The following is a 272,806-nucleotide window of genomic DNA, read 5'->3' as shown; positions in this document are numbered from 1 at the left end:
GGTTTCCACCACCTCCCTGGGCAACCTGTGCCAGGCTCTCACCACCCTCACGGGGAACAACTTCTTCCTGGCATCCAATCTCAATCTCCCCATTCCTAGTGGTTTTTTGTCCACCCCCCCCCCAGTCCTATCCCTCCCTGACACCCTCTAAAGTCCCTCCCCAGCTTTCTTGGAGCCCCCTGCAGATCCTGGAAGGCCACCACTGGGTCTCCTTGGAGCCTTCCTAACATCCAACCTCACCTCCCTTCTCCTTTCTGCCTTTGCAGACAATTCCTGGTCTTGGATCCCCAAGTTCTGTAACTTGAAGGAGTTCAGGAAGCGTCACCCCCGGCAGTACGAGGAGGCCACCGGCAACATGGTGCACATCAAACAGAAGCTGTACCACAACGGCCACCCCAGCCCACGGCACCTCTGAGGAATGCCCTCCCCCTCCAGAGACTGCAGTGAGCTTTTAAACCCAGGACTCTGCTCTGCTCTGCTCCCAGGGGAACAGCTGCTGGTTTGCTCCTCCGCGGGAGCCGGCCGAGGACAGCGCTTTCCTCCACCCACCCTGTGCGTGGCCCTGGGGCACACCACGAGGCACAACTCGGCCAGTCCTGGATGCTAGGCAGCCAAGACATTGCACTGTGGTCCACATTTTATTGTCAGACTCGTGTATATATGTAAAAAACAACAACCAACCCCAACAACCAACCAACCAACCCCCCAGCCCCAGCCCCAGTCAAACAAAAAACAAACATCAAAAGAGAAAAGAGATTCGCAGCATCCTTCCAACCCCTCCCTCCTCCTGGCATTCACAGCTGTCCTGCACATCCAGCTGCCCTCCAGGGAGTGCTGGCCAAGGGGATGGAAGTGGGACACCAGCAAGAAGATGCAGGATTTCTCACCCAGGAGCTCGAGTTCCCCCCCTCCCCCCTACCTCCTCCATCCATTTCTTGGGTCCTGGGGCTGGGTTTTGCTCTGCTCTCTTCCTCCCGTTGCTAGGAGGGCATGGCTGGAGAGAGGTTTGGATGGGGACTGCTGCTGGGGAAGGCACAGCGTCCCCTTTGGCTGTGGGTCACGTCCTGGGGAGGTGCTGTGGGGGAAGGAAGGCCTGGGAATGTGTAACTGGTTTGTTGTTGGCCTTGCTGTCCACTGAAACCTGCCTTAAGCAAGCCAAGGGGAAGGGTAGGCTGAGGGCTGTGGTCCGGTTGAAGAGGCTGGTGCTGGCTGATTGCACCTCTCCTCTGCTGGGGGCACCTTGCTGAGGTCAGAGCTGCTGGAGAGGAGCTGCTCCTGATGTGTGGGGAGGAGAGTGTGGAGTTGAACATTGCTAGACCTGACTTGCACCCTGATCTCACCCCTCCTGCTGCAGAGACACCCCCCAGCAGGAGATGCTCTCCTTAGAGGGGGGGCCCTGTTGAACACCACCCCAGCAACCCTGACAGTGCAGGGAGAAGGTCCTGGGAAGAGTCTCCCTCTTCCTGCACATGAACAGCCTCCTCCCTTCTCATGTTGCTGCTCCCACCTGAAAGAGCACTGCAGCAGCCTGGGCTTGGCTTGAGGAGCACTGAGAGATGTGAGCCTGAAGCCAACCTCCCCTGCAGAGTCCCAACAAAGAGTCGAATCAGACTTCAAGGATGCTCTAAGGTGGTTTTGCTTTTACTTCCCTTAGTCCCAGCTTAGGTGTGGGTCTCAGTGTAAGCTACCAAGTGTCTGAAACCAACCTCCACAGCCAGAGACCTCCTTCCTGTCCAGTCAGAGTGGCCTGAAGGAGCTGATGAAGCCCCCAGGCAGTGCAGGAGTGTCTGACACCTGCAGCAGTCATCTCCTGCTGGGAAAGAGAATCAAATGCACCCAGGCCACAGCACTTTGGCTCATGGTGGGCACCAGCAGCAGAAGCTCTGCTGGCTGGGTGGGAAGAGAGAGATTTTTATTGAGAGGAGTAAAGGAGGGAGATGCTAGTCCCAGAATTTAAGGTGGTAGCCCTGAATCCCCAGGCAGTTCTCCTTCATTCCTCATTATGCATGGAGTGGGCTTGTGCTTAGATGGGGAAACAGCCAGAGAAGGGGAGGGGGGAAACAAACATCCAGAGGAGAGGGGGAAGAGCTGGAGCAGGGATGGGAAAACATGCAGAGAAAGAGAGGGGCAAAGCATCCAGAGAAGGGGAGGGGGGGAAAACATCCAGAGGAGGGGGATGAAGACAGCCAGAGCAGGAGAGGAGGAAGACATCCAGAGCAGGGGGATGAAGACATCCAGAGCAGGGGAAGGGGAAGGCATCCAGAGCAGGGGAAGGGGAAGGCATCCAGAGCAGGAGAGGAGGAAGGCATCCAGAGCAGGAGAGGGGGAAGACATCCAGAGCAGGAGAGGAGGAAGACATCCAGAGCAGGGGGATGAAGGCATCCAGAGCAGGAGAGGGGGAAGGCATCCAGAGCAGGAGAGGAGGAAGGCATCCAGAGCAGGAGAGGGGGAAGGCTTCCAGAGCAGGGGGTGATGACTGTTAGCACAAACTGCTGTTTTCTTCCCTGGATTCCTTGGCTCTGTTGATGGCCTCCTGTTTGATTGCAGTGAAGGGAACAGGACCCCATGACTCCTGCTCTTTCCCTCCCTGCTTCAACTTCTGTCTTGTTTGGCTGTTGGTTGTAATTTTTTTTGCCTTGTTTCCCATGCCCAGGATCAGTTCAGTTATTTACAGACCCCAAAGCTGGCCATGACCCAAACCAGTTCCTCTGCCAGTGCCTCTTGTTTTGGAGCCCCAGTTTCTGTGTGGGCCTAAATAGGTCTGTGCTGGTGTGTGCTGCTTGACTGTTCAGGTTGCAAAGCCTGCAGGCACCTGCCAGCACCTAAAGGATGACTTCTCCTTGAGCAGCTCCTTTCCAAGAACAAAACTTTGCAGCCTCCCCTCCCTGTCTGAGCTTTGTGCTTTGGGCCAGCTGGGCTCCTAGAGTGGCACAAGATGCTCTTGAGTGTGGCTCAGACAGTGGCAGAGGAGATCTGGCCAAGGAGCTCTTCTCTTTGCCCTTGTGGGGTGGCAGATGTTGAATAGAAGGATAGGAAGTGTGCTGTTGGAGCAGGTGCCTGGCATGGCTGTGCCTTCAGGTGGGACAACACTGGGCAAGGGGAGAGACATCCACCAGGAGGAGGACAAATACTGAGCCTCTGGAACCAGTTCTGGAGGGAGGGGGTGGGGGGAAAAAAAAGCACTTTGAATAATCTTTCCTCTTGGAGCCTCTCACAGGAGAGACTTCAGCAGGCAGGGACCTAAACTCAGACTGAATTGGAAGTCTGTTTCTGTCCTGCTCTGCCAACTGACCTTAGCTGAAGTACCATTAAATATGAATCTTACAACTGGGAAGAGTGATGTGATGGCTCACACTGATTAACTCTGGTGCACAGCAGAGCTTCAGAGGAACAGGAGGCTTTGGAAGAGGGAAAAAACCAACCCAAACCACTTCCACCCTGGTTGCATCTTCCCTGGGTTCAGAGCAGGCTTTTAACCCTGCTGTGGCTGCAGCTCTCTCCTGGTGCTCACCCTAGCCACAAGTAAAAGGAATCAAATACTCTCAGTGCAGTTACATTGCCTGGGAGTAATCAATTGGCCTTGGAGCCAAGGAAAGCAGGAATCCCCTCCCAGAGCAAGGTTTGTCCCAGCACCAACGGGATTAATCCTGAGGAACTGGCCAGGGCTTGGCTTCCCATCCTCAATGAGCAATGCCAGGCAGTAAGGTCAAAGCCCCTTCCTGAGCCAGGGGGTCTGGTCCCTCTGTGCAGGGTCATTTCCAGCAGCCCATTAGCAGAGACCCAAGGCCAGGTTGCTGCCTTGCTCCTCCGAGTCGAGGAAGCTCCTGTAGATACGACCCCAAGTTACAGAGCCTGCAGCTTGGGCTGGATGCCCTTAAACACCCAACCAGGCTGTACTGCTGAGAGCTCCCTGCAAGAGCAGCAGCCCAGGCCCCCACCTGCCCCTCAGCCCTTGGTGATGTGCAGAAGGTGCCCGCTGCCAGCAGCCACCTGGCTCTTTGGGGAAGCAGAAGAGAAGGTGGGAGAGAGGCAGCCGTGTCTTGAGCGCTGCAGCATCCTAGTGCCCCAGGCAGCAGCTGCTCCCCCTCTGTCTCTCTCTGCTTGACATCAGCACTCCTGGCCCCATCCCACCCCTCAGCTGTGAGCCTCACCAGCAGTGTTTGACGTTGTGGCCTCCTGTTGCTCTGCCCGGGTGAGGCTGCTCCTGCTGCGGGCAGCTCGGCTCTCTGCCTGGCGCTGCCTCCTCTCTCCTGTGCATGTCTGTGTTCTGCTTCTGCCTGGTCCTGGGGGTGTGTTTCCTCCTTGTCTCGGTGTCTGAGATGTGCTAGTGTTGACTTGTTTGTTGTTCTCTTGCCTCTGATCACACACACACACACAGAGCAAAAAAAGCCAAACAGAACCCCCCGGGCTGAAACGACAACAAAGCCAGCAACAGCTCCAAACAGGAAGGGGTCAGCTGGGGCAAAGTGACTTTGGCATCAGAGGGCTGGCACAAGGAGGTCAGGGTGAGGCAGGATGCTGGTCAGAGAGCTGTGGAAGAGGAGGCACAGGGTTGCAAAGCCTGCAGCTGTGCCTGTGAGGGCAGCTCTGGAGGGATGGAGGAGTGGGAAGTGTGCACCCTGTCTTAGCACTCGTCCACCAGATGCTTTGAGGGAGGCTTCTGCAGAGCTAGATGGTGGTGGAGGACACACACACACACACACTTTGTGTTGCCTCAGGAGGGACCTATTTTTAGAGCAGAGATGGAGATGAAAACTGCATGTGCCAATTCTCCAGAGCTGGGACTGGCACTGGAGACTTTCTCCTGCCTCTTGGTGTTGAGGAGCACAGGGCTGGCTGCCTGCACACCAGATGGGTGCATGCTGCTGGTTGGGATCTGTGGCAAAGGAGAGGTGTGGAAAGGGCAGGTGGAGAGAAGCAGAGGCTTGTGAAATCCATTGTGACAACCAGGAGCTTCTCTTGAAAGCCCAGCAGCCACTTGGCAGCACTGCTGAACAAACTCCTTACCCCTCAGTGAGATCCCTGGAGGTAGCTCAAAGCTCAACCCATTCCCTGCCAACCTGCTTTGTGTTCTTACCACCTTCTTCCTTCTCCAGAGGCCCACATGCTAAAGAGGAGGCTGTCAGGATGGTTGTCTCCTCCACTTTGCTTCCCAGCTGGCAGCTCTCATCCCACCACATGCAGAAGAGGTTGGGTGTGGGGAAGGCAGAAGTGACAGGAGGACAAATTCACTGCAGGGGTAAGAAGAGCTGTGCCAGGGCCAGCAGAGCTGCACATTGCTTCAGGAAGCAGGGGAAAGGAAGAGCCCAGAGCCACCACCAGTGGTGCCCCAGGTGCTTTGCATGCCTGCTGCTCTGAGCCATCAGAGGGACCCTACCCCTGTGAGGAAGAGCTTGGGAAGGTGTCTCCTGTGACAGCAGCCAGCCAGCCACCTCTCACTGCTCAGCCAGCCCTTGAGCCAGCCAGGGACACAGCAGCTGAGCCAGCCTGGCTGAAGGCTCTGGCAGCACTTCTCAAGAAGCAGGGAAAGCCCAGAAGCAAGCCCAGAAGGCATGGCCCAGGCTCTGAGAGCCTGGGGAGGGGGTGGCTTTGGTTTTAGTTGCTCTCACTGCTACTCTCTATTTCATTTTCCAGTTGCACCCTGCTGGGAGAAGAGAATCCCTGATAGAAAGGGGTCACAGAAAGAGCCACAGAGCTGACTGAAGGACTGTGAGGACAGCTGGGGGAGCTGGGAGTGTTCAGCCTAGAGAAGAGAAAGCTCAAGGGGATCAGTGCATAGAGATACCTGAAGGATGGAAGGGGAGAAGATGGAGTCAGGCTCCAGACTGGGGGTCCAGTGGCAAGCAAGGGGCTGCAGAGCAGGGGGCAGAGTCACAGGACTGCTGGTTCTACCTTAGGTGAGGGTGAGCTCTCCTCTCAGGCCAGCCTGGCTCACTCTGGTGCCCAGGGAGAAGCAAATGAGCAAAGGAAAGGAGAATGCCAGGCCAGGTGTGGGCTCCTGGGGCAAAAGAGCAGGAAGCAGAGGAGTAGGAAGATGTGGGCAGGAGTAAGGAGGAGCTCAGCAGTGAGCCTGGTTTGCTGCACCCGGGCTGGGCTCTCAGGATCCCCTTGCAGTTCGGTGTCTGTGTTTCAGCACCTGCCTGCTGCATGCAGCCTGCTCCTCCCCTCCAGGACCTCCCAGTCCTTTGCACTCCTTTCTTTCCCAGCAGGGCTGCCAGCTTGAGTCCCCTCCTCAAGCTCAGCCCTGGGATTGCCAGGGAAGGGTGGCAGCAGGAGGGGTGGCAGCCCTCAGCTCGCAGCCACAGAGCAGGACAGGAGCACAGAGTTTGGGAAGGTGCTTTGCACTGCAGCGAGGCCACAAGAACAAACCTCGGAGAGCTCTTTCCCCTGCTGCTTAATCCTCCTTTTTTTCCCCTTCTCTTTTCCCCCACCCTGCACTCAAAGCAATTTTGCATGCACCAGACAGGAGGAGGAGGCACAGCACACGCTGAGGCTAACGGAGAGATTGCACTCTGCTCCCAGCCTGATCACAGAACCATCCCTACTGTGGTTGAAAAGCAATAATGGCTCATTGAGTTGGGTTTCTGTCAATTACCATTAAGTCCATTTGCACAGGCCCCTGGCACCCTCCCCTTTGTGTCTCTCCAGGCAGGGTGGTGACAACGCTGGGCTGAAGCTAAGGGGAAGCAAGCTGAAGGTGGCAGAGAGCTGTGGGGTGGGGGGGAGGCAATAGGGAAGAAGGAGGAGGGAGGGGTGGGGGGTGAAAAGCACACTGTGATTTTCTTCGGGTCAGTGAGTGAGTGGATTTCAGCCATCCCTTCCCTTTCCAGACTATGTTTGTATAATAGAGAAACCAAGTTCAGCTCCTGGAACTCAGCCCATCCTTTGCTGTTTGTCAGTAAAATAGTTTTTTGCATGTTTTGCATCTGAGTGGTTTTATTTCTTCCTTTCCCCACCCCTCTGAAACCAAAGCTGCTCCTGGGGGGGTGGGGGCTGCAGGGCACTGCAGGTCCCCAGCTTTTGGGGAGGGGATGGAGAGAGGAAGAGGCAGAAGCATGGCTGGGATGGGGTGGGCAAGAGCTGTGCCCAGCCCTGATCTATGAAGAGTCACAGACTTGTTAGGGTTGGAAGGGACCAAGGAGGTCTCTGCAATCTCCCCCAGGGTATGTGACACCACAGGACACTGGCCCAGGCGGTCTCCCACTCACTGGGAAGAGAGGGAAGCCTGAAGACCCAACCTGATACAACGGTAGGAGAAACATTTTGCTGCTGAAACCCAAATCCTGGGTGCAAGCTACCTGCAGAGAGGAGTGTGGGTGCCTCCTGCCTACAGCTGCAAGGCTAAGCAAGAAAGGGGGCAGGGAACCTATGGACAAGGAGAGGTGAGCTCAGGGAGGGAGGTGGGGAAAGTGCAGACCTGGTGAACACAGAGAGAAAGCAGCCCCAGGAAGCTGCAGGCTCTGGCAGGGTTTTGTCAGGATGCCTCCAGTAGATTCCCATTTCTTCTATCCAGGTGCCAACAGCACTCAGGAACTGGCTGCAGAAGCTGAGCTGCCTGGCACCAGCACAGAGGCTCCTGGAGCAGCAGGGCTTGCAGGCCAGGCCAGGGACTTGCATTAAAGGCTGAGCAAAATCATCACATTTGCCACTTTTAAGGCAAAAAAAAAGCCTCCAAACCCAAAGATTCAGGGAGAAGAAGAACGATGCAATGGGATGGAAACAGCCCCAGGCAAGGGATTACAGAACAATCTCAGCCCCCAACACAGCTCCTGGGGAGACTCCTGCCTCCCCCAAGCCCTACAGCCTGGGGCTGGGGAGAGGAGGGTGGTGCTTTGGGGCTGATCTTTGCACCAAGGAGCTTTCCTCCCCGTGTGTGACACAGAGCAAGCCAATCCTTTAATGGATGGAGAGTGAGGAGAGATGGATGACCAGGCTGTAAATCTGCCTGCCAGCTGCAGTGCTGGAGCAGGGAGGAGGCGTTTCAGCTGGCAGGGGCAAAGATGGGGAGTGATGGATGGCTGCTGGCAAGTCCATCTGCTCTTAGCTTTGCTCTCCAACACAAAATACTATTTTAATCAAGTGCTATTAGCTCATAACTCACTCAGTGTCGTGGAGAGGAGCTAACCTCAGCCTGGGGTTGCCACCCTCTATCCCTGCGCAGCGCTAACCAACAGCTCGCTGGGGGCCACCTCCACAGGGAGCAGCCCGGGGGCTGACAGCAAAGCCAAGGTACTGATGAGGCAGGCAGGGCTGACAGAGGCCCTGCCTTTAAAGCTGGGGTGAGGCAGGAGCTGAAGAGTGACAGGTGGCCCTTCCCCCCCACTCCCAGCCTCCATTCCTGTTGCATTCCCCAGGAGCAGCAGCAGTGACAGCACCTGGCAGAGCCATTCACAGGCAGCAGGGCATGAAATCACCTGGCTTGTGGCTGGGAGTGATGTGCATAGCAAGAGGGACAGGGGATCTCTTCTCAAGGGCAGCACTGGAGCCTGGGATGCATCAAGAGCTGGGCTTCAGCAGCCCTGGGAAGGAAGGAGAGAGGGGAGGAAAGAAGAGCAGCATGCAGCTAGGAGAGAGTGGATGGAGAGCTTCCTGTGGCAGTAAAAACTGAAGTGTGACCCTGAGAAAAGCAGCACCTCCAAAGCCTGGGAGCTACAGCTGCTGCAAGCTGCACTGAGACTCACCAGGTCCACACCACCTCTGGCACTTCTTACCTGCCTTACCTGACAGATGCTTGCCCAGGGAAGTAGTTGAGGCTCCATCCCTGGAGATGTTCAAGGTAAGCTGGACAGGGCTCTGAGCAACCTGAGCTAGTGGAGGATGTCCCTGCTGACTGCAGGGGGCTTGGGCTGGATGACCTTTGGAGGTCCCTTCCAACCAAGCCCTTCTAGGATTCTGTGCAGCACCATGAGCCTCCTCAACCCACCTGCACCAGGCTCATCTCTGGCTTTGCTGCTCCACCTCCTCACAGTGCTCCCCAGCCTAGGTGCCAGCAGCCTCTCCCCTTCACAGGTGGGAAGCAGACATCCATCACCCAGCAAGAGTTTGACAAAGCCTCTGTGCTGCTGGGCTGGGTGCAAACAGTCCTTGCACTGCTGCCAAGGGCAGAAGTGATTGTGGACTTTTGGGCACTGCCTTCTTAGGGACCTCAAGAAGGGGACTGGAGGACACTGCCCAGAGCCACAAACTGCTGTGGAAAGGAGGATGAGAACTCACTGCAAACTTCAGACACAGAGTTGCTGTCAGAACCTGCCAGGAAGGGGCTGTGGAGGGAGGCTGGGAGCAGAGAGGTGATCCCTGAAGGGCTCCACTCCTGGGAGCACCAGGAGTGCACTGGAGCCTGCACCACACTGCCTGGGGAGCACTGATCTGCCAAGCCCTGCCCAGCTGCTGGAGGATTGTTGAGGGTGAAGGGAGGTTGAGACACAGGCCAGGTTCTGTGTGTTCAAGAGCCCTGTTCCTAGAAGCCAAGTTCCTGCTCTAATGCCTCCACTTACCTCTCCTCCTCCTTTTAAAGGAAAAGAAAGCAAGCAGAGCTCATTTAGCAGGGAGAGCTTCATCCAGGCTGCCCAAGAAGGGCAAAGCTTGCCCCTTGGGATACAAGCAGCACCAGCTGGTGACTCTCAGCACAGCAACACCTCAGCAGGCACCAGAAACGTTGAGGTTGAAGTGCTCTCAGAAGCTCCCAGGTCTGTCTTCAGCCAGCCAGCCCCTTCCAGCCCCGTGGAGCCCACGCTCAGAGCTCAGGTGGGGATAAGTGGCATCCATCAGCAAAAGTGAGCACTAAAAGCCCTTGAAACCTCCCTGAGAAGTACTCCTGCACTCAGGCAAACCTGAGAACCCCTAGGTCAGCCCATGCTGCCTTCCCTGCCACAAGAGGAGGCTGCTTCCAGCTGATTGATCTCCAAACCTGCAATTAGTGCTGTGGATGGTGGCTCTGCTACCGGCACCGTGCTCCCTCCGCCTCCACGCAGGGACCCGGTGCAATCCCAAGGGGGGATGGCACAAAGCAGCTGAGCCAGCAACTGCTCTGCCTTTCACACAGCTCTACAGCAGCATTCCCTGCCAGCTCAGTGCCAGCAGCTCAGGCAGTGTAAGGACAAGGCAGAGCACCTCTCCCCTCCTCCCAGCTCCTTTTGTGCTGCGGTGATTATGGAAGAGAGGGGAAAAGCACTGGAGGTGTGTGCCACAATTAGAGATGTTAATCACCCAGGAGCCAACTGCTCCCTCCCATCATTCATTAGCAAGGGGCTGGGTTTTTTGAGCAGAGAGTGGCTCTGCAGAGCTCCCACCCATCTCTTGGGGGCTAAAAATCCAAATAGGAAAGGGAAAGCCTCCAGTAAATCAGTGGACTGCAGGATTGCTACACCAAGGCTGAGAGGAAGGGGGAAAAATGGCATCCAAGAAGAGAAGGCCCCAAGGAGACCTAATTGTGGCCTTCCAGGATCTGAAGGGGGCTACAAGAAAGCTGGGGAGGGACTTCTGAGGGTGTCAGGGAGGGATAGGACTGGGGGGAATGGAACAAAACTAGAAATGGGGAGATCCAGATTGGATGTGAGGAAGAAGTTGTTCCCCATGAGGGTGGTGAGAGCCTGGCACAGGCTGTCCAGGGAGGTGGTGGAAGCCTCAGCCCTTGAGCTGTGGAAGGCCAGGCTGGATGTGGCTGTAAGCAACCTGTTCTGCTCCCCTCTCTCTCCCAGCTCAGCACCAAGCAGCAGTGAAATGGCCAAAGCAGAGACTGCTGTCAGGTCCTGTTGGAGGAGAACATCTCAGCAAGCTACTCAAGGGCACAGATTTAGGTCAGGGGAATGTGCCTGCAGAGTGTGGTTACAGAAGGGGACACAGAGCAGAGAGTTCAAATCCAGTTCAAACTCAGAAGCCAAGATTGTGTGACCCCCATCTCTGCAATGCAGAGCCAGAACAAATGCCACCTGCTCCAGACAGGGCTGTGCTCTGCACTGGACGATGCCACAGCGCTCACCTGGTCCAGAAATGCAGCAGAGGACTCCTGGAGCAAGAGCAGCCTGATGGCAGCAGGCAAACAAACCTCACTCAGCTCCTTCAATCCATGCTGGACAACTGTGTGCCAGCCAGGCTCACTCAGCCTTGCCTCCTCCCCTCTTCCAAGACAGGGGAGGTTCAGCTGGGGGAGAAAGCCAACCAGGGCTGCTCTCAGACTAGCTGGAGCAGCAAGCAGCTGGCTGCAGAAGGCACACACAGCTTTGTGGGCTGTGCAGGCAGGAGCAGGCACATCAGAAGGTGGGCAGCAGCAGCTCCTGAAGGAGCCTGAGCAGTGCTTTCAAGGCTGTGGCAGCTGCTCCAGGGCAGTTCCAATAACCTTTTGGGAGCCAGGCAGTGTGTGTGTAGCTATTCTACAGCGCTGGAGGGGCAGATAAAGCTCTTGGACTTGGAACAATTCAGCACTGAGGGATCAGGGTCTCCTCCCAGGGTCTTCTACAGCCATCCTCCAGGAGACATAAGCACAGAGAAGACAAAATGCAGCTGCCAGGCACCAGCAGGGGCAGCCCCATCTCAGAGTAAGTCCCAATGCTGAGCAGCCAACCCTGCACAGCTGCAGCTTGTCCTAAGTGTGGACTCCAAGTTCACCAGGGGCAGCTGGGAACCACATCAGCTAACTGTCTGGAACACCAGGAGTACCCTGAGCCTGTGAGGAGGGAGTCAGTAAGGGAGCAAGGACTTGGCAAGCAGAGCTGGGAACAAGGAGGCATGGCCTGGGCAGGAAGAAAGAGGGGCAGCAGCTCTGCTGCAGCATAAGCAGGTAGAGATATGGGAGCTGGTGGCTTGGACAGGGCCTGGGACACTCCAGAACAGTATCAGATGGCTGGGAAGGGTTGGAGCTGGGCCTCTCAAAGAGGACAGGCCACACAGACTAACACAGTCAGTGGTATTTCAGCAGGGGAGGCCTTTAATACAGCTGCTGCTGCTGCCTGATGGCAACCAGTTTGTTTGCTGGGGCAGAGAGGAGCCCAAGGCAGCCTCCCCTCCTCTCTGCGCCCAGGGACACACTGCTCACGCTTCCACACCGGCCCTGCCCAGCCTCCTCCCACACACACGCTGCTCTGCAGCTTCTCACACTGGGGTTCCTTTGGGGAAAGGCAGCAGTGGGTTTCTGCCAGTCCCTGTGCCTGCTTCAGCTCCCTCTGCTTTCAGCCACTCCATCTTCTGCTGGTGCTGCTGCACGGCGTCAGCCACCCGGGCGTCGATCATGGCCTCGGTCAGGACTCCGTCCTCTGAGGCATAGGCTGCAGCCTGCAGGCAGAGACACAAGTTAGGGATGGGAGCTCCTGGGACTGAGGAGGATCTGAGACAGCTCCCTTTTGGTTTTTTTTCCACCCCTCTCCATGCACATCTGCCCCTCCCCTACCTAGAGCCAGGCAGGCTCCTGGTGCAGGCAGTGGGGGCACCCAGAGCAAGCTGCCACAGCACCACAGGGAAGGTTTTCCTTGATGCAGCTGTGCCAGGGACTGACACACATCAGCTGCCCAAGCAGCTACCCTGAACCCTCTGCCTCTGAGCTGCTAACAAGCACCTTTGCCTGCCTGCCTGCCTCTGGAGTGCCTGGCAGGCAAGATACAGAATTAACCAGGTTGGAAGAGACCTCAGAGATCATCAAGTCCAACCCATCACCCAGCACCATCTGATCAACTAACCCATGGCACTGAGTGCCTCAGCCAGGCTCTTCCTAAACACCTCCAGGGATGGTGACTCCACCACCTCCCTGGGCAGCACATCCCAATGGCCAATCTCTCTTTCTATGAAGAACTTCTTCCTAATATCCAGCCTGAACCTCCCCTGGCACAGCTTGAGACTGTGTCCTCTTGTTCTGGTGCTGCTTCCCTGGGAGAAGAAACCAACCCCCACCCAGCTACAACCTCCCTGCAGGGAGTTGTAGATGGCAATAAGGTCTCCCCTGAGCTAGACACCCCCAGCTCCCTCAGCTGCTCCTCCTAGGGCTGTGCTCCAGACCCCTCCTCAGCTTTGTTGCCCTCCTTTGAGTCTGGAAGAGACAGAGCCCCAGGTCCCTCATGCTGAGCACAGGCAGCATGGTTAGGCTGCAGTCACCCCTGGCTTGTTTCAGCTCCCACTCCTGCTTCCAGAGCACTCTGTGTGTGATGCCAACAAGGCACAGAGCAGCAGGTGCCTGTGGTGAGTGAATGGCTGCATCCAAGACAAGAGATGTTCTACACACACAGGAGAGCAAACATCAGGGCACTGTGGCACTCCTGACGTGATGTCTGGCGTGTGCTGATGTTGCTTGCCTCATGTGTGCTGCTAGGAGTCTCCCCTGCATCACTTCTGTGCTCTGCCAGCTCCCACCCCACACTTCTCTGCCAAGTGGGACCTTCCCTTCTCTCCCCCTCCCCTCACACTCCAGCTCCTGCCTCTCCACTTCTCCTTGGGCAATCAACACTGGCTCCTGTTGCCACTTCAACAGGCAGAAAGCCCTTGCAGAAAGGGCTGCAAAGCTCCTGCCAGCTCTTGCCAAGCAGCCCAGCCCTGCCAAGCAGCCCACAAGATCTCCAGGGGCAGCTCAGGGAGAAGAGCACCACAGGGCCACTTCTCTTCAGGGTGGTCACTTCCTGTGCAGGCCTGCAGGGCAGCTGGGGCTGCACTGCTGGACGCTGTGCAGATGGCAGGAGGAGCAGCCATCCCCTCCAAGGAGGGAGGGAAGCTTCTGCTGCTAGCTGTAGCCATCTCCAAGGCAACAAAGCAACTCCAGGCTGCAGCTTTCTAAATCTGGTTGCTCCCTGTGCAAGGGCTCCTGCAGGAGCACCCCACTGCTGTGGCTCCTTGTGCTGAGGGGAGCTTGATGTTCCAGCAGGGGGGGACCCCCTCCAGCTTCTCACATCCATGCTGCCTGCCCCCAGCTTCTGCCCACATCTCTCTCCTTCCCCAGAGCCCTGGATCAAGCTCATGCCAAACCCTTCTGGCTGCAGGGAGGAACAGAAACTTTTGGCTTTCAGGCCAGCCTGAACTGTGCTTTCAGAGCATGAGAGGCAGGCTCCACAAATCATTCCTGGTGCCAAACCAGCAGTTACACCAAGCAGTGAGGTTTCCTGCAGAAGCAGCACCCAAGAAACATCAGAGAGTGACCATTTCATGCAGCCAGTGATGCAGGTGGGAGAGGAGATAAAGCCCAGAGCAAGCTGTGCTGCTGGGTGGTACCATTCCAGTACTGGCCAGCCCAGGTCAGTGGATGATAGCTGCCTGTTAGATCACCTCTACCTCACTGCAGGAGGAAGAATTACTTCTTGAATGAGCAAAAGGTTCCCCAAAGTTGGCTCAAAAGCCTCCTCCAAGCTCCTTTCCAGCCCTTTCTGGGCAGCTGGTTTAGCTCACAGGAGGTCTCTCTGCCCAAACCATGTGGAAGCACAGAGCTGGCAGGAGCTGGCTTTTACTGCAAGCAGCATCCAAACAGCTCCTCCTCTGTGCAAAGCCTTTGTAATCCTGGCTGCAGGCACAAGAGGCTACTGCTCATACTTCAAGTGAGGAGTAAGCCCTGGCCACAGGCAGGGAGTGCAGAGAACCAGGGCTGCAGAGGGAACAGTGTTGGATGATAGGTTGGACTCCATCTCAAAGGTCTTTTCCAACCTGGTTAATTCTATTCTCAGTCCCTCTGCATAAGGGCACTTGGCCTCTGCATTCAGCACCCTGCACACCAGCAGGCAGCTGCTGCCCTGTCACCAGGAGAAGAGCTCTGCCCCCACAGCCTGCCTGCTGCCACAAGTGCTCATACAACACCTACCACGACACAGCAGTGCTGAGAGGAGGCAGGCTGAAGGGACACAGAATGGCTTAGCTTGGAAGGGACCTTAAAGCTCAGCCAGCTCCAACCCCCTGCCACAGGCAGGGACACCTCCCACCAGCCCAGGCTGCTCAAGGCCTCATCCAGCCCCAAGGAGGGGGCAGCCACAGCCTCCCTGGACAACCTGCTCCAGTGCCTCCCCAGCCTCACTGCAAAGCATTTCTTCCTCATCTCCAGTCTCAATCTGCCCTCCTTAAGCTTAAGGTGGGAAGGTTCTATTCAGCTGAAACTTCCCCTCTGACTCAGCCCTAGAGCCCTCCCACCCCCTTTTGCCTTTCAGTGTTGTTTTCTGGGGACACAAAGCCAAAGCAGCCAGCAGCCTTTTTTGGGTGGGGGCAGTGGGGTTTTCACAACGGAGTGAGTGCTTCCCTGGGCTGGCTGGCTGCACAGAACACAGGGAGGATGTCTTCCCTTCCTCCCTGCCACTGCATAGCCTATAAATCCCAGGCTGGAAACTCCTGCAAAGCTGTGCAGTTCATGCTCTGTTGATTTTCTCAATGACTTTCTATTTTTAGAAAGCCTCAGGCCCTTGCTGTCAAGAAAGCAAATGGGAGAAGCAGCTGTCCCTTCTGGGAGTAGCTTGCACACACACACACACAGAAATGGTACCCAGCTTCATTTGTATTCATCCCTCTGCCTTCTGCATGGACACATTTAACCCATTTGCTCCAGTCTAGCTGCTCAGATTCTCCCCTCCTTCAACTCCCATTAGGAAGCCATCTGGAAAAAACTGAGTGTTGGGGTTGAGGAGGGGACTAGAAGGATGGAGCAGAGGTGACCAGCCCTGCCTAGGTGACCTAAGGTTTGATTTCACCTAAGGTTTGATCTCAGCCCAGAACCATGGTCTGGATGCTATGAATCATGTTTTGTAATGGAAACAACCTGCTCAAACCCCTCCAAAGCTCTGAATCATGCTGTATAATGGAAAGAGCCTGCTCAAACCCCTCCAAATATCAGAGGCACCCTTCCACTCCTCAATGCCCTTCAGCTCAGAGCACTAAAGAACCATTCAGCTTGGCCAGGCAGGTGAGTTGGGCTGGGTTTTAAACACCAAAACAAGGTTTCAGGGAGCACAAAGGCACTGCTGGGAGCTGCCACTGGAGGCAAGGAAATGCCAAGCAGCTCACCTCTAGCATCAACACTGGGACAGGAAAAGACTCCTTGGGAATCCTTCTGAAGTGTTGCCAAAACAAATTGCCAGAGATTACAGCTGGGAATAATGCAAAGTTGCTCTTTTTTGGGACACACACACACACACATTTTAATCCAAAGCATCTCCCCAGGGTTTAAGTTGAGGGTGCAGAACTTGAGAGCCTGCACATGACTCCAAACAGGTCAGAAGGGAATTGTTAAAGTGTCTCAACTGCATCCAAATCCCACCCTGTTGTTCAGGAAGGATTAGACATGGGCAATGGAAAAGCACAAGGGCAAAAAGGGAATGCTCAGCCTCCTGCAGGAGAGATTAAAATGGGTTTCTACCATGCAGACTATGAGCTGTGCCAGACAGCAACATTCTCCTCGGTGCTGGAGGTTACACCCTCTGCTTTGCTGCAGATTTCCACCCCCTAGCTCCCCCCTTCCCCTGTTTGCAGCCAGACTGAAACAGCAGTGAAATAAAATCCCTGATCAACCCCTTCCTCTGCTCCCTGCCCACTGCTTGCAGCCCTTCTGCAGCCTCAGGAGTGGCACTGCAGGCTGCTCACTGCCTTCCCTACCTGCGTGTCCCAGGTGATCTGCGCAGGTTTCGGCGCGCCGAGGCTAGCGTCAGAATTGCAAGCCCCAAGGCTTCACTTTGAGGGGCTAGGACAGAGCCTGTGCAACAGAGCAGCACTTCACCATGGCTGAAGGCTGCTGTAGCACACAACCACCTTCCAGCTGTTGCATGCAGCTGAGGGGAGCCTGAGAAGCCTTGTCCTGAGGCAGTGCCTCCTGAGACGTGCCAGGCCGGCGGTGCAGCTATGCAGCGAACTCCTCCTGCCAAGCTATTTTTAGCTCTGATCAGCTCCCTGACCCAGTTCATGGTACAGCTGTACCAAGAGGTGCACCAGCACAAAGGGAAGGGCAGCAGAAAGGCAGGAATCATGGAACTGGTTTGGTTTGGGAAGCCTTCTAAGATCAACCACCTAACACCACCATGGCCACTAAACCCTGTCCCCAGGTGCCACGGCCACAGGTTTCTTGAGCACCTCCAGGGATGGGGACTCCACCACCTCCCTGGGCAGCCTCTGCCAGGGCCTGACCACTCTTGCAGCAAAGAAATTCTTCCTAATCTCTAATTTAAACCTCCCTGGAACAATTGCAGGCCCTTTCCTCTCATTCCATCACTTGATACAAGGGAAGATGAGGCAGGACTAACGCTGCCAGAAATACCTGTGTCAAGCTGCAGCCTTAAATCCTTCCCAGGTAGAAGAGAGCACTGTCATCAGCTACAGAGCTACCTTGAGGTCTGACCCAGGCTCCAAAGCATCACTGCCATTTGAAGGATGAGCCTGGGTTAAGAGTACTCAAACCACCTTGCTTGCAGAGAGGCTTTTAACCACAGCTGCTCAAGTGCCATACCCCTAACACTTCACACAGGCAAAAGCAAAGGCAAGTGCTGACAAAGTGTGGCCACAGTCAGGAGCCAAACCCTGCAGAAACACAGCCTTGTGTGAAGCTCTCCTCAAGCTCCAGTCAGCTCCAGCTCCAAATTCCTTGGCCCAGTGACTAAGAACCCTGGGGAGCACCAAGCTCTGGCAAGCAGCTCCCAGGGCAGTGCTCAGCAGAGCAACCTTTCCCCTTTCAGATGCCCTCAGAAGGCACCACAGGGCAGTGCTCAGCAGAGCAACCCTTCCCCTTTCAGATGCCCTCAGAAGGCACCACAGGGCAGTGCTCAGCAGAGCAACCCTTCCCCTTTCAGATGCCCTCAGAAGGCACCACAGGGCAGTGCTCAGCAGAGCAATCCTTCCCCTTTCAGATGCCCTCACAAAGCCTCCACTGGGCAGTGCTCAGCAGAGCAACCCTTCCCCTTTCAGATGCCCTCAGAGAGCCACCACTGGGCAGTGCTCAGCAGAGCAACCCTTCCCCTTTCAGATGCCCTCACAAAGCCTCCACAGGGCAGTGCTCAGCAGAGCAACCTTTCCCCTTTCAGATGCCCTCAGAGAGCCACCTCAGGACTAACTGCACCCAGCCACCTCCTGAGGAAAGCAGCCCACCACCAGCTGCAAACAGCCTGTGCTATTTTAACACTGGCCCATGACACATCACACTTCCTTTCTCCATCCACAAGGGATAAAATATCAGGTCCCCTTGTCCCACAGCACCAACAACTTGGGATTTTGATCCAGAGGAAGCTTCTTGCAGCTTCTACATCAAAATGACTCCTCTCTTTTTTGTTTTTGCCCACTCCCTGCTGAATCTGTTTTGGGGTTTAAAGCCCTTTGGCTATTTGATGACAGGAGAGGTGAACACAGCATCCTGCTGCAGTTTTCCCTAGCACCTTGTTAATAGCCCTGGTGCCAGGAGGTCCATTTCAAAAGTGATGAGGGCAAACACACACTAAGGAATGAGGCAACTCCCCACCTTTCCCTCCCTTCAAGATCACTTAAAAGGATAAATGCTAAAAGCTGAGGTCATTTCTGGGGAGCAATGACAGGTTAGGAGGCAAGGGATGATAGAAAGCAAAGCTGATGAAGAGCAAAAGGATCATTTATCACCATTTTTATTGCAGGGAATGCCTGGCAGCAAAGCCTTGCCCACAGACAGGTGAGGCAGCTCTCTTCTGAACAAAGAGGCATCACAGCATCATAGAATGGGCTGGAAGGGACCTCCAAAGGTCCATCTAATCCAAGTCAATTAGTCCAAGTTCTCTGAAAATCAGAGGTCTGTTTTCTCACCCTCACTGTTAAGAGATGACTCACACTCACCTAGTCCAAGCTCTGTGACAATCAGAGGTCTGTCTTCTGTCCCTCACCTAGTCCAAGCTCTGTGACAATCAGAGGTCTGTCTTCTCTCCCTCCCCCAATCCAAGTTCTAAGATAATCAGAAGTCTGTCTTCTCTCCCTCATCTAGTCCAAGTTCTCTGATAATCAGAGGTCTACCTTCTGTCCCTCACCTAGTCCAAGCTCTGTGACAATCAGAGGTCTGGCTTCTCTCTCACATCTGCCACTCAGTTTAAGCCAACCCCCAGAGGTCTTTACCTGGAGTTTCAAAACCAGAAGGCCCCAAGGCTGGATGTCCCAGGAACCATGCTAAACCCCAGTCCCTGTTTCTGAGCTGAGGAATGCTGGTGACACCCTGCCACCTCCCCCAGAGCTACAGCAGCATTCCACTACCATCATCAACCTTCTGCAAGTGAGGCAAGAGCTGAGACTCCACCATCACCCATTCAGACCATCCAGAAAGGTAAGAGGAAGCAAGAAGGGCAGTCTAAAAGGCCTGCTTACCTGCCATGCCACAGCCAGCTGGGAGATCTCTCGCCCAGACATGCCCTCTGTCAGCCTGGCAATCTCTGAGCACTTCTTCCCATAGTCAAACTGGGCCAGCTTCAAACGCCTGCAGAGCAGGAGAACAAGGATTCATTGACATCACAGGAGGCAGAGGCAGGCTTTGTGGAGAGCAGCACTTACAATGGAATCAAAAGATCAGGCTGGAGCCATCTCTGCAGAAGGATTTCAGCCTGAGTAGAGAAGTTGCTCTCCTGGGCCCAGAGAGCCCCACTCTGTGGCACAGAGAAACTTGTGTGTGCCTGGACCCAGACCAAGGACTGCACAGCACACAAGCAAACAGGTCACCTGCTCTGGCTGCTCTCTCTCTTTAGGCTGATGCTAGGAAGAAATTCTTCACAGAAAGAGAGATTGAGCACTGGGATGTGCTGCCCAGGGGGGTGGTGGAGTCCCCATCCCTGGAAAGGTTTAAAAAAAGACAGGATAAGGTTGGTTGTTAGATGGTGTTGGGTGAGAAGTTGGACTTGATGGCCTCAAAGGTCTTTTCCAAGCTGGTTCACTCTGTGATTCTGTTAAGCCAAGCAAAGACAACTGCTTGGATATGAGGAGTTCCAACAGTGCTCCTACTTGTGGCAGTGCCTTGAGCAGGGCAGATTGAGACTGGAGATTAGGGAGAAATTCTTTCCAGTGAGGGTGGGGAGGCACTGGCACAGGCTGCCCAGGGAGGCTGTGGATGCTCCCTCCCTGGAGGTGTTCCAGGCCAGGGCTGGATGAGGCCTTGAGCAGCCTGGGCTGCTGGGAGGTGTCCCTGCCCATGGCAGCGGGGTTGGAACTGGATGATCTTTAAGATGCCTTCCAACCCAAGCCCATGAGAGAACTGTTCTAGATTTTAAAGGGCACAGCAAACCATAGCATGAAATCCCAGGCTGGCCTCTCACCCTGTGACAGGCCTGCAGGAGGCACCTCTCCCACTCTGACCTGGGCTGCTCGACAGCGGGATGGAAGAGGAGACGAAGAAAAACCAACCAAAGGAAGAGAATCCTCCAGGGAGGGAGGGAGAGCTCTGCAGGGATACTCACTGTTTGCCCTCTGTGGCTGGCTTCAAGACATGCCTGTCAAAATACATCCTCACAAGCCTCTCTCTTTCCTCTAGCTGGGGCAGGTCGAAGTTCACCATCTCATCTATGCGGTCGTTGATGGCCCAGTCAAACTGCTCGGGCTGGTTGCTTGCTAAAACAAGCATAAACCTGGCAGGAGGAGGAGGAGAAAAGCCTGAAAACCCCTTAAAAAGAAATTAAAGTTAATATATCAAGGAACCAGTCTGGATATTGGGAGCTGCCATGGTCACTATGAAAAGATCTCTGAGCTGCTTTGTGACAGCGTTTCAAGCCGCAGTGGCTGCTTGGTTACAGCTCAGCTCTCAGCCTCCCTCTGTCAGCTCCCCCAGCCTGTCCTTGCCACAGAAGCCCAACTGATCACTTCCTAGAATCATAGGATCAATAATGTTGGAAAAGACCTCAGAAATCACCAAGTCCAACCTATCACACAACACCTCCTGACAAACTAAACCATGGCTCCAAGTGCCACATCCAAGCCCCTCCTGAACACCTCCAGGGATGGGGACTCCACCACCTCCCTGGGCAGCACATCCCAGTGGCCAATTCCTCTCTCTAGGAAGAACTTTCTCCTCACCTCCAGTCTAAACCTCCCCTGGCACAGCTTGAGACTGTGGCCTCTTTTTCTGGAGCTTCTCTTCTCCCAGTTAACAAGAGAGAGGACAAGAGGAAATGGCCTCAAGTTGCCCCAGAGGAGGTTTAGGCTGGATATTAGAACTCATTTCTTCCCTGAAAGGGTTCTCAAACACTGGACCTGGCTTCCCAGGGAGGTGGTTGAATTCCCTCTAGTTCCTGGAGGTGTCTCAGAGGCAAAGCTGTGGTGCTGAGGGATGTGGTTTAGCACCAGCCTAGGCAGAGCTAGAGAATGCTTGGACTCAGTGATCTTAGAGGTCTTTTCCAACCAAAACAATCCTGGCCAGAATAAGAGGCTGGGACTGTGCACTGGAGGATCATTCTTCAGCAGCTGCTAAGAGCTGACTTGTCTCCTTCAAGCAAGCCTGACAACACATCTGCTACCAAGCCTAATGTGTGCAGAAAGAGAGGACTCTGACAATGGGTCCCAGAAACCAGAGCTGCTTTGCTTGCCCAAGCTCTGCTCTGCCTTGCAGGTGAGCCAGCTTCCAGGTCCTGCTCTCTCCTGCAGCAGCTGGAAGCCAGCAGCCCTCTCTTTTGCTCAGTAATGATGCTTCCTCCCCACACCAATTTAGTGCTTTAATTGATGTTACCAGCTTAACAGTGCATTGCCATTTGCAATGGGCTTTTAACCACAGCCATTGGGATATTGACTTTCCTGCAGCCTGCTGAAATCTTAATCTACAGGGGGCTGTGTTCTTTCCTGTCAATTCTGATGACAGCTTTGCCAACTCCAGAGCCACACAGGCATGAAGCTTGCTCCTCTTCTACCAGCAAGGACTTCCCCAACCCCCTGCAGAAGCATGGATGGGACCAAGGCTTGAGGTGCAACTCAGGCTGTGCTCATTTCTGTTGGGCAAAGGGTGGCAGTGAGGAAGAAGAGATGCAGGCACTGCTGGCTCTCCAGCAGAAGCTGCACAAAGTTCTTTGGGGAGTTCAAGCCAGCAATTCACAGCACTTAACTACACTGGTGACAGTTCACTGGTGAAGTAACAGCACTCCTCAGGGTCTCACCAAAGCAGCTAGATTTACATGCACTATTAGACTTATTCAAGTGAACTCCCATTCATGGATGGAAGATTCCTTTTTGCCCAAAGCAGCAATCAGGCTGCTGAGCAGTAAAAAGCAGTGCATGAATCACAAGGACATGTTCAGTCTCCTAGAATGGCTCACAGTTAAATCAGGGTTGAATTCAGCAGCTGAGAAAAACTGACAGCCCAGCTGTTTGGAGTGGAGGCACAGCACCCACCAGCACCAAGCAAGCATGCCCAGAGCTCTGCTAAGGCAATTTAACATCAGGGGCAGGAGCTGTCCCCTTCCCACCCCTGCCAGGCACTGCCTTGCAGGGCAAACCCACAACTTTGCTACATCCACAGCAATTAGATATCACAAGCCTGGAAAGAGAGGGAAAGGAGGCAATTAGCTGCAGCTAAACCAGGCATGCTGTGAAAGTCCTGAAGTTCCACTCAAGCATCTTCATTATCTTTGTAGGCAGAAGGCACTTCCAGAGATCAGCCAGGAGCTCAGGATGGTCTAATTGGAGCAGGAAGCATTGACCTTCCCCTTCATGGACATCAGGAAGGAGTTCTTTGGACATTGCTGGGTGCCTGGGAGAAGAGACCAACCCCCACCTGGCTACAGCCTCCCTGCAGGGAGTTCTCTCTACAACTCCCTGCAGGGAGGTTGTAGCCAGGTGGGGGTTGGTCTCTTCTCCCAGGCAAGCAGCACCAGAATGAGAGGACACAGTCTCAAGCTGTGCCAGGGGAGGTTTAGGCTTGAAGTGAGGAGAAAGTGCTTTACAGAATGAGTAATTGGCCATTGGGATGTGCTGCCCAGGGAGGTGGTGGAGTCCCCATCCCTGGAGGTGTTCAAAACAGGACTGGATGAGGCACTTGGAGCCATGGTTTAGTTAGTCAGGAGGTGTTGGGTGACAGGTTGGACTTGATGATCTCTGAGGTCTTTTCCAACCTTATTGATTCTATTAGGAGGGAGTTCTTCACCATGAGGGTGGTGAAACACTGGAACAGGCTGCCCAGGGATGTGGTTGAGGCTTTGTCCTTGGAGGCATTCAAGGTCAGGCTGGATGTGGCCCTGGGCAGCCTGCTCTAGCTGGAGGTGTCCCTGCTGAGTGCAGGGGGGTTGGACAAGGTGACTCTTGAGGGTCCCTTCCAACCCACTGCAATCTGTGCTAGCTAGCTTTCACCTTGGAAAACTGCATTTCTATCTTGAGCACCATTTGCTCTGTGTCCTGCAGAACATTTGTGTGGTGCCAAAAATAGATTTCTTGTGTTTCTTCTTGCAAACAGGGAGTCCAGCAGCCCTTAATAACAATTAGGCTCAGCTCAGCACGCACTGAGCACTTCCATACATCACTGCAGCACTCATTTGCTATCCTCCCAACAAGGAAACAAAGGATTCTGCAAGGTTCTTGCAGGCTCAACACCTTGCTTTGTGGGGAGCTACTTGTTTTGGAAAGGCATAGATGCCACTGAGACAGAAGGCTACAGAGAAGCAGCTTACAAGCAAGGCTGCAGCCAGAGGAGTCTGGGCAGCAGGGCAAAGAGGGGATTCTGCCCCTGGACTCTGCTCTGACCCCACCACCAATCCTGCCTCCAGTTCTGGTGTCCCCAGAGTCAGAAGGACACAGAGCTGTTGGGATTGAGGCCAGAGGAGGCCACAAAGATGATCCAAGGGCTGCAACACCTCTGCTATGAGGACAGGCTGAGGGAGCTCAGCCTGGAGAAGCCTCCAGAGGGATCTCAAAGCTGTCTTCCAGTACTTGAAGGGATCCTACAGGAAGGAGTTTCATGAGGAAATCATGAAGTTTTCATGATTTCAGGAAGGAGTTTTCATGAGGGTGTCTAGAGACAGCACAAAGAGGAATGGTTTGAAGCTGAGGGAGAGCAGGGTTAGACTGGAGCTGAGGAAGAAGTTCTTCAGTAGGAGGGTGGTGAGACTCTGCAACAGGCTGCCCAGGGAGGCTGTGGCTGCCTCCTCCCTGGGGGTGGTCAAGGCCAGGCTGGATGAGGCCCTGAGCAGCTGAGTCTAGCTGAGAGGTGTCCCTGGCCATGGCAGGGAGGTTGGAGTAGATGATCTCTGAGGTCCCTTCCAAGCTAAGCCACTCTGGGTTGCTATGAACTATCAGAGCTGCAGGAGAATCAGGAGACCCCAAGGACAGCAAAAAAAGCTGCTGTTGAGCTGGAATAGTAACCACCTTCCAGAGTATGTGTTTCATGTCCTGATGCTACTCTAACAAGGTGTTTCACTACAGCCTGGAGCAGTACACCACTGAGCAGCTCACCTTCCCTCCTACAACTTCTTTTCCTGCCTCCATTTCTTTGTAAAAGGAGAAGCTGAACTACTAAGTAAAGTTCACCCTCCCCAAATCAAATCAAAGATTACTGGCAAAAGGTTGAGGAAAGGTCACCTCTCCTTATGATGATAGCCAGGAGATGGCTGCTGCTAGTGCTCTGCAGGAAGTGGACAGGAAGGTGACAATGTGAGCATGGAATTGGCAGTGGGATGCACACTCCTGCACACAGCTGGCAGGCCAGGCCTTGGTTTCAGTAAACCTTTAAGCAGCCACAAAGGAAACAGCTCAGGGCTTCCCTCATTTGTGGGCAATGCTGCCCACAGCTCATGCAAAAGGAATGGGGTCAGATTTCAATTCATTTGCTTTAGTTTCAACCCCATCCCCAGTGCAGGCACACAGAGAGCATGGAAAGAGGCCCCCAAAGCACTGGAGAGGAACAGCAAGCAGCTCACACAAGCACCAGCTGAAGCATTTGGGAGGAGATCCTGAAACACCCAGCTGGTAACAGCCCTGCATTCTCTTGGGTGCTGCTGATTCTCAGGGCCTGGTATTCACAGCAGGATCTTGTCAGGAAAGAGAATGGACTCATCAGGACAGTGAAGATGTTCAGGCACCAGCACTGGAGGGAAACTGCTCCCTGAACCAGGGATGGAAGGGAGCCACACACTGCATGGGTGACACATGAACAGGGACTGCTCACCACCACACACAGTGCCTGCAAGGCACTTCAAGATCCCCTCTGCACCAGCATGGGCCACACAAACCCTCTTTGCACAAGAGCCCTCCTTAACCCTGCCTACAGCCCTACTGAGTTCCAATTTCCAGGTCTAAGGAAAAGATCACAGGAAGAGCAAGCTACACATTCAACACACAAACTGCAAAGGGGACACCCAGTGCAGATCTGGCACAGATCACACATGGCCAGCTTTCATTTGCAGAACCTTTACAGCTTCCCTGCCCCCCAGCTCAGGGAAGTATCAACTGCTGTAAGGGCTGAACCTGGATACTTACTTGTTGCTGTGCTGCCCTGTTCTGTGCAGGAATGCATTTAAAGTTGCTCTGAGATCTTCACTGATTTTCTCCTGCAAAGATGAAATCCAAAAGGAAGATCAGCTGCTTAGGGACCTAAGAGAGGCCACAGCTTTAAGCAGTGTTATTGACAAAGAGTTCTGCTGCTGCCAAGCATTTGCATTGCAGCACAATCCAAAGCACTGTAACACCTTGGGGGAAAAAAAGGAATCAATTTATATATCCAGGTTAGGAATTAAAGCTTCCAGCAGACAGTTATTCAGTGATTCTCTTGATTTCAAAGGCAAGGCTCTAAGCACTGGCTCAGGTGGCTCTCCCTGCTGAGCACTATTTTAGCTGGGAAGGCCAGGAAGGTATTTAGAGGAAAAATAAGCCACAGCAAAGCATTCACTTGCACATTCAGAAGTAATCTTCCAAGGAAAGCTCTTTAAATGGACTGCTGGGGTTGAAGTAGCAGGTCCAGACTCAATGCACAACGTGGTGGCTGACTTAGAAAACACAAATCATTTGTGCAGGGGAAGCTGCTTGTGCAGCTCTGTCAATGCAGTGACAAGCAGCTCTGTTGTGCAACCCACCCCCCTCCAAGGTAGAGACCTCTTGGGACAAAACCCAAAGCCTGCAGGGTACCAGCTGTGCAGTGGGAAAGGTCTTCCTTCCAGCACTTGCCTCCAGAAAGGTTGTCAGCCACCTTTTGGGGGGAGCAATTCTCAAGTCAGGCCTGAGATGCTCTTTCCATTCAGCTGCAAGATGCCAATTTCTTGGCTCTGCATCACCTCATTAGGTGAGCAGCAAGGCACCTGCCAGCTTTAATCTTTTGCCTGTGGAAGCCAGCTGATGAGGTGAAACAGGAAGGCTTCTGTCTGACTCTCTCTGAAGCATGCATAGCTAAGGGGCATGGAGAGAGCACTTACTGTGGCCCTCTTCCGCAGGAAGGCGTCTGCTTCATCCACAAACAGCAAGAGGCTGCAAAAGGAAAGCACTACACAGTAACAGGAGACAGGTAAGTGAGGCTCAAGCAGCTCAAGGATTCTCCTGCCCCACTCTCAGGCACCCCTGTGACCAGCTGCAAGCCCAAAGGATTGCACAAAACAAATCCCTTTCTCCAGGCAACAATTTCCCAACCAAGCGACTTCTCCACCGGCCCATCCCAGGAGTTAAGCAAGAGGTGTTGAAGCTTAAAGGCACCTCAGGCCATGAAGCTGACTCCAGGCCCCTGGGGTTTTGTTTCCTGCTGTTCAGAGGCAGACTGAAGAGAAGCAACCCCAGGGCACAGCTGCAACCCCATCCAGCTTTCTAAAGCTGGCTGAGAGCTCTCACGGGCACGGCTCGGCAATGGGCTTGGACGGAGCAGTGCTGCTGGGCCACTGCCAAGCTGAAGCAGATCTTTTCACTCTAAACCTGCTCCCCAGGTCCCTGTGAGGGGTTTTACTTTAACATGGCCTCCTGTGAGAGTCTTTATATGAACATTTCCTCCTATCTGAGGGAGTATGTGCAAGGGCACAAGGCAGGTACACGAAGACAGAAGGAACCTTGACGGGGCTGGCATCTTCCTGCCGTTTCCCTTCCTTTTATCAGGCAGAAAAGCCTCAAACCAGAGTCCTCCCCTGCCACCTGCTTTGTTGTTTTGTGGCTTTGGCTTTTCCCCCCCTTCCCCTTTCCACAGCACACTAACAACAGTACAATGGCTCTACTACCTGTGGAGAAGTGAATTAATAAAGGCCAATGAATAATTCACCAAACCAAACTCGCTTCTAACCCCAGGGTAGTGCTCTTCCCACGAGACAAAGCTTCTAAAGGTGTTTATCAGTAACAGCACCAAGCTGCTCATAAAGCTGGCCCAGCTTGTATTTACCTCCTTGCCTAGCTTCAAAACCAGTTTTCTTCTGTGGGATTTCAGGGCCTATTAAGAGTTTTGGGTTTTTTTCCCCCCTTCAGCTGCAGCTTTTCTGAGCTGATTCTCGGCTGCAGGCTCTGCAGATGAGTGTTCTCTGTCACTGCCAGCTAACAGCCAACAGTGCTGCAGAGCCAGAATAGAACCTGCCTCAGTACTTCAGGGGGGGTTTAGGCTGGATGTTAGGAAGAAGTTCTTCCCAGAAAGAGAGACTGGCCACTGGGATGTGCTGCCCAGGGAGGTGGTGGAGTCCCCATCCCTGGAGGTGTTAGAAGAGCCTGGATGAGGCACTTGGTGCCATGGTTTGGTTGACGAGATGGTGCTGGGTGATAGGTTGGACTTGATGATCTCTGAGGTCTCTTCCAACCTGGTTAATTCTGTTCTATTCTATTCTACTAGCAGCTGGAGCATTGACAGATATGGTCCCATGTAATCCCTGACCATGGCTAGGTGGCTGCATGAAGCTCAAATGCACAGAAGTGCATCCATCCAGGCTGGAGGAGGCCTTGAGCAACCTGCTGAACTGCAAGGTGTCCTTGCCTGTGGCAGGGGGGGGTGGAACTGGCTGATCCTTGAGGTCCCTTCCAACCTAAACCATTCCATGAATCTGTGAAGTTTTCATCAGGACACAGAATGAATTCAGCCTCAGGCAGTGCTGTGAAAGAGAATTCTCTAGAGGAGGAATCCAGCAGTCTTCACCCAGTGGAGTGTCCTCCTGTCTCTTCCAACCTCTTTTTCTAAGCTCACATTCTCCAAGCTTAAACTCTTAAACCTTTCCTTCTATGGCTCCTCAGGATAGCAGAAGCTTAAAGAGGTTTAAAACCTTAGGACATTTACCCTGCATTTTCTTTCTTTGTTCCTTTAAAAGGGAAATGGAAACATTTAGATGAGGAATACAGCAAGGATTGAAACAGACACTGCAAGATAATGTCCATCTCAAGCAATCAGAGAACACATAAATCACCAGTTAGCCACATTTCCAGCAGCCCTGAGATCAAAACAGAAGGGAAAACCCAACCTGACACCCACTCTAAGTTCTCTATTGAATTCTAATACCCTGTCTGGAAAAGCCACTTCTCAGCTACCCTCTGGACTGCAAAAATCCATTATCCAGCATGAAGAAATTAACTACATTCTCTGGCAAGATCAAGGAGGCAAGATTCAGCCTCAGTGCTTTTAAAAGGTGGCTGGAAAAGCACAGCTGCCTGAGACTTTTACACCTACCTCAGTGCCTTTAGCAGCTCCCCCTCTCACTCTCTTATTTCTTGAGACTCAAAAGGAAGCAAGAAGCTGGATCCCAACATTATCAAAGGCTAAAATCTGAGCAATTGCAACAGGGAACACAATAGCCAGAGAGTGTGAACACCTTGGTTGCACTTCCATTTGTGCTAATTCTCCTAACTACTGACAGAGAGCTCCTCAGTCTCTAAGCCATGTGTCCCAGCCTTCAAGAGGGCAAACTCTCTGCACCTGCTTGGTGAAATGGTTTGAGACTGGAGCAGGGCAGATTTCATCTGGACATCAGGAGGAAGCTCTTCACAGTGACAGTGGGGAAATACTGGAACAGGTTGCCCAGGGATGTGGTTGAGGTCCCATCCCTGGAGACTTTCAAGATCAGACTTGATGTAGCCCCTGGACAGCCTGCTCTAGTTGGAGGGGTCCCTGCTGGCTCCAGGATGTTGGAGCTTTGAGGCCCCTTCTAACCCACTGCAATCTGTGAAATCATGGATGGAAAACCTGAAGCAGACAAGAGGGCCTTAAGGCAGCAGTGAAATGCTCTCAGTCTGAAATATTACTGACCAGCAAGAATCCTGGAGCAGGCTGCCCAGAGAGGTTGGTGAGTCTCCTTCTCTGGATGTGTTCCTGTGTGACCTGCCCTAGGTGATCCTGCCCTGGCAGGGGTGTTAGACTAGATGATCTCTCAAGGTCCCTTCCAACCCCTAATGTTCTGTGAAAGCTGTAGATGTTGGACCTGGGCAGAGCTGCCTCACCTGTGCAAGAGCATCGCTGAGCAGCCAGCAGAAACCAGGGCTCTGAACTGCTTTGCTGCAATGAGTTTTACTGAGCAAGAACCCAACCTGAGGATTAGGAGGAACCTCTCTACTCACCCTCTCCTGCTGGTGTTTGCCCAGTCAAAGAGTTTGTGCATGGCAGTGACTCCTTCCCGCCCCATGGGGGCAACATCACCACCGGTCATGATGGCATAGTCCATGCCCGAGTGCACAGCCAGTTTCTGCAGGGAAACAACAGTGAGTTAAGGACTTGCTTTTACTGCTAGACCACAGCAAAGAAGGAGGAAGATGAAAGCAGCTCAGTCCTGTCAGCATGCTGCCTTGCAGGTGACTCAAGAAGCCTGCTCTTTGAGAACACTTCTTGAGCTGCTTCATGGCTTTAGTCACTTCTCCCTTCTTATGCTGCTGTTGCTGTGGCCAGGACCTGTCCCTCTCTCCCAAACTCAGTGGCATCTTATCAGGGCAGACAAAGAGCTATTGGGATATGGGTTTCACAGAAAGAATGTGCTACTTGCATCAGCACATCAGGGGAGAGGGGGGATTTGGTAAATGTTCAGTATCTGAGGGCTGGGGGTCAAGAGGCAAGGGACAGGCTCTGCTCACTTGCACCCTGGGATAGGACAAGAGGCAATGGCTATAAACTCCAGCACAGGAGGTTCCACCTCAGCATGAGGAGGAGCTTCTTCACTGTGAGACTCACAGAGCACTGGAGCAGGCTGCCCAGAGAGGCTGTGTCTCAAGTCACAATGCCAAGTGCCTTTTCCAGGTGGAAGGGTTCCCCTGCCTATCCTGAGCACTGGAATCCAAGTGACTGCCCTGACTTCAGAGTTTCACAGAATACAGAATCAACCAGGTTGGAAGAGACCTTTGAGATCATCAAGTCCAACCTATCACCCAACACCAGCTCATCAACTAAACCATGGCACTAAGAGCCTCATCCAAGCAGCCTGGATGCCTTTTCCTCCCTTCCCAGCAGAGACAGGAGGCTGATGTTCATGCAACACAACAGCAACAGGTGTCAGGCTAGGGAGGGTGCTTGGAGCCTGAAGTTTTCCAAGCAGCCCAGGACCTGCAGGTTGGCAGGATCCTGGCAGGGTCTTACCTTGGCAAAGAGTGTCTTCCCAGTGCCAGGGGGGCCATACATGAGAATATTCCTGTAGAGGCTTTTGTTCTTTTTTGTGTTCCTTGTTGCTATGGCAATGTCTCTCACACGTGCCTCTAGCTGTGGCTGCAAGGAAAGGGTTAAAGGTAAGGAGCAGAAAGCACCAAGAGACCTGCACCATACATCAGCACCAGTAAGCAGCACTCCTCAGGTCTTAAGCTTTATCTTCAGCTGCTAAGTACTTCAGGGTCATTTTCACTTCTGTGCCAGGAGTTAGTTACTCCAAGTTCTGTCCACTGGGCTACAACTCATGGCTAAGAGAAAGCAGGAGGGGAGGCAGCAGTGCAGTAACTGCTGGAGGAAGTGGTAACACCTGAGTATTTCCCTTCCTCTCAGATGCCCTGGGAGGGATATGTCAAATCTCAACCAACTCTGCAGTACTGCTCCTCCCATGGAAGCCATAAACATTCATGTTCTTATTTATTATGGCACTTGCAGAGATACTGGGGGAATTCCTGCAGGAACATTTTTCTCTCAGCAACTTCACAGAGCATTTAATATGTGCCTGACACCCAGGAATCCAATTCAGAAGCAAATGCACAGAAGCAGCCCTAATTAGCAAGTTGAGCAGCATTCCAAGATGGGCAAATGAGACACTTGCTTGGGTTTTTTTTTGGCCTTCAAGCAGATCTAGGTTCAGTAATCCTGCACAGATGAGATGAGGCAAGTGGAGCTCTGTGAATTAACATGCTGACTACAGAGAAAATCTGCAGCAGGGAAAGAACTGAACCAAGATTTCCAGCTGCTCTGCACAGAGGAATAAAGGTCAGCACCGAGCACAGGAGACTGTTTATGGTCTCAGGGCCCCAAGGGTGCTCTGCCTCCAGAAATCCTGGAATTGCAGCTTTTGAAGTGTGAGGAAACAGCCTTCTTGTTTTAGATTCCAAAGTCACCTCTCCTTCACAGAGCAAGGCAGCAAAGCAGAGTACTCACACTGAGAACCACTCCTTCAAGGGCATCCTGAGCCCTGCTGGTGAGACGTTTCCCAACCTGGGGAGGACAAATTCAGTTACTGACATGTAGACAACCACCACAGCTTGGCCTGCTCACCTGGGCACTAGGGCCACATGGACTGACAGGGAGCTCAGCCCACCTGTGCTGGCTCTGATAGTACTTTATTCACAGACCCACTGACAGGTCCCTGCCTGGCATGAAGAGCTGTAAAAGGAATTTTGCATCCCCATGATGTGACCAGCAGGTCGAAGGAGGTTCTTGTCCTCCTCTACTCTGCCCTAGTGAGGTCACAGCTGGAGTATTGTGTCCAGTTCTGAGTTCCCAGTTCAGAGAGGAGCATACCAGAGAGGGTAGAGGATGCAAAGATGGGGCTGGGAGCATCTCTGTGAGAAGGAAAGGCTGAGAGCCCTGGGGCTGTTTAGCCTAGAGAAGATCAACCTGAGAGGAGATCTTTGCAATGCTCAGCAAGAGCTAAAGGGTAGGGGACAAGAGAATGGGGCTGGGTTCTTTCCCCAGCACAAACTGGAACCCAGCAGGTTCCATCTCAACACAAGGGAAAACTACTTTGGTGTGAGGGTGCAGGAACCCTGGAGCAGGCTGCCCAGAGAGGTTGTGGAGTCTCCTCCAGAGAGCTTCCAACCCCAGCTGGCCATTGTGACCCTGGGCAAGCCGCTGTGGGTGCCCCTCCTTTTAGCAGGGGGGGGTTGGACTGGGTGAGCCCCAACCACCAGCATGCTGGGATTCATGGCTGAGTGCAACATGAAAACAAAGCTCAAGTTACCTTGATAGGATGCTTCAGTGCCTCCAGCACCGTAATGCGTGAGGTTTCTCTCACCAGGGAGGGTTTGCCCAAGCGTGCCTCTATGTAGCGTCCTGCTACTGCTGTGGCATTTTTGGCAGAGTAAACACCCACTGCCAGCAGGGTCAGGCCTGCCACCTGCAAAGGAAAGGGTGAAAAGATCAGGAGAAACAGCAACACAACACTTGGCAAGACAGGATGGCTTCGTGCCATGGGTTAGTTGATTAGATGGTGCTGGGTGATAGGTTGGACTTGATGATCTCAAAGGTCTTCTCCAACCTGGCTTCTTTTCCTATTCTATTCTATTCTATTCCATCACTGTTGTTTGTAGCATGCCCTGTAGTGAGCAACTGAGATTCAAGATAAATACTGAGCCACAGGGGTTTGGCTTTGGCAAGATGTTTTATCCCTGTTCAGACAGCCAAGGTCTCACTCCCACCCAGAAGGATGCTCTTGCACCTTGCACAAGGGATGCATCCAGTCAGGTGCCCAGAAGTCTCAAGCATAAGCCCTGTGAGGAGAGGCTGAGGGAGCTGGGGTTGCTTAGCCTGAAGAGGAGGCTCAGGGGAGACCTTCTTGCTCTCTACAACTCCCTGAAGGGAGGTTGGAGCCAGGTGGGGGTTGGTCTCTTCTCCCAGGCAACCAGCACCAGAACAAGAGGCCACAGTCTCAAGCTGTGCCAGGGGAGGTTCAGGCTGGATGTTAGGAAGAAGTTCTTCATAGAAAGAGAGTTTGGCCATTGGGATGTGCTGCCCAGGGAGGTGGTGGAGTCCCCATCCCTGGAGGTGTTTAGGAAGAGTCTGGATGAGGCACTTGGTGCCATGGTTTAGTTGATGAGATGGTGTTGGGTGATAGGTTGGACTTGATGATCTCTTAAGCTCTTTTCCAACCTGGTTGATTCTATGATTCTAAGTCTGTACTCCCTGCTCAAGATGTGTGTGGCTTCTCAGGCTTTTAACTAAGAGCAGCTATTAAGACACAAAGCCATCAGAATCTGCCACAACTGGGGAGGGGGGAAGTAGCTTTAGCTTCCAGTGTTCTGTACAAAGGCACAGGGCTTGACATGGTTTAGGTTGTCTAAAGGTATTCTGTGCAGGCAGTGAAGAGTAAGCAGTGAACTGAGGCCTTGAGCAAGCTGGTCTAGTGGGAGGTGTCCCTGCCCATGGCACTGGATGATCTTCAAGGTTCCTTCCAACCCATTCTGTGTACCTGTGAATCAACCAGGTGCTGTCTGCCAGCTCACCACACAAGCAAACATATGCTGAATTAAAGGTGCTAAGAGCAGCATCTGTATTGTGGCTGCCACCAAGGCAGCAAGGAACAAAAAGCTCCAGCCAGGCTACACCTGCCAAAGGGCAAGAGCTGTGCAAGACTCAACCCAACAGGGGAAATGGTAGTCAAAAGAAGCTTCAAAACCCAAACCACCATCCCTGCACTGGAGAGAAACATGAGGCATACCCATCACTGTGCCAGTGAAGCAGAAAGACTCCAGACTCCTCTGCAGCTTACGGCTGCTGCTCTGTTCAGCAGCACTACATTGACTCATTAAACTGAGAGCCCTGCAGGCAGCTTCCCCCCCCCACCTCCCATAGCTGGCTGTCAGAAGAGCCAAGGAGCTGTGCTGACAATGCTGAAGACAAGCAGCAGGTTGCCAAGAATAACATTTCAGGCCAGGAGTTGAAAGCAAGGCTTTGCAGCAACGTTCAGCACGTGCAGGATCGTTCCCTCACTCCTCAGGGACTGACAGCACTGCTAACTGTGCTGCCACTGAAGGTGCACAAACAGCAGCTCCTAGTTCCACCTATTGGTACATTTGCATGGCAGCTGTTTCCCCTGAAAATTCAAGAGAGCAAGGGGCATCACTTTGGAACCGAGAGGTGTTTGGTAAGAGGCCAGCTCTCACACACACTTCTGACTGCAGGCAGCCAGCTGTGTCCAACTTACAGCTAGGTGCCAATAATTCATATCAGAGCAAGCCCAGAGAGAGAGGAAAAGAGCAAACTGCAGCAACTGCTTTTAAAAGCAAGCAGACATTCACTACAAGTCCAGAAGAAGGTCAAAAGCCTCAAGGACAACGAGGGTGATGTTGTTCAATAAACCGCGAGACGCCATCTGTTCAGTTTTGACTCTGCTGAACTGTGTGACATCAGCTTTGCTCTGGATGGCAACATGAAAGCCTCACAACTTGGAGATCTCCAAGCTGCAAAAAGACAATGAGATGAGTTCCACACCTGATTTACCTCAGCTTACAGGGAGTTCTAAACACAGGGCTCCAGCTTTATAGCAGCCCCCCTCTAAAAACCAAGGGCACCACGATGCCAAATGGCCTCCACCACCTGCTTTGAGCTGGACAAGGTTACAGCTTGAAGGATCAGACCCATCCAGGCAGAGGGGAGCAGTTCAGACTGCTGGACTTCACTGCTGTTGGTACCACAGAGCAATGCAGCTCTGAGACTGACAGCTATGGATCAAAACAGGAAAACGACTCCACACTCACACTGACAAAGGAAGCCAATTACTCTGCCAGCTCCACAAATCAGGCTGATTGCAGAGCCTCTCTCCTCAGCATCAAGAATCTAGCAAAGGAATGAATAAGCAGAGTGAATCCCACTAAAAATACCCAACCCTCAGCAGAGCCTTTGGGGCTCGGCTTGAATGGGAAGAGGCAGCAAAAGAGCAGCCCTCAGAGAAGGCAAGAAGTGGGGAAGATGCAGGGTTAATTTGGAGGAACCCTAAAATAACTAATTCTCACCTTAAAGCCATTCCTCAAAGCAACAGAAAAGAGGAGTTCCAGCTGTGCTCTCTCCTTTCCAAATATATCCTTCTCTCTCTTTCTTTTTTTTAAGCTAAATGTCCCAAATTCACAAGACAAGAGCTTGTCAGAAGCAACAAATGACCACAATAGAGGCAACTGCTATCTGGGTCAAGAGAATATGCAGCTATCATCTACAAAGGGCTCTGAATACTGCAGGCATTCCAGGGACAACCTGCAGCCCACAAAAGGATCCACTCAAAGCAGGTCTTGCTCTCCCCAGTACACTCGAAGTGCCTTTTGTATCAGGCTGTGTGGATGAAGCTGGAGGGTGGAGCAGATGCTGGTGACTGACTTAAAGGGGGGAAAAAAAAAGGTCCATTTTAACAAGGCCTGCTACTAAAAATAGAGTTTTCACTGTGAAGTTTGGTGGTAAGTAGCACACTGAGAAACAACTTTCTGGCCACTGCCACATTCTTTTGTCCTGTGGAAAAAAAATGTTCATCTTTTAATCAACTTCTTCAGCAGACCCAGAGAGGGGATTCTGCCCCTTTGCTCTGCTCTGGGGAGACCTCACCTGGAGTACTGGGTGCAGGTCTGGAGCCCTCAGCACAGGAATGACATGGACCTGATGGAGCAGGTCCAGAGCAGGGCCATGAAAATGATCAGGGGATTGGAGCAGCTCTGCTATGAGGACAGGGTGAGGGAGCTGGGGGTGTTCAGCCTGGTGAAGGCTCCAAGGAGATCTAATAGCAGCCTACCAGTACCTGAAGGGGGCCTATATGAAGGATGGAGAGAGACTGCTTGCAAAAGCCTGCAGGGACAGGACAAGAGGCAATGGCTTCAAAGTAGAGAAGAGCAGATTGAGATTGGATGTTAGGAACAAGCTGTTTACTATGAGGGTGGTGGAACACTGGAACAGGTTGCCCAGGGAGGTGGTTGAGGCTCCTTCCCTGGAGATACTCAAGGTGAGGCTCCATGAGGCCCTGGGCAACCTGATCTAATTGGGGATGTCCCTGCTGACTGCAGGGGGTTGGACTGAATGACCTTTGAAGGTCCCTTCCCACCCAGACCATTCAATGACTCCATGATCAATTGTTGATCAATGATTGATCAATTCAAGCCAGAAATTATCTATCCAGAGAAGACAACTTGGATGAAGATCTGAAATCTCAGCCTGCATGAGGGCTGCAGGGAGCAGCAAGCAGCAACTTCCCAGCATGGTTTACAGCTTACAAGCACAGCAGAGCAAGGAGTTAGTTCAACAGCCATTGACAGAGCTTCCATCTCACAACCTTACCGTGGCTGTGACTTTATCCCAGTCTGTCACAAAGGCTCGGAATCCTTCCCCAAAGAGCATCCCAGCTGTCCTGTGGGAAGCAAAAAGGAGAGGAAGGGATTGGAAAGGCTGAAGGCAAACAATTCCCAGCTTTCTACTCCGTAATGATCTTCTTCAGCACCAGTCACAGCTAACTGAGGGCTCACCTGGGAACTGAAACATGCCCAAGGATGGCAAACGCATCTAAAATCATCTGCTGTCTACATCTGATCTGGGGTGGGATCCAGAAAAGCATCTGGCATCAGGATGCAATCAATTCCTTGCATGCATTACTGCTGCTGAACTGCAAGAAAAGCCTCTTCATCCTTCAAAACCCAAGGGCCTCCAAGCAACAGATTACAAATCTTAATGCTCACCCCCCACTTGGAGGCAAGCCTTGGTGCCTTCATGGTGGCTGCTCAGAAACTGAAAGAACTCTGAAAGCTTTCAGAGGAACTCAGCCTCAGAGAGCAAGACTTGAAAAAAACAGTCTCTCAGGACAATGGTATCAAGTTCACAGCTCTGTGAACAGACAATCACAGAACACAACCATAGCATGCACCGGGTTGGAAGGGACCTCTAGAGGTCATCTACTCCAACTTCCTTGCAGTAAGCAGGCTCATCCCCAAGCAGAGCAAGTTGCTCAGAGCTCCACTAAATCTCATCTTGAGTATCTCCAGGGATGGGACCTCCACCAACTCCTTGGGCAACCCGCTCCAGTGTTCCACCACCCTCAGCGTAAAAGAGAAAAGGCAGCTCCAGGGAGACCCTAGAGCAGCCTGAAGGGGCTGAAGGTCCCTGAAGTACCTGAAGGGGACCTACAAGAAAGAAGGGGACCCACAAGAAAGCTGAGGAAGGACTTTTTACAAGGGCTTGTAGTGATAGGATGAGAGAGAATGGACTGAAACTTGAGCAGGGGAAATTGAGGCTGGAGGTTAGGAGTAAATTGTTTAGAGTGAGGGTGGTGAGACCCTGGAAAGGCTGCCCAGGGAGGCTGTGGATGCCCCCTCTCTGGAGGTGTTCAAGGCCAAGGTGGATGGAGCCTTGAGCAACCTGGGCTGGTGGGAGGTGTCCCTGCCCATGGCAGGGGGGTAGGAGCTGGAAGATCTTGAAGGTCCCTTCCAACCCAACCCATTCCATGACTCCACAAACTCCTTCCAAAGGCGCAGTGCCGCACGAGAAGGCAAAACAGAGGTTCCCTGACAGAATCAGAGCACGAGAGGGCTCCTCAGAGGAGAGGACAGCAGGAGAAGCCTGCCGAAGGAGGGCAGCCCGCGGCCTGCACGTACTTGAGGGACTCGAGCACGGTCTGGCGGTGCTCGGCGGCCTTCAGGCGGATCTGCTCCCGGATGATGTCTGCGTTCTCCCGCTCGGCCTTGGCGCGGGCCCTGGCCTCCGCCTCCACGCGCAGCATCTCGTTCTTGTGCCTCAGCTCCATCTCCCGCTCCACAGTGGCTTGAACAAACACAACAGAGACAAAGGGCAGCGCTCCGGGGTGGGTTCACCCCGGCAGGCAAGAGGCGCACTGGCTCCGAGAGCGGAAACTCATCTTGGAAGCAACTGGGAGCTCGGACACAGACTGCATCGGGTCGGAAGGGACCCTCAAAGGGCATCTTGTCCACACCCCCCTGCAGGCAGCAAGGATGCTTCCAATGAGAGCAGGCTGCCCAGGGACACATCAAGTCTAATGGGGCTTCAACCACATCCCTAGGCAACCTGTTCCAGTGTCTCACCACCCAAACTGTGAAGAGCTTCCTCCTGATGTTCAACCCCAATCTCCCCTGCTCCAGTTTCAAACCCTTGCCCCTCGTCCTATCACCACAGGCCCTTGTAAACAGTCCCTCCCCAGCCTTCCTTTAAGTCCCCTTCAGTTATTGAACTGTAGCTATAAGGTGTCTCCAGAGCCTTCTCTTCTCCAGGCTAGTGGGATGTACCCATCACTTGTCCATATGCCTTGAACACATACAGCATCATCAACCACCATGGACAAGCACACAGCGCTCCCATGCCCACTGTCACTAGCTTACCACGCCTCATGGCTTCCTGCTTCTGTACAGACTCTTCCTGCTTCCTCAGGTTCTCTTCATTAGCCTGTTGCTACAGACAGAGAGGACAGCAGAACATGTGTTACAGCTGCAAGGACTTGGTCAGGTAGATGTTTGTGTAAGCTTAAAGTACTCTAAACATTTCCAAGAAGATACAGAATTAACCAGGTTGGAAAAGACCTTCGAGATCAAGTCCAACCAATCACTCAACACCATCAAATCAACTAAACCATGGCACCAAGTGCCTCATCCAGTCTCCTCTTAAACACCTCCAGTGATGGTGATTCCACCACCTCCCTGGGCAGCACATCCCAATGGCCAATCTCTCTTTCTATGAAGAACTTCTTCCTAACATCCAGCCTGAACCTCCCCTGGCACAGCTTGAGACTGTGTCCTCTTGTTCTGGTGCTGGTTGCCTGGGAGAAGAGACCAACCCCCACCTGGCTACAGCCTCCCTTCAGGTAGTTGGAGAGAGCAAGGAGGTCTCCCCTGAGCTAGACACCCCCAGCTCCCTCAGCCTCTCCTCACAGGGCTGTGCTCCAGACCCCTCCCCAGCTTTGTTGCCCTTCTCTGGATGCATAGCGCTCAGTTTGAAGCACTCTTCCTCTCCCCACCTCCCAGACTCATACTCTCAATCCCATCCTCCTAGGCACATTGTCCTGATTCCTGACCTTTGATTTGCCTGGCCAGCAAGATGTGGAACAGCTTGAGATCACTACTTTGACTTAAGAAGGCCACAAAGGAAGCAGGGTTAAAGCAGGAAGCAACCTACCTGCTGCCGCATCTGCTCGTCGTAGCGCTGCCGTGCCAACTTGTCCTGGTATTGGGCTCGCTTCAAAGCAAGAAGAGAGTGTAAAAAACTGGCATTTAAGAGAAGCTAGTCCTGAGGGCAAGGAGTTTTGGAACATGCAAGTGCTAAAAAAAGCAACCCAAAGCAAAACAAAACACACACCACCCCAGACATAACCCAACAAACAATCTCGAGGTGGAATACGAACAGTGCAAAACATCCTCAGACAGCACCAAGCACTGCCCTAGGCCGAGAAACCTTTAGGGCCTGACTTTATTTTAAGGTACAACAGATATAAAAAACACAGAACAAGTGTTCCTTGGCCCAGAAGAGAACTTGCTCTACTAGGAAAAACAGGTTTGTTCATGTTCTAAAATGTATTACCTGGCCTGGTGATTGCAAACAATGGAGCTGCCTGCATTTTCTGCCTGTTTCTGATTGTCTTGATCTTCTCCCCCCTGCAACTGGCACAAACCCAATTCACCTACACTCAACTGAACCTGGTCTGAGGGCTCACATCCACCAGCAAGGAGAACTCCCCATACAAGGGATGATGATATTCTCTGTTCACAGACAGCAGAGCAGCTTGCGAATGATCTCCTCTTGGCACTTCAGAACTAACTTATGCCACGCTGGCTTTGACTTCAAATGTGACCCAGTGAGCTGCATGAGTTCAAGAGGTAACTCATGAGCAGAGCAGGTGACTGTGAAGTGTGCTTCCTGAGCCAGCCTTGATCAAAGTCCAAACTCCGATGGGTTAAAAAGCAACCTGTGCCAAAGGAGCAGCCCTGGCTGCCTTCCCAAGCCAGATAATCAATCAGACTCCACCAATCCCCTCATTTTCTGTGTAAAAAGCCACCAGATCTAAGCTAGCTTTTATGCCTGAGTGCAGCACCACTGCCACATCAGTGACTCATGCTGAAACACACCAGGAAGCACCAACGTTGCTCAGCCCCTGGTAACTCAGATTTGAATCACTCCTCCCCTCAAGGTATTTCCCCCCCCCCCCCACCTAGAAGATCAAACTGGGAAGAAATAGGGCTGAGGGCTACTTAAGACTAACATTTCAAGGACTTAGGAAGCATTTTACTGTCCAGGCTAAGTGACACACATGACAAGGCAGTGGTCCTCAACCTTTTCATGCCATGAGCTGCTGGAATTATCATAGAATCAATAAGGTTGGAAAAGACCTCAAAGATCATCAAGTCCAACCTGTCACCCAAGACCTCCTGACTGTTATAGCTCAGCACATTCAACAGCACTTCCCTGAAAGTTTCTTTAGGACAATTTCAAGGAGCACACAGTAAAAGCAGCTGCTACTGTCAGCTCCTTTGGGAAGTCAAGAATGTGGCAACAAAAGCTCAAGGTGACAAAGCCTCAGCATTACAAAACAAAAGTAGGGGATGGGGACTTGGTCTGTGAACTTCTCTGGCTGCCCATGATCCCCTTTCCCCCACCCCCAAAAAGAGGCAATGAATTGCAGTGTTGCCTTTTCCATCAAGGAGGACACAAATAAGGTCTCCAATCACTTGGCTCCCCTCTCATTGCCTTACTGCTTGGTGCTGTTTTGTTTCCTCACTGAGTGTTTTTCGCCTCTCTTCTGCTTGCACTCTGATCTGCTCGTTCTTCAGCTGCTCTATGGCAGCTTCATACTCCTACAGAGAGAAAAAAAACCATCACAAATGAGCTCAAATCTGTCATCCTGCAGAGACAAGCTTGTGATGATTCCAAGGACTCAGAGTGGCACCCTGCAAAGCTGATCAGTGACAGGAGGAAGTTAAAATGCGATCAGAAAAGAGGATTTAAAGAAATCTCACAATGAGACATTTCAGGATTCAATCCCTTCACTTAAAAGCCCCCCAGGCTAACAAACCAACACTCAAACCATTCCCAAATGCCTTTACAAAATCAACAGGAGCCTGTCCTCCCCTCAACTGTTTCACAGTTCCCTGCAGGAAACTTTTGGCAATGCCTAAGAATGGTGGTGATGTTCCAGGAGTCACAAACCCAGTTGAGATCTGCTGGCTGTAGCCAGTGCCCTAAAACATGTCCAACAACAGGCCAAACCAGCCTGTGCTTCACCTTCCAGAGCTGTTCCTCCTTTTTAAAAGCCAAACAACTCTTACATGGTGAAGCTGAAGAGCAACAAGAAAACTTAGCACCCTCTATAGCTTGCTAGAAAATGAGACTTTGAATTATGCCCACCACCCCCCCTCCAAAAGCTGGCAGCTGGCTGAGCTGAGCTGGCTGCACAAGTGAGGAGTTCCATTGTACCTTAAGTTTGGCTTGCTGCTCCAGCTGCAAGGTCTGCTCCTGCATCTGGGCAAGGCTGAGAGCATCTTTGGCATGGCCTGAAATGGACAGTGGGAAGAGGTTATCTACAGCACAAAGGTCACATCTGGAGTGCTGGGTCCAGCTCTGGGCTCTCCAGCTCAAGAGGGACACAGAACTATTGGAGAGAGTCCAACAGAGAGCTATGAAGATGCTGAGGGGCCTGGAGCATCCCTGTGAGGAGGAAAGACTGAGAGACCTGGGACTGTTTAACCTGGAAAGGAGATCTCAGTGCTCAGCACGTGCTAGGTGGAGGTCATGAGGATGGGGCTGGGCTCTTTTCAGTGGGGCCCAGCAACAGGACATGGGGCAACAAGCACAAACTAGAACCCAGGAGGTTCCATCTGAACATGAGGAAAACCCTCTTTGGTGTGAGAGTCCCTCAGCACCACATCTCTGCAGCTTTTAAACCCCTCCAGGGATGGGGATTCAAGCACCCCCAGTTCCAGGGTCTGAGATCCCTTTCAGTCAGGAAGTATCTTCTAATATCCAACCTAAACATCCTCTGGTGCAACCTGAGGCCCTTTCCTCTTGTCCTGTTGCTTCTTCCTTGGGAGATGAGACCAACCCTCACGTGGCTCCAGCCTCCTTTCAGGGAGTTGTGGAGAGCAAGGTCTCCACTCCTTTTCTCGACCACTTCCCTCTGCCGCTGCTCAACAGTCTTGCGCCCAGACCCTTCCTCAGCTTGGTTGCCCTTCTCAGGACCCCCTCCAGCACCTCAATGTCCTTCCTGCGGCGAGGGCCCCAAGCCGAACGCGGCACTCACTGCACGCTGCCGGCCTGCGGGCAGAGCGAGCAGCGGGGCCACCCCCTCCCGATCCCCATCCCGACCCCAGCCCCTCACGTACGGGACGCGTCCAGCTCCCTCGCCGCCTTGGCCGCCCGCTCCAGGCCCGTGGGGTCGAAGTTGCTCCATTTGTCCTTGGGCGGCTGACGCTCCCCAGTTCCGCTCCCCGCCGCTCCGCCGCCCGGGGCCGGTGGGAGGCTTAGTCCGGGCGGAGCGGGCGCTCCGGGCGCAGCGTCCCCGCCGCCCGCAGGGGCCGCGCCGCGGTTCAGCCCAAAGAGCCAGGACATGACGGGGCCGGCAGCACGCGCACGGCTGGGCGGCGCCCGCGGGACGCGCCGCTCCCCGCGCGCCTGCGCGAGGGGCAGCCACGGAGGCCTCCCATTGGACAGAGGCCCGGTCGCACTTCATACGTCACGGATGGGAGGCATCCTCCTCGGCCACGTGGTGCTGTGATTGACGGAGCGGCGCGGCAGGCGCGGCCAGGGGGTGGAACGCGATTGGTTGTGGAGCGGGCCGGTGGGCGTGAGCGAGGGGATGGGGATGGGGAGCGGGGAAGGTCAAACTAGGGCGGTTCGCGCTCCGCCCTAGCAACGGCAGAGCGGAGGAGTTGCTAACGGGAATGGGGAGGTGGGAAAAAATGAAATAAAATAGAATTAAACCTACGTTTCTACGTCATACAAAGGTTATTTCACTGGCAATCTGCTCCTCATCATACCGATTAGGGTGCGGCGAGCATGCGAACGTCGACACCCCTGCAACCATTGCAGGACGGGGCTCGGGGCAAGCTGCTCTAGTTGGGAGCGTCACTGCTCAGCGCAGGGGGGTTGGATTAGATGACCTTGGAAGGTCACCAGCCCTGCCAACACTTAAGGCACATTTATTTTTTTTCAGCTCCGAATAAAGCAATTCTTCCCGAAGCTGAGGGCGGTGAAGGTTGGAGCAGATGCCCCTCGGGGGTCCCTTCCAGTCTGACATTCTGTGGTTTCTGCTTATATATTCCTGACATTTTGGTGGGGGGCAGGTGGGGAGGTAAAGATCCATGAAGTCATGAGTGGGAACGCTTACTGTTCAGTCGTTTAAAGTTGAGCTTTTCTACCCATACCACCCACTGGAACCAAAGCTAAATTTAATAGATTTGCCCTTAGTGCCATCAAGAACAAAGCAATCATTCAATAGCTCATGTATTGTGTATTTAATGGTCTTCAAAAGGATGTGTTACAATTGGGGGGGAGAGGCTTGACACTTTAATGTATTAGTAAACTATGCAGGGGGTTGTGCAAAATGAAAAGTCCTACAGCAAGAAGGAACAAGATTATCTTATTGCATAAGAGATTCCAGAGGCTTTATCTTCCCCTCAGCACAGAGTCTCCATTAAGAGTGATCAGTCACAAATGCACATTCCAAAGGAGAACACAAATCAGATGAAGTCTTCTTAGAGAGTTAATGAATGACTCAGCTCCCTCCTAGCCCTTCCTCTTGTACGAGAAGATAGCCCAAGGCAAATGCTCCACGAACCCAAACACCATGAATTCAGCACTCAGGAGACAAGGGCAGTGCCAAAGTTCCCTCTCAGCTCTGAAATGAGCTGTTTTAAAGAAGTCCATAAGCAAAGAGCTGAAGGAGGGTCTGCGGGAGGGAGGGGCACTACGTGGGGAGCTCTCCAACATACAGCACAGCTTTAAGACAAAAGTTCCACGTGTAGGACAAAGAAGCAATAGATTTCAACTAGAGCAAGCATTACTGAGGGAAGCTGTTCCCACTGAGGCTGGCTTTGGTTACCAGAATAGGAGATACATTTCTTTACAGCCTTCAGCTCTGAATTTTGGAACCATGACTTTGTCACCAGTTAATAAAACTCTTTTCTTTCCTTTTTATCCCCCAGCTCCCCTTTCCAAAAGGTAGCTTAGTGACAACAAATGAAATGGAAGAGTCACTTTTGCTCTGCTTTCCTAAAAGCCAAAGTGGCAGAGTCAGTTTCAGCCTTCTTGCCTAAAAGCTTGGCAAGCTTGGCAGCACTGGATGGAAGGCCAGGGCAGGACACTAAAGATGTCCTAGGAGTTTTCAGAATGCATGACAGTCCTGGAGACTTACTGTCCATAATTAGTCCCAGAACAGGCTAATTAATCTCCACAAGGCTGCTCCCATCCAGTTTGGTGATGCCACAGTAACTCAGAGGTCGTGATCCAGGCATGTCCCATTTCTCAGGCATCACCAACCGAGCTCTGCCATAAACCCAAGACCATCTGGGAGCACTAAACTGCCCTTGCACTTTACAAAAGCTCTCCATGAAGTGTCTCCATGTCCTGGCCAAAGGCCAAGTGGGCAAACAACCTCTTTTTGTGCCTCTTCTGAGAGCTCCTGGTGACTTTCACCCAACCCTCCTCTGCATCCTGTAGAGTTTTTCTTTCTCCCAGTGCTTTTCCCTGCCACTCCTGAGATGATACTTTCAGGATACCTAATTTGAGCTACCTGTGGAATACACTGAGTGACTTGGAGGAAAGCTGCTCTTTGCCAAGCATCACTTTCAGTGGTTGGTGACAGCAGGAATGGATTTGGCCCCTTGTAATTATTTTTCTTTCTGAGTGCAGAGATGCCCAGAACAAAAATCCAGGGCAGTAAACAGCTGAGTCCTGAACATGCTGATAAGCTGCAAAAATAAAACTCTATCAACATTTAATAAATAGAGAAGAGGCAGTAAGCAAGCAAGAGTGTGGCTCCACTGCTTTGCCTTTGGTTTGTTATTTGCCAGGCATTTTTATATGAGAGGGTAGAGGTTTGGGACCTATTAGTTGGATTGGTTGTTCCACCCAGCCAGCCAAGCCAGACCTTTAAGCTGTAGGCTTTACAACCAGGACAGTGCAGGCTGGGAGATGGTCTGTGAGCTTTCTGGTTTCCTCTCCTGGTCACTCCTTTTAAGTCCAACTCTTTGTCCAAGCAAGGTTCCTTGCTCTGCCTGGAATTGGGGTGTGGAATTGCTCCACTCCAGAGCCTGTCACGCTCTCTGGCTGTGCTTATATCCTTGGGCTTCTGTAGCTGGAAGAACACAAAAAGTATAATGTCAGCTTTGTCCACCCATTCTCCCAATCTGACTGAGTCAGAGACCCCATTCCTGTGGTCATCTTCACTCTCACTCCAGCCTCTTGCTGGGCAAAGGGCTGTGCTTCTGCACTGCCACACAGCTTCTTTTTAGCTCTTACTTCGGCCTGTCAGGAATCCCTTTGTGTTTCATGACAGTGAGTGGCTTCTGGGCAGTGGAAGGAGGAAAGCAAATGCCTTGTGCCTTACTGGCTGTGATTAATAGCTGCCTTGTCTCTGCCACGTTGAAAAGTGAAGAGTAGCCAAGAGTTCAAATGACTTCTAAACACCTCTTCCAGTGCCCATGCTGGCTTTTAGCGATCTTCCCACCCACCCAAGTTATCCCCAAGCAGCTGCAGGACTCTGCACTGTAGACTTTTCCTCCTGTCTGTAAAGAGGATGCCACTAGGAGGGGCAGCACTCTTAAAAATGGGGGTGAAGCCCAGCTATGAACAGTACCTGTGGGGATGAGGCCCTCTTGGCAAGCTGGCTGATGAGCACAGAGCATCTCAAACAGGAGGGCTCCTCTGTGTTGGGTGTCCAGCACCCAACTGCCCTTCAGGACACTTTCCCTTGGTCAAAGTGTTTGGTGTCCAGCACCCAACTGCCCTTCAGGACACTTTCCCTTGGTCAAAGTGTTTGGTGTCCAGCACCCAACTGCCCTTCAGGACACTTTCCCTTGGTCAAAGTGTTTGGTGTCCAGCACCCAACTGCCCTTCAGGACACTTTCCCTTGGTCAAAGTGTTTGGTGTCCAGCACCCAACTGCCCTTCAGGACACTTTCCCTTGGTCAAAGTGTTTGGTGTCCAGCACCCAACTGCCCTTCAGGACACTTTCCCTTGGTCAAAGTGTTTGGTGTCCAGCACCCAACTGCCCTTCAGGACACTTTCCCTTGGTCAAAGTGTTTGGTGTCCAGCACCCAACTGCCCTTCAGGACACTTCCCTTGTCTAAAGTGCCCCAGGGCTGTGCCTCCCCCCCGGCTCACCTGGCTGCATGTGCACCATGCGGCACAGCCTCCTGCCCGGCTGGTTCTTGTACATGGGCTTGACACAGACTTTGTTGGTGGTGCCTGAGGCCAGGTCTGTGAGCAGCACGCTGTGGACCTGCGGGGAGACGCTGATGACCGAGTTGGGGCCGGCTTGTCGCCGGCATCTGACTCTGTAGCCAAGCACCTTCCCATCGGCGGAGTCCCAGGAGGCTTTCAGGGTGTTGGGGCCCATGTCCTCAAAGCGAAGGTGCCTCACTTTGGAGCCCTCTAGAATCATAGAATCATCGTAGAACCATCATAGAATCACCATAGAATCAATAAGGTTGAAAAAGACCTCGGAGATCATCAAGTCCAACCTATCACACAACACCTCCTGACTAACTAAACCATGGCACCAAGTGCCACATCCAGTCTCTTCCTAAACACCTCCAGTGATGGGGACTCCACCACCTCCCTGGGCAGCACATCCCAATGGCCAATCTCTCTTTCTATGAAGAACTTCTTCCTAACATCCAGCCTGAACCTCCCCTGGCACAGCTTGAGACTGTGGCCTCTTGTTCTGGTGCTGCTTGCCTGGGAGAAGAGACCAACCCCCACCTGGCTCCAACCTCCCTTCAGGGAGTTGCAGAGAGCAAGAAGGTCTCCCCTGAGCCTCCTCTTCTGCAGGCTAAGCAACCCCAGCTCTCTCAGCCTCTCCTCCCAGGGCTGTGCTCCAGACCCCTCCCCAGCTTTGTTGCCCTTCTCTGGACACGTTCTGGACACATAAATCACACCAAAGAGCAGACATTGAGGAGGTAGGAGGGACAGGCAGTTTTCTTTCCACTTCAGGCAGGTTCAGGGAGCTCCAGGTCCATTCTGCTTGTGGACTGCAGCTTGGCAGTCACAGTTGTGCTGTGTGTGCCTGATTCTCCTCCAGCCCTATGCCTTCGACATCTGCTACAGCCTCATGGCATATCACGAGCTGCAGCTTTCCCCTTCCCTCACCCCTCTGCCAGAAGCTGGGCTGGCTGAGCTCTCTGATGTCCCCATGGTGAAAGATGCACCCTCCAAAGCCTCCCTGTGCCCCTCAGCAGGGAGCTGCTCACTCACCTTCCTGAGTGCATGCTTTAGCTGACAGGGATTTCTCCTTTCCCGACTTGTAGACTGCAGTCACCGTCACCAGGTAGGTTGTGTTGGGTGTCAGCTTGTCCACCAGGGTGCTGTTGTGCTTCCCATCCACCTCCAGCAGCCTCACCGAGTTCCCAGGGAGAGGGCCATACAGGATCTGATAGCTGCTCACACTCTCCAGCGTGGGAGCCCAGCTAACGTGGAAGCTGTGTGGTCCAGACTCTGAGATGAGAACCTGAGCTGGGCTGATTTCCTCTGAAAGCAGAGCCAAAGGTGTGAGCATGTCACTGCAGGCTGTCAGAGGAGCATAACTGACCTGCTTCCAGAAGGTGGAAGAAAATACACCCAGCAAGTGGATGTTGATAGCCACCCACAACCAGCACAAACCCAGCCCCAAGGAAAAGGTTTCACTACCTCTGCAGCACAGAGTGGGCAAAGCTGCTCAGCCAAAACCATTCCTGCAGGCAGTTAGTTAAGACTGGGTGCAAGTTCACCTTGCCTTTGTCACCTGCCCAGATCTTCAGTGTGCCACTTCTCTGCATGTTGCTGTCCAGCATACATCTGAGTTACTGTGGCCCAAGTGAGCAGTCAGGCTGGCTCCCAGCGCTGCCCTTCTGCTCCCCTCTCACCCGGGGTTCCCCACAGGCACACAGGACACACCTGCCTGGAGAAGCAGCTCCAAGAGCATTGCTCTCCCCTGCCTGCAGCCTCGGGGAGCAGACAGGGATCTCCTTGTCCCCACAGCAGCTGCTCCAGCTACAAAGGGCCAGATTCCTCTTTGGCAGTAGCAACCCACACAAAGCAGCCCTGCTTCTGCTGGGAGAGCAGTTAGTGTGTGCAGCAGCCCCTGCTTTACACCCCGTGGGCTCTACCCCTCAGCCCTGTGGGCTCTACACCTCAGCCCTCTTAGACACTTGCAACTTACAGCTCCTGCCTTCTTCTCCCAGGCTTCTGCTTTCCTCCCAGCCTCATAGAGGCCTGGAAGAACATCTTATGACCATCAGACTGCATCCCTTGTTCTGGGCAGCCCAGAACCTCTAAAGAAAGAGCTGCCAGCTGAGTGCCAGCATAAAGCAGCTCATTATGCTGTGTCCTGACCACAAGCATCTGCCTCCTCCCATCACACCATGAGCCTAGGGGGGGGATGTAGACCAGGGGCTGTCCTGTTTGATTGAGACATGTGAGGCTCAGCACAGGGAAGGCTTCGCCCTGGCCATGCCTGTGCACATTTTACCTGCCAGTGTAGTCACCCTGGTCGTCTGAGGAGGGAAGTAGTGGACGTTGGATTCAGGAATGAGAGCCACCTCGTAAGTGGTTCCTGGGGCAAGGTTGCTTAGCAGGAGGGTTGTGTGAGCCCCAGACACTTGCTCTGTCCTCTTCTTGCCTAGATCATCTCTTGGGGCATACTCCAAGGTGTAGTAGTCGGTTTCCTGGGAGAGAAGTCTTGGCCACACCAGCCGGAAGCTGCTGGAGGTGACATCCACGGCGTGGAGCTGGTTTGCTTGGATGACATCTGGGAGGGAAACAGCAGCAAGAAATCACCACTGACATTAACACACAGAGCATGGCAGCTGGGGACCACCCAGCAGTCGTGGAGGGAGCTTGCTGCATTCATCCCAGCTGAAGTCACTCCCTGCAGTGTTTCACAGAGCTCCATTGTTCAGTGACATTCAACAGTCAGAGCCACTCTTGTGCTATCTTGCCTCTCTCTCCCCCTGCACAGAGGCTTCTCTTCAAGCCTTCTGCTACCTTTGAGTTCTAAACCCCAAATGTCAGACACAAATACCTCTTCTGATGCTCTGCAGCTCCCCCAGCTTCCTCTGCTACTTGACCTTTCTGATATGTGTGGGCTCCTGAGCCCAGCTTGGGCACAATTCCACTGTTCCCTGGACCTCCTGAGCCCAGCTTGGGCACAATTCCACTCTTCCCTGGACCTCCTGAGCCCAGCTTGGGCACAATTCCACTGTTCCCTGGACCTCCTGAGCCCAGCTTGGGCACAATTCCACTGTTCCCTGGACCTCCTGAGCCCAGCTTGGGCACAATTCCACTCTTCCCTGGACCTCCTGAGCCCAGCTTGGGCACAATTCCACTGTTCCACGGACCTCCTGAGCCATCTTGGGCACAATTCCACTCTTCTCTGGTCTTCCAGAGGGGCAGAATTACACAAGACTCTTTCTAGCTCCAGGGAAATGGCATTCAAGGACATAAAGATGATCTTTCTCTCTCTTTTTTCTTCTTCATTTTTTTTCTATTTAAAATAGACTTTTTAAAAGCACTCTGAGCCCTAAGTGCTTCTTCTCTGTGCAGTGCCACTCCTGAAACCTTATGTTTGTACCCTCTAGCTCAAGCTTAAATGCTTCACAGTACTGAAGTATCTGAAGGGGGGCTACAAGAAAGCTGGGGAAGGACTGTTTACAAGGGCTTGGAGAGATAGGGTGAGAGGGAATGGCTCTGAGCTGGAACAGGGCAGATTTAGACTGGACATTAGGAAGAAATTCTGTAGAGTGAGGGTGGTGAGACACTGGAACAGTTTGCCCTGGGAGGCTGTGGATGTCCCCTCCCTGGAGATGTTCAAGGCTGGGTTGGATGAAGCCTTGAGCAACCTGGGCTGGTGGGAGGTGTCCCTGCCCCTGGCAGGGAGGGGTAGATGATCTTTAAGGACCCTTCCAAGCCAAACCATTGTATGATTCTCCTGCAGGTAGCTCAGACTGGCTGCCCACTGCTCAGAGGTGAAAGGAGGCACAGAACTCTGCTTCCTTGCATCCCCTCACACTTGTCCCTCAACGGGGAGAGGATCAGCTCTCCTCCTCCGGGCTGCTCCGAGTCCCTGCCAGCTTCCCTGTACCAAACGAAGCTGCCTCAGTTTTTCCTCTGAGCTGTTCTTTGGCTCTCCAGGCAGGCAGCAACATTTCCCTTCTCCGTGCCCTGCCCTCTCCCATCCACACGCTGCCAGCCAGCAGCACTCCACCCGCTCCGGGCTTGCAGGAGGCAGAGGGTGGGAGGCAGCACCGCGGGACCTGGGGCACTGCACCCTTCTGTGAGCCTCACAGCTACCAGCGGCCAAAGCCACAAAGGAGCAGGGAGCAGAGGAGCAGCCTCGGCACCAAAAGTCCTGCCAAGAGCTTTGGGAAGGGAAATCAGTGAGCTTGGAGGCAGGGTCCGGGGACACGGTGAATGAATCAGGCAGATGAAAGAGGCAGGGACGTGCTGCAGGAAGCTCGCAGCAAACAGCCCTGCCCCTCGTTGCCAGAGCACGGCTCCTTGGGCGAGTAAAGAGGGCAACAAGCCCCAGGAAAGAGATGCCCACGGTATGCTTCACAGCACCTCCTGGGGCTGGGGGGAAGCAGCAAGTTAATTCCTTGTCTTGGATCCAGGCAGGGCTCAGAGACAGCTTGTGACACGCAGTTGCCTTCCACCTCTTGGTGCCTTGAAGCACACATTTTGTGGCCACAGGTTTGCTGGCATCCCCTAAAATCTGGTGAGGTCAAGATCAGACTCAGAGGCAAGCTGCTGCTTTGGTGATGTGGGTAAGAAATGCAGCAGCAGAACCTGTTCTGGCCCTGGGTACAGCCTCCCCTCTCTGCAGAAGCTTCAGCTAGGACCTGGAACAAATCACTTCTGCTTCTTGGCTCTTTCCCTACTTTGATATGGATGGGGTTCTGGTTCTGGGCTGCTTCATTGCCAGAGTGGACATTCAAGATACGAGATCACTCCTGTGGTCACTTGCTTTCATTGTAGATAACAGAGAACTCTAAGCTCAAAGCCTTCACTGCAGCAGAAGTTATGCAGGAGCCTTGTTTCAGATCAGCACTGTGCTGCCCTGAATATTCATGGGAGGTGGCTGATGCTCTGTGATCGCTGGGCAGGTGGAGTCCTGCAGTACTTGGCCCAGAAGATGATGCCAAAGGATGAAGCAAGCCAGCAGCTGCCAGTTCTGCAGGCTGAGTGGAGAGCAAGTGGATGCTAGCACACAACCTGATGTCACCTCAAAGGAATGCCTTGGTTTCACAAGATCTGAAGGTCCTTCCCCAGAAGGAGGGCACCAAGTGCCTCGTGTTGGGGAGGTAATATGTGAGATGCAGTGGAAGCAGGCTGAGCTAGGGCTGCCTTTCCTTCACAGTGGGGCAGGCAGAAGTGTTTGTCAGGAGCCAGCTGTGGCTGTGGCCACGGCCAGGCTGGCTGAGAACTGCAGCCTGCTGCATTCTGCAGCCTTGTTGTGCCAGGACCATGTGCCAAGGGAAAAGAGAGGGAGTGAGAACACCCAGCCAGCCACAATCCCTGTCTTGCACCCTGCTGCAGAGCAGTGTCACTGAAAGTATTTCAGGCCCCCCGTGGCTAAGCAGCAGCTCATCTTCTCTGCTCTGTGGCACAGACAGGTGTTCCAAAAGGGAAACTGAGGCAGAGACATCCCATCCCTTGGCCTCAGCAGAGCCTGGAGCAGGGAAGAAATGCAGTTTGGGAGAGAAAGGTACCTCTTGTCTCCTTGTCCAAGTAGTGACTGCCTTGCTCTCTAGGACTGAAACCCCTTGCTCAGCCCTGAGGCTGTTCTGTGACTGCTCAGATCTCTGACCCAGTTTCTGAAGGCAAAGAAAATGCAGACCCTATAGAAAGGGGGCAGAGAATGAACTGCTGAAGCACTTGAAATGAAACATCTGGGGAGGGGGCTGTGTGGTGTCTGGTACAGCAGAAGCACTGCTGGTACTGCCCCATACTCATACAGGAGAGAGGTGGGTGACTGATGATCGCAAAGGTATCTTCCAACCACAAAGATTCTGTGGCTGGAGGAGAGCACAGTCCCTGCCTGTGATCTGTGAAGTGATCATGGCTGGGAAGAGAAAGGCATGGCTACATTGGGAGGGTTCTGTGGAAAGGGTTACTTGGACACTCCAAAGCCAGCCCTAAGCAGCTCACAGAGCAGAAGCCAAAGGAGGAATTAAAGCAGAGAGAGAACCTCCAGCGAACCAACGGAAACTCTGCACAGGCCTAGGAGCTCACTCAGCTTTCCAAACAAATCCAGAGGCACCTGGGAGGCTGAGGCAAAGCCTCTGCTTTGCAGTCATGGGCACTCCCACTGTGATGGCATTCAAGAGCTGCAAAAAGAATTATGGAATCCTTTTGGATCATCAAGTCCAAGCACTAACCCAGCGCCGCCAAGTCGCGACCGAACCACATCCCTCTGCACCACATCTCTGTGGCTTTTAAAGCCCTCCAGGGATGGGGACTCCACCACTGCCCTGGGCAGCTTGTTCCAGGGTTTTATGACCCTTTTGGGGAAGACATTTTTCCTGCTGTCCAACCTAAACCTCCCCTGGTGCAGCTTGAAGCTGTTTTCTCGCATCCTATCACTTGTTACTTGTAAGAACAGCCTGGCCTCCACCTCGCTGCACGCAGATCAGCATGAGATATTCCTCTTGGCTTCCAAATGCCTGTCTTCTGGCCCTGATTATGGCTTTTTTGGGTCTCCTCAGACTCTCTTCTGGATGCTTTAAAGAGCAGGACTGCTGAAAAGTGAAGCCTGCTGCCTGTTCCTGCTGTCTGCACAGCAACCGCCACAACCATGCTAGCAACAGAGGTAGGGGTTGGCTTCCGAGCCTATCGAGTCAGGGCTGGGATTTCCTTCCAAGGGCTCTGCTAGCCAAGCCAGGCTGTGGATCTGGAGGATGTGGAACACGTTACAACAGGGGATTTATGGAACAAAAACATTCCTCTCCTACAGTCTGAGTGCTGATAACAAGCACCATCCTTAATGGCTCTTTGTAAGAGAAGGGCACATGCAGACAGCAGCTCCACACCTCAGCCTGTGCCAGCCCCTCTGCCTGCAGTGATGTCAGATCTACCCTAGACAAGAATCTGAGGGTGCTGACAGGACCAAAGCCTTCCCAGGCATGCACAGCCCGTTTTGTGTTCAGCCCATTTGTGTCCTCCACCTCCAGCAGCTGCCACAAGCCAGGCAGCATCTGAGAGAGAGAGAAAGAAAATCAGCCTGCTGATGTGCTGCCTGAGCCTCCTCCCTTCATTAGCAGCTCAACAACTCAGGGCAAACACAAGGTCTGCAGAAGGGAATTTGTCCTGGTCACTCGTGGGACTTTCCAGAGGGAACACTTCTGAAAAGCCTTAGCTTGGACTTGGAGCTGCAGCAGTGTGGACAAAGCACCTCACTGCAAGGGCAGGAGCTGGGACTTTCCAAGGGGAATAGAAGTATTTGTCCTAGACCTCCTCAAAGCCATGGACTTGGAGCTACAGCACCCTGGACAAAGCACCCCAGGAGGTGCTTTGGATTGAGAGGGCTTCTTACCTCCCCCACCCTGCAGAGCCAGGCAGCTTCATGGAATCAATAAGGTTGGAAAAGACCCCAAAGATCATCAAGTCCAATCTGTCACCCAAGACCTCGTGACTACTAAACCATGGCTCCAAGTGCCACATCCAATCCTCTCTTGAACACCTCCAGGGATGGGGACTCCACCACCTCCCTGGGCAGCACATCCCAATGGCCAACAACTCTCTCTGTGAAGAACTTTCTCCTCACCTCCAGCCCAAACTTCCACTGGTGCAGCTTGAGACTGTGTCCTCTTGTTCTGGTGCTGCTTGCCTGGGAGCAGAGACCAACCCCCAGCTGGCTCCAAGCTCCCTTCAGGGAGTTGCAGAGAGCAAGAAGGTCTCTCCTGAGCCTCCTCTTCTGCAGGCTAAGCAACCCCAGCTCCCTCAGCCTCTCCTCCCAGGGCTGTGCTCCAGACCCCTCCCCAGCCTCGCTGCCCTTCTCTGGACACCTTCAAGTCTCTCAATGTCCTTCTTAAATTGAGGAGCCCAGAACTGGACACAGGACTCCAGGTGTGACCCTAACCAGTGCTGAGCACAGGGGCTCAATGACTTCCACCCTGTTACAACCTCCCGGACACCACAGCCCGACCCCAGCGTACCTAGGATGGCATCTCGGAGCTCCTTGGTGATGATGGGTAGGTCATCCACATCCACAAAGTGCAGGTGCTTCTCAGGAGGCTGGCTGGCAGCAGCAGACAGCTCCAGGTAGCTGCCCCGTCCCGTGCTGACGATGAAGACCGTCACCCCCATGTCCTTCAGCAGCTGCATGGGTTCCGAGATGTCGTCGGTGGAGAAGCCGTCTGTCACCCAAACCAGCACCTTGGGCACGTCTGCCCTGGCACCAGCTGCATCACTGAACAGCTTCTCCTTGGCATAGGAGAGAGCTTTGCCTGTGTTGGTGTCTCCCATGAGCTGCTGAGTGTCCCGGATGGCTTGGTGCAGAGCCTCGCCGGACCGGTAGCGGTCGAAAGGGAACTCCATGGTGGGCGTCGTGCTGATGTGGATGATGCTGGTCTGCACCTCTGTGGGGCCAAAGGTGAAAGGTTGCAGAAGGTCCCACATGAATTCCTTGACCCTGGAGAACTCATAGTAGGAAACGCTGCCAGAGCTGTCCAGGAGGAAGAGGAGGTCCCCTCCGGAGCTGGAAACAGGTGGCTGAGGACCTGGAGAGGGGGAGAGGAGTTAGTGGAATGATGTGAACCCAGACCTGCACGGGGGTCTGCTAGGAGAGCTTGCTTATCTGGTGCCCAACCTCAGTACTCAGTGACAACTTTGCTGGGTGGACCCCTCAGGATCTGCCCCTTTTAATTTGTGTGATGGTTGGCATCTAGTGTGAGGGCTCCTGGCCTTTGTTCTTAGTGCTGCTGCCAGATATCCAGGAGCTTCTCACCACAGCTCCCCAGTGCTTAAGACTCATCTGTTTGACCAACAGCTCTTTATGAACAGCTTGAGATGCTAATGCTGGAGGGTTAGGACTCATTAGATAGGTTATGAACCCCTCACAGCTACACTGAAAGGCCAGGGCAGAGGAAAGAGGCAGGAGCTCCAGCACTGAAATCAGGCTAGAGCTGAAAGTCCTGGATCCTGCTCTCCCTGCTGCACACAAAAAATGCCTTGGAGCCACATCAGCTCTCCCTGACACCTCTTGTTACACAACACCAGGCTGAGCTGGGAACATTCCTCACCAGCCTGAGCCAGCAGATCCCTGTGCCCATTCCAGGGAGCAGCCTCTGCCATCCCGAGCTGCTGCTCCGGGCTGACATGCAGCAGTCCCAGAGGAGGAAGCAAATAGGATAGGACAGAGCAGAGCAGAGCAGAGCAGAGCAGAATAGAATAGAATAGAACAGAATAGAATGAACCAGGTTGGAAGAGACCTCAGAGATCATCAAGTCCAACCTATCACCCAGCACCATCTGATCAACTAAACCATGGCACCAAGCACCCCATCCAGTCTCTTCCTAAACACCTCCAGTGAGGGGGACTCCACCACCTCCTTGGGCAGCACATTCCAGTGCCCAATCTCTCTTGCTGGGAAGAACTTCTTCCTAGCATCCAGCCTAAACCTCCCCTGGCACAGCTTGAGACTGTGTCCTCTTGTTCAGGTGCTGTTTGCCTGGGAGAAGAGCCCAACCCCCACCTGGCTCCAACCTCCCTTCAGGGAGTTGCAGAGAGCAAGAAGGTCTCCCCTGAGCCTCCTCTTCTGCAGGCTAAGCAACCCCAGCTCCCTCAGCCTCTCCTCCCAGGGCTGTGCTCCAGACCCCTCCCCAGCTTTGTTGCCCTTAAAGTGCTCATTGCAAGACCAAGAGCAACTTGCCGAGGTCAGGAGCAGCTCTTGAGCCCCAACCAACTTGCAGCTAAATCCTCATCTCATGACAAGAGCAGTGCCTGGAAGGAAAATGAGCTGGGTTTGGAAAAGAAGGAAATGATAAAGAAACTTGATGAGGAAAACTGCTGGATCTGCCCTCCCAGGAGGGGTGGCTGCCTCTCAAAGCTGGCTGCCTCTTGGTCCAAGGGCTGCAGTCCACACAGGACTGGCAGGAAGCTCCCTGATGTCTACCACTGCTGGCAGGAAGGTCTGGAGTGGAGGGACTCCTCCCCAGATCACTTCTTCAAAGCCAGGCTGATTTCACTCTTTCTTGTTCAATACATCCTGACCTCCTCTCCCAGACAGTCTCAGGGGACCACCTCAAAGAGGCTCTGGAGCAAGGTGTCTGGCAGAGGGCTGCACGGCCCCATTCACGCAGAGGAATGCCAAGTGGCAGGGAGAGCCTGCTGCTGCAGGTGTGGCCTGGAGTCTCCCTCCAGCTGACTCACTTTCTAACCATCTCAGTGGAGCTGCTGTGTGGAAAGCACAGGCATGCAGGGGACTCCTCCTCCTCCCACTCTTGCAGCTTGGGAGCTCCACAGGAGTTGGGATATCAGTGATGACTTGGGAATTCTTTTAACCACCACTTCGCCTTCTGACAGATTTGAGGAGCAAGGCAGGAGCAGAAATCCTTGGACCAGGAGCTCCTGCCTGCCCTTCTGAGCTCCTCTATCAGGAATGAGGGATGGCCAAGCAATGTGGGCTCTGGAGCACAGTGGCTGAGTGCTGGAGCCCTGTGTGGGAGCCAAACCCACAAGGCAGTAGACTACTGAATGGCAAAGCTCCTGTGGAATGAATTGCTCCAAGCAGACAGCTCATGCAAACTGCTCTGCCCCTGCAGAAAGCTGTGTCAGGGCAGGCCCAGAGACAGCAAGGAGCCTGGCAGAGAGGAGCAGGGGTTTGCTAAGCCCCAGGAAGAGGCAGAGATGAGATAGCAAAGCCAAGAGGAGGGGAAGCAGCAGGGCAGGGTACAAGGAGTCTATCACAGGTCCTGGCAGTGCAACCTAACAACCCGAGCACAGAGAAGATCATGAGCCAGCAAGAGCAGAGCCAGTCAGGGTGCAGCACAAGGGGCTCAGGGGTGGGGAAACAGAAGGTGGAGATGTTCAAGCCTGATCCTCTTTGCTCAGTCTTAATTTCACAGGATCATTTTGGTTTGAAAGGACCTAGAGGATCACCAAGTCCAACTGTTAACCCAGCAGACCAAGGCATTTAAGTCACCACTAAACCACATCCTGCAGCACCACATCTACCCAGCTTTAGACCCCTTCCAGGGATGGTGACTCCACCACTCTCCTGGGTAACCTGTTCAAGGCTTGGACAACCCTTTCAGAGAAGAGTTTTTTGCCTAGCATCCAACCTAAACCTGCCCTTGGCCAGTCCTTGGCCAGTCTTTGCTCTGCTTTTTATGTCCCTCCCTGGGCACCATTCAGATGCTGCCCTGTGCCACTAGGGCACAAGTGCCTGGGTTTGCCCCATAGCAAGAGTGTTGGTGCCTGTGTGCTCAGGAATGTCAGCAGAAGGTCCATTGGGACCTGGGAATGGCCTCAGGATGGGGGGCAGAAGGGACATGCATGAGTCAGGACCACACTTACTGCAGGTGTCACTGGGAGAAAGCCAGAGGCTTCTTGCACACAGGCTCTGTGAAGGTGCAAATGAAGATGCTGCCTACCAGTCACTGTGCTGCTGCAGAGACCAAGGCAGCACAGGAGCCACCCTGCTCTGCTAGGTGCTGCCTGGGATGGCAGAGGCAAAGCAGAGCTCCTGGACCAACAGGAGAAATCAGATGGAGCCTTCAGAGATGGAGAACATTAAAGCTGCTTGGAGAGATACTAGGAGAGGGCAGGAGTGAGGCTGGCAACCCACATGGATTACAGCCAGCTCTGCCTGACCCAGCAGAGCTCAGCCTGTGCTCCAGACACACACCCAGCAGCTTGGCAGTCAGAGCTGAGCAGAAAATGAAGTCTAGCAAGCTTTCCAGCTTGCCCTTAGCCACAGGCACTTTCACCACCACATCACACAGCAGAGCTGAACCTGTGACCTGCAGGCCCCTGCCACTGGTTCCTAGAGATCCCAACCTCCCCATGGCATTCCAGCAGAGCAGCAAGGGCTTTGCTGAGGGCTTCTGGCTGCAGGAAGCAAGTCAGGCACACATCCCCATGGCTCCTGCTTTCCCCTCTGCTGGATGAAGTACAAGCCACTGACTTGGCTGGCAAGCCACAGTGAGAGATCTTGGCAAGAGGAGTGCTGCCTCCCAGAAGGAAATGATGGGTTGTCCCCTCTGCCCCTCAGCAGTTGGAGGAGGGTCACTTGTCTCACCAGTGTTGCAACAGCTGTGAAAGCTGCTGGCCCTGGCAGGGCAGGGAGGGATGGCCAGGGGACACTGCTCACAAGTGGTAAACAAGGTTGTGGTGGGGTTAGGCTATGCCTGTAAAAATTAGTTACAGTCATTTGCTTCTAGCTGAGTTGGTCTGGCAGAGTTAATGCTGGGGGGGGAAACTTCAACCCACCACAAAGGTCACACTCTCTGGCACTTGGGGAAGGGAGGTTGGGATGCACCAGGAGAGAGCAGAGGAAGCACATCCCCAATACTGCCAGAACTACCTGCATGGGGGAACAGCCAGCATGGGACAGCTGCTCACAGAGCTTCAAGAGCTGTGGCCCTGCCAAACTGCCCTCCTGACTGCACCCTGCAGCTCTGGGGCACCCAGGGAGCTGGGCACGATCACAGAATCACAGGTTGGACTCGATGACCTTTGAGGTCTCTTCCAACCTTGGTGATACTGTGATACAGTGAAGTGCTTCAGCTGGAAAAGACCTCCAAGGTCATTGAGTCCAAGGTCATTGAGTCCAACCATCAACCCAACACCACCCTGACTGCCAAACCATGTCCCAGGTGACATGTCCATCCATTTCTTGAGCACCTCCAGGGATGGTGCCTCCACCACCTCCCTGGGCAGCCTGTTCCAATGGTGTCAGCATCCTTTAAACCCTGGCTTGAGCCTCCACACGATGCTGGAATTAGCTGTGTGCATTAGGAGGCTCTGCAGCTGCATCCTGACGCCACAGTGCTCTGCCTGGAGGGGCAAAAGCATTGGTGAACAACGACTGGTTAGCAACTGGTTAACAAAAGCACCAGCTCCTTTGGGGGGCAGGTGTATATTTTGGAGCTAAAGGGCTTGTCTGTGGGTGGAGCAGGAGGCTAATCCTTCAGGCAGGCAAATACCATCACAGTTACCTCTCCTCCACGCTCAGCCCTGATAAGATGAAAACAAATTCCTCCTGTTCAGATTTTTTTCAGCAGAAAGGATCCATTAAAAACAAACCAACCAAACCAAGAGAGCTCCAGGCAAAGGATCTCACTAGATCAGGAGTGTGGCAACACTTCAAGTGGCTGCACACTCCAGCACAGAATCACAGAACTGTCAGGGTTGGAAGGGACCTCAAGGCTCAGCCAGCTCCAACCCCCTGCCATGGGCAGGGACACCTCACAGCACAGCAGGTTGCTCACAGCCACCTCCAGCCTGGCTGCAAACACCTCCAGGCAGGAGGCTTCCACCACCTCCCTGGGCAGCCTGTGCCAGGCTCTCACCACCCTCCTGGGGAACAACTTCTTCCTCACATCCAATCTGACTCTCCCCCCTTCTAGTTTTGCTCCATGCCCCCCAGTCCTATCCCTCCCTGACCCCCTCAAAAGTCCCTCCCCAGCTTTCTTGTAGCCCCCTTCAGGTACTGGAATAAGGTCTCCTTGGAGTCTCCAGCCTGCACAGCCCCAACTCCCTCACTCTGTCCTCACAGCAGAGCAGCACCAGCCCTCTGCTCATCCTCGTGGCCCTTCTCTGGACACACTCCAACATGTCCAGCATCATCCTCCTAGGTCTTCAATTCCTTCATCTTTCTTGCTGCTCCTTTGACCTTCATTCAATACAAACAGGGCCAGGGGTGCCAGAGGTGGGGCTGTGGAGATTTGCTGCCAGTAAATCCCTGCCTTACGCAAGCAGCTGCTCTCTTCCAGCTGTTCCCTTGCTTTAGAGCAAAACAAAACCCCAACCCAACACAAAACAACCAAAGACTGGCTGCTTGGCAAGGTGCCACATGAAGACTTTGCACATTCAAGAGGATGCTGAGAGAAGGAGCATCCATGACCAGCTCCCTGCCTCCAAACTGCCAGACCTTTGCTTCTGAGGGGCTGAGGGAATTTGGGGATGTTTAGTCTGGAGAAAAGGAGGTTGAGGGGAGGTCTTTTTCACTCTCTGCAGCTCCTTGAAAGGAGGTTGGAGTGAGGTGGGGGTTGGTCTCTTCTCCCAAGTAACCAGCATTAGAATGGGAAGAAACAGCCTCAAGTTGCACCAGGGGAGGAATAGAATAGAATAGAATAGAATAGAATAGAATAGAATAGAATAGAATAGAATAGAATAGAATAGAATAGAATAGAATTCACCAGGTTGGAAGAGACCTTTGAGATCATCAAGTCCAACCCATCACCCAGCACCATCTCATCAACTCAACCATGGCACCAAGCACCCCATCCAGTCTCTTCCTAAACACCTCCAGGGATGGGGACTCCACCACCTCCCTGGGCAGCACATCCCAATGGCCAATCTTTCTTTCTATGAAGAACTTCTCCCTAACATCCAGCCTAAACCTCCCTTGGCACAGCTTGAGACTGTGTCCTCTTGTTCTGGTGCTGCTTGCCTGGCAGAAGAGACCAACCCCCACCTGGCTCCAACCTCCCTTCAGGGAGTTGTAGGGAGCAAGAAGGTCTCCCCTGAGCCTTCTCTTCTGCAGGCTAAGCAACCCCAGCTCCCTCAGCCTCTCCTCCCAGGGCTGTGCTCCAGACCCCTCCCCAGCTTTGTTGCCCTTCTCTGGACACCTTCCAGCATCTCAACCTCTTTCCTAACCTGAGGGGCCCAGAACTGGACACAGGACTCCAGGTGTGGCCTCAGCAGTGCTGAGCACAGGGTTCAGGTTGGATGTTAGGAAAAATATCTTCCCTCCAAGAGTGGTCAGGGATTGGAGCTGGCCAGGGAGGTGGTGGAGTCAGCACCATCCCCACCACTGAACAGCCAAAAAAGCTCATGTCCTGCCTGGGTTATCTATGTTTGAACTCCCACATGTGTCTTCCCTTCTCAGTCTCTGACCATGCAAGGAGAAAAAGTTCTCCTGTGAGTGGAGCCAGACTTGGAGACTGAAGGACACAGCCTGTGCTTCCCTGTGGCACTTTGGGATCACAGTGAGAGGCAGGAGGAGAGCCACATCACCTTTCCCAGGAAGAGAGATACCCCAGCAAGCCATCCAGGAGGTGCTTTACACTTCAAACCACCTCAGAGAGAGTCCTGTGCCACGGGAGCAGCTGGACCCCCTGCCTTCTGAAGGAGCAAAATGGACTTGTGTGGCTAACCCCCCAAACCTCCTCTGCAGCTTCCAGCTCGTCCTTGCCACAGGCTACAGGCTGCAGGGTGAGGAGCAGCCCTCCAGAGATTCACCTGGTAGGAGGGGAGCTGGGTTGTCATCTCCTCTGAGCTTCTCAGGAGCTGCATTGGCTCTGCTGGTTTATTTAGAGCCTCCAGAGTCCTGGACTCATGGAATCATGCCAGGCACTGAGCTGTGCTTCAGAGATCAGTGAGTGCAGGACCCCCTCTGCAAGCCATGGGTTGTGTCTTTATTCTCACCCCAGCATTTGCTGCTGCTGCTAGTCCAGAGTAAGCAGGTAATGACAATCTGAGTTTCATTCATCAGAGCCCAGACTACTTTACACTGATGCAACAGAGAGCTGAGTCTGGACTCAAAGAGGAAAGTGCTGCAACTGCTTGTGAAGTGCTCTTGCCTTCACTTTGTGCCTTGCTGCACTAAGTCAATAACCACTGCCCTGCAAAAGGTCATCACTGCAGAGCATGCAGGAGCACCACTGCCTGCCCAGGAGCTTCCTCACCTTGGCCACTGCAGCTGAGAATGAAGCCACAATCGTTCACATCCAGTCAAGGCCTTAGGAAAGCAAGTTACACACCTGCATGTCCTCCTCTCAAAGAGTTCCTCTCATCCTGTGATCGTGGCATACCACCACAGCACCTCCAGACCAGAGCTAGCCCTTGCCCAGGAGCCCTGCCAGCCTGGCTCTTTGCTCAAAGCTGCCTTTGGGAGGACCTGGGAGGCCCCCACATCAAAGCTGCTGAGCAGTGGGCACCTTGCCCACCAGCAGGTTCATTTCCTCTGGAAGGCTGCTTGGCAGCTGGTGAGCCCCAGGCAGCATGGCAGTGCCACCACATGCCCAGCTTTGCCTCTGGAGCAAGGCACAACCCTGCTGGAAAGCCATGGCTGGCTTGGGCACGTACCCTGAAGGTCTGAGCATTGTTCTTTGCCGGGGCTGGGGAGCTGCCACGTGAATCCCAGGGCAGCAGAAATGCAGGAGCATGGAGATGACTGCTGGACACCCAGCACTGGGACAATGCCAGAGGCAGCAGTGCCATCCCTGAACCGCTCTGGGTCACTGAGGGACAGAAACCAGCCCCCTGCCAGGGGATCTGAGCAACAGACACAGTCTGCTCTGCATAGCACAGGCAGCATCAGAGCCCAGCAGTCTGGGCTGCAGTCCCAGGGCCTCCTGTGCAGACAGACAGGAGGGACGCTTCTCCTCTCACGCTGGGCTGCATGTCAAACAGAGCCTTTGGCTGCTTCTGAACACAAAGCAGGACAGAAGCCATTTATCAGCTCAGCCACCACCCTGTGGGCTAAGCCTTTTGCCCAGCACCAGGTGCAGAGGCCAGGGGTGAGACGCTCAGCTCCTCCAGCTCAGGAACCAGGGCTGAGACACTCAGCTCCTCCAGTGAAGGAACCAGAGGTGAGATATTCAGCTCTTCCAGTGCAGGAACCAGGGGTGAGATGCCCAGGTCCTCCAGTGCAGGAGCCTGGGGTGAGATGCTCAGGTCCTCCAGTGCAGGAACCAGAGGTGAGATACTCAGCTCCTCTGGTGCAGGAGCCTGAGGTGAGATACTCAGCTCCTCCAGTGCAGGAACCAGGGGTGAGACACTGAGCTCCTCCAGTGCAGGAACCAGGGGTGAGACACTGAGCTCCTCCAGTGCAGGAACCAGGGGTGAGACACTCAGCTCCTCAAGCTCAGGAACCAGAGGTGAGACACTCAGCTCCTCCATGTGCCTTCCCCTGCTGTCAGACTTGAACAGCATCCAAGAGCAAGCATTTTAAAGAGGAAACACAACAACTGGATTAGAGAGATTAGCAAGAGAAGGACAGGTACCGTGCCCCTGTCTGGTCCTGCTTCTCTGGATCAATGTGTGCAGCACACAGGTTAGCAGGGGAGGGGGGGGTCAGGAATTTTCCATGCTTGCACTAAACTGCACAGTTCTGAAGCAACCATGGAAACAAGCAAGATAAAAATCCTTTCCAATACAGCACTCTGAGACCTTTTGGGTTGGTCCTCCTGCCAGCAAAGGAACAGACAAGTATCAATCCTGCACCCAGAGCAGCAGTAAAAGAGCAGCTTTTCCCTTGCAAAGGTTTGGTGAGAAGCTGTGAGGAGCAGGAGGCATGGAGAGGGGGGAAGCAGGAGGGGAAGCCTTGGCTTTTCCAGGCACTCACCTCTCTCAGGTGTGTTCTGTCCCACAGCCAGCTGCAGCCACAGACCAAGAGAAAGAGCTGTCTTGGCCAACATAGCAAAGCCTGGTGCTGGGCAAACTACCTTAAATCCAGAAGCTGGGCTCTGTGGAGGCAGATGAAAGGCTTAAGATCAGTCATATTACGTGCAAGGATCCAGCCGATCTCAGGGTCCCGCTCCTGCGCTGCTCATGCCGTGAGATCCGGCTGCTCCTTGACGTGTGTTTTGCTGGGCTCTGGTGTAAGCTCTGGCTCCTGTAGGCAATTTCCCTTCCTTCTCTCCCCCCCACCCCTCCACCTCCTCCTGTACTCCTTCTAAAGTCATAAATCCATCTTGACAGGAATAGCTGGAGGAGAGGCACACACAGCACCCCTGCTGCTGTTCCTCTCCCGAGTTAAACTTGCCCCGGGAGCGCAGATTCAGTTGCAGGCAGTCTGAGTGCAGCTGGGCTGGTTCAAGAAATATATCCTTGGAGATAAAACTTTGGCCCTGCAAGACCCTGGCAGCAGTCCAGCGACCGGGGGGGGTTGGGGGGGGAGGAGGTAAAGGGGGGGGGGGGAAGGGGGAGGAGAGAAAAAAGAGCAAAGAAAAAAAAAACAAAGCTGAGAGAACTCCAAAGCTGCTCCGCTCTGGAATGAACTAGAAGAAGGAAAACCACGGATATAAAGGAAAGAAAAAGTAGCAAGGCTGGGGAGCCATGCCCTGCCCTGGGAATATTGGCTAATCTTCTGGGAGGAGGCAGGCTGAGCATTCCTCCAGGTCCTAGCGCTACCCAGCGTCTCCCTGCCCCTGCGCTGCCCCACGGCCAGACACCAGAGGTGCCAGCAGCCACCCACCCCCCGCAGCCACCCCTCACTGCTTTACCCCGGAGAAGAGCTGCTGCAGGAGTCCCCAGGCGACGCAGAGCCGGCGGGAAGCCAGCAGGGCTGAGGTGAGGAGCGGCAGCCGAGGAGGAACGGGCTCGAAGCAAAGGCTGCGGTGCAGCTGGTACGTGCAGCAGCCTGCTGATGCCCACGGAGAGCTCCCCTTGGGCTAAATAGGTTCTCAAAGTCTGTGACTTCTGAGTCAAAGGGGACTCACAACCCTAAAGATAAACCCGTGACAAACACCTTCCTGGCAGAGCACATGCACCAAAGACCCCAGGTTCAACCTTCACAGCCCTGGATGCAGGAGATGTGCCAGAAGAGAACCTGGACCAAACACGCTTCCCCTTCTCCTGGTTGTCCTGCTGTCCATGGCTCTGCTTTTGGCTCCTCTCCTGCTGTCCATGGCTCTGCTTTTGGCTCCTCTCCTGCTGTCCATGGCTCTGCTTTTGGCTCCACTCCTGCTGTCCATGGCTCTGCTTTTGGCTCCACTCCTGCTGTCCATGGCTCTGCTTTTGGCTCCTCTCCTGCTGTCCATGGCTCTGCTTTTGGCTTCTCTCCTGCTGATGGCTCCCACTCATCAGGTGGAGATGAGAATATTCCCTTTCCCTTTTTTTCCTCTCACTTTAGGATTTAGCATGTGCCTAGACAGATCCAAGAGGTTACCAGCAAAGCTGGAAAGTCACACCCAATTATGAAGAGAGCACTCAACCAAATCCCTTTGGGCCCAACAAGACAGGCTAAAAAGGAGCAGAGGAGGAAAGTTTGGAAGCCTTGGTGGGGGGAGTTCTACAACTGGTGAGCAATATTTCCTCCATTTGATTTTCTCTTTCCTCCTGGGAACTGTAAAATTAGTGAACAGGAGATAGGAGCCAAGGAGCTGTGAGGGGTGGGGGGGAAAAAGTTGCATCCAAACTCATCAGCCAAATGGAAAATCAAAAGAGGCCCAAGAAATCAGATCCCAACGAGGAGCCAGGGAGTCAGGCAGACAGCTAAACTTCCTGGGCACTGCTTTGTGTTTCCCCCAGCTCCATCATGAAGGGGTTTTGCAGTGTCAGGTTGTATGACACATTGCATTGGCTTGGAAGGGTCTTTTGAAGCTCATCTTGTCCCTGCAGTCAGCATGAACACCCCCAGCTAGATGCTGGAGGTAGCTCAGCCCCATGTAGCACTCAGACCCTGTCTGAGTGACAGCCTCACCCATGCAGGCTGGAAGAAGACAGCCCAGGCAGAGCCAGACAGCCCTGCTCTCACCATCTAACTTGTGAGATCCTCTCACAGATCCTGCTGCAAGAGCTGTAGTGATCATGAGCTGTTGCTAGCTGGTTTCCCTGACACCCAGAGCAGGGGTTCCTGACATTCCAGCCCGCCGGAGCAAGTCTGGATGTCAGCTGTCCACAGCAGGCAGAGTGAACTTGACCATTGCCCTTTGAAACCCAGAGCAGCCTTCCTCCTCTGACTCAGTGGGCTTTGGGCTTGTCCCTGTCAGAGCTGTGCTTATCTGACAGCACTCAAGGTGAGGTCAGGGGGAAGTGCAGGCACTGCAGCAGCAAAGCTGTCAGGCTGGAGCCTCATTTGGCAAGAGAGCTTCCAGAAGAAAAAGTTACACATGGCAAAACAAATCTCTCATCACAATCTAAGTCACCAGCCTGAGCACATTCAATCATTCTCATGGCACAGGTTCACACTGAGTTCAGCTGCTGCTGTGCTGGCCCTGATGGCAGCCAAGAAGGCAAAAGGGTTTCCAAACTTCTTCAGTTGCATCCTTGTTCATAGATTCCTAGAATGGGTTAGGTTGGAAGGGACCTCAAAGCTCAGCCAGTCCCAACCCCCTGCCATGGGCAGGGACACCTCCCACCAGCCCAGCTTGCTCAAGACCTCATCCAGCCTGGACTTGAACAGCTCCAGGGATGGGAGCCGGTGAATATGTTTTGTGTTCTGGTTCTCTTCTGGACCTGGGATGTGGAAGGGGTGGGCTGGAAGAAGCAGAGGTGGTCCCACTGCAAACCATCTGCTTCTCTGATGCTGAGCTGATGCTCCTGCCCTGCCATCCTTCTGCCCCACTGCCCAGGGACCTGCTCAGAGAGAAAACGACTGCAAAGGCACTGGGCTGGAAATGCTCTGGGTCCTGTTCCCAGGGCTCACAGATGCAAGTCCACAGGCCCCTGCCTGCAGCTGGTGGGTACACAGAGAAGATTTCCTTCCATTACTCACTTCCCAAGGAACTATTTCCACGGAAGGGTTGCTCATCTTAGAGTAATTCCCTTGATTGTGGCTTTATGGACGTGAATGCCATTCAGCCTCGCACCCTGGAGAGATTTCAGCCTTTATCTGCCTCTAAGTCCTGCTGGGATAGGTGGAAGCAGGAAAAAACAGCCTGGAAAATAATTAGATTTGGTTTATTTTTAAACTTTACTGTAAGTGACAGCTCCTGTTCCCAGGCAGCTCCTGCTTCCAGGCACCTCCTGCTGCTTGCCCAGCCTGAGGCTGTCCTAGTTGCATCCTGCACTCTGAAGCCAGCAGCATCCCTCCAGACCACAATCCTCACCTCTCCCTGACTTGACTGAGACTCACACAGGATGAGCATCTTCTGACCAGGGCAAGCTACAGGAGCAATTGATGAGTGTGGAGAGAAAAGCAAACAAACACACACCAGACAAAAATAACAAACAAAACAAAACCCCCAGACAAAAACCCCACAAGCAAACAAAAAACCAAACCAAAACCAACCAACAAAAACCCAAACCAAAACCAACCAACAAAAACCCAAACCAAAACCAACCAACCAACAAAAAACCAAACTCAAACCAACCAACAAAAAACCAAACCAAAACCAACCAACAAAGACCCAAACCAAAACCCCACAAGCAAACAAAAACCCAAAGCAACCAACAAAAAACCCAAACCCAAAGCAACCAACAAAAAGGCAACCAACAAAACCCCAACCCAAAGGTAACCAACAAAAACCTCCAACCCAAAGGCCACCAACAAAACCCAACCCAAAGGCAACCAACAAAACCCAACCCAAAGGCAACCAACAAAACCCAACCCAAAGGCAACCAACAAAAACCCAACCCAAAGGCAACCAACAAAACTCCAACCCAAAGGCAACCAACAAAACCCAACCCAAAGGCAACCAACAAAACCCAACCCAAAGGCCACCAACAAAACCCAACCCAAAGGCCACCAACAAAACCCAACCCAAAGGCCACCAACAAAAACCCAACCCAAAGGCCACCAACAAAAACCTCCAACCCAAAGGCCACCAACAAAACTCCAACCCAAAGGCAACCAACAAAAACCCAACCCAAAGGCAACCAACAAACAAAAACTCAAACCAAAAACCCAACCCAAATAACCCCCCAAAAAACCCAACCCCAGCCCCCCAGTGAGAATCACCAATCTGCTGCACTGTGCTTGTGTGAGGCTCAGAAGCACAGAACTGGGAAAGCTCTCTAAGATCCCAGAGTCCAACCATCAACCCAACCCCACCATGGCCACTAAACCACGGCCCCCAGTGCCATGTCTGTGTGGGTTTTGAACACCTCCAGGGGTGGGGACTCCACCAGCTCCCTGGGCAGCCTGTGCCAATCTCTGACCACTCTTGCAGCAAAGAAATTGTTCTTAAGCTCCAACCTAAACCTCCCCTGGTGCAACTTGAGGCCATTGCCTCTCATTCTATCACCTGATAGTAGGGAGAAGAGACCAATCCCCACCTCACTCCAACCTCCTTTCAGAGAGTTGTAGAGAGCAAGGAGGTCTCCTCTCTCCTCCAGGCTGAACACCCCCAGCTCCCTCCCCAGCCCTTTCCCCAGCTTCATTGCCCTTCTCTGGACCCTCTTCAATGTCCTCCTTGGCCCAAAACTGAGCACAGTACTCAAGGTGTGAACTCCCCAGTGCTGAGTACAGGAGGACTGATCCAGTGTGGGGTGTCCCTGCCCATGGCAGGGGGGTTGGAGCTAGATGATCCTTGTGGTCCCTTCCAACCCTGACTGCTACCATGACACAATCCCCTCCCATCTGCACACCACCAACCCTCCAGCACAGAGCTCCATAGAATGCTTCCTTCTGTGCATGGGAAGGTTTGGGTAGCAGGCTGCAGCTGCTGTGACATTCTGGGATGTAAACAATCCACAGTGTCTGAGGAGATGCAATATCCTCTGGGAGACAAATCACCACAGCTGGAACAAACAGGCTGGTTGGGAACACAGCCCTTTTGGGGGTGGCTCTTTGGTGGTGTGTTTGTGCTGGTTTTTCCCCCCCAGCTCTCCACACAAAGGGTTTGTTTGGAGGGGGTTTAGCTATATATGGCCACTTGGAAATTCCCCACTTGGAGAGGAAGCAAAGCAGCTCTGCAGCCCTGGAAGAAGCATGTGGGTAGAAGCTTCTCCTTCAACAGCTGCCCAAGGTACCCAGTGATCCAACTTCACGCAGCAGGGTTCTGGGCTGGAAGGGGAGACCTCACTGTGTCCATTCCCAGGGGTCACAGAAGGATCCTCATAATTCCTTCTCAGCTCTAGAGGTTGAAGTTGAGGGCAGATTGAGGCTGGAAATGAGGAAGAAATTCCTCCCCATGAGGGTGGGGAGACTCTGGCACAGGTTGCCCAGGGTGGCTGTGGTTGCCTCCTCCCTGGGGGTGTTCAAGGCCAGGTTGGATGAAGCCTTGAGCAACCTGATCTGGTCAAAGGTGTCCCCTGGCAGGGGACTGGAACAGGCTGATCTTTAAGGTCCCTTCCAACCCAAACCATTCCATGCTTCGATGCCCTCTGCCAGCTCATGCTGAGACATCAGCTGGGTTCTGATGCAGAGGGTGCCAGATATCAGCTGAATCACCACCAGCATTCACAGCCAGCTCCAGGTTCCCCTCCAAACTCTGCCCACACATGGCTCACCTCACTGCCCCTCTGTCACACTTCACTTTCAAACAGCTTCAAGGCTGCCTGGCTGGAGTGCATGAACTTGAACTGCAGTGACTCCAGAAATGCCACTCTGCCTTACAGCAGGGAGGCTCAGGCCCTGCCTTGGCAGTTCTCAGTTAGCAGTGTGTCATGCAGTCTCCAGCCTCAAGTCAGCTCTTATTTTTGTTTGACTTGGAAGGCAAACTACAAAAATAGCCCTGTTTACACCCTGCCTTCACCACTTCTGTTTTGCTCAACAGCTCCTCGCTGGGAATGGCTCCAGAGTGAGGGAAGGTCTATAGCATAGAGATGACCTCTTTCATCCCAAAGCATCCTCAAAGGTCACCCAGCACAGAAAAAAATGCAGCCACTTGTGGGGTGAAGTGCTGTAGCTTTCCAGTGCTTTGGAGCAGAATTCCACTGAAGTTTTGGATGCATGGAGAAAGGAAAATCAGTTGCAGGAGAGAGCTGCTCTGGGAGAATGGAAGCAGCCCGATGAGAGCAGGGTCAGTGGAGGGGGAAAAGCTGCTTCCCCATCCTAACACTGAAGAGTTGGCTGCAAGGTTCTCCAAACCCTCCTTAAAAATAGCCTGGTAACATCCAGCAGTAAGAAAATACCCCAGGAGCAGTGCTGTGAGTGGGCACTGCTGCTATTTCCCCTCCAGCAGGGTGCCAAGCCAGGACACAGCATCCCAGTTTCACATTTGCAGCAGCCTCTTTCAAAAGGAGGGAATTCATGGAAGTGAGAGAGCAGCAGGCACAAGCATGGCAGAGATCTAATGCATGGGAGGCTGGGAAAGTGCTGGACCTGACCCTCCTCTGCCCAGGCGTGGTTTGAGGCCAGCATTGGCAAGGCAGTGGCAGAAGACAGGTGATGAATGCCACAGGTGCAGCCAGCACTGCTCCTTCATCGCTGCCTTTCTTTGATCACATTTAATGGATGTGAGCAGGACCCTGAAGCAACAAATTAGAGCTGGAACACTTCAGCTGGTGGGGGCTTGGTGCTCCTGCACCGCCTCAGAGCTGCTGCAGAGCTGTGAGCCTGCAAACTCCACCATCTGCTGAAACTGTCCCAGCACAGCTTGTGAAGCAGGGCTGCTGGTAGCCAGCCAGCTGCTCTGCAAGCCACCTCCCCATCACCAGGCAGTGCAACTGTGCCAGGCCTGAGATATTAGGTCCTAAACCAGCACAGCACTCCAAATTTTGGACCTGATGACCTTTGAGGTCTTTTCCAACCTTATTGATGCTAGGAATCTTTAGCTGCATGCAGTGTCAGCCCTCCATCCACCAGGGCAAGGGAGCATGGACTTACACTGCAGGGCTTGGAGGAAGCAGAGTTTCATGACACAATACTCCTGTTGTCCTCAGGACAGCTGCCCCAGAGCCTGCAGCAGCTGCTGGTCCTTGCACATTTGTAGAGCCATCCACAGCCCTTTGAGGGAAAACTGCTGGGCTGAGGCTTTCTGCTGGTGCTTCTGAGCCAGCCATGAGCCCAGACTTGACTGTTGTTAAGAGTTTTATTAGGGGCTGGGAGGGTTGATGTTAGCAAAAGCAGAGCTCTGTCTGCAGCAGCACTTGGAGTCAGAATCACAGAATGGTTAGGGTTGGAAAGGACCTCAAGGCTCAGCCAGCTCCAACCCCCTGCCATGGGCAGGGACACCTCACACCACAGCAGGTTGCTCACAGCCACCTCCAGCCTGGCTGCAAACACCTCCAGGCAGGAGGCTTCCACCACCTCCCTGGGCAACCTGTGCCAGGCTCTCACCACCCTCATGGGGAACAACTTCTTCTTCACATCCAATCTGAATCTCCCCACTTCTAGTTTTGCTCCATCTCCCCCAGTCCTATCCCTCCCTGACACCCTCAAAAGTCCCTCCCCAGCTTCCTTGTAGCCCCCTGCAGATCCTGGAAGGCCACAATTAGGTCTCCTCGGAGCCTTCTCTTCTCCAGACTGGACAGTCCCAGGCATGGCTGTGGTGTGGCTGAGCAGCAGCTTGCTTCTCTCACCCACAGCCCTGGCCAGTTTTGTTTACAAGCTCCCAAACTGGCATGGACTGGCAGCCAGCTTCTCGTTTTCAGCTGGATTTTGAAGTGCTTTAGTGCTCATGGTGGTGTTAGGCTGATGGACTCCATCCTCTCAGAGGTCTTTTCCAACCATAATGATTCTGTGGTTTGTAGGAACAAATGAGGTCATTTGCAGGATTACAGGAGGAGGTCAAAGAGCAACCTGATACAGGAGGTGGGGGCAAAGAGAAAGCAGGGGGGCTGGATGCCAGCAGGGCAGAGCAGAAGCAAAGGCTGCCACAGTTCCCCAGCAGAGTTCTGGCCCAGAGATTTCATTTTCTCCTTGCCCCTGCCTGGAATTGCTGCAACTCCTTTGACTGACCATAAACTGCTGACAGCTAGGGGAGATTACTGCACACAGATGTGTGGCAGTGGAAGGATGGAGCAGGAGAAACAGCAAAAGACACTGGAAGTGGCTCCCTGCTCACTCACGGGCTCGTGGAATTGTTTTGGTTGGAGAGGATCTTTAAGACCAAATCCAACCATTCTCTACCTCTACCAAGTCTAAACCACATCCCTCAGCACCACATCTTTTAAACACCTCCAGGGATGAGGATTCAACCCCTTCCCTGGGGAGCCAGAGGCTTCTGGAGTTCTCCTTTTAGCCAGGCAGGTCAGGACTGCCTAATGTCTCCAGCCCTGTCTCTCCCAGTCACTGTTGAAGCTCCTCTTTTGTGCTCAGCAGGCTGAATTAGTAACTGTTGGGTTGTCACAACTCATCCTCCACCCCACTGCCAGAGGTGCCAGTGGCTGTCCACATCCATCAGGCTCCCTGCCAAGGAAGAGCTGACAGAGCTCTCTGCATCACTGCTTTGGTTCAGTGCTTTCCAGCTCAGCCCAGGACTAGGAAGAGTGGGACTGGACGCACCAACCCTCAGAATAACCAGGCAGGACTCAGCCTCAGCCTTCCTTGGGTGTGCAAAAGCCACAGACTCCCCCCAAAACACACAGGGTCTGTGCAGCCATCACCACCCCAACGTTAATGCCAGGGGAGGAGGACACAGGAGTGCAGACCCAGCTGGCTTCTGGAGCCTGAATCTTGACAAACTCAGTCCCTGGGAAACTCATGTGGTAGGCTCCAGAGGAGCCCAGTCACACACAAGACAGAATCAGTAGGGCTTAGAAGGGACCTCTGGAGATCATCCAGTCCCACCCCCCTGCCAAAGCAGGATGAAAGACTTACAGGAAGAGTGGCTGATTCAGCCCAGAATTTCCTATCTCCCTGCTGAACCAGGTTTGGAAGGGTTTCCCCTGGAAGTCCTTTCCATTCCACAGCTGACATTTCCAGTAAGTGGTCCCTGGATTTATGGCACCCTCCATAGCAGTGGGGAATCTGCTCCTTTCCCAGAGGCAGGCTGCACTGCAGCCCTTTGCTCAAACCCCAGCCAGCAGCCTTGCCAATGGCACACTGGGAAGTGGCCAGAGTGCAGGCAGGACTCGTGGCTGGCTGCTCAGGATGGAGCAGCCTCCTGGGGCAGATTCTGCCCTGCACATGGAATCAGGTCCTGGAGTCCCTGGCACAGGTTCTCTGAGCATCCCAGAACTGTCTAGGTTGGAAAAGACCAAGTCCAAACATCGACCCAAGCCCACCATGGCCACCAAACCACGTCCCCAGGTGCCATGTCCACACATTTCTTGAACACCTCCAGGGCTGGGGACTCCACCACCTCCCTGGGCAGCACAAGGAGAGGCCATCAGGGCAACAGTTCCTCCTCACAAGCCTTTGCCCATTCATGGCAGGGAACAGAGCAACCCAGCAGCACAGGGTGGCTGCTGTTGCTCTCAGCACAGAGGCTGCATTTCAGGTGTGCTCTATTTTTAGGGGTTGGTCAGCATCTTGCCAGGCTCTGCTGAGTTTTTAGCTTGGTGGGTGGGGGGAAGCAGGCAAAGACACTGATGGATGTGCCCCTGAGCACCCATCAGCCCCACGTCCAGCCCCAACAGGAAAGGGAAGCGGTGTGTGGCTCCTCAGTTCCTATCAGGAGAGATGCTCTGGCCCCCACTTCAAGCACAGCTGCAGGAGTGCTGGCCAAGCTCTGCTCTCTGCTCACAGCCTGGAATTCAGCAGAGAATGAGGCTGATTTTCCATCAGCCTCCCTGCCCAGGTGACAGGCAGAGCCTCTCCACTCACAGCTTTGCTGGCCTCCAGCTCTGGTGGGGGCCAGGCAGCAGAGGTCTCAGTCTCCCTATTTTCACCCTGATGCCAGCAGCCTTTGAGGTTGGAGCAGCTTAGCTGCAGAAGTGTGGTCTGCAAAGTGGCCTGCTGGGATGGAGCAGGCTCAGCCCTGGTGTGGCTGCAGCAGAGGAACACCACTGGGCCAGTCTGGGACGGGGGTTTCCAGAGTCATTTCTCTGGTCCAAGCTGCCAGGAAGGAGCTGACCTTTGGTTTCAGGGTTCAGAACTAGACTTGCCTCTAAGGCAGGTTTTGCTGAGGGCTCATTTTTCATCTGCAGCTTTTCACCCTCTCTCAATAACAAAGCAAAACCCTCTGAGCAGCAACAAAGCTTCGAGCACACACACACACAAAAAACAATCACTCTTTTTGTCTGAGCCCAGCAAGGCAGCTGGGGAGTGAGTGGGAGGAAGGGGAATGAGTCCCTGTGCTGTCAGCAGGGCTCCTGCAGCCCAGCTGACCTTGGCTGGCTCACTCTGTGCTCCTTTAACACTTGGAAACTTGTCCCTTCCATGCTGTTAGTGCCACGGCAGGGATTTTCTCCCCAGCCTCCACGGCAGCCCTTGCTTTGTGCCTGCTCCCGTAGCCCTGCCTCTCCTTTTCACGGGGTACAGCATGGGATGAGCTCTGAGTCAGAGCTGAGTTTCCCCCTCAAGGCACCAATTCTTTGTTTTCCACATGCTCAGCAAGTTGCAGAGATGGAGATGGCTTTGTGGATCCAGGCTTTGGGGCATGCAAACCACAGGATCTTGTTGGCTTTTAATTACCTGCCTGGACTTCAGATTCCTTGACAGATTGAGATTGATTTTCTCTCTTTCCCTCTCTCTTTTTTATTGATGAAATACAGCATTGGTCTGGTTTGTAATTGTGCTTTGCACTGGAAGTGGTCAAGGCCAGGCTGGATGGGGGTTTGAGCACCCTAATCTAGCTGAGAGTAGATTTAGACTGGAGGTTAGGCAGAAATTCTTGACCAGTGAGGGTGCTGAGACTCTGGAACGGGTTGCCCCCTCCCTGGAGGTGTTCAAAGCCAGCTTGGATGAGGCCCTGGGCTGGTGGGAGGCATCCCCTGCCATGGATCTAGATGATCTTTAAAGTCCCTTCCAACCCAACCACTCTGTGAGTCTGGGAAGCAAGCAGCATGACTCAGGCTGGAAAGGAACTGAGATCCATGGCTGGGTTTCTAAAGAGCTGAGCCCTGTGGAAATCTGCTGCTGCAGTGAATTCCTAGAGAACAGTCCTAGAAACCCCTCAGAATGGTGACAGCTCCCTGGGAATGCTGCTGAACATCCAGAGAAATGGCACAGCACAGGCAAGGACAGAGGAGCAGCTGAGCACCGACTGCCAGCCCCCACTTTGCTGTACCCAGACCCTGCTCTCCCCTCAAAACCTCAACGTTTGCAGCTCCAGCTCCCCCTCCCCTTCTCAGCTGCACCTCTGACCCCAGCAAGAAATGAAGCCAGGCTTACCACTTCCATTTTCACTCCTGGTTCTCAGAGGAGGAGGACAACCCAAGCTGCCTGGGTGTAGAGATGGGCTCCAGGGCAGGAAGAGGAGAGGGAGTCATCACCGCCGAGTTCAGCCTCAGGTGGAGCTGCAGCTGTGCAAGGGAAGAGGCAGGAGAGCTTTGTTCCCACTGGCCTGCTCCAAGTGTGGGCTCTGCCTTCACTCTCCCCCTGCTTGCCTGTCTCTCATGCAGAGGAAGTCTGGCAGATCCTGTTTAGCAGAGTTCTCCCACACATGGGGCTTCTCCTGCCCCTGCACTGCTTCCTGGCACCTGTCAAGGACGCTGCTGTTGTGATCCTTTCCCCATGGAAGGCACTCAGCAGCCACTGAGAGCTTCTCTCCTCCTGGGCTCTCTCGTGGAATGGGTTGGGTTGGAAGGGATCTTCCCACAACCTCTCTGGGCAACCTGCCCCAGTGCCTCACCACCCTGCAGGTGACATGCTGGCACTGCTACCCCTGCCACCAGCTGCCTTCCTGCAAGAGTGTTTGCCCTTTGCAGCAGCTAAAGCCCTTCCTTTCCTGTGCTGTGGGTGGCACAGGGCTCAGTAATGCCTGGCTAGAAGAATCATGGAATCATCAAGGTTGGCAAAGCCTCTAAGATCATCCATGCACCCAGCACCACCATGGACACTAAACCATCGCCCCAGGTGCCATGGCCACACATTTTGTGAGCACCTCCAGGGATGATGACTCCACCACCTCCCTGGGCAGCCTGTGCCAATGCCTGACCACCCTGTCAGGAAAAAGAAGTTTCCTAAAGCCCAACCTAAACCTCCCCTGGTCCCAGCTGAGGCCATTCCTCTTGCCACTACAAGCAGGAATATCAGAGAATAGAACCATAGAGTCAATAAGGTTGGAAGAGACCTCAGAGATCATCAAGTCCAACCTGGCACCCAACACCTCCTGACAACTAAACCATGGCTCCAAGTGCCACATCCAATCCCCTCTTGAACACCTCCAGGGATGGGGCAGCACATTCCAATGGCCAACCTCTCTTGCTGGGAAGAATTTCTTCCTAACATCCAGCCTGAACCTCCCCTGGCACAGCTTGAGACTCTGTCCTCTTGTTCTGGTGCTGCTTGCCTGGGAGAAGAGACCAACCCCCTCCTGGCTCCAACCTCCCTTCAGGGAGTTGGAGAGAGCAAGAAGGTCTCCCCTGAGCCTCCTCTTCTGCAGGCTAAGCAACCCCAGCTCCCTCAGCCTCTCCTCCCAGGGCTGTGCTCCAGACCCCTCCCCAGCCTCATTGCCCTTCTCTGGACATGTTCAAGTGTCTCAATGTCCTTCTTAAACTGAGGGGCCCAGAACTGGACACAGGACTCAATATCTGTTACCTGAAGCCAAGTCTAGCTGAGAGCTGTCCCAGCCCATGGCAGGGAGGTTGGAGCAGATGACCTCTGAGGTCCCTTCCAACCTAAGCCTCCTAGGACTCTCTCCTGAGCCTTCAGACTAATCCCTGGCTGGCTGTGAGCAGCCACTCTGCTCCAGTTTTATCAGCCAGTAACAATGCAGCCCTTTCCCTCCTATGGGTTAGACCTCTGACCCTGTCTGGAATCAAACCTTTTTCCAGGCTTTCAGATCAAAAAAAAGCGAGCTCTGAGCTGCAGGGCAGTGGTTCCTGGGCTGCTGTTGCAGTTACTCCCCCATCAGTGGTGACAAAGCTTTCCTGTCTTGCAGTTTTGGAAGGAGCATGAAAGCTGCAGACAAAGCCTGGGTCGTGTGTGCTGCAGGAAGCAGCCTCAGCCCTCCTGCAGCAGGCACAGGAGGATGCCACCAGGCATGCAAGGACAGCTATGGGCTAGGGGAGGCCACAGCAAGGCACCTTGCACAGGAGGGGGGCTCAAGCCTGAGGAGAAAGTTTGTCATCTCAGGTTGTGAACGCTCCAGGCAGTGGGAGGAACTCCAACACTGACCTCATGCAAATGTCTTGTGCCAGAGAAACACTTGGCCAGGTTTGGGAGAGGATTTGTCTTGCCTCCAGAATGTTCACAGAGGTTTTTGTTGATCCAGCCCCATCTCCAGCAGGACTGACAGTGAGCTGCAGCATCTGTTCTGAGCAGCCACTGTCCTGAGGCTTGGGAGGAGCCCCTCTGCTGCCAGCATGAGCAGGCAGCCAGCATCTTTCCCAGCTCACACTCACTGGGGCAGGAGAACCTGCTGCCCCAGCACTCACCTGGCTCTGCTTTTGCTAACTGCAAAGCACTCAGCATGCTGCAAAACATTGTGTGCTGGCTCCAGGCAGGACAGCAGAGTGTGGTGTCCTGCTGCTGCCTGAAGAGAGGCAGCTGGAGGCACCAATGTTGCTGCCTTGGGGTCTGGCCCAACAACTCAATGGGAACAATCCTTTCCTCTTTTCCCTTTGGCATCAAAACCCTGTATGGGAAAGCTGGCAGCTGTGCTGGGGTGAAGGGCAAATTCCCATCACTGCCAACCCAGAGACCCCTTGCTGGTGGAGATGAGGCAGTTCTGTGGTAACCAACCCTGCTCTCCATCACTCTGACCTTGATCAGAGAACCCCCAGTGGTGCATCACACCCTTTGGCTACCACCTTTGTGTGACTCAAACGATGGCAAGGAGCAACAAGAAGTGCAGGGATCAAAGCAAGCACCAAAAATGACCCCCAGAAACCTCCAAACCCATCAACCAAAAGCCCTTTTGTTGGATCAGAGAAGCCAGGCGGCTGAGGTGAGTTCCACCCCCAGCACCTTTGCAAGCCCAAGGAACCCTGATCTGCCAGGTGCTGAGAGGAATGCTGTGTAGGCAGGCAGGCACAGAGCCATGCCCAGCTCCTGAGAGCAGAGCTGAGGAAGAACAAAGCCATCCCCACCCTTCCCCAGCTGCACAGAGCCCTTCACTCCAACCACAGCTGAGCTCTGGTTTTGTAGGCTATGGAATATTGCTTTATTAATAAGAAGTAAATCTCCCCACCTTCCCCAGGAGGGTGGTGAGAGCCTGGCACAGGCTGCCCAGGGAGGTGGTGGAAGCCTCCTGCCTGGAGGTGTTTGCAGCCAGGCTGGAGGTGGCTGTGAGCAACCTGCTGTGGTGTGAGGTGTCCCTGCCCATGGCAGGGGGCTTGGAGCTGGCTGAGCCTTGAGGTCCCTTCCAACCCTGACAGTTCTCTGATTCTATGACAAAGCTGAAGGAACTCTTTCCCCACAACCTGAACTAAAAGCCTCTGCTGGTCTGGAGAGCTCTGACTGATTGATTTCCTTGCTGTGCTGCTTTAGGGTTTTGTTTGTTGGGGTTTTTTTAACCTCCTCTGCATTTCTAAGTATCTGGAGTGCAGTTGTGACTGGAGAGCCAATGCCAGAAGATCCCAAGCAGAGCGTTTTGCCTGCTGGATTTGGCTCAGATGGAGTCAGGAAGCAACAGCAAATCCAGCAGCAGCCCTGTGTCCAGCAGCAGTGTGAGGTGCAGCTGGTGCCTGCAAGAGAAGTAGGCTTGGTCAAAGCATCTGCCCCCCAAAGCTGGCACAATTCCACCCTCCTTGTCCGTGGATCAAGCCCTCACGAGGGGAAGGGCAGTGTGAGAGAGGCAAACCATCTGCTCTCTCCAAAGGCACAGAATCAACCAGGTTGGAAAAGACCTCAGAAAGCATCAAGTCCAACCTATCACCCAGCACCTCCTCACAACTAAACCATGGCTCCAAGTGCCACATCCAATCCCCTCTGGAACACCTCCAGGGATGGGGGCTCCACCACCTCCCTGGGCAGCACATCCCAGTGGCCAATTCCTCTTTCTGGGAAGAACTTTCTCCTCACCTCCAGCCTAAACTTCCCCTGGTGTCCTCTCGTTCTGAAGTCTGCTAAGCAGCATCCCAGCCTGGTGCTGAAACAGCCTGGGCTGGTGAGCAGAAGCTGGTGAAGGAGCTGGGAGGACTTTTCAGGAACAAAGAAGATATTCCTGGCCTTCAGCAAGAAGAGCTTTGTGTCTCGGGAGGAAGGCTGCTCTCCTGCTTTCTATTTTTGCCTCTGCTCGTCTGTTTAGGGACTAGGGCTTGGTTTCCTTAGCTCTGTACCAGGTACTTGAGAAACAATGAAAGCAGGCACAGGAGTGAAACTTGGAGGCATCTGAAAGCAGAGCAGCAAGGCAGACAGCACCACTGCTTTCCTGGCTGGTTTGTTTGGAGGCTTTTTTGGCTTTGCTTCTTATCTCTCCCTGAGGGTCACAGAAAGCATTGAAAGCCAGGTCCGGCCCTGCACATCCTGTCTGCCTGATACCTGCTGGAGCTTTGCCCACCGAGTCTCAGGGGGCAGAAGCATGCCAGCATCCTCTGCTTTGACCCAGCAGCCTTTCCCACCGTGGTTTGCTTGACCTTTGTGATGCTGAGCCCACCACTTACTCTGACAGTGGAACAAATTGCTCCGTGCAGAGATGTCCTGCCTCACAAAGCAGCCCCACAGACAGGATGTCAAAACAATCCCCAGCGTCTGAAAGAGCTGGGAATGGCCTTTTCAGCTCCCCAGTACACATCCAGCAGCTTGTGCCAGCAGAGCTGCAGGTTTGCAGCAGGTTTCCAGCCTGACACGTAGGTGCTGGAACCCCACAGGAAAAGCAAAAGCACAAATCTGTTTCCCCTTCCCCCTCCCCAAAGCTCTGTCACAAGAAGTTACCTTCCCTGGCATTAAAGGTGGGCCCCAGCTGCTCTGTACCAGTGGGAAATCACAGAATGGTTTCAGTTGGAAGGGACCTTAGAGATCATCCACTTCCAACCCCCTTGCCATGGGCAAGGACACCTCCTACCAGCCTCATCCAGCCTGGTCTTAAACAGCACCAGGGATGAGGCTTCCATAATGTCTCTGGGCAACCCCTTCCAGTGCCTCACCACCCTCACAGAGAAGAATTTGATCCTCAGCAGCCTTTAGTTGCCTTCTGCTCAGTCTCACACCCTGGAGGTGCCAGGGATTTGCTGAGTGGCTCAGTAGCAGCCAGGCTGTTGATGCCCATCAGATCCCACAAGTGCAGATTGCTGTCAGAGTGACACCCACCAGAGCCAACTGCATCCCCTTGTTCTCTCCTGCAGACAAAGCACCCAGAGCCAGCTCCCTTCACCCTCCTGGCCACCTGCCCTTTCAGTTCTCCAGCTGAGACAGTCACTTTTGCCTCACTTCCCCCCACTGTGTTATCTAAAACCATCTTCCCTGGGCAAGTCCTCAGCCTCCCACGCTGGAGAGAGACAGAATAACTGCAGGGGCTGGGAAGCTGTCATCATCCCCTTGCTCTGCTAATGACATCAGCTGCCAGCCTGGCCCAGGTGGGCAGAGCTAAGCCAGACAACGTGCTTGGGATTGCAACACATCCCAAAGGCTTCCCCATGCTTCAGCAGCCTCCTGCCTGGTGCCACCCAGATAAAAAAGTGTTGACAAAAGAGTCTCTTCAGCAGGGGGGGTTATTAAGCCTGCTGCTGAGGAGCAGGAGCAGAGCACAGCTTGCAGCTGAGCAGGAGGAATTCACCTTCCTCTTTGTGGATGGTAGAAAGAAGTTCTTTGGGTATTAGGAAGAAGTCCTTTGGGCATCAGGAAGAAGTCCTTTGGGTATTAGGAAGAAGTCCTTTGGGCATTAGGAAGAAGTCCTTTGGGCATCAGGAAGAAGTCCTTTGGGCATCAGAGAGAAATTCTTTGGGCATCAGGAAGAAGTTCTTTGGGCATCAGGAAGAAGTTCTGCACCATGAGGGTGGCAACAGGTTGCCCAGGAAGCTGGTGGAGGCTCCATCCCTGGAGACATTCAGCCCTTGCACCTGAGCAACCTGCTCTAGTGGAGGATGACCCTGCTGAGTGCAGGGGGCTTGGGCTGGATGAGCTTTGAGGGTCCCACCCAGTGCATTCTATGATTCTATTCCAAGGCATCACCAGGACCCTGCTGCTGTGGTGCTGCAGTCAGGGGCAGCACCTCTGGGGGATGCTGGCTGGCTTCACAGCTGCACACAGCTCCAGCTGGCACAGCTCAGCAGGCATCTCACTGTTAGGATGCTCTCCATGGGGCAGTGTCCCTTGCAGCAGCTCTCAGCCATCTAACTGCATGCAGGAATGTCCTGAGTGAACATCCTTCTGCTCCTCTTTGTGGCTGGCTCAGGAAAGAGGCTGTGTTCAGGGAAGGAATCCAAGGACAAGTCCCCTAGGCAGCACTGCCAGCAGGCCAGCATTCCTGGTGGCACCTCATTTGGTGGAGCCAGTGAGATGCTGAGTGTCCTCCTGCCCTGCCCACAGTCACTCACACCTCTTTGCTGTGTGCTCAGGGAGGAGCTGCCTTAGGAAACTGGCTGGGATTGAACTGCTTCTGGCACTCAAGTGCACCCACCCTGACACAGAGCAGGCTGTGCTGCCTGCCCACATCCCCTGCCAGCGTTTCCATCAGCTCATGTCCTGGCAGAGAGCACAAATGCAAAGCAGAACCATGGCAGCAGCAGCCCTTGCATCCCATGGGGACTACTCATGGCTCTTCCCATGCAAAGTGGCTCTGTGTTGCTCTGATAGATGTCCCTGGTGTCCCCACTGAGGACAAGCCCCACTCAGAGCCTGGAGCATGGGATTTAGATCCTTGCTTGGGTGGCCCCCACACAACCCAGGACCATTGCCCAGCCTGCCTCTGCATGCTCCCTCTCCCTTGGCATTCTTCAGCAGCTCAGCAGGACCAGCTCCTGCAGATGCTGCTCCCCAGAAGTGTCCTTGCCTGGTCAGAAGGAATTCAACCCAGAACCAAAGCCCAGGCGCATGGCTGGGAGGAGAGCTCCTCAGGCTGGTGAGGCCTGAACTGGACCCCTGATGCAGCCCATGTGCTCACTGCCACCCAGCCCCACAGCTTTGTGGCTTCTCAGCCGGACACAAACCACTGCCCAGCATCCCTGCGGCTGGCTGTGCTCACAGGGGGCACACAACAGAGGGTGCGGGACCCGACCCAGAAGGTCTCGCCGCGGGCGGGGATGCTCCAGCGTGCCCCAGGCTCAGCCCCACAGCACCATCTTGAGGTCTGGGCACCGCGGAGAGCCGCTGCTCCTCCAGGAACGGAGCAAGCCGCAAACGAGACGTGAAATTAGCAGAACTTCCATCCTGAGGCGGACAAACAGCCGCCGGGGAACCAAATAACCAGAGGCCAATCCAGCTGCGTGCTTCCAGGTGCGAAGCTGAGAAACCTCGTGGTCCACTAGTCACTTCCATCCCCACCTGCATCCCTTTCACAGCAGCTCTCAGGGTTTGTGCCCCATCCAAGTCCCAAGGAGCATTGCCAGGAGAGGGCTGCAGCCTGTGGCCCACTCGTTCTGCAGGCACTGATGTCCTGGGGAGCTCAGCTGGGTGAAGGAGCCCTTGGGCAGGCACTCCCTGGGTTATTCTTTCTGTAATTGTTTCCATTCATTCCCACCACATTTTCTGCCAGAGCTGGAAACAATCACCAGGGACTGGTGAGCTTGGGGAAAGAGAAGGGAGGTGAAGGAGGACAATGGAAATTTCCCCAGAGGCAGTCAAGCTCCAATTAAGCAGCTCAGCTACACAAACACAGAGAGCAAAAGGAAGAATTGTCCAGCATCTATGTCACTGGAATTGTATTACCCTGCAGCTGCCTGCCAGATCAGCCTGGAGTTATCCCCAGAAATCTAAGCACAGGGAGCCTGTGGTGAGATGAAGAGCAACAGCCAAGCTCCCAGGAGTGCTGTGCAAGAGCCCCAGAGTCACAGCACCGTGGAGGTTGGAAGGGACCTCTGCAGATCATCCACTCCAACTCCCCTGCTCCAGCAGGGCACCTACAGCAGCTTGCCCAGGAGCACAATAGCCAAGGGGGGTTGGAAACTCACCAGAGAAGGAGACCACAACCTCCCTCTGCTCCAGGGCTCAGCACCCTCACACCAAAGTTCTTCCTTAAGTTCATGTGGAACCTCCTGGGTTCCAGTCTGTGCCCATTCCCCTTTGTCCAGTCCCTGAGCACCACTGAGCAGAGTCTGGCCCCAGCCTCTTGCCCCCCACAGCTCCTTCAGCTCTTGCTGAGCATTGCTCAGCTGCCCTCTGGGGCTGCTTTTCTCCAGGCTCACCAGCCCCAGGGCTCTCAGCCTTTGCTTCTCACAGAGCTGCTCCTTCAGCAGCTTTGCAGCCTCCTCTGGGCTCTCTCCAGTAGTTCCCTGCCTCTCTTGAACTGGGGTGTCCAGAACTGGACCCAGGATGCCAGGTGCAGCCTCACAGGGCAGAGCAGAGCCTGGTAATGCTTAGGAGGCAGCAGAACCCCTCTGGGAGTGTGCTTGCAGTCTGCACTGAATTTGGATCCATTTAACACACCTGGGTGGTGGAGGAGCAATCCCAAGGAGAAGCCCAGAGAGCCCTTGTCTCTTCCCTTTGCTGTGTGGCTCTAACTGGGACCATCCTCACAACCAGCCCCACTGCCTGCACTGCTCCCAGTGCTGACAGAGCATCCCTGGGGAGCAGATGGGATGCTCAGCTTCCAGTCCAGCTCAGTCTTTAGCACAGATGGGGCACAGCCAGGCAGCCACAGCCTTACCCTTGGATGGAAGACTGCATTCCACTTCCTCTCACGGTATGTGCAGCAGGTTCCAGCTCCCTTTCCACTAGCCTCCCTCAAAGGAGGGATTTAGCATCCTTCCAATCAATGCTATGTTGTCCTTGGCTCCAAAAGATCTTCCTGATTGCTAGCTCAGCTTGACAGATGGTTCTTGTTTGCAGTGCCCCCAGCTGAGTGCTCCAATAGCTGAAGGCATCAGAGGGCCAATACCCAGCGGAAAGCTCTGGGAAATGGCTTCAACATTTCAGCCAGAATTTGAGCTGGGCTCAGAGGCTTCAGCTGGCAGGGAGGCAGGGAATTGGTTATTCAGGTGCTGCTTTCCAGTGGCCTAGAATTTCCCTGTGTTTGGCACAGGCTGTGCATCTCCTTGGGCTGGAGCTCGCTCCCATTTGCCCTGCTGTGAGCCCGGAGCGTCCCCACTGCTTTGAGTCGTGCCGGGCCAGATCCGTGCTGTGTGTGAGGGAAGAATTTGTTCTCCTCCTTTGCAGGAGTGCCTGAGCTTATTCATCACCAGCTCTGCACACAGGACAAGCCAGAGTAACTCCTCACTGGGAGTTAGAGTGTGTGGAGAGAAGCTCTTCCTGCCACGTGTGGAAACCTGTTCGCGCTCCACTCTCCCGTGCTAAATCCCTCTCTAAGCTCCAGAGAAGGTTTCCATAAACATTTCTCCACAGGGATGCTGAGGCCCATGACAAACTCTGCCCGTGGAAGCTCAGGGCTGAAGTCATCAGCTCGGTGCTGACGAGCTGGGCAGGCTGGAACAGAACTTCCCTGCGAGGAGGAAACTCTTACAACATGGAGCTGTTCCCTCCCTTCCTCCCTCCCTCCCTCCCTGCTAAACTGCACTTCTCTTTTACCCTCCTTCAGCCTGGCTCAGGGAAGCTGTCTGCTATCATTCACATTAAGAGCAGATCCTGCTCTGGCTGGAGGCAAAGCCCCTGCTTGGCACCGACTGCCAGTGCCTGCAGTTCTTTTGGGGGTGGTTTTCTACCCCAGGAATTCAGGCTGCAGGAACTGAATGTTCCTCCACAGGCTGCTTCATCAATGTGAAGCACAGAGCAATGCTTTTAGCATCCCACCCTGGATCTCTGTCATAACCCTGAAGAGCTCTTCATGTCCTAGCAGGCTGGTGGGGTCATGCAGGTGATGGAGAAGAGCTCTCAGGCTGATGCTTGGAACTGAGAGGAGCTTGTCTGAAGATCAGGGAATGACTTCAGCACTGCAAGGCAGGGCAGGGGAGCTGTGTGTGTCCTGCAGCAATGGCTGAGTCCAAAGGCTTGTGGTCAGAGCAGATCCATGACCACAAAGAAAACAAAGGGAAAAGAAAAAGAGGTGGGGGGGAAAGGGGTGGAAAACCACATGAAAAACACACGAGGAGGACTGGAAGGGACCTCGAGAGTTTGCTTCTCAGCCCCCAGAAAAGCCCCAATGCCACCCACAGATAGGAATAATTAGTGCTTCCAAATGCTCCTGGTCTTTCTAGGCAGCTCCACCTCTGCTCTTGAGGCTCTTCCAGGACAGGAGAGGTTGCTGTGCCTGCAGCATGAGAGCCTTCCAGCCTCATGGCCACCCATGCAAAGGCAGCAGCAGTAGGTGCATCTGCTTTCAGGAGTGCTGCTGTTGCTCAGCACTGGCTGTAAATCCCACTTCTGCCTACAGTTCCAGGAGCCATGCTCATTTACCAGTCCCCTCATGCCACTTCCCAGGGGCTTGCCCAGCAGTTGGATGCCTGATGCTTGCCTTGGAGCCTGACTCCAGGTCAGGAATGATGTCAGACACAGACAGGCTGATGAGGAAATCTGCATTGCTATAGCAACTGAGCCCTGCACTGCTGAGCCTGGGCTGCAGGACTCCTCCTGAAGCCTTCTCTTGGTGTATGAGAGCTGGGCCTTAGGTGCTGGAGCTGGCATTCAGGCATTCAGGAGCAGTGTGAGCAGCTGATAGCAAATTAAGAGGAAGGGGATACTAAATGAGACACAAGGCTGCTTTTCTGTCTTGGAGAAGCCAGCTGGAAGACACACAAGAAGCATCACCAGCCCTAAACACAAAATCACAGAATGGTAGAGGCTGGAAGGGACCTCTGGAGAGTTCCAGTCCAACCCCCTGCTAAAGCAGGGTCACCCAGGGCAGGCTCACAATGTCCAGGCAGGTTTTGAAAGCCTCCAGAGAAGGAGACTCCACAACCTGTCTGAGCAACCTGCTCCAATGTCCTGGCACATAAACAGCCCCAAGGGCTCTCAGCCTCTCCTCCTCACAGAGATGCTCCAGGCACCTCAGTAGCTCTGTAGCCTCCAGTGGACTCTCTCCAGCAGTTCCCTGTCCCTGGGGAGCCCAGAACAGGACACAACACTGCAGATGTGGCCTCACCAGCGCAGAGTAGAAGGGGAGGAGAACCTCTGCTGACACATTAACAAGAGACAACTGAAAGCCTGCAGAGCTCTCCTGTATTTTGCTCAGCTCTATGATCCCTGCTTGTGCTGCATATGTGTGTGGGGGGGTTAGGAGTCAGCTCTGCATTAGCACCTGGTCCACTGCATGCTCTCAGGCATGGCATAGGAGTGTCCCTGTAACTGTGTCTCTTCTGGTTTCCCTTCTGCCAGCACAGCTGCCTCCAACCCTGGTGTGAAGGACCAAGTCATGATGAAACACCCACTGAGAGATGACATCTCCCTGGTGATTTCATCAGCTTTGGATCTGGGCCAGTGATGGCAGAAGAGCAGGGAAGCCCAGATGAACACTGCACCCAAGCAAAGCTATCTCAGTGTCTTCTGAGGCACAGCAGTCCCAGGTTAGTGCCATGGCTTTGAATCCTGGAGAAGGTGTGGCAGAGAAATCCAATCCACACATAAGTGGCCTTAAAAAACATTCAGCTAAAGGAGGGCAGATTTGGACTGGAGGGTAGGGAGAAATTCCTTACAGTGAGGGTGGGGAGACACTGGCATAAGTTGCCCAGGGAGACTGTGGCTGCCTCCTGCCTGGAGGTGTTCAAAGCCAGGCTGGATGAGACCTTGAGCAACCTGTGCTGGTGGGAGGTGTCCCTGCCAGGGCAGGGGGTTGGAACTGCATGATCTGTAAGGTCCCTTCCAAGCCAGACCATTCTGTGACTCTATGCAAACACATTCCTGCCCTCCCTCAGCACCTTGCCAAGCAGAGCCAAGTTCTGAGCTCTGCCCTGGGGTGGGAGCTGACAGAACAAAGCCTGGCTGTGACTTCAGAGGAGGCAAGGCAGCGCTGGCTAGCAGCCTTTAGCCCCAACATCTGTGGCCACAGTCCCTGCCTGGCACAGCAGCTCTGCAGAAGGCAGGCTGGCACAGCTGCACTCAGGGCTTGGTCCCAGGCTGAGGATATGAAGAACATCTCTGCAATCTCGACAGGAAATTTAGGATCAAACCCAGATTCACCTCAGAGCTCCAGCAGCACTGCTTGCAAGGCATCCTCCTGCTCCCTGCCCAAGCCAGGGCACCCCTGAGGTACAGCCTGAGCTGTCCAGCCAGCCAGGGTCAGCTGTGCTGCACAGCAGCCTGTCTGCAGGTACATTCATTTCCCCTTTGTTATTAAAACTCTCTGTGAGGCAAACCATCAAATTAAATCGATTTTCTTTTGTTTGTATATTAGAAAGGCTGTGGCCAATGGCTCTGTGGGCTCCTTCTGCAGAGGCAGCAATGGTTTCAGAGCACTTTAAAAGCAGCTGGGTTCACCGACAGGTGAGCACAAGGAACAGCAGCTCAGATCGAACAGCTGAAGCCAGCCAGCAAGTGCTGCCTCCAGGCAAAGCCTTGCTGTCCTGCAGCACAGTGTCTCTGTTCCACGGAGCACAACTTCTGTTTCCCTTCAGCCCTCTCCAACCTGTGGTTGTTTCTCTCCTTTAACTCTTCAGGATAAGAGGCAGAATGCCACACCAGAAGGGAGTGGCACTGAAGAGGCACAGAACTGTCAGGGTTGGAAGGGACCTCAAGGCTCAGCCAGTCCCAAGCCCCCTGCCATGGGCAGGGACACCTCACACTGCAGCAGGTTGCTCACAGCCACCTCCAGCCTGGCTGCAAACACCTCCAGGCAGGAGGCTTCCACCACCTCTCTGGGCAGCCTGTGCCAGGCTCTCACCACCCTCCTGGGGAAGAATTTTAAAGCACAGAAGGATTTTAAAGCACAAATCCTCACCTTTGAACTCAGTGCCAGGGTGCAGTGGGCACCACATGGCTGCTCCAGCTGAGACAGAACAAACTCCCTGGGTGGGATTTGCATGATCTTTATTGATACACAGCACAGGGGATGCTGACATTTGGGAGCCAGGGCAACAACAGGCAGTGGGAGCACACAGCTTACAGCAAGCAGCAGCACACAGACCCCACTAGCAGAGCACTGAGACCCACAGGGGCAGGAGAGGAACATGCATCCAGCTGCCATGCCAGACCTTCTCACACACACTCTGCTCCTCACTCAGGGCAATTTAGTGACAGAGGAGCTGTGATCTTACTGCAGAGACCAGTGAGGTCAAGAGGGAGATCCAGCTGACTTAGCTAAGCAGCAGTTCAGACCCCGCGGGAGTCCTGCGGCACCACAGGAGGAGGCACAGGCTGGGTCCTCCTGCCCAGCAGCTCTCCCAGAGACAGCTTCTGTTCCAGGAACACACTGCAGCCACCCCACACATCAGCCTGGGTATGGCAGATGCCACCCCCAGCACAGCAGACACCACCCTCCTGCCTACCTGCATCTCCCTGAGGGCCAGTCAGTGTCTGTGGCCCCACTCGGTCCTTGTTTGACACAACACAGTGCCAGTGCTGGAATGGCTCCAGGCATCCAGCCTTGCTGGGACACCAAAAGATTCACAGCACTCAGCAACAGCAAAAGGAGCTCAAGCACTGCTGTAGATGAGGGGAAAGAGGGATTGCTAAGGGGAGTATCTGGTGGGTGGGAAAGTGTGGATCTCAGGCATCACAGAGGCAGTGACCTACAGGCACCCTTGAGGGAGCTCAGAAACATGGGCACCCCAGCACTTGGGCAAAGCACAGGTCCCTCCCTGGCTGGATGTTTCCCCAGGGGCTGCCTTTCCCAAAAGGTCCTCTCCAAGGCATGGAGCAAGGTCAGCAGCTGCTCCCACCCCTGTGTGGTCCTATTCAGGTGCTCCATGCCCCTCAGGTAAGGCTGAACATGCTGTCAAGGCTGGAAGTGGTGCTGTGCTCCGGAGGCAACAAGCACTGGGAGGAGTCCATGCTCCTTCCAGGGCTGAACACTCTCTGTGCCACCAGGGATTTGTGTTTTCCCTGTTTCCCTCACGGTGGGCAGAGTCCTACCTGCAGGAGATGGCTCACTTAGTGCATCTCCCTTCCTCCATCTAGGTCCTACACAGCCTGCAGAGACCTCGGGGTGGTGATTCTGGGAGGTGATGGTGGGGAAGGACAGGTCAGGGAGAAGGTGGTGCTGGCTAGGGCAGGGTCTCTGGTGCTGCCAACTCATACCCAGGCCTTGACCTGAGTGTTCCACCCCCTGGCACAGCGGCAGAGGCCTCCCTCCTCGTACCAGCGCCACTTCACCCCCTTGTACACAGCCCTGCTGCAGGGCTGGAAGCACATGAAGAGACGGAAGCGCCTGGCCAGGCTGCAGTAGATGGCCATGGCTGCCACTATCAGAGGGGACATGATGACAAAGCCAAGGATAATGAGGGCAGAGGAGCTGCTGTCATCCAAGAAGCTTCTGCAGTAGCGGGCAGCTGAGTGCAGCACCTGTGGGGAGAGATGAGGAGGAGATTGTCACAGACCTGGTGGTGGACAGGGGTGGTGAGCAAAGCTCCCTCGTTGTGCTTTCACACAAGGACACATCTCTCCCTCTTCAGGCAACGCTGTGTGGCTGATCAGACATTGAATCAAGCTTTGGATTACTCCAGCATCACTGTGAGGCAAGAAGCAGGTCCTGGAGCAGGAGCCACTCATCTGTAAGTCATCAGAACAGCACTGGATGGGCAGAAAACAACCCCCCAAAAGCCCTCTGCTGCTACAGCAATGTTGGTGGCACAACAGACTGGAAACACAGTACATAAAAAGCAGCAAGATGTTAGACCCTGCAGACAGAGGTTGGTCACTCCATAGCTACCCACTGGCTGGAACCTCTCCAGACTCCAGCCCTGGAACATCCCCCCTTGTGCTCTGTGTGCACACCAGGCTCATTGCTACCCACTGGCTGGAGCATTTCCAGACTCCAGCCCTGGAACATCCCCCCTTGTGCTCTGTGTGCACACCAGGCTCATTGCTACCCACTGGCTGGAGCCTCTCCAGACTCCAGCCCTGGAACATCCTCCCTTGTGCTCTGTGTGCACACCAGGCTCATAGCTACCCACTGGCTGGAGCCTCTCCAGACTCCAGCCCTGGAACATCCCCCCTTGTGCTCTGTGTGCACACCAGGCTCATTGCTACCCACTGGCTGGAGCCTCTCCAGACTCCAGCCCTGGAACATCCCCCCTTGTGCTCTGTGTGCACACCAGGCTCACTGCTACCCACTGGCTGGAGCCTCTCCAGACTCCAGCCCTGGAACATCCTCCCTTGTGCTCTGTGTGCACACCAGGCTCACTGCTACCCACTGGCTGGAGCCTCTCCAGACTCCAGCCCTGGAACATCCTCCCTTGTGCTCTGTGTGCACACCAGGCTCACTGCTACCTCCTCACTACAACCTGCCCTGCAAAATCTGCCAGGAGAGCCCATTCACCCCAGGGTGCTGCAAAGCATCCAGCAGGCTAACTGCTCCTTGCTGAGTGGTATTTAAATGCCTCCTTTCATCCTGGCAGCAGGAGATCAGAGTTGAGCCACTCTGAGTTGCTCTGCATTAAGAATTGCCAGAGGCAAGCCCCCTGTCCCCCACCTTCCTTTGCTTTTCCCAGATTCTTTCAGCAGCCCAAGAAACCCAACCCTTCACGCTCAAAAAGAGAAATCCAGCTAATGGATCTGCAGTGCAGAATTCGGCCTCTGGCTACCAGGGAGGCACTGAAAAGCCCAAAGAGAAAGCATTGCTCTTCTCAAGCCACCCTGCCACAGTCCCTCTCCACGGCTATTAAAGTCTGTGGTAAAAGGCTCCCTCCAGCCAACAGCAACACAGTTTTCACTCCTGATGGACTTGGCTGTACTCAAAAAAGCTTTTACATCTCCTCAAAGCCCTCCAGAGCCTCCCACTTAACCCTGCTGGGCATCAAACACATTTGCACCCCATAGTAAACCATTTCTAGAAGGTGTCAGAGCCACGATGGGAATTGCCTGGCCCAGAAGGAGCTGATTTCTCTAGGAATTATGCTCCACTCCAGGCAGCAGCAGCAGCCCTTGGGTCTGCTCTGCTCTACCACGCAATTGCCATGACAGATGATTCCCTGCTCCTTCGTTTGCAGGACCAGGAAGAGCTGTTCAATAACAGCAGCTACGAGCTGTCATCATTTCAGGGCAATAAAAATCAAAGGCAGACTTCTCCAGCCAGCAAATGCACCAGGACTGAGCCAACAAATAACAGCAGAGTCCCTTTGTCAGGGAGCTTTGGGACTGGGAGCTGTGGGCTGGCAGCTCGTGTGGCTGGGATGCCAGCTGGAGAGCACAGTGCAAGGGCTCCAGCAGAAAGTTCCAGCACCTGCAGTCAAAAACTGAGGGATCCTTGGAGTCTCAGCATGCTGCTGTGTCCCAGCATTTAGAGACCTCGAGGGAGCAAACTAAGATCCCACCTGCAGAGTGGGAACCTCTACCACATACCTTGGAATAAGAACCACTGCAAGTGCTGCCACAGCCGAGTGGCAGTTTGCATCCTTGGGAAACAGGATTTGACAGCCCAGCTAGGCAGGGAGGGAGGCTCCTCCTGCACTGAGGAATGAGACCTCCACTGAGCAATGAAACCTCCACAGCTGCATCTGTGCACAGCTCCACAGAAGTCCACAGAGCCTTACTGGGTTGAACTGGGCACGTGGTTGACCACTGCTGCATGGTTCAATCCTTTCCTACCACCCAACCTGCTCACTCAGAGCTGCCAAGGGCTTGGGTGAGTCGATGGGGTGCACAGACTTTATTAGAATGGAGGAGGAAAGCTTTGTTCTTTTAACATTTCTCAGTTAAATACACCAGTTGGAGACCATTTCAATGACCTCCTCTCCAGCTCAGACTCTGTGGAATGGGGAGGCCAACAGCATCTCTGGTTTGAGTCTATTCTCCCTGTTGGGAGAAGGAGGTGGGAGGGAGAAGGAGCTGCAGTGGGAGGGAGAAGGAGCTGCAGTGGGAGGGAGAAGGAGCTGCAGTGGGAGGGAGAAGGAGCTGCAGTGGGAGGGAGGTTTTCCCCCCAAAGTAGGATGCAAAAGAGCTCTTCTAACTTAAGACAATCAACAACAAGTCATCATGAGCTGGCCTAAGAGGAAAACAAGAGAACTGCTTTTTCACACCCACCTCAGTCAACTGCTTCCTGAAATATTTATGGATGCATCTCCAGAAGAAACTGGTAAGAAATGAAATGATGAAATGCAGAGGACAGCAACCAACTGGAAGCAGACACAGGCAGCCAGAGCCCTTCCTGCCATGCAGGCTCATTTCTGATCTGAGAAGCTGTACAGCACATTGGGGAGCACTAAATTGGCATAAAGAGAGGATTATATATTCTGTTGGACATCTCTAGCTCAATAATTAGTCGCTTGGCAGGCCAAGTGTGACAAACACTGCAGAGGGCTTACCTAAATGGAGAGGAACAAGCCCCACCAGAGCCTGTGGAGGGCTCCTGTGAATGAGGGATGAGTTCTCAGTGACAGAGGTCACCCAAAAAAACCCAAAGAGACAAATATTGTGACATGAAAATGCAAACAGCAGCTCCATCAAGCCAAGGAGGGCATTCACCTGACCTGCCCCAGCTGCTGGTTGTTTTCATGGGAATACAACCTCATTGCACAACCAAGCTCCCATTTCATGTGACCCTGGAAGGAGGGAGGGGTTAAAATGTGCCTTGCTCGTTCCTGCCAGGATCCAGGTGTGCCCACAGGACTGGCACCTCCTGCAAGCTTGTGAGTGGCTGTAGAGTTCTCTCTGATCACTTTGAATGACTGTGCAAAGTGCAGTGCGCCAGGGATCAGGACCATGGGGTCTCCTACTGCCCCAGTCCCCAAGGCAGCTTGTCTCAGTGATCTTGTCTCTCCAAAGGGAGCTTTCCTGACACTGAATGGATGGGTGCCAACCAGCTGCTTTAAGACAATTAGTCCAGAACCCAGAGAGCCTGTGGTTCCCTAAACAGCTGCACACAGCAGCCTTCCTTGCAGCCAAGACCCTGGCACCGGGGAGGACACACCACTCCCTTGTACACCTGAGAGCCTGCAGGTCACCATCAGCCATCACAAACCTGTCCTTGTCAGCCCAGACTTGACAAATGCTCCCCACTATGAAAAGATTAACCCATGAACACACTCCTCATGGAAACAAAAGCTCAGGCTGTCCAACCTTGGCTTTACAACCACTTCTCTCCATGGGCTGAAATAAACCCTTGTGGATGGCCCTGGATGACTTACGGGTGGCTCCCAGCAGCCCAAGGGAGCAAAGCTTCACTTACCTTGGAGTGGCACTGGAAGCCAAAGTAAACCACCACGATGGTAGGAAGCAGGACAATGGTGAAGATGACAAACATCAAGAGCAAATTCATGAAAAAGACCAAGGTGTTCATGGTGACTATCAGCAGGGCCCATGCCAAGCAGCACCAGGCGCTCCGTGGCTCCCTGGGAAGGAGTTGGTCATCGATGTCGTAGGGTGGGAGGCTGGGAATCATCCGAGACTTCTCCGAGAGGTTTTCTGCTCCAAAGTCCTCAGTGTCCTGCCCAGACATTCTTCAGGAAGACTGCTGGTCAAAAGTGGCTTGTTTGCTTTTGGCAGCAGAACAGGGCAGAAATGAACAGAAGCCTTTTCTGCCTCTTCCACACACTTAAGCAGAGATCATAATGGAGCAAGAAAGGAAAGGCCGCTCTTGGCCACCTGCCCTCCCAGGACCTGGCCAGCACAGGTTGTTTCCTTTCAGAATGCTTTCCAGCAGTGTCCAACCTCAGTTTCCAAGTCGATGTGGCAGCTGGCAGCTTGGCAATGGCTGTTATTTTGCTTTTCAGTCCATGGTACTCCTGAGTTTGTTGTTGTTCTTCCCAGGATTGTGATTCCAAGAGGTCCCAAACAGCTGCTGCCTCAGTGTTGGGAGGCTGCTTGGTTCCAGAGTGCTTCAGTATTGTCCTCCACCTTTGAGCACTGCTGTTTGCTAAGAATATCAGGCTTGGGCACTTGAAGACAGCTCCTTGACTTTAAATCATCTTTCCAAGCTCTTCACCCTCTCCCCAAGCAAATATTCCTGCTCAAGTCATCCGAGCAAGGTGAGCAGTGAGGGCAGCAGGCAGCAGCTCTTTCCCCACTCTCTGCCTTGCTGGAGCCCTCGCTCACACCTGGCAGAGCTGGAAGCAGAGAGCAGAGCAGTGTGTGGCTTCACTGCTCTCAGCTGCCTGCAGTGGCAGGCACTCAGACACAGGCAGTGTCTTCCTCTCCCAGCTGGGCTCAGAGCTGTGCAACGCTGCTCTGTTTACAAGAGGAGCTTCTGAAGCTGCTTTGTGTGCGAACCAATCCTTCACATCTGCCTCGCTGCTGATTTGAGCAGCACCCAAGAGCCACGCTCACACCATGCTGGTCCCTTTTTGATCCCAGTTGTTCTCCCTCTGGTTCCTTTTCTCCAATTTCCCTCTAGATTAAAAAAAAAAATAAATAAACTAAAATAATGCCCATAAGGACATGGCTCATGTGCCCAGCAGACCTCCCCTGTCCTCTGCAGTCAGCACTTACGGCTCGCAGAACATGCTGGTGTTCTTGTTGTGAAGGCAACAGCAGTCAACAACTCTTTCACCTGCCTCACCTGATCAATATTATTTAAGAGCTTCAGTGATATCTGCACATTTAGGTAGCCTTTGAGATTCATAACTAGGAGGGCAGGAGGGAGAACTCCAGAGGAAAGTGAGGTAGCACAGGTCTGACCAGAAGGTATCACACAGAATCACTATGGCTGGGAAAGACCTTCCAGATCATCAAGTCCACTGCTATTAAAGACAATCCTGACTACAGGCCCATGTAGTCCTCTTCTAATTGAAGTGGAATTTAATGGAACAGACTGTCCTCCTGATGCTGAAAGCATCTTCTCAGCCTGGGCTGGAAGAGTGCTCTACACTACTCCTAGGAGCAAGAAGTGAGACAAATTGAGACCATTTGCAACCCACCAGGTGTAGTCAATATCAAAACAGAGCCTTTAAAACTGAAGTGAGCTCAGGAGCTGTTTTGAGGACAGAGGTTTCAAAGGTGTAATGAGTAACCTGCTCTGGTGCAGCAGGAGGCTGTTTCCTCTTGTCCTGTCACTTGGCACTAGGGAGAAGAGACCAACACCCACCCCACTACAACCTCCTTCTGGGGAGCTGGAGAGAGTGAGGAAGGTCTCACCTCAACCTCCTCTTCTCCAAGCCAAACAATCCCAGTTCCCCCTGCTGCTCCTCATAAAACCTCCAGTCTCTCCTTCTTCAGCCCTTGGATCCTGACCTATTAAGGAACCATATCAGATGACCTCATCACCAGCTTTCTGTTAATCTGCTGGGAACACACAAGGCTGCTGCTATTGTCAGCCAGCTCCCTGGGGAAGCAGGCTCTGGAGGTGGGAGGTGAGATGTGCCCATCTCTTCCTACTGCACAGTGACCTGGTGAAGAGCCTGGGAAAGGAACTAAGAAATGTGTGGGCATGGCTCTTAGGGACATGGTTTAATGGCCATGGTGGTCCTAGCTTGAAGGCTGGGCTGGATGATCTTAAGAGTCTCTTCCAAGTGAAACAACTCCATGATTCTGTGCCTCTAAGGCCAGCTGAGTGTTCTGCAGCTCTCAGCATTGCTGTGGAGATGGCTGTGTGTGAACCTAGGCTCTTCACATCCATGGCCACAGCTCGCTCTTGAGACTCTGCCTGCTCAAGTTGGGAAGATCTTTTCAGACCACACTATGGCAACGAGAAGAAAGCTTTATTGTTTATGCCTTTGGTTTTCAAAGTGAGAAACAGACCTGCAAATTGCTCCTTTCAATGGGTTACAAATTCATTTCCCTCAGCTGTGCCTGGGAAGTCAGAACCCAACAGACAACTGTCTCCCAGAGATGAAGATGTTCCTCTGCTTTTTCATTTCCCAGTGTCAGGCACTGAAATGTTTTTGAAAGGTGTGTACTAACTAATCCCAACCTTTGAAATGGATTTCAGAAGCACTTCAGCTGACAGGTCAATTTCGATTTTAACAAGGCTGTAAATCCCAGGAGCAGCTCTGTTTGGACAGCTGCTTTCCTGGGAGAGGGGGAATGAATCCCAATAAATGCATGAGAGAGGGAGAGATTGAAAAATGCAGAGAGAAACAACCTTTAGACCAGTCACCAGAGGATTAAAAGTCAATTTTCATCTTGTTCCACCCATTTCTATCACTGCACTCTCAGGCTGAAAGGCTCTTAGGGGAGGACACGGGGCAGCAGCCTTTCCTTGAGCTGCAAAATGTGAAATCTCTTCACAGATCTGTCCAGACACCCAGGGGGGAATAACCATTGGAACCATCCTGCTTGTAGCTGCTGCACAGGCCAGCCACAGGGCCAGGAAAGCCCTGGGTCTGTGCAGGAAGGCAGATGCTGTTGGGTGTAACAAATGCCTCTTGTCCATTCCTCCTGCAAGTGCCACCTCTGACTTACTGCCCCCCAAGAGGGGCACAAGATGTGGCAGTGCCTTTGGTCTGCACAGGAGCAAGTCTCAGCCAGAGCCTCTCTTCAGCCCAGCCCTTGGCAGGAACATTCCCCATCTGTGTTCTCGCTGCCAGAAGCAGCTCCTGGCTGTGCAAACCTGCCCTGAACCTCAGGAAGTGCCATCACTGAGCAGAGACTGAGCTGAGAAGTCCAATCCCTGACCAGAATCGGTTCTGGTCTAGTTCAAACCAGGAGAATAAGATTCCCCAAGCCTCTGATTCTGTGACATTTCCACATCCAGCAAGTACCTGGCCCCTAAGTGGGGAAGATGTCTTGATAAAGGTGCAAGTTATGGGGCAGTTTCTGCACATAAAAGTACATCAAGGGTGGCTACTTAGGAGGATGGTGACTCCCTTTATGTAAGGAGTCATGTGGTGAAGGCAAGGAGTGATGGGGACAAGTCACTGCTGGGCAGATGCTGATTGGAACCCAGAAGAAAGCTTTTCACCATGAGAACAGTGAGACATTGGAACCACCTCCCAAGGGAACCGGTGGATTCCCCTACACTGGACAGCTTTAAGCTGGGTGCTAGGCCAGCTCATCTCTGAGGTCTTTTCCAACCTTGTTGATGCTATGATTCATTTCAAGACCACTGTCACCTAGAAAGGTTGGACCAGATGGTCCTTGGGGTCCCTTCCAGCCTGGCATTCTGTGAGGTGCTGGAACTGCTAACAATTAAAGATGATCAGAGAGAATCATTAATTCTCTGACTGCAGAGACATTTGCTGTTAACAGATCTTTTTTCCCCCCCCTCTGCCTGTAAGGACAGCACCATCTCGTGGTTTCTGCAGCTCCTCGGCTTCATTGTACAGCTCAGCCTCTTTCAACAGCCAAAAGGAAACTGCAAGGCAAAACCAAATCAGAGTTTTGAGTGTGAGAAATTAAAATACAAAAGAAAACCCCCCCCAAAATGTTACTTGTAACAGAAACTATCAAGGCTGATGAAGAGGCAAAGGTCTACAGAGACAAGCTGTTAGAGAGATTCTTTGTTAATAAGCCAAAGAAAGAGCTTTGATAACATTATGATGTTAAGTGACCCCTGCAAAACATTCCACAATAGCCAAGGAATGCTGAAAAAATGTCAAAGGGATGATGTCTGACTCTCAAATCTCAGATGCCCACAGCAAAGCTTGCAAGGGCAGGGGGCTCCAGGGGTTGCTGCAGACATCCAGGGGTGCTGGAGGCCACGGATGAAGGGCCAGGACTCTGGACACGCACGGTCAGGGAAGGGGCCACGGGCGATGCACGCAGAAGAGCCTCACGCTGCAGCTGGATGGGGAGGGGATCGCTCTGCAAAGGCTTCCACAAAGCTGCCTGCTCCCACGGGGCTTTCAAAAAAAACCTCTATCTTTCCCTTAAAAATCCATCCGTGACCTGCTGGGGCTGGAGCGAGGTGGGGGTCGGCTTCTTCTCTCCCGTATCAGGTGACAGGACGAGACGAAATGGCCTGAAGTTGTGCCAGGGGAGGTTCAGGTTGGAGCTTAGGAACAATATCACAGTATCACAGTATCACAGTAACTAAGGTTGGAAGAGACCCCAAGGATCATCAAGTCCAACCTGTTCCAATGCCGCAAGAGAGGTCAGGGATCGGAACAGGCTGCCCGGGGAGGTGGCGGAGTCCCCACGCCTGGAGAAGTGTGCGGTCACGGCACCTGGGGACATGGCTTGACGGCCACGGCGGCGCTCGGTCGATGCTTGGCCCGCGGGGGAAGCCGCACCGGAACCGGCGGAAGGGCAGCGGCCGGGGCCGGGCTCCCGCTGTCCCCGCCCCGGAAAGCGGCGAGCGCAGCGCTGCCGCGAACCGGCCGCCGGCATGGTGCTGCTGGGCGCCCCGCGCTGGATCCGCAGCCGCCTCACCGACCGCTTCTGGAGGGTGCAGGAGGTGCTCAAGTATGCACGGGTGAGTGTCCTTCCCCGCCGCCCCCCGGCCGCACGGAGCTCGGCTCCTCCGCCGCGGGGCCGCGGAGCGGGCGAGCGGCCTCCAGGTGACCGCTAGCCCTTCCCCGGCAGAGGGAAGTCACGTTGCAGTGTCTGAAGGGGACCTGCAGGACGGCTGGGGAGGGGCTGTGGGCATGGCATGAGAGGCAGTGGTTTGAAACTGGAGCAGGGCAGAGTTAGGCTGGGCATCAGGAGGGAGTTCTGCACAGTGAGGGTGGGGAGACACTGGAACAGGCTGCCCAGGGAGGTGGTTGAGGCTACATCCCTGCAGGCATTCAAGATGAGGCTTGATGTGTCCCTGGGCAGCCTGCTCTAGTTGGAGGTGTCCCTGCTGGCTGCGGGGGGAGTTAGACAAGATGAGCTTTGAGGCTGCCTTTCAACTCGATGCTGTCTGTGACAGCTGAAGGTCATCAGTGCTTGTGGTATTTGTGCCACAGCACCGTGTGTGGGAGCCTTGCCCCTGGAGCCACAGCCTGTAGCCAGGTCTGGGTTTGGCTTTCTCCTGCCAGACCGAGATTTTTCAGCCCGCTCCAACTTCGAGTTTCCTGTGCCTTAAAGAATATTTCCCTTTTATGCCAACTGCTGGTTGTGTGTGGAGCCTTGTTCTGAAGAGTTGTGAGATGCAGCTCAGCTTGTCTTAGTACCTCTGAAGGGTTTGAGCCTCTTGTTGCCCTTCCAGCACTTCCGTGGGAGGAAGAACCGCTGCTACAAGCTGGCTGTGCGCAGCGTCCGGAGAGCTTTCGTGAAGTCCACAAAGGCCAGAAAAGAGAAGAAGAGATTCCTCAGAGCGGTAAAAAAGAGCCAGATGTGTCAATGTTACAGTGGGGGAAGAGCAGAACTGAAGCAGACGTTTTCCTCCCCAAATCTTGTTACTGGCGGGTGGGGAAACAGGAGTTTGATGTGAGCACAGCCTCTCTGGGGCCTGAGGCAGCTCACAGTCTGAGGTTCTCGCTTGTGTGCTGAGAAGGCTCAAGGTGTGAAGGGCCTAGAGAACCTCTGCTGTGAGGACAGGGTGAGGGAGCTGGGGTTGTTCAGCCTGGAGAAGCCTCCAGAGGGAACCTTAGAACTGCCTTCCAGGACCTGAAAGGATCCTACAGGAAGGCTGCAGAGGGACTTTTTGTCAGGGTGTCTAGAGACAGGACAAAGGGGGATGGTTTGAAGCTGAGTGAGGGCAGGGTTAGACTGGATCTGACAAAGTGCCTCTGCAGTATGAGGGTGGTGAGACTCTGGAACAGGCTGCCCAGGGAGTCTGTGGATGCCTCCTCCCTGGGAGTGTTGAAGGCCAGGTTGGATGAGGCCTTGAGCAGCTGAGTCTAGTTGAGAGGTGTCCCTGGCCATGGTGGGGAGGTTGAGGTATCTACTCCAAGGTCTCTTCCAGCCTAAGCCATTCTATGAAAGTGTTATGTTTACTCCATTGTGAGGAGGCCAGCATGACAAAAGTTACTTCTTCAAGTATTTTATCACCTAATAGGTTAATTTTTACTTTTTTCCCCCCTTTTTTTTTTAGCTCTGGATCACTAGGATTGAAGCAGCTTCTCTTGAACATGGTTTGAAGTACTCAGCTTTCATAAGCAATCTGTTTAAGGTAAGGAAGGTGCTTGAAGAGTAATTACTTAGGAACAACAGGTTAGAGAAACTGTCTACTAGAGGGCTTCTGATGTGCCAGGCAGATTAATTTCTGGAAGCTCTAAAGTCTTTCAAGCAGATGTAGGCTGACAAACCTATTAAAGGGCTGCTGACTGCTGTCTCAGAATGCAACTGCAAGGAACTGCTGCTACAGCCTCTGCTTGCCACTATTTGGAGAGTGATGGTGGGGACCCATGTTATAGGGCATGGTGGAGGGCTGGCAAAGCTCCTTCTGGCAAGACTGAACTGCCAGCACTGACCTGGTTCTGGTGATGAAAGTCCTTCTGTTTAAGGAAGGAACTTCTTCATGAACTATGTTCTGCCCTAAACCTCTCTTCCTTTCATGCATAATCCTCTTTTCTCCTGGTGAACATTGTTGTTCTACACGTTATTCTGCCCCCCAAACTGTTTCTGTGCATCTTAAGAACTGCAAAGCTTGTATTAGCAAAATAAAACCCCTCTGCTCTTCACTGCTAGCTTGTGTTTGGTGAGCATGGACAGTGCAGAGCTGGTGCCACTCTCCCTTGATCTGAAACACTCCAAGGAACTGGTTTTTATTTTGTTGGTACTGGAATTGTGAGGTTAAGACTTGTTTCTCTTGCTTCTGCTTCTGGAAGTGGAACTGCAAGGAACTTATATCAGATGGCAAAACATTTTGTCTTTGTTTCAAATCAGTAGATAACTGTCTAAGTTTTCTGACCTTAGATAACTAAGTTTCTGACATGTTTCTTGTCAAGTAGTGCAGGGCTCAGGCCCCTGGTTACCCTTGTTGCACTGTAACCACGAGAACCAAGCACTACCTAAAAGCTTCTTTCCCCCACACTCCCCGCTTTGCCTGTCCCTTTGTCTCTTGTTTCAGAGCAGTGTGGGTTTTTTAATGTTCCCCAGAAGATCCTCTTACTGGGAAAAGATGGATTTTGGTTAGACATTAGGAAGAAGTTTTTCTTCATGAGGGTGGTGAGGCACTGGAACAGGTTGCCCAGAGAAGCCGTGGAGGCTCCAAGTGTGGAAGTGTTCAAGGCCAGGTTGGATGGGACCTTGAGTAACTTGGTCTGGTGGGAAGCACCCTCATGTCTGCCAGCTCTCTGAGAGTATTTACAGTGTAAAAAGAAAGTGACTCGCCCAAAGATCTTGGGTAATCATTAAGCATTGTGGTGTACCTAAAAAAGTTACTGTACTTAACCAGCAGCTTTTCTTGCCTTCAGTCCCAGGTGGCACTGAACAGGAAGGTGATTGCTGATCTGGCTATTTATGAGCCAAAGACATTCAAGTCCCTGGCTGCCTTAGCCCAGAGGAGGAGACAAGAAGGCTTCCTTGCTGCCCTAGGAGATGGAAAAGAGCCAGAGGGGATATTTTCACGTATGGTTCACCAGTATTGATGTTAGAAGAGCCTGTGGGTACCTGTTACCAACAGGACCTTGTACAGCAGCATAAGCTCACTGCTGAACACTACTGAGAAGAGAATCTTCAAAGATGGTTCCAGGAGGGGGATGGAGTGGGTCTGGGTGCAAGGCTTGCCACCTAGGTGATGTTTTCCCTTGTATTGCAAATGAAATGTGCTGGGTTAGAAACCGTGGTTTGACATTAGCAGGGTTCAGTCAGGTCTGTGGAAGTTCTGTTGCTAATGGCACAGTGAGCATGTTAAGGACTTTAAATAAAGATATTTTGTTAAGGAATTAAAAGACAGAGTGTTTGGTAACTGCTATGGACATGCAATTGCAGTAGTGACTTAAGGTGCTGCATGGGGAAAACCCCTGGTGGTGGAGGGGGGAGGAGGGGGGGCATAAACTGCGGACCCCAGCAGCAGCCCGGCTTTGGGCCACGCCAGTCTGGGAAGGGCTGAAGCAGGCTGAAGCAGGCCGAAGCGGGCAGAACCGGGTCGGGTCGGGTCAGGCCGGGTCAGGCGAGTCCAGCGCCGCTAAGGGCGGTGGCGCTTACCGGAAGCTCCGACCCCTCCGCCCTGTTCAAATTCCCAACCGTTGCGTCACGTCGTTACGTTCAACCCCAGGCCGGCGTCATGCGTAACAGCGGCTGGGCCAATCGCTGATCGTCTCTTGCCCGAGCTTCGCCAATAGGCGCTGGCCGGAGGCGGGGAAGAGGGCGGTGCGGTGCTAGGCCGGAGGGTCCGCCCGGTGGGGAAGAAGAGCTGAGGCAGGCGAGGCGGCGGCAGCACAAAATGGCGGCGGGGTCCGGCAGCGCGGCGGCTGTGGTAGCGGTGGGAGGCAGCGGCCCGGCGGGGCCTTTATCTGCTGGTGCTACGGCGGTAGGGTCCGCCCCGGCGGGGAGCGGTGCGCCGGTACCGGGCCCTGGGGCGGTGCTGATCGGGGACCGCCTGTACTCGGGGGTGCTGATCACGCTGGAGAACTGCCTGCTGCCCGAGCACACGCTGCGCTTCACGCCGTCCATGAGCAGCGGCCTCGACCCCGACACCGAGACCGAGCTGCGCGTCACCGGCTGCGAGCTCATCCAGGCGGCCGGCATCTTGCTTCGTCTGCCGCAGGTAGGGCTAAGGCCGCGGCCCGGGCGGTCGGGACGGGGAGGCCTCTCGCTGGCAGCCGGAAGAGAAGGCCTCAGCGGGGTTGGGTGGCTGTGGGGTCGAGGCCGTGTGTGCTCCTTGGCTGGGGCGACCTTTGTTCTCTAGGCCTTGGCCTGCCGGCGCGGCCCGCGGCGGGGCCGCCACTCGCTCGCTAGGCCAGCGGCCGCGGCTGTGGACAGGGGCAGGGCGGAGAAGCTTCCTCTTTGGGCTGGGGTCTGGGGACGTGAGAGCCGCTTGGCCTACTCGTCGGGCCTGCAGCCTTCCCCGGCCGGCGGAAGCGGGTGATGTAACCACCTTCCTGCGCCGCCCCCGCCGCCTCCCCGGCCAGGGTGGGGGCTCCCGCACGGCTTTGCTTTCTCTTTAGGCTTGGGGCCTACGGAAAAGATTCCTGAGAGTCCTTCGGATTGTTGTGGGCCTCGGAAAGGTTTTGTTCCTTAGCGAACTCCAATCGTGGGCAGGCTCGTTGCTCTCCTAGTGTGAAACTTTGCCGGCAGCTAATAGCTCCTGAGTCTCAGCGACTCGGCTTGCGTGAGGAGCTTATGCAAATCATAATACGATTAGATTCCTTGCCTCCTCCCACGCCGAAAACGTAGTTTTTCTGGCGTACTATCATAACCTCCTATTTCCTTCAGGTCTGCTGCTTGAGTTCAAGGGTTTCTAATTGTGTTGTAGTTTAATTTGGAGCGTGGTTTTGTAAGTGATAAGAACATAATGATTTAGCACATCCCCTTGACTTCTAGATAGTTATCTTATGGGCTTCTGGATTGTTAATAACATTTGGGGCAACATAACTTTGTTACTGAGGGGCCCTTGTTTTCTGTAGATACCACTGAACTTACTCCCAGGCTTAAATATAGCTCAGCTAATCTTCTGTCTTAACTCTCTTAAAAGCATCCTAGGCAGTTAACTTTTTGGAGCTGGTGCTTGTTTGGTTAATCTCTGTGATGGTTGCTTCCTTTCTAGGTGGCTATGGCTACAGGACAGGTGCTATTTCAGCGGTTTTTTTATACCAAGTCTTTTGTGAAGCATTCCATGGAGGTAAGAAAGCATTCAAAAGATCAATAGAGTGGGTGGGGTGAGAAGGGGCCATAAAGATCATTTAGTTCCACGCCCTCTGCCACGGGCAGGGACACCTTTCTCTAGCCCAGGTTGCTAAAAGGCCTCAAACGCCTGCAGGGAGGGGACATCCATCATCTCCTTGTCTCTCTTCCAGTCTCTCACCACCCTCATGAGGGGGATCAAATGTGTGTGGCTACAAATGTGACTTAATTTTTGATACAGCCCTGCAAGTTGTTGCCTTGGGTGCGATTAGGGCAGCTTGCCTGTGGGGTTTACTTGCCATGACTTTACCCAGCTCCCCGGTACTGATCTTTACCAAGCTGTTAGCATTTCCTTGGGTTGCCACCGCTTCCTTTTGGTGTTCCCTCCTCAAGGAGGTCAGTTCCTGGTTTGAGGCCAAAGGGGCAGTGTGTTGCAATGCCTGTGTTTCAGCATGTGTCGATGGCCTGCGTCCACCTGGCATCCAAGATCGAAGAGGCCCCTCGGCGCATCAGGGACGTGATCAACGTCTTCCACCGCCTGCGGCATCTGCGGGAAAAGAAGTAAGCTGGGGCCTTGGGCAGGGGCTGGAGGGCTCTGCTCATGTCACTATTAACCTTCGTGGGCTGATGATGCGCAGCTGTGCCCTGCTTCATAAATCAGGGAACATCTGGAGGAGGTAGAATGGAATGGCATTAACCAGGCTGGAAAAGACCTTCGAGATCGAGCCCAGCCTATCACCCAGCACCATCTGATCAACTCAACCATGGCACCAAGGGCCTCAGCCAGTCCCCTCTTGAACGCCTCCAGGGATGGGGACTCCACCACCTCCCTGGGCACCACATTCCAATGACCAATCTCTCTTTCTGGGAAGAACTTCTTCCTCACCTCCAGCCTAAACCTCCCCTGGCACAGCTTGAGACTGTGTCCTCTTGTTCTGGTGCTGCTTGCCTGGGAGAAGAGACCAACCCCCAGCTGGCTCCAGCCTCCCTTCAGGGAGTTGCAGAGGGCAAGGTGGTCTCCCCTGAGCCTCCTCTTCTGCAGGCTAAGCAACCCCAGCTCCCTCAGCCTCTCCTCCCAGGGCTGTGCCCCAGACCCCTCCCCAGCTTTGTTGCCCTTCTCTGGACACCTTCCAGCATCTCAATGTCCTTCTTGACCTGAGGGGCCCAGAACTGGGCACAGGATTTAAGGTGTGGCCTAAGCAGTGCTGAGCACAGGGCACAATGATTTCCCTGCTCCTCCTGGCCACACTATTCCTGATACAGGCCAGGATGCCATGTGGTCTGGGCACACTGCTGGCTCATGTTCAGCCTGCTATTGACCACTCCCCCCAGGTCCCTTTCTGCCTGGCTGCTCTCCATGATCTCAGGAAGGAGAACAGTGAGCCAAGTGCTGTTACCAAATAAGTGGGTTTGGTGTTCTAAATGTCTCTGATTTTTTTTTTACACAAACACAGCTTTTTTATCTTCAGAATTTGAAGTGGTTTTGGGGGGGGGGGAAGTATTTCTGATGTTGTAGATGGTCATGCCTCTTGTTTCTGCACAAACACAACTTCTGAGGCCAGGATTATCTTCAGGGTGTGACGCTGTCTTGCAGGAAACCTGTGCCTCTAATACTGGATCAGGAATATGTGAACTTGAAGAACCAAATTATTAAGGCAGAAAGAAGAGTCTTAAAGGAGTTGGGATTTTGTGTTCATGTGAAGCACCCTCATAAGGTTTGTAACTTTATAATCAATGTTTCACATGCTTAAAAGCTTGAGTGAACTGCCTGCCTGGAAGCTGTTTAGCTTGTACATGGTAACCCTGCTTGATTCAGTCAAGTTAGCTTCTTGTGAGCCCATTGCCTTTCTCATTTAAGTGATTCTTTCTAATTGGTCTTATATCACTGCTGAATGATGAATTGGTCTTATATCACTGCTGAATGATCACAGGAGATGGATGCAGATGCTAGATACTCCTTAGAAGTCAATTCACTACATAGCTTTGATGTTAGGAAACATCAGCTAAACACAGATCCTTCAGCAGAAAGGAATTGGGACACCTGGGGTTGTGCTAACCTGCTGGCAGAAACCTTGTGTGCTCACCATCACTGCTTGTGGAAACAGTGAGGTCATTCAAACCCTGTCAGCTACTTAGCACTGGTGCTTGTGTTCCAAAAGGTACACTCAGGTGGGAAGGGCCTGAGTAGAAATGAGCCAGCTGTCAACATTGAAGTGTCCTGTGTCAGGCTAGGGTGATGCTTGTAGGTGTTGGTGCTGTTGGCGCCGTGTGTAAGAGGACCTCCTCCTGTGCCGGCAGAGTTTGGCTGCTTGCTCTTTCTTCACTGAAAAACTCCTGCCTTGAAGTCATCTTCACAAGCCTGCTTGACATTCAGAGTTCATTCATGGTGTCAGTACCCTCCAGGACAGCTCCACTTGTTTGATTGGTGTGACTTTTTTGCTCTTGGAGTAGCCTTTTCCTCTGCATCCTGATTTTCTTTCCAGACCTAATGAACTAGGAGTGAGCAGACCAGTGACACACAGCACGTTAGATTTGTTCTCCTGCAAGCACTGTGACCCTTGTGTTACTGTTTACTGCAGCTAGCAATGTTCTCTCCCAAGTTACAGCTGAAAGGAGTCCTGAGTTGTGTAGGACATAGTAGCTTGAGCAGAGTTGAAGACCTCTAGCTGAATGGCTTGCTGCCTGAGCTCAGAAGATGGAGAGCTAGGAAGGTCAGAGCCGAGCGTCCAGCTTTTGGCACTGGAGAGAGCAGAAGCTGTGTGGATAAACACTTGGGGGTGTTGCAAGTGCTCTCCCAAGTGGGTGGAGTGTTTAGAACTTGAGTGAACAGGTGGCCTCATGGATGTCCCTCTGAAATAAGTAGGTGGCTCTCCAGATGCCTGTTAATAACTTGCTGACCCATATCTTCCAGATAATCGTTATGTACCTTCAGGTATTAGAATGTGAACGTAACCAACACCTGGTCCAGACCTCATGGTAAGTTGATTTTTCTTTGTTCTAAGAGACCAGCAAGGGCAGTAGCAGAAATATGTCACTTGAGGCACTCTGGGCAGCATTGCCCAGAAATGATTGTGGGCCACACCAGACAGCTCCAGCGCTTCTTGGTGTGCCCCAAACTGCTTCCCCAATGTTGATCGGCCTCTTAAGTTAGAGGCGCTGTTTTAATGGTAAGGTAGCTTTCCACCCTGACTTCTCACTTCCCTCCTCTCTGCTCTCACTTTTCAGCTGAAGGGAAAATGTTGAGTGGGTTATAGAGATTGGTTGGTTGGTTTTCTTAGCTCTTACAGAGAAAACTGCAGTTAAAGTCTGTTACCCGTGCTGGGAAATGGCTTTTCCCAGGGCTCGAGCTTGATTGCAGGTGTATCAGACCCTCAGCACAGAGACATTTCTTTAGCTCTGTGGACAATGCAAGGTGCCAGCTTCTAAGACTGGAGAGACTCAGTGTTCCCATGTTTGCCAAGGAATGTTCTCTGCCTCGTTGCTCTCATTACAATAAAGATTTGCTTGGGGGCTGGGAAGCTTTTAGTCAAATTGCAGGTGTGAGCCTTAACAAAACCAGCTTGCGAACAGCAATGCCTTTGAACGCTGTGGTTTAAAACAAACAAACAAACCTTTAGTCGACCCAAAGATCATATTTCTGCTGACTGAACTGTCTGGTACTGTGACCTGTGTGTAGAGAACCAGTTTTGACTTTTCTTTTCTGTACTCTTTTAATCAAAGGGTAGCCTCTGAGGGTAAGTGACTAAGACTTCTCCTCTGCTGCCCAAGCGCTATCGTGCAGGGATAGCTGCCGTCTTCAGTCAAACCAAAGCAGGCTCTTCAAAGAGAAGGCTGACTCTAGACAGGTGGTATATACATGATAGTAGAGTAACTGGCCAACTGCTTCTTGTGCTTTTTTTATACTTTTTCCTGATTTTTTTAATTTGTTTATTTCTTGTTGTTGTTAATATCCTTTTGACTGGTGGCTCTTTGGGGGGGGTTTGGTTTGTAACCTGGTTCGGTGAAGTTCTGCAGGGTTTTGATTGATTGTTTTTATTATTGATCTGTTTTCATGGTCTTATTTCCCATAACTGTTACAGTGATGTGTTTGTTTTAAATGGAAAAAAACCACAAAGTAAAATTAAGGTGGGGTTGAAGGCTTTGAAAGGGATGGATTAAAGCTTGAAGTCTTAATGTTGCACTCTGTGAGCAACTTAGGAAACGTTTCAGTACATGTGTGAAGCTTGGAGTCCAATGTAACACTTAAGAGAGCCTTGCCAGTGCCACTGCATGAAGTACTGGAGTGAGAGTTACAGGCTACTCATGCCCAGTTTGCTGCTTGTTCTGAGAGGAGGGGTGGGGGAGGAGGAGGAGGAGGGAGGAAATGACACCACTTGAGAAACCTGTTCAGATGTGCAAAGAGTTTTATTTGTGTGCTGATTACTTGTTGCCTCCACTGCCTGAGAACTGGTGGCTGTCCAGTGTAATGATTTGAAATGTGCCTTTGCTTACCTTTTGCTTCAAGTCCTGTGTGACAAGGATTCATGTCCTCACGTGTCTGATTCTGAGCCCACAGGGAAGATAACGCAGAGGCCAAACTTGGAAGCATGTTTTTCAATTTGGCAAATTAGAGAGAGAGAAAAATATCCCAACCCAAACCCCAAAAGCTGTGTGACTTCCAGATGGTTGAAGTGCCACTTTTCTTTATGGCTGCTTTTGCAAAAGGTTTGTGCTCTCTTTGTAGTGGGATGAGAAAAGTAGGTTTGGAAGCTCTTTCCTTCCCAGAAAGATGAGCTGGGCTGGGGTGGGGTTAGCTGGAAGACACCTGGGGCAGGTGGGAGTTTGATGCTCTTGGGATCCAAGTTCTTTTTGCCAGTCCTTTTGTCAGCTGGACTGTGGTCTCTGGTTTAGATGTCTTGGGGGTTAGTGAATCCTTGTGTACTGGGTACCCACGTGGTTAACAACCACTCTTCCAGAGCATTCCTTTGAGGACCTTCCTGTTGTGTTTATAGCTTCTGATGCTTTGACCCATGTGCTCAAAGGAAAACTAAGTCTTGAAGCACATCAGCTTCAGAGGAAGTTACTTTTGTGTATGTTAAGGCTTAGAAGAATAATGCTGAAGTGTACTGACTGGACTATGTGCAATATTTTACAGTTGTCTCATTCTGTGAACATTGATTTTAAGCAACCTAACTGAAATGGGACAGTTTGGAACCCGTGTCTCATGTGCCAAAGAGGAGATCTGCCTGAACACTGACTGTTCTCCTGAACTGCTGTTCCCCAACACCCTGATTTCTTCTCTGGCTGCTTTTTACATCCCAAAAAAAAAAAACAAACATGTAAGAGATTCTGTTCTGGATGGAAAACCACTGCTCCTGGGAGAGAAAGGGACCTCTTGTATCTGCAGTGGGAACTGCCACGAGCTGGAGCCGACCGCCTCGTCGTGGGACCACGGGAGAGCTACACCAGGAGCAGCTGCAGCTTGCAACCAACCCTCTGGGGCTCAGCCCTCTTGCAGAGCAACCTGTGAATCTAAAAGTCAATAACTGAGTCCTTCAGCTCAGATTCTCTGTTGTCTTGATGCAAATAACTTCTGTGTTGCATGAGAGCAGGCCAGTAGAGGTCCAGGAGGAAAAGTGAAGTTAAAATTGGTTCTCTTGGTTATTTTTTTCACGAGGTCCAGGAGGAAAAGTGAAGTTAAAATTGGTTCTCTTTTTTTTTTTGGTCCCCACAAGGGATTTCCAGCAGGCAGGCAGTCAGTCAGTCAGACATCCCTCCCCTTGAGGGATTGTTGGGATTTACTATTTATTGTCCTTTAGTCAAAACCCTTCAACTCTTGCTTTAGATTTACAGGAGCCTTAGGACTGAAGTCTAGTAACTGAATACAGAAAGAACTAGCCCTTGTTTAAGTCAAACCAAAACAACCCCCCCCACACACACACACTGGGAAGAGCCTGGCAGTGCCATGTAACGTTGCTGATCATCCTGTCTTTCAGGAATTACATGAATGATAGCCTGAGAACAGATGTCTTTGTACGGTTCCAGCCAGAGAGCATTGCCTGTGCATGCATTTACCTCGCAGCTAGGACGCTGGAGGTGAGCAGCCTTCCATTTAGCCCAAGTTCTTTAGGGTTGGTTTGGGGTTTTTTGGGTTGCTTGGGGTTGGGTTTGGTTGGGGTTTGTTTTTTTCCACCCCCAATAGAAGCAGGGAAACTGAGGCACATCTTCCTCTTCCCCTGCCTTTCAGATTCCACTTCCCAACCGCCCACACTGGTTTTTGCTGTTTGGAGCAACAGAGGAGGAAATCCAAGAAATCTGCTTGAAGATTTTGCAGCTCTACACCAGGAAAAAGGTTTGCTGCTTGTTGTGAGTGGTCACTGGAGGCTGCAGGTGGAACAGGTTGCATGGGGGAGGTGGTTGGAGCCCCATCCTTGGAGATCCTCAAAGCGAGGCTTCACAGGGCTTTGGGCAGCCTGATGTAGTTGAGGATGCTCCTGCTTGCTGCAGAGGGGGTTGGACTGGATGAGCTTCTGAGGTCTCTTCCAACCCAGACCATTCTGTGGTTCTGAAACCTTGCCTGGTTCAAAAGGAGCTGCAAGCCTGCTCTGTGAAGTGGAACGTGATAGCAGCCAATGTCTGGGTCTCTTTAGACTTACTGCCCCCCAGCCTGTGGGTAAGCAGACAGTGCAGTGTACCAGGCTTTCTCCTAAGCAGTGCTCCTGTGTTCACAGGTTGATCTCTCTGATCTGGAAAGTAAAGTAGAAAAGAAGAAATTGGCAATTGAAGAGGCAAAAGCACAAGCTAAAGGTCTGGTGCCTGAGGGAGCCCCAAGTTTGGATAACACCTCAGGATTTTCCCCTATCCCCAAAAATGGTCAGTAGTGAATAACTCCTGAATAACCCTTCCTCACATTAAATGTATTTTCACTCTGCTTGGAGGTGCATGTGCAGTGGGGTTTGGCTTCTTTTTGTTTGGTTTGCTTTTAACTGGCTTCTAGCAGCAGTTGAAATGGCAGAGTTTGAGTGGTGGTGTACCTTTGTCATTTCCTGAAGCAGATGCAGGCTAAACTTGAGTCAGTCTGAGATCCAGCCCAGCTTAAACTCTCACAGTACAGGGACTGGGCCTTTTTTTGTGGGTTTGGCAATCAGCTTGAACAAATACTTGCAGTTGGTTTGTTATGCTAAAGCAGTATTCAAGCCCAGCTGTGATGAGGAGCCCTGGCAGGAGTGCTGCTCCTGGGTGACAAGCGGAGGACGTGTTCCTGCCTCTGCTTGGTCAGGAGCTTGCAGCCTGGTGCCTGTCTTGCCTGGCAGATCACCTTCTTAAACTGAGAAGCAGGATGCTACAAACACTGAGCAACTGGCAAGAAAAGCAAGCTGCTTGTTGTGACTTCTTGAAGTGGCTTTGAGACCAGTCCCTTGCTATTGCAGTCAGCTCCCTTCCCAGAAGTGCTTCAGTGCCACAGCAGAAACCTTTCCGCTTGACCTCTGCCTGCTGTGAACCTCTTCAGACTGGCTGCTTTGGGGGTGGTTGTGTGCTTGCATCTGTGAGCAGATGAGCAAACTGCATGGAGACAGTGCTGGTTGTCACAGAGGGGTTGAAATGGGGGCAAGGGGAGGGAGGCTTCAGTCCTTTCAGCCACGACCCAACACTTAAAGGCTTCTTTCCTTAGAGTCTCCAAAAGAAGTCAAAGGAAATAAACCTTCGCCGCTACCTGTGCAGGCAATGAAGAATGCCAAGAGGAAAACAGAGGCAGCAAAAAGAACCAGTTCCAACAGCCCAGTAAATGGGTAAGGCTTTCAGCATGGAAAAGGCCTTTTTGGTGGTTGTCCTTTGTGGCCCATCACTCCTTGAAGCAAAATGACCTGGAGTCTGTTGTCTCTCGCAGGGTTCAGAAAGGGAGGGAGAGCAGAAGTCGAAGTGGGAGTCGAGACCCGAGTTACTCGAGGTCACCGTCCAGATCTGCCTCCCCTAAGCACAGGTGGGTACTGGGGGAGGAGGAGGATGTGCTGGGAGAAGCTCCCAGGCCCACCCCTTGGAGCTCACTCTGAAGGATGTGCTGGGAGAAGCTCCCAGGCCCACCCCTTGGAGCTCACTCTGAAGGATGTGCTGGGAGAAGCTCCCACAACACCCCTTTCAGGGGTGTTGTGGGAGCTTCTCCCAGCACATCCTTCAGAATGAGCTTTGGTAGCCTTTCAACAAGAGCTATAAGCCTTCCCTTGCTCTTTTTTCCCCCCTCTCCTTGCCACAGGAAAAGTGAAAGCTACTCCACCTCCAGCGGCTCCAAGTCCCACAGCCGCTCGCGGAGCCGCAGCGATTCCCCTCCCAGGCAGTTCAACCACGGCTCCGGCTACAAAGGCTCCAAGGTGAGGAGCTACAAGAAGTCCAAGGACTACAAATACTCCGCTCACAAAGGCAGGAAGTCTCGCAGCAGGAGCTCCTCCCGCTCCAGGAGCCGCTCCAGGGAGCGCTCAGACCACTCTGGGAAGTACAAGAAGAAGAGTCACTACTACCGGGCGCAGCGGCACGAGCGGGAGCGCTCCTACGAGCGAGCCGCCCACCGCTACGACCGAGACCACCCCGGCCACAGCAGGCACAGGAGGTGAACCCAAGCAGAACTGACAAAGCCCCCAGACCTCTTTCCTTTGGGAGCTGCAGCAGGGCATGCCCTTCCTCCTCCTGGAGCTTTGCAGCCTGAAGGGGTTAAGCAGGCCTGGCTTGAGCGGTGGCCCGGCGCCCCCCACTGAGTGCTGCCCTGACTCCAAAGGAAAGGATGATGTGAAGGACTTGATCTGATCCTTGTCTCTGTGACTGTTCTGATAACGCTGCAGGGCTTCTCTGGATGCTCCTCTGCCTGTTCTTTAGTAATTCCCATACCATAGTGCAGTTGTGGGGGGGTGGGGGTGGGGGGGAGTGGCTGTTGCTTGGGCCTTCCAGTTCTGCGAGCAGGAGCTCGGGTTGTGGCTCAGCAGCCGCAGCTGCTGGTGCCGAGGAGTCCTTCCTTGTGGAACTGGGAGGCTCAGGGCAGCTCCTAAGCAGCATTGGAGTGGCTTGGTGCTAACAAAGCTGTCTTTTTTTTCATACTGACTCAATGATGTTGTACAGATGCAAGGTGACTTTTGGGGTTGTTTTGTTGGGTGGTGTGGTTTTTTTTTTTAGCTCTGTTGCCTATATTAGGTTCTATTTGTGTACATATATATATATATATTTTGCAGTGTTACAGTATGGGGTTAGGGCCTTACTAAAAGCCTTTCCACTTTGCCCACAGTGTAAATAATCCTTTGTTTAATACAGCTGGAAGTTAAAGCTACAGGGAAGACAAAAAAGAAGACACACACAAAAAAAAAAACCAACCCAAACAACCCAAAACCACCACAAAAAAAAAAAAGATGACTTCAAAACTTGACCCTTGTGTCAGAGACTTGTGTAGAGGATTGTGATCAATGTGAAAGGCTTGGCGTGGCTTTGAGAGGAGTCTATTTTTGATCTGTGCAATGCTGTGTGCAGGCCACCAGCTGGGAAGACCTTTTCCTATCTCTGCCTTTTCAGTGGTTTGGATTTCTTGCCCCCACCCCCCTCCCCTCGACTCAGGATGATCTTTGAGGCTCTCTTGAAGAATTGGTAGTCTGTCAATCCTGCATGCTTGTTTTGAAGAACAGAGCATTTCAAAGTAGTAACAAGCCCCCCCCCACCCCTCCCCCCACACACACACCCCCCACAGCCCAGTAGTATCAGTTCTAGTGGTATAGCTGAGCTGTTACTCTTGATGCTCCCCTGATTTCATTAAAGTATTTGATTTTCTATGACAGTTTACTTGCTAGTAGTTTCTTCTGAGCTCACACCTCCCTGCCTGCTCATAAGGGCAGAAATTGGGTGCTTGAATGGGGGGCATGGGTAAGTTGGAGTAGGGTTAAGACTAGCTTGTGTTGTTCCACCCTCAGAGGAGGGGTAGAGAGAGATCAGAGCATCACAGAATCATTTTGGTTGGCAAGACCTAAGGTCATAGAATCAATAAGGTTGAAAAAGGCCTCCAAGGTCATCAAGTCCAACCTGCCACCCAGCACCTCATGACTACTAAACCATGGCATCATGGACTCCAACCATGCTCTAACCACCAAGGCTGGGGCTAAGCCATGTTCCTCAGCACCACATCTCTGAAACCCTTCCAGGGATGGGGATTCAACCACCTCTCTGGGCAAGGCCTTGAGAAGCTGGGCCCATCCTGGCGGAGCAGGCTGGGGTGGTGTGTGCTGCTCTTTGAGCTTTTCAAGCTCTTGTGATTAGATCTTCCTGGGAGCACTGCCTGCTGGTTAACCACCTGCCCACTGCAGGGGAAGGGATGCAGGAGGGGGTTTGTGGGTGGCTCAGTGTGACAGTGACTCTTGTAACACTTTCACATCCCATGGGCATTCCGTTTGTTTTTAATGAGGCAAGGCAGCTGATTGGCAGTCAGCCTGCATTTGGCCAGCCTCTAGCCTGCCACTTTCCTGAGCTGGGATCACTCTGTGTCACTAGCAGAGGACAGATTGGTCAACTTTACCAATCTTTGAGGCTTTGGAGCTCTTGCAGCTCCCTCTGTCCATAACCTAACTGCTTTTCATAGCAGGGATGTTCTACATCAGCATTACTGGGGAGCTGCAGTGGGCACCCCTGTGTTTTGTGCAGGGGGAGAGTAGTTCTTTCCTGGTCCCCCTCTAGCAGTGGTTGAGCTGTAGTTAGTTATCATAGTTCTGATTGCTCCTTGAGGGAGGGAAAGACAACTGAGATGGGCAGCAGCTAGAAGGGAATCTCCCTGGGGCTGCAGCAGAGCAGTGGTGGGGGATGGCAGTTAGCAGTTCCTGCACCAGCACAAAGCTGGGTGGTAATGCTGGGGGTGGGGGGGAAATTTCAACCCACCACGAGGTGAAACCACTTAGTCAAATGATTTGAGTTAGGAGTTAAGGCAGCTCACCCAATGTGGTTCAAGAAGTCACTTTGTGACCAAGCTGAAGCAACACTGTCTGGAGAGTTCTCATTTTGAATCTCACCTCCTGGCTATTACTTGGAGCAGCTCAGCCTCAGATCTGCATTGAGTATCTCCCAGGTCAGAGGTGAGTGGTGTTCTCCTGTTTGGCTCCTTCATCTGCTCTGGATGCTCCTGGAATTGCCTCTTGCCCTGTTCCTGAGGTAAGCAGCATATGGGGGAGGCAGGTTTCATAGTCCTGGCCGCCTCTGGAAGGGGAATCACCTTAGTGAAGTCTCAGTTCTGGTAGCTCCACACATGGCCTTCATCCAGCACAAGTAGCCTGGAGAAGGGCAGAGGTAAGGCCAAGGCTAATACAACCTCCTCCATGAACGGGACGTCCCTTGGCATCACCAGCCAACTACTGTGCTGAAGAAGCAGTTAGCTACTTTCTAAGGCACTTGGCTTCTCCTCTGAAGAGTTTTTAAGGAGGCAGAAGGTGTGGATTTTGACACCAAAGTGGTGAGCTCACAGGACAAAAAGACCTCCTGTTCCAGAAGAGAACAATCTGTCCCTGCCAGCAGAAAGCCCAACACAGATAACTCCACAGAAGGGCTTGGCAAGGAGGTGGGTTTGGGAGAAGATGCTGAGAGCAGCTAGAGGAGGTGTGAGATGGAGCTGTGGAAATATGGGGGTGGGAGATACACCTTGGTCCCACAGAGCTGTGCCTGGTGGCACACAGCCATGAGGACAGGCAAATGTCACCCTTGGCTCAGGATGTCACCGAGTGGGTTGGTTTGGGTGGGAAGGGACCTTTAAAGGTCGTCTAGTTCAACCCCCTGCAGTCAGCAGGGACATCCTGAACTAGATCAGGTTGCTCTGAGCCCCATCCAACCTGGCCTGGAATGCTTCCAGGGATGAGGCATCTCCCAAGATTCAAGAGCTGTGGGATGTGCCTTGGTAACCAGGAGGAATTCACAAGCAAAGGGTTCCTCAGCACTTACTGTGCTGAGTGCTAGGAACTGTGCTGGCTGCCGTGCTTCATAGACAGCCCTGGCAGCTGCTGCTTACCTGCTCCACCCCCTGCCATCAGCCAGCCTGAAGGAGATTTGATCTCGGGTGGGATGTTGGGTGCCACATCCAGTCTTGGCAGGAACAGGAGCTTTTCCCACCAGGTGTAGGGGGCAGTGGAATCTAGCTCCTGTGGATCTGCTTTAAATAGGGTGCTGGCTCCAGGCAGGCGTCTTCACACGTGGCAGGGCAGCCACCAGGCGTTTCCATGATGGCTTTGCTGCTCTGCAACCCCTGATCAATTGGCCATCGATAGTGTGAGCAGCGGCAGCTGAGTCTGTTCCAACCCCCGCTGTGTGAAACTGGCCTGGTAGCTGCAGGGCTAAGCTTCAGTGAGTGACTGTCCCCCGCCCCTCTCAGCGTAATCAGCCCCCCAGGCAGTGCCATTTCCAAAGCCACTCAATCTTGAGGGGATTGAGAGTTTGGAGGCCTCTCCCAAAGCTCCTATTGTGGCGTTATCACTCCTAGGTGATCCCTTCAGGGCAGGTGAGTTCCCTTCAGTCTACAGAGCACTTTTCTCTGTGGAAACACCACCACGGAGCCCGCAGAGGACACGGTATGGAGGCACTAAGAGAAGGTTCATGCTGCCTGAGAACCTGAACCAAAGCTGGGGAGTTCCCTCCCTTTGCTGTAAAGAGAATTTCCATTTCCAGGCCCCTCCAAGCTGGCAGAGGGGCTGGGGAACAGGTGAGGAGTGGCTGAAGGGTCGCTTGGTCTGGAGAAGAGGAGGCTGAGGGGAGCCCTCCCTGCACTCTACAGCTCCCTGAAAGGAGATTGCAGCCAGGCAGCTGTTGGTCTCCTCCCACAGAGTAAGTGATAGGAGAAGAGGAAATGGCCACAAGTTGCACCAGGGAAGGTTTAGGTTGGATGTTGGATGTTCTTTGCTGCAAGAGTGGAGAGGGGTTGGACCAGGCTGCCCAGGGAGGTGGTGGAGTCCCCATCCCTGGGAGGTGATCAAAGATGCACGGACACAGCGCTTCAGGATGTGGTTTAGTGGCCATGGCAGTGCTGGGTTCCCCTTTTGGTGTCAGTCATCCATCAGGCAGAGTGCAACAAGTGGGTGTTGTCCCCTGCCCCACGGCTCTGATCCCCGGCAGTGAAGCAGGACCAGCCATGCTTGCCTCTTCTCTTATGTATTTCCAACCCTCTCAGGGAAAGGGACAATTTATGAGGGGAGTTGCCCTCAGGCTTTGTTTGCCAAGTGCTGTGTGTTTGATGCCATAAAAAGGCAGTGAAGCATCCCCAGAACCACCACATTCCTCCTCCTTGGAGCTTTTGCAATGGGCAAACACTCTGCATCCGCTCAACCTTGGACCTGGTTCAGAACCTCCTCAAGGCTTTGGCTTAGTGGCAGCCCAGGTCTCTGTACCTAGAGAGGGAAAAGAGCAGGGTGGGGACTGCTCTGTGGCAGGGTCAGAGCCATGACTTTCTCCACAGAGAGAACAAAAACACTGGTGAAGAAGCTGTGCTGCTGCTCAGCTTTGCTTGCAGCCCACACCTTCTGTGTCTGAGAGCCTGAGAGAGGAGAAATGACTGCAAGGATCTTGTGCCCTCCAGCCTGGGAAGGTGACTTGAGGACATCTTCACCCTGGGAGCGTGCCAGGAGGATCTCAAACCTTTTGAGCCCCCCAGCAGGGACAGACAATTTCAGAGGTGTACATCCTGTCCAGGATTTGGAGCTGCTGCTGTCTAGAAACAAAGAAAACAGCCCCAGGGCAAGGGAGCAGAGTCATAGAAGGGGTTTGGTTGGAGCAGCCCTGCAAGATCAGAGTCCAACTGTCAGCCTCGGAGCCCCGTGGCCACTAAACCACCTCCCCAAGTGCCATGGCCACAGGTTTCTTGAACACCTCCAGGGCTGGTGCCTCCACCACTCCCTGGGCAGCCTGTTCCAGTGCCTGACCACTCTTGCAGCAAAGGAATGTCTCCTGATATCCAACCTAAAGAACAAAGAAGTTCTCTAACAGGGGCATGAAGCAGAGACCCCTCAAAGCCCAAGCCCACCGCAGTCAGCAGGGACAGCTGCAACCAGAGCAGGTTGCTCAGAGCCCAGAACAACCAGACCTGGGATGGTTCCAGGGAAAGAGCATCTCCCACCTCTCTGGGCAGCCTGGGCCAGGGTCTCACCACCTTCAGGGTAAAATATTTCCTCTTTGTACCCAGTCTGAACTTCCCCTCCTTTAGTTTCAAGCCATCACCCCTTGTCCTCTCAGCTGTGAGGTCTGTCCCCATCTTTCTTACAGGTCCTCTTAAGCACGGAGCGACCACAACCTTGCAGCTAATTTCCACACAGACAGAGTGAAGGTTGTCTCAGGTACAACAGTTGTGAGCCTTGGGCACTTTAACCCCAAGCCTTCCAGCCCATGGTCTGCTGGCTGAGGGGGAGCCCCCCCGAGCCTGGTTGTCGGGAGGTGAAGAGGCTTTCTCATCCGCAAAGGGTCATTTGCTGAGCACACTCTGCTCTTGCCGGGGGCTGCGGGCTGCAGACCAAAGCTCGGCCAAGCACCCCCCGCTTCAGACCCTGAATCCCGGACCGCTCTCCGCGCCCAGCCCCGGGACCCTCCGGGAAGGCGGCGACCGAGCCCCGCGGCTGCGGCCCTGGGAGGAGAGGGGCTGTGGGTGGCCGGGAGGTGCTTTGTCTGTGGGGGAGGCGCTGAGCCGAGCTGGGCTGAGCCGTGCCGAGCTGAGCCGGACCGGGGGGCGGGATCGGGGCGGCGGTGCCGGCTCCGCGCAGAGCAGGTTAAGAACCGGGTGGGAAGGGCCGGGACAGGAGTGAGAGGAGCCCAGCCGAGCTAAACCGGGCAGAGCTGAGCTAAGCCTTGCTGAGCCGAGCCGAGCCGAGCCGTGCCAGCATGGCTCAGCCGCGCTGCCGCTCCGTGCTCATCACCGGCTCCAGCCGGGGCATTGGGCTGGGGCTGGTGCGGGGGCTCGCAGCCTCCAGCCCCTCCCCGGATTTCGTCTTTGCGACCTGCCGATACCCCGAGAAAGCACAGGTAAGTGGGGCGGGGGTCCCCGGCAGGGGGATGCTGCCAGTCCGCGGCACCGCCGCTCCTCCTCCGTTCCCGGTGCGCCGGGACCCGCAGCCCCTGTGCCGGCTGGGCTGGGCTGGGCTGGGCTGCGGGACTCTCCCTGCCCGGAGATGCAGCCCAGAGATTGTCCCAGTGGTGCTGGCCCGGGGTGTGGGGAAGGAGAAGGCACTTTTGGAAGCGCAGAACAGGTCGAGCATCCCCGCCCCCGAGCGCTGGGGTCCCGGCAGCGAGTGCCCAGCCTGGGGTCGGGAGCTTGGGGCTGAGCTCCCGCACCGCGGCAGGTGACCGGATCGGATGGAGACGGTGCTGTGAAAGTCTCCGAGGTGGAACGAGCGCGGGATACTGCTCCTTGGGTACCCGAGAGGAGGAGGAGGAGGAGAGGCGAGCTGGCAGGGCTGCAGCATCCCGGAGCCACCCACCGGCCGCTTCTCCAGCCGCTGTTTCTCGCTGGATTTGCCGCCGGAGATGACTTTATCTCGACCTTCCCCAGCTCTGCACACACCTGGGGCCCTTCAGGGTCAGTTCATCCCCCAGCAGCCTTCCCCGCGGAACCCCTTAGAGTTTTCCTCGTTTCTCCTACATGGGGTGTGTGTGTGTCGTGGTGTGCCTGTTCCTGCAACAAGTGAGACAGCCCAAATGAATGATGAATTAAACCCTTCTCTTAGTGCCCTTCTTGGCTGGGTAGGGCCCAGAGTTCTCTGCCGCAAACAGAATCGTTTCAGTTCTGTGTTGCTGGTGAATTCACTTGCAGCCCTTTCCCCTTTCAGTCAGCATTCCTGGTGCTACAGCATAGCAGGAATGTGTTTGGACCCCTTCCCTGTCCCTAGACTGTTAATAAATGACTGTCAGGCAAATTAAAGGCACTCACAGAGCCCTGGGGAGGTAAACTGATAATGAGGATTGTCACTCTGCTGACTCGGTGGCCACCAGTGTCCTCTGTGGCATCCCGAGTCTGATCCTGCCCCTCCTCGGCAAGGTCGAATGCTGCCAGGGCAGCGCAGCCATGCAGGCAGGTATCACCTCCTCCTCTCCTAGGAAAGTTTCAGAGCTCCAGGGAGTCTGAGAGAAGAAGCTGAGCTCCCATCTCTGTGCCTCTCCTAAGCCTCTTGGTAGGAGAATTGATCCCCAGCCCCCTGGCTTCTGCATCTCCCCAGTTCCAAGCACGGCACAAGGCGGATTCCCAGGCATGTGCAGAGGTAAACAGAGCTTAATGTCTGCTCCCTCGTGGTGGATTTCACTCTTCACAGTGCAAGCTGTCATCACACCATGCTAGCAATAAACAAACCAGAGCAGCTTCCTTTACTGCTTAGCTGAAGGATGGTGCTGAGGCTGCTCCTTCAAGGCTGATAGCTCAGGGCTGGTCACACACCTGCACTCCCTTCTGCAGCACCGCTGTGCTGCTCTGCAGGTACTTCTGAGACAGAAGGAAAAGGTCTTCATGCTGTTTCTTGTTGTCCTAAACCATCTCTGGGGCACAAAGGCACCTTTAGGATATTCCTGAATGGAGCTGCTGAGAGACAGCACAGCGAGACAGCAATCTGGAGCACAGAGCGCCTTTCAAAGCCACTACCTGAGCTCCTGAGCAGGTATTCAGCACCATCCTGCTGGCTGTGAGCTCCTCTTACAAGACCTGGCCCATGTCCCAGATGTATTTCCTATCAGAGATTGCACAACTGTGAGGTGCAGCAGCTACAGGAAACCAGCAGTGACATCTGACCTGTGCTTAGATAGAGATCTCCCTGCTCACTTGTTTGTTCTGAAGCTGCTTTAGCTGCTGCTGAGGGAGGTTCTCTGTTTCACCCTCTGGCCCCCGTGCTCAGCAATGATTTCTCTTTATAATGGCCCTGGATCAGTTACATGGAGAAGTGAAATGATTCCCTCAATAGGAAGAGCTTCCTAGGAAACACGACCCAGACTGATCTTAACACAGCTTGGGAGGGGTTTTGCATTGCCAGGACCTAAAAACCTTGAGAAAGAGGAAAGGGAGGAAAAAACCAAACCCCACCAAACCCAAAAGAAAAGGCTGCTAAACCTGCAGAAGGTGGTGACACAGCCTTCAAAGAACACAGTGTGCCTGGGAAGAGTCTGGGTCCCTCCTTGCTTGCAGCAGGAGCAACCTGGAAAGGCTGCTGGCAGTTGTGGCTCGTGTAGGCAGGAAGCTGGCCAAGAGCCACATTCCAGTAACCCCAAGTGGTGATTCTGCAGGCCACATGGGGCACATCCTAAGCTTTCCTCTTTCTTTTTTTCACTTCTGAGGGGAACAAGGTTTGTCCTTGGTGGATCAGGGTGGGTTTTTGTTCTTTGTGAGGACCTCCAGGCCATGTGCTGTGCCTTGGCAGTACATCAATAGAAACCTCTGCGGCCAGCTGAAAGCATTTTTCTAACAGATGGGTTTGGAAACTCCACAAGGAAGGGAGATCTTTGCTAAAGGTATTGTAGCAGCCTCACTTCGTGGTGTCTGTCCCATCTGCAGTGCATGAGGCTGGCACAAAACCCTTCTGACCTTCTGAGGTGTGTTTCCACCATGCTCTTAGTCCTTCTAGCTGGCAGAGGACAAGCACAGACGCGCCTGAGCCCAGAAGCAGTGGGAGTCAGCACCCTCTACAACTATCCCAAAGCCTGGATCCACAGTTTGGCAGTGGGCACTGGGCTAAGGAAAGGCAAAGGGTCAGTTTGCTTTCTTTTCCAGAGAGAAAGCTTTGCCTTGACTGATTCTCCCCTCTCCCCTCCTCCCCTCTCCCCTCCTCCCCTCCTCCCCTCCTCCCCTCTCCCCTCTCTCCTCCTCCCTCTCCTCTCCCCCAAACCTTGAAGCCCCAAAGGTCAGGTTCCTGCACCTCAGTCATGGCTCGGTGCACATGGAACGAGCTTTGCCCAGCTAAGACCTGTTGGCTGACCATGCAGCCTGGGCTGTGAAGTTGAGTGACTGGTTCCTCCTCTGCACACCTGAGCTGTCAGTGCTGCATTTTCCTCTTGACAGTGACTCAAGTGACCCCATTCTGTTTCTTCCCAGCTTTGCTTTGTCTCAAGTGATGTTATGAACACAAATCCTGCTCAATAGGAGTGTGCTGCTCTCCTGGAGCAGAGGGGGAACCTGGAGAGCAGCTGCAGCAGCAGCTTTGGACAGCTCTCTTGAGTTCTGCTGGTTTGATAGAGCAGCAGGTTTTTTTCCTGTTGCAGAATGCAGGGAGAGGAGGGGGGGGAAATGAAAGAATGGGAAGAGCTTGAAGGAAAAGCCTTGAAACAAACTCCTTCCAGTTTTAGAGGCAGAGGGATGAAATCCCCATAGGATAGGATAGGATAGGATAGGATAGGATAGAATAGAATAGAATAGAATAGAATAGAATAGAATAGAATAGAATAGAATTAACCAGGTTGGAAGAGACCTTTGAGATCATCAAGTCCAACCTCTCACCCAGCACCATCTAATCAACTAAACCATGGCACCAAGCTCCCCATCCAGGCTCTTCTTAAACACCTCCAGGGATGGGGACTCCACCACCTCCCTGGGCAGCACATCCCAATGGCCAATCTCTCCTTCTAGGAAGAATTTCTTCCTAACATCCAGCCTAAACCTCCCCTGGCACAGCTTGAGACTGTGTCCTCTTGTTCTGGTGCTGGGTGCCTGGGAGAAGAGACCAACCCCCACCTGGCTACAACCTTCCTTCAGCAGCTACTGGCAAATCCAGCACCCCTCTTGGGGACAACAGCCAGCAGCGACTGCCCAGTAGCTCAGAGCTCTCTAGAGAGTCTCTGGGCAGTGTCTGCTGTTACCCAGAGCCCTGCATGCTCTGGAGCCCTCCAAAGAGTGGACAGAGGAGCCTCTAGGGACCTGAGTTTGGAAAGAGATGCTGGGGAAGAGTCTGCTTCCTCTGCTTCCTACCGAGCAGCACGTCTCTGTAAGCTCACCCTGGGATAATGCTGAACAGCTGCAGGCTTTTGCATGTGAGCCTGTGCTGGCAGGGGTTGTGATAACTCGAGTTCTTGTGCTGAATAGCTCCTAGGTGGCCTTCACAGAACATTTGCCTAACAAATGGGCTTCAGATCACACACGATAAGATGCAGCAGGCCCGCGGGCGAATCTAGATAACCGCTGCCCCTCCTTGAAAAGCACCGAGCGAGGCTCCTTCAGCCACACTGAGATTCTGATCTGCCTTTGCCTGGGCTGCTCCAGCACGGGAGAAGGGGAAAGCAGCTGCAAATCTCTTGCAAAATAATCCTGACGCCTCGACTTTGCACTCCCAGGTGCACAAAACCACTGCACAGCTATTGGTAGGCAGCCTGTGAACCAATCTGCAGTTCTCCCCCCACCTCTGACTTCTCTTTCTTCCTCCTTCTACCCCCATCCAGCTTCCCCACAAAGGGAAAAGCATCTCTGAAGTCTAAGGTGTAGCTCATGATGGTGTAACCTGTGGAGGGACTTTTGAGAGTGTCAGGGAGGGATAGGACTGGGGGGGATGGAGCAAAAGTAGAAGTGGGGAGATGCAGATTGGGTGTGAGGAAGAAGTTGTTCCCCAGGAGGGTGGTGAGAGCCTGGCACAGGCTGCCCAGGGAGGTGGTGGAAGCCTCCTGCCTGGAGGTGTTTGCAGCCAGGCTGGAGGTGGCTGTGAGCAACCTGCTGTGGTGTGAGGTGTCCCTGCCCATGGCAGGGGGTTGGGACTGGCTGAGCCTTGAGGTCCCTTCCAATCCTGACCATTCTATGATTTTTATCCCCTCCCAGCCCTCTCTCTGACTCACTGAGGCAGGGAAGGAAGGGATGGCTGTCTGGGGAAGCAAAGTAGCTGCAGGGATCCCCCAAAGCCACGGTGTACATCTGGTGGCAGTGCTTCCTGCTGGGCTGTGCTGAGAGCTGGCTGTGGGACCTCGGGACAGGAGCATCTCTTGTTCCTCCTGCTCTCCCTGCAAGCCCAAGTGTGTTCCCAGGTGAACAAGAAAGTGTTCAGTTCCTCACTGCTCAAGACTCCTCTGCTGGGCTCTGGAAAGCTTCCAGGGCTTAATGTGCTGCTTTCCTTCCTCTGAAGTAGGAGATAGTGTTACTAACAGAGCCCTGTCTGTTCCCTTGTCAGACACAGAGCTCTCACTGAAGTGCTTCTGCACACTGTCTCTGTCAGGGGGTTTTGTTGTTGTTTTCTCTTTGCCACATATTTTAGCCATGTGCTCTGCGCTGGGGAAGAGCAGCTGAGCATCCTCTGGAGCAGAGCTCTAGCAGAGACAGATCAGGCAGAGGGGCACTCTTGCAGCCTTTCTAATGTGGGCTTGTTGCAGTGCTGAGGTTTTCTTTCTGGGGTGTTTTGCACTCCTGTAGGAAGCCCTGGCTCCCCTGGAGTCGGGGAGGGAGGTGGATTTGGGGCAGCCTCAGCAGCCCGGTGTGATCTGTTACACAATCAGAGAGTAAGTTGGCAGTACACTGTGATACTGTGAGGCAGATATGATCCATCTTTGGCTTTGAGTGCAGAGAGGAGGATGTGAAAGGATACCCAAAGGATGCTCTTTGCCCTGACCAAGTGGCCCACAGGCTGTCTTAGCCTGGCTTGATTGCTTCCAACTGGCCCAAGCGTGGCCAGGCCCTTTCCAAGAGCTGGAACCCAAGTGAAGAATGCTCTCAGGAAGGAGGCAAAGTAAATCTTCCTCCACGACAGAGAGACAACATTCCTGCTGGAAACCATACCCAGTGCTCTGCTGAGTCTGTGTCTGGAGCCTCGGGTGCCAGAGGATCCGGCTTAAATTGGAGGAGGTTGGCTCTTTGTTAGCAGCAATTAAAACCAGCCAGCAGGAAACAACAGATGCTAATCACACCTTCAATTGCTCCTGGAACGCCCTGAGCTGCTTCTCAGGGGCAGCTGCTCAGGTGCAGAGCACTTTGCTAAGCACAGTATGAGGGAGCTGTGCCGTGGGGGTTGTTTGGTTGTTTTGGGGGGGGTGGGTTTGGTTTTGGGGGGGGGGGTTGTTTTTGTTTGTCTTGTTTGTTTTGCATTTGCCTCTCGGCACACTAACTGAGAACGCCTCAGCCCGGGACCCGGTGGCTGTACTCGCTGCCTGTAAGTGAAGCTGTGTAAACTGACATTCAAACACAAGCTGCTTTCCAAACAGCAGTGCCAGGGAGCTCCCTTACCTCTGCATTGCCATTCTGGGCTGCTGCTGGCTCTGTCAGGCTGTGCCCTGAGCTCTTTTCTTCCTCTCTATCCTGGGAGCAGGGCCCCAGGACCAGCACAGTGGTATATAAAAAAGGGGAGCTGCAAAACACCCCAAACCCCAACCCTTGCAGACAGCTTTGTTGCCTTTTGATTTTCTTGGTTTGGGCCAGGGAAGGTTTTGGGTTGCTTAGTTTGTTTTTAATGGAGGGGGTGGGGGACAGAACAAGGCATTTGAGAGATGACCACAGTGAGGCTGAGGAAAGCTCATCCCTGCAGTCAGGAGTCAATAGCCAGTGCCTGCTTGCATTGCAGAGGCACTTGCAGAGTTCTCTGGGCACAGGCAGCTTTTGAGCTCTTGATCCAAACTGTTTGGGGTGGGAGAAGAGGGGCAGCAGGACTAAGGTGAATGGGGGAAAAAAACCCTAGAAGTGGGGAGATTGAGATTGGATGTTAGGCAGAAGCTCTTCCCCATGAGGGTGGTGAGAGCCTGGCACAGGTGGAAGCCACCTTGGAGGTGGCTGTGAGCAACCTGCTGTGGTGTGAGGTGTCCCTGCCCATGGCAGGGGGCTTGGAACTGGCTGAGCCTTGAGCTCCCTTCCAACCCTCCCAATTCTCTGATTCCAAGCAGCACCCATGGCTGTATCTGCTTGTGCTGCCATGAACTTCTCCCCCTCCTCTTCACATGCTCCTTCCAGTCACAGCAGTGGGTGGGGGGAGGATAAAGTTTGTTTTCTGCCATTTTGGGGTTTCCTAAGTGGATGTTTCAGCTTCTGTTTCTATCAGGTGGAGTAAGGCTGTGGAGGACCAAAGCTAAGTCAGCTTCGTGCCTGGAAGCTGCTTCTGAGAAAGTCAAAGCCCCGCAGCGGGAGCCGCTGGTTAACGGAGTAATTAACCACAGGGAAACCCCACCGGCTTCCAAAGCTGCTTTGCATGCAGCCCTTCTCATCCCAGGCTGTTTGTGTCCTGGAGACTGCTTAATGCTACAGGGTTTGGAGGTTCTTAATTGAACATACTGCTGGCTCACTTCAGAAGCCTCTCGGCTGCTGTTGCTGCGCACAAGCCTCCCTGGCCCCTTCGCAGAAGCTAATGGCTTGGTTCTGTCTGAGGCTAGAAGCAATCTGACTAAATAAATAAACAATCCTGGAGCAGCCAAGAGCCCTTCTGGAATTCATTACCACCTAAGGGAGTCTGTCAAACTGAACTCCAGGGGACTGTCCAAAGCCACTTAATTATTGCAGGCCTTGACACGGCAGAGCTATTTCATGCCTGGCTGTCAATAAACAAGATTGTGTGTTCTGGGCTGTTAGGCTGCTCCAAACCAGCCCATTAAGCCCTGGCCAAGGGAAGGAATGCCTTTGGTGTTTTGCTTCTGCCTTCCCACTCCCCTTAACAGCCTTGACTGCAGTTGTAGATTGGCCTCAGCAGGAGAACAGATTTCCTAAACAAGGCTGGAGAGAGAGTCCTGCAGAGCATGAGGTGAGGTAAAAGATGTGATGCATTATGGCTTGACAGAGGACATGGAGTCCCTGAGTGTTGTCTCCAAGTGGCAGAGAAGAGCTCTTTCAAAACTTGCCCTCCCAACCCCTATTCCCAAAGGGCTCCTAAAGAAATGGATCTGCTGGAGCTGGAATGCTTGGCCAGGGCTGCCCAAGGCTCCTAAGCATAGCTGAGCTGGGTGTATGTAATCCATCTGCTTCCTTTGGCCACGCTCCCCACTTCCCTGCATGGCACAGGAGCCCAAACATCCCAGCTGGGCTTTGGACAGACTCTGTGCAGCAGCCACAGCACTCTTCCCTCCCCAGTCACTCCTCTGCTGAGGGGTGGTGGACAGATGACTGAATTCCAGCTGTCTAGCAGGGAGAGGCTTGCTCTCCTGGACAGATGTGAGAGATTTCATGTCTGCTTCACCTTCAGTTACAAGAAGCTAAGCAGAGTGCTGGGAAGCAGGATTTCCATGGGAAAATTGCTGGAATACTTCTTTCTGCCAGCAGGAATTCCAAGTGGCTTTTCTTAAGCCTTCCTGCTGCCCTGGTCTGATGCCTGGCACTAGCTGAGCTTCAGGGGAATTAGGATTGTGTTACAGAAACTGGGAATTACTGGCTTGGAATGCAGGCTGAGCACCAGGTCTGCTGGGGAGCTGGCAGCAGCAGCCCCAGGTCTTTGGTTACACCACAAACAGCCCCTGGCTTGCACAGACTGGGGAACAACTGAGTGCTGGTCTCTTGGCTAAGCAGGGGAAGAGTCCAGTTTCTTGGAGCAGCTGATCTTGCTCTCAGGAAGGCAGCTCAGCAGCTTGGAAACCGAGCTTGGTATCTCTGCCTTCAGCCCAGTTGGGGAAAGAAATGGCAGCTCCAGCTCTGGAGGTGCAGACCTCAAAGTGTTTGATGCAACAGCCACGGAGACAGACATAAAAGAAAGCTAACCCAAGCAATTTCTCCCTCCTAGGAACTCCAGCAGCTGAGCAAGCAATACAGCAACATCAAACTCCTCCAACTGGGTGAGTAAATTCTGTTTAAGTCACAGGAGTGCTTCTTCAGCAACTGATCTGTGTGGGCAGTAGCTGTCCATCACCTCCAGCAGCTGAAAAAGAAGACCACCCTCATCTGCAGCCAGCACTGGGGAAACATCATCTGGGTGAAGTCTTCAGGGCTTTGCCATCTCTGTGTGCTGCCTAAAGGTCCCCACTCAGACTGCTGCTGCCTTTAGCTTTGCCTTGGCATGTGTTGTACAGTGGCAGGTGGCTTCTGAGCCACCCAGCTCACTGGTCACCAGGGCTCTTCTCTTGGCTCCCCTGTGCAGATGTGGTCTGTGAGAACAGCATCAAGAAAGTGGTCAAGGAAGTAGAAGAAATTTTGGGAGACAAAGGTCTGAACTGCCTGATTAACAATGCTGGCATCAACGTGCTGGCTTCCTTGGAGGAGGTGACGGCAGAGACCATGCTCACCATCTATGAAACCAACACAGTTGCCCAGCTGATGGTCACCAAGGTAAGCCCTGGGAGGAATGTGCTTGATCTGTGGTCCTGCAAGAGGCTTTTCCACCCATGAGCTGGATGTGTAACCCCAAGCATTTGTCACCTTAGAATCAGAGAATTGTCAGGGCTGGAAGGGACCTCAAAGCCCAGCCAGTTCCAAGCCCCCTGCCATGGGCAGGGACACCTCACACCAGAGCAGGTTGCTCACAGCCACCTCCAGCCTGGCCTTGAAAACCTCCAGGGATGAGGCTTCCATGACCTCCTTGGGCAACCTGTGCCAGGCTTTCACCACCCTCACATGGAAGAACTTCTTCCTGGAACTGCACAGGTCTGACACCAAACTGCATCCTTGGAGGCAGCAGCAAGAGAGCCTTTGTCTTGCTCTTTAAACCTTTCTGATAATCAGGTCACTGCAGTGGGCAGGCTGGGCTGGGAGGTGGGCAGAAGAGACTGAAGGTCACTGCTGCTTACAGCAGGTTTCCTACGGTCAGCTTGCCTGGGGAGCCATCAGCACTCTGTGCTGTTGTGCTGCAGCTCTTCTCAGAGCAGAACTCGAGACCCTGGCTTGTCTTGGACAGGCCAAGAGCAAGCTGACCCAATTGAACTCTTGTTTTCACAGGCATTTCTCCCCCTCCTGAGGAAGGCAGCCCAGCTGAGCACAGGAATGGGCTGCCACCGAGCTGCTATTATCAACATGTCCTCCCTCGCTGCCTCCATGCAGCTGGTCCAGGCAAATGAGATGTTCCTCAAGGTCTATCCCTACAGGATAGCAAAGGTGTGTAGGCTTCCCTGGGCTGTGCTCACTGGGTGAGGGCAGGCTTGTGACTTAAAGACCACCCTGAGCTGAAGAGAGCGATGAGGTGTGTGCAGCAGCCCCTTGGACAGGCTGACACAGGAACAGTTCTTCACGTGGGTGGAAATGGGACCTGTGGAAGGCACACATCAGGAGCAGGCACACCAGCTCCTTGAGAACAGGCTCACACATGCTCCACCACTGCCCTGCTACAGCTCCATTTCAGGGGGGGCTTGGCATTCAGGGAAGAATTGATGCCACCGAGTGTGTGCCCTGATCACTGTGCTCCGCTCCAGCCCAAGCAGGGCAGCAGGCATGAAGCCCAGCTCAGTGTGCTGGCCTGCCCATGGCAGTGCTGGCTGGGGAGAGCTGGACTTCTGGGCTTTGTCACATCCAGAGCCTGGCTTTGGAGGAAGTCAGGATTAGACATCCAGCTCCTCCTACACCACCTACTCAGGAGCTGTTCAGCTGCTTGTTTTCCCTGCTCAGGAGGGAAAAACCTGAGTGTTTGTGTAGTGATTACTGCAGAAAAACAGAGTCCTTCTGTCAATATTATTTTCCCCACAGCTCCTTAGGACCTCCAAATGCTGCCTTGTCTCCCACCACCACTTAGTTTCATCTTTGGGTAGTAAACTTGTGGTGACAGAACTCTCACAAAGCTGAACAGACCCCTCTGAGAGCCAAGCCCTCACTGAGTCTGGCTCAGTTATTGTGACCCCATCCCTGCCCCTTGCTCTGCCAGGAGGCAGTGTGGTGGAGGGGAGATGCCCCTCAGCTTGGCTCCTGGCCCTGCTGCAGGTTTGTGAGAGCAGCACACACTAATAGGTGGTTTCCACTCTCCCAGACTGCCCTGAACATGATCACCAGGTGTCTTGCTGCAGACTTGAAATCAGATGGGATTCTCTGCATTTCTTTGCATCCAGGCTGGCTTCAGACAGATATGGGGGGGAACATGGTAAGTGACAGCTCTGAACAGGTGGAACTGTGTCTCCCTTGTTGTCCCAGCCCCTGAGCAAGACCCCACTGTGCAGTCCACACTCCCCTGTGCTGCAGAGGTACAGCCCCCTTGGCTCTGCTGACTCCTTGAACGCTTTTGATCCTCTTCTGGAAGGATATTCCCAGTAATGATCTAATCCTGATTTTCCTCTAGGCTCCCATGCAGGTACAGGAGGCCATCCCAGGTATCCTCTCTGTTCTGGACCGTCTTGGTGAGAAAGAAAATGGTTCCTTCCTGGACTGGCAAGGGGAAACTCTCCCGTGGTAGAGCAGCAAAGCAGTCACTGTGTAACTTGTGCCACTGATGTCTGTGTCTCTAGGGTTCCCTTACTCACTAGCTGAAACAGCCAGTCTGGGAGGCAGCCCCTCTCTGGCTGCCCCTGGGAGGTGAGGTGGCTGCCTCTGTCACTTGGTATTGCTACTGCTCTGCTCTAATGCTTCCTGCAAACACTACTGTGCTCTTAGTGATGGGTATCTCCTGGAGCCACCTAAGATAGATTTCAACCCGGGGGCTGGTTCCTCTCCACTTCCAAAACCAAAGCAAACCTCTTGCTCTTTGCAGAACTAAATGACCTGACCTCAGAGTAAGGCAAATGTAAGCTGTCAGACCCCAGGGTCTTCAGTCTGCTGGAGACAAGTCTCTGGACAGTGTCCTTCAGTCCTAACTGAAGCATGGCTTGAACCTGCCCAGCTCTGAACTCCATGAATTTGGTACTTCTGTCAATTCCTCAGCAAACTCTGCCTGTCCCCAGGCTGTCAGCACACACCAGGCACTTGCTGTGTTCCCAGTGGGTGACTAACATCCTGATATGGGGGTGGGAATGTTGTTTTGTACATAAACAAGTGTCTTCAATAAAGTCTGGTTCCAACAAAGATGCTGTTTGCTGACCTGCCTCAGTTAATTCCTCTCCAAGCTTCTCTCCCCTGACCAGAGAAATGTGCTGAGGAAGAAGCCAAGCAGTGCTCCCTCCTCCAGGCTAGATGGGTTGAACCCAGTGGGGTGCACCTGAAGCTGAGGCAGACCCTTGCTCTGGTCTGAAATCCTACAAGCAGCTGGTGGAAAGATCTGTGTGTTCTGGCTGAGGTAGGGATAAAAGCAAAAGGTTCTTTGAAGTCTGGGACTGGCTTCAGCCCCGCTCTCTCCTGCCAGCTGATCAGGCACTTTCATGCCGTGCCAGGATGGCGAGTTCCTGCACCAAGAGAAGACAAACAACAGCCAGGTAAGTGGGAGAGACAGGTGTGGCTGTTCCTGGACAGCAGCCACTGTCAGACCTGCCCTTGGATAGGGCTGAGGGTGTGGAAGGGAGAGGTGTCTAGCTGCCTTCCGTGACCCCCACGGCGGCAGGGATGTGAAATCTCACTCTCACGACTGCTTGTGGCACCAGGCTGCTGCTCTCAGACCTATTTATAGGGCTGTGCTCCCTGTGAGTAAGCAGGGGAAGAGAGTGCTGTGCTCTCCTCTCAGCTGGGAACCAGACTCTCCACCTCCCTGTGGCTGCAGGGTCAGTGCAAACCTGATGGGCAAGGGGCAAACAGTTTGAAACAGTTTATTTAGCATGAATCTGAAAAGGCTTCATGGATTCAGAAGGGTAGGGGCTGGGAGGGACCTCTGAGGATCACCAAGCCCAAGCCCCCCTGCCAGAGCAGGACCTCCTAAAGCAGGTAACACGAGAACACATCCAGGTAGGCAATGAAAGTCTCCAGAGATGGAGACTCCACCACCTCTCTGAACAGCCTGCTCCAGTGCTCTGCCATCCTCAAAGCAGAAGTTCCTCCTCACATTTAGATGGAACTTTCTATGTTCATGTTTGTGCCTGTTACCCCTTGGCCTGTCGCTGGGCACCGCTGAGAAGAGTCTGTCCCCATCTTCCTGACACCCACCCCTTAGATGTTGCCTTAAAAAGCCTTCTGCAGCCTGCTGTGTGGAGTGCCAGAGGGAACAGCTCCTGCTCCGTGGTTCGGATGGCAGTGAGCAGGAGAGGAGACAGCTAAGGGAATGGAGCTGCCTGCCCACAAAAGCCTTGCAAGCTTTCCTCCCCTGGATGCTGCAACACAACACGAGGTCGCTGCATGAAGTAACCACCCAGGAGCCCTGCTCCCGCCTCACCCTGTTGTGCTACCGGGCCGAGGAGGGCAGCCCAGCCAAGCCCTGCCAGGGTTGGACCAGTCTGTGGCACTGCCACGCTCCAGCACCTTCCTCATCCTCCTCCCGTCGCAGGCTGCCAAAGGGCAGGTGAAGGGAACCCTCCCCTGGCTCAGCCCCGCAGGGCAGGGGAAAGCCGGACCCGGCTGATCTCCCTGACCCGGGGCAGCAGCGGACAGCTGCCGAAAGAAGCAAACCGGTGCCCGGCTGCAGGGTGCGAGCGCCCCAGCGCCACGCCGGCTCCTGCCTGCACCGGCGGGAGGACGCCACTGGAGGGCGCCACTGCAGAGCGCTGCACGCCGCCGTCCCGACGTCGCTATGACGTCACCACGTGACGTCGGCGGAAGCCGGGGGCGGGGGGATGGTGAGTGATGGCGGCCGCGGGCTGGAGGGGCTGTGAGGGGAGTTTGGTAGCTCTGTGCCTTGCGAGCGGGGCGGTGGCGGAGGTGGCTGCCCGGGCTGCGGAGAGAGAGAGGCTGCCCAGCTGCCCCGCGCAGGGCTGCGGCCCGGCCTGTCCCGCGTCGCGTTAAACCCTTGGCTAGGCCGCGCGGCTCTTCCCCACAGGCTGAGCGCGGCCGGAGCCTTCTTTGCCCTGGAGCAAGGGCTTGGCGCCGAGCTGGGCAGAGCTGTGCCCGTGAGCTTGCCCTTATTTTCGAACCTAGGGCAGCTGAAGCTTTATTAATAGCTGCTGGGAATCGGCTGCGCCAGGGCTTGGGGGCCAGCCCCCCCCCCCCCGCAGCAGCCTGCTGGTGAAACAAGGAGCTGATCCTCTGGGCTAAAGAGAGAGGTTCTTCTAAACAACACCTTTGCTTCGCTGAATAAATGTTCTTATTTTAACAGTCCTTGCTGGCTCTGGCAGTGAGCAAAGTGAAACAGCATGTTAATAACACGAGTGACTTCCCACTTGCTGAGGGCTTCACGGTTCACAGGTAAACAGCTGCTGTGTGTCCTGGGGTTCTCTCTGTTTCCTTTCCTGGGGCTCTCAGTCCACCAGTAATTTCCCTGCCAGCAAGCAGCACAGGAATGGTGAGGCAGTTGTTGATGTGGTGGTTATTGAATGTTGTTGTGTCTCTAGTTCACTGTTGTGTAGCTCTGGTTTGACCTCTTTTGAGCTTAGGAGGAGATTTCCTTAGCAGCAGAGAGGCTGACTGCAGTCAGAGTTCCTAACCAGTGCACAGGTTACACAGTCAAGTGTTGCATGGTGTGCTGTTAGCTGATGGGGTAACAGCAGCATTGCTGAAGTCAAGTTAAGAAAGACTTCCATGCTTGTGGTGATAGGATGAGGGGGAATGGATTGAAGCTTGAGGAGGGCAGATTTAGGCTGGAGATTAAGAAGAAGCTCTTTCCAGTGAGGGTGGGGGGACACTGGAACAGGCTGCCCAGGGAGGCTGTGGATGTGCCCTCCCTGGAGGTGTCCAAGGCCAGGCTGGATGAGGCTTTGAGCAACCTTTAGTAGCGTAAGGCAGGAGGGTTGTGACTGGATGATCTTTAAGGTCCCTTCCAACCCAACCCATTCCCTGACTCTCTCAGTGGAATCCTTGTAAGCAGTTTCCTGGCTTGGATCATTCTGGCCACAGCTGCCTGGTGGTGTGAGAGCTGAGCAGAGCTGTTCTGAGGGTGCTGTTTGCCAGTTCTCCCTCTCCAGTGCGATTCTCTTCCTCCCGAAGGCCGCCTCCTGCCCCGCTCCGTCTCGTCCTTTCCTTGCCACCGCTCTGTGACTGCACACTACAGCACTCAGCCCCCCAACACGAATGGAGCCCAGCCTCAGCAGTGGCACGCTCTGGACCCTGACCTGGAAGAGATGCTGGTGCCCAGGAAGCTCTCCATCAGCCCCTTGGAAAGCTGGCTGACGGTCAGGTACTTCCTTCCGAAGGGAGAAGTCCTCGATGCTCCGGAGCAAGTGGGTGAGGAACCTCTCCAGGGCTACAGCTGCCCCCCACCTGCTGAGGGAGATGAGGTGGGGGAAGGAGAAGGAGCAGTTGGCAGCCAGGTGCAGTGCAAGAACGTCCTGGAGATCCGCAGGAGGAAGATGAATCGGCACAAGTACAAGAAGCTGCTGAAGAGGAGGAAGTTCGTGCGGAGGAGGATAAAGGAAGGGCGCAAGAAGAAACGCCAGGTGAGCAGGGGGAACCCCCTGGCACAGTGTGCCTGCTCCTCTGCCTGGGGCCAGGTGAGCAGGGGGAACCCCCTGGCACAGTGTGCCTGCTCCTGTGCCTGGGGCCAGGTGAGCAGGGGGAGCCCCCTGGCACAGTGTGCCTGCTCCTCTGCCTGGGGCCAGGTGAGCAGGGGGAACCCCCTGGCACAGTGTGCCTGCTCCTCTGCCTGGGGCCAGGTGAGCAGGGGGAACCCCCTGGCACAGTGTGCCTGCTCCTCTGCCTGGGGCCAGGTGAGCAGGGGGAACCCCCTGGCACAGTGTGCCTGCTCCTGTGCCTGGGGCCAGGTGAGCAGGGGGAACCCCCTGGCACAGTGTGCCTGCTCCTCTGCCTGGGGCCAGGTGAGCAGGGGGAACCCCCTGGCACAGTGTGCCTGCTCCTGTGCCTGGGGCCAGGTGAGCAGGGGGAACCCCCTGGCACAGTGTGCCTGCTCCTCTGCCTGGGGCCAGGTGAGCAGGGGGAACCCCCTGGCACAGTGTGCCTGCTCCTCTGCCTGGGGCCAGGTGAGCAGGGGGAACCCCCTGGCACAGTGTGCCTGCTCCTGTGCCTGGGGCCAGGTGAGCAGGGGGAACCCCCTGGCACAGTGTGCCTGCTCCTCTGCCTGGGGCCAGGTGAGCAGGGGGAGCCCCCTGGCACAGTGTGCCTGCTCCTGTGCCTGGGGCCAGGTGAGCCTTTCACCTTGCCTGCATGCAGGGTTGGGTTCACTTTGATGCCATTTCCTCAGATTTCTGAGGCAGCAGTGTTGAACTCTTGGGAGATGAGGAGGAGATCCTCTTCCTTTGCTCAGTTTTCCTCACGCAGGGCTCGGGAAACGACGCGCGGGGTCCAGCGTGGGCTGCCGGGGCTGAGGTGCTGCCTGGGGGCATGCAAAGAGCTTGCTGCCCAGAGGAGCTTCCTGAGCTCTGGTTCCTGGGGGTGAGCAAGCAGGTGGCAAGAGGCAGAGCGGGGGGGTGTGTCTGGCTAGGTCAGTGTCTGCCCTGCAAAGCTCCCTGGGGAAGCCGAAGCGCGGTTGAGCTCTGCGGTGAGACAAACTCCTCTGACAGTTAGAGCGAGCTGCCTGATGGAAAGCTCTTCAGCAGATGTCCCCTTAAGCAGTGGCTGAGTACTTGAGTGTTGCTCCTGAGCTGTGTCACTGCTTTTGTTTCTCTTTCTCTGCTCCAGATCAAATTTGAGAAGGACTTGGAGCGCATCTGGAGAAGAGCTGGCTTGAAAGGCCCCCCCTCAGGATGGCAGACACCCAAGATCTTCCTCAAGAGTTCCAAGAGATAAAGCAAACAACCAACAACCAACCCCTTGTAATGAGTTGTAATTAAAACACACTATTTAAGTACCTGCCTGCCACTTAGCCTTTCTCTGAGGGCCAGGAGATGAGTAGGAGGCAGCTTGTGAAGGCACGGTGAGTGGTTATGGGAGGACCAGCCTGACAGCAGGATGGTTTCCCTCCTCCCCCCCCACCCCACCCCAAAAGAGTGGTGTGAGCTCTTGTGCAGTGACTTGCCACTCCTGTGGTCACTCCTGTGCTGCTGTCCCCAGCTGTGTCTCTGAGCAGAGGGGTCTCAGACTGCAGCTGGATTCCTGCAGCTGCTCTTTCAGTGCAGACTGAGCTTATTGCACTGGTTAGGCCACACCTGGAGTCCTGTGGCCAGTTCTGGGCCCCTCAGGGCAAGAAGGACATTGAGAGACTTGGAGGTGTCCAGAGAAGGGCAACAAAGCTGGGGAAGGGTCTGGAGCACAGCCCTGGGAGGAGAGGTTGAGGGAGCTGGGGTTGCTTAGCCTGCAGAAGAGGAGGCTCAGGGGAGACCTCATTGCTCTCTGCAACTCCCTGAAGGGAGGCTGTAGCCAGGTGGGGGTTGGTCTCTTCTCCCAGGCACCCAGCACCAGAACAAGAGGACACAGTCTCAAGCTGTGCCAGGGGAGGTTTAGGCTGGAGGTGAGGAGAAAGTTCTTCCCAGCAAGAGAGATTGGCCATTGGCCATCAGCTGCTTTTACATGACTGAGGAGAGCCCCAAAGACATCTTTAAGACAAACCCTGCCAGAGGACTTGGTTCTGCTTTGGGTCCTGCTTTTGGGTTTGCCTGGCTGAGGCAGTTCACTTCTGTGTGCTTTAGCTCCTCCAATCTGTATTCTGGCTGGGGTAGAGTGACCTCTGAGAGAAAGGAGGGGGAAAAATGAGCTCCCTTAGGCTCATTCTGTAGCACCCAGGGCAGCTGCCCTGGCAGTGCATTCCCTGACTGAAGGGAACTTCAGTCACTAACTAAAGTGACTTGACTGAAGGGGATTAAAACCTGGGCTGTGGAGCTGGGTGCTGGCCCTGCTCTGGCGTCAGTAGGTGGCAGTAAATTCACAGCCCCTGGAGCTCCTGGGCCAGGAGAGCAGCAGCTGGCTGGGGCTTCACGGTGGCATTTTAAGGGAAGTGTGCACCCACACTTCAAAATGGATTAGTGTCCCCTCCCTGGAGGTGTTCAAGGCCAGGCTGGGTGAGGACTTGAGCAGCCTGGGCTGGAGGGATTGGGACTGGATGATCTTTAAGGTCCCTTCCAACCCAGCCCATTCTTGCTGGATGTCTGTTGGCATTCTGAGAGCCTTGCTGAAGTCCTGTAGGAGCATGGTGAGCACATAGCTGTGGTCCTTTCTTCCAGCCCCTTTGCTCACAGTAGGCATCATAGGGCTGGAGAACCTCCCCTGTGGGGACAGGCTGAGAGAGTTACATCACAGTATCACCAAGGCTGGAAGAGACCTCAAAGCTCACCAAGTCCAACCTGTCACCACAGACCTCATGACTAGCCCATGGCTCCAAGTGCCACATCCAGTCCCCTCTTGAGCACCTCCAGGGAGTTGGGTCTGTTCAGCCTGGAGAAGAGAAGGCTTCAGGGAGACCTCAGAGCAGCCTCCCAGTAATTGAAGGGGGCTACAAGAGAGCTGGAAAGGGATTTGTTGCAAAGGCTTGGAGTGACAGCAGAAGGGGTAATGGCTTCAAACTGGAAGAAGCTGGATGTAGGTGAGACACTAGGAGGAAATTCTGCCCCATGAGGGTGGTGAGGCACTGGAACAGGTTGCCCAGAGAAGCTGTGGAGGCTCCAAGCCTGGAGGTGTAGTAGTGGCCCAAATGATCACTCTGGCAAGAGCATTCAGTACTTTTACAGCTCTCAGACATAATTACACAAGCCTGGAACTCCTGTGTCTGAAAACCAGCCCTGGCTGCTCTCCTTTGGCTGAAGCACCTCCCAGGGCCTCTCAGGATCTGTGCTGGGGGGTTTTTGGTGGCAGGCACTGCAAAGATGCTGTCTTACCAGGCACTAATCAGCTCAAGCACAGCAGAGCTGGCTCACTTTGCTTTAACTCTTGGCCACAGGATGCAGTTTCAACCTGTGCTAAGCCAAGAGAGGGTCAGGCAAAAGCTGCAGCTCTAAATTCTCTCTGCCAGAGATTCAGAGGCAAAAGCTGCAGGGGGAGCAAGAGTATCTAACATACTCCTCACAAAGCTCTTCCTCTCCCAAATCCCTGCATTCCAATCCACCTGCACACTCTGTGCCTGTGGCAGCAGCAAAAAGGGCTGTGAGCCACAAAGATTTACCTGGAATTAGTTTGTCTCAGGGGAAAGGGAAGGTCCAGCAGTCCACACAAGGTGTTCCTTTCCCTTGGGAATCTTGCTCTTGCCCCACAAAGCCTGTTGGAGAGTCTGTGAGCTGTTAAGGGAGCCCTGAGGTCATGCAGACAGTGAGTCTGAGCTCAAGGATCCCCTCCCCATGTTGTCCTTGGCACTGACAGGGACAGTTTGGTGGCTGTCCAGGAAGGAGTCATGTGGAGAGGAAATGGAGTGGAATGTAATGATGGCTTCTCCAGCTCCTGCTTGTGAGACCAGACCTGAAGCTGCTTCAAAGCAGGAGCTGCACAGGTTGTGGTGGGACCAGACCCACTGAGCTGTCTGTAGCCACACAAGAGGTTTGAGTGCCCCAAAGCATGGGGAGCCTGTAAAACAATTCAGTGTCTTGCTGATGCTGTTGGGCACCTTGGAAGGATGCAAAGTGTTGGTTGGTGGTGATGTCAGCTGTGCCCTCCCAGGAGCAGGCATTGTGTGTGGGCATGCTGAGGCCAGCAGGCTCAGGGCACCTGGCTGCACACAGCTGGAGCAGCAGAGCCAGAGCTGTGTTCATTCATTCATAGAAGGAGTAGGAAGGCTCCTTCAAGCTCAGCCAGTTCCAACCCTCTGCCATGGGCAGGGACATCTCCCACCAGCCCAGCTTGCTCAAGGCCTCATCCAGCCTGGCCCTGAACAGTTCCAGAGCAGGATGTAGAAGACCATCTGAGAGCTCCCTTTGGTGTCAGCTCCCTGAAACAAGACTGATTTTTTTCAGCCTTGCTCCCTGCATGGCCTGCAGTGCAGCTTTCCTCCTCTGTGGCAGGCACAAAACCTGTGAGAGCTGTGGGGTTTGGTTTCTCCTCTCACATGTGGCTGCAACTGGCTGCTGCCTGTCAGAGTCAGGGGACAGGAGGAGGAAGTTTGAAGGGGCAGGGGGTGGGATCAGGTAACTGTGCCTTGTTTCCTTGGGAGATGAGGCTGCAGTTCTGTTGCACTGCAAGCAGAAATCTGGCTCAGCAGTGGATTGTTTCACTTGCCCCATGAACAAAAGCTGGTGCTGCTCAGGCAGGCCTCGTGCTGACAGAGTCTCATTGCCTTTGGCATGTCTAGGTCTGGACAGAACACTCCTGGAGCCTCTTCTCAGCAGCTGTGAGCACTCCAGAGACCTAGAGCCACTTGTGATGTGATGGGTGTTGAGACCAGGCTGGGAAGTCCTGAGCAAGGAGAGGGCACAGCAGGTAAAAACCAACCCCAAGAGCTTGGAATGTGTCAGGTTTATCTGAAGGGGAATGAACAGCTTCAGGCAGGCTGCTTCTGGCTGAGCTTTATCACCAGCTAGTGAGCAATTGGTTACTCTGGCAGGACAAGCAGCCAGGGAAGAGCATGCCAAGGGAGAAAAGACAATGGTAGCAGAGACTCCAGCAGTTAGAGTCAGCAGCTTGACTGTGTGTAAACAGCAGCACAGTTACTCACCAGCTCCAGCCCCTGGGTGCTCTTGAGTCAGAGCTGTTTCCTCTCCTGACAAAGCAGCAAGCTCATTCTGGAGCAGCCAGCTGGAGTCTGTTCAGCAGCAGGATCAGCAGGTACCTCCTGGAGGCCACCAGGCCTCAGCTGCCCTTCCCTTGGCTTCCCTGACCATTCAGCTTGCTTCACTTACTGCTCAGAAGATGCTGCTGCAGCTGGGCTTTGATTTTGCTTCCCCTGGGTCTGGCTGGGCACCCTCCAGAGAGCTCTGTGCCTGACTTCCCTGCCTTGGAGGTGCAGGGAGTGGGCTGTGTTGGCACTGGCTTCCTGCCATCTGCCAGAGCTGCTGCTGTGGGCCCACGGGAAGGTGGGGCAGGGCTAAGTGTGTCCTACTTTCTGACAACATCAGCCATCCTTTGGGGAAGGGAAGAGGGTTTGCAGCCCTTGGAGGGGCAGGAAAGACTTTCCTCTCACAAGTCACTTATGCAGGAACCCCAAACCTGGGACTGTGGAAGGAAAGGGAACAGGAAAGAAGCACTTTGATAGCTATGCCTTGGGTGAAACATCTTCTCCTTGAGTGATTCCTGGTTGGAGCTAGGGAGCAGGAAGGAGAGCAGGGCTAAAGTAACCTGAACATTCCTGCCCTGTGCTGCTGGAGGAGTATCCATTGGTGCTTTTGCTCTGCTCCCCAGCTCACAGTGGGAGCTCCACAAGAGCTTTGCTGGGGGTGGTTTGAGTTTATTTGCTGGCTGGGGTTGGGTTTTTGTCCCTCCTTGACATGGTTTCTGTACCTGAGGCTGTTCATAGGTGCAGGGCATGGGTTGGGTTGGAAGGGACCTTAGAGATCAGCCAGTCCCAACCCTCCTGCCATGGGCAGGGACACCTCCCACCAGCCCAGATTGCTCAAGGCCTCATCTAGCCTGGCCCTGAACAGCTCCAGGCAGGGGACAGCCACAGCCTCCCTGGGCAGCCTGTGGTTCTCTGGTGGTGTTCTCTCTGATGAAGGAGGGCAGGAGTGCAGGGTGCTGCCTTGCAGTCAGGGCCTGGAAGTGCTGCAAGTTCTGTAACCCTGGCAGCCTTGTGCTGGGGACTGTCCCAAGGGGCTGGCAGCACAGCTGCAGAGCCTGCTGTGGTGAGGATGGAAGCAGGGAGCCTCTGCTTGAGCTGTGGCCAGGCTCAGCCTGCTTGGCCTGCTCCAGGGGCACATGAAGGCGTGGGAGGGCTGCTGGAGCGAGGCAGGATGTCTGGATGGTGTTTGTCTGTGCTCCATTTCCTTCTCTCCCTTCTTCAGGACCTAGTGTAGGATGAGCAGGCCCCATCTGAAGTGCCTTGAGAGGCAGTGTGCAAAGTGCAGGCCTCTTCCTGGCAGAGTGCTGCTGAGCAGGCAGCTGGGCCCCAGCTCTGCCTCTCTGCTGGGGTGTAGAAAGTGGATGAGTAACAGCCCAGTGGAGTGTCGCAGTTGTGAGCTGCTGCCTCCCCTCCTGACAAGCACACTGCCTGAGGAGAAGTTGAAAGCAGTGACTTGATGCCTCAGCCATTTCCTCCTGCAGCTCAGTGCTGTCAGGCAGCTGCCAAACTGGACCAGCAGTGGCTATCTGCCCCCTGGAGGGGGGGAGCCCGGGGGGCTTGGTGTGGATCTGCACAGCCTAGGAACCACAGCTCCTCTGGGAATGAGTCAGTCCTGTGTCACAGGTTGGATGCTCTCCTGTCTCAAGCAGCTGATGTTCAGAAGTTAAGCTGGGGGGTGGGGGAATCATTCCCCTGTGGAGATCCAGAAGCTTTGAGGACACTCAGCTGCAAGTGGTGGCTTGGCAAGGAGCTCTGACAATAAACCCTCCCTCTGCTTCCTAGCAGCACACAGCTGCTGGCTGGCTGCTGGGCACCTCAGAGGAAGATTTCCAGATGCATATAAAGAGAGCCAGCTCCTGAGCTTGGGGCTGAGGGTAGCTCCAATGTGGATTTGCACATTGCTCCAGCCCCTCAGGACCCTCAGGGTTCATGCAGGGAGTTTGAGCTCATACTGCTTCCCTTGGCTTTTTCCCCCCTCTTCACTGCATTGCAGACAGTGCTGGCTGCTGGAATGGAGTGGAGAGAAGTACTTCAGAGTTGAAACAAAATACAGTTAACCCCCCCACTAATTGTCCTGTGGTCTCCTGAAGGGAAGCAGCAGGCAGCAAGGCCTCTTGTTTGCCCTGGGTGCTGGGTGCCTGGGAGAAGAGCCCAACCCCCACCTGGCTACAGCCTCCCTTCAGGGAGTTGCAGAGAGCAAGAAGGTCTCCCCTGAGCCTCCTCTTCTGCAGGCTAAGCAACCCCAGCTCCCTCAGCCTCTCCTCCCAGGGCTGTGCTCCAGACCCCTCCCCAGCTCTGTTGCCCTTCTCTGGACACCTTCAAGTCTCTCAATGTCCTTCTTAAGCCCAGAACTGGGCACAGGACTCCAGGTGTGGCCTGAGCAGTGCTGAGCACAGGGCAGGATGAGCTCCCTGCTCCTGCTGGCCACACTCCTCCTGATCCAGGCCATGATGCCCTTGGCCTTCTTGGCCACCTGGGCACACTGCTGGCTCCTGTTCAGCTGCTGTCAACCAGCACCCCCAGGTCCCTCTCTGCCTGGCTGCTCTCAGCCACTGCCCCCAGCCTGCAGCACTGCCTGGGGTGGTTGTGCCCAAATCTGAGAGGCAAGGAGGATGCAGCAGGCTGTTGCAAAGTGAAAACCCAGGCTTGTGGCCAAGTGATGTCTGAGGCTCAGGGCTCACTGGAGCTTCTCCAGGGCTGACAGACAGGGATGGTTTTGTCTACCTGCCCTTCAGTCTGCTGTGCACAGTGAGTCCTCACTCCAAGGCAGGGCTTTCTGGGCTCCCTGTGAGGACAGAGGCAGCACAGTCTGGGCAGCAAGGTGCCACCAGGCTGCCATGCAGCTGCTCTGGGCTCTCTTCCTGACTCTGCCACTGCTCTGCTCTGTGGATTTGGGTGAGTCATTTCCTTTTGTGTTCCATGGCTCCCTCCTGCTCCTCTCTGTTTAGACTGCAAGCTTTTCCTCCCAGAAGCTGCCTGTGCTGTGCATAAAGCCTGCCTGTGTGGGACAAATAAACACAAGTGTGCTACTGCCAGTGAAGGAACATTGCAAACATGAATGGGGGAGCAGGAGAAAGGCACAGAGTGTGTTCTTAGCTTGGCTGGCTTGGGAGACATTTGGGGTGACACAACCTGACAAGCTGCCCACCATTAGAGAGTTGCCTTTTTGCCAGCTAAAAGGGATTTTGATAGGCAGCATTTGCAGCATTTCCCTGGGGATAGGCTCTGGTTTAGGCCAAAGGTCTTGGGCTGGGGAGGTTGGGCTGGAGGCAGCTGCTGGGCTGGGGAGGTTGGGCTGGAGGCAGCTGCTGGGCTGGGGAGGTTGGGCTGGAGGCAGCTGCTGGGCTGGGGAGGTTGGGCTGGAGGCAGCTGCTGGGCTGGGGAGATTTGGTTTAAGATACTGAACTTGAGGTGAATATTGAGCTTGAACTCCTGGGCTTGAGATATTGGACCTGAGGTATTAGAGCTAAGACAGATAATGGAGTTAAGATACTGGGTTTGAGGTACTGAACTTGAGGCAGATACTGGACCTCAGGTTTGCAACTTCAGCTTTGAGCAGAGGATCTGCCTCTGGTGATTGGTTGGTTGGATTTGGTGGCACCTAGGGGGCAATGGTCTCAAACTGGAAGAAGCTGGATTTAGATGAGACACAGGGAAGCAATTCTTCCCCCTCAGGGTGGTGAGACACTGGATCAGGTTGTGGAAGTGTTCAAGGCCAGGCTGGATGAGGCCTTGAGCAACCTGATCTGGTAGGAGGTGTCCCTGCCCATGGCAGGGGGCTTGGATCTGGATGATCTTTAAGGTTCCTTCCAACCCAACCCCTTCTCTGATAAATGATAACTCCACTTGGCTTTTCCACTCCCCCCACCCTGAACCCAGCTTTTGGATTTGATGTGGTGGAAAGAAAGTCACCCAATGCAGATTTGTCTTTTCCTTTTATCTTGGGGGGGGGAAACACAATCTTCAGACAGCAGTCTGGAAAAACCTGATAATAATAAAGCTGTGCTGGTTTCCTGGGCAATTCCTCTGTTTGTCTGACTGGTTCCTATTAATGGGGCTTGAGATGAAGCCCAGGAATCTGCAGCTGAGTGCTCTCCAGCAGAAGGGAGGTGTTGCACTGCAGTGCCATCCAAAGATGCCAGACCACAGAGCTGCTTCGGGGCAGGAGCTGCAGACAGAGCTCTCTGACCTGTTAGGGGGACAGCAGTGCTGGGAGGACACAGAGGCCCAGCTCAGGAGCAGCAGTCTGCTGCCTGCTGAACTCCTTGCTGCCTGTCCAAGCCTCTGCCAGGCAGGCTGCAAAGCTCAGTGCCTTCAGCTGAGCAAAGCCCTCTTAAGATTCCATCCAGCCAAACCTGAGCTCCCAGCATTTCCTACCTGAAACAGAGGTGGAACCAATCTGTGTCCTGTCACCATCTGCTTCCTGTCTGAAACAGAGAGGCCTCTGCAGAGCCTTTCTTCTCCCTGCTAGCCTGGTGTGTGCTGAGCATGGCAGGTGCAGAGCTCCAGGAAGCCAAACCACTTGTGAGGGTGCTGGGAGGTTCCTTCCCCCTGCATGGCTGAAGCTGCTTCGTTTGGCCAGGGCCTGTGGCCAGGGTGGAGAGCTGCATGTGCCACAGTGGGCAGCTGAGGGATGCTTCTGGTTGGGAGAACCTATCCCCAGAAGAGCTGTGGGAGTGAGGAAGGAGAAAGGCTCTGGACAGGGGTCAGGTCTGCCTCCATGGAGACCCCAGTTAAAGATTCAGCTCCTGCTGGGCCAGAGTGTTGACACAGCTGCCCCTCCAGCACCTCTTTGGAGCAGCCAGGCTCTGGGCTGACTGGAGGCTGTGTGAGGAAAGGACATCTGTGAAATAGCCTCCTCTGGCCCTTTCCTCCTCCTGAAGCCCAGAGAAGCTGTTGCTCTCTCCTTCCAGTGGGTGGTTTCCTTCAGTAGGTTTGGCCCGCACTTGGCTTCTTCCAGTCAGGAAATAGCCAATTCATGAGAGCAGCAACCACAGCATTCTGCATCCATCCCAGCAGGCCAGCAAGGAGCAGGCAGTAACCTCTGCAGTGCCAAAGCTGAGGGGCAGAAAGGTGGGAAAGCAACCTGGAGTTGCAGCCTGGAAGGCTCTGCCTGTGGTGGAGAGGAATCAGGGGAAGGAGAGAGTCTTCTCTCTGCCCTCTGGGCAGTGGGAGCAGCTTCCTGCCTCCCAGCCACACATTTGGCCAGGCTCTGCTCTGGTGAGGCAGCTGGACAAAAGGTTTGAGCCTCTCTCCCTGGCCTGGCAGGCACAAGAGGAGAGGCTCCTTCCACCAGACTCTGGCACCTCAGCAGGTCAGTGCTGGCTGTGCTGGGATGCCTGAGGCTGGCAGCCGGTCTGCAGGTCAGGGACAGTGGAGGGCTGCATTGCCTTGCCTGCAGCTGGTTGTGGAGTTGGACTCCTGCAGATGTTTGAGGCTTGCAGAGGCAGGGCTGTGCTTTTGCAGTGGGGGTGCTGCTGGCCTGGCCATCCAGGCTGCTGGCCTGGCTCAGCTGCTGAGTGTGGGAGCTTGGCCTGGGACTGCCTGCCTGCCTCTCACTACCCCACTGCAGAGAAGTGACAGGGTTGAAGTCTGCAGTGAGAAAGCAAGCAGCAGCTTACCTGGCTCTGCTTGGGGCAGGGTGGTGAGCTGCTGCAGTCAACAGCAGGCTGCTTGCTTGTCACTGGACTCATGGTGGAGTTATTCAAGGGTAATAATAGCTGCAGTTTCTTGGAATCCCTTTGGAAGTGGCTTGTTCTGTCTGCTGCTGGAGACAGCATCCTGGACCTGCTCTGGATGCTTCCCTTGCTGCAAAGTGTTAACTGTTTAGATGTTTGGTTAAGGCTTTTAGAATCATAGGATCAGAGAACTGTCAGGGTTGGAAGGGACCTCAAGGCTCAGCCAGTCCCAGCTCCCTGCCATGGGCAGGGACACCTCACACCACAGCAGGTTGCTCACAGCCACCTCCAGCCTGGCTGCAAACACCTCCAGGCAGGAGGCTTCCACCACCTCCCTGGGCAGCCTGTGCCAGGCTCTCACCACCCTCCTGGGGAACAATTTCTTCCTCACATCCAATCTGCATCTCCTCACTTCCAGTTTTGCTCCATCCCCCCCAGTCCTGTCACTGACCCCCTCAAAAGTCCCTCCCCAGCTTTTTGTTAGAATGCTCTCCTCTTTCCTGCCCCACAGCCCTCCTGGGGGCAGAGGGAATCTACCTTCTGGTGCACTAGGTGGGACAGAGAAGTATCAGAAGGAAAGAGATTGCAGTGGAGCAATTCAGTTTGTCTCCATGGAGTGCCAGGGGAAAGCTACTGGCTTGGAATTTGAAGGCCTCCCTCCTATGAGAGCCCCACATAAATTTAGCTCTGTTCTACAGAAGGACTTTTAGGAATGAGAAGTTTTCATTCCCTTGCCCCAGCCTTTTCCACTTGGGGACTAATTTGATTGTATTTCTAGATCCCCTCAGCACTGCCAACCACAACCAACAGCAACAGAATGCAAGCAGGCAAAGCTTCACCACATTTCAGTTGCTAACAGCTGCAGGAGCTCCTGGCTTTAGATTCCTCTCCTTTGCCTGCAGATCTTGCATCAAGAGTCCTGCAGGAGCTCCTGGCTTTAGATTCCTCTCCTTTGCCTGCAGATCCAAGTGCCACCTACTATTGGACCCTTGGTGCCATGGTCTAGTCATGAGGTCTGTGGTGGCAGGTTGGACTTGGTGAGCTTTGAGGTCTCTTCCAACCTTGGTGATACTGTGATACATCCAATCCCCTCTTGAACACCTCCAGGGATGGGGACTCCACCACCTCCCTGGGCAGCACATCCCAATGGCCAACAGCTCTCTCTGGGAAGATCTTTCTCCTCACCTCCAGCCTAAACCTCCCCTGGCACAGCTTGAGACTGTGTCCTCTTGTCCTGGTGCTGCTTGCCTGACAGAAGAGCCCAACCCCCAGCTGGCTCCAACCTCCCTTCAGGGAGTTGCAGAGAGCAAGAAGGTCTCCCCTGAGCCTCCTCTTCTGCAGGCTAAGCAACCCCAGCTCCCTCAGCCTCTCCTCACAGGGCTGTGCTCCAGACCCCTCCCCAGCCTCATTGCCCTTCTCTGGACACCTTCCAGTCTCTCAATGTCCTCCTTGCCCTGAGGGGCCCAGAACTGGGCACATCTTGTGTGAAGGGCTGGAAGCAGGAATCCTAAACCTGAGCCCAGCCTCTGTGACAGGGAGATCTGTTCCCCCCATGGCAGCATTCTGGGGGGGGTTAGTTGTGTTTTAGGCTCTTCTTGCCTGCGCTGCCCTAAGCTTCCACAAGCTCAGCCTTGCTCACTCCTTCCCTTCTGCTAAGGTAGCTGCCATTCAGCCTTTGCTTACAGCTCCCAGGGCAGAGCCAGTCTTGTTTCTAGGCTGTTGCCTGAGCTTGGAGGAGGAGGCAAAGATCAAAACCCCACTGAAGGCACCGGGATGAATCCAGTCTCAAGCAGCCAGCTGGGTGAGTGTCAGACAAAGGGAGAAACAGCTGGCTCCAGTCAAGCACACATCAGTTCCTCCCCTAGGGGAGGGGAGCTGGGGGGAGCAGAATGGGTTTGTGAGCCCGGGGCTGTGTGGGACCAACTCTACTCGACAAAACTTGGCCACCAGAGTCAGCTCAGCTCAGCAGGTCCCAGGGGGAGGGGAGAGAGGAGAGTTTGCAGTGGCCCTGCAGAAAGGAGGTGGAGAGTCGAGCGCCGAGGAGAGCAGAGCGTGGGGAGGTGGGGAGCTGGGAGGTGGAGTAATGCTTGCAGGGAATATGAGCTGCTGTCCACAGCTTGCTGGCTGTAAATTGATGAGGTCATAGTGGGGTTTCAGTTTGAGGAAAAAAAACAAACCAAAGTAGAGGGGAAAAAAAAAAAAGTCTTCAGCTTGTTTTTGAAGAGGGCCAAAAACACGGAGAGGAGAGAGAGCAGAGGAAGAGGACATGGAGCAGCTCACAAAACTCCTCCTGTGGCAGCTTGTGCTTCAGCAAAGTAAGCTCCTAGCTGGTCTGCCTGATGGGACTTGAGTTCGATTTGCACTGCCGAGCCTGGGGCTGCCCAGCTGCGAGCTTTGCAGCCGCTCTCTTGGTGAGGCTGCCGCCGGGGTCGCAAGGCAGCCGCGGGGCTGGCTCCGCTCTGCGAGCCGGAGGGGAGTCCCGGGCTTCTCCTGCTCTTTTGCAGAGGGGAGGGCAGAGAAGGGCTTGAGGGTGTTTCAAGCAGGGCTCCAGCAGCTTTGTGCCGTCTGGGGCTCCCCTGTCAGTTACCTTGGGCAGCAGACGCAAACCCAGTGAGCTGGAATGTGCAGCCTGCACAGAGAGATTTGGAGGTGGCTTTGTGCTCTTGAGGGGGCAGAAACAGCTGACTGGGAGGTTGTTTTATACCTTTAAGGAGGCAGAAACAGCTGATTTGGAGGTTGTTTTATACTTTGAAGAGACAGAAACAGGTGCTTTGGAGGTTATGTTTTTGAGGAGGCAGAAAGAGCTGATTTGGAGGGTGGTTTATACTTTTGAGGGGGCAGAAACAGCTGATTGGGAGGTTATGTTTTTGAGGAGGCAGAAAGAGCTGATTGGGAGGTTGGTTTATACTTTGAAGAAGCAGAAACAGCTGATTTGGAGGTTGTTTTATACCTTTAAGGAGGTAGAAACAGCTGATTGGGAGGTTATGTTTTTGAGGAGGCAGAAAGAGCTGATTTGGAGGGTGGTTTATACTTTGAAGAGGCAGAAACAGCTGATTTGGAGGTGGTTTTATACTTTGGAAGAGGCAGAAACAGCTGCTGCATGTGTGTGTGTGTGAGTGAGAGAGAGTGATCAGGATGGGGTTAAAAATGAGTGTGTGGAGTCTTTTTCTTCTCCCTCCCATGTCAGCATAAAGACTGAGACACAGGAATTCACTTTTGGGTTAGGTACAGAGAAGGGCTGAGGATGAGGATGGTTTGTAGCTTTGCCTGCATCTCAGAGATTCCTGTAAGAGCTAAAAGCAACTTGAGGGTCCTGAGAGCCTGGCCCCAAGGTGAGCAGAGAAACCCCAGCAGGGCTTGGGTGGCAGGAGAAGATTGGAGGATTGGTTGCCAAACCGCAGCTAGAAACTCTCTGGGCTCTAAGGAAGGGACCCCTGAGCACAGGACCAGCTGCAGCTCGAGCAACAGGATGGAGAGACTTCACTTAGGGTGCTGACAGGAGGAAGTGAGGAGCACAAGGGGTGTTTGGGGGGGGGCTGGTGAGTCCCCCCTGCTCTTCACAGTCCTGAAAGGCTGTGGCTGGCCTGAGTCTCTCAGAATTCCTCAGCAGGTAGGTGGAGAAAGCTGAAGAGTTCTCAGTCCCTAATTAATCTAATTTCCATGTCATGCCACCCCAGTTTTGCAGTGCCTCAAGGCTAGGTTTAGGCATTGGCAGTGCACGGCAGCAGAGGGAGAGAGGAGTTCAAGTGGCTCAGCAAACTCGTGTGAGAGGGTGGGCTCAGGCTGGAGGAGGAGGAAGAGGAGACCACATGTTGTGATTGAGGAGCAGCAACCAGTCCAGCTGCTCCCCAGGGTGTGATTTAGTGGTGCTGGCAGAGCTCGGGGGGGAGCAGCCCGGGCAGGAAGAGCAGGTTGGGTTGCTGCAGAGCAGCGGTGCGGCTGTGTGGAGGCAACAGTGTCCCACCGAAGGATGGATTAGCCCTGAGAGCCTTTCTCCAGCTGTGCTTCTGAGAGCTAGGTGTGCAGGCAGCCCTGCATGCTGGCTGAGCCCCACACAGGATTACATAATGAGTGAAGGGGGGAGAAAGGAGGCAACCTGCTGCTGGGCCATAGCTGCTGAGCTGATCCCTGCTGGACAGGAATCACACCCTCAAGTGTTAATGTCTTGCAGGGAGGAACGGCAGTGTGTTTGGAATGGCTCTGCAAACTATGCTGTGGGCCTGGAGCCAGCCTGAAGTACACAAAGCAGAGAAGGGTTTACAAAGCTCGAGCTGTCTGTGAGAAAGTCAGGGCAGAGCCGAGAGGGCTCCTGGCTGCAGCAGCCAAGATGGAGCTTGGTTTCTTGGATTGCCCTCCTGCAGAGGCAGCACATTCTTGCTCTGGGCATGTTCCTACCTGCACTGAGGTGCTGGAGCTGTTGTGAGGGAGTCTGGGGCTCTCCAGCCCTAACAGAAAGCAGAAGCCTCTGCTCTTGAGAAAGTTTTCCCAGGAAGCTCTGGGGGAAAAAAAAAAGCTAAACAAAGACAAAGCCTTAGCTGAAAGCCCAGCTCAAAGCTTGGCCACCAGCTGGCTTTGTGAGGGGGCCTTTGGTGTGGTGCCAAGCTTAGCTCTGCAGCTCCAGGCTGGGAGATGTCCAGGTGGAGCTGTGTCACTCACTGCTTCCCTCCTGTGCCTCTTTGGGGTGGTCTCAGAGGTTAGTTGTGGTTCCTGGTCCCTGGGGTTTATCAAACTGGCTACCAGAGGAGAGCTGAGCTCCTTTGTGTGGCTGCCACCCTGATGCTTCTGCAGCATAAACCACAGTGGCCTCTTAGATGCTGGCTCAGCTCCCTGAAGAGTCAGGATGGAGCCACTGCCCTTCTCCAGAGGGATGTGGACATAGTTTGGGAGCACAGGCTGCTGTTTTGCAATCCCTGTGGAATGGCTCTGCAGAGACCTTTCAGTCCCCTGCATGGACAATGGGAGTGATGGGGGGGGCCAGGAGCCCTGGCACATGCAGGGTCTGGGAGGGACATGTCCTTCCCCTGGGACCAGGCCACCCCTCTGTGTCCCTCATGTGCAGAGGTGTTGCAAAAGGAGCTGAGGCTGAGCAGGAGATGGTAGGGAAGGTGTGCAGGGGAACAAGCACAGAGTGCTGGGGCTTGGAAGGCACCTCCAGAGATCATCCAGGGCAGGCCACACAGGAACACATCCAGATGGGACTGGAAAGTCTCTAGAGAAGGAGACTCCACAACCTGCTCCAGGGCTCCAGCACCCTCACAGCAAAGAAGTTTCTCCTCATGGTTGAGGTGGAACCTCCTGTGTGCCAGCTTGTGCCTGTTGCTCCTTGTCCTGTCACTGGGCACCACTGGAAGAAACCTGGCTCCTTCTTCTTGCCCCCCACCCCTCAGATATTCATAGGCATTGATCAGATCCCCTCTCAGCCTTCCTTCTCCAGACTAAACAGCCCCAGGGCTCTCAGCCCTTCTTCACAGCAGAGCTGTTCCAGTCCCTTCATCATCCTTGTAGCTCTCCACTGGAGTCTCTCCAGCAGATCCCTGTCCCAAAACTGGACACAGTGTCCCAGGGGTGGTCTCACCAGGGCAGAGGAGAGGGGGAGGCAGAGGAGAGAGGGAGGAGAGCCTCCCTAGCCCTGCTGGCCACACTTTTCTCCCTGCACTCTGTGTCACCCTCAGAGGCTGTTGTTTGAAGCCACACACCTGGGTCATGACACTCATTTCTCCAGTCACTTCTCTGCTCTCTTTCCTTCCCACTGCTGCAGTCTGGACCTCAGTGGTGCTCCTTGCCTCCTGAGGCACTGCTCCAGGCAGCTCCTCTCTGCTGACCTCAAGGGCAAGGCTCTCACTGAGTTCAGCAGAAGCACTGCAGGTACTGCTGGTGGTGTCCCACGGAGTGTTAGTGGCACTTCCAGTGCCTGCAGTCTCCTTTCTGCTCTGGCAGTCTTTCACCCTCCAGGATGAGGCAGACCTCAGGGCATGCTCCTGCCTGTGAAGCAGAACCTCTGCAGGAGGAGAGCAGTGGTGCTGTGGCAAGGCTCAGGGGACAGCCTTCTGGGCAGCTGCTCCAAGGCCACTGCCTGGAGAGCTCTGGGTGCCCAAGATGTCTTGCAGAGCCTGAGGCTTTTACTTCTAGCTTGCCTGCAGGGTTTTATGGCTTAATTTCTCAGCTGGGAAGTGGATGGGATTCAAGGAGTGAGAGCTGGCTCTGCCTTTTACAAGGGCTTAGGAAATGCTTTTGCAGGCTGCTTTCCTCTTCCTGTGTCGTGTGAGCAGCAGAATCCAGCTGAGAGGCCTGCACAGAGCCTGCCAGGGCACAGCTGATTGCTGCCCTGTTGTTAGCTTCTTGTGGGCACATGACAGAGAGAGCACAAAGTCATCATCCATCACCTTGGAAGGACTGAGAAGTCAGAGCCAGCAGTGAGTTCTGGGGTGACAACTACTGAGCTGTGTGGGGTTGCAGGTGCTGCAGTCCTGTGACTGCAAATGTCTGAGCTTCCACAAGGTGCAGAGATCCTCCTTGAGTTCTACAGTGGCAGGTTGGGAAGTGTGACTCACTCCCAGTTTGCCCCAGTCCTGTGGCTCCTGAGCTGTGAGCTTTGCTGGGTTCTGGGTATCTCTGTGTCTCTGTTCAGCAGCTGCTGTGCTGCACCAACAATGACTTGCAAAAGCAGGGCAGGGGCACAGGGCCCCTTTGCTTCTCTCACAGAGCAGAGGTAGGAGACTGAGAAGAGAGAAAGGCTTTAGCCCCTGCTCTGTGCTCAGGTTACTGAAGGTCACTTGGATGAATTCCTTCTTCTCCAGACATGCCTGGGATCAGAGACATTCCAAATTCCTTGGGTTTCTGAGTGATCTCATCCACAGCCTTGTCAAATAAGTTGGATTCTCACCCATGGCTTGATGTACAGCTGCAGATTTCCAGCAATGCCCAGAAGTTCTGCCTCCTTTGCCTTGTGGAGGTCCCATGCCTCGTGGCAAGACCTGGCCTTCCTTTCACTGAATCCTTTAGGCTGGTAAAGACCTTCAAGGTCATCAAGCCCAACCATTTGAAGAAGAGAAGGCTCTGAGGAGGCCTAACTGTGGCCTTCCAGGATCTGCAGGGGGCTACAAGGAAGCTGGGGAGGGACTTTTGAGGGGGTCAGGGAGGGACAGGACTGGGGGGGATGGAGCAAATCTAGAAGGGGGGAGATGCAGATTGGATGTGAGGAAGAAGTTGTTCCCCAGGAGGGTGGTGAGAGCCTGGCACAGGTTGCCCAGGGAGGTGGTGGAAGCCTCCTGCCTGGAGGTGTTTGCAGCCAGGCTGGAGGTGCCTGTGAGCAACCTGCTGTGGTGTGAGGTGTCCCTGCCCAGGGCAGGGGGGTTGGGACTGGCTGAGCCTTGAGGTCCCTTCCAACCCTGACAGTTCTATGATTCTATGATCAACCCAAGTCTGCTGCTAAGCCATGTCCCTCAGCACCACATCTCCTCAGCTTTCAAATGCCTCCAGGGATGATGATTCAACGACTTGGCTGCTGTGCCACTGTCCTTTTGACACCTTTGAGTGGTAACAAGAGGCAGGACAAGAGGAAGTGGCTTCAAGTTGCATTAGGAGAGGTTTAGGTTGAATATGAGGAAAAAGTTCTTCCCCAGAAGGGTTGTCCAGGCCTGGACCAGGCTGCCCAGGGCAGTGGTGGAGTTCCCCATCCATGGAGGGGTTTCAAAGCCTTGGAGATGTGGTGCTGAGGGCCATGGTTTAGTGGTGACCTGGCAGTGCTGGGTTAATGTTTAGACTTGATGCTCTTAGAGGTCTTTTCCAACCTAAATAATTCCTGATTCTATTCCCTAGAGCAGGTTCCAGGCCCCAGACTTCTGTCCAGAATCTGTGTTCAGTGCAGAGCCCTTTTACTGCCGTGACTCATCTCTGTGCTGAGCTCCAAATCAGCACCTTCACCTTGGCTGGCTTTGGTTCTAGTGCACATCACTTTCACCCTGGGCAAAGTCCCAGAGCCAGCAAGGCTCTGCCCTCTTCCCAACAGGAAGCAACATCCCCTGGGCACTCAGGGGCAGCCCTAGGAAGACCCTGGAGGGGAACTGCCAAGTAAGGAAGAGTGTGCCCCTGCCATGCTGCTTAGGGAGCTGCTAGTGGAAGCTTTGAGAGTGGAGGGGAAAAGAAGCTGTCAACCCCCCCCAAGACAAGAGCTTTCCTTACCTAAAGGCTGTTCCACCACAGACAGCTTCACCACTCCCCTGGTTTGCAGAGAGCTGTGTTGGGAAGTGCTGGCTGAGAGGGATCCAGCAGCTTAGCCTGGCAAAAGGGTCCTGTGAGTGGGATGGAGAGACAGGACCTGGGTGGCCCTTCCCATGCCAGCAGGGCCATCTGAAAGGTCCCAGCCTAGGGCTTGGTGCTGTTGTTACTTCAGGTCTGCAGCAGGCTGCTGAGCAGAGCACACTGGAAGGCCTGGGGGGAGACTTTGGTCAGGGATATGATGCTGCCCAGTGTTTTTTCCATTAACTGGCAAGAGGAAAGGAGAAAAGGGAAAGCATTCCTCTTGCTGAGCCAGGAGAGGATGTTTGTGTGGCTCCAGAGCCATTTGCTCTTGTGGAGCAGAGAGTCAAGGCCAAGGCTCTGGGAGCAGTGGCTGCACAGCCAGCTCACAGCCACCAGTTGCTGTTGGTGTTGTGCTGCTGTGTTGCTCCCTGGCTGCAGGGGAAACAGCTCCCTTCAGGCACAGGGAGACTGCTTTGGCACACTGATGCTGAGAGCTGAGATGGATTTATTCTGGAGAAGGCTGATTGGGTGCTGGAGAAGAGCTTTGTTGTCCCCAGCTAGATCTAAGTCCTGGCTTGCAGAGGCTGGCAGCTGCTTGTTTTCACCAGCAGGCATTTTGCAGCCTGTTAGAGGAGAGCATTCAAATGATGGCATGAAAATGTTCCCAGTGGGATGTCTCTTGCTTGGATCCAGCACAGACTTTCTCTGAGATTAGAAATGCTGGGGGGGGGGAGAACCCCAAACCCACCCTGGCATTTGGAGTGCCTCTGACCTGCTGGTGGCTCAGCAGCTGCTGCTCAGCTCTCTGGTGTCACTGCTCAGGGCCATGGAATGGAGCTGAGTTCATTGTCACTCCCCACACTGGGGGAGTGGTTGAGCCAGCCCCAGCCTGGAGTTCATTCCTTCTGTTTTGAAATGCAGGAATTCCAGGGCTGAAACAAATACATAAACCAACCACTGCCTTTCTTTGGGGGACACTGGGAGGGACTCTGTGCCTATGGCCTTAGCAAGACAAAACATCTCATGGGCTTGCTGGAACCCACTGGGGCTTGCCTGGGTAGGGAGATGAATGATGTCATTGTGTTGGGAAGCTGAACTGGGCTCTCAGAGCATGATGTCAGGAGACCTCCTAGACCCCTCCTCCACAAAAAGCAGAGCAAGGCAGAAACAAAGGCCTTGCTTCAGCTCTGGCAAAGCTCCTCCTGCCCAGACCCGAGTCAGGTGCCTTGGAGAGAGCTGCAGCTGCATCTGGAGCCATGCAGAGCAGGGGAGCCTGGGGGCATGGCCCCAGGCTGTGGGGGTGGTGGTGCAGCAGAGTGCTGCCAGCAGGCTGGGGCACCAGGGTGAAGCACAGCAGCCAGGTCAGCTCCCTCCTCCCTGCACAGCTGGGCTCAGCACACTGGAGCAGTGTATTGACAGGGGAGGGAGGGGTAGATGGAGTCACAACAGAGGAGGTGGCTGCTGGCTGAGCCTTTTTGGCTCCCCCCTGCCTGTCTTTGTCAGTAACAGTTCTTTCCCTTTGCTTTGACAGGTTCTGTGCATTTATATTCAGGTGAGTGACATCTCTGCTGCCTGCCTGCTTTTGTCACCCTCAGGAGAGATGAGATTCCATGGCAGGCACTGGGGCTTTCCTTGCTGACTTCCACTGGAAGTTCCCATGAACCACTGCCTCTAAACTGTGATTGAACTGGGGGTTGGGATTAGGAAGGGAGGGGAGGGCAGGGCAGATCTACAGTCCTCATGGCAGACACTGTAGGTGCTGCTTGCACTGGATGCACTCACTGCTTGTTTCTTGTGTTTTGTTTCTTTGTTGGTTTGCCTTTGCCTTTTGCCCTTGCATTTTCCCTTTCCCTTTTCCCTTTGGCCTTTGCCTTTTGCTTTTGCCTTTGCCTTTTGCTTTGGCCTTTGGCCTCGGCCTCTTCCCTTTGCCTTTGCCCTTTTGCCTTTTGGTTTTGCCTTGCTGCTGGCTCTCAGTCCCAGCTGATGCCTCCAACCCAGCCAGCGTGGTAGTGTCAGTGTTAAACATCAGTGCTGCCCTGGGCTCCCAGGCTGTGCTGCCCTGCAAGAGCCACCGCATGGTGTGGACCCAGGACCGGCTCAACGACCGCCAGCGCGTGGTGCACTGGGACGTGCTCAGCACCTACTATGGGGACAACAAGATGGAGAGGCTCTGTGACATGTACTCGGCTGGGGAGCAGCGTGTCTACAGCTCCTACAACCAGGGCAGGATCCTCATGCCCCAGAATGCCTTCACAGATGGCAACTTCTCCTTGGTGATCAAAGGTACGGAGCAGCGCCGCTGGGCCCTGGGCTGCCTGCTGCGGGGAGGCTTCCTGGCTCCCCGAGCTGTGGCTTTCAGGGCAAGTGGCTGTTTCACAGGGCATTGTCTACAAATTCATCAATACCAGGCTAATGAGGTTAATGAGGCTCTCTGAAGCACTGGCAATGGTGTTTAGTTTCCCTTTGAGACAGTGCCATTTCAAGGGCTTGGAAACAACTCATTGCCTGAAAGTCTCTTGGGCTTCTTCTGGACCTTTGTGTGTTGGTTCCTGGTAAGCACAAAGCTCTCAGCCATGCTCTTGGCTAAACCTAACCCAGCTCTCTCTTTCCATCTGTTAGTACAAATACCTCCCCATAAACTAATGAAATCATTACATTAGGTGGTTTAGGCTCTGCTCAGCCCACCCTGGTGATCAGGATGGGTTAGAAGCAGGTGATATAAAGACCTTTTGGCACCCAGACAAGGCTTTGGGAGGCAGATAAAGGACAGGAGCAATCATTGCCTCAGTACCAAGCATTTAACTTCTCCTCTCTTCCCTGCTGTCCTAGGTGTTGCAGAGAGTGATGAAGGCATCTACTCTTGTAATCTTCACCATCACTACTGCCACTTGTATGAAACTGTGAAAATCCAACTAAGTGTCACCAAGAAAGGTAAGTGTGGCAGGCAGCTTGGTGTTCCTTTCAGAAAGGGACCTGCTCTGGAGTCCAGTGACCCCCAGAGCTACTGAATTCACAGTGGGGCTTGTGGTGTGGATGCAGGGGTTTGCCTCTGCATTCTCATTTGCAGGTTCAGGGCATAAATGCCACAAAAGGCCTGGAAAGCATCCAGAGACAGTGGTGCTCACTCTGCTGTTTGCTCTCAGATGCCCTCAGGTTCAGTGCCAGTTGGTGACAAACTCACCATGAGCCAACAACGGTCACTGGCAGCCCAGAGGGCAACCATGCCCTGAGCTGCATCCAAAGCAGGGAGAGCAGCAGCACAGGGAGGGGATTCTACCCTTCTGCTCTGATGAGACCCCACAGGCAGCACTGCCTCCAGGTCTGGTGGCCCCAGCAAAAGAGGGACAAGGAACTGCTGGAGAGGGTCCAGACAAGGCAATGAAGATGATCAGAGGGATGAAGAACCTCCCCTGTGGGGACTGGCTGAGTTGGGGCTGTTCAGCCTGGACAAGAGAAGGTTCCAGGGAGACCTTAGAGCAGCCTTCCAGTGGCTGAAGGGGCTCCAGCAGAGCTGGGGAGGGACTTCTGACAAGGGCTGGGTGTGACAGAAGGAGAGGGAATGGATTGAAGCTGGAGGAGGGGAGATTTAGACTGGTCTCTTCCAACCTTGGTGATTCTGTGAGATTAGGAAGAAATTCTTTAGAGTGAGGGTGAGGAGACACTGGAACAGGTTGTCCAGGGAGGCTGTGGCTGCCTCCTCCCTGGAGGTGTTAGAGGCCAGGCTGGATGAGGCCTTGAGCAACCTGGGCTGGTGGGAGGTGTCCCTGCTTGTGGCAGGAGGTTGGAAGTGGATGATCTTGAAGGTCCCTTCCAACCCAAACCATCCTAGGATTCTATGGCACTTTCTTCCCTGTGTGTCTCAGTGAAGCTTTCTCCTTCCTTGGCATGTGCCCAGCACTGTGTGGAGCCTGTTCAGTGCCTTGTTTGCTGTAGGCAGCCCAATTACTGCTCCAGCAGCAGAACATCTCTGCTAACTACCCATCAGCAGTCAGCTTAGCCACAAAGTTGTGCCTTGTACATTGCTTGGTGAGCTTGCCCTGAGAAGCCTGTAGTTAAAAAGCCTCCTCAAGTTACCACACCTTAACTCCAGCTCTAAAATCAAGCTTCTAAGGGCAGCTGGCAGCTGCAGTGTGTGCCACCCATGCCACATGCTCATCACTACCATGTCATTAAAACCAGCCTTTGTGGAGCTGGGGCTGATGGTGCTGGGAAGCTCCTGAAGGGCTGAGGGGGTAGCAGCAAACTGCCTCTCTTCTGCTGCTCTGCTGGCAGCTTCTATGCAATAAAAACACCCAGGCAGGCCTGAGAGCCCCACTCTGCTCATCTCTGTCTTGCTGCTTCTGTTATTCCTTTTCAAGAGTGACTATAAAGAGATGCTCCTTGAAAACCTGCAGTAATTAGGGCATTTGTGGGTAGAGAAACATTTCCTGCTTGGAGCTTTGGGATGCAGCATAGTGAAGATGAAATCTGTTATTCTCATTCCATTCTTAGCCTGCAGAGAGAAGCTTCTTCCTGCTTTCTGAAGCAAGGAGTTGAGCTCACAGCTCCAAGGAGACTGCTCTGGGTTAAACTGACCCAGGGTGGAGGAGATAAAGCTGAGGCTTCTTCACTAGCTGCTGAGGCTTCTTCACTAGCTGCTGAGGCTTCTTCACTAGCTGCTGAGGCACACTGCCCTTGGGGCACCTCAGGGTTCAGCGAGTCACAGAATGGTTTGGGTCAGAAGGGACCTTCAAGATCATCCAGATCCAACCCCCTGCCATGGTGTCCTACCAGCCCAGGCTGCTCAAAGCCTTGTCCAATCTGCCCTTGAACACCTCCAGGGAGGGGACACCCACAGCCTCCCTGGGCAGCCTGTGCCAGTGCCTCCCCACCCTCACTGGAAAGAATTTCTTCCTCATTTTCAGTCTAAATCTGCCCTCCTCAAGCTTCAATCCGTTTCCCTTCATCCTATCACTCCAAGCCCTTGTCACAAGTCCGTCCCCAGCTCTGCTGTAGCCCCTTCAGGTACTGGCAGGCTGCTCTAAGTTCTCCCTGGAGCCCTCTCTTGTCCAGGCTGAAGAGCCCCGGCCCTCCCAGCGTGTGCCCCTAGGGGAGGATCTCCATCCCTCTGATGCTCCTCATGGCCTGGCCCCGCTCCAGCAGCGCCGCCTGCGGAAGGGGCACGATGGAGGCTTGCAGGGTCTGGGGGCGCTCTGGGCTGTGCCCGGCAGCCCTTAAGCCCCGGCCCGGCTGCGTCAGGGCGTCTTGTCCCCGCAGCCGAGGCCGCCGGCGAGTACTGGGACGGGGAGAAGCCCGTGATCGTCGCCCCGGAGGGCAGCACGGTGACGCTGCCCTGCGTCAACCGCAACCACATCTGGACGGAGCGGCACAGCGAGGAGGAGCAGCAGGTGGTGCACTGGGACCGGCAGCCGCCGGGGGTGCCGCACGACCGCGCCGACCGCCTCATCGACCTGTACGCCTCGGGCGAGCGCCGCTCCTACGGCCCCCAGTTCCTGCGCCGCAAGATGAACGTCACCGGCGCCGCCTTCGCCCGGGGCGACTTCTCGCTGCGCATCTCCCAGCTGGAGAGCGCCGACGAGGGCACCTACTCCTGCCACCTGCACCACCACTACTGCGGCCTGCACGAACGCAGGATCTACCGAGTCTCCGTCACCGAGCCGCCCCGGGAGAAGGAGGCGGTGGTCAACCTCACCAACCGCATCGCCCCCGCCCCCGGTGAGTGGCCTCGGGGGGTGGCTCTGCCGGTGGAGGGAGAGAGAAGGGCCACGGGGTCCCAGGGCCACGGAGTCACAGTGCCACAGGGTCACAGTGCCACAGTACCACAGTGCCACAGGGTCACAGTACCACAGTACCCCAGGGTCTCAGGACCCCAGGGCCACAGGACCCCAGGGCCACAGTACCACAGGGCCACAGGACCACAGGGTCACAGTACCACAGGGTCACGGTGCCCCTGTGCCACAGGAGCCCAGGGTCACAGTGCCCCTGTGCCACAGGACCCCAGGGTCACAGTGCCCCTGTGCCACAGGAGCCCAGGGTCACAGTACCACAGCACATTAGCGGTTGGAAGGGACCTCCCGACATGATCATCCAGTCCAACCCCCCTGCCAAAAGCAGGATCCCCCAGGGTAGTCCACACAGCAACACATCCAGGTGGGTTTGGAAAGTCTCCAGAGAAGGAGACTCCACAGCCTCTCTGGGCAGCCTGCCCCAGGGCTCCAGCACCCTCACAGTGTTCCTGGGTGAGCTGCTCTGGGTGAGCCTGCTCTGGCCAGGGGGGCAGGACTGGATGATCCTTTGAGGTCCAGCCCCTGTCGTTCTGTGATCACCCCAGGAGGCCTTTGCTCCCAATGGTAAAATATCTTTGCCTTTCCTCTCCCCCCACAGTGGTCTGCAGGGATCAGATAGTGCCAGCAGCAGAGAGCTTGCTCTCAGGGCAAAGCTGCACCCTACAGAAGCAGCAGACACCACTGAGGTGCAGGGGCAGCACCAAGGCTTCCTCCATGAGGGGGCCTCACATTTGAGCCAGGGGTTACTCCTGCCCTGAGGGTTAGAAATGTTGATGGGGTCTTGCCTCCCTGTTATAGGGCATGGCTCTAGGGTCTGGGCTTGGTTGTTTCTGAGCTCTTCCCTCTGTTGTGCTGTACCTAGAGCTGCCTGTGTGGCCATACGGGCGAGGGTCCTGCAGAGCTGCTTTAGCCCTGCTGCAGCACAGGTGCAGTGTCCCTCCTGGCAGGGTTAATGACTCTGCTGGCACTGCTCTGGTGAGTCACAGAGCCATGGAGTCCAGCTTCTCCCCTGTTTGCTCCAGGGCAGCTCTGCAGCCTGTGCTGCTCTGCAATGCTGACATGTCCTAAGGCAAACAGCTGTTTGTCTAGCAGCCTTCCTCTCCTGCTTGCTTTTGTGGAACAGGAGAAGGTGTGGGGCAAGGGTCAGACCTGTTGCCTTTGCTGTTCCAGTGTGCCACCATGCCCACCAGTGTAGCCCACCAGTGTCCCTCTGCCCTTTGCAGAGGGTTTTGGGCTGTGCAGAGCTGAGCACCAGGAATTCTCCTCCACCCTTCAGCCTTTCTCTCTTTGTTTGCCTTAAACCAACTCTCACATTTTCCACTGCAGTGAGCTATCAGCTGCCAGCCTGTCCAAACTCCAAGCCATCAGGGCTTAGTTCAGGCAGAAGACTGAAAGCAAAATCACAACCTGAATTCTTTTTAAAGCCTTTTTTTTGGGTGTTTTAATGTAGAGCCTTGCTAACATTTGAAAGTGCTCCTTGTGGTTTCATATGTATTGGCTGCTTCACACAGAGTTTTGCCATCCATTTTCAAACAGCTCTACTCTTCTCTTGCAATTGGCTTCTCCAGTTCACAGAAGTCTAAACCTCCCTCCTGGGACTCAAGGTTGGTGTCCAGAAAAACCTGGGGCAGGACTGAAGAGAGGTGGCTCTGGGGGAGCTGAGCTGACTTGGAGACCAGGGCACACAAATATCAGCCCCCACCCCTGCACCTTTGTGGTGCCCTGGAGCCCTGTGCAGATCACACTGATGCAGATGGAAACTGGATCTTGTTTTTCCACCCAGGAATTTAGTCCTCTCTTTCCTGGATGTTGTCCTGGTTGTTGCTGAGCAGAGTCAAAGAGTCACAGAATGTTAGGGGTTGGAAGGGACCCAGTCCAACCCCCCTGCCAAAGCAGGGTCACCCAGGGCAGGGTGGGTGGAAGGGACCCAGTCCAACCCCCCTGCCAAAGCAGGGTCACCCAGGGCAGGTCACACAGGAACACATCCAGGTGGGCCTTGAAAGGCTCCAGAGAAGGAGACTCCACAGCCTCTCTGGGGAGCCTGTTCCAGTGCTCTGTGACCCTCACAGTAAAGAAGAGACTGGATGGGGTGCTTGGTGCCATGGTGAGTTGATGAGATGGTGTTGGGTGGTAGGTTGGACTTGATGATCTCAAAGGTCTCTTCCAACCTGCTCTGCTCTGCCCTGCTCTATTCTATTCTATGCTATTCTATTCTCTTCTCTCAGCCTCCCCTTCTCCAGACTAAAGAGCCCCAGGGCTCTCAGTCTTTCTATTCTCTCAGCCTCCTCTTCTCCAGACTGAAGAGCCCCAGGGCTCTCAGTCTTTCTTCACCCTTAGCTCCCCCCTGGACTCTCCAAGAGCTGCCTGCCCACTCAGAAGCTGCACAGAACCTACAAGGAACTTAACCTGCCAGGGCTGTCCTGTCTTGGCAGTGCTGCAGGAGCTCTCCTCCCTGAGCCAAGGCCTTTGCAGTGTCAGAAGGAGCAGCTTCAGCTGGGCCCCCTGTGGGCAGCGGAGGCTCAGCTGGGCCGGGAGCACCGCGCACAGGAATGTGCTGAGTCGGTGGGAACGTGGAAGGGGCTGAGACATCCGGAGGGCCTGCTCCAAACCCACTGCTGCTGGCACAGGCCCCTGCTTCTGGAGAGCAGGAAAGGCCTGGAATGTTGTCCCATTCCATGGCAAACCCTACAGAACCCTGCTGGGGTGGATCAGAAAGCCAAAGCTTTCGATCAGGAGATAACCAACGCAACCCAATGAGCTTTTTGCAGCAGGCAGCTATAGCTTCTGGCCCAGCTCCCAAGGCCTGGAGCCATTTCCAGATGGGAAGCTTCCTCCTGTTTTGAATAGAAGCATGAGCTCCATCCTGCTCTGCACCTCAGCACTGCAAACGTGGCTGATTGCAGCTCTGGAGGAAGTGATTCTGGCCTGGCATCTGCTGTGTCTCCTGCTTCTTGATGAAACATCCCCAGTCCTTTGCCAGCTGGAAGAGCCAATGGGCCACACAGCCAGCACTTGTAGGGGGCTCTCTTGGAGGAGAGCTCCTAACAGAAGAATTTGACCCTTGGCACCTCTGATCTAACTCTTTTTCCCCCCCTCACTGTTAGAAATGATATTCATAGATTCACAGACTGGTTTGGGTTGGGAGGGACCTTCAAGCTCAGCCAGTTCCAACCCCCTGCCATGGGCAGGGACACCTCCCACCAGCCCAGCTTGCTCAAGGCCTCATCTAACCTGCCACTGAACAGCTCCAGGGAGGGGACATCCACAGCCTCCCTGGGCAGCCTGTGGTTCTCTGGTGGTGTTCTCTCTGATGAAGGAGGGCAGGAGTGCAGGGCTTCCCTGGGCAACCTGTGCCAGTGCCTCCCCACCCTCACTGCCAAGAATTTCTTTCTAATCTCCAGTCTAAATCTGCCCTCTCCCAGCTTCAGTCCATTCCCTCTCATCCCATCACCACAAGCCCTTGTCAAAACTCCCTCCCCAGCTTTCTTGTAGCCCCCTTCAGGTACTGGAAGGCTGCTCTAAGGTCTCCCCAGAGCCCTCTCTCCTCAGTATTTAACCAGATCCTGTGAGGCAGATGGACCATGCTGAGATGTACTGAAAGATCAGATCTTGGCTGCAGAGCAAACCTTCATCCCCTCAGCTTGAACTCTCCTGTCAGCCTAGGATGAGCAGCCTCTGGATTAGCTCTGTGGTATGATTCTAGGAGCTGACATCCCCCTGAACAGGTCCTCTGTGCCTCAGTTTCCCCAGTTACAAACTGGGATATCTGCTGCTGCCTTCCTGGTGCTGCACTCTGGAGCTCACCACTGCCCAAACCATAAGAGGTATTTTTAGTACTGCCTGAGCAAACCAAAGAGCTCCCCAGTTCCTGAGCCTCTTTCCACTGTTTGTTGTTGCAGTGACCTCCCCAGTGTTGACTACAGCTTAACTCAGCTGCCTCACAGTGTTGTGGGAGAGCAGCAAGCCAGGAATAGCCTCTGTTTATGTGCTGCTGCTCTGGTGGCTGCCCTCTCATTGTGGCAGCTGCTGGAGAAGCCTTTCAGGATGCAGAGATCAGTGAAAGCAGAGCTGCCACTGGCTGTGTTTGCAGCTTTGCAAGTGGCTTGGTTTTTTGGGGGGTGGTGGTGGTGTTCCTGTGTTTTTTAGCTCAGCACTGGTGAAAACCACAGTGCTGGTGCTCAGCACATGGCAGCCAGCAGTGCCAGTGAAAACTGGAGTGTGGCTGGAGTGCAGGGCTGGGCTGCCCAGTGAAACCTCTGCATTTGCTGGCACTGCCCTCAGCGTTAGCAGATGGTCAGCTCTGCTTTCTGAGTGCCCACAATCATCCCCACCCCGAGCACTGCCTCCAGTTCTGGGCCCCCCAGCATAAGAGGGACCTGGAGCTGCTGGAGCAGGTCCAGAGGAGGCCACAAAGATGCTCAGAGGGCTGCAGAACCTCCCCTGGGGGGCAGGCTGAGAGAGCTGGGGCTGTGCAGCCTGGAGAAGAGAAGGCTCCAGGGAGACCTTAGAGCTGCCTGCCAGTGGCTGAAGGGGCTCCAGGAGAGCTGGGGAGGGGTTTTTCAGAAGGGCTGGGAGTGATAGGATGAGAGGGGATGGATTGAAGCTGGAGGAGGGGAGATGCAGACTGGAGGTTAGGGAGAAGTTCTGTCCAGTGAGGGTGGGGAGGCTCTGGAACAGGTCGCCCAGGGAGGCTGTGGCTGCCTCCTCCCTGGAGGTGTTCAAGGCCAGGTTGGATGGGGCCCCAATGGCAGGGGGGGTTGGAACCCACCCCATTCTCTGCATCCATGGCTCTTACTTGACTTTATTGCTGCTGGGGTGGTGTCTTTCAATGCTGGAAGCAAAGTGCCTGACACACCAGAGGCAGTCACCATGGCAGCAGCTCCCAGCCTTAACGCTGCTCACACGAGAACACATCTGCTAAGTGGCACTGGGGCTTTGGGGATGTTTCCCCTCCTCTTCCCCCTTATTCCCTCTATCTAATTTACAGGTTGAACACCCAAGAGCATGGTGGCCAGGCCTCCACACTGCTGCTTGCCTGCTGCTCTGTGGTTGTTCCCTGCTTAGTGGGGGGAGAAGGTGTCGCTTCCAGCCGCGTTCCGAAGCGAAAAGCCTCTTCCAGCACACTGTGCCTCAGGGATCTGCAGTGCCTGGGCTGGAATTATCCATTCCTCTCCCTGCTGTAAGGGGGGGGTGGGGGGGGAAGTCTCTTCCTCTTTCTGTTGACCTATTTATCTGAGAGCTACAAAAATGTTCCACTCCAAAGGTTTCTGAGTTGCCCTTCGCTGCGCTGTGGCAGTGCAAAGCTGCTGCACCCACAGATGGAATGGAGTCTTGGCTTCCCCTTTGTGTTTGCTTCCCCCCCCCCCCTTCCTTTCTTTTATTGAATTGATTATTTAATTTAAAAGGAAACTCATTCTTTGGCTTTGCACATTCCTCCCACCCTGTAAATTATAACCCTTGGCAGGGAGGGGCTGCCTCAGACTTGAAGCTGGCTGGAGCCGAAGAGCAGCGTGGTTGTGTGTTGTGAGGGACACAGAGGAGGCTTGGCTTACCCTGCAGAAGGACTTGGGGATTCTAGGGGGGCTGTGCAGTGGGGCTGTGCAGTGGGGCTGTGCAGTGGGGCTGTCTAGTGTAGGAAAGATGTTGAGGTGCTGGAAGGTGTCCAGAGAAGGGCAACAAAGCTGGGGAGGGGTCTGGAGCACAGCCCTGGGAGGAGAGGCTGAGGGAGCTGGGGTTGCTTAGCCTGCAGAAGAGGAGGCTCAGGGGAGACCTCCTTGCTCTCTCCAACTCCCTGCAGGGAGCTTGGAGCCAGGTGGGGGTTAGGCTCGTCTGCCAGGCACCCAGCACCAGAACAAGAGGCCACAGTTTCAAGCTGTGCCAGGGGAGAGTTAGGCTGGATGTTAGGAAGAAGTTCTTCCCAGCGAGGCAGATTGGCCACTGGAATATGCTGCCCAGGGAGGTGGTGGAGTCCCCATCCCTGGAGGTGTTTAAGAAGAGCCTGGATGAGGCCCTTGGTGCCATGGTTGAGTTGATCAGATGGTGTTGGGTGAGAGGTTGGACTTCATGATCTCAAAGGTCTTTTCCAACCTGGTCCATCCCATCCCATCCCATCCCATCCCATCCCATCCCATCCCATCCCATCCCATCCCATCCCATCCCATCCCATCCCACCTCACCCCACCTCACCCCACCCCATCCCATCCTATCCTATCCTATCCTACTCTATCCCCTCAACCAGTGGCACCCCTAACCCTAGCAGGCAGCAGGGAGGGACTCAGGGACTCATTGAGGTTGCAAAGAGACCTCTCAGATCAGCGAGTCAAAGGGAAACCTGCCTGCCCCCACCACTGCAGTCACTGACATCCTCATGCTCCTGGGAAAGGGTAGTGGTCCTGGGAGGAGCACAGGCACCTTCCCTGTGCCAAAGGTGCAGCAGCAGGTTGTAAGTTAGGCAAGCATTTGCCCTTCCCTTCGTGCAGCTCAGAGGAGTTTCCCTCTGGCCACGTTCTGGGCCCGCGCAGGGTGCCGGCTCTGAACGCGCCCTGAGAATCGCCAACCTGCTTCCCTCTTCCTCTCCCATCAGACCCAAATGTTGTCAGGGGCCACAATGTCATCAATGTCATCATCCCTGAGAGCAGGATGCACTTCTTCCAGCAGCTGGGCTACGTCCTGGCAACCCTGCTGCTCTTCATCATCCTCCTCATCGTCGTCGTCCTCATCAGCCGCAAGCGCCGGCACAGAGGTGAGCGCAGGAGGGGCCCTGTGGTGCCTGCAGGGACCTCCCATGGCAGCTGGGCCATGGCTGATGGCTAAGAATTACTGCAAAGCACAGTGCTGAGAGCAGGGATCCCCCTCTGGGTCCCCTCCTGCAAGGCACAATGCAGGGATCCACTTCTGGGTCCCCCCCTGGTGTGCTCTTTGCAGAGCCACATTCATCCTTGTTTGGGTGGTGTCTGGGAGGGCTTGGCTGGCCTGGGTCCCACTGCTCACTCTGCTGCTTCTCCCTGTTTAGGTTATGAGTACAATGTGAAGAAATATGGAGAGTAAGTATCATTACCTGGGATTGGAGGGGGTAAAGATGAGCTTGTGCCTGACCTTCAGCTGTCCCTGAGAGCCTAAAGCAGCTGAGGACCTGGTTAGTAAGAGTGCAGCTCTGTCAAGCAAAGGCTGTTGGTGGAGTTCATTCCTTGCTTCCCAACAATTCATAGGTTCAATGGAAGATTTTGTTTGGAAGGGACCTTCAAGATCAGCCAGTTCCAACCCCCTGCCATGGGCAGGGACACCTCCCACCAGCCCAGCTTGCTCAGAGCCACATCCAGCCTGGCCTTGAACACCTCCAGGGAGGAGGCAGCCACAGCCTCCCTGGGAAGCTTGTTCCAGTGTCTCTCCACCCTCACTGGAAAGAATTCTCCCTCCTCTCCAGTCTAAATCTGTCCTCCTCAAGCTTCAATCCATTGCCCCTCATCCTAGCACTCCTGAAAGGTGCCTTCCCCAGCTCTGCTGTAAGTCCCTTCAGGTACTGGAAGGCTGCACTGAGGTCTCCCTGGAGCCTTCTCTTCTCCAGGCTGAACAACCCCAGCTCTCTCAGCCTGTCCCCAGAGGGGAGGTTAGGGGTGTTAGGAAAGCAGTTGTGAACAAGTGTGAGAGGAGCTGTGCCAGCACCATTTGTCACTGACCTTTCTCTTTCAGGAAGGATGTAAACCTCAAAGAATTTACAGTTGACACCACAGATCTGACTCAGCACAAAAGTGAAGACCTCAGGCTGGGTATGCATCAGCTACAACTCTTCCCCAAAGCAGCTCCAAACCCCTTAGAAGTGAGGATTCTTTGGCAGCATTTAGATGCCCCTTTCAAAGTGATTTAAGCTCCTGATTGTAAAGGGCAGCCTTGAGAATCTCAGCCCCCAGGTCAGTGCAGGCAGAGGGACTGCAGGGGGGGAGGGCACTCCTGCCTTTGGAGTTTAACTGGAGGCTGGTTGCTGAGGTTGGTCAGGAGCCAGGCACAGCTGCTTCTGTTTCACCTGGAGCTTTGGGGAGTTCTTTGCCATGCACCTGAAAGGCAAAGTCAAGGGAGTGCAAACCAGTGTGGGATGAGAGCAAGACAGCATCTAGGGCAGAAGATTCCTCAAATTCAAGCAGTGTAGGAAAGAGAACCAAGGCAGTTCTCCAGTCCCTCTCCTCTGTGCCTCAGCAGAGCTCTGCTGTGAGCAGATTCTTCGAGGAGGTGCAGCAGTCATCCCCAGGTGAGCTGCAAATAGACAATGCAGGGCTTCTGACACTGGCTGGAAGAGTCTGTGCTGCCTCTGAGGAGCAGGGAGCTGAAGTATGCATAACTGAGCAGAGCCAGGGGCAAAGATTAAGTCCTAGCAGCTTTCCCTTTTCCTGCTGAGTGGCTGAGTAAGCCCATGAGTTACTCCTGGAGGTGTGGAGGGGCCAGGCCTAGGGTGCTTGAAGGAAGGACTGATCACCCAGCTGCCTGGGCTCTGAAGCTTACTGCTCTAATGGCTGGCTCAATTCCACTCCTCCTCCCTGCCCCAGATTACAAAAACAACATCCTGAAGGAGAAGGCTGAGCAGGCCAGGAGCTTCCCAGCAAAGAACATCGACTTAGACAAAGGTAATGATGATTTGCTTCACCCTAATTGGTGGCTGCAGGAACCTTGTGATGGGCTGAAGGAGGGAGGAGGGAGGGGACACAGTTTAGCAGTGAGCTGACCAAGCCACAGCCAGATGAGGAATGCTGAAGGTCAGGGCAGATGGCAGCAGGAATGAGCAGCTAGGTCCCTTCCTAGCCTTTCATCAGGGAGCCACAAGATGCAAGCAGTGATTAGGCTTTGAAAAGCTTCTGGCATGGCACAAGTGGAATTTGGTTCTTTGTTGGAAGAAGAGGAATGCCTGGCAGGGCTGGGAGAGTGCAGGCTGGGCTGGAACCCCAGAGGGAGATGTAGCTCAAAAATGTCCTGGCCTGGTGCTTGAGAAGAAAACAGTGGGCAGAAAAGTGTTTGGAGTTGAATTCATTTATGGCTGATGAGCAGTCACTAGCTGCATCCAACACAAGCAAACAGCTCTGCTTCCCTAGGGGCTGAGTCTCCTTATCCAGGAGTCATAGATTCATAGAATGGGTTGGGTTGGAAGGAACCTCCAAGCTCAGCCAGTTCCAACCCCCTGCCATGGGCAGGGACACCTCCCACCAGCCCAGGCTGCTCAAGGCCTCATCCACCTTGGCCTGGAACACCTCCAGGGAGGGGATATCCACAGCCTCCCTGGGCAGCCTGGGCCAGTGCCTCCCCACCCTCCCTGCACAGAATTTCTTCCTCCAGTCTCAATCTGCCCTGCCTCAGTCCTGGGTATCATGAGTATTAATCCTGAGTGTTGGGAGTATTAATCCTGAGCATGATGCCTCTTGTGCAGGCTCACACTTCTGTCCAGCAGTGCTTGGAAGCAGCTGGCAGGTTCCATGGCTCCTTTCATGGGGATTTAGAGCACAATAAGTGTGACTAAAGGATCAAGAAGGGAATGGTCTGGAGAGTCCATGAGTTGCCTTGGACCTGCTGTCCTTGCTTTAGTCCTCAGAGGGTGTTGTGCAGAGATGATCTGTGCAGTGATTTGGCCTCAGGACCTCTCCCTGTGGGCTTTGTGCAGAAGGTCTTGGGGCCAGGGCTGGCTGCAAATGGCCACTGGTGGCTGTGTGGCTAAGTCCATGCCACCCTGTGTGCTGCTTTGGATGCTTTGAGCTCTCTCTCCAGGCACTGACCTTCATTTCAATCTGCTTGCAGATTTCAGGAAGGAGTACTGTAAATGAAGACATTCCCAAGCTGCTGGCTGGCCCAGAAGCTTCAACCAAAGAGAGACATGGAAGAGAGATGCCTTTTCTTCACCTCATGTCCTTCCACTTCCCCCAGATGTGGTTTTCTCACATAGACTTTCCCCCCATTAAACACAAGGGGCTTTGCAAATGCTTCTTGACAGAGTTTAGGCTGTCTTGGGTGCACTTAGGATGGGTCTGGGTTGCCTTTTCTTCCTCTTCTCTTCTCCCAACCCTCCCCCCCCCACTTTTCCTTTCTTGAGGTTTGAGTTTTTATGAGCTGAATCAGCAGACCTTTTGCTTTGATGTTACTGCTTTAAATAAACCAACCTGCAGCACCACTCTGCAGCCCTCATTCCCTCAGGCACTTTGGCCATGTTGTGTGCTCCCCAGCACAAGAATAGCAAAGCCTGCTTGGGCTCTCTGGTGGGCTGGTGTAAAGCACTGTCACACAGCACTTTGCACACTCCAGCTGCACCCCTGCACAATGTAAATGCCTCCTTTGCTGCATGGGGGGAGGTCAATGTCCTCATTTTCCAGGGGAAAGCAAGGCACACAAATGACCAAGGGGATCAGCTCCAAAGAGCTCTGGAAGCCTAACTCTGTTTTCCTGACTCTGAGCTTGATTGTTGATTTGTTTTTGTTTCACACAGAGTCACAGAAGGGTAGGGGTTGGAAGGGACCTCTGGAGAGCCTCCAGGCCAACCCCCCTGCCAGAGCAGGAGCACCCAGAGCAGGTCACACAGCAACACATCCAGGTGGGTTTTGAATGCCTTCAGAGCAGGAGACTCCACCACCTCTCAGGGCAGCCTGCTCCAGGCTCTGCCACCCTCACAGTGACAAAGTTTTCCCTTCTGTTCCCCTGGCACCTCCTCTGCTCCAGCTTGCCCCCAGTGCCCCTTGTGCTGTCCTTGGCCATCCCTGAGCAGAGCCTGGCTCCAGCCCTGCACATCTTTATCCCCAGCAATGAGGGCAACCCTCAGGCTGCTCTGCTCCAAGCCCCAGCTCCCTCAGCTGTGCTCACAGGGAGATGTTCCACTGTCTGCAGCAGCTCTGTGGCTCTGTGCTGGTCTCTCTCAAGCAGTTCCCTGAGGCTCTTCTTGAACTGAGGAGCCCAGAACTGGACACAATATTCCAGATGTGGCCTCAGCAGGGCAGAGCAGGGGGACAGGAGAACCTCTCTTGACCTGCTGGACACAGCCCTTCTAATCCACCCCAGGCAGCCATTGGCCTTCTTGGCCACAAGGGCACATTGCTGGCTCAGGGGCATCCTTCTGGCCACCAGGAGCCCCCAGGTCCTTTTCCCCAGAGCTGCTCTCCAACAGCTCAGTCCCCAACCTCTACTGCTCCTTTTCTAGGAGTGGAGAATGACCTGTGTCTAGATGTTAACACTCCTCTCTCTTAGTGGAGAGCTTTCTTTTTAATGCCTTCAAATACTGAAAATATTGATGATAGAAGAGTAGAGAGGAACTAAGCCACAGCTGGGCAGAGCTTTGCCTTTCAGTTTGCTTAGCCCTTCTGCTGCTCTCTGGGCAGTTTTGGTCATGAACTGCCTTTATCTTCCCTGAAATTCACCCTCTAAGAAGTGCTGAGGCTGGGCAGAGCCAGGAGTCAGTGGAGAGAAGGGGCTGGGGCTGGGCCCAGGTGCCTGTTTGCCTGCCCTTCCCCCAAAGCAGACAGCTCTGCTGTGGCTGGACCTGAGTGAAACCCAAGGCACATTGCTGCAGGTGCAGGAGGCTGTGCTGGTTATTCCATCAGGGTGGCAGAGTCTCAAGTAATTGTCATTAACGTCTTCCTCCCTCCCTTTCATGTCTGTGAGTCAAAGGTTGGAGTTCTTGACTTGCCAAGTTCCAATGGCTTAGAGACACCAGCTCCAAGGGGGGATCCTCAGCAGCTCCAGAGCCATTTCAGTATCTCACTGGCTGCAAAACAAGCAGTGGGAAGTGTTCTAGGAGTTCCCCATCCTTGCTTTGGTCCCTAGCTCGAGTTTGGGTGGTGGGCAGAGGTGCCACTATCACCCCAGAGTGATGCAGGGGGCAGTCCCAGTGGAGGTGATGTCTCAAGAGAAGGCTGATGAGCAGAGCAGGAGCTTTCCAAAGCAGCCTGCCACATGCAGTGTGCAGTTCAGCATGGCCCAGTTCTGGCTGCAAGAGAGCCAGGCAAGGCTGCTGGGCAGCCAGTTGTGCTCCCAGGCTGGTGGGGAAAGAGAGAGAGAAAGCAAGCAGCTCTCAGCTGGAGGGGTTTGGTTTGTTTACTTCTTAACACACAAATAATCTCTCTTCATTTCCTCTTAATAAGAGGAGCTAGCCAAGGTTGTTTACTCTTTAATGCAGGTGAGGAGCCTCTTAGGTCCTGCACTTGGTCTGGCAAGTGTTGGCAGGAAGCCTGTGGCTCATCTTGGGTGTGAAAATTAGAGGCCTTGACTTGCAGGTAACCACTAGGCTTAGAGGCAGGACCACTCTGCCCTGTTGCCAGTGCTAGACAGGTTGGTTTGCTCTCCCTTCCCCTCAGCTCAGCCTTTTTTGTGTCTTCCCTTCTCATGGAGGAACTTTTTAATGTGTAAGTTTGGCAGATGCTTTGCCTGAGTTACCCCCAGCAGTGTTCTCCCTGTGCTGATGGGATGCTGCATCCTGGCAGGCTGCTTGACTCACCCCTTTGCAGGTTCTTGGCAGCTTTGGCCTCATGTATTGTCTCCTTGGTCTCCTGAGACATGCATTTTCTGTTGTGCTAGTTAAGGCAGTGACAGCCTCTCACCTTCTCCTGCCAGGGAGTGCTGAGCTCAGTGAGGGCAGAGAAATGGCAGTGGTTTAGGGCAGGTACAGAATGGGTTGGATTGGAAGGGACCTCAAAGACCATCTAGGGACACCTCCCACCAGCCCAGGTGGCTCAAGGCCTCATCCAGCCTGGCCTTGAACACCTCCAGGGAGGGAGCAGCTACAGCCTCCCTGGGCAGCCTGTGCCAGTGCCTCCTCACCCTCACTGGAAAGAATTTCTTCCTGATCTCCAGATAGAAGGAAGCTTTGGTCCAGCAGGTTTGGCACCCTGGAGGAACATCCCAGTTTCCCTCTTTCCTTTCCAACTGGGTGGCCTCTGGTACCCATTTCACTTAATGTATGGACTTGTGGAGCAAGGAGAGGGTGCATGGCAGTGACTTGAAAAGGGGTTAGAGCTGAAGCTGGAATTAGAGCCCCCTGTGTTCAGCTCTGTGCACACTCTGCTTCCTCTCCAGACTGAGAGGAGGGCTTGTTCCATGAAGCTTGGGTCTTCCTTTGTTGTAATCTCCATTATTCTTGTGACTTGACTGCCTCCATTGGTCACTGCTGTGTAACTCTCCTGGCATGTAAGAAATAAAGGAGACTCTCCTGGAGTTTCAAGCTCAGGTGGATTTTCTTGCCTGCTCTTTGGAGGTGCTAAGCTATTAGGCAGCATTGGCTCATTCCTCCCAGTGGCTGGGCAGCCTGCTTCATCTCAGAGCATCCTCACAGTGTAGAGAAAGTGCAGACTGGGTACAAGAAGTTATCCCAGGGCTTTCAGTCTGCTTTCCACATGGGCCAGGGTCATTTGACTTGGTCATGGGACCCAGAGGCAAATGTGTGCTGTAGCATGAAGAGCAGCTCTGCAGCTGGAGCTGGAGTTCAACCCATCCAGCAGAGCTGCAGGTTGGCTCCTCCTTCACAGCACAGAATTCTGCTAGTCCAGAAGGGAAGGTAACATCCTGCTGGAATACCAGCTGCCCTTTTCTGCTTCACTCCCAGCCCAAATTCCTCTTTCCCTTGCAGAACTAACACCTTGCAAAGTTCCTGCTGCACATTCTGCTCTTGGAGGACTTCCACCCACTGAGTAGTATCCCAGCTGGCATGACAGAGTTCTTCCAGGGACACTGGTGGAAACAGCTTGTGTTGCTGCCTGGATGGACAGTGCAGGGTGCAGGTACAGGAATCTGAAGGATCAGAGCAGGATATGAAACTCAAAAGTGGCAAAGAAAGGCAGCTGGCAAAGTGAGATTAGTTACCAGCCTGCCCAGCTGTGCTGAAGGTATTCTCTGCACTCTTACCTGGCTGGAGAGCACTCTGCAGCCAGTCTCTTAGATCCATGGAAGGGTTTGGGTTGGGAGGAACCTTAAAGCTCAGCCAGTTCCAACCCCCTGCTGTGGGCAGGGACACCTCCCACCAGCCCAGCTTGCTCAAGGCCTCATCCAACCTGGCCTTGAGCACCTTCAGGGAGGGAACATCCACAGCCTCCCTGGGCAGCCTGTGCCAGGGTCTCCCCACCCTCACTGGGAAGAATTTCTCCCTAATCTCCAGTCTAAATCTGCCCTCCTCAAGCTGCTCTCTTGCCACTTCTTGCCACCTCCTCCCTGGGGTGGATCACTCTCTGCTGGCTGCTTTCTCACATAACCAGGGGTCCAAAAGTGCAACAAGTTAAAAAGGTTGGGGGTTGAAGACAATGGGAAGTGGGTGAGGGGCTCCAGTTCCTTCTCATTGGGCTCTGCTGGTGCTGGGCATGAGTTCTTGAGCAGATGGGGCCAGGGCCCATCTACAATGAAGTTCCCATCTGAAGTACCCACCCTGGTACTGCTGTGGGACTGGGCTGCCCCTGCTAGAGCCTGCAGGGGAGATTTTTCCACAGTGAGGAGAAGCCAGATGAGAACTGCTGAAGAAAAGATACTCTGGGCAATGTGAGATCATCCTGCAGCTGGTGCCAGTCCTGCTGGGAACATCTGACTCAACAGCACTTCCCTAACATCTCAACTCACCTCTTTTTTCCCCCTCCCCACTCAAATGCCACAGGCAAAGCAGAGCAGCACCATGCTGTGAAAATCAGAGAAGCAAGAAGGTCAGAAAAGGCCTCAGAGGTCATCAAGTCCAAGCTGTCACCCAACACCTCCTGACAACTAAACCATGGCTCCCAGTGCCACATTTTTTGAACACCTCCATGGACAGGGACTCCACCACCTCCCTGGGCAGCACATCCCAAGGGCCAATCTCTCTCTCTGGGAAGAATTTCTTCCTCACCTCCAGCCTAAACCTCCCCTGGCACAGCTTGAGACTGTGGCCTCTTGTTCTGGTGCTGCTTGCCTGGGAGAAGAGCCCAACCCCCACCTGGCTCCAACCTCCCTTCAGGGAGTTGTAGAGAGCAAGAAGGTCTCCCCTGAGCCTCCTCTTCTCCATTACCCACAGCACACTGTGGCTGTTGGGAGCCACTTTGCTGGCCTGAGGGGACACATGTTGGCTTGGGACATGGAGCTTGGGTGGAGTCTTTTTGGGGGGCTTCCAACCCACCCAAGCAGTGTTTGCAGGCCTGCTTTGTCCTTGCATCTACAAATTGCCTGAAGTGATGCAATCAGGATGAAAACTGAGGTCTTCCTGCCTAGCTTTAGCCAGTGCTGGATGCTTTAGTGCTGATCCTTTCTGCTGCTCCACTGGGGTCTGCTGGCAAACTCCAGTTATTTGCTGCTGGGGCATCCTGTTACTTTCTCTGTAGGCCATGGGGCTGAGTTTCCAGGAAAGCAGCTGGGAAGAGGGAAGAGCTAATTCAGCAACCCCAGGGCCTGCTCTGCAGACCACTGAAATGAAACATTTCCATTGCCTTCAAGTGCTCTGCAATGGAGTCCAGATTGTCCTCATTTCCTTCCTGCCTCACAGGCTGGGGGGAGTGGAGAGGGACTTGCTAGTCATTAGGCAGAACACATTTCTGAGGGGCTGAAGAAGCACTGGGGAGCTGGGAGAAGCAGGATGAACAGCCAACTAGACATCCCTAAGCCAAAAAGCCCCCAACCCCTCCACTGTTGCCTAGAGGTCAGGTTCTGAAACAGGCCTGGGGCCCTCTGCAGCTCAGCTGCTCTGGAGAGAGTGGCTGCAGGGACATTCTTCAGGTGTGACTCTGCCCTTTGAAACAACAACAACAGCAAAAAGTGCTGCAGCTGCCTGGAAGAGGTTGGAGAACCAGGGGAAAACCAGAAGCTGAGGAAGGAAAGTGGATTGGGTCGTGATTAAGCAGGAGCTGGGACTGAGCCATTGAACTCATGGCTGAGGTGTGCAGCACAGGGCAGTGTGATGCTGGAGAGTGCCCCAGGGGTGCAGTTGGGGACAGCTTCTCCATCACTGGCACTGAGAAGGCTCCAGAAAGAAGTGTGGGAGAGCTGAGTTGTCGTGGCTGGAGCATTGATGTTCTGACCTGCCACATCTTCTTGACTGCTTGTCCAGTTCTTGAGTCCTGTGTCCAGTTCTGGGCCCCTCAGTTTAGGAAAGATGTTGAAGGGCAACAAAGCTGAGGAGGGGTCTGGAGCACAGCCCTGTGAGGAGAGGCTGAGGGAGCTGGGGTTGCTTAGCCTGGAGAAGAGGAGGCTCAGGGGAGACCTTCTTGCTCTCTCCAGCTCCCTGAAGGACACCTCCCACCAGCCCAGGTTGCTCAAGGTCTCATCCAGCCTGGCCTTGAACACCTCCAGGGAGGAGGCAGCCACAGCCTCCCTGGGCAACCTGTTCCAGTGTCTCCTCAACAGAGTCAAATTAGAGGGAAAAGAGACTGGAACAGGAGGAGACACTCTTCATTCCTAGCAGTCTGGGCATCTGCTGCCAACATTGCTTAATGCTTCCCATTCCATTCTGGTGATTTCATTTTAGCAGTCCTCCTGGAGCACCCACATGAACCTTGTCCTCTAGTCCTCTCTTTCTCCCTCCCAGCAGAAGGGAGGGAAGTGCCTCACTCCTACAGACCTGCAGGGCAATGTCCCTCTGACCCTCCACAGCTAAGAGGGTTGTTGGAAATGCCACTGAAGATACTCTCTGCCATCTCCCCCTGGGTTGAATCCAGCGTTAAGGAAAGCCCCGGGGAGCTTTGCCCAGGAGGCTGACGAGCAGGACTGCAAGGCTTCTGCTTCCCTCTAGTGTTTAATGTCTTTGTTTGCTTGTAAAGCATGGGGACTGAATGAGAATGAGATGGGACCTGCCCCCAGATGAAGAGCAGCTGCTGGAAGAGGGCAGATTTAGACTGGAGAGTAGGAAGAATTCTTTCCAGTGAGGGAGGGGAGGCACTGGCACAGGTTGCCCAGGGAGGCTGTGCAGGCCTTCTCCTCCCTGGAGGTGTTCAAGGCCAGGCTGGATGAGGCCCTGAGCAACCTGGGCTGGTGGGATTTATCCCTGCCCATGGGGGATGGAACTGGATGATCCCTGAGGTCCCTTCCAACCCAAACCAGTCCATGGATTGGTGCTGAGCAGGGCAGGCTTCCTCTAGCAGGCCAGAGGCCAGCTCTAGCCCAAGCCATGTTTCCTGAGCCCCTGAGCTTTATGTGGTTTTTGCAGTATGAGACTCAGGCAAAATATTACCTCCCAACCCTTTGGTCTCTTAATGACCTCCTGAATCCCTCTGAGAGACCCAGGTGGTGTCCAGAGAGAGATTAAATCTGCCAAGAGCTCTGTTCTGGCTCTGTTGCCTTTGCTTTTACTTTCAACAGCTGGAAACACAATGGCTTGTGTCATTGTCAGATGCCTGCCTTGGCACAGCCATGGATCTGTGACTCACAAAAAGCTCTCAGAGTCCCCCCAAGCACAGAAGAGAGGAGATAACACACTTTGAACCCACTTTCATGTCACAGTCGAGCCACAAGCTAATCCAATTAATGAGTGGACATGGGATTGCAGAACACACCACTGCTCCATCAGGGCTCACATCTTGCTTCTTGCTGAGTTCAGGCTTTAACACTCGAGTGGAAAACAAATAGGAGGCATAAAATCTCTTGCTATTAGTGCTGTGCTCTCAGAGATAGTGCAAATGGTCTGGCTGACCCCTGCAGGGAGCAGATAGTGGCCTGAGGCATAAAAGCCACTCACCCTTTGCTTCATTTGTAGAGCAGAGCACTTCATTACCACACAAGAGAGCGAGCAGGCCTGTCAGGAAAGCCATCCTCTGAGTTACACTGATGGCTGTTGCTTGTCTCAGAGCTTAGCAAATCATTATTTGCTGAAAGGGAGCTGACCAAAGGAAAAGCAGAGCTCTGAGCACTCTGCCACTCGCCAAAGCTGGGCCTTGGCAGCCACTCTGAGATTTCCTGGGTAGGTTTATTGATTCCCCTCTCTCCACCTGCAAGTTCCTTGGAAAAGAACAAAATCACCTTTCACTTGGAGGGGTGTGTGTCACTTGGAGGGGTGTGTGTCCCTCGGAGAGGTCTTTCACTTGGAGGGGTGTGTGTCACTTGGAGGGGTGTTTCCTCTCAGGAGTCAGCTGCTGTCAGTAACATCAGAAATCTTCAGAGCTTTGTGCCTCCCTCAGTCACAATCCTGGAATTGAAAGAGTGAGAAAAGATTAACCTTGCTTAAATGGAATCCATCTCAACTCTCAGGGAATACAGAGGGGGAAAGTGAGCCCAAAGTCTTGAGGTACCTGGAATACAGCGTTCTGCCTGCTGTCACAATGCTCTGAGCAGTCACTTCTCTGGCCCCTCCATCTCTCAGGTGAATATGTTGGAGAGAATGTGCCTTGCACAGGTGGAACAGAAAGCTCTGCTCACTGGGGGTGTGTATAGCAGCACAGCTCTTCCTCTTGCCACGTGAATGTGGATCCTGACCACCCTTACACATTGCCTGTGGGGCTGTACCTGGAAAGTGTTTACTAATTCCTGGAAGGAGAAAATAAAGAGCCAGCTGCAAGGGGACTCAGAGTGTTTTCATAACCCTTTGGGAATGTTTACTCTGTTTTGTTCAGTCCAAAGGCTGTGCTGCTTACACAAGCAGAGCATCTCCTGTATGAGGCACTCAGATAAACCACTGCCAACATCAAAAGCACCCAGGGCAGTGCTTGTGCACCTCAGCAGTTTGAATGTGAAAGATGATTATGAGGGTAAGGAGAGCTTCACACCTTTGCTCTTGCTTCTTCTTGTTCCCTTGGAAAGGATGGAACCAGCATGATGAGGCTGCTAAAGTCAGGCTGGCCCTGCAGAGGTGTGAATCCCTGCATGGTGGGTGCTGGAAGGGACCTCTGGACATCATCCAGTCCAACCCCCCTGCTAAAGCAGGGCACCCACAGGTGCAGCTTGCCCAGGCTCACAATGTCCAGGTGGCTTTGGAATCTCCCCAGGGGTGACTCCACAACCTCTCTGGGCAGCCTGCTCTAGGGCTCAGCACCCTCACAGCAAAGAAATTTTTCTTTAAGTTCAGGTGAAACCTCCTGGGTTCCAGCTTGTGTCCTGTCTCTGGGCATCACTAACAAGAGCCTGTCCCCATTCTCTTGCTCCCCAACCCATTAGCTATCGATCGGCATTGATCAGGTCCCCTCTCAGGCTGCTCTTCTCCAGGCTCAACAGCCCCAAGTCTCTCAGGCGCAAGCAGAGAAGCAGCGCGGCCCTTGCTCCCCGCACTGCACCCCGAGTCGCCGCCCGCTGGGCTGCAGCACAGGCGGCAGCGGGGAGGGAGCCCCCGGGGAGCCCAGCCTGGCTTCGTCCGCGGCTCCCGCAGGCGCCGGGGCCGCGCCGGGCCGTGTGCGGCCGTGTCGCCGCCGCGCCGGCAGGGGGCGCGGTGCGGAGGCGGCGGGCAGCGCGGCGGCGGCGGCAGGAGGCGGGCGGCTGCTCCTCGCGCCCCCGCCGCCCGCCCGCCTCCCCTCTCCTCCCCTCCCGCCGCTGCCCGCCGGCCCGGGGAACGGGGGGCCGGGGCGGCCCGCTGCCGAGAGCGGCGAGGGGCGGCGAGCGGCGGCCGGAGGATGCAGGCGGGGCGGGCGGCGGCGGGCTGCCGTTCCCGGGTCGGGCAGCTAGAGAGCAGTGCAGGGAGCGAAATCCCGGCCGAGGAGCCCCTGCGCGGCGGCGGCCGGGCGCTGGGAGCTCCCTTCCTGTCGGGGGCGGCTCTGGGCCGGAGGCCGTGAGAGAGGAGCCGAGCGGCGGCGGAGGCCCGGGCCGGCTCCCCTCCGCTCCCCCTCTTCCCATGGCGGAGACTAAAATCATTTACCACATAGACGAGGAGGAGACCCCCTACCTGGTGAAGCTGCCCGTCCCGCCGGAGAAAGTCACTCTGGCCGATTTCAAAAATGTCCTCAGCAACCGGCCCGTGCACAGCTACAAGTTCTTCTTCAAGTCCATGGACCAGGATTTCGGGTGAGCGCCTGCGGCTCGCCGGGCGCTGCCCGGCGGCGCGGGGGGCGGCGGTGCCTGCCCCTTCCCTCCTCCCCGCGCCCCTCGCCGCTGACAGCGAGGGGAGGGCTCTCAGCCTCCCTCGGCCCCGAGCGCCAGGCACCTGCTTCGCTGGCGGCGGCCGCCTGCCTGCCGCCCGCGGGGCTGTGCTGCGGCCCCCGCCGCCGTGCCGGCAGGGCCGTGCCCGGGCGCTGGGCCGTGCCCGGGCGCTGGGCTGCGCGGCCCTGCCCGTCAGCGGCTGCGGCCCTGCCCGCCGCGCACTGCGGCGCCCGCTCGGCGCTAGGCCCCGGCGGCGGCCGCCGGCACCCGGGCGAAGCCGCCGGTGCCGCCGCTAACATGGCGGCGCGGCCCGGCCCGGTTCGGCTCGGCACGGCTCGGCTCTCCGGGGCTGCAGGCGGCCGGCGGTGCTGCCGTCGCCGTTCTCCCCCCTCGGCGGCCGCTGGTCCCCCTGCGGCCCGTCCGTCAGCCCGGTGCCCGCCCCGGCAGCTGACAGCCCCCCGCTGCCCCCCGAAGCCGGGAGGCTTCTCGGTTTGCGTCTCAGTACCCTCCCCCCGGTGCTCTGGGGCCGTGACCGGGGCAGGCCGGGCTCTCTCTGCCGCTCCCCGGCCGGGCCGGAGCCTGAGGCCGGGTGGCAGTGACCGGCGGCCGTAGCTGTCACCGCGCCGGGGCGAGGCCGCGGGGGCTTCGGCCGGAGCGTTCGGCCGGGGCGGGGGTCTGTGAAGGGCCCGGGCGGGCCGGGCTGCGGGCGGGCCGGGCTGCGGGCGGGCCGAGAGGTGAAGCCTGCCGCGGGTGCAGGAGTGCCGGCTCGGGAGCCGGGTTGCGCCGCTGGGTCCGCACCGGCGCCCCGCGGGGCAGATGCTGGGCGGCAGGCGGCCGCTGCCGCTCCCGGCTCGCCGCTGCCTTCCGCTCGGGGAGACGCGGGCCAGCCTTCCAAACGACCTTTGTGAGCCTCTAGGGCAAATCTCTGCCTGGAGCCGAGGGGATATTTGAGGTGGTTCTAGCCTCTGCACGCCAGTGTGCGTTGCGTGCCACTGGGTTTATTTACAGCCGTCATAAAAGGAGCCAATAAAAACCCATTTGACAGTTTGCCAGACAGTAACTTTCAAAGTGTATTAATCCTTTCGTGGCTGATCACTTCTCTTTGTACTCACATCTGTCGCTGGCAAGACGATTTCACGTGTTTAAACGCCAGGGGAAAAGGGGGAAGAAAAGAAGGGAGCAGGTTAGTGGGAAGCTGATGTGAACCTGACTCCACAATGAGGCTGTGGCCGAGGTGTGAACGTGGTGTCGGGTTGAGGCAAATCATCCCAAGCATCCTTTTACATACGGTGCAGCCTCTTCCCTACCCCTGAGACCCGAAGCCTTTCATGTTAATTGTGTTTTTATCCCCGGTGGAATGTGGATGTTGTTTGTTGATGTGCTGCTGCTGCTGTTGGTGTTGGCTGTGCTGGCTGGAGGAGTGTTCGAGGCCTGGCTCCGGGTTGCTCCGGGTTGTGAAAACAGTTTTGGAGGGGAAATAACTCTTGCAAAGTGTTTGCTTTCCAAAGAGAGGGGGGGGGGGGGGGGGGGGGGGGTTTCTGCCACTCTGCTCTGGGGAGACCTCACTTGGAGTCCTGTGCCCAGCTGTGGGACCCCTGACACGAGTGGGACGTGGACCTGCTGGAGGGGGTCCAGAGGAGGCCACAAAGATGATCAGAGGGCTGACAGGCTGAGAGAGTCGGGGCTGTGCAGCCTGGAAGAAAGAAGGCTCTGGGGAGACCCTGGAGATACATTTCAATCCCTGAAGGGGACCTACAGCAAGGCAGGGGAGGGACTGTTCAGAAGGGGCTGTGGGGATAGGATGAGAGGCAGTGGTTGGAAACTGGAGCAGGGCAGATTTAAGCTGAACATCAGGAGGGAGTTCTGCACACTGAGAGCAGTGAGGTTGGGGCCTCATCCCTGGAGACATTCAAGGTCAGACTTGATGTGTCCCTGGGCAGCCTGCTCTAGCTGGAGGTGTCCCTGCTGCCTGCAGGGGGTTGGACAAGATGAGCTTTGAGAGTCCCTCCCAACCCAATGCAGTCTGTGACTCTGTAAAATTAAGGTCTTTAACCACTGATAACCTTTTCTCCTTCACCCTCAAAGTGCCAGGGACACCTGGCCCTGCTGTTCTCCTGTGAGCTGAGGCTCTTGAGTTTCTATGCTGCAAGCTCAACGCAGGCTGCTGGGTTTGTTGAGCCAGCACATGCAGAAATCCAGGCCTGCAGAAGGTGAGCCCTGCTGGGGCATGTTGAACGTGCTAGGAAGGTCTCCAACACGTCTGGGCTGATCTGTGAGGAGGTGACAGAGTTAGCTAAGGTAAACCCTGCGCTGGAGTCTCCTCTTGGTCTCAAGGCTGGGGTGAAAACGATCTGTTATTCTTGTATTGTCTTGGAAATGGAGAGGGTGGCAGGTGAAGGGCTGCAAGTGGGTGGTGAGGATTAGGAGCTGTGAATTCTGGCTCTTATTTAAACAGTAGCCTGGAGTGTGGCTGCTGAGTGCATCAGGGTGGCAAATCCATGGTCCTGAGGCAGCTGGCGGCGGCTCTGCGCACGGTGCCTCTTGCAGGCCGAGAAGCTGTCCGTCAGGTTTTGTGTTTGCTTTTGGGTTGTTTGTCAGCCAGATCTGTGCTCTTCCCTGGGTCCCACACACTTCACAGAATCATGGAATGGCCTGGTGAGAAAAGACATTAAGAGCAGATTGAGACTGAAGCTGAGGAAGAAACTCTGTGCAGGGAGGGTGGGGAGGCCCTGGCACAGGCTGCCCGGGGAGGCTGTGGCTGCCTCCTCCCTGGAGGGGTTGGAGGCCAGGCTGGATGAGGCCTTGAGCAAGCTGGGCTGGTGGGAGGTGTCCCTGCCCGTGGCAGGGGGGTTGGAACTGGCTGATCTTGAAGGTCCCTTCCAGCCCAGGCCATTCCATGCATCTCTGGATGAATCATCAAGCCCAACCATAGCCCTAACAACCATGTGGAAACACTGGAGTTAGGAGGAACCCGAGATGACTCTTGGCTGTCTTATCGAGCGCTAATGGTAAATAGAGGCTCTTCTATCATCAGCCTGGCTTCGAACTGCTGAGTGCTTTTAATGGCTGCAAATCACAGATGTAGTCACCACTAACCATAACAAAACTCTGTATCCAGTTTCTGCTCTGTGTGCCTGCAAACATCCTCCAGAGGAGCTCCTTCCCCTGCCCGCCCCGAGCGGCTGCTGAGGCTCCAACGAGAGTCGCGTTTTGGGTCGGGGCTGCGGCGTTCTGCGCTTCCAGCCTCCTGTTCCTGCCCTGCCTGCACGGAGCTGTTGATTTGGCAGGGTGACTGCTGGTTGGCAGGGTGCTTTTGCAAATCCCAGTGTGGAGTGAAGAGTGCTTCTTGTGTTAGGAAAGCAAATGTTTTCCTGGAGGAGTGGAGCCTGCTGGAGCAGGCAGCCGTCGGGAGCTGCCCTCGCAGTGCCGCACATGTTGTTGTAATTAAGGCAGGGCCTTTTCCTGGATCCTGGAATAGTGTAATAAATGATTGTGCTCAGGAACAGGGGCTGTGCTGACTGGTGCCCAGCTGGGACACAGAGAGTTGCTGAGGGTTGGAAGGGAGCTGGGTTGGAGATCTGGAGCTGTGTCAAGCTGTGTTATGAAATGAGGCGGTTCTGTGGTTCCGTGTACCTGTGCTGAGCTGCCAGCCTGCTTCCAGCTTTGCTTCTCAGAGAGTGCAGGAGAAGAAAGGTGTAGGAGTGGCCTGATCCCTTCTGAACTACCATTTAATTTGCTGCTCTGCCTCTCAGTCTTAATGTCACACTATCAGTAAAGCTGGGGACAATGGATGCGGTGTGGAGCCTTCCCCTTGGTTTGCCTGGCAATGCTTCTTTGGCACAAACCCTGCCTTTTGCTCTGGGATTTCATTCTCAAGGGTCCATCTCTTGATGGCCTGGACCTGCCTTTGTTGTGATGGGCTGGACCTGTCTTTGTTGTGATGGGCTGGACCTGCCTTTGTTGTGATGGGCTGGACCTGTCTTTGTTCTGATGGCCTGGACCTGTCTTTGTTCTGATGGCCTGGACCTGTCTTTGTTCTGCTGGGCTGGATCTTAGTTCTGCTGGGCTGGACCTGTCTTAGTTCTGCTGGGCTGGACCTGTCTTAGTCCTGCTGGGCTGGACCTGCCTCCCTTCTGTAAGCCCAGGCTTTTCTCCTGACTCCAGCTGCAGGCATGATGCTGTTTGCAAGGTGCAGGATAACTGTGGTGTGACTTTAAGGCTCAAGCCTTGGGAGTGCTTTGTAGGTTCTATTTTCATTCTGGCTGGTGGGAAATGAAGCCCTGAGATCAGAGGATCAGGGTCATATATGCCATGGCATCCACCACCAGTGACATTCAGCAGAGGTGGTGCTTGTGGTGTGTGCTCCCCAGGCAGGGAGCTGCCTTGCCAGCTCGCTTGGTTGCTGATCCCTTCCCCTCGGGGGAAGAGCCCAGGGGGCACTTTGCTCACAGGTTTGTTGATTCTGAGGCTGCAGCCACACACATCCTTGCAATAACAGAGGATGCAATTTTGTTCATGCTTTGATGGTGGAAAGATGGCAAATATTGAATCAGTCTGGACCCAGAGCTATGGTTTGTGGTGCCTGGGCTCTCGTAGCTGAGACTCTGACAGCTGCATAAAGCTGTGTTGAGTCCAAATGATTCATAATGAATCTCTGCCACATCCCATAAGGACTCCTATCTGTCTGCTCTTAAATATTCTGTGTTTCCAGAGCTTTTCTTGTACAGCACTCTCACCAGCTGCTCAAAACACACAATTATGGGTGTATATGATCCAGGCACTGCCATAAGTTCCCTGTTTGACTTTTGCTGTACAGTAACCTACTGTGAGAGCCCCTGGTGCTGTTTCATCAAGTGCTATGCTGGTAGCAGGAGAGATTCAGAGGAGGAGCTGTACCCTCTTAAGCACATGGCCTGTACAAAAGCTCACACTGATCATTTCCCTCTCTCCTGTAACATTCTGGCTTCCTTTGCTCTGCTCAGTCCAGGTGTCCCTGGGGCAGGAGCTGCTGCTGGTGTCTCTCAGTGCTGTGGGGTAGAGAGCAGCCAAGCTCAGGCTCTGCAACCTCCATCCATGGAATACCAGAGAGTGTCTGTTCTGCCATCCTTCTGGGTGAGGTTCAAGTCCTCATTCTTTCCATTGTGTGAACTAAGACTCTTTTGATTATACTTCTTCAGGGAGTACTTTGAGGAGTGGCTTTTGAGGCATTCCTTTGGTATCAGCAAAAGAACTTCCTCCTGGACTGCACTTTTGGGTGCAGCCATTTCTCGAGCAGGAATTGATTTGCTTGGAGTGTTGAAGCCAAGCAAGCAGCTGGGATTTAAAGCAGCAGGACTCTGGTTTGGGCTTGGAATAGTGAGCTGAATGGGGCAGTTTCTGCAGGGAGAGGAGTGCTGCTTTGTGTCTTTCCTCATGGAAGCAATGTACCCTCTCTAGTATCATCCTTGCCCTGCGAGGAGTCCTGACTGAGGAGCAAGAACCCTACTTGGCAGCTGGGTGTCTGTGGAGGTGCAGAATCAGTGCTTTGTGGGGAGAGCTTTTAGAGCCAAGATATGAAAGACACCCTCAAAAATGTTGCTTCTTGGGGGGGGGGAAGGAATGAAAGTAGGAGATGCCTCAGATTGGTGCTTCAGGTGCCTCTGGCACACTGGAGAGCCAGCAGCTGGAAACCAGAGAGCTGATTTGTGAGTCACATGTGCAGAGTTCTGCACTCACTGAATCCCACAATGTCAGGGGTTGGAAGGCAGCTCCAGAGATCACCAGGTCCAGCCCCACTGCCAAAGCAGGATCATGAAAGCTGTTGTAAAAATCCAGCCAGCAAAGGAACAAAACCCATGGAAGCCTTATTGCTGCCTCCTCTGTGTCACTCAGGTGCCACAGAGGTCTGGGCCCTGAGCTAGCCACACTCCAAAGAAAGTTTTCTGGGCTGAGATCTGTGCTTGGAGAGCTGTTTCCACGCTTCCCTTCAGCACAGTGGACAAAAGTGTCTTGCAGGCACTGTTCAGCCTTTTAGGTGGACTCTGCTGTGTGCTGTGTAGTAACTGAGCACAGGTTTGGGTTGAGGTTTTTTTTCCTTTGGTAGTTAACTGCCACAAAGATTTTAATGAGGTATTTTTTTTTTGCTGGTGTTTTTTTAAGGAGCTCCTCTCAAGACTAAAGAGCAGCATGAAAGGATGCCTGCAAACCATACCTGTTTGAAAAGTGAGCAAGCAGGTGACAGAGGCTGATGTAGGTCAGTTACAGGTAGGAGTTTGTCTTTTCTGGGTTGTATTTTCTGCTTTGCTTTGTTTGCAACAGAATTGAAGTGAAGGCAGGAGAGCCACATCTGCATCAGGGCATGTGGAGCTGGGAGGCTGATGTGCAGGGGAGGCAGGTGCTAAAAATAGCCCTTTAGGAAAATGATCTCTGCAGCTCTGTGACAGGGATGGATACCCACAGAGTGAGGCTGTGTGTGGATCAGAACTAGGCAAGGAGGTGTTGAGGCAGCTACTGTGATCAAAGCTCTGACAAGAGCTGTGGCTGCCTGAGTGGAAAATTTCACAGCTCCTACACAGGCTGCAAGACCTCAGGGTAGGTTGGCTGTGAGGGTCTGGAGAGCAGGCAGGGGATTCAAGGTGATGTCCAGGTTACTGACCTGTGCAGGCAGATGAGGAGATGAGAGGATGTGTGCCATGCCATTTATGGCCTTGAAATGAAGGCTGAGGTCTCCTTACAAAGCAACCTTATAGAAGCTCTCTCTGGGCCTGTTTGCCATACAGAAGCTCTCTCTGGGCCTGTTTGCCATACAGGAGCTCTCTCTGGGTGCTTGTTTGCCATACAGAAGCTCTCTCTGGGCTTGTTTGCCATACAGGAGCTCTCTCTGGGCTTGTTTGCCATACAGAAGCTCTCTCTGGGCTTGTTTGCCATACAGAAGCTCTCTCTGGGCCTGTTTGCCATACAGAAGCTCTCTCTGGGTGCTTGTTTGCCATACAGGAGCTCTCTCTGGGCCTGTTTGCCATACAGGAGCTCTCTCTGGGCCTGTTTGCCATACAGAAGCTCTCTCTGGGCTTGTTTGCCATACAGGAGCTCTCTCTGGGTGCTTGTTTGCCATACAGAAGCTCTCTCTGGGCTTGTTTGCCATACAGGAGCTCTCTCTGGGCCTGTTTGCCATACAGAAGCTCTTTCTGGGCTTGTTTGCCATACAGAAGCTCTCTCTGGGCTTGTTTGCCATATAGAAGCTCTCTCTGGGCTTGTTTGCCATACAGGAGCTCTCTCTGGGTGCTTGTTTGCCATACAGAAGCTCTCTCTGGGTGCTTGCTTGCCATACAGAAGCTCTCTGGGCTTGTTTGCCATACAGGAGCTCTCTCTGGGTGCTTGTTTGCCATACAGAAGCTCTCTCTGGGTGCTTGTTTTCCCATGGACAGCTCTGTCTCTTTAGTCTCTTTTGCCCTCAGCGTTATTGAGGCAGCTGAGTGTTTTTAGGAGGGCTGAATGAGTAAGGAAGTACTGCCATGAGGACAGAAGTGGCAAAAGCAGGCCTCCTTCTGAGGACAGGCTGAGGGAGCTGGGGCTCTTTGCCTGGAGGAGAGGAGACTAAGGGCTGACCTCATTCCTGTTGCTAAAGCTGTGCAGGGTGAGTGCCCAGAGGCTGGAGCCAGGCTCTGCTGGGGGCTGCCCAATGCCAGCACCAGGGGCAGTGGTGGAAGCTGAGGCAGAGGAAGTGCCATGGAAACAGGAGGGTGACAGCAGACTGGCACAGGCTGCCCAGGGGGTGTTGTGGGGTCTGCCTCTCTGGAGATGCTCAACCCCCACCTGGCTGTGTTCCTGTGTGACCTGCTCTAGGTGACCCTGCTCTGGCAGTGGGGTTGGACTGGATGAGCTTTCCAAGTCCCTTCCAGCCCCTAACACTCTGTGAGACTGTGATTGGTGTCCTTTGAGTGGCAACTCTCTGTGTCACCTCCCTTGCCTCAGGCTGCTTCATCAGCATCCAGAGAGCTGAGATACAGCTAGGCTGAGAAGAACCCATGGGTTTGCTTGGGCAGGAGGTTCAAGAGGCTTGAGCTGGCAATGCAGTCACATAATTTGCCATCCAGATCTTTGCAAATGCCTGTGGCATGGTCCCTGACATTCTTCTTTGGATGGCAAGTGTGGGTGAGCAGATGGAGCAACAAATGGGCTTCTTTCAGACAGTTTTTTGGCCAGGTTTGCCTGTCTGTAGGCTAGAAAGGAAGGATTGCATCATAGGCAAAGCTGTCTTCAGGTCATGCTGGGACAGCTGCTCCCTGTGATGGGAACAAGCATGGCTGCCCAGGAGCAGGATTGCAGGGCACCTTCCAGCCCCTGGCTGGATTCAGGAGCCTTCCCTTCTGCTGCTGCCAGCCTTGCTCTGGGAGGCTGCAGCGTGGGAGCTCTTCTCTGGGTCTGCTCCAAAGCCTGGGGAGGGCACTGAGAGTCTTTCTCTGCAGTGCCCTCCATTCTGAGCCAGTTTCTGGCTGCACTGCTCTGCCAGAGGAGCACTGCAGGTTCAGATGTGTGGCTTGCAGTGAGTGCAGTGGGAGGAGAATGCTTTGTAGTGAAGCCTTCCTCAGAACCCCCACAGAAGGCTGAGCAAACTGAGTTGAGAAGGTGCTTGGGTTGGGACTGGTTCTGTGAGGCAGCTATGAAGCTGAGGCTGGTGGCTCTGACCTTCCAGATCCCTGGGCTGCTGGTGGTGGCTCTGACCTTCCAGATCCCTGGGCTGCTGGTGGTGGCTCTGACCTTCCAGATCCCTGGGCTGCTGGTGGTGGCTCTGACCTTCCAGATCCCTGGGCTGCTGGTGGTGGCTCTGACCTTCCAGATCCCTGGGCTGCTGGTGGTGGCTCTGACCTTCCAGATCCCTGGGCTGCTGGTGGTTCTTTCCAGCTTCCCTCCACCCACTGTGGTCTGTGGCACACTGAGGCACTGCAGAGCTCTTGGTCTGCTGCTGGTGAAGCACACCAAAGGTGAAGGCTAAGTTTCAGCTGGATTCAGTCAACTCCATCTGGAGTAATACTGTGAAATACACTGGAGAGAGTCCAGTGGAGAGCCACTAAGCTGCTGAGGGGCCTGGGACATCTACTTTACAAGGAAAGGCTGAGGGCCCTGGGGAAGAGCAGCCTGAGAAGGAGTCTGATCAATGCTGATCAATAGCTGAAGGCTGAGTGGAACCAGAGTCTTCCCAGTGGTGTCCAGTGACAGGGCAAGGGGCAGTGGGCACAGACTGGGATGAAGGAAGTTCCATCTGAACACAAGGGAAAACTTGTTGGGTGTGAGGGGGCTGAGCCCTGGAGCAGCTGCCCAGGGAGGCTGTGGAGGCTCTCTGGAGAGCTCCCAACCCCCCCTGGCCACTGTGCTCCTGGGCAGGCTGCTGTGGCTGCCCTGCTTTAGGAGGAGGGTTGGACTTGGATGGGCTTCAGAGGTCCCTCCCAACTTCCACTGTTCTGTGGTTCTGTGAACATAAGGATTACTAAGAGCAGGTCCTAGGCCTGAGCACCTGGATCAAGAGCCAGCACAGAGAGGCTCAGGGAGGAGGAGAGTTCTCCAGACTGGAAGGGAAATGTCATTCATCCCTGGAGCAAGCTGGAGCAGAGTTAGCCAGTGGAGGGCAAATGGATCAGTGCACAGCTAAAGACTCAACTGAGGCTTGGGAAACAGGCACAAGCCCTGGGCTCAGCCCCAGCTGTAGGCTTGTAGTCAGGCACTGAAGCACAGTGCTGAATTGGGGGCTGTGTTAGCTCCTTGCCTTTGCTGCTCTGAGCTTTTTTCCCCCCCTCCCCTCATTTTCTCTGCTGAAACCTCCTGGCTGGAGCCTCTGTCTCTTACTCCCTGTGTTTCTCCAGCATCTGGCACTGTGGGGCTTTGCTGTTGGCTGCCATCAGAAAGCACTGCTGTGGTACAAACAGTAACAGCATGGAGCAGAGCAGCCCAGCAGAGCTGCTGCTTTCCAGCCACACCAGCTTTGCTCTGCCCATGTTTTTGCCAGGCTGGTTCTGATGGCTGTCTGCAGTCCAGCTCACTGCTTATTTTACTGTCCCAGCTGTAATGTAATCTACATATTTCAAAGCAGCTCCTTTCTTTTCCCCCCCACCCTGCTGGAACCTGAGGACTGCTCTGCCCTGAGAGGGTGGAGTGTGTTAGGTTTGTTAAAAGCTAATGCTAGGAAAACATGCTGAAGGGAGACAGCAGGGTTTGGGCTGCTTCCTGTGGCTGCTGATCTGCCCTGGGACTGGCCACAAAAACAAGTTTACTACTGTTCAGTCAATGAGCACCTCCACTTCTGGGTTTCTGCTTCTGCCAGGGCTCAGGTAGGCTTGGGGGGGGACTGGTTCTGGCTTAAGAATGCTCACACAGAGGTGGTGCAGCTGCTGGGAGCTTTCACCATCTCTACAAGTTCAGCAATGAGGAAGAAGTTGTTCCCCAGGAGGGTGGGGAGAGCCTGGCACAGGTTGCCCAGGGAGGTGGTGGAAGCCTCCTGCCTGGAGGTGTTTGCAGCCAGGCTGGAGGTGGCTGTGAGCAACCTGCTGTGGTGTGAGGTGTCCCTGCCCATGGAACTGGCTGAGCCTTGAGGTCCCTTCCAACCCTGACAGATGCTGTGATTCTGATTTATCTGTGGGCTTGCTGTAGCTCTTAATTACAATTTGCCTGTGAAGGAGGTTGAATTAAATGGGATTTATTTAAGGCCTCACTCTCTGGAGACCTTCAAGACCCATCTGGATGTGTCCCTGTATGACCTGCACTGCATGATATGGCAGGGGGGTTGGACTTGATGAGCTCTGGAGGGCCCTTCCAACCCCTGACATCCTCTGATCCTGTAATAATCACTTTGGAAAGGTTATCATCATTCCAACCTGCCACAGGGAGAGTGAACAGGCAGCCAGGAGGAGACTCAGGTGCACCAGGGGGGGATCCAGGTGCACCAGGGGGAGATCCAGGTTCAGTGCTTTGAAAGCAGCCATGAAGAGCCATGCAACAGGTGAGAATTTTGAGTGAAGGAATGAATTCACACCCAGTATTAAAGCCTGGAAAGATGTCCATGGTATAGCTAAGGTTGGTCCAGCAGGCTCCCCCCACTTGGCCTCTGCCTGCCTCCAAACACCAGTCTGGCACTTCCCAAAGTGTTGTGTGAACTGCTGCCCTGTAGTGAGCAGAAGCCTTTCCTGCTGCAGTTTAATGGCTCATTACTTAGGATAGCCAGGGCTGCATCCCTGCTTTGGCTCTGTTGTTCAGAAAGCAAGCAGTTGCCTCCTCTTTGGCTACATGTCCTCTTTAGCTGCTCTAATTGTGTTGTTAGATGGTGGTAATTAAGAGAGTCCTGCAAGGGATGCTCCTGTGAGCTGCAGATGCAGCCTCTCCTCTGCTTGTCTTAAGTGAAATCAGAGAATCAGAGCATTGTCAGGGTTGGAAGGGACCTCAAGGCTCAGCCAGTTCCAACCCCCTGCCATGGGCAGGGACACCTCACACCGCAGCAGGTTGCTCACAGCCACCTCCAGCCTGGCTGCAAACACCTCCAGGGCTGAGGCTTCCACCACCTCCCTGGGCAGCCTGTGCCAGGCTCTCACTACCCTCCTGGGGAACAACTTCTTCCTCACATCCAATCTGAATCTCCCCACTTCTAGCTTTGCTCCACCCCCCCCCCAGTCCCATCACTGACCCCCTCAAAAGCCTCTCCCCAGCTTTCTTGTAGGGCCCCCTTCAGATACTGGGAGGCCACAGTTAGCTCTTGTGAGCTTCAGTAGGCAGCATGTTGAAATCCCTCTGCCTGCAGCGGATGAGAAACCCACATGGAAACTGGAGGTGCAGTGCAGCTCTTTGGTGAGGATTCAGCAAGAGGTGGTGTGCAGGAGCCCAGTGCCAAAGAACTGACTGTTTTCAGGCAAGATGCACTGAGTAGGTGGATTGGGAACATGGGGAGGGGGGAGGGAAACATTCCTGACAATCTCTTAATCCCACTTGCGCTGTTTGCTTAAGCTGTGCTTGCTTTCACTCTTCCAGCAGGGGGGCTGAACGGGGCAGGTGATGACACTCAGCTGGTTTGCTTCTCCCTGCAAGAGGTGTTGGGCTTTTTTGTCCCCCCAGTCAGTTAGGGTAGGTCTAACTCTGCTGCCAGGGAGGTTAGAGGAAAACCAGGGATGCTATGGGAAGGCTGGAGAGGGACTTGTCATAAGCAATGGGACAAGGGGGGTGGCTTGAAGCAGAGGGAGAGTAGGTTTAGACTGGAGCTTAGGAAGAAGCTCTTTACTATGAGGGTGGTGAGAGGCTGGAGTAGGCTGCCCAGGGAGGCTGTGGATGCCTCCTCCCTGGAGGTGTTGAAGGCCTTGAGCAACCTGGGCTGGTGGGAGCTGTCCCTGCCTGTGGCAGGGCTTTGGAACTGGATGATCACAGTGTCCTAGTATCAGTCAGGGTTGGAAGGGACCCCAAGGATCATCTAGTTCCAGCCCCCCTGCCATGGGCAGGGACACCCCACACTAGATCAGGCTGGCATGGTCTTGAAGATCCCTTCCAAGCCAAACCATTCTGAGTCTGTGTTGCTGGCAATAAACCACAGGGAGGCTGTAAAAATGTCCTCCCTGGAACAGCACTGGAAGAGAGCTGAGCTTCCCTTCTCTGACCCTGTACCTGCATTGCTCAAAGCAGTCTGCTGGAGACCAACTTGAGGTGGCACCAGCTGAGGGATTGCTGTGGTGTGATCCTGAGCCTGGTAACATGGAGCCTGTGTAACAGCAGAAGTGAAGCAGGAGGAGCCCTGTGGGAGGATGATGCTGTGGGTGAGCTTCTACTCCAGCATGCTGCAGTACAGAGACTTGCCTTGGCTTAGCTTCCCATGGGCTGAAATCTGCAGGCCATCAGTGACCACCTAAAGTGCTTGGGGAGGTGTTTGCTCCTCGTGGTTGTGGTTGGCTTAGCACTCAACACGTTACAAGCGAGCTCCTGGGAGAGGTTCTGAGGGAAGCAGCATCTGAACGTTGTTGTTTTCCCCTCGGAGTTCCTGGCAGCTCCCACTGCTTTCTGACCCTCTTTTACTTTGAGAGTACACAAAAGAGCAAATTCCTCTCCTTCCACACCCTCCCAAAGCTGGCAGATAGCTGATCCTCTTCTGGAGGGGGAAGAAAGGAAGAGGTCATGCCTGCTGTCCAGGAGGCTGCAAATGCCAGCGCTGCCTCCGGCTGGCCTCTGAAGCCTTTTGGCTCTTCAGTGTTGCCTGTTTGCCCAAACCTGAGACTGACTCCAGGGGGCAGATAGCACTTGCAGCCAAGCTGACACCTTCCTGGGGATGCCTGACCTGCACCTCAGGAAATGGTTTTGCTCCTTGTTCCTGCAGGGAAGAGGAGGAGGCCTTTCTCCCTGGGCAGGGTGCTTGGGGCTGCTTGCTTCGTCCTCTCCGTGTGTGCTTTGGAGACCATGACACAGTGAAGGCTGCCTGGGCTGCAGAATACCCAGCTCCCAGCCTTCTCCATCTCCACCTTGTAAGCAGGGATCATGGAGGTGGACTGGGTCCTGAAATGCTGCTTCAGAAGTAAACTCTTCCCGGGGTGCTGACCTCAGGAGAAAAATCTCTCTGTGCTCGTGCCAGCTTTGTCCTGGCAGCTGCACTGACGTGGCAGGGTGAGTTCTCCCACTGCTGAGGCAGGGAGCAGAGGGGTTATGGTGTGGCCATACAGGTCTGCAGCTTCTGGGAGCCTTCTCCTCTGAGCATCAGAGCTGAGGGAAGGTTCTGAGTGTACCTCAGCTGTGCAGGAAGAGCTTTGATGTCGAGGCTTTGCTTTTGCCATCTGATTGCTGCTTGCCTTCTGGCCTGGCCTGCCCCTGGAATGCCAGTTTCCAGAGTAATTAAGCACCAGCTCCTGGCTTTAATGAGCGTGGTGGGGAAGAGGGGAGGATGGCCCTGGTGATTTTGCCGAGGCTGGTTTGGGGTCCAGCTTCTCTGAGAAGACTTAACTGGAGGCTTGCCCTCCCATTTCTGCAGCCAGAGTTTAATCAGTGGAGACAAGCTGCTGAGCAAACACAGAGGAATTGCCAGGGCTTGAGGAAGGAACGACCTAAATAGTTGCCCTGTGATTGTGCTGTGGCTGATTTGCATGTGAGGGGAAGAGAGGGCTGCTGCAGGAAGCAGGAATAGTTAGGACCCTCTGGAGCAAGCAGGTTGCTTCTAAGCAGAGGGGCTACTTACACTGTGGAGTTCTGCAGGGTCCTGCAGCTGGGGCAGGGCAATCCCAGGCACTGATCCAGGCTGGGCAGGGACTGGCTGCAGAGCAGCCCTGAAGAAAAGGACCTGGGGGTGCTGGGGGAGGAGAAGCTCAACAGCAGCCAGCAGGGAGCACTTGCAGCCCAGAGAGCCAATGCCATCCTGGGCTGCAGCAAGAGGAGCAGAGCCAGCAGGGCCAGGGAGGGGATTATGCCCCTCTGCTCTGCCCTGCCGAGACCACAGCTGGAGCTCTGGGGCCAGTTCTGCAGCCTCTGTGCCAGGAAGGATCTGGAGGGGCTGGAAGGTGTCCAGAGAAGGGCCACAAGGAGGAGCAGAGGGCTGGAGCTGCTCTGCTCTGGAGACAGCCTGAGAGAGTTGGGGTTGTGCAGGCTGGAGAGGAGAAGGCTTTGAGGAGACCTCCTTGTGGCCTTCCAGGATCTGCAGGGGGCTGCAAGAAAGCTGGGGAGGGACTTTTGAGGGGGTCCCAGAGGGATAGGACTGGGGGGGATGGAGCAAAACTAGGAATGGGGAGATTCAGATTGGATGTGAGGAAGAAGTTGTTGCCCATGAGGGTGGTGAGAGCCTGGCACAGGCTGCCCAGGGAGCTGGTGGAAGCCTCCTGCCTGGAGGTGTTTGCAGCCAGGCTGGAGGTGGCTGTGAGCAACCTGCTGTGGTGTGAGGTGTCCCTGGCCATGGCAGGGGGTTGGAGCTGGCTGAGCCTTGAGCTCCCTTCCAGCCCTGCCAGCTCTGTGATTCTATGAATTCAAGGGAGAGGTTGGATTTGTGATGTCAGGAGGAAACCTGGAGGTACTTAGTCATTAGGGATGGTTGAGCAAGTGCAGCGCTTGCAGACGTGCTTGACAAGTTCCTTCATTCACTCTAGGCAAAAACCCTCCCTGCCTTCAATGGTAGTAGAAACTAATCCTGAAGTGGTACTGAATGTGCCTCCCAGAGAGCTTGGAGCCTTGGGAAGAGAGGGAAAGGCCCAGGAGCCTGTGGGAACCTGCAGCTTGGTTAGGAGCTCTCTGCTCTCTGTTGCACCACGGCTCCTGCAGCCACCACAGGCCCAGGCTGTGCCAGGGGAGGTTCAGGCTGGGTGGGAGGAAGAAGTTCTTCCCAGACAGAGAGATTGGTCTTTGGGAGGTGGTGGAGTCCCCATCCCTGGAGGTGTTTAGGAAGAGCCTGGATAGAATGGAAAGGAATGGGATGGACTGGAATAGGATAGAATGGAATGGGATAGGATGGAATGGAATAGAATAGAATAGGATAGGATGGAATAGGATGGAATAGAATGGAATAGAATGGAATGGAATAGAATGGAATAGAATAGAATAGGAGGGAATGGGATAGGATGGAATAGGCTAGAATGGAATGGGATAGGATGGAATTGGGATGGGATAGGAGGGGATGGGATGGGAGGGGATGGGATGGGATAGGATGGAATGGGATGGGATAGGATAGAATGGAATAGAATGGAATGGAATAGACCAGGTTGGAAGAGCCCTTCAGGATCATGAGGCACTTGGTGCCATGGTTCAGCTGATGAGATGGTGCTGGGGGCCAGCTTGGGCTTGATGATCTCCGAGGTCTTTTCCAACCTGAGTTCTGTAGTCAGTGTCTCCTGCTGAACTCTGAGTGAAGGCAGTGGAAGTTTGCAGCCCGGAGTGAATCTGTGTGGTGTTGTCAGAGCTGTTGCAGGTCTGTAGCCTGTCAGCATTGCCTGTCGGGTGAAGGGAGCTCCCCTTCCTCCTGTGATACCGGAGAGAGGTGCAGCTGAAGCAGAGCCACCAAGGAGTTAACGCTCGGGAGCCCTGCCTCTTCTGTCTTTCAGCTTGTCCCAGCAGGGGTTCATTTCATGGCTGACATTAGCCATGCTGTTGCAGCTCCTGCTCCTTTCACATCCTGCTTTTCATCCCCTCTCCTTCCTTCCCTTGTTTCCCCCTTTCTTTAATGCATCTCATATTCACTGTGGCTAAGAAGCAAACTTGTCATCTGCTGATTTTGTGTTGCCTTTGCTGCCGCCCCCCAGCCTCCCGTTCCGGCAGGTGGGCAGTGGGGCAGGCAGCTGAGGAGAAAGCTGCTGTGGGTTGGCCTTTGCTGCGGGGCAGCTTGGGGGCTGGGGTGCCAGGCTGGCTTCAGTTGGTCTGACTGAAACCAGGCAGTGCAGCAGGAGCTGGGAATTTCAGTGCCTGGCTGCAGGGGCTCCTGGGTGTCCCAAGGGGAGCGACTGAGCTTTGGCAGGAGCCTCCTTGGCAGCTGCTTTTCCTGGGGACACCTTTGTGGTCTGTCTTGGCCTTGTCCTGGGAGCTGCTGCATGAATTGCAGGGAGGTCATTCTGCCCTGGGCTCAGCACTGCTCAGGCCACACCTGGAGGCCTGTGTCCAGTTCTGGGCTTCTCAGTATAAGAAGGACATGGAGAGACTTGAAGGTGTCCAGAGAAGGGCAACAAAGCTGGGGAGGGGTCTGGAGCACAGCCCTGTGAGGAGAGGCTGAGGGAGCTGGGGTTGCTTAGCCTGCAGAAGAGGAGGCTCAGGAGAGACCATCCAGGCTCTTCCTAAGAAGAGACAGGTGCTTCATGTGTGTTTATTTCTGAGCTCCCCACCAGCCTGCCTGACTTCTGAAAGGGCTTTTGGTGCCTTACTGGACTCTGGTTTGCTGAGCACCAGCTAGATTCTCACCTGTGGATGAGGTGCTTGGTCTCTCTTTGGACAAACTGAAACAAGTAGGCTGTGTTTCAGAGTTTAACTCCCATCCCCACCCCCACTGCTGGCTCCTTTTGAGAGCTGCTGCTTCTCTCTTCAGACTCCAGGGATCACTAATTAAGAAACCAGCCTCTGCTTGGCTGCATCACCATTGGAAGTGCTGCAGCCACAGAGCTGCTGGTCTTCCAAAGCCCCTGGCAGCAAATGAGTCGAGATAGAAACACAGCTGTAAGAGGAGAATGGAGAGATTACAAACCCACTGGGATTGGGTCTCCTGTTATCTGGCCCTGCCAAACAGCAGGATCCATGTCTCAGGGAAGTCAGAATTAGGAAGTGACAAAGTGGAGTCTTACTCTTGAGAGATGCTATCAGTAGCCTTCTGCAGAAGAAAGAGGATTGGGGAAGCTCCAGAAGCTGGGCAGGGTTGGTGGTGTGGGTTGGAGCTGTTCAGCTGTTCCTGACTCTGCTGGGGACGCAAGCAGCAAGCTGAAGGAAGCTTTGCACTTTGCCTCTCCTGCAGCTGGAGTCTGCTGGTGTTGAGTCAGCTGAAAATGTGACCTGTGGGGAAAAAACTGCTGAGACTTAGGCCACCTAAGCCCCAAGCCCTAAGAGGACCTGGGGGCTTGTGAGCACTGGGATGTGAAGTTGGGCTCTTCTCATTAGTTTGGATTTGATACAGCAAACAGCTTTTGCTTCCCTAATAGGATTTGGAGGAAATCTTCTGCACTCCTACTGAGCATTACACAGCCTGGCACAAATACACAGCCTGGCACAAATACACAGCCTGGCTGCATCTGCCCTTGCAGCAAGGGTTGTTCCTGGGCCTCCTCCCCCTGTCCTCTAGGGACACAGCAAGAAGCTCAGTGGGACCAGCACTCGTGGAGGGTCAGGTTCCCCTGTGATGTGTTTCACAGCCAGCAGCTCAGAGCTTTGTTGGAGCCCTCCAGAGCTGCATTGCCAAGGGAAGTACCACAGGTGGCTGTGACCAGAAGCAGAAGGGGAGGTGTGGTGTATCTGCCAGGCTGGAGCAGGGAGTTGTGCATCTGGAAGACATCAGCAGGCTGGCAAAGGGCACTTTGCAATTCCTGTAGCAATCTTGGCAGTGGAGCTTGTGAAGTTTACAAGGGCTTGTAGTGAGAGGGTGAGAGGGAATGGATTGAAGCTGGTGGAGGGCAGATTGAGACTGGAGATGAGGAAGAAATTCTTTGCAGTGAGGGTGGGGAGACCCTGGCACAGGCTGCCCAGGGAGGCTGTGGCTGCCCCCTGCATGGAGGGGTTCAAGGCCAAGGTGGATGAGGCCCTGAGCCACCTGGGCTGGTGGGAGGTGTCCCTGCCCATGGCAGGGGGTTGGAACTGGCTGAGCTTGGAGGTTCCTTCCAACCCAACCCATTCTAGGAAGTTATGAATCTGTGAAAGCTAAGCCAATAAACCTGCTCCAAATGGGAGAGCTGAAATTGCTGCAGGAGGACACTGCCTGTCCAGCTGCTGGTGCACTGTCATGCTCCTAACTGTGACTGAGGCTCTTCAGCAGGCTGCCTGTGGCCAAGGAGGTTACCTAGCACTGGGAAGACCTGAGCTGGTTTGTGGGTTTCCAAGCTTGCCACTCACTTTCCTGCCTCATCTTAACCATCTGTTGGGGGGGAAAAAAAAGATGCAGCAAGGCTTTCATCTTGGGGTTTAGATGATGATTTTTCCCCTGCAGAAGGCTTATCTCATTCTGTGTGGTGCCAGGATAATGAAGGTCTGCTCTTCCTTTCAGAGGCCTTTAAATGCTGCTTAATTAAGGGGGAAAAAACCCAACAATAAACTGGGCCCTGTGTTGCCTTCTCTCTTCCACACTGAGACATGGGGAAATGAAGGCAGAGGTTCTGTTGGATTCTGCACTTAAAGCTGCAGATCCTCATTTAGAAGGCAAATGCTGGGCTTGTGCAGGTTTGGAGTGAAGGGTTTGCATCTTGCCTGCTCTCCCTTTGCATATGGAAGAGCTTCACTTCTCTCCATGTGATGCATAGAGTCTGAGCACCTTTTATCTGAGCTGCTTCTCTGAGCAGCCTCTTTTGGTTGCTGAAAGGACTCTTGAGGAGAGAGAGAGGTGGGGAACCAACCAGGCAGAGGTGGGCAGGGAGGAAGCCTGTCCCTGCTGTGCTAATAGGGATCCCTCCCAGAGCAGGGCCTCTGTGCTTCACCAGCTGCTGGGTGCTGCCTACCCAAGTGCAGTGTTTGGAGTATTTCCTCATGGCAGCTCTTGGCCAGCCTGCTCCTTCTCTTTTGAAGGCTCCTTTCACTGTGTCCAGTGTTTTAAACCTGCCTAATAAATGGAGGGCTTAAGATGCCCCCTCCCTGGAGGCAGTCAAGGCCACCTTGAAGACAGACATGGAGTTCCTTCAAGCAGAGTTGGAATGGCAGGGTCCACAGGGGCACAGATTGCGTTAGATCAGAAGGGAGCCTCAAAGGTCATCTTGCCCAACTCCCCTGCGGTCAGCAGGGACACCTCTATGGCCAACCCAGCAGCACACAGCTGGAAGGCACTGAACTTCCAACCAAACCACCTCTCCCCTTTCTGAGCTGGTGACAAACTGCAAGAGCTCAGCTGGAGCTGAAGGCTGCAGCTCTGCAAGCAGCCTTTCTGAAGCTGGCTGGCATTTGGGGTTCAATCTTTAGTGCAGCATTAAAACCTGAGGCTTCTTGTAGCTGAGGGGGCAGCACAGAGAGCCCTCAGCCACCCTTCCACTTCCCTCAGCCACCCTTCCACTTCCCTCAGCCACCCTTCCACTTCCCTCAGCCACCCTTCCACTTCCCTCAGCCACCCTTCCACTTCCCTCAGCCACCCATTCCTCCAGCCTGGAGGAAGGAATGAAAGCAGCAGCACCCCCAGGATCGCCAGGGGAGGCTCGGCTGGGGGAGAAGGTTTCTTCTGGAGATAAGGAAGAGGGGAGGAGAGGAGAAAGCTTTCTGCCAAGCAGATAAACACCATCAGGCAGTGCAGCAGAGGAGGGCTCTGCTCAGCACAAAGGACCTGCAGCCTTCTGTGATGCAGGCAAGCCTCAGATCTTGCCTGCACCCCACTGAGCTGGCGAGCAGGGAGCCGTGTTGCCGTGCTCCGAGGCACAGCTCCCCTGCTTCTCCACGGAAGGCTCGTGCCAATCACTCCTCAAAATACCACAGAGCCAGGCTGGGACCAGCATTCTCCTTTCTTAGGTTGTTATTCATCAAGACAGGCAATGCTTTGCCTTCCCAGAGCTGCCCTTTTGCATGCCAGCTCCCTCAGAAGCCTGTCAGGAAGGCATATGGAGGTGCTGCCTGCTCCCATCGCAGTGACACACCCAGCTCTGCAGCAGAACCCTCTTCAGGACGCTGCACAAAGGAGCTCTGGCCCCACTGGACACCACAGCTCTCCTAACAGAGCAGCTCAGCATGATCTGCACAGGTTCAGCTGCACAAGTCCTGCATTTCTTCTCCATGAGGCCACTGGCTCCAGCCAGCTCTTGTGGTGGCACTGCCTGGACTTGCAGAATGTGTGGGGTTGGAAAGGACCCTCCAAGGTCACCTTGTCCAACCCCCTGCAGTCAGCAGAAGGGAAGGCTCCTGGGAGACCTAAGAGCAGCCTTACAGTACCTGCAGGAGGCTACAAGAAGGCTGCAGAGGGACTGCAGAGATAGGATGTGGGGCAATGGTTTGAAATTAGAGCAGAGCAGATTGAGATTGGATGTGAGGAGCAAGCTCTGCACCAGGAGGCTGCTGGAACACTGCAACAGCTTGCCCAGGGAGGTGGCTGTGGCCCCATCCCTGGAGATCTTCAAGGTCAGGCTGGACAGGGCTCTGAGCAACCTGATCTAGTGGAGGATGTCCCTGCTGACTGCAGGAGGGTTGGACTGGATGAGCCTTGGAGGTCCCTTCCAACCCAAACCATTCTCTGATCTCCCAACTACATCTGCAGCTTCTCAGCTTGAGGTTTGCCTCCTGTCCTTCCACCACACACAGCAGCTCCTCCTTGCAGTGGGTCACCCTGCAGCTCTTCCTGCAGAGGTGACAAATGTAGTGAGCAGCATTCTGCTCTGCTTTGCTTATGCAGTGAGCTGCCACTCTCTGTCTGCTCTTATCCAGAACACTTCTGAAATACAAACACAGGGATTCTGCCTGCCATTAACAGCCAGGCCTCTATTTACACACCAGTTATCCTCTGCCACATCTCATCTTCATCACCACACTAAACACCTTTGCCCACACAGCTGCCTCTTCCCTGTTTTCCCCACTCCACCTTTGTTCCTGGAGGCACATCCAGCAGTTTCTCCTGCCAGCCTTCTCCAGCAGCAGGAAGCCTTTAGCAGCTTGCAGGAGAGCTTCTGGATGCTAGAAAGGTTTTGGCACTTAGGTCCTGTACCAGATGCTGACCTAAGCTGAAGCACAGGAATACAGTGAGAACGATTCAGCTCCCCAGGGGAGAATCCAAGGGCAGGAGATTGAACACAGGTTCTGCACTTTGGCCACAGCAACCCCAGGCAGTGCTACAGGCTGGGGGCAGAGTGGCTGAGAGCAGCCAGGCAGAGAGGGACCTGGGAGTAGTGGTTGATAGTAGGCTGAACAGGAGCCAGCAGTGCGCCCAGGTGGCCAAGAAGGCCAAGGGCATCCTGGCCTGCATCAGGAACAGTGAGGCCAGCAGGAGCAGGGAGGTCATTCTGCCCTGTGCTCAGCACTGCCCAGGCCACACCTGGAGGCCTGTGTCCAGTTCTGGGCTCCTCAGGTTAGGAAAGATGTTGAGATGCTGGAAGGTGTCCAGAGAAGGGCAACAAAGCTGGGGAGGGGTCTGGAGCACAGCCCTGGGAGGAGAGGCTGAGGGAGCTGGGGTTGCTTAGCCTGCAGAAGAGGAGGCTCAGGGGAGACCATCTGCATCAGCCTGCAGGCACTTCTGAAGGCCTGTCACTGGTTCCCAAGTGCAGCAGTCTGACACAGTGACTCATCCTGAAAGGTTCCACGTGTTTTGAACCAACTGGTGCTTGGGCTCTCAGCCCAGATCTGCCTCATCCTCCAGTTTCAGTCAAGTGCAGCACAGCCCAGCTTGTGCTGGGCTACAAACCCTTGCCAGAACTTCTACCCCATTATCCCTAAAGGGTCTCCACACAGAGTGCCCTTTGGAGCATCTGTGAGCCATGGCTTCCAATTGAGTACCTGAAAAACATTCATGGCTGGCTGTTGAGGAGGGAGGGAACTTGCTGCATGCTACAGTTTGCCTCTCTGCTCCTTAATTAGCAGCATTTCAGTGGCTGTGCAGCTGCTCCAGCTGTGAAAATCTGACTCAAGTGCAATGATTTATGAATTTTGTGTTGCTATCTCTAGAAATTAGTCTGCTTGATTTAGCCCTGGCAGCCCCAGTTGTGCACAGGGTTCATCTCCATTCCATTAGCCCTGAGGAGAGGCTGAGGGAGCTGGGGTTGCTTAGCCTGCAGAAGAGGAGGCTCAGGGGAGACCTTCTTGCTCTCTCCAACTCCCTGAAGGGAGCTTGGAGCCAGCTGGGGGTTGGGCTCTTCTCCCAGGCACCCAGCACCAGAACAAGAGGCCACAGTCTCAAGCTGTGCCAGGGGAGGTTTAGGCTGGAGGTGAGGAAGAAATTCTTCCCAGCAAGAGAAATTGGCCATTGGGATGTGCTGCCCAGGGAGGTGGTGGAGTCCCCATCCCTGGAGGTGTTTAGGAAGAGCCTGGCTGAGGCACTTGGTGCCATGGTTTAGTTGATCAGATGGTGTTGGGTGATAGGTTGGACTTGATTATCTCAAAGGTCTCTTCCAAACTGGTTAATTCTATTCCTATTCCTTATTCTATTCTATTCTACTCTACTCTATTCCTATTCTATTCTATTCTATTCTATTCTATTCTATTCTATTCTATTCTATTCTATTCTATTCTATTCCATTCCATTCCATTCCATTCCATTCCATTCCATTCCATTCCATTCCATTCCATTCCATTCCATTCTCAGTCTTCTCTAGCAGGGAAAAGGTTCCCCTTAGCTGTGTGAACAGAAAAGCCACCAAATGGTGGACTTTGGGAGTCTTAAGTCCTTGCCATTTGCTTTCATCAATAGCATCTCCTCCCTCGGAGAGGCTTTGGAATAGGGCTGGCCAACCTGTGCAGCAGCAGCGAAGCATTGCAGCCACGCTGCCAGCCCTCTGGCCTTGCTGTTGCTTCCCTTTTGCCTCTCAGCCCCATTGCTAGTTAGTACATTATTTATGTGCCTGTCTGCCAGGCTCGCAGGTGTGCCTGAACCCATTCCTGCAGCTGTCCCAAAGGGCCAGGCACAGTGCCACCAGCTCTGCCCCAGGGAATCCTCCGTACCAAGGGACAGGTCGGCAGAACGCTGACCTGGCTGAACCCACCTTTCCCAGTCCCAATCCAATGGGTTAGTTGCAAATCAATAAATATTAATCCCCACCAACCCCCTCCCATGGAATTAAGTAGTTCTTGAAAACAGATCTGGGGAAGCCACTCGGAGGGAGGCCGCAGCCAGCAGCGAGTTGGTTGGGGACTGCCTGCTTGAAAGAGCTGCCTCCCCTTTTGCTTTCCCCAGGGTGCAATTATCTTCAGCACTCCAGAGCAGGACAACACAGCACTTGGAGATGACTTCCACACAGAGTCAAGGCAGAGATGCAGCCTGTTGAATATCTAAGCCTCCTCTGCAGGCTGGAGTCAGGTCGTGACCTCGCTCCCTGCCAGCTGCATTCCGATTCCTTGAGCTGCTGCGGTTTGCGGTGCGCAGTCCCAGTGCTGGCCTCCGAGGGCTGGGCTCCGAGGGCTGGGCTGCAAGCCAGTCCTGCAGCTGAGGATGGAAAGGCAAAGGTTCCCCCTGCTTTCAGCTGGTCATCAACAGCTCTTGGCCCCACTGATAGACAGCAAGAGAAGCTGCCCAGCTTGGCTGGGGGGGAAGTCTCTCTGCAGAGGGAGAGCTGATTTTGGTAGCAGCCTCCCTCAGCACCAGCTGCCTCCAACAGGAGCTGCCTTTAGCTCCCTTCCCACTCCCTTCCCACTCCTTTCAGAGCTACTTCTGGAGCATTAGGAGCTCCCTGAATGCACAACATTGCACATCATCCTGAAGGATGTCCTGGGAACTTGAATTCACCAGCACACAAAAAGCAGCACTTTGCAGCCACTGCTCAGAAACTTCCCACCAGAAGTGAGGCAACTCCAGCCTGCAGCTGCAGGAGCAACTCCAGAGCTCATTGCAGCTGAGCAGCAACTCCAGGTCTCTCATTGCAGCTGAGCAGCAACTCCAGGTCTCTTATTGCCACTATAGTAGCAACTCCAGACCTCTTATTACCACCATAGTAGCAACTCCAGGCCTCTTATTACAACCTCAATTTGTTTTCAATGAAGGTGTCACCCAAGCCTGCCAGCTGCCAAGCACCACAGACCAAGAGCTGCTGCACATCCAGGAGAGCAGTGGAGATAAGGATCAACTCTTCCTCCCCTGGGAAAGGTTTCCTTTGTGCTTCCATTCCAATAACAAAGCCAGGTCAAAAAATTAGCCCCCAGCCTTTCTCAGTCCCTCAGAGAGATGTTAGTTACAGCCAGGCTGTAGTGATTGCTGGCAGGGAGGTGCATGCCCAGCTAGTTGCAGGAGAAGCAGCTCTGTCATCCACTCCAAGGTTCCAGAGAAGCTCTTCCCAAACGGCTTTAGTGTGGTCCCTGTGCAGAAACCTCCACCACTTAGGGCAGATACTATCTCTCTCCCCCTGGGGTTGTTTGTCTAGACATGCTTTAATTAGATGGCATCATTCTGGCTGTTGATGTGGTGAGAGTGATTTGAGTTTGTTTCCATAAGGCCTCTTTGGTCTGCACTGCCCCAGAGGTGGGACCGGGAGGCCGTGCCGAGGCAGATGCCGTGGTGCCTGTGTGAAACCCGGGCGTGAAGGTGGGGACAACCATCTCTGCTCCCCTTCAGAGCATCTGCACAATGCCAGCTCTCCCACAGGACTGCACAGAAAGCCCCCAGAAGGCTCTTTGTGGGAAGCCACCAGCAGCCTTCACCAGACAGTGAAGCTCTGTATAAGCTTCAGGGTTGTCCTGTGCCGTGCGTGGTGCTGGGCCCCCTGCGTCTTCATGAGTCTCAGAGGCAGCCCTGGAAGGTTTAACACTCATGGAGATGGGTTGGGTTGGAAGGGACACTGAAGATCATATTTGGAATGGAATGGAATGGAATGGAATTAACCAGGTTGGAAGTGACCTTTGAGATCACCAAGTCCAACCTCTCACCCAGCACCATCTGATCAACTAAACCATGGCACCAAGCTCCCCATCCAGTCTCTTCCTAAACACCTCCAGGGATGGGGACTCCACCACCTCCCTGGGCAGCACATCCCAGTGGCCAATCTCTCTTTCTATGAAGAGCTTCTTCCTACCATCCAGCCTAGCAGCTTCTAGCTCAAACACCTCCCTGCCATGGGCAGGGACACCTCCCACCAGCCCAGCTTGCTCAAGGCCTCATCCAACCTGGCCCTGAACCCTTTCAGGGAGGAGGCAGCCACAGCCTCCCTGGGCAGCCTGTTCCAGTGCCTCCCCACCCTCCCTGTAAACAATTTCTCCCTCATCTCCAGTCTCAATCTGCCCTCCTCAAGCTCAGTCCATTCCCTCTCATCCTGTCACTCCAAGCCCCTGTAAAAAGTCCCTGTCCAGCTCTTCTTCAGGTACTTGAAGGTTGCTCTAAGGTCTTCCTGGAGCCTTCTCTTCCCCAGGTGCAACAGCCCCAGCATGAATGCCTTTCATGGCTGCTTCAGCTCTTCAGCATGTGGCCTGGACAGTCCAAGTGTTTTGGGGTCCAGCTCACAGGATGAAGTTGTCCTTGTCCTCTTGCAGGAGGATCAGCATGCTGCTGGGGGAGGGGAAGCACAGCTACCTGTCTCCAGCATTTCCCTGGGATAGCAGCACTGCAAGACAGGCTTCCAGCATAATGAAAAGCTGGCTTCAGACCTCTTACACTCAGAGCTAGTAATAAATTCCACCCACACTTCAACTTCAAGGTATAACTGGACCTGCAAGTTTGTTTAGACACTGAAAGAGCTGGCTGAAATCCTCCAGTCCAATCCCCCTGCCAGGGCAGGTCACACAGGAACACATCCAGGTGGGTCTTGGAACCTCCAGAGGAGACTCCACAGCCTCCCTGGGCAGCCTGCTCCAGGGCTCCCTCACTCCTACAGCAAAGAAGATCCTCCCCACCTGCCACTGAGGATCTGCAGAGGACAAGTGTGTAATCACTTTGGCTTCTCTCCAGGGCTACCTGATGAGCTTACAGCAAGTGATGGATGCAGCTTCTCTCCCCTTCTCCCATCAGCAGAGGACAAGAAGGAAGAGTTGAGCAAACTCTTGGCTGTGATCACAGTGATGAGATAGGGTTGAGGTGGGTTAGGATGTGCAGGCTGGGAAGCTCTAGGGGGTCTCAAACCTGCATTGCCCATCTCTGTGGCCTTGAGGCTTGGGCCTGCAACTGGTGAATCAGGGAGGGGAGAATTGCCTTGTTAACCTCATGTTCCTGAGTGGAAAGCAAAAGCTCCTCTGGCTAATTGTGGGGCTGAAGTGTCTCCCAGGAGTGCATGATGCAATCAGAATGCAAGTGTGTGCAACACTATCACAGCAGGGTTTAACATCCACTTGAATCCTCATGAATCAGAGAATCATTAGAGGCTTGGGGGGTTCCCTTGGTGCTCCTAGTATGCAGTCAGCAGGTATTGGGAGGCAGCAAACAGCTTGGCAGAGGGATGAGAGTTAGCCTGAAGGGTCCTTGGTCTTCCTCTGTGGAGGGGAGCAAGCAGTCAGGATAGTAGGAGGTTAACCAGGAGTGTAAAGCTGTAGTAGGTGAGGTGTGAGAGGGTGACCAGGGCTGCTTTGGTTCCCATTTGTGCAGGGCAGGCTGGCAGCACCGTCAGAGGCTCCAGACACAATTCCAGGAAGCCAGGGGAAGGAGGGGCTGTTGCCAGCACTGATTGTTTCATGCAGTAATTAGTCCTCAAATCTGAGGATGTGAGCTGCTGAGAGCTGTTCCCTCCTCCCCTTCCCTGCACATCCACACCTCTCACACACACTCCTCCCAAGGGCTGGCTGTGTGGCTGTGAGGTGTGATGGTGAGGAGCTTGCTGACAGGGGAGAGCAGGTGCCTGGGGGTGTTCAGGGGTGGTGGTGGGGGTCTGTTGGATGATCTGATGTGCTGTGTGACCCTGGCTGAGTTCTCCTCTCTTCTTTTGCCTTCCTTTTACCTGGGAGATGCATTTAAGGATCAACCGAGGGATCTCCTGTCTTGTGTGTCGAGGTGAAGAGGAGGGTGCTACAAGCCTGTGGACCTTGCAGGAGGGTCTCCAGCTGAGCTGTTGGTGTGCTGGCAGGGTCTCCCCTCTGCAGAGGAGAGTGCTGCACAGCAGGGCAGCATGGGGCAGACCTGCTGCTGGGAGCTATTGCCACCCAAGTGAGCTGCAGATGGCTGCTCTGTTCTCTTTGGTGCTCCTTGAGTGGCAGCTGTGTGAATGGCTTTGTGGATGTGTTTGCTCTCTTTGCCCCAGAGTGGCTCCATAACCTGGCTTAAGTGGAAGATTGTGTGTGCTGGAATAGAGGCTGCATGACTTCCAACCCTGCCAGCAATCAGAGAGGCACAGGAGGCAGGATGTGCCCTAGGAAACAAAGATCTCCCCTTCTGCAGGGCAGCTTTAACTCTCTTGGGCCATGGGGTTTGTTTCTGGCTATCAGAAGCTCTTTGTCCATGCAGTAAGCCTGTTAGCAACTGTGTTTGAGGCCACTGGTGTCACATCTCCACAGTGGACCACATCCAACATCAACAGACTGCAGGAGAGCTGGGGAGGGACCTTTCACAAGGGCTTGGAGTGGTAGGATGAGAGGGAATGGACTGAAGCTTGAGGAGGGCAGGTTGGAGGTGAGGAAGGAATTCTTTGCAGTGAGGGAGGGGAGACACTGGCACAGGTTGCCCGGGGAGGCTGTGGCTGCCCCCTGCATGGTGGTGTTGGAAGCCTGTCTTGCAGTGCTGCTATCCCAGGGAAATGCTGGAGACAGGTAGCTGTGCTTCCCCTCCCCCAGCAGCATGCTGATCCTCCTGCAAGAGGACAAGGACAACTTCATCCTGTGAGCTGGACCCCAAAACACTTGGACTGTCCAGGCCACATGCTGAAGAGCTGAAGCAGCCATGAAAGGCATTCATGCTGGGGCTGTTGCACCTGGGGAAGAGAAGGCTCCAGGAAGACCTTCAAGTACCTGAAGAGAAGAGCTGGACAGGGACTTTTTACAAGGGCTTGGAGTGACAGGATGAGAGGGAATGGACTGAGCTTGAGGAGGGCAGATTGAGACTGGAGATGAGGAAGAAATTGTTTACAGGGAGGGTGGGGAGGCACTGGAACAGGCTGCCCAGGGAGGCTGTGGATGCCCCCTGCATGGTGGTGTTCAAGGCCAGGTTGGATGAGGCCTTGAGCAAGCTGTGCTGGTGGGAGGTGTCCCTGCCCATGGCAGGGGGCTGGAACTGGCTGAGCTTTGAGGTCCCTTCCAACCCAACCCAGCCCACGGTGTGTTTCTCTACGCCCGGGTCTGCTCCAGGAGCAGCCAGTGCCGTGGGGCTCCCTCTGCCCCAGCTTCTGAGCTCTTGTGGAGCAGAAGACATCATCTGAACCACAAAGCTGTGCTGAGACTGAAGCATCTGGCTGCAGCCATCCATACTTCCTCTCCTGCCTTCCCTGCACTGCTTCTCCTTGCTGCGAGCTGAAGGCAGCTGCCTCTGCACTACAAACAATGATTTGTAAAACAGCACTATTGGAAATTAGTGGCTGCTGCCGGCTTTGATGTGCTTGGCAGTGTTGATTGCTACCCAAAGCAAGCTGGGAATTACAGTCTGTCATTCTCTTGCCTCCTAGCTCAGGGCTATATTTAGCAGTTCAAGTTGCAGCAGCTCCGGCAGTTGCTCCCCTCGGCTGCAGCAGGCGGCGCAGGCGGCGCTGGAGCGCGGCGCTGGGGCGGCCGCAGCCTGCTGCCTTCCCGCCGCTCCTGCCTGCCCCCCTCTGCTGCCACTCTGGCAAGGACCCCCCCAGGCCTTTTCATACACTCAGGGAATGGGGTGGCTTGGAAGGGACCTTAAAGCTCAGCCAGCTCCGACCCCCCTGCCACGGGCAGGGACACCTCCCAGCAGCCCAGGCTGCTCCAGGCTTCACCCAGCCTGGCCTTGAGCAGCTCCGGGGAGGGGACAGCCACAGCCTCCCTGGGCAGCCTGTGCCAGGCTCTCACCACCCTCAGGGTGAAGAGTTTCTCATCTCCAGTCTAAATCTGCCCTCCTCAAGCTTCAATCCATTCCCCCTCATACTATCAGCACAAGCCCTTGTCCGAGGTCCCTCTCCAGCTCTCCTCAGCCCCCTTCAGGTACTGGAAGACTGCTCTGAGGTCTCCCTGAAGCAGCCTATTCTCCAGGCTGAGAAGTCCCAACTCCCTCAGCCTGTCCCCACAGGGTTCTCCAGCCCTCTGATCATCTTTGTGGCCTCCTCTGCACCCACTCCAGCAGGTCCACATCTCTCTTGTGTTGGGGTGCCCATTACTGCTGGGCACAGTGCTCCAGGTGAGGTCTCACCAGAGCAGAGCAGAGCAGAGTGGCAGGATGTACAGGAGATGAGGGTTCAGTATGAAGCTTGACCACAGCTCCTTCTGTGCCTGGGTGGGGACTGTGCTGTGCTTTGCCTCCAAATCCAGGCTAGGGAGTGAAGGTGATGGTCCTTTGTTTGCCAGCAGGGTGGCCTTGCCTCGTGAGCTCTGACACAGCTCACTGGGGCTGTGGTCACCATCAGACCTTTCAAAATTGAGGTGGAAGTGGGAAAAATGCTTGCAAGGACTTCTGTGCCTGCTGGTTTGGGATGGTGGTGTGGAAAGGTCCTGTTCTGCCCTTTGTTGTCACTTGCTTCCTCTAACAGTCACAAACTCTCCCAGCCTGAAAGGCTTGTGACAGCTGTTGAGTAAAACTCTGTCTTTTCTCCTGAAGCACTGAAGAGCAACCTCTGGCCCTGCTGTGATTTCAAACTCTCAATGTTCTTCCTTTTGTTTCTGTTTTTGTTTTGACAGGGTGGTAAAGGAGGAGATCTCAGATGACAATGCAAAGCTACCTTGCTTCAATGGAAGAGTGGTGTCCTGGGTATGTTGGCTCATTTGGTAGTGTGGGCACAGTAATTCCCTCCCTGGAGCTGTTCAGGGCCAGGCTGGATGAGGCCTTGAGCAGGCTGGGCTGGTGGGAGGTGGCCCTGCCCCTGGCAGGGGGGTTGGAGCTGGACGAGCTTTAAAATCTCTCCCAGCCCAAACCCATTCTGTGAACCTCTGATGGATGCATTGCTTCAGAAGGCTTAGACTCTGCTCCCTTCCCACCCACCAGCTTGTTTGCAAACCTGCCTCCAGTCTCCAGCTCTCAGGGATGATCTAATGCACCTTCTGCAGAGGGGCTCCACCAGGGCTTGTGTTCACTCTGCTGCAGCATCTGTGTCTGCCCTGCCTCAGGAACTGCAGATGACTCCACAGTGACACCCAGGGAATGGCAGTGCTTATCTGCCTCTCTGTGCACCTAACTGCTGGGGGAGTTCTGTGGCAATCTGCCTGGAGGTTCATTGTTCACAGCTTCAAACCCTTCCACATCCTGGCCACTGGAGCTGCACAGATCATTGCAGGGCTAGAAACATTGGCCCCTACCTGCTTTAGAATAGAATAGAATAGGATAGGATAGGATAGGATAGGATAGGATAGGATAGGATAGGATAGGATAGGATAGGATAGGGTAGGATAGAATAGAATGGAATAGAATGGAATAGAATAGAATAGAATTAACCAGGTTGGAAGAGACCTTTGAGATCATCAAGTCCAACCTAGCACCCAACACCATCTGATCAACTAAACCATGGCACCAAGGGCCTCAGCCAGGCTCCTCTTTAACACCTCCAGGGATGGGGACTCCACCACCTCCCTGGGCAGCACATCCCAATGGCCAATCTCTCTTCCTGGGAAGAATTTCTTCCTCACCTCCAGCCTGAACCTCCCCTGGCACAGCTTGAAACTGTGTCCTCTTGTTCTGGTGCTGCTTGCCTGGGAAAAGAGACCAACCCACACCTGGCTACAACCTCCCTTCAGGGAGTTGGAGAGAGCAAGAAGGTCTCCCTTGAGCCTCCTCTTCTGCAGGCTAAGCAACCCCAGCTCCCTCAGCCTCTCCTCCCAGGGCTGTGCTCCAGACCCCTCCCCAGCTTTGTTGCCCTTCTCTGGACACCTTCCAGCACCTCAACCTCTTTCCTAAGCTGAGGAGCCCAGAACTGGACACAGGACTCAAGGTGTGGCCTGAGCAGTGCTGAGCACAGGGCAGGATGACTTCCCTGCTCCTGCTGGCCTTTGGGCAGGGCTGGTTCCTTATCTGCTTTCCTTTGCCTCCTGGAGTTACAAAATGTGCATCAGCTGGTAGCAGGCAGCTTGGGGCTCTCTCCCAAACCCATCTGTGATGGCTGTTGTCCTCACTAAGTCACTGCAGTGCACTGGGGTGTGTGTCCTGTTGAGGTGAAGTGTTTAGGATTGGAACACTGAGTGCTCACAGAGAATAGTGTCATAGTCAGGGTTGGAAGGGACCACAAGGATCAGCCAGTTCCAACCCCCTGCCATGGGCAGGGACACCCCACACTAGATCAGGCTGCCCAGAGCCTCATCCAACCTGGGCTTAAACACCTCCAGGGCTGGGGCCTCAACCACCCCCCTGGACAACCCATTCCAGGGCTTCACCACTCTCATGGGGAAGAACTTCCTCCTCACCTCCAGCCTCAATCTCCCCACCTCCAGCTTCATTCCATTCCCCCTATTCCTATCACTACCTGAGATCCTGAGAAGTCCCTCCCCAGCCTCCTTGGAGCCCCCTTGAGCTACTGGAACCCCAGCATGGTGGAGGTTGGAAGGGACCTGCTAAAGCAGGGGCACCCCCAGCAGCTTGCCCAGGAGCACACAATGTCCAGCTGGGTTTGGGATCCCTCCAGAGATGGAGCCTCCACCATACAGCCTGGCTGGCTCTTCCCCCACCCCCAGCTCCCTTCTTGAGTGATGCAGAGGCTACTTTGAAGTTCAGAAGCTGACTGACATTTAGATGCTGGAGATTTTCATCTCCCTTTTATTTAACAGCCATTTGAATCCTTCTGTTTGTCACAGGCAGGAACTTTGATCTCAGTGTCACAGGCAGGGCTGATTTCCATAGGAGAAAACCTTCCAGGGAGGATCTGCAAGTCCTCAGTTGCTGTCTCCTGCTGCCCTGGGAACTCAGTGTACAGCTAGATTAGTGTGGCATTAGAACCACTGCTGATTAGCCAGTGAAACCTCCTCCCCGTCCCTCCTGTGGCCTGCTTCTCTCTTCTGCATTTCAGATCCTGCCCTTTGGATCCCAGGGTGGGGGTGGGGTTGGGTTGGTTGTGTTGGGGTTGTTGTTTAGTTTGTTTGCTGGGGGGGGTTGGGGTTGTGTTAAGGACTAAGCAATGTGGGGCAGGTGGCTGCTGCTTACTGGCTTCCCTTTGAAGTGGCTGACCTTTAGGTTTTCCAGCAATATAGAGATGAGAATTGATGGGACCCTGACATAAGAGGGACCTGGAGCTGATGGAGTGGATCCAGAGGAGGCCACAAAGATGATCAGAGGGCTGGGGAACCTCCCTCGTGGGGACAGGCTGAGGGAGCTGGGGCTGTGCAGCCTGGAGAAGGTTCCAGGGGGACCTCAGAGCAGCCTTTCCAGTACCTGGTGCTACAGGGAGGCTGAGGAAGGGCTGCTCAGAAGGGGCTGTGGGGATGGGATGAGAGGCAATGGTTTGAAACTGGAGCAGGGGAGAATTAGGTTGGGCATCAGGAGGAAGTTCTGCACAGTGAGGGTGGTGAGACAGTGGAACAGGCTGCCCAGGGAGGTGCTTGAGGCCCTATCCATGGAGACATTCAAGATCAGGCTTGATGTGGCCCTGGGCAGCCTGCTCTAGCTGGAGCTGTCCCTGCTGAGTGCAGGGGGTTGGGCAGGATGAGCTTTGAGGCTCCCTTCCAGCCTGATGCCATCTGGGGCCTGTGTGCAATCCCAGAGCTCTTCATCTCCCAGCTCATTGCTGCAGATTCATTTGCACAGCCCCACCCTCAGCAGGTCACTGAGACATGGCCCTGAGACAAGCCAGGGCAGAGGCTTCTGCTCAGGGGCTGGTTTGAGCTCTGGGGGACTGCTGACCCCAGTGGAGTCATTGCTGCACTGCTGCTTGTTTCAGGCTGCTTCTTCCTGGGCAATTTGGATGAGATCCCAGCTTGCATGCAGGAGAGCAGGTTCCCTTCAGGCTGAAGCACAGGCTTCAGATGGGTTTGTCTCCTTGTGGCCCAGGGCAGCCCCATCCTCCCAGCTGTGGGGCTGTGGGGAGGATTGGCTGCTGCTGGGTGGGGGGCAGGCCTCAGCCAAGCACTTGGCTGTGTGTTTTAGGAGGGCTTTGCACCATCTGGGAGCAATTCCCTGCCTGGCTGCTGGGGATGTGCATTGGTGCTATTGGCTGCCAGTGATGTCACAGCTTCTGAGAGGCTTCCCCCTCCCTCCCCTTCTCTGTTCTCTGGGTGCCAGCAGATTGTGCTCATCCTGGTTCAGATGCTGCATTGGCCATTGCAGTTCATTTGTTGGGGTAGAACTGCTGAAGTCTTCCCCACAGGAGCTTCAGGGCTGCTGAATGATCTTCAGCTGAGAGCATCGCTGCCTTTTGGCACAGAAAGGAGGCAGTGGATGCAAGTGCACAGCAGCAGGCTGGTGTGGAGCTCCTCTGTGTAAAATGAACAGGTTCCAGGATCTGTTTCTTCTCTCCCCACACTCAGGCATCTGCTGAGCAGCTGAGTGATCACACAGGAGGAAATAAAGAGCTGTGCATGAAGTCTGACCCCCACTGAGGAGGACACTGACACAGGAGTGTATCTCCTTCCATAGCATTTAGAGCTTGTAAAGAAGGGAAGTGGGAGCACTCCAAACATTCCCAAGCTTCCAGGTTCCTGCATGAGTTGTTAGGGATGGATCTGAGTCCTGATGGAGGAGAATGAGATTCCCCTGAGGGGTAGCTGGAGTGCTGGGATCAACAGGAGAAAGAGGTGGGGAAGAAACAAACTGATTAGGATAGAATCATGGATGGGTTTGGGTTGGAAGGGACCTTAAAGATCATCCAGTTCCAACCCCCCTGCTAGACCAGGTCACTCCAGGCCTCATCCAACCTGGCTTTGAACACTTGCCAGGCTTGAAGCCTCCACAACTTCTCTGGGCAACCTCCCTCTCCCTCTCCCTCTCCCTCTCCCTCTCCCTCTCCCTCTCCCTCTCCCTCTCCCTCTCCCTCTCCCTCTCCCTCTCCCTCTCCCTCTCCCTCTCCCTCTCCCTCTCCCTCTCCCTCTCCCTCTCCCTCTCCCTCTCCCTCTCCCTCTCCCTCTCCCTCAGGGGAAGCTGTTGCTCAAGCTGTTCCTTTCAGCCTGTCAGAGCAGCTGATTCCCCAGCTCGATCAGCTCCTTCCCGTATTCTCTGGCTGGCTCTGGTCAAGGCTCGGAGCAAACAAAGGCACCGCGGAGGATTTCTTGTTGCTAAAACAAACATCAGGTTGCTGCTAGGCCTGCACAAAGCCTTCTAGCAGTGCGGAGTCCCCTTGCCTTTGACAGAGCTGCTGGTGGAATAAAGGGCCTCATCAGTCAGTCCTTTTGTGCAGTGGGTCCTCGGGGAGCAGCCTTCATGTGGCTAATGGGCCGGGGCTCTGAAGCTCTGGCTTGGGATTTGAGCTGCCTGGGACTTGATGGGGAGTAATTGCTTTCAACTGGGAGATGAATGTGGCTGTTCTGAAGCTGCTGTCAAGAACACAAACGGTCCTTTTGGGGTGTTTCTTTAGTTACTCTTAGCGGTCCCTTACCTCTCCCTGAGCTGAGAGCAACATCAAGAGCTGCTGCTCTCAGCAGGAGTCAGAGCTGAGCCACTGCAGTTTTCATGCCCATAGACTGATAAATATTTAGCCAGAGGAGAGCATGAGAGCAGAGGGTACCAGTGTTTGCTCTTCCACCTTCCCAGCCTGGTTCTTGTTGGCTGCTGTCTTCAGCCATGAATGTTTAACGGAGCTGGCTTGATGCCTCTGTGAGTTTAAGATGCCTGCTGAGTGGTGAACCCTGTAAAAGGCCCTGCCATAATGAAATGAAAACCAGAAGTGAGCGTGGTGCAGAGCAGAGGAAAGGGAATCAAACCTCCACCAGTAGCAATGATGGGAAGAAAATGAAGCTCTGCTGGCTCTGTTCACTAGGCTCTGGCTGGGGAGCTGAAGTTTTGCTTCCATCTCAGATTCACAGATTCACAGGAGGCTGCTGGAACACTGCAGCAGCCTGCCCAGGGAGGGAGTTGAGGCTCCATCCCTGGAGATACTCAAGGTGAGGCTGGACAGGGCTCTGAGCAACCTGAGCTAGTGGAGGATGTCCCTGCTGACTGCAGGGGGCTTGGACTGGAGGAGCTTTGGAGGTCCCTTCCAACCCAAACCACTCTATGGCTGTGATATTACCCAAGCAGCATTCAGTGTGATGGGATGAAGTGAACCACCACTTGCAATTGGTTCCACACTTCTCTGTTAACTTCCTCCATGTGCAGCACATGGAAGCCATCCCTGTTCCAGGCTGCACTGCAGTCCTTAGGGGTGGGAGCCCAGCAGCTGTTCTGCAGCCCACAGGCATGCTCCTCACCAGCACGCAGTGCAAGTGAAGAGAGGGATTACAGTGCTGCTGCAGGGGAAGCTTGGTGGCTGAAACACCGTGATCAGGGCTGGCTCCTGGCCAGGGAGCTGAGGTTGACACTGTATTTGTTTTCCTGGTGGAAACACAGTGAGGAGGCTGTGGTGTGGCAGCCCAAGAGTGCTTTATCTCCTCCATTCAAAAGGGATAGACTTTTGGAGGGGATTATTCCTGCCAGAGCCTGGCAAGGAAGAGGACAAACTTTCTGTTCAAGCTGGTAAGATCCTGCAGGGTTTCACAGTAGCACAGTATCAGTCAGGGTTGGAAGGGACCACAAGGATCATCTGCAGGTTTACAGAGTGTCACTTGCTGGAAGAGATGGAATGGAATGGAATGGAATGGAATAGAATAGAATAGAATAGAATAGAATAGAATAGAATAGAATAGAATAGAATAGAGCAGGTTGGAAAAGATCTTCAAGATCATGGAGCCCAACCTATCACCCAGCACCATCTGATCAACTAAACCATAGCACAAAGGGCCTCAGCCAGGCTCTTCCTAAACACCTCCAGGGATGGGGACTCCACCACCTCCCTGGGCAGCACATCCCAAGGGCCAAGCTCTCTTTCTGGGAAGAATTTCCTACCATCCAGTTGCAGAGTGTCATTTCCTGCATGCAGCTGAAGGATCAGTGTGGGTGATTCCTGCAGCCCTCTTGCCTTTGGAGTGGAGATGGCACAGTCTGAGGCTCTCTAGGACTCTAAATCCCACTGAAGGTCAATCAGAAGCAGGTAGCCAGGGCTTTATCCTCCAGGCAATCACAGCCCAGAGGCCATATTCACAAAGGAGCTGCTTTGCTGCAGTGGATTTTGCCTCTGCTCAGCAGCTGCAGCTGGGATCAGGCTCTGGGGTTTGCTTTCCTAAGGGGCTCTGCACCACCAAGGCTTCTCCCTCCAGGAGCAGGGCAGCACTGAGGAACAAATACCCTGAACTGTGGAAAGGATTTGTCTTGTTGGCTCATCCCTTTATCAAGCTCAGCTTTGAGCCAAACGTTGCCATCAGCAGGAAGGCTCAGAAGGAGGAAGATGTTTGCCTGCTTTCAAAGGGCTGGGGCCAGGTGCTTGTTTGCATAGCTTGATAGAGTGGAGAGTGTGCAGGGTGAGGGGCTGTGGAGATCCTGCCTGCACACACTTCCTTTTGATTTGCTCCTTTTTATCCCTTGGATTGGTTTGTGATAGCTGCACAGAGATTCCCCAGGGGCTGAGCCAGGCTCAGAAGCACTCTCACAGCTCCCACATGCTTTCTAAACATCTCCCATTAACTTCCCCACCTGAAAGAAAGGAACCTTAATTATCCAGTTATTAGGAAGGCTCATCTCAGTTTTTCCCCTTCAGTCTTTCCTCTGTCTCTCTTGCTTTGGTGATAAGGGTTTGAATAATGCAGCTGTCTCCATGTGGTGCTGGGGAAGTGTTTTGTCTTCAGGCAGTTCCTTTCTGACAGCCTCTGTGTGTTTGCCTTCACGTGTTTATGGTTTGTGCTCCTAGGGGTAGCACACTGCATCCTGAGCACCAACCCTTTCCATCCTCTTCCCTCTCCAGCCCCTTCCTCAGCAGCCAGCATCTCCCTGCTGATTATACTAGAGTTAAGCCTTGCTAAATTAACCACTTAGAGGTGGAATCTCTTTCACAGAGTCATGGAATGGGTTGGGTTGGAAGGGATCTTCCAGTTCCAACCCCCCTGCCACAGGCAGGGACACCTCCCACCAGCACAGCTTGCTCAAGGCCTCCTCCAGCCTGGCCTTGAACACCTCCAGGGAGGGGACAGCCACAGCCTCCCTGGGCAGCCTGTGCCAGTGCCTCCTCACCCTCACTGGAAAGAATTTCTTCCTGATTTTCAGTCTAAATCTGCCCTCCTCAAGCTTCAATCCATTCCCTGTCACCCTAGCCCTCCAAGCCCTTGTCCAAAGTCCCTCCCCAGCTCTCCTGTAGGCCCCTGTCAGGTATTGGCAGGCTGCTCTCCCTGGAGCCTTCTCCATGCTGAAGAGCCCCAGCTCTCTCAGCCTGTCTCCCCAGGGGAGGTTCTGCAGCCCTCTGATCATCTTTGTGGCCTCCCCTGGACCCCCTCCAGCAGCTCCAGGTGCCTCTTCTGCTGGGGGCAGCAGGGCTGGACACAGTGCTGAGGTGCAGCAGAGCAGAGAGGCAGAATCCCAATCTCTTCTGTAGGGCTGGTTCTTCCACAGCTGAAAAAGCTGAGACCTCTTTGCCTCTTGGAGAAAGTTAATAACCTGTGTAATTAGTTGAGCATTTATTTAATTAAAGACCTTATAATGATGCTGTTTAAAGAGCCTCAGCCAAGTGATTAGGTGGCTCAGGGGACTGGTAATAGGATCTAAACCTTTGCACCTCTGGGGCACTCCTTCAAGCCTGGTTGCTGTTGGCAGTGGCCAGGAAGTGTTGTGTGTGGTCAGTGGACTGTTGAAGTAGATGAATCACTTTCAGCTTCCTTTCTGAGTCTGTTTATCTGCTGATTAAAGATGTCACTCTGGGCACACTGAGTGGAGACTGCATGGGTGAAGAGACTGAAAGGGCTGAAGCTGGAGGAGGGCAGACTGAGACTGGAGACAAGGAAGAGATTCATTCCAGTGAGGGTGGTGAAACTCTGGAACAGGTTGCCCAGGGAGGTTGTGGATACAGAACACAGAATTAACCAGCTTGGAAAAGACCTTTTGAGATCATCAAGTCCAACCTGTCACCCAACACCATCTGATCAACTAAAGCATGGCACCAAGGGCCTCATCCAGTCTCTTGCTAAACACCTCCAGTGATGGTGACTCTACCACCTCCCTGGGCAGCACATCCCAGTGGCCAATCTCTCTTGCTGGGAAGAACTTCTTCCTCACCTCCAGCCTGATCCTCCCCTGGCACAGCTTGAGACTGTCCTCTTGTTCTGGTGCTGCTTGCCTGGGAGAAGAGCCCAACCCCCACCTGGCTACAACCTCCCTTCAGGGAGTTGTAGAGAGCAAGAAGGTCTCCCCTGAGCCTCCTCTTCTGCAGGCTAAGCAACCCCAGCTCCCTCAGCCTCTCCTCCCAGGGCTGTGCTCCAGACCCCTCCCCAGCTTTGTTGCCCTCCCTGGAGGTGTTCAAGGCCTTGAGCAGCCTGGGCTAGTGGGAGGTGTCCCTGCCCATAGCAGGGGTTTGGAGCTGGATGATCTTGAAGGTCTCTTCCAACCCAAGCCATTCCATGAGATGCTCTCCTGCTTGTCATGGCATGAGTGGAAAGTGACTTTTTCTATCTTCATCTCTGCTGTAAGGGAACATCAGGAGACAAAATGGAGACAAAAGATGCAGGTGTGATGAGCATGAGGAGTCAGTTCCTTCCCCTGGAGTGTGGGGCTGTTGAGATTTGCTGGATCTGGGGGTTCATTCAGACTCTTAAGGGAGATGGTGGCGACTCTGAGGTTGGGAGTTGGTGCAGAGCAGGTTGTGCATTCCCAGGTCTGCTTGGGGCAGCTCAGAGAGCTGCTGTAATGACAAGTCACCAGCAGAAGTGCACTCCCTGCCTGGTGTGCTGTTCTGTGCCGAGATGAGAGTCATCCTGTGCTGCCTGCAGGAATATTGAGCAGGTTTTCATGTTGAGCTTGAATGTAACCTGATTAATGGAGGTCTGGCAGCGATCCATGCACACAGGCACTGAGCACTTCCTCTCTTTTCCCTTAGATCTCACAGATTATTTAGCAAAGCAGTGGCTGAGCACCTCATGTCACAGTGTACAAGAGTATCATAGACTGGTAAGGCTTGGAAGGGCCCTATGGAGTCCAAGCCCCCTGCCCAGGCAGGATCACCCAGGGCAGGTCACACAGGAACACAGCCAGGTGGGTTTGGAAAGCCTCCAGAGAAGGAGACTCCAGCACCTCCCTGGGCAGCCTGCTCCAGGCCTCCAGCACCCTCACAGCAAAGAAGTTTCTCCTCATGTGGAGGTGGAACCTCCTGTGTGCCAGTTTGTATCCTCTGCCCCTTGTCCTGTTGCTGGGTCCCATTGGGAAGAAGCTGACAGCTACCCCTCAGCTATGCATGAACATTAGTAAGGATCTCTCAGTGTGAGACCAAGGCCAAGACACCTTTAGCCTGGAGAGGAGGAGGCTCAGGGGAGACCTTCTTGCTCTCTCCCAACTCCCTGAAGGGAGGTTGGAGCTAGGTGGGTGTTGGGCTCTTCTCCCAGGCAAGCAGCACCAGAACAAGAGGACACAGTCTCAAGCTGTGCCAGGGAAGGTTCAGGCTGGAGGTGAGGAGAAAGTTCTTCCCAGAAAGAGATACTGGCCATTGGAATGTGCTGCCCAGGGAGGTGGTGGAGTCCCCATCCCTGGAGGTGTTCCAGGGGGGATTGGCTGTGGCCCTTGGAGCCATGGTTTAGCTGTCAGGAGGTGCTGGGTGCTACCTTGGACTTGATGCTCTCTGAGGTCTTCTCCAGCCTGGCTGGTTCTGTGATTCTGTGGTTCTGCCAGCGTGTCCCAAGTGTGTGTAAGTCTCTCTGCTTTCTGTTGGCAGCTGGTCCTGGCTGAGAGCTCCCACTCTGACACCGGCTCCCAGTGCACCGAGAGCCACCCGGACCTGCCGCCGCCCCTCGAGCGGACAGGAGGCATCGGCGACTCCCGGCCTCCCTCCTTCCAGTAAGAGCAACCTGCCCTCTTCTTCTTGCTCCTCTGAACCCCCAAAACATGCAGTTCCCGCCTGCTTCCCCCCCACATTTCTCCCTGCTGTTACTGGTAGAAAAAAGTATTGCACTTGCTGGCTGCAGGGAGTTGAGAGGGGAGTGGGGAGGAGCCCCAGAGCTGTGCTGTTCCTTCAGTACCTCTGTGCTGTATGTCACACAACAGCTCTGGTGGGGAGAGACCTTCGAGGTCATCCACTCCAATCTTTGACCCAGCACTGCAAGCTCACCACTAAACCATGGCCCTCAGCACCACATCTCCAGGGCTTTTCAACCCCTCCACTACTGCCCTGGGCAGCCTGTCCCAGGCCTTGACAACCCTTTAGGGGGAAGAAATTGTTCCTCCTGTCCAACCTAAGCCTCCCCTGCTGCAACTTGAGGCTGTTTCCTCTGGTCCTGTCACTTGCTGCTTGGCAGTCATGTGCTTCCATTGATTCCTGGGATAGGAGTTGCCTGGAAGAGCCCTTGGTGATGTGCCTGAGGCTTTCAAGGGTAGATGCCTTCTGGAGGGGACAAGAAGGCCTGGGAAATCCTGAGCCTGCCTGGCTGCGTCTTGCAAGAGCTTCACTGCCCTCCTGTGGTCAGGAGCTGCTTCACTTTGACTGGGAGAGGCTTGCAGAGTGCAGCCATGTGGCCTGCAAGCACAACCACTTCTTTGTCTCCCTGACCTGGACCTGCAGTCAGAGCTGCAAGATCAAGCTTTAAAGAAAGAAAGAAAGGCATTGGAAGCTGGGCTGGGGGCTGGAAGCTGGGCTGGGGGCTGGAAGCGGGGCTCAGGTCTGTGTTTGTGAAGCCACTCACTGCTGCCCCCTCTGTGTGCTCAGGCTGATGCTCTCTAAGCTGTGCTCAGCTGCTGCACCTTCCTCTCTTGCAGGCTTGTAAAAGCCTTGTACCTCCGTGCCAGCAGTCAGCACAGTGCTGCAGGTGATGCCACCTCTGCAGTGCAGAGCAAATGTGGGTAAATTCAACTGGCTCAGCCATGAGAGAGGCAAGAGGCCAGCTGGGAGGTTCCCCTTGCACCCTTTGTTAGGGTGTTAGTTATAATGTGGTATGGGGCTGGTTTCTTCTCCCTAGGTTCAAGTGATGAATGAGAGGAACCAGCTTGGAATTGTGCCAGGGGAGGCTTAAGTTGGAGATGAGGAAACATTTCTTTGCTGCAGGAGTGGTCAGGGATTGGCAGAGGCTGCCCAGGGAGGTGGTGGAGTCCCCAGCCCTGGAGCTGTTCAAGAAATGTGGTGGTGCTGGGTTGAAGGCTGGAGTGGATGATCTCAGAGAGCTTTTCCAAGGCCAGCAGCTCTCTGCCTGCACGATTCTGTACAGCAGCTGTTGGCAGGTGGGTTGAGCCTGGGGAGGATCCCCTGGTGGAAAGCAGCAGCAGCAGCAGCAGCAGCAGTCAGCAGATGGTGCTGCTGAGGTGGCAGAGCCTCGCAGGGCGACCTTAGGGAACTGTCCCTCTTCCCAGCTGCCCTGGACAGGAACCCTGCTGCCCGTGGCAGCTCTTCAGCACGGGCTGGCATTCTGGCAGCTTTGCTGGGGCTTGAAGCCTGCCCTCAGATGTGTTCTTGAGTGACAGCCTGGATTTCCCAACGTGCATGGTGGGCAAGTCAGCACACCTCAGGAGCAGAGAGCGTGTGGGTGTGCAGAAAGCTGCTCAGCAGCCCTCTACAATCTGACACCCCACAGCTGTGTTACACAGCCACCAGCTCCAGGTCCAGCTTCCACAGAAACCCAGGGGACCACTTGGCTGCACCAGTTCCCACTGGGGAGTGTGCATGGCAGAGTGTTCCAGCCCAACCATTCCATGCTTCTGTGAATCCACTTAGCTGGCAGCCCAGCACATGGTGATCATAGAACTGTTGAGGCTGGAAGAAACCTTTGAGATCATCAGGTGCAACCACTCACCTGGAGCTCACAATGCCACCACTGCTGATAAGCTGCTCCCACTCCACCACAATCCCTTCTCCAAGCCCATTAGTAGGGTTTGCTCCCTATGGAAATCACATGCAACAGCCTCATGGCTGCTTTGGCACCGTGATAGACCTTGGGCAGCTGCAGGGCATTGACACTGAACTGTTTTCAGGTAGGTCTTGGGTGAGCAGAGCAGTGCAGGGGGAGCAGAGCAGTGCAGGGGTGAGTAGTGCAGGGGGAGCAGGGCAGTGCAGGGGGAGCAGAGCAGTGCAGGGGGAGCAGAGCAGTGCAGGGGGGAGCAGAGCAGTGCAGGGGTGAGCAGAGCAGTGCAGGGGGGAGCAGAGCAGTGCAGGGGGAGCAGAGCAGTGCAGGCGTGAGCAGTGCAGGGGGAGCAGAGCAGTGAAGGGGGAGCAGAGCAGTGCAGGGGTGAGCAGTGCAGGGGTGAGCAGTGCAGGGGTGAGCAGTTCAGGGTGAGCAGAGCAGTTCAGGGTGAGCAGAGCAGGGGGAGCAGAGCAGTGCAGGGGGAGCAGAGCAGTGCAGGGGTGAGCAGTGCAGGGGGAGCAGGGCAGTGCAGGGGTGAGCAGTGCAGGGGGAGCAGGGCAGTGCAGGGGTGAGCAGTGCAGGGTGAGCAGGGCAGGGGGAGCAGAGCAGGGGGAGCAGAGCAGAGCAGGGGGAGCAGAGCAGTGCAGGGGGAGCAGAGCAGTGCAGGGGGAGCAGAGCAGTGCAGGGGTGAGCAGAGCAGGGTGAGCAGAGCAGGGCAGGGGGAGCAGAGCAGTGCAGGGGGAGCAGAGCAGTGCAGGCTGTGGGACTGTCCGGTGCTGCCCCAAAGCCTGCAGCTCCTCACTAACCGTTCTGTGACTTGTAAAGCAGCATGCTCAGGACTGTGGCTGCTTTGATCCCACAGACAAAGCAGAGGTGACTCCACTCTCTCTCCCTGTTTGTTCCCTGGCAGCCCCAATGCAGCCAGCAGCCGAGATGGCCTGGACAACGACACGGGCACGGAGTCGGTGGTTAGCCACCGGCGGGACAGGCACCGCCGGAGGAACAGAGAAGGGCACGAGGAGGGTGAGTCCTGCTTCCTTCCCACCACCCTCCCCTTCTTCACTCAGAAACAAGCCATTTTTCTGCTCAGTTTTCCAGAGCAGCAGCTCCTTCCCTGTGCATGAGTGCTGCAGAGAAGCAGAGTGGCTGCATTCTTGCCTGCTCCCAGGGGCTGTCATTATTCTAATGGAATCATTTGGTAATTGCCTTGAAACTCTTTGAAGCTTTCAGTGTTTTCCAAGAGGGCTGCACAGCCCTCCAGTGAAGTGGCAGGCAGATTCTTTTTGATGATATCCAGAACTTTCTGGAGGATTAGAAGGTGATTAGCTGGGAGAGGAATAACAACACACCCAGCTCTACACCTGTCATGGCTAGGTGGACTCCCCATTAGTCCAGGCTGCTCATTTCGAGGTGGATGAGGTGTTAGGAGTTTGTGCAGGGTAGAGAGTTTGGGACCTTCAGCATTTTAGAGCTGGCTACCCTGAGCCCAGATCCTCTGAAATCATTTCTGTTGGCTTCTCTAGGTCTACACAGCTTCACAGATGGCATCAGGTTGGAAGAGAGCCTCAAAGCTCATCCTGTCCAACCCCCTGCACTCAGCAGGGACAGCTCCAGCTAGAGCAGGCTGCTCAGGGCCACAGCAAGTCTGATCTTGAATGTCTCCAGGGACAGAGCCTCAAGCACCTCCCTGGGCAGCCTGTTCCAGTGTTTCACCACTCTCACTGTGCAGAGCTGCCTCCTGATGTCCAACCTAACTCTGTCCTGCTCCAGTTTCAAACCATTGCCCCTTGTCCTGTCCCCACAGGCCCTTCTGAACAGTCCCTCCCCAGCCTGCCTGTAGGCCCCCTTTAGATATTGAAATGCATCTCAAAGGTCTTCCTGCAGCCTTCTCTTCCCAGGCAGAGCAGCCCCAACTCTCTCAGCCTGTCCCCTGATCATCTTTGTGGCCCTCCTCTGGACCCCCTCCAGCAGCTCCAGGTCTCTCTTGTGTTGGAGGCTCCACAGCTGGACACACTGCTCCAGGTGAGCTCTCAGCAGAGCAGAGCAGAGTGTCAGGAGGGTTGAGTGTCAGGAGGGAGAGTTTCATCCTGGCCCAGCTGCAGCACACTGGCTCTGGAGCTCTCTTTTTTTCATATGCATAAAGAAAGCCAAAGCACAAATACAAACCAAAGAGCTCCAGCTCCTGCCTCTGCTCTGTACATCAAAGCAAGCCTGGGGGTTTTCATTTGTTGCCAGACAAGAATTTCCAGGTTTAATTAAGAATTAATGGGTGCCACCCATTGAGTTAAAAATGGTCCAGAAAATGGACTAGTTGGGCCCAAGAGATGCCATCACAGGCTTCAGTCACAGCTCCACCCACTGAAGTGTTTGCCTCCAGTTGGAGAACCAGAAGTCACATCCATGCTGTGGCTCAGAGCAGGTGGCCTGGCCACTTAACCCTGCCAGCTTGAGACTGCCCCTGAGTGAGGGAGGGAGAAGTGCTCAGGGGGTGGAGCAGGGAGCTGGCTGCATGATCCTGGCTGCAGAGCCCTTTGGGGGTCACAGAGAGAGGCAGAATGTTCTACCAGTGCTGTGTCAGAGCCTTGCTGCAGCTGATCTGCTTGCTGAAACAGTTTCACCCAGTGCCAGTGCAGATGTTGTCAGCACTGGAATGGCTGCTCTAGGCCCAGAGGCTGCATTGCAGGTTGAGTGTTGTGTCCAGTTCTGGGCTCTCCTGTTCTAAGAGAGGCAGAGGACTCCTGGAGAGAGGCCAGCAGAGGTTACAAGCATGCTGAGGGGCTTGGAGCATCTCTGAGAGGAGGAAAGGCTGAGAGCCCTGGGGCTGGTGAGCCTGGAGAAGAGCAGCCCCAGAGGGGGTCTGAGCAATGCTGATCAGTATCTGAAGGGTGGGGGCAAGAGGCTGGGGGCCTTGTCAGTGGTGCCCAGGAGGCAGTGGGCACATTCTAGATCTCAGGAGGTTCCACCTAAACATGAGGAAAGAACTCAATTTGCTATGAGGGTGCCTGAGCACTGGAACAAGCTTCCCTGAGAGACTCTGGAATCTCCTCTGGAGAGCTTCCAGCCCCACCTGGCCATTGGGGTCCTGGGCAAGCTGCTGTGGGTGCCCTGCTTTAGCAGGGGGGGGTTGGAGCTGATGATCTCCAGAGGTCCCTTCCATGCTGGGACTGAGTGATTGCTCAGAAGCTGTTGCTCAAGCAGGTGAATTCCTTCCTTCTGGTGATGTGAAAGCAGTTCATACTTCCCCCTTTACTGAGAAATGGGATAAAATGTCCTCCTTCTCCTGTCAGTCTGAGCTCTGCTCAGGCAAGAGCATGTCACTCAGCAAGGCAAACATTAGCTCTTCTCTAAACAACCTAGGCCTCCTCTCTCTGAAGCAGGCTGTACCTGTGAGCAAGAGGTGAGCTTGGTTACCAGGCACGAAGCAAGGACAGCTGCTGCATCAGTTTGGGGGCTCATGGAGCACATCATTTAATGGCCATGATGCTTCTGTGGCTCTCATCATCTTTTACTTCAACCACCAGGGTGTTGTTCTTGAAGGAGTTGAAGCAGGCCTCCAAAGTGCAGAGTCCAGCACTGTGCCCTGAACTGCCACTTAAAAGAGATTAAAAGCAGAGATCCTGGAGAAGGGTTTGAAGGCTTCTTCACAGGCACAGTCACACATCAGCAGAGTCATTCTTCTCTGGAGGCTTCTTGTCTTTGTCTGGAGCACAGCTGGATGTGGGGAGAGGCCTTGGGAAAGGGGTGGAGGGAGGGCAGGGAGGTTGTGACACCTGGTCCACAGCTATTCCAGGGGCAGAAGCTGTGGGCTTGGCATGATGAAATGGTGGCAGATCCTCCTCTCCCTGCAGAGAGGAAATGCAGTCAGGGTGTTTGATCTTGTGCTGTAGAGGCTTGCTCAAACAGTTCCCAAATTACAGCTCTGGTGGTTCACAGAGAGGCAGGATGAGGAGCTGCACTGCTGCACACAGGTTTGGTCTCCAGGCAGTGCTGTGCAGAGTAGCCAAGGCTTAAGTACAGTCCTGCCAGCTCACCAGGCTGCACAGTAACTCCTGTTTGGAACTGCTGGTGTGAAGGGAAAGGCAAAGGATTCCACAGCCTGACAATGAGAAAGTCCCTGGATAGCCAGCAAAGGGAAAGGCACTTGTGCCACAAGGCAGACATGAGCAGTGTGTTACAGCCTTCCTTTCAAGCAGGGTGAAGGGAGAAAAGCTTGAGAGCTGCTTCAGTGTGGACACATGGAGCTAAAGCCTACCCAGATCAAGTCAGCTTCATCCTCATTCTGTTGAAGCTCTCTTGTTCTAACTTGGGAAAGCTGGGCTGTGTCCCAGAGGGCTAAAGCTACTCAGTTTTGGAACAGCTCCAGGGATGGTGACTCCACCACCTCCCTGGGCAGCCTGTTCTGACCCCTGACCACTCTTGCACTGAAGCCATTCCTAATGTCCAACCTAAGCCTCCACTGGAGCAACTCAAGGCTGCTTCCTCTCATCCTGTTTTCAGTTAGTTGAGAGAAGAGGCCAACACCAGCCTCACTCCAGCCTCCTTTCAGGGAGTTGTAAGGAGCAGTGAGGTCTCTTCACAGCCTCCTCTTCTCCAGACTGAACAACTCCATCTCCCTCAGCATCTTCTTGTAAGACCTTCCTGGGAAACTTGAAGGTGTCCAGAGAAGGGCAATGAGGCTGGGGAGGGGTCTGGAGCACAGCCCTGGGAGGAGAGGCTGAGGGAGCTGGGGTTGCTTAGCCTGCAGAAGAGGAGGCTCAGGGGAGACCTTCTTGCTCTCTCCAACTCCCTGAAGGGAGGCTGGAGCCAGCTGGGAGTTGGTCTCTTCTCCCAGGCAAGCATCACCAGAACAAGAGGACACAGTCTCAAGCTGTGCCAGGGGAAGTTTAGGCTGGAGGTGAGGAGAAAGTTCTTCCCAGCAAGAGAGATTTGCCATTGGGATGTGCTGCCCAGGGAGGTGGTGGAGTCCCCATCCCTGGAGGTGTTCAGGAGGGGCTTGGATGTGGCACTTGGAGCCATGGTTTAGTTGTCAGCTCACCAGCTTTGGTGCCCTTCTGTGTACCCCAGAAAGGCTCAGCCAGCAGGGCTGGGGAGGCTCAGCCAGCAGGGCTGTGATTTTTTCCCCCCCAGGGAGTTCTCCAAGTTCACATCTGCTGGATTATTCTGAGGCCTCAAGCATGTTTCACACCAAGGGTGCCAGTGGAAGGAAGTTTTGCTCTGGTACTGCTGTTGTGTTCTCAGTGAGGTTGCTCCAGGGAACTAGGTGAGGGCAGTGGGCCCTGTGAGGGGAGGGTGGACAGCATCCCCTTCTCTCTGTGTGTGTAGATATAAGGTTTTAAGGGCTGATGCTGATTATGTTGGGGAGGCTGCAAATGCAGAGAGGCTTTGTATGCAAAGAGGCTTTTGTGTAGGACTTGGGGGACACAGCTTCTCCTGATCACTTTTCCCACTAATTAGGAGCAAATCTGTCCTTGGTGTTAGCTTCATGAAAAACAAGGAGTCTGAAAGCTTCAAGCTGTCAGAGTGTCAGAGCTCCTCTTGCTCTCTTAGAGCAGCACAAGTGCTTGTTGCTTTGGGAAGCTGACAGAGTCCCATTGAGGGAAAGCAGAGTGAGGATCTTAATTAGAAGGGTGGGAGGTCTGCCTGGCACATGGTCCTGGGACCCCTGGCTGTCTAGAACAAAGCTCCCATGACAGTTTCCTGAGGAGGAGTGGGAAAGGGGACTGTGGAAGCTCTAATTAGGGAGGTAATTAAGGGACAAGTTTTCTTTGGCACTGGAGAATGTTTTACAGCTACTGCTGGGCTTCTGACAAGTCTGCAGATGTCAGGTGTTGACATGAGTGTTTCAACACTCAGTTTGCTGTGGGCTGAGCTTAACCATTGTGCAGCCAGCTGGAAGCTGCAGGGCAGTGGCCTGTGCTTTGGTAAGCTCTTCACATGGGCACACTTGGAGATCCCCAAGTGTCTGGGGAGAGGAGCTGCTGCAGAGTCCCAGCCATTGCTGCAGCTTCAAAGCCAAGGAATCTGAGCAGCCTGGTCTAGTGGGAAGTGTCCCTGCCCATGGCAGGAGGGCTGGAACTAGACAGCTGATCCTTGAGGTCCCTTCCAACCCTTCTGTGAAAAGAGGCTGGGACTACAAAAGAGCTGCAGTGGGAACTTGAACAGTGGGAGCTGAAAGCAGCACTTGCCAGCAGTTGTTGCTCTTTACAGCCTCTGTCCTGTCTAAAGAGCTCTGAGGTGCTTGCTGAGCCCCTGAAGTGCCCAGCTGGCTGTGCCTGGGATGCTGGCAGTGCAGGATTGTGTGTGCCTGTGAGAGCAGAGCTTTGTCCCTGGTTGGAACCTGGCCCGTGGCAGCCTTTGCTCTGCAGAGTGCTTGACCTGTGTCAGGGTTCCAAAGAGCATCAAACAGGAGCCAGGGGGTAAGGAGGTGGCACACAGATGGCTGCCAGCACAAAGCAGGAGTGGACAATGTGATGCTGATCATTCTTCCAGGCTTAGGCAGCAGAGCCCCTGACCCCTGCAAGCAGTGAGCTGCACAGATGGGCTTGGAGCTCTTCCTTGTACTCCCTGTGGCTGCCCTGGTGGGGATTGGAAGCTGTGGTGGTGTTTTTGCTCTTGACTGGGAGCTTGGCCAGGACTTCTTCCTGAGACATCCTCACCTTTGCTCCCTTTAAGTGTCACAAACCCCTCTGTACAGCTTCCTTGAGCAGATGCTGCTCTCTCCTCTGCTTTCAGGGCTCCTTCCATGCAGTGCTTTGATGTGCTTTTGTCCCTCAGGCAGGACCTGCTCTCTGCTGATAAAAGTCAAGGAGGACATGTTTTAACCTCCTAGGCTGTGCTTCATTCTAATCTCTGTGGCACATTGAAAGGCTTTTGTCAGACAGTCTGTGAACTCTTGTCATCCTCTAATGAAGAAACAGGAGCCAGGGGGTCAGCAGGGCAGAAAGTCCCTGGTTATTAGTGGGGCAGGCATTGAACCAGAGCAGGGACTGACTCCTGTTTAGACTAAGGGCTTGGATACCTGGGAGTGTTGCAAGCAGGGTTTGTCAAAGTGCTTACTCAATTAGAATAATGGTTCCTGACCCTCACTCCCCCTTCCCCTTCCCCCCCAGCATTGCCTGCATTAGAAACACTTAGAAAAGGGAATTTTAATGGGGCAGAGGGATTGCAGAACCCTGGTGGCACTACAGCAAAGGCTTGCAGAGGAAAAGGGGAGGCAACCCCCCTTAGAGGCAGGTTTTGCCTTGGGCTCACTGCAGTGGGACCCAGTTTGGTGGCTTGGATGTAGCCTGGGGGAAAAGAACCCAGAAGCTTTGGCAGCACATTTGCCAAAGCACAGGTTGAAGTCCTTTGCCACCTCCTCCTGTGACTGTGAGCAGCATTCTGCTGCTGCTGTGGCTCTTGGGAGTGGGCTTAAAGCTGCCGATGACTTTGTGTGGCGTGGAGATGTGGCTGCAGCCCTGCAGGTGCAGTCCTGCTGCAGGCAGCAAGATCAGGGCAGCCTGAGTGCTGGCAGACAGAGCACAGCCACCTCTGCCACCCTTCATCCAGCCTTTCCCTTTCATTGTGCCCACTGCCTGGGAGGAATCTGAAGCTGAATTTCCCTGCCCTTGGCAGGGAGGTTGCAGCAGATGATCTCTGAGGTCCTTTCCAACCTAAGCCATTCTGTGATTCTAATTCAAGGACCACAGGGCTCTGGGCTGTGTCTCTGTGCTTGATGCTGCAGGCTGATTGCCCTGGCAGTGCTTTACATGGGAGAAATTCCCTTTCCTTCCTCAGTGGAGGACAGGGATGGGATGGGACTCAGAGGTTCTGTTTTGTTTGCTTGTGTTTGTGGTGGGTCTCCTGAGCCCATCAGCCAGCCCCGGCCCACATGCTTTGTGTTCCCTTAGTACAGTGGAAACCTGATCCCCTGCAGCTCCAGAGCCCGGGGCAGCAGGACTGTCCTTTCTCTTGTGTTTATGTTTAGGGACAGCCTTGCTTCCCCCGGGATCGTTTGTCCCAGGCCACTCAAGGAGTAGCTGCAGCTTGCCCACCCCTGCAGGCATTCGGGGCTGGAATGAATGGGAGGGATGGGAGGGTTTTGCTTCTCTGAGCGGTTTCCAGGCTGGATGGAAGGACTCTGAGGGGAGCACAGGAGCCCAGGGATGCCATCCCCACAGCCTTCCCCTTTCAGCTGGGATTCTGGAGCCTGAGGCTGAGGGCAGGAGCTGCCCTGCAGGGAGCCCCTCTGGACCCTGCCGTGCTGTGAGTGTTGCCGGCAGCTCCTGGCGCTGCGGAGGGACCTGGAGCAGCTCTGGGGTGGTGGCAAACTGGGCTGGAGAAAAAACAACCACCAACCCTAAAAAAAATATCTATTTTTTGTGATCTTTGAGTCTTCAGGAATGGATTTTTCCAGTGTCCCAGCAGGCTGCTTTTATTGTTTCCCCCTCTCACACCGTGCCTGAAAACTAACTGCGTGCGGGAGGCTCCGGCTGGAGGTGGTTGTTGGACTTGGCCAGTGAGAGGCACAGGGATTTCCTTAAGAGGGCACAGCCTGGGCAGGGCAATGGGCACTCCCACCTGGCTGAAGTGCTTTGGTGGGAACCAGCCACAGCAGGAGAGGCGACAAGAGCTCCGCTCCCGGCAGCGTTCCCCTCTGAGCCGCGCTGGGAGCACTTGTGCCAGGTGGTGGCACCGCCTGATGAGGCCTTTGGAACCAGTCAGATGCTACCCAGAAGCTCAGCCCTGCGTGTACCACCGTAGGTATTCACCCTTCATTTCAGCTGCAGTCCCTGAGCACTCAGTGCCCTTCTTTTGTGCAGGGGAACTGAGGTGCTCAGCGCACAGGTGAGAGGAGTCCTTCGGTACGAGGGTGGTGAGATTGGAATGGGCTGCCCAGGGAGCTTGTGGCTGTCCCAAGGCCAGGCTGGATGAGGCCTTGAGCAGCCTGGGCTGGTGGGAGGTGGCCCTGCCCATGGCAGAGGAATTGGAGTGGATGGTCTCTGAGGTCCCTTCCAACCTAAGCCATGCTGTGATGTGCACTGGATCCCAAGGGTATGTGGAAGCTCGGGTTTGGGGAGCTTGTGTCCCTCCTGAAGTATTGCAGCATTGATAAAAGCCCCAGCTGGATGCTCCCCAGGCTCCTGATTCTGAACTTGCCTCGTGGGACTTGTGGCTCTTGAGAATTCCTTGGGACCAGGGAGGTGATCTTGCCCCTGTAGTCGGCACTGGTGAAGCCCCCCCTTGAATATTGGGTTCAGTTTGGGGCCTCTCACGCCCAAGAAGGACATTGAGGGGCTGGAACAGGTCCAGAGAAGGACAGCAAAGCTGGGGAAGGGTCTGGAGAACAGGGCTGGGGGGGCGCAGGTGAGGGACCTGGAGTTGTTTGGTCTGGAGAAGAGGAGGCTGAGGAGGGGCCTCACTGCTCTCTATGACCCCCTGAAAGGAGGTTGGAGTGAGGTGGGGGTTGGTCTCTTCTCCTTGGTATCAGGTGATGGAACAAGAGGAAATGGCCTCAAGCTGTGCCAGGGGAGGTTCAGATTGGAGCTTAGGAGCAATTTCTTTGCTGCAACAGTGGTCAGGGATTGGGAGAGGCTGCCCAGGGAGGTGGTGGAGTCCCCACCCCTGGAGGTGTTCAAGAAATGTGTGGCCATGGCACTTTGGGACATGGTTCCATGGCCTTGGTGGGGTTAGATCAATGGTTGGACTTGGTGATCTTAGAGGTCTTTCCCAACCAAGCCAGTTTGATGAGTCAGTGATTTGTAGGCTGCAGGGCAGAGTCTGTCCTTGATTTTTTGGCACAAGCTCTGTTACCTTTGCACAGAAATGGGACCTTGCATCTCCTTTGCCTGAGGCCCTCAGGGCAGCTGCTGCTGCTGTGGAGTCTGAAGTGAATTTTACAGGGCAGTTTGCAGCCTTCCAGCCAGGTGAGTGCTGAGAGTGAGGAGTGCATCCCTGCAGGGACAGCCAGCTGCTCAGGAGTGCCTCATACCCTGGCTGTGGCATCCTATCAAAGTGCAGTTTGGTTCTTGCAACACAGAAATGTGGAGGCCTGAGGGGAAAATACCTGAGGATGCCACATCCACACCTTGGCTTCCTCTGCCTTTGGCATCTCGTGATGCTGGAAAATCCTTAGCAAGCACCAAGCATCACTTGGCTCAAACAGTTGGCTTAGGAGAAGGGAAGGCTCCAGGGAGACCTTAGAGCAGCCTTCCAGTAGGATAGGATAGGATAGAATGGGATAGGATAGGATGGGATAGGATAGGATAGGATAGGATAGGATAGGATAGGATAGGATAGGATAGGATAGGACAGGATAGAATGGGATAGGATAGGATAGGATAGGGTAGGATAGGATAGGATAGAATGGGATAGGATAGGATATAGCATAGGATGGAATGGAATGGAATGGAATGGAATAGAATAGAATAGAATAGAATAGAATAGAATAGAATAGAATAGAATAGAATAGAATAGAATAGAATTAACCAGGTTGGAAAAGACCTTTCCATGAAGGAGGCTACAGGAGAGCTGAGGAGGGACTCTTGACAAGGGCTGGGAGTAACAGGATGAGGGACAATGGCTTGGAGCTGGAAGAGGGGAGGTTGAGTCTGGAGATGAGGAAGAAATTCTTTCCAGTGAGGGTGGGGAGAGACTGGAACAGGTTGCCCAGGGAGGGTAGAGAGATAAAGCCCAAATCAGCTGAGCTACAGAGTTGTATCTCTAGACAGCATTAGGCTCATGACTCAGAGTGGCAAATTTAATCACACAGCAATCTGCTCCTGGAGTTTCTAAAGCCATTTGCTGGCTGAATAAGCCCCAGTGGATGAGGTGGGAGACTGTGAAACACATCCTGGGTTCACAGCAGTCCTTCACTGCCAGCTGTGCAAGGGCTGCCTGGGAGCTGGGGGACTGCAATCTGTAGCTACCTGCTCGCAGTGCTCCCTGCTTGATGAGCTCCTGAACTCTCAGCAGAGAAGTGACTGCAGGATGGAGGGCTGGGGTGGAAAAGGTCCACAAGAGTGAAAGCTTTTTCAGACCACCCACTTGGAATGCAGGGAAGAATCTGCATGGGCTGTGATGGGAGAGACAGGACTGGTGACTTGTAGTGGGCACTTGAGACAACTCCTCTATTGAGGACCACAGCCTCCCTCCCTCCCTCCCTCCCTCCCCAGCTGCATAAACAGACTGGTTCTGCAGAGAATGATTACCAAACCATGCTGACAGCTTGCTGTCTGGGCTGTGCACTTCATAATAATCAAAGCCAAATGGAAAGAAAGGATCCCTGATGAGAGAAGCATGCTCCCCAAATTTGCTGCCTGTTTCTACATGGATAAAATCCAAGGCCTGGGGCTTGGGGCTTTTTTTCCACTGTAATCTGCTACCCAAAAGCTGCTTCCACCAGGGGCTTGCTTTTCCTCTCAGGGCTCTGCTTCATGTCAGCTTCTCCCAATGAAATCAACACTATCACCTAGTGCTGATGTGATTACTTTTGTAAGTCACAAGTGATGAATGGCTGAGGAAGGCAGGAAGCAAAACAAGCACTGGAGTAATAAAAGAGAGGGGTTTTGTTTTCCAAGTGGAGCAATTGAAGTCAGTCTTCTCCAGGGCTGCTGGTTTGACTTCCAACCAGTCTGGCCTTTTATACTGCTCCTCTAGGAAACAGAGAAATGCACAGCTCAGGAGGGGCAAAGAAAAGAGGTTTGTTGTAAGTGCTGTGCAGGCTACAAAGGGTTGGGTCAGTGGTGGGGCTTGGTGGTCTTCAGGGTCTCTTGCAACCAAAGTAGGGTCATGGAAAAGAGGTTTGTTGTAAGTGCTGTGCAGGCTACAAAGGGTTGGGTCAATGGTTGGACTTGGTGATCTTCAGGGTCTCTTGCAACCAAAATAGGGTCATAGAAGAGAGTTTTGTTGTAAATGCTGTGCAAGCTATGGAAGGTTAATGGTTGGACTTGGTGGTCTTCAGGGTCTCTTGCAACCAAAACAGGGTCACAGTAAACAGACTTGTTGTAAATGCTGTGCAAGCTGCAAAGGGTTGGGTTAATGGTTGGACTTGGTGGTCTTTAGGGTCTCTTGCAACCAAAACAGGGTCCCAGAAAAGAGATTTGTTGTAAATGCTGTGCAAGCTATGGAGGGTTAATGGTTGGCCTTGGTGGTCTTCAGGGTCTCTTCCAACCCTCTGCTCTGTGGTTCTTTGGAATATCTCAGACTTGCTGCTGGCTTCCTGCTGAAGCTGGAAAGTGCAAGCAAGGCTCAGCTGATCAGCACCCAACTCCAAGTGGGACTGGGCTGTGTTGGATTTGTCCCTCAAAACTCAGGATCACAAAGGCTTTGCCACAAACCACTGCTTGTCACCATGGTTGTTATTCCCTCTCCAGGAAACCTGTGCAGGGCTTGTAAGGGTGGTGGTGTTGCAAGTGTGCTGGTAGCCCAACAGACTGATTCATTGGGGATGATGTTCTGGCAAGCCAAGAATTGCTCCTGAAACCACACAGACAGGTGGAGTGTGTTTAGAAGTCTCTTCTGCTCCATCCTCAAGAGCCCCAGCTGCCTCAGCCCTGCCTCAGCAGGGAGATGTTCCACTGCCTTCAGCAGCTCTGTGGCTCTGGGCTGGACTCTTACAAGCAGCTCACTGAGGTCCTGCTTGAACTGGACATAATATTCCAGATGTGGCCTTACCAGGGCAGAGCAGAAGGGCAGGAGAACCTCTCTGACCTACTCACCACAGCCCTTCTAAACCACCCCAGGATGGCCTTGGCCACAAGGGCACATTGCTGGCTCAGGGGCATCCTTCTGCCCACCAGGACCCTCCAGGTCCTTTTCCCCAGAGCTGCTCTGCAATAGGTCAGTCCCCAACCTGCAGACCTTGCTCCTTTATGAAGGTTTTCCATTCTCTAGCTGAAGAGCAGATCCCTTGGCCCTGGGAGGAGGGAACTGTGAGTCTGGAGAGTGTGTTTCAAAAGCTCCATCTGCCTTTGAAGCCTGTGGTGTTTATTTCTTGACCAGGTGCCTTATCAAGCTGAGCTCTTTTGTTGCTCCAGGCAGAGGAACATTCTTGGCAAAGCAGAGCACTTAGAGATTGTGGCTCTTGCCATGAGAGCTCCCTGAAAGGAAGCAGAGGAAGTCAGTCCCTAAAGTACCTCCAGAAGAAGATGACTTTGAGTCAAGGGCATTGGGACTGAGGGGACTGGCCCCAGGAATGTCTGTGTCTGACAGGTTTGGCACAAGCAGGGAGCAGTAAGAAATCATTGTGAAGCATTTTGTGCATGTGGAATGGTCCAGAACACAGGACTCTGACGCAGCTGTGCTGCCAGACAGGGTGCTGGAGGCATGGGGACAGGAATGGGGGGCACCAGTGGAGGAGAGGCTGAGGGAGCTGGGATTGTTTAGCCTGGAGAAGAGGAGGCTCAGGGGAGACCTCATTGCTCTCCACAACTCCCTGAAGGGAGGTTGTAGCCAGGAGGGGGTTGGTCTCTTCTCCCAAACAACCAGCACCAGAACAAGGGGACACAGTCTCAAGCTGTGCCAGGGGAAGTTTAGGCTGGAGGTGAGGAGAAAGTTCTTCCCAGAGAGAGTTGCTGGCCATTGGGATGTGCTGCCCAGGGAGGTGGTGGAGTCCCCATCCCTGGAGGTGTTCAAGAGGGGATTGGATGTGGCACTTGGTGGCATGATTTAGTCGTGAGGGCTGTGGTGACAGCTTGGACTTGATGATCTTTGAGGTCTCTTCCAAGCTTGGTGATCCTGTGATCCTGTGAGAGGTGGATTGCTGGCTGTGGCACTGATAGAATTCCTCAAGGAGTGATGGGGTTAGGTTCTGCAGGGAGCTTGGCTTTGGTATAAGGACCCTCCTGCAGAGCTGTCAGCCTGAGTGTCATGCTCCTGGCAGTGTCACTTCTCCCTTGCCCTTCCTCCCTGACTGTCTTCTGGGTTTGGTTTGCAGTGCCTCGGATCAACGGGCACCCGAAACTGGACAGGCACCGCGAGCACCCTCCGGGGTACGACAGCTCCTCCACCATGATGAGCAGTGAGCTGGAATCCAGCAGCTTCATTGACTCTGATGATGATGACAACACAAGCAGGTAGGGCACTGCCACAGTCACTCTCAAGTGCTCTCTGCATCTGTTTCCCAGCCCCTTGCCTCTACTCTGAGCTTCCCTAGAGGCTCTGGCTGGGGGGGTGGGAAGATTTCTGCCTTCTCTTTTCATTCAGTCTTAGTTTCCTTTAATTTCCTCCTTCTTTTCTTTTGTTCCCTGCTGCCTCTGATTTGGGGGGTGGATTGGATGGCCTTTGGATTGGCCATTGGCATGGGCTGCCCAGGGAGGTGGTGGAGTCACCATCACTGGAGGTGTTTAGGAAGAGACTGGATGGGGTGCTTGGTGCCATGGTTTAGTTGACTGGATGGTGCTGGGTGATAGGTTGGACTTGATGATCTCAAAGGTCTCTTCCAACCTCGTTAATTCTCTTTTCTCTTCTCTTCTCTTCTCTTCTCTTCTCTTCTCTTCTCTTCTCTTCTCTTCTCTTCTCTTCTCTTCTCTTCTCTTCTCTTCTCTTCTCTTCTCTTCTCTTCTCTTCTCTTCTCTTCTCTTCTCTTCTCTTCTCTTCTCTTCTCTTCTCTTCTCTTCTCTTCTCTTCTCTTCTCTTCTCTTCTCTTCTCTTCTCTTCTCTTCTCTTCTCTTCTCTTCTCTTCTCTTCTCTTCTCTTCTCTTCTTAGAAATAAGAATAAGAATAGAATGAAGATTCTTATTCTTATTTCTATTCTATGCCATGCCATGCCATGCCATGCCATTCCAACCCAGCACTGAGAATTCATCATGTTGTGTATAATCACCATAAAGTTATTGGAGTCACTTTCCAAGCTGCCTGTAGTCACTGTTCCCATTAAGAGCAGAAACTCTCTTCCTGCTCTTCCCTTTTTAATAGCAAGGGTGATCACATTTGAAGATCAAAGCCCTGTGCAGCTCTCTGCCTATTTACCAAGTCATGGTGTGAGTATTGTAACAAAAGTACCTTCAGCAGAGGATCCTAATGAGCATGCACTGCACTGGGGCTGGGTTGGAAAGGAATTCCTGGGTAATTGCATAGTGTGGGACCTGGGAGCAGCACAGGAATTCATCCAAGTCGCTGCTGTTGCAAAGGCAGGCTGGGATGCCACGTGTTTGTAGGTCAAGAGAGGTTTTCCCCCCCCTCTGCTCTGCCCTGGTGAGGCCACAGCTGCAATCTTGTGTCCAGTTCTGGGCCCCTTGGTTCAGGAAGGACCTCAGGGAACTGCATCAAAGAGTCCAGCCCAGAGCCACAAAGCTGCTGGAGGCAGTGGAACATCTCCCTGCTGAGGCCAGGCTGAGGGAGCTGTGGCTCTGGAGCAGAGGAGCCTGGGGGGGTGCCCTCATTGCTGGTGATAAAGATGTGCAGGGCTGCATTTCCAGTGAAGCTGCCACCACCTGAAGATACACAAGAATTAAACCTGGGTGCTTTATACTTAACCTGGATGCTCCTGTGAATAAAGGGTTGGCAAGATCAGGAGCTCACCTGGTTGCACTCTGAGGCTTCCAAAAGCCTTTAGGGCTCCTAACCCTCCTCCCCTGCCTCCCTCAAGAAAAAAGCCCCTCAAGCCTGCAAAACCCAACAACAGCCCTGCAGCTGATTTTGTTTCTTGTACCTAAATGAATCATTTCCATGGCAGCAAGATATGCAGTGGGGCAGGATTAGCACAGGCAGGCTGGCCACTGAAGCACTTTCCACTTAGACCCAGCTAAAACCTTTCTAGACTGGCAAAGTGAAACTTCCTGCCTCTGACCTGAGAAGAAAGAGCCTTTTCCTTTCTAGGCTGGGGCAGGAGCTTTTGGCACAGAGAGGAGCTGCCAGGCCAGCTAGTCAGGAAGAGCAACTCAATGGAATGCTCCAAGGTATGCTGTTGTGGTAGGGTGATGATGTTCTCAAGCAGATGAGAGATTGTGCTGGCAGGGAGAAGTTTGCTTTAGAGGCAAATAGGACAATCCAGCATGCTCCTGATCTGCTGGAGACAACGGCCTGGGGAAAGAGGAGGTTTGAAGGGGGTAAGTTTGTTTAAGAACAGCTGAGGAACTCTGGTGGCAGAGCCTGGGTTGGGAAGGAGACTGCTCATCCAGGAGGGCAGCTGCAAAGGGGTCTTGCTGTCATGGAAGGGCTGTGAGGCTGAGGATGCTTTTCTAAGGGTGTTTGGCAGTGACTGGGTTTGTTTTTAACTTGGAGCAGGGTTGGTTTGTTGCCACTCCAAGGTAATTCTGCTGCATTTAGTTAGAGAGAAAGAAGAATTTTTTCTGTTCCAGTGAAGGAGTTTGTTCAGGACAAATCCTGGGCAAAGCCATCAGGATGTTAGAGGGGAGTGCAGGAGCCTGCAGGCAGTGTGAGTGCAGATGTGTTTGTGCTCAGTTAGAGGGGAGAGCAGGAGCCTGCAGGCAGTGTGAGTGCAGATGTGTTTGTGCTCAGTTAGAGGGGAGAGCAGGAGCCTGCAGGCAGTGTGAGTGCAGATGTGTTTGTGCTCAGTTAGAGGGGAGAGCAGGAGCCTGCAGGCAGTGTGAGTGCAGATGTGTTTGTGCTCAGTTAGAGGGGAGAGCAGGAGCCTGCAGGCAGTGTGAGTGCAGATGTGTTTGTGCTCAGTTAGAGGGGAGAGCAGGAGCCTGCAGGCAGTGTGAGTGCAGATGTGTTTGTGCTCAGTTAGAGGGGAGAGCAGGAGCCTGCAGGCAGTGTGAGTGCAGATGTGTTTGTGCTCAGTTAGAGGGGAGTGCAGGAGCCTGCAGGCAGTGTGAGTGCAGATGTGTTTGTGCACAGTTAGAGGGGAGTGCAGGAGCCTGCAGGCAGTGTGAGTGCAGATGTGTTTGTGCACAGTTACAGCAGAGTGCAGCCCTGATTTCCTTTGTTTCCAGAGCAGGATCTGACTGAGTGTTGGTGGTGGTTGCTCCTAGGAGGTGGTGTTCTTACTAAAGACTGATGCAGGGAGCTCCTGGTGACTTTGCAGTAAGAGGCTTGGTGCTGTCTTCTGCTAAGCAGATGCTGGAAAAGCCTCTCTGAGAGCCTAGCAGACATCTGGAGCTGCAGGATTATTGTCAGCAGTTTGCAATTGGTTTGGTGGAACTGAACTAATTCACTGCCAAATATTGAAGGCATTTGCTTCTCCTTTAAGAAATGAACATTTGTAACTCTGTGGCTCAGTTTTCTGGAGCCAGTGATTCCCTTTCCCCCTTCCTTTGCAGAGTGTAGGTTGGACAAATGATTCTGGATTCTTTGAAACCATCTCCTCTGTGGGATTTAGTTCTTGGTAGTGTTGCAGTCAGGGCTGGTGGAGGAAATTGGTAGCTAAGGCTTTTAGATTTGTTTCTCAGCCTTGCACTTTCTTTCCCCCCCACCCCCCAAATCTCCAGTGTATGTTGGTTTCCTCATTCTTGCTCATCAAGGCTTGGTTTTGCTCCCCAGAGTGCAGCAGCAGCAGCAGCAGCAGCAGCTTGTACTCATTTCTGGGGTGCTGCAGAAGGTAAATTTTGCTGTTTATGAAACATAGATTGGAGCTGCTGGGTAGCATCCAGATACTCCTAGAGTGAGAGAGGTGCTGCAGTGTCTGCAGTGGTGCAGCAAGCGTGCACTTAGGCTCTGGATTGAAAAGGAACTCCAAGAAGAGGTGATGAAGTGTGCCATAGCTGCATGAGAGTAGATCAAGGCTTGGTTCACCCCTGCTATGAGGACAGGCTGGGGGAGCTGGGGTTGTTGAGCCTGGAGAAGAGAAGGCTCCAGGGGGACCTTAGAGCTGCCTTCCAATACCTGAAGGGATCCCACAGGAAGGCTGCAGAGGGACTTTTCATCAGCACAAGGGGGAATGGTTTGAAGCTGAGTGACAGGAGGGGTAGATTGGATCTTTGGAAGTTCATCAGGAAGGTTGGAGTAGGTGGTCCCTGAGGTCCATTCCAACCTAAGCCATTCAGTGATTCTGTGAGCATAGAATCAGAGAATTGTCAGGGCTGGAAGGGACCTCAAGGCTCAGCCAGTTCCAAGCCCCCTGCCATGGGCAGGGACACCTCACACCACAGCAGGTTGCTCACAGCCACCTCCAGCCTGGCCTTGAAAACCCCCAGGGATGAGGCTTCCACCACCTCCCTGGGCAACCTGTGCCAGGCTCTCACCACCCTCCTGGGGAACAACTTCTTCCTAACATCCAGTCTCAATCTCCCCATTTCTAGTTTTGCTCCATCCCCCCCAGTCCTATCCCTCCCTGACACCCTCAAAAGTCCCTCCCCAGCTTTCCTGTAGGCCCCTTTAAGATACTGCTGTGCACTAGAGCAGGGAGAAACTGGCATAGCCAATGAGCCTTGGCTCAGCCTATCCTCACAGCAGAGGTGCTGCAGCCCTTGGATCATCTTTGTGCCCCTCCTCTGGACTTGCTCCAGCAGCTTCTGATGTGTCCTTCTGATGCTGGGGACACCAGAGCTGGAGGCAGGACTGGAGATGGAGTACAAAGAATGAAGTGTCTGAATGCAATGAATTCCCTTTCTCCTCAGTGACCTCTTGAGGATGTCATCCTAAAAAGGTGACAGGAAGCACTGCACACTCCTGAAGTGCTGAAGCCCCAAGGTGTGATGTGGCAGTGGGTGAAATATGTGTGTGAACAATGCAAGTCAAGTGCCTGGACACTGGGAGTGACTTGGAAGTTTGATTTTAGCAGTCCAAAGGACAGCTGAAACTTCAAGGCTTAGTTCTTTCAGCTCTGGGCTAGCTCAGCTGTCTCCACAACTAATGCTGTGTGTGCAGCAGGGAACAGAGCCTGTGAGCAGGGGGGTTGGTTGCAGGTGGGAGCACTGAGTGGAGGAGGGGCACTCACATCTCTCTCCTAGCCCCTGAAGGTATCTTGTGGCTTGCCTTGGGTTTCTGCAGCAAAGCTCCCCCAGTCTCTTGCCTCTTTGCTGCCTCTCCCAAAGAGCTGCCAGGTTCCTGTGATGTCTGCAACACACCTTGGCTGTCTTCACATGCTCCTGATGTCCTGTGTGCTGCAAAGGCTTAGCTGAGTCCTGCTGCTTCAGTAGCACTCAGTGGAATTCTGGGAGAGAAAGGGAGGAGAATGAAACTGGAAATGGGAAGAGGAAGAATACTGATAATAAAATGTAAGAGGAGAGCTTTGTGCCAGTGTTTGCCAGCAGGAGAGGGCTGAATGTTGAATGAGTCCAGAAAAGGAGGAAGATGAAACTGGAAATAGGAAGAATATTGACAAGGGAGGTGGTGGAGTCCCCATCCCTGGTAGGGTGTTCAAGAGGGGATTAGATGTGGCTCTTGGAGCCATGGTTTAGTTGTCAGGAGGTCTGAGGTGACAGGTTGGGCTTGGTGATCTTTGAGGTCTTTTCCAGCCTTATTGATTCTGTGGTTCTATGATGCAATGTAAGAGAAGGGTTTTGTGTCAAGGTTTGCCAGCAGGAGAGGGCTGAATGTTGAACAAGTGCACTTTGGGAGCCCTGCATCTGAGAGACCTCCTCATTGTGCCTGTAGGAAAGGTAAAACCTCATCAAACCAGGTGCTGTCAGCTGCTTGCACAGACCAAGAACTATCAGATTTTTAAGCTCTGTTTTTTACCAAACACCACCTCTTGGCTCTTCACACAAATATGCCTGGCTGGGAGGGGGGCAGCAAAAGGAGTGTGTGAGGTTAGCATGCCTGAAATAGCTCTGTGAACTCAAAGAGCTCGGCAGGAGCTTCCCTCCCTCTGAGCACTTCCACCATCTGCAACGTTCAGCTCCCTGAAACACACCTACTCTGTGCAAGCTGCTGCCTGGGAGCCTCACAACACCACCAAGCTCCTTTGTGAGGCTGCTGCTCTCAAGCTTGGCTTGAGGGATTTTAGCGTTCCTGCATGTTGGAACTGAAGGCAGGGATGTGTGGGGCTGGAACTGAAGGCAGGGCTGTGGGGCTGGAACTGAAGGCAGGGCCATGTGGGGCTGGAACTGAAGGCAGGGATGTGGGGCTGGAACTGAAGGCAGGGATGTGGGGCTGGAACTGAAGGCAGGGCCATGTGGGGCTGGAACTGAAGGCAGGGATGTGGGGCTGGAACTGAAGGCAGGGCCATGTGGGGCTGGAACTGAAGGCAGGGATGTGGGGCTGGAACTGAAGGCAGGGATGTGGGGCTGGAACTGAAGGCAGGGCCATGTGGGGCTGGAACTGAAGGCAGGGATGTGGGGCTGGAACTGAAGGCAGGGCCATGTGGGGCTGGAACTGAAGGCAGGGATGTGGGGCTGGAACTGAAGGCAGAGCCAATGGAGCTGGAACTGAAGGCAGGGCCGTGGGGCTGGAACTGAAGGCAGGGCCGTGGGGCTGGAACTGAAGGCAGGGAGCCTGGGGAGGCAGGCTGGCAGCACTGCTGTCTTTGTGACAGTGCCAGTTCCATTGGTGCTGTGCAGGGTTGGGTTGTTACTTCTTTTTTTTCCCCCAGTGGAGCATTGCTTTGCCTTTTTTGGGGCCTTTCTTGACATACTGAACAGAAGGGAGTTGCCTCTGTGGTGTGACACTGGTATCTGAGATCTGGGCTTCGTTCCATGCTTCTGAGATTCATTTAGGCAACTCCATTTCTGCCTCTCCATCGTGAGAATGATTTTGAGGTTCCTCACTCTTAGGGGGGGGGTGTCTTAAGGATTTATATGTTAGAAAAACACCCCAAAAGTGGCACACTTAGGTTCTAGAAGTTTAAAAAGCCTGGGGAAAAAAACCCCCACCCCAAACACACCAACAAATTAAACCAGAATAAACCCATGGACACTCTTCCTCTCTCACTGCTTGGTAGCTGTTAGCAGCTGCTGATGGATTTCACTGGATTCAAGCCCCCACATGACATTCCTTCAAACAGGGTGGATAGCAGCAGAAGAAAATAACAGCACCATGCCAAGGCTCAACAGAGAAGGCTCTTTGGAGGCTCTCCAGGCTGGCTGCTGCTCTCTCAAAGCAGAGCTTGGAATCAAGGCTGTCCTTGCGGGGTGCATTTCTCTTTGATGGACCTGGAGTCAGAACCGCCTCTAAAGCAGTGGAGGATGGCTCCCTCTGACCTTTGGGGGGTTACATCAGGGTGATCTGTGCCTGCTGAGCTGTGGGTTGCACTCAGAGTTGCTCTCCCAAAAAGTAAATGACACTCTAATCCGTGCTGTAGCTCAGCTGGTGCCTTCTCTGTGCTCCCAGCAGAGGCTGAGACACAGCTCAGGCTGGGCTGGAGCAGCAGCTGGGCACCAAGCAGAGCAGAGCATCATCAGCTTGCTGGAGGGGGCTCTGGGATTTAGTCTCTCCCCTGGCAGGGGGCAGTGCAGTGGCAATGGCTCAGCTTCCCAGAGCTGACATTTGCTCTCCTTTTCCCTCAGGCTGAGCAGCTCCACTGAGCAGAGCACTTCCTCGCGCCTCATCCGCAAGCACAAGCGCCGGAGGAGGAAACAGAGGATGCGGCAGATTGACAGGGTAAGGTTGGCATGGGCTCTGCCCAGGGGCCTGAGCTGGGATTTCCTGAGGGCAGCAGGTGTCTCTGTGGTGGAGGTGTCCCTGCTGACTGCAGGGGGCTTGGACAAGACGACCTTTGAGGGTCCCTTCCAACCCGATGCGACCTGTGACTCGGGAAGGGATCCAGAGCAGCTCTGTGCCCTGCTGCATTCAGTGGGAAGGTTCCTTTGGCTCCACTCTACCCTGGACTGAACCTCTGGCATTTGAAGTTCTGCAGCACTAGAGTCAAGCCTTTTTCTCCACTCCCTTTCTCCTTTTAAAAGGGTTAGACTGGATCTGAGGAAGAAGTTCTTCAGTAGGAGGGTGGAGAGATGCTGGAATAGGCTGCCCCAAGGAGGTTGTGGGTGCCTCCTCCCTGGGGGTGTTCAAGGCCTTGAGCAGCCAAGTCTGGCAGGGAGGTTGGAGTAGAGGAGCTCTGAAGTCCCTTCCAACCATTCTGTGGTTCTATACTCTTTGTGTTTTGCTTAGAAATTCTACATGAAGAATACTTTTGAGGCCTTCTGGCTTCATCAGTTCCCTGTGTCAGTCAAAGTGTTCATCAGCTCCCCAGGGCTTCAGCCCCAGTGCTTATCCATTGCCTTTTGAGTGCCTTGCTCTGAGCCATCTCAAACCTGGAGAATTTCTGCCTGTTGTGTTTTGCAGTCGTCCTCGTTCAGCAGCATCACTGACTCCACCATGTCCCTAAATATCATCACTGTCACCCTCAACATGGGTAAGATGATCAGCAATGCTTGGGGTGATGAATTGCAAGCGACACTGCTGTGTTTGCTTATGGTGTAGTAGCATTTGGAGCCAGCAGGAAGTTCCTTGATTTGAGGGGATGCCACTTGGCTCAAGGGTCAGACTCAGCGCTCTGAAAGCTCTTTTCCAACCAAACCAATTCTGTCAGTTCTGGGAACTGAACCAAGGGAATGGCAGCTGGGAGCTGCTGCTCCCTGGACTCCTGCTCCAGTGCTGGATGGTTTTGAGCTGTTTGCACAAGCACATCAGTGTTCAGATCAGTTGGGGCTGTTCAGTCTGGAGAAGGCGTCAAGGAAACCTTCTTGTGGCCTTCCAGTATCTGAAGGGGGCTCCAAGAAAGCTGGGGAGGGACTTTTGAGGGTGTCAGGGAGGGATAGGACTAGGAGGGATGGAGCAAAACTAGAAGTGGGGAGATTCAGATTGGATGTTAGGAAGAAGTTGTTCCCCATGAGGGTGGTGAGAGCCTGGCACAGGTTGCCCAGGGAGGTGGTGGAAGCCTCCTGCCTGGAGGTGTTTGCAGCCAGGCTGGAGGTGGCTGTGAGCAACCTGCTGTGGTGTGAGGTGTCCCTGCCCATGGCAGGGGGTTGGAACTGGCTGAGCCTTGAGGTCCCTTCCAGCCCTGACAGTTCTCTGACTCTATAAGCTTTGCTAATTATGGCCCTGCTGCTGTGTCGAGGAGAGAAGGGAGTTTTCCGGGCTGGTGTTAGCTCTGTACTATCATTCCAATCACTTTGTTTGCTTTCCCCCCTCCCCCCCTTTCCTTCCACTTTCTCTCTGTGTAGAGAAGTATAACTTCCTGGGAATCAGCATTGTAGGGCAGAGCAATGACCGTGGTGATGGTGGCATCTACATCGGCTCCATCATGAAAGGAGGAGCTGTGGCGGCAGACGGCCGGATCGAACCCGGGGACATGCTGCTGCAGGTCGGTCTCTGCCCCCCAGACACCTCCTGCTGCCTTGTGCTTCGGTGGCTCAGCTCACTCATCCCACCAGCTCCATGGGTTTTAGTCATCAAGTGAACAGAATTCATTCATGGCTCAGGGAATCTTCTCATTTGAACCTTGAATTCTTTGGCCAACTCCGCTGGGCTCCTCAGTATAGGAAGGACACTGAGAGGCTTGAAGGTGTCCTGAGAAGGGCAACGAGGCTGGGGAGGGGTCTGGAGCACAGCCCTGGGAGGAGAGGCTGAGGGAGCTGGGGTTGCTGCAGAAGAGGAGGCGCAGGGGAGACCTTCTTGCTCTCTCCAACTCCGTGAAGGGAGATTTGTAGCCAGGTGGGGGTTGGTCTCTTCTCCCAGGCAGCCAGCACCAGAACAAGAGGACACAGCCTCAAGCTGTGCCAGGGGAGGTTTAGGCTGGAGGTGAGGAGAAAGTTCTTCCCAGAAAGAGGAATTGGCCACTGGGATGTGCTGCCCAGGGAGGTGGTGGAGTCCCCATCCCTGGAGGTGTTCAAGAGGGGCTTGGATGTGGCACTTGGTGCCATGGTTTAGCTGTCAGGAGGTGTTGGGTGGCAGCTTGGACTTGCTGATCCCTGAGGTCTTTCCCAACCTTATTGATTCTGTGATTCTATGATTCTATGACTCCATGATTTAATGATTCTATGACTCTCTGATGCTATGATTCTGTGACTCTATGACTCTATGATGCTGTGACTCTGTGACTGACTCTTTGGGTAATTGATGCGCTCTGAGAAACAGGATTGCCGCAGCTGCTCAGAGGAGTGGAGAGAGTGAGAAGGCAAATAAATGTGGAAGCAAAGAATGCAAATGCCTCTTGACCTGCCTGTTGCCAAGCCTGACCTCTGCTCTTTGCCCCATTTCAGGTGAATGATGTCAATTTTGAGAACATGAGCAATGACGATGCCGTGAGGGTGTTGCGGGAAATAGTCTCCAAACCAGGGTGAGCACAGCACTGAATCTCCTGCTGCTTCTCCTCCAGGGGCACTCCGTGGTGCTGGGCAAACCTCACAGAAACCAACTTTTCCCTCTCAATAAAGCAAGCAGTGTGTGTGTGTGTGTGTGTGTGTGACTGCTGATCTCAACCCTGAGCTGCTCAGGCTGAGTGATGGATGTGTGAGCCTGCTTCCAAAGCGGCAGCCAAAGGCAACAGCAAGAGGAGTTGCCTGGTTTCAGCAGCCCTGTTTGTTTCTGTGAGGAGTGGTTTGATATCTCCAGAGCTGATCATTTGGTTTCACCAGCAGTGCTCATGATCTGTGCAAAACATCCTGGTGCTGCTTTGTACTGAAAATACCTTGCCCAGCATCTCAGAAGCCTTCTCAGGAGGTCCTTGACAGCTTGTTGGACAGGAAGGGGCTTGCTTCAAAGAGGTCATTGTAGCAGCTGCAGCTTCTGCAGGAAAAGTTGAGTCACCTTCCTTTGTTTTCTTTCTTCCCAGACCTATCAGCCTAACAGTAGCCAAATGCTGGGACCCTACTCCCAGGAGTTACTTCACCATCCCCAGGGGTGAGTAGATATTTGTGCTCTTTGCTGGGGTTCCTGTGGAGCCCTCAGGGTTTAGACTATTTGCAGCTGTTGGGACATCTGTTTTTTCCCCCCACCACTTTGATACCTTTAAGTTTGGGTTTCTTGTTCACTTTTAATTATGGGAGGCAGGGCTTTCACATCCTCTGTCTGAGACCTCAGTGCCTGCTGACCTCATGGGAGTTTCTCTTTTGGTTTACATGGTTGTGGGCCAAGATCTTAACCCTTTGGGGGCTGTATCCTTGTGGTCTCCAAAGCTTTTCAGTTGATAGGAAGGTTGGAGGATGACTGTGGTGCTGCAGAGCCTCACTGTGTCACATGGACACTTCTCAGAAAGAAATCAACCTGAGCCTTTGTAAAAGCTGAGGCAAACCTGGCTGGAAATGATCAGGTTTGAAAACTTCTGGCTTAATAAACCTTTCAGCTCTCACGTTGACAAAACCCAGCTGCCTCCTGCTGGTGAGAAAAGATCGAAACCAGCCCTGAGAGGGTGAGGACAGCGTTGAAATCGATGCAGTAAGCTGGGGCAGGCTCCAGGAGCTCACTCAGTGAAGGCCTTTGGAAAAGCAGCAGGATCCAAAGCAAAATTCCCCCAAATCACAGGATTCAGATGTGCTACAAGCAGAGCTGGTGTGGCAGCCTGCCCTTGGGTCAGGAAGGTGCTTGAATCATTGTCTCTGTTGCAGGCTGAGCTGGGTGCAGTAACATCTGGGCTGTCTTGTGGGAATGCCTAGCAGAAGCAGAGCTCCTTTAGAGAAGTTCTGGGTTTCAGGCAGTGGAACAACAGCCACTATGATGTAGACTATGGGGAAGATGATCTGTGTGGCTCTTCTTGAGGTCTGGGTGTGATTTTCACTCTTCTCTGACACCAGGCTCTCCAAAGGGTCTGTGTATGTCTTGTCTATGTAGTTTGCAAGCCTACTCCAGCCCCACAAAGTGTCATGAGAAGGGAATTCCATGATGCCTGCTCCCTGCAAATACCAAGCTCTGGACTTAGTGTTCTGCTTCACCTGCAGCAGGAGTGGCTGGGTTTGATCCAAGACCCCCAGAAGCAGGGAGAGGTTTCCCCTTCAGCAGGAGCAAAGCATTTGGTAGTCACATCACAGCAAAATCATGGAGTGGTTTGGGCTGGAAATGACCTTAAAGATCAGTCAGTTCCAACCCCCTGTCGTGGGCAGGGACACCTCTTTCTAGTTGCTCAAGACCTCATCCAGCCTGGCTGTGAAGACTTCCAGGCTTGGAGCCTCCACAACTCTGAGAATCCCACTGTCTAGGATAACAGTCAATTTGTCTTCCTGGACTGGTAGCTTCTTCCCTTCAGGGGGAGGCATTTAACTCCTGCTGCAGTTCCAGGGAACAGGGATGGGATAGGATAGGATAGGGTCAGGTAGGGTAGGATAGGATAGGGTAGGGTATGGTAGAATAGGATAGGATGGGATAGAAATAGAATAGAATAGAATTCAATTCACCAGGTTGGAAGAGACCTCTGAGATCATCAAGTCCAACCTCTCACCCAGCACCATCTGATCAACTAAACCATGGCACCAAGCACCCCATCCAGGCTCTTCCTAGACACCTCCAGGGATGGGGACTCCAGCACCTCCCTGAAGGAGTGCCAGGAGTTTCTGGCACAGTTCTGTGGGGGCAGGCAGCTGCTGCTGCTGGCGAGGTGCTTCTCGGGGGGCTGTCTCAGGTGTGCTCTCAGAGCAGCAAGGACTTGCAGTTCCTTTTTTGCCTCTAGGTCGTGGTGTTTGCCGCAGCTCTGATTCCTTCCTCTTTGTCTCCCTCTCTGGTTGCCTTGCAGCTGAACCGGTGAGGCCAATCGACCCCGCGGCGTGGATCTCTCATACCACGGCCATGACGGGAGCGTACCCCCGTTACGGTATGAGCCCCTCCATGAGCATCACCACATCTACCAGCTCCTCACTAACAAGCTCAATTCCCGAGTCGGAAAGTAAGTCACACTGGGGCCAGCGCAGGGCAGGTGCCTTCCGCTCGGGGCCGGCGGCGCAGAGCTGCGCGCAGACCCCGGCCCAGCCGCAAGCGCCGTGAAAGCGACAGCCTCCGCCCGGCCCCCGAGGGCTGCCGCAGGGCTGGGAGCCTTTTGTGGGGAGCGCAGAACCTTTGGCCAAAGGTCAGGAGTTGACACGGTGCCGCTTTTTGTCAGGGTTGGCATTCAGGAAGGAGGTGGCTTCTCCCTTCTCAAGTTACAAGGCAGGCTTCCAGCTTTCTCCCTTCAGACCAGTGAGGTCCTAGCAGGCAGCAGGGGGGGGTCTGCTGCTTGCTTCTACTCCCAGATTGTATGTAGCTCCTGGGATTACTCCTCACCTTATCTGGAAGTGGTGTGGTAGCTCAGTGCCCTTTCCTTGCAGGTGTAGTAGCTCTTTAGGTAGTAGCAGCACCACTGAAGGGGAAACACATCTGCAGCAGAAAGCCAAGTGAAGCACTGCCCCGAGGAGTGCTTTAGCCTGAGATGTGTTTTCAGCCTGGAAAGGTGCTGAGGATTGCTGGGATCAAATGTATCTGCTGATTGCTGTCAAACAAGGGTCTGTTACTCTGCACTCCTCTGGAACCATTCATGTATTGTGTGCCTTGCTATCCAGTGATGTGAGTGGGAAGTGTGCAACACAGCTGCCCTCTCAAGCATACTTTTAAAAATAAAGGTTATTTGGGAGCAGAACCACATCTCTGGAGACAGCTTCTCATTTCTGTGCCAGTGACTGACAGTGTTCCCTTTCCTGAGTGCAAGAAAACATGGAGTACCCCCGACCCTGAGTGTGACCTCTCCTTCCTTCAGCCACTCACCCACCCTGAGCACAGCAGGCAGCACCTCAGGGCCCTAGCTGCAAACAGCAACCTGTCCTCTGCACCTGTTGTGGCAGGGAAGACAAAGTTAAGGAGGAATGGAGGAGGAGAGGGAGAGAGGTGAGGAGAGACTGAGCACTGAACAAAGAGCTCCATGCAACATGAGGCTTGCTAACTTTTCATGTCCTAGTGCAAGGTTCTCTCTTGCAGTTTCTCTGAGGTCAGTGGCACTGGAAGCAAAGGGAATTGCTGTTCTGCAGTGTCTGGCTGTGAAGCTGGGAGCAGGGACTTGTCAGAGCCATCCTAGACAAGCCTGGCTCGTGGCTCCTTGTCTTAAGTGTTGTGAATGTCTGCTGGTTAACTCTGGTGGTAGGGCAAGGCCAGGATGGTGTAACTGGAGAGGGAGCTGCTTCCCTCCTCTCTGACCTGCCTTTTCTCCCCAGCCTCTGGATCAGAAGTGAAGCTCTGACACCTGAAGCATTCACACAGCCACCATCACATCAGTGCTAGTGACTAAAGCAGCTGAGATTTTGGGGCCACCCCCTCATGGGAATCATTCTGTGTTAGCCTTTTATTGCCTCAGGTTCATTTCTTCCAAACCAGGACTCTGCAAACCAAGCCAGGCTGAGGTGTTTCAGAGGAGAATGTTCTCACAGTGCTTTGTGGGTGCTGGACTTGCTGGCCTCAGTCAGTGCAAACTCTGCTCCTCTTTTACTCTGCTGAAGGCAGATTTGTCCAGGCCCTGCTCTGCCACTCCAGGACCCATTCCATAAGGTTATCTTTGAAGTGTTTCAGTGTTTCTTGCTAGTCTTGCTGCTTCAAAATGCAGTCCACAGACATGGTTGGGAAGTTCTCTTTCACTCAGAGGAATTTAGCTTGAGGCTTCAGACTGTTTTTGCTCAATATCATTCAGCCTGAGGTACTGCATAATGTCCTGAGGCTTTTTTTACCTTTGGGTAGATGTTTGTTTCTTGCCTCAAATAAGGCTGCAAGCCAGAGGTGGTATTACATGTGGTAGGACTAGAGCATACACCTCTTGGAGTACCAGGCTCTGCTACTGGGAGAAAAACTACCACTCTGAACCAATAACCAAAGCCTTGAGAGAGAGCTCTGTGATAGACCTGGCTCCCCAGAAAGGAGTTAACTGTCTGTGAGGCTGCTCAAGATTTGCACATAGCTGTGGAGGTGGTGGTCAGGTAGGTCAGGAACTGTGAGTTCAGACCAAAGTGGAGGCATTGGAGATGAATATTAGACCACAGTGGATGCATTTGAGATGAGCATTAGACCATAGTGTATGCATTTGAGATATTAGACCAAAGTGGATGCATATGAGATGAATACTAGACCAAAGTGGATGCATTTGAGATGAATATTAGACCAGAGTGGATGCATTTGAGATGAATATTAGACCAGAGTGGATGCATTTGAGATATTAGACCAGAGTGGATGCATTTGAGATGAGCATTAGACCAGAGTGGATGCATTTGAGATATTAGACCAGAGTGGATGCATTTGAGATGAATATTAGACCAAAGTGGATGCATTTGAGATATCAGACCACAGTGGATGCATTTGAGATGAATATTAGACCAGAGTGGATGCATTTGAGATATTAGACCACAGTGGATGCATTTGAGATGAGCATTAGACCATAGTGGATGCATTTGAGATGAATACTAGACCAAAGTGGATGCATTTGAGATGAATATTAGACCACAGTGGATGCATTTGAGATATTAGACCAGAGTGGATGCATTTGAGATGAGCATTAGACCAGAGTGGATGCATTTGAGATGGCTATTACTGTTCTGCAGCAGAGGTAGAAAACACTGAGGTCATTTGGCCAGCCTTGTTCTTTAGCTACAGATCACAGGTCTCCCAGCAAATACACTTTGTTGCTCCCCAGGTACTTTACTCCAAGGTTGGTTTGTTGTTGGGTTCCCCCCCCCAACCAAACATGTTGCTTTTTGCCACTAACCAAACTAACTGCAAAGCAAAAGCAAAGTGTTAGTGTGTGTGCAAGCATTGCAAGTGCATGCCTGGAGGGGCTGGGATGTTGTCATGCATAAAGCATTGCACGGGGCTGGGGGGGAAGGAGGCATTTCCAGTTTTCATTGTTTCATGCTGCTTGTACCTTTGGTCCCAATGTTGGATGGCTGGAAAAGGACAAAAATCAGTTCCCTTGTGCTTTTTACAAGGTGGGTGATGTGGGAAGCTTGGGAGGAAGGGAGGGAGGAAGGGTTTGTGAATTCCTGATGGAGAAGGGTCTGAAACAAACACAGGACACAGGTGCTCAACATGAAGTTTCTAGGGCTGAGAAGAGGAGGAGGACATCCTAGAGAGGATAATTGAGTTCTGCATAGAACACAAGGAGGCTGGTGGGCTCTTGGACCCCAGACTCACCCCACTGGGCTCTCAGTGTTAGCTGCCACTTTGCCTTTATGTGTAGTAAAGACTTTCTGAAGGACCTAGAGCCCTACAGCAGGCAGCTCAGCTCAGCAGGGTGAAGCTCAGCCCTGTCCTTATGGTTCCAGTATAAAAGTTGATCAGGAAATGCTGAAGCCTCTGAGGAGCCTCAGCTCTGCTCCTAACCATGTGTGAAATACCAGTGGAGCAGTGCCAGCTGCTGAGGCACTGGGGAGCAGTGGGGTTTTGATGTGTGCTGCAAGAAAACTGCAGGCCCAAGCAATGCTGGGGGAGGTGACTTGGAAACTGCCACCACTGGGATCCTGCAGAGGCTTTCCTGGAGGAAGCCTCTGGCCTTCATCCTTCTCTAATTCCAATTCTCCTCAGCTCTGCTGATGGCCAAGTACTACAGGAACAAATGGACACTGAGACATCCTTCCCCATGCAGCCTGGTATGGCTTGCTGACAATGAAGCCCCAAGCTAAAGAACAAGCCAAAAACCCACCTTGTCCTGCAGAGCTCTGCACCACTGGGAGGCTGGGGGCTCTCCATGGCAAACAGAAGTAGAAACCAGTGGTCAGAGAGCTCCTTGGGCTCCCTTTCCAGCACATCTCAGGGCAGTGGGGGTTGAAAGAGTGCAGCGCTGCAGCCAAGACACTGAGGGACTCAGCATCCCAGCGACTCAAGCGGTGGCACTGAGCACTGAAGACCTGATGAATGCTGCAGTTTATGCCCTGGCTGAGGGTGCACTTGGGAACCTTTGTGTCTTCCTTGCAGCCCTAAAGCTGTGCCTTGAAAGGGTTTCATCCAGGCTGGGAGCTGAGAAGTTCTTTGCAGGCTGGGTTCGTTTCAAAGAAGCATTTAACCTTTCTTCCTTTTAGAACTAGAAGAGTCTCCCTTAACTGTGAAGAGTGACATGGCTACAATTGTCAAGGTTATGCAGCTGCCAGACTCAGGCCTTGAGATTCGGGACAGGATGTGGTTAAAAATCACCATCTCCAATGCAGTGATAGGTAAGCAGATCACAGGAGGGCTGGGGCGCAAAACCCAGCAGTGGCTCTTGGGAAGCAGGCTGAAGAAACCACCTCTCTGGGATTTAGTTTTCTTTTCCTGTCTACAACCTCTCTTTTATTCCCTTGACTTGGTACCTAAGTGTGGCAGGAAATCATTAAGGGAGTCCTGTGTCCAGTTCTGGGCCCCTCAGGTTAGGAAAGATGTTGAGATGCTGGAAGGTGTCCAGAGAAGGGCAACAAAGCTGGGGAGGGGTCTGGAGCACAGCCCTGGGAGGAGAGGCTGAGGGAGCTGGGGTTGCTTAGCCTGCAGAAGAGGAGGCTCAGGGGAGACCTTCTTGCTCTCTCCAACTCCCTGAAGCCAGGTGGGAGTTGGTCTCTTCTCCCAGGCAAGCAGCAGCAGAACAAGAGGCCACAGTCTCAAGCTGTGCCAGGGGAGGTTTAGGCTGGATGTTAGGAAGAAGTTCTTCCCAGCAAGAGAGATTGGCCATTGGGATGTGGTGCCCAGGGAGGTGGTGGAGTCCCCATCCCTGGAGGTGTTTAGGAAGAGCCTGGATGGGGTGCTTGGTGCCATGGTTGAGTTGATCAGATGGTGCTGGGTGAGAGGTTGGACTTGATGATCTCTGAGGTCTCTTCCAACCTGGTTAATTAAATTAAATTAAATTCTGTTCTGTTCTATTCTGTTCTGTTCACTCTTCTTTGAGCCTGGGCAGCCCAAAATGGTGTCACAGAGCTGGTCCTTAACCCTCACTTGTTATATTCCAGCTTTTCCACACAGCTGCTTGTGGCTCTAGCAGTCAGCAGGGCCACAATCATTGTCCCTCCAGTTCCAGACAGCCACTCAACCTTCATAAAGCATCTTAATTGCATTGGAAATTGCAACTAGGTCTGCCTTTGCTCCTGAGTGTCCTGTGACCCGAGCTGTGCCAACAGTTAGTCAGTTACTTTTTGCTGAGAAAGGGGTTCAGACAAGGTAGAGTCTCCCTCTTGAGGAAGATGACTCTTCAGTCCCTCCTGTTCTGTAAATCCTTTGCCCTTTTCAGTGCTGCAGCTCAGGAAAGGCTGAGCAGTGTCACCAGGGAATTGGTTTTGGTGTCACTGTTAATGTAGTGATGAAACAGATGCAAGATCCTAGAATCCTAGAATGGTTTGGGTTGGAAGGGAGCTTAAAAATCACCCAGTTCCAACCCCCTGCCATGGGCAGGGACACCTCCCACTAGGCCAAGTTGCTCAAGGCCTCATCCAGCCTGGCCTGAAACGCTTCCAGGGATGAGGCATCCACAGCTTCCCTGGGTGATTCTTTGCTTCAGTGGTGTTTGGTGGTAACTAACCTAGCAGTTAGGCTGAGCTGTGACAGGAGCATGTTGAGCTCATTGCAACAAGACTGCTGCTCTGGGCAGCCTGATCTGGTTGAGGATGCCCCAGCTGACTGCAGAGGGGCTTGGACTGGATGCCCTTCGGAGGTCCCTTCCAACCCAGATCATTCCATGAGTCACATCTGTGTTCTCTCCCTGGCACAGGAGATGTGGTGGGCTGTGTGAGAATCTGAGGACTGAAATAACCACAAGTAAGAGGTCAGTCTGGCTCAGGTCATGCTGTGTCTCCTCTTCCTGTTGTCACTGCAGGAGCAGATGTGGTTGACTGGCTTTACACACACGTGGAAGGCTTCAAAGACCGGCGGGAGGCTAGGAAGTACGCCAGCAGCATGTTGAAACACGGCTACCTCAGGCACACTGTGAACAAAATCACCTTCTCTGAACAGTGCTATTATGTCTTTGGAGACCTCTGTGGCAGTAAGTTCCCCCCTGGGAGGGACAAAGCTGTGTGTGTTGTCTGTTGGGTGCTCCCAGGATGCAGGGAGCAGAGCCCTGCAGGGCAGGTTGGGTGCTCAGAGCATTCCGAGGTCTGCCGAGTGGTTGAATGAGCTCTTCACACAGGGCATTGCACTGAGGCTGAAGAGAGCCTTGCACTGAGGCTGAAGAGAGCAGGGTTTGTTGTCTGGTGGTGCTGCAGATTTCCTGCTTGTCCTCAGTTTCCAGTCTGTGAAATGGGGATGGTTCCTCCCTGACTTCTGGAATCGCTTCCAGCGTGCCTGGGTGCTCGGTGATAAATCTGATGTGTGTGTGTGGGGCCGGGTCCCTCTTGTCCCTCACCACACTAGGTGCTGGGTTAATTGTTAACAGCATTGTTAAAGGGCAGGAATCAGCTGCCAGGGGAGAGCAGAGTCTCAGGCTCCTCTTCTCTTTTCCAGATATGGCTGCACTGAACCTTAACAATGGTTCTAGCGGAGCCTCGGATCAGGATACCCTTGCTCCACTTCCACATCCTGCTGCTCCCTGGCCACTAGGCCAAGGATACCCCTACCAGTATCCTCTGCCCCCTCCATGTTTCCCACCAGCATACCAAGACCCAGGCTTTAGCTATGGCAGTGGCAGTGCAGGGAGCCAGCAAAGTGAAGGTAAGAGGATTCCTTTGGCCTTTCTTTGTCCAGCTGTCATTATCCCCTAACCATCTGCTTGAGTCCCTTTGTGCTGTCTGTGCCTCTCTGTCTTGTGGTTTTCTGTGCTTCCTGCATGGATTTGGTGTGACTGCCCTCAACCAGAACTGTTTGGGGATGGGATGGAGTGGGTTAGCCTTTCAGCTCTGGATTGAAACTGCCAGTCAGCAGGAGACAGCAGAGCAGGACATGCTCTGCACAGTTACCCTGGGGTTCTGTACCTGCCTGCAAAATGCCAGTGGGGGCTAGAGCCAAGCTCCCATGGTGGCCTGGGCATCTTGACTTTTCCTACCCAACAGCACCACACAGTAAACTGCTGCTTAGATGGTGCTGATCAGGCCAATGGTAATGACTCAGTTGTCCAACCTGGTAGAAGAGAGGAACTGTTGCCCCCCTTTTATAGAGGTCAGAGCCACTGCAACCACTTGGTAGTGCTAGAAATGAGAGCATCTCATTGCTGCTGGAGCAGGGATTAGAACCAAGGAGCTCTTGGGCTTTCACTTCAGTGCTCAGTACAAAAGGAAAATCACTCTGTTTGTGTCAGGTGGGCAGCCAGGTGGTTTGCAGGGCTGCAACCCTGCTCATAGGGCTGAAACCTTGCTCCTAGGGCTGCAACCCTGCTCACATGGCTGCAGCCTTCCTCCTAGGGCTGCAACCTTGCTCCTAGGGCTGCAACCTTGCTCCTAGGGCTGCCACCTTGCTCCTAGGGCTGCCACCTTGCTCCTAGGGCTGCCACCTTGCTCCTAGGGCTGCCACCTTGCTCCTAGGGCTGCCACCCTGCTCACAGGGCTGCCACCCTGCTCACAGGGCTGCCACCCTGCTCACAGGGCTGCAACCTTCCTCCTAGGGCTGCCACCCTGCTCACAGGGAGGAGAGTCTCTTCTGTAACAGATAACAGAGAACCAAGACCAAAAAACGCCACCACTGCATGGATTAAACCCCTGACCTCCTCCTTTCCTGCCCTAGCATAGTTCTGTAGTTCCTTGTCAAACCCTGGTGAATCAAAATGAGGCCATTCTGGGGCCATGCAGTTTGGTTGGTTTGGTTTTACCACTTCCAGAGTGAGTTTTGCTTGTGGAAATGGCTGCCAGTAATGGCAGGGTGAGGGTTCTCCCTGGGGTGGGTTTTCTTGGGGGTGCACATCTGGTGACTCTGGTGGAGCTTCTTCCTGTGAGGGTTTGCAAAAGTGCACAGAAGAACTTCCTCACAGGAACTTGCTCACAAGGGTTTTAGCTTTGTTGCTTCCCACCCCACCTCTCCTGCTGGCTTGGACCCTTCTGGAGGAGCTTGGAGAAGGTTGCCCTGGAAAGCCTCTACCAGTTGTCCTCTCCAGAGGTCTCCAAAGTGGCCTCCAGGTGGTTCAGGCCTGAGGAGCAGCCCAAGGCCTCCATGTCCAAAGTGGCTGAAGGACCTTCTGCCACCTTCAAGGCCAGGAGGAGCTCAAGGAGCTTCTGAGGTCCTCTTGCTTGGGCAGGAGGAGGAGGAGGAGAGGTCCTGCTTGGAGCTTGAGGGTTCCTCTGGAAGCTCTCCCAAGAAGTCCTCTCCAGCTTTGGAGGACCTCATGAGGTCAACCTCCCACAGCAGCTGCCCTGAACCTGCCCTGGACTCCCTCAGCCTCACCACAGAGGACCTCTTGAGCTTTCCACCACATGGATCTCAACCTCTTCTCCACCACCTTCAAGGTCCTTTCCACCCAACCCTTCCACCACCTCCTCCTCACCTCCAGGAGGTCCAAGGTGAAAGCTCCTCAGGCAAAAACCAGTGGCTGGGAGGAAGCTCCTGATGGTATCCAGAGGTTTTATTGCTGCAGGCTGATTGTGCTGGAAAGAATGGGATGATTTTTTTTTGGGGGGCTACGTTTTGGCAGCTGGTCCTGGGGACAATAAAAGGGTTAGCCCTCAGCTGCTGGAAGAGGAAAGGTTTGGTGTTTCATCCATGCAGCCAGCCTGCTGAAAGGCACCAAAGGTGTTGGATTCTGGAGGGTGTTCCAGCTCTTTCCTTTGTTCTTCTTTTGGAAACTACACTTCAGTGTTGTTTCTTGCTTTGTAACTGTTATTCCCTTGTTTTGTTCTGAGCAAGCATTAGACTGAAGGATTCATAGAGGAGTGGCTGACTCTAGGGGATTGGTAAGCTTCAAATGCCTCCATGATAACAACAATAAATCCACAGCATGACCATTTAGACTCTTGTGACCCAAATGTTTAGCTGTATATATTTTTATCCCCCACTCCTCCTCCCCTTTTTATTTGTTTGGTTTGGGTTTTTTTTACCCCCTCTCCCTTCCTCCCCCCTCCCACCCCCCCTTAAATTGTCTTGGAAGCTCAACCTGTCCCAATGCACAGCAGCATTTCAGACCTCAGCTCTAGGTTGGGCTGCATGCCTCCAAGACAGGCCAGTCCCTGGCTGCCAAGAAGGCAGCAAGACAAGGCTCAGAAGGACTCTCTGACTGTTCTGTGACAGGATTTAAAGGCATGGGATGGAGAGAGTGCCCCTCAGCACGCCCAGAGGAGAACAGCTGTGCTGCTGGCTGTGCTTAGCTGCAGTGCTAGATGGTTTCTGCCACCTTAGATTAGGCTGCTCTGATGGTAGATGGTTGCTCTGCCATTTCTGCCATGTACCCAGTGTGAAGGGCAGCTGCAGAAAGTCAGATTCTTCTGAGGTAAGAAGTCAGCACTAACCACTTGACCTGAAGTTGAAAAGCATCTCCCCACTGGAACCAGCCAAAGGTCTTGTGCTAACCTCAGGGGATTTGGCCCTGGGTGTGAGGCTGCTCAGCGTGACCAAGGGTGCTAGAGAAGGCAGGCAGCTTCTTCCTGAAGAGATTTTGCTGATAGAAGAGAACAGAGGCAGTAGCCTGCACCTCATTTGCTTGAGGCAAGCCCCAAGTGTCTGCTCCTTCCCTTTGCTCCTCTCTGCAGCCAGCTGGGTGCGGTGGAGCCTTGGGCTTCCAGCCGGTAGTTGCAGACCAGCTGCTGCTCTCCCTGCGAGCTCTGAGGTGTCTCCGTGTACCCGTGCATGGCACAGCCTCCTCGGCTTCCTTCTCCCCACTCTCATTGCTCAACCCCATCAGCCACCAGCACACTCCAGCCCGGTTTGCTCATCCTTGTGGCCGTGCCGACGGTCGTGCCGCGCCCGGATCCGTGGGGTTCGGTGGGAGCCTCCGCGGGGGACGCAGCGGCGCACGGGGGGCCCTAATCCCGCTTTTCTCCCTGGCTTTTAGGAAGCAAAAGCAGCGGCTCGAACCGAAGCACCAGCGAGAACAGCAGGAGGGCTCTTGGCAGGGAGAAGGACCGTAAGTCGGCCGGCAGCGGCAGCGAGTCGGAGCACACCGCCCGCAGCGGCGGCGGCGGCGGCGGCGGGGGGCGGCGGGAGCGACCCTGCAGCCAACTCAGCCACCGGAGCCACGGCTCCGCCACCGCCCACAGCGAGAGGAGCCACCACAGCCATCATTCTTACGGGCCTCCGGGAGTGCCACCCCTCTACAACCTCCCCAAACTGGGCTCCAAAGTCTACGGGACGAGCGGACCCCCTGGAGGGCCCCCGGTGAGGGAACTGAGCTCGGTGCCTCCGGAGCTGACGGGCAGCCGGCAGTCCTTCCAGAAGGCTATGGGCAACCCTTGCGAATTCTTTGTTGACATCATGTGAGGAGAGGAAGTGCCTTCAAGACTCTGCTTGGGGAAGGGCTGGGCGGGGAGGGGGGTGGGGAGGGGATCGATGGTTGTTTGGGTGTTGTTTTTCCCCGGGGCGGGGGGGGGAGGGGTGGGCAACTCGGCGAACGCTACAGAGAAGAAACTTGGCTGCCTCGCACCTTCACACCTTGCTGGTTTGCAATCGCCTCGCAGGAAGATCGATACAGCACAACAAAAAAACTACAGCCCCACACACGGAGAGGAAATAAATCCAACCCAACCCCCCCCCCCACCCCCAAAAAAAAGGAACAAAAAAACCTCCCTAACGAAACAAAAAGAATTCTCCTGGGATTGTGAAGCATCAGCACATTTCCTTCAACCTTTTCATTGCCTTCCTTCCCTCTCCCCACCCCCACCCCCCCACACACCTTCTTGGTTTTGGGTTGTGACTGGCTTTGGTACTCGTGGCACCTCCTTCAGTGCACAGCTAGTGTGAGCTTTCTGGGGGCTGATTCAAGGACTCTTTTGTTTCACCTGACTTCTAAATTTCCAGGAATGCATAGTAGCACTTTTGGGGGGGTGGGGGGTGGGGGGGTTATTTGATTTTTATTTTCCCCACTTTCCCCCTTGCCTTTTTTGTTCTTCTCCTCCAAGGAAGAAATGACTGTTGGCTGGTATCTGGGATACTGCCTGTGGAATGCTGCTCCTTGGATGCATCAGTCGGCACTCAGCAGACCCCCTGCAAGTGTAAGGACAGCTCCTGCTTGGGAAGGAGCAGGCTCAAAGCAATTCCCAGCAGAAGGCAAGGCCGTGGCTCCCTTCTGCTGCTGCCTAGGGTGAAGAAATCTTTCTCCCTTCTCTTTCTCCCTTCTCTTTCTCCCTTCTCTTTCCCCCTTCTCTTTCCCCCTTCTCTTTCCCCCTTCTCTTTCCCCCTTCTCTTTCCCCCTTCTCTTTCCCCCTTCTCTTTCCCCCTTCTCTTTCCCCCTTCTCTTTCCCCCTTCTCTTTCCCCCTTCTCTTTCCCCCTTCTCTTTCCCCCTTCTCTTTCCCCCTTCTCTTTCCCCCTTCTCTTTCCCCCTTCTCTTTCCCCCTTCTCTTTCCCCCTTCTCTTTCCCCCTTCTCTTTCCCCCTTCTCTTTCCCCCTTCTCTTTCCCCCTTCTCTTTCCCCCTTCTCTTTCCCCCTTCTCTTTCCCCCTTCTCTTTCCCCCTTCTCTTTCCCCCTTCTCTTTCCCCCTTCTCTTTCCCCCTTCTCTTTCCCCCTTCTCTTTCCCCCTTCTCTTTCCCCCTTCTCTTTCCCCCTTCTCTTTCCCCCTTCTCTTTCCCCCTTCTCTTTCCCCCTTCTCTTTCCCCCTTCTCTTTCCCCCTTCTCTTTCCCCCTTCTCTTTCCCCCTTCTCTTTCCCCCTTCTCTTTCCCCCTTCTCTTTCCCCCTTCTCTTTCCCCCTTCTCTTTCCCCCTTCTCTTTCCCCCTTCTCTTTCTTCTCCCTTCTCCTCTCTTCCCTCCTTTCCTTTATTTTGGTGTGTTTTAAGGTATTACTCTGACAAGGGAGTGGTGGAGTCTTGCTGCTGTATGTGTTCATTGTGCAGAACGTTGCAAGTTACTGCATTTCCTGTCCCCATGGCGAGGTTGTGTAGCTGCAGGTCTGCTCCTGGGCATTTCAAGTCACACCCTGCTGCTGAGGGATGTGTCTGGTTCTTCTGCTTCTAACACCCTCCCTTGCTTAAAAGTTGCTTCCACAGGACAATTGCTGCTGCACAGCTCTGCCAGTGTAGCTGCAGGGTCTCCCTTCTGCAGGGGATGTGCACCCCTGGGTAAATCCTGCTCCCACTGGCACGTGGCTGTTCATCTGGCTCACCTCTTGTTCCATGCTTTATTTCTGAGCAGGATCTTCCCTACTCTTTTTTATTTGGCAATAGAAACCTGGAGATGTCTGATCCCAACTGCAGTGTTACCTGAGGGGGTGTGTTCTGAACACAGATGAGGACTGGCTAGGTGGGGGAGGGGGGCTGAGAGCAGTACATAAATGGGACAATGAATGAATCTTTACACCTGAGGCAGAGCAAGACCTGGGCTAAAGCTCCTGCTGGGGAGCTTTGACTGAAGCAGCTGCTGTTGTCTATCCCCAAGGTTTCATTACTGTGTGTTTTGCACTCTAAGGCTATGGATGCTTGCTAAAGCACATTCAGGAACCTTCCCTGAGGTTTGAGAGAAGCTTTTGTGAGGTACCTGAATGAAGGCATGGTGAGAGCACAGCCACACTCTGTTCTGCTGGCTCATTTAATGGGCAGTAAGTGCTAAGCTGCAGTCACTTAGTGGCATTTGACCACGGGGCCGTGCCTCAAGTGAAATCCTCTCTTGTGAGATGCCTGCTTCTGGCAGGCTGTAGGACAGGTGCTTTAAAACCAGTCTTTGCTGTATGTAAATATTCTCTTCCCTGGTGAAAAAAGAAGCTTCTTTTTGTTGTGTTCCATGCTTTATGGGTAGTGTGAGTGTCCAATAGCAATGGCAAAAGAGATCATGGTCTTTCTAGCTGCCTGGACTTTCACCTTCCTTGGCCACCCTGGGAAATGGTCCCATTCTGTGTGCTCATTCTGAGAGGTTTCTCACTCCTTTTCCTCCTGCAGACCTGTGGCTGAACAGATCCCCTGCTAGAGAAGCTCAGAGTAGCATTTTCAGCTGTCTGTGTGGATGGGAGATGGAAGCCTCAGAAGGGAGCTGGGTATCTGGGGAGCAAGCTGTGTGTCTCTCAGACTGGGTCCTCCACTTGCTGGGCTTCTAAACTAGCTGAGTGCTTTGGGAGAGTTTTCTTGACCCAGAGCCTCCCCAAAAGGCTACAGGAGGTTTGTGAAAGCAATGCCTTCACTGTCCCCCATCTGCTGGGCTTGCTGAGACTGCAGAGAACAGCACTACCTAAAGCCTCACTGCACACCAGTAGCCTTCCTTTCCCTTTCCTCCTCCTAGCAGCGCAGCAAAGATGCTAACAAAACTCAGCCAGCTGTTTGAGAAGGTTGACATTCAAGGCCATGAAATAAGTCAGGGTAAGAGAATTCTTTCTGCTGTGCCTCCAGGAGACCCTGCTGAGGAGCCTGTGACTTCACTGACAATCACCTGTGCTTCTGCTTTTCAATCCACTTCGTTTTCCCTGCTCTCCTTTCTAGGACAGGTTTTTTTTACCCCTGGCTCACTTTGTCTGAGGGCAGAACTCACAGAGCTGGAGGGGAGAAAAAAAAGGCATTTGAATGAGAGATTTCCATAAGGGATTAGAAGCTGAGGGCTGAGCTTTCACCCAGGGAAGAAATGTGTTTGAATTGCCTTTTGTCTTCTCAAGAGCTGCAGTTTACACACCTGGGGGCTGGGGCTTTGTGGGGTTTGTTTTGGTCTTGTTGTTATGCTGTTAGCAGAAACTGTTCTGTGTCTTGCTGGTCTTTGCTGCTATGTTGAAAGGACTGTGTTAGATACTTGTGTGTTTGTGGATAGCTCTGGAGTGAGGCTGACGGCCCCAGAACAGGAGTGTGGGGGGGGGAAAGGATTACTCTGCTGAGGAAATCAGGCTGCTAAAGCCAGCTTCACCCACAGACAGGCTTCCATTCCAGGCTGGTAGGGAGTGCTCTGAATGGCCTGTACAGCCACGTGGAGCCTGCTGTTGACAGAGAGCAGCAGGAGAATGTAGATGCCCCTTCTGTGAGCAGTGCAATACAGGATGGCCACTGGGGGTGAAACAGAAGCTTGATCCTCACCTTGTGGCACGCAGGGGAGAGGCTGCGTGGAGTGAGTGGAAAGCTAGGCCTGGAACGTTGCTAGCTCTTGGTTTTGAGAGGTGAGTGAAGACAGCAGAGCTCCCAGGTCCCATCCCTGCCTCTCAGTGCATGTGCATGTCTCTGCACCGAGGGGGCTGAGGGCCTGACCTGCAAGTGTCTCCCGCTGGGGGCAGTGCCTCCTGTGGAGCAAAGTGCCACCCGTGCCCACGAAGCTCCTCGCAGTAGGGAGGTCTGTGCCAGGTGGATGGAAGGATGGAGGCTGGAGTCCTGCAGAACTGTCTGTCCCTCTCACCAGGGCCTGCAGTCTCTCTGTGATCTAATGTCAAGTAACTGGCCCTGAAGGCCCCTGACTACAAGGAGAAGCTCTGGGTTTGCTGCCTTAGGGCATGGAAACAGCCTGGTAACAGCAGCCTCACGCAGCTGCCATCTCTGTGGTGGAAGTGAGAGCCCTCAGCACCTGCCTGGGCTCTGCAGCTGAGCTGAGTGCTCCTGCAGACCTGCCCACAGCTTGGAAGGAGGACTAAGAGGTATGTTGGGGAAGATCATGTGGTGAGAAACCAGTGTGGGATGACATCTCCTCTCCAAAGGAGGCCGTATCAGTAGGGGTGATGCACCCCCACCCTCCAGGTTGACTCCAAGGAGCAAAATGTTGTGGCAAATAAGTCTTAAAAGCACTGCTATTGTCTTTTACCTCCTGCTTTTCAAAGGTAACAGTCCCCTGGACACTTGACCCAAAGGTATATTGGATGGCAAGCAATGATGCACAGACATTGACTTTTGCTCTCCTCTCTGTTCCCTCCACGTGGGGCGAGCCCCCACCTCGAGACCTGACAGCTCATGAGTGGATGTCATTGGGTTGTTGTTTGGGTTGGGTTTGGGTTTGGTTGGCATTTGGGATTGTGATGAGATGGAGTTCAAGTTACTCATTCTAATCAAGTGATTAGAAACAGAGGGGGGGAAAGAAAAAAGAGACCTGTAAAGAATTTTCTGTACAGTAGAGGAACAAAGTTACATGGATTTAAAGAATGAAATCCTTCCCCACCCACCCCTCTCCCCTCAGGCTCTCACCTGTCCTAGAATTGGTTCTACTCAAAGAGTGACCTCTTACTAGCATGGACTGCACTGTTCCTGTTAAATGTCTATTGCATAATTGAATTATTTCCTTCTCTCTCTCTCTCTCTCTTTTGTTTTTGTAGATATTGTATTAAAACCCAAGTGTCTGTATAGTTAATATATAGCTGCTTATGTGTAAATGCTATTTTAAACACTAAAAAGCTTTTAATTTTATGTGATAACCCCAGTGGGTGGCTTCAGTTCTTTGCACTTCCTCCATCAGCTTGTTTTTGGCTCTGGCCAGCCTGATCTAGTGTGGGATGTCCCTGCTCGTGGCAAGGGGGTTGGAACTGGATGATCCTTGGGGGTCCCTTCCAACCCTGACTGATTCTGTGATACTGTGATCCAGGAAGGGGGAGAGCTTGGTTGCAGCTCTTCTTTCCACACTGGGCTTCTCAGTTTAAGAAGGACACTGAGAGACTGGAAGGTGTCCAGAGAAGGGCAACAAAGCTGGGGAGGGGTCTGGGAGGAGAGGGTGAGGGAGCTGGGGTTGCTTAGCCTGCAGAAGAGGAGGCTCAGGGGAGACCTTCTTGCTGTCTCCAACTCCCTGAAGGGAGGTTGGAGCCAGGTGGGGGTTGGTCTCTTCTCCCAGGCAAACAGCACCTGAACAAGAGGACACAGTCTCAAGCTGTGCCAGGGGAGGTTCAGGCTGGATGTTAGGAAGAAGTTCTTCCCAGCAAGAGAGATTGGCCACTGGAATGTGCTGCCCAGGGAGGTGGTGGAGTCCCCATCCCTGGAGGTGTTCAAGAGGGGCTTGGATGTGGCACTTGGAGCCATGGTTTAGCTGTCAGGAGGTGTTGGGTGACAGCTTGGACTTGGTGATCTCTGAGGTCTTCTCTAACCTTATTGATTCTGTGAATTTCAGCCTCTGGGCAGGAGGAGGTAGTTTAGGAGCTGCAGATGATAGCAGCTGGGAGCTGCATGGGGTTTATGATGCTTTAGAAGTGCTTCCAGTCCAGTGTGTGCCAGGGACCCTGCCAAGGCTCATTGCCAAGCTGAGTCACAGATGATGGGGGTGCAGGGGCTGGACCCCTCCCTGCAGGCTACTGCCACCTGACTGGACACAAGACCTTTCCATTCCTCACAGGTGCTGCAGCTCTGAGCTACTGACCAACACTCTGAGGCAGAAGTTCTGCTGTCCCCTTCAGCTGCTCTACCTCTTAATGATTGAGCTTCTCCCTCCCTCAGCATGGCAGGAGTAGGGACACAGGGAGGCTGAAGCCAGTTTGTGAAGCAAAGGACACAGGGAGGCTGAAGCCAGTTTGTGAAGCAAAGGACACAGGGAGGCTGAAGCCAGTTTGTGAAGCAAAGGACACAGGGAGGCTGAAGCCAGTTTGTGAAGCAAAGGACAGCTGGAGGATAGATGTTACAGGCATGAGCTGGAGCAGGTTTTGCTGCCTGCAGACCTAGGAGATGATTCTGCTGGCAGAACCCATCAGTGTTCCAAGTGAATATTCCCTCTTCCTGCACACCAACTCCAGCAGGCACAAGCTGGGATCATTAGGACACCATGCTGCAGACTAACTGGTAAGCCTTAAACCATGCTCTGTTTGTCATGCAAGCTAAGGAGTCCCAGCCCAGGTCTGAGTGCTGCATGGACAGAGGACAGCCACAGCTCTGAACCTGAGGCAGGTTCTCACCTGTGAGCTGGTAGAGATGAAGCAGCAAAGGGAGAGACACAGCTATTTTGGGGCAGCTATTACAAATGGAGGCACTTTTTGCTGTGGCTTTGGGTAGAGTGATTTGCACAGCTCCTCATTTCCCTCTGTCCTCTCCTCATGTCCTTTGCAAGCATGCTAATGACTCACAAATGAGATTCTGCTTGCAGGGTTCCCCACTTGCTCCCTGTCAAAGCTGTATTTGTGGGCATAGGATGCACGATGGTCTGAGGCAGCACTTCCCAGGGAGGTGGATATTAAATGGTCCCCATTTTGGGTGTGCTCTGGCAGCCTTTGGCTCCAGCTGGACTCCAGCTGGCCAAGTGTCAATTGCCTGCAGGTGACTGGAACTGCCTGGCCAATTTCCTCACCTGTTTCTCCCTTCCTCCATTTCCTCCCCCTCTGCCCTGTGCTCCTAAAAGCAGAGGAGGAAGCACTCTGGGAAGGCTCCAGCTCTGCTGCCAGAAAGCAGCAGTGGAGGTGAATTGGATTTGGGTTGGTTTTTTCCTTCTCTGTTTCTGGAATGATGCTCAAAAGTTGCTTAATGCTTCTCTGCTCTGAAGTCCCAGCACTGAGGTGAGGAATACTGCTGAGGTCCTCATGAAGACTCTGCTGCAGACTCCAAGGACTCCCAGGTTAGATTTCTGCTCTTTTTTAATCACACTGAGAGCTCTCAGAGAAGAGAGGTCACCTGAGATGTATGAACACAGGGCAGAGATACTTCTTACTCCTCTTACTTTGTCCCCTTTGCTGGGTGTCCCTCTGGGTAAGGGACTTCTGTCTGCTGATCTTGGCCTGGCTTTGGAGAGGGGAGGAACTTTGTGCTGTGGCTTTGGGTAGAGTGATTTGCACAGCTCTTCCATTTCCCTCTATCCTGTCCCCATGTCCTTTGCAAGCATGCTAATGACTCACAAATGAGGTAAAATGTGCATGGCAAACATCCTCTCTGTGGCCTGCCTACAGCTGCCTTTGCATATCAGAAGGGGTTCCACAGGTTCTGGGAAGCATTAGGAAGTGAGAGAGTTGATTGGTGGCTGGGGTTTTCTTCCCCATAGAAAACATTTATTTAACAGAAACTGAACTCTTGACTTTGGGAAGTGGAGGGTTTGGGTTATGACTGACACCAGGGCTGGTGGCAGTGGAGCTCTCTGGGGGCTGGGGCTGGTGCCAGAACTGATTCACAGCTGTATCTCTGGAGTAGCTCTCTGGTAGTTCCCCCTTTTCATCTATTAGTTGTCTCCACAGCAAAGTGGTCTGGGTGAGTCTTCAGCCTCAGATTGCCAAACCTGAGAGGTTTGCATGGAGTGTTAGTGCTGGAGGCTGTTTGCTGAGCTGAGCCTGCTGCTGGTGGGTGGTGGAACAGGTGGTTGGCTGTGGAGCTGATGGGCCCTGCTCTGCTGGGGCGTTGGAGCTCGTGGAGCAGAGCCCTGTGGTTTTGCAGCTTAAAATTCCTGCTCCTGGTGCTCAGCCTGCTGGAGAGGCCGTGCTTCACAGGAGGGTTAGGGGTGGAAGGGACCTCAAGGATCAGCCAGTTCCATGGGCAGGGACACCTCACACCACGGCAGGTTGCTCACAGCCACCTCCAGCCTGGCTGCAAACACCTCCAGGGCTGAGGCTTCCACCACCTCCCTGGGCAACCTGTGCCAGGCTCTCACCACCCTCCTGGGGAACAACTTCTTTTTCCTGTGGTGATTGTGTCTGGGGTCATAGCCTAGAGAGTCACTATGGACAGAATGATCTCCTTCAAATACAGGCAGCTTGTGCTGGGGAGCAGGGGACAGTGGAGCTGTGGTTTATTGCCTGGCCGAGTCGTCCTCTGGCTCCTCTTTGATGGAGTACTGGCAGTAATCCTCTGTGTTCAGGTCAGGCTTAAGCAAGATGATGTAGCACTTGGGGATGTAGTAGGTCCCCAAGATGCCCAGGCTGGTTGTCAGAATGGTGCAGATCTGAGTAACAGACCTGAGGACCGACTTCAGGGTGGCAAAGAAGGCCAGGAAGAAGATGCAGGTGACGAAGTAGATGAGGGTGGCAAACGTGATGCCCCTGGCCATGTTGTACTTCTTCCCGTGGCTCTGCACCATGAAGGTGCCCAGGAGGCAGATGAAGGCCAGGCAGACATTGCAGCCATGCAGCAGGACAAAGGCTCCCCAGGACCGCGTGTGGCACACCAGCAGGACCTCCCTGGGCAGCGACCTGTAGTCGGGCAGCAGGGAGTCGGGGCCCAGGAGCAGGTAGCAGCAGCACAAGGAGCACTCGGCGAGGAGGCACAGGGCGACGAGCAGCCAGGCCCTCCGCCTCACCCAGCGCAGGAGCCTGGGGGCACAGCCAGGGAACTCTGTCACCAGGGTGATCTCCAGGGACTTGGCAAAGAAGGTAGAGAAGCATCCGGTGAGGCTCAGGGCGTGCAGCACCTGCTGGGCCGTGCAGAGGCGGTCGCTGGGCTCCCCCACGTAGAGGCAGCAGCTGAGGCACAGCAGCACCAGCGCCAGCAGCGCGAAGAGGCTCAGCCTGCCCCCGGAAGCCTGCACGAGGGGGGTCTGCAGGTGCCTCAGGAAGAGCAGAGCTATCAGGCAGGTGAGGGCCGTGGTGATGGCCATCAGGGTCAGCAAGGCAAGGGCGAGGGGCTCGTTCCACCGGAGGTACCTGTGGCCGCGCTCGTAGCACCGCGTGCTGCGGGCTGGCGACCACTGCCGCTGCAGGCAGGGGGTGCAGGTGGAGCTCTCTGCAGGGACAGGAATGGCTTGGGTTAGAAGGGCCTCAAAGCTCATCCAGTTCCAACACCCTTCACTAGCCCAGGCTGCTCAGGGCCTCATACAACCTGACCTTGAACACCTCCAGGGAGGGAGCGTCCCCAGCCTCCCCGGGGCAGCCTGTTCCAGTGGCTCAGAAGCAGCTGGTGGCCACCTGGCAGCGGAGTGCTGCTGCTGCCCTGCTGCAGGCAGTCCCTGGGGCAGGGTCACTCATGAGTTAAGGAGCTGCTTTGGGTGCTGCTTTCCCCCTTCCAAAGTGTATTTGCTCTCCAAAGCTTTTGACAGTTCCATCACTTCTCCTCCCCTTTACTTCTCCCCCCTCCCCCCAAGAGGATCCACATCTTTCTTGGCTTCATTTCCCTTCCCCAGGCAACCCACCAGCTCCCCAAAGATTCCAGCACTTCATTGCATGCCTCTCTTCCTCCTGTGACCCCAGAAGGTTATCATACCCTTCTCTCCTACCTCTTGAGATAAAACCTATGCATGGTCCTTATGCATGTTCTGTGGGACCAGCAGAGGAGGGCCCCCCAGGGGAGATCTGGAAGGTGCCCAGAGAAGGGCAGTGAGGCTGGGGAGGGGTCTAGAGCACAGCCCTGGGAGGAGAGGCTGAGGGAGCTGGGGTTGCTTAGCCTGGAGAAGAGGAGGCTCAGGGGACTGGTTGGTCCCAGTTCTCTCTGTCTCTTCAACCAGTAGCCAGGTGTAATACAGAGAGTTAAAGCCACTCAGTTTCCCAGGCCTCACCTTTTCTGCTCCAGAAGGTGTTCTCTGGGCAGTCTGTGCAGTCATAGCAGCAGAGGTGGAATCCTTTGATTTCTCTGAACTGTCCTGGCTCACAGTGCCTCAAGCACTCTGATGTAGGCTCCTAGACAGAAGCAGTGATGAAAGTCAGGCAAAAGTCTTTCAGGAGAAGCAGCACACCACCAAAGCAATGAGAAGAGATCAGCTGGGCTGGGCTGGGATCTTAAACAGTGCTGGGAATAGCCCTTTGTGGTTTGGCCCAGGGGAGATGGATCACCAGTTTGGGGAGGAGCAAACTGGCTCCCAGACAAATCTTGTAGAGGCAGTGTGCTGGCTAGGAGCTGCTCAGGAGCAGTCCTGGTGTGACAAAGCTTCCTTCCCTCTGTGGCTCTCTATGCTTTAGACCACTCTTTACCTTTTGATCTGCAGTGTGAAAGTGGATCAGAGAGCTGTTGATGTCCAGGGACCCCTCATAGTCCCCCACAGGCAGGTATGTGAGGCTGTTGTTGTTCCAGGACCAGAAGATGAGCTTGTAGCCTGTGTGTGTGCCATGGGATTGATCAAACCTGAAGCTCTGCCCATTCACCTGGAATGGGAAGGTGTTCATGAAGTGCAGCAGCTGAGGAGAAAGGGACAGGCACAGGAGTTACTGCTGCAGCTGGTGCTCCTGCTTGGAGGGTGACAGTGCAGTAAGCTGACTTCAGTCCCTTCTGTGGGCTAAGACTGGGACTAGCACCTCTGACTGTGCTCTTAACTGCTCACTTGTGCCAAGCACAAGCAGTGGGAACAGGAGTGCAGCTCTGGAGAAGGTCCTGGGGAAAGGAGGGTCTGCAGCCCAGGAGAGGAGGGAGGAGGAGGAGGGGGTCCTGCAGCCCAGGAGAGGAGGAGAGGGTCTGCAGCCCCAGGCAGCAGCAGAGAAGGTGCAGTGTGTTGGTGAAGGGTCTGACTGGCTGAGGGAATGGCCAAGGCTGCATCACCACCGGGACAGGAGCCCGGTGAAGTGCTGAAGGTCAGGCTAGATGGGGCTCTGAGCAAGCTGGTCCATTGGAGATGTCCCTGCTGGCTGCAGGGAGGTTGGGCTGGGCGAGCTCTGGAGGTGCCTTTGGAGGGTCCCTCGCTCCCTGTCTGCACCCAGCTCCGACGGACAGAGAATTGCTGTGTGTGTGTGTCCTGGCCCCGACTCACCTGCCAAGGTCTGATGGGTGCTGTGGGACAGGCTTGGTGGGTGCAGCCCAGAGCCCTGTGCAGGGCATGAGCCACGCTGTAGACAGCCATGTGCACTGGCTGGACCTGAGAGAGGCTCAGCGTGGGCCAGATGTCCCCCAGCGAGACGCGGTCGCAGGGCGGGCAGCGCGCGTGCGGCGCGGCCGAGCCCAGCTGCTGGGCGGCTTCTCTGGACTCCTGGCAAAAGTCCTCCTGCTGAACAGAGGTGAAGAGGTCAGTGACATATTCCTGGAAGCCAGGGACTGTGCCTGTTTTCATGATAAAGCCTAGGACCGTCCCGATGCTCTGCACGTTTGGGACGGAGGCGGCCGTGTCGGACAGGACCCAGGCTTCGGTGCCAATCCAGACTTTCTTGCTCAGTCCCATCCGGATGCTGTGCCTCAGCAGGGCCTGGGCTGGCTTGTTGTAGGCAAAGAGGATGATGATGTTGACCTTGGTCTTGTTGATGGCTGCAATGGTGTCTTCCAGGTGGGCTGTGGCTTCGGGGTCGGTGAGGTCTGTGGGGATCAGCCCCTCGAAGGCGATGCAGATGCTGTGGTCCCCGGCCATGCCGGAGAACTGCACCTGGGCTCCGCGCCCGTACTCGTCGTCGCTTCCAATGGTGGCAATCCAGTTCCAGCCAAACCTGTTCACCAGCTGCACCACAGCCTCCACCAGGCTCTTGTCGCTGGGCACGGTGCGGTAGAAGGAAGGATACAGCTCGGGGTCGCTGAGCTGCTCGCTGCTGCCGCCATAGCTGACCTGCCGCGGGGAGGAGGAGGGAGGAAGGCAGGGAGGGAGGGAAGCTGGGGAAGTGTTCACAGCCCAGACCCTTCCCAACCTTCTTGGCTCAGTCTAGGTGCACTGGATTTGCCAGAACACTGGGTCAGGGTGGTGGGGAGGCAGAGCCCCTCTGAAGGGACGCATCCAGCAGGGCTGCATTTAGCCAGACAGCCAAGGGCTGGCCACACAGTGCCTCTGGCAGCACTCTCCCATGGGCCTGTGGCCTTCCACTGCTGTCTGTGTCCATCAGCATGGCCCCAGGCCTCATTAGAGAAGGTCAGTGAAGCTGGTGAAGGGTCTAGGGCACAAGTGTTGTGAGGAGGAGCTGAGGGAACTGAGGTTGTTCAGTCTGGAGAAGAGGAGGGTGAGGGGAGACCTCATGGCTCTCCACAGCTACCTGAAAGGAGGCTGGAGCCAGGAACAAGCAACAGCATGAGTGGAAATGGCCTCAAGTTGCTCCAGGGGAGGTTTAGGCTGGAGGTTAGGAGCAGTTTCTTTGCTGCAAGAGTGGTCAGGGATTGGAACAGGCTGCCCAGGGAGGTGGTGGAGTCCCCATCCCTGGAGGTGTTCAGGAGATGTGTGGACATGGCAGTCTGGGGTATGGTTCAAAGGTCAAGTCCAAGCTGTCACCCAACACCTCCTGACTACTAAACCATGGCACCAAGTGCCACATCCAGTCCCCTCTTGAACACCTCCAGGGATGGGGACTCCACCACCTCCCTGGGCAGCACATCCCAGTGGCCAACCTCTCTTGCTGGGAAGAATTTCTTCCTAGCATCCAGCCTGAACCTCCCCTGGCACAGCTTGAGACTGTGTCCTCTTGTTCTGCTGCTGCTTGCCTGGGAGAAGAGCCCAACCCCCACCTGGCTGCAGCCTCCTTTCAGGGGGTTGTAGAGAGCAAGAAGGTCTCCCCTGAGCCTCCTCTTCTGCAGGCTAAGCAGCCCCAGCTCCCTCAGTGAGGCCTCGTGGCTCTGCAGAGGGTTTACCTGAGGGATCAGGAAGAAGCTGAAGAGCTTGGCTGTGGCCAGGCAGAGGTCTGACTTGTGCGGCCCGATGACGGCGGTCACCCGGGGCTGGTAGTGGCTGTAGTTGCAGTGCAGCTCGATGCCCCTGCTGCCCTTGCGGGTCAGGAAGAGCAGGCTGGGCTGCAGGGCCACCAGGGGCTCCAGGCAGGTGTCGTACATGTCATAGCCCAGCCTCACCCCGGGCAGGAGGGAGGAGGAGTTGTTGATCTCCTCGATGGCAAACTTCATGGCGAGAGCCCAGATCAGCCCGTCGGCAAACAGCCTGCAACAGCAGGCAGGGGGTGAGGTGGCTGCAGCTAGCTGACCTCTGAGGTCCTTTCCAAGCCAAGCCATCCTGATCTGGTGACTTCTCTCTCTCTCTCCCCCCCAGCCCAGACTCCACCTGAGCTCCTGGAGCCCCCATTCCCCTTACCTTTCACACCCAAGCAGGCTGGGCTCTGCTCGTGCCGTCAGGTTGGTGGTGTCCATCCCAAAAGGGAACAAACCTCCTAGGATGTAGTCCCCAGGCCTGCTGAACTGGGCTGACAGGCAGCTGGGCTCAGGGGCTGCTGCCCAGCCCCAGGCCAGGCACAGCAGCAGGGCAGGGACCATGTGGTGCCTCTCGCAGGAAGCGCTTGGAGGCAGTCTGCAGGTGGCTGTGGGGAGGCAGCACAGGGCTGTGGCTGTGGGGAGGCAGCACAGGGCTGGGGCTGCAGGCTCAGCAGCTCTGGGCAGGCTCTTTAAGTACAACTGGGGGAGAGGGAAATAATGGAGGGGGAGGATTTGGTTAGCAAAATGCATCCTCTGTGCTCAGTGGGCAGTAGTCAAATGCCCAGCAGCACCCATGGGGTTGCAAACCACTGACCTAATCCTGCTTTCCTCTACACCAGGAGTAGCCTTCCCCTTCTGCAGTGACTTAGCCATTGCCCCAGCTCTGGGAATGGCTGTGGGACAGGAGGTAAAATCCAGTGCCCCACCCTCATTTGGATTTGTCTTTTGCCTTCACCCCAGCCAAAGAAGCAGCAGCATCACTGCTGACACGTCTTGGCACAAATGTCTCCATGTCTGTGTCCCTCATCATGGCTCCAGGCCTCATCAGAGAAGGGCAGTGAAACTGGTGAAGGGTCTAGGGCACAAGTGTTGTGAGGAGGAGCTGAGGGAACTGAGGTTGTTCAGTCTGGAGAAGAGGAGGGTGAGGGGAGACCTCATGGCTCTCCACAGCTACCTGAAAGGAGGCTGGAGCCAGGTCTCTTTTCTTAAGGAACAAGCAACAGCATGAGTGGAAATGGCCTCAAGTTGCTCCAGGGGAGGTTTGTGTGCCCCTGTTCAGTTAGGTGCCCCTGTTCAGTTAGGTGCCCCTGTTCAGTTAGGTGCCCCTGTTCTGTCTTCAGAGTGGATCTGTGAGGTTTCTGGCATGGGGAACAGATCTGAGTGCAGCTGATTTTCCCAATGAGCTTCAGAGTGAAGTGCTGAGCAGCCTGAGCTAAAGGGCAGTGGTAGGAGCCTGGCACAGCAGTGATCTGTATTGGTTTTGCTTCAAATTCAAGGTCACAACAGAGGGAGAACCAAATCTTCCTTGGTGCCTCACAGGGACTTGCCTGGAGCAGGCCATTCCTACAGTGTGAGGTGGGTGAGGGATCACTTGGCTCTACTGCTGCTTGCAGGGAGTTGTTAAGTGGCTGAGCTATGAGAACTTCAGCTGAAGAGCTCTGGCTTAGGCCCCAGTGCTGCAGTGGGATGCTTCAGGGGGTGCCAGGGTTTGCATTTCCTCTTCTGTCAGGCTGGCATTTCAGCCAGCAGGATCAGTCTGAGCTGGGGAGTTCCATTTCCTGCATTCTGTTGGCTCACTCTGTATTTAGAGCAGCATAAACCCCACTGCTGCTGCCAAAGGCACTTTGGCCACAGGGTTAGAGGGGTCTTCCACGTGTGAAGAGAAGCAGGGGCAGTGTAGGAAGCCTCTCTGAGTGCTTCAGACTGGGGGGGTTCTGCAGCAAGGTGACACA

General features: G+C 54.0%; 11 protein-coding genes across 16 annotated transcripts in view; 7 read left to right on the top strand and 4 right to left on the bottom strand.

Annotated features, from left to right (window-relative positions):
• The window catches only part of TMEM240 (transmembrane protein 240), a 16,153-nt gene extending 15,481 nt beyond the window's left edge, over positions 1–672 (top strand). For all 3 annotated transcript variants that reach the window (XM_054175830.1, XM_054175831.1, XM_009906797.2), the window contains one exon: positions 267–672. In XM_054175830.1, coding sequence (XP_054031805.1) covers positions 267–415 — 149 coding nt within the window. In that variant the 3' untranslated portion in view covers positions 416–672. The remainder of the gene's footprint in view (positions 1–266) is intronic.
• An 11,411-nt stretch (positions 673–12,083) lies between these two features.
• ATAD3A (ATPase family AAA domain containing 3A) lies at positions 12,084–42,518 on the bottom strand. The gene is made up of 16 exons (XM_054175814.1): positions 42,241–42,518; positions 41,336–41,412; positions 40,615–40,716; positions 39,044–39,103; positions 38,254–38,323; positions 37,516–37,681; positions 36,209–36,278; positions 32,139–32,294; positions 31,337–31,393; positions 30,344–30,469; positions 29,338–29,462; positions 26,250–26,301; positions 25,321–25,391; positions 20,328–20,495; positions 19,249–19,357; positions 12,084–12,267 (listed from the first exon to the last, which is right to left on the bottom strand). Exons 1-16 carry the CDS (start codon positions 42,464–42,466, stop codon positions 12,088–12,090), a joined length of 1,815 nt encoding a protein of 604 aa, XP_054031789.1. The 5' UTR covers positions 42,467–42,518; the 3' UTR covers positions 12,084–12,087.
• Positions 42,519–45,017: 2,499 nt separating this feature from the next.
• VWA1 (von Willebrand factor A domain containing 1) lies at positions 45,018–75,125 on the bottom strand. The gene is made up of 7 exons (XM_009906795.2): positions 75,107–75,125; positions 63,626–63,746; positions 54,267–54,830; positions 48,584–48,862; positions 47,332–47,604; positions 46,240–46,509; positions 45,018–45,212 (listed from the first exon to the last, which is right to left on the bottom strand). Exons 1-7 carry the CDS (start codon positions 75,113–75,115, stop codon positions 45,172–45,174), a joined length of 1,557 nt encoding a protein of 518 aa, XP_009905097.2. The 5' UTR covers positions 75,116–75,125; the 3' UTR covers positions 45,018–45,171.
• Positions 75,126–88,024: 12,899 nt separating this feature from the next.
• TMEM88B (transmembrane protein 88B) lies at positions 88,025–94,206 on the bottom strand. Its single transcript, XM_009906794.2, has 2 exons — positions 93,186–94,206; positions 88,025–89,362 (listed from the first exon to the last, which is right to left on the bottom strand). The coding sequence occupies exons 1-2, from the start codon at positions 93,453–93,455 to the stop codon at positions 89,093–89,095; spliced, it is 540 nt and encodes a 179-aa protein (XP_009905096.1). The 5' UTR covers positions 93,456–94,206; the 3' UTR covers positions 88,025–89,092.
• A 3,970-nt stretch (positions 94,207–98,176) lies between these two features.
• MRPL20 (mitochondrial ribosomal protein L20) lies at positions 98,177–101,644 on the top strand. The gene is made up of 4 exons (XM_054175827.1): positions 98,177–98,306; positions 99,024–99,134; positions 99,852–99,929; positions 101,176–101,644. The coding sequence occupies exons 1-4, from the start codon at positions 98,220–98,222 to the stop codon at positions 101,347–101,349; spliced, it is 450 nt and encodes a 149-aa protein (XP_054031802.1). The 5' UTR covers positions 98,177–98,219; the 3' UTR covers positions 101,350–101,644.
• A 448-nt stretch (positions 101,645–102,092) lies between these two features.
• CCNL2 (cyclin L2) lies at positions 102,093–112,224 on the top strand. Of its 2 annotated transcripts, XM_054175815.1 has the most exons (11): positions 102,093–102,470; positions 103,470–103,544; positions 103,998–104,107; positions 105,141–105,261; positions 106,458–106,522; positions 109,522–109,621; positions 109,773–109,877; positions 110,257–110,398; positions 111,198–111,315; positions 111,414–111,506; positions 111,777–112,224. In XM_054175815.1, exons 1-11 carry the CDS (start codon positions 102,147–102,149, stop codon positions 112,129–112,131), a joined length of 1,608 nt encoding a protein of 535 aa, XP_054031790.1. In that variant the 5' UTR covers positions 102,093–102,146; the 3' UTR covers positions 112,132–112,224. The 2 variants fall into 2 exon arrangements, with proteins under 2 accessions (XP_054031790.1, XP_054031791.1); XM_054175816.1 differs by lacking the exons at positions 102,093–102,470; positions 103,470–103,544; positions 103,998–104,107; positions 105,141–105,261; positions 106,458–106,522 and adding an exon at positions 108,870–109,075 and having other exon boundaries at positions 111,777–112,215.
• Positions 112,225–118,267: 6,043 nt separating this feature from the next.
• On the top strand, positions 118,268–130,370 carry LOC104305947 (C-factor). The gene is made up of 6 exons (XM_054175812.1): positions 118,268–118,528; positions 127,141–127,192; positions 127,495–127,682; positions 128,289–128,444; positions 129,307–129,417; positions 129,613–130,370. The coding sequence occupies exons 1-6, from the start codon at positions 118,388–118,390 to the stop codon at positions 129,724–129,726; spliced, it is 762 nt and encodes a 253-aa protein (XP_054031787.1). The 5' UTR covers positions 118,268–118,387; the 3' UTR covers positions 129,727–130,370.
• Positions 130,371–132,362: 1,992 nt separating this feature from the next.
• Positions 132,363–135,099, top strand: AURKAIP1 (aurora kinase A interacting protein 1). The gene is made up of 3 exons (XM_009906793.2): positions 132,363–132,530; positions 133,269–133,717; positions 134,916–135,099. The coding sequence occupies exons 1-3, from the start codon at positions 132,479–132,481 to the stop codon at positions 135,021–135,023; spliced, it is 609 nt and encodes a 202-aa protein (XP_009905095.1). The 5' UTR covers positions 132,363–132,478; the 3' UTR covers positions 135,024–135,099.
• An 11,657-nt stretch (positions 135,100–146,756) lies between these two features.
• Positions 146,757–178,224, top strand: MXRA8 (matrix remodeling associated 8). The gene is made up of 10 exons (XM_054175695.1): positions 146,757–146,860; positions 154,318–154,338; positions 154,761–155,069; positions 155,616–155,717; positions 158,043–158,501; positions 165,156–165,314; positions 165,585–165,615; positions 166,262–166,338; positions 167,110–167,276; positions 177,760–178,224. Exons 1-10 carry the CDS (start codon positions 146,812–146,814, stop codon positions 178,222–178,224), a joined length of 1,839 nt encoding a protein of 612 aa, XP_054031670.1. The 5' UTR covers positions 146,757–146,811.
• DVL1 (dishevelled segment polarity protein 1) lies at positions 177,917–257,850 on the top strand. Of its 3 annotated transcripts, XM_054175881.1 has the most exons (16): positions 178,171–178,453; positions 208,487–208,556; positions 218,659–218,780; positions 221,682–221,794; positions 234,687–234,825; positions 242,101–242,194; positions 242,876–242,945; positions 243,757–243,896; positions 244,795–244,871; positions 245,367–245,434; positions 247,257–247,406; positions 251,545–251,676; positions 253,299–253,466; positions 253,925–254,131; positions 256,250–256,296; positions 257,391–257,506. In XM_054175881.1, the coding sequence occupies exons 1-15, from the start codon at positions 178,284–178,286 to the stop codon at positions 256,258–256,260; spliced, it is 1,731 nt and encodes a 576-aa protein (XP_054031856.1). In that variant the 5' UTR covers positions 178,171–178,283; the 3' UTR covers positions 256,261–256,296; positions 257,391–257,506. The 3 variants fall into 3 exon arrangements, with proteins under 3 accessions (XP_054031855.1, XP_054031856.1, XP_054031854.1); XM_054175880.1 differs by lacking the exon at positions 256,250–256,296 and having other exon boundaries at positions 177,917–178,453; positions 257,391–257,850; XM_054175879.1 differs by lacking the exon at positions 256,250–256,296 and having other exon boundaries at positions 247,257–247,334; positions 257,391–257,850.
• An 8,268-nt stretch (positions 257,851–266,118) lies between these two features.
• Positions 266,119–271,415, bottom strand: TAS1R3 (taste 1 receptor member 3). Its single transcript, XM_009906863.2, has 6 exons — positions 271,237–271,415; positions 270,786–271,086; positions 268,999–269,778; positions 268,229–268,432; positions 267,817–267,937; positions 266,119–267,047 (listed from the first exon to the last, which is right to left on the bottom strand). The coding sequence occupies exons 1-6, from the start codon at positions 271,413–271,415 to the stop codon at positions 266,119–266,121; spliced, it is 2,514 nt and encodes an 837-aa protein (XP_009905165.2).
• Positions 271,416–272,806: the final 1,391 nt, after the last annotated feature.

This window comes from Dryobates pubescens, chromosome 33, assembly GCF_014839835.1.
Source record: "Dryobates pubescens isolate bDryPub1 chromosome 33, bDryPub1.pri, whole genome shotgun sequence".
In the NCBI taxonomy this organism is placed as follows: domain Eukaryota; kingdom Metazoa; phylum Chordata; class Aves; order Piciformes; family Picidae; genus Dryobates; species Dryobates pubescens.
This window is presented reverse-complemented; position numbering and strand designations above follow the sequence as displayed.

Excerpts from the sequence above, each read along its gene's own strand:
- TMEM88B (XM_009906794.2), bottom strand. The coding sequence starts at position 93,455 with ATGTCTGGGCAGGACACTGAGGACTTTGGAGCAGAAAACCTCTCGGAG. Across the intron at positions 89,363-93,185 it reads GCTTCCAGTGCCACTCCAAG|GTGCTGCACTCAGCTGCCCG; the intron begins GTAAGTGAAGCT and ends CTCTCCCCACAG.
- AURKAIP1 (XM_009906793.2), top strand. The coding sequence starts at position 132,479 with ATGTTAATAACACGAGTGACTTCCCACTTGCTGAGGGCTTCACGGTTC. Across the intron at positions 132,531-133,268 it reads GAGGGCTTCACGGTTCACAG|GCCGCCTCCTGCCCCGCTCC; the intron begins GTAAACAGCTGC and ends TTCCTCCCGAAG. Across the intron at positions 133,718-134,915 it reads GGCGCAAGAAGAAACGCCAG|ATCAAATTTGAGAAGGACTT; the intron begins GTGAGCAGGGGG and ends TCTCTGCTCCAG.
- MXRA8 (XM_054175695.1), top strand. The coding sequence starts at position 146,812 with ATGGAGCAGCTCACAAAACTCCTCCTGTGGCAGCTTGTGCTTCAGCAA. Across the intron at positions 146,861-154,317 it reads GCAGCTTGTGCTTCAGCAAA|GTTCTGTGCATTTATATTCA; the intron begins GTAAGCTCCTAG and ends TTGCTTTGACAG. Across the intron at positions 158,502-165,155 it reads CCGCATCGCCCCCGCCCCCG|ACCCAAATGTTGTCAGGGGC; the intron begins GTGAGTGGCCTC and ends CTCTCCCATCAG.
- DVL1 (XM_054175880.1), top strand. The coding sequence starts at position 178,284 with ATGGCGGAGACTAAAATCATTTACCACATAGACGAGGAGGAGACCCCC. Across the intron at positions 218,781-221,681 it reads TCCCGGCCTCCCTCCTTCCA|CCCCAATGCAGCCAGCAGCC; the intron begins GTAAGAGCAACC and ends GTTCCCTGGCAG. Across the intron at positions 221,795-234,686 it reads CAGAGAAGGGCACGAGGAGG|TGCCTCGGATCAACGGGCAC; the intron begins GTGAGTCCTGCT and ends TTTGGTTTGCAG.
- ATAD3A (XM_054175814.1), bottom strand. The coding sequence starts at position 42,466 with ATGTCCTGGCTCTTTGGGCTGAACCGCGGCGCGGCCCCTGCGGGCGGC. Across the intron at positions 38,324-39,043 it reads ACGAGCAGATGCGGCAGCAG|CAACAGGCTAATGAAGAGAA; the intron begins GTAGGTTGCTTC and ends CTCTGTCTGTAG. Across the intron at positions 31,394-32,138 it reads CACTGAAGCATCCTATCAAG|GTTGGGAAACGTCTCACCAG; the intron begins GTAACTTGAGCT and ends TGTCCTCCCCAG.
- VWA1 (XM_009906795.2), bottom strand. Across the intron at positions 46,510-47,331 it reads TAAAGCATGCACTCAGGAAG|AGGGCTCCAAAGTGAGGCAC; the intron begins GTGAGTGAGCAG and ends CTATGATTCTAG. Across the intron at positions 45,213-46,239 it reads CATGGTGCACATGCAGCCAG|CTACAGAAGCCCAAGGATAT; the intron begins GTGAGCCGGGGG and ends GTGTTCTTCCAG.
- LOC104305947 (XM_054175812.1), top strand. The coding sequence starts at position 118,388 with ATGGCTCAGCCGCGCTGCCGCTCCGTGCTCATCACCGGCTCCAGCCGG. Across the intron at positions 118,529-127,140 it reads GATACCCCGAGAAAGCACAG|GAACTCCAGCAGCTGAGCAA; the intron begins GTAAGTGGGGCG and ends TCTCCCTCCTAG. Across the intron at positions 127,683-128,288 it reads CCCAGCTGATGGTCACCAAG|GCATTTCTCCCCCTCCTGAG; the intron begins GTAAGCCCTGGG and ends TTGTTTTCACAG.
- TAS1R3 (XM_009906863.2), bottom strand. The coding sequence starts at position 271,415 with ATGGTCCCTGCCCTGCTGCTGTGCCTGGCCTGGGGCTGGGCAGCAGCC. Across the intron at positions 271,087-271,236 it reads AGCCTGCTTGGGTGTGAAAG|GCTGTTTGCCGACGGGCTGA; the intron begins GTAAGGGGAATG and ends CTGCTGTTGCAG. Across the intron at positions 267,048-267,816 it reads CACCTTCTGGAGCAGAAAAG|AGAGCTCCACCTGCACCCCC; the intron begins GTGAGGCCTGGG and ends CTGTCCCTGCAG.
- CCNL2 (XM_054175815.1), top strand. The coding sequence starts at position 102,147 with ATGGCGGCGGGGTCCGGCAGCGCGGCGGCTGTGGTAGCGGTGGGAGGC. Across the intron at positions 102,471-103,469 it reads TCTTGCTTCGTCTGCCGCAG|GTGGCTATGGCTACAGGACA; the intron begins GTAGGGCTAAGG and ends CTTCCTTTCTAG. Across the intron at positions 110,399-111,197 it reads TTCCCCTATCCCCAAAAATG|AGTCTCCAAAAGAAGTCAAA; the intron begins GTCAGTAGTGAA and ends TTCTTTCCTTAG.
- MRPL20 (XM_054175827.1), top strand. The coding sequence starts at position 98,220 with ATGGTGCTGCTGGGCGCCCCGCGCTGGATCCGCAGCCGCCTCACCGAC. Across the intron at positions 98,307-99,023 it reads AGGTGCTCAAGTATGCACGG|CACTTCCGTGGGAGGAAGAA; the intron begins GTGAGTGTCCTT and ends TTGCCCTTCCAG. Across the intron at positions 99,930-101,175 it reads TCATAAGCAATCTGTTTAAG|TCCCAGGTGGCACTGAACAG; the intron begins GTAAGGAAGGTG and ends TCTTGCCTTCAG.